General features: G+C 32.9%; 1 protein-coding gene and 1 long non-coding RNA gene across 2 annotated transcripts; one reads left to right on the forward strand and one right to left on the reverse strand.

Annotated features, from left to right (window-relative positions):
• Window positions 1–526: 526 nt before the first annotated feature.
• On the reverse strand, window positions 527–137903 carry LOC145936301 (uncharacterized). The gene is made up of 6 exons (XM_083038388.1): window positions 136957–137903; window positions 78541–78719; window positions 65867–66063; window positions 65675–65718; window positions 52112–52335; window positions 527–693 (listed from the first exon to the last, which is right to left on the reverse strand). The coding sequence occupies exons 2-5, from the start codon at window positions 78644–78646 to the stop codon at window positions 52281–52283; spliced, it is 402 nt and encodes a 133-aa protein (XP_082894514.1). The 5' UTR covers window positions 78647–78719; window positions 136957–137903; the 3' UTR covers window positions 527–693; window positions 52112–52280.
• LOC145936304 (uncharacterized) lies at window positions 91642–132462 on the forward strand. Its single transcript, XR_014425365.1, has 4 exons — window positions 91642–91913; window positions 92250–92332; window positions 92546–92591; window positions 132255–132462. It is a non-coding gene; the product is annotated as an uncharacterized LOC145936304 (long non-coding RNA).
• Window positions 137904–274642: the final 136739 nt, after the last annotated feature.

Genomic DNA, 274642 nt, shown 5'->3' on the forward strand with positions numbered 1-274642 from the left:
ATGTATCGATCATCCGAAATGTAAACTTCCGACGCAGAAATATAATTCACACGCTGTAGGTACTCGTCCCACGCCGAAACGTGATATTTCAAAATGCAACGTAAAAATCGCCCCCCCTCAACCTCTATCGTCCCTCTCATGTCGCTTATTGTTTTCGTGCGCGTGTACTAATAAACGCGCGCGTGCGCGCGCAAAACTCGTCGCGTGCCAAATACAAATATTTCCGGGATACAAAAGTAATTACCGGCCGATAAACGCTTGCGTGGCAAATTTGTTATGCAAACGTAAGTTTATCGCCAACACACAAACGCTGTCCGTCGTCCGTTATGCTCGCGTACAAAATTGTGCGCGTGTCGTTTGCAATTCTCGTCCCGTGCATATTAGTGTATGATTGCGACCATGCAATAGGAAACTGACTGACAGGAACATGATCTCAAGTATAATAATTTTCCGAAGGAGATCTCGCGAGATGTTTCTATTCTCATCTTTCTAAATATTGCCATAAAATCGACAAAAATTGCTCGTATTTTTTGCATGACATTTTCTCCTAATCATTCTTAACTGCTAATTAAATTGTTAATTAAGAATAAAATAGAATGTCTTTTATAACACATACCATATATGCAACTTGATGCACTAATAATAGTTGATGCTCCTTATTGCATAATGGCGCAACTACTGAAGATTACATACCTGAAACAAAAACAAAAAAACTTAGGTCAGTAGACATTCTTCCATAAAGTATTAAACTAAATATAAAAAATATAAAAATCTGAAAAAAAAAAAAGATAGACAAAGAGATCGTGTCGAATTATATTAGAGAATAAAAACCATTTTTCACTATATTATCTCCGACGAATTTTGCTCTGCGTCCATTTGATCGTCGGCCGTAACCGGAAACGCGATATTCGAACGCGGCATTTGTCAGGTTTTAAATTGGGAACTTGCGTGGCCTTGCAACTTTATCATTTGTGCAATCAGCCTCCGCTACAGATTGGATAGGCTAGCGAAACACATTTGCGAAATTGAGCAAGTATACATTTACACGTATATGTATATGTATTGAAACTGCATATTCATTCAATGACTTTCGCTACACATTTCTGCCTTATTTTCAGACCGCTGTAGTGCTCCGATTTATCTTATTTTATTTATTGTAATTCCTTAAGAAAAAATCCCTCAGAAACTTTAAAATTAAATACGTAAAATGCTGACTACATGTCATAAATTAGGTACATCTCATAAATTAATTAACTAATAACTATCATTAATTAATTACTGAAATATAGATAAGTGTTCAATTAATGCAGATAACTGATTCAAATTTATTTTCGACATAAAAGTGTGCCAATTAAAAAAATATATCTTTTAATTACAATTTTTATTATAAAAACATAATTTTACATGTATATATTAATTAAATATATATACATATTAATTAAATTTATTACACACATAATTTATTACTATTATTAATTAAATTCATTGTTTAAAATTTACCTACACAATTAAATACATTTTTTAAATATTTTTGGAGAGGAAGAATATTGTTCAAAAAATTCGCTTGTGTACATACACGCAGCTTATAATTATAATTTATAAGAGTATAAATTAAAGTTTTGAATTTAAAGTCTGTTTACAAGGAATTTTAACTTCATATTTTGACTATGTGCTAAAAATGTGTAAAAAGCTCTTCTAACACGCTGCGTCACAGCATATTTGTTGGCAACCAGAGCGCGTTATATTACTTACATCTATAGAGTTTCGCAAGTAACGGCGCGACATACCCGACGTAATAAATTACGACGGCCCGGTTATAATTATTATAATGGAGCAGCAGGTGTTACGCCGCTAGTAATTCCCGCGATACGTTTTAAGCAAATGAGCCTCAGGTTCAATTTGTCGACTCGACGGTCTACAATCGGTCATTAAGGATGTGAACGTCAACGCGGGTGCGTCATTTCTGCAGGATATGAAAAATATGTTCCAAAGGTCACCGAGAGTACGTTAATCTTTTGACGTTTATTGTATCGCATGTTTTCTTCTCTCTCTCGTAAGTGTAGTAGATAGATATTTCATATGAGTAAAGGAGAATACGTCATATAAAATTCAAAAATGATACTTTCGCTCAATCATAATTTTTGTAATAAAAAATGACTGATCGGTCATTTACATAAATTATTAATAGTTTTCTAATTATAACCAATTAAAAATTAAAATACGTAATTATTTTTGAAATAATTTGCAAAAACAAACACACATAAAATTTTGTTTTCAAATAATTCCAAGTGTAATTTACTTTAAGAAAAATTCTCTTTAATTATCGCGATCAAGTTGTAACTTTCAAAAATATAATAAATTATTACATTAAATATTTGCTTTGCTGATATCAAAATTAAGTTTAACTTGTATTGCATTTATAACCTCGGGTATTTTATATAATAAATGGCTGAAACCAAGGATTTTATTATAAAAATTGATATATTATTATCTTACATATTACACATGAATGGATCAAGTTTAAATCAATCGAAATTGTACTAAATGAAGCGATTCGAGACAGATTAATACGATACGTTGACAAACAGTATATGCAAATTTATTTTTTTGACCAGAGTGTCGAGGTTGAAACATTTGTAAGGTCTTGTTCGTAATAATTAGGGGTGGGTAACGTTACGCGCACGGTGCGGGCTCGTTTCGGTCCGCGAAGCGGCGGGAATAAATTTGGGGTGCGGGACGTAACAAGCGTGGCTAACGAGGTACAGCAGATTTTATGGCCAGATGGAGATGATGCGATATCCGCGATTGATGCTGTACACGAGGGGTACTCCAAGCAGGGAGTCTCTCCCTCTCTCTTTCTCTTCTCGATTACGCGACGGATTTGCTGTACTCTTATTATGACGCCACGTGTAATCGGCAAGAGGCCCTCAATATTGAGCTATAAAGACAACGAAGCCGAAATTTTTATAATCAAAGAAAACGTAAAGGTTGAAAGGCGATTACTTTTTCACTCTAAATTTTCCAATCAAATTTTGATTACGGAAAATTTTATATTATCTTTAAATTATCTTATCTTTAAACTATTATTTTTAAATTATAATTTTTTAATATTTCATTCAAAGTATTCGCGTGAATAATCAAGGAAGTTAAAGTTTACTCGATTCTATATGAACAATGTGTCTTGTTATTTAATTTCCACGAAATTTAATTTATGAAAATTGATAATATTCTCGTGTCTTATCGCAAAGTTCAAAAACTCGATATTTTACCCAAATAAGATTGATTAGAAAATTTGTCATTAAAATTAAATTAATGTGTCCTGGAAATATGACAATAAATAAAATGACATAAGCAATAAAAATCAAATTTTAAATGAATATGCATATATAAATAATAAAATGTCACGTATTTTTAAACTTAATAAGCACTCAAGCTTAAAACTTTTAATTTTTTGCATCGCGTGCAAACTGTTTAAAACAGCCGAGAAAGAAATCCGCGAAAAGTGCAGAAGCGAGAGACGGATACTCAGATTCGATAACACGTTTTTTTCCTTTTTTTCGTGGATGTGATCTCGTAACATACCGTCGTTGACTTTTACTGTCTGGAAGAAGCACTCGCCAACGACGAAGGTACGATTCTCCCTTGTGTAGATCGGTAAAGTTACGACCGCGAAGCGTCTTCAGAGAACTGCAGTCAGGTTCTATGTCGAACAACGGAAGACGATTCACGGCAGTTTATCGTAGGACGCGAGCGGCCAAAATGACTGCTCGCGAAGCAAATTACTTCTGAATCTGTGCCGAGTACACCATAAAAAGCGACCGTTTCTCCCACCCGATTTACCGCGTACGGAAAAATAGCTCTTTGACTGAGAAGCTCGCACGCGAGATGTTGCAAGAGAAATCAAATCAATGTCGACAAACCAGAAAAGATTGGAGACTGATCAAGTTAAAAATTGACTCTTAATAATCTAAATAAGATATCAGGATAAATCTCTCTTTATAATGAATCTTTGCATTTATTATTTTAATAAAGAAATCCCTTTTTGTATAAAATTTAAAACAAATGATTATTTCGAAAAATAAATGCCGTTTTGTATTTACAAATTTTATAAATTTTTTTAATAGTGTGATTTATCTGGAAACTTATATCTAATTCACTTTAGTAATAAAGTAAATTGGAAATATTTTTTCGCGGTTTGCAAATATGCAAATGCTTAATTAAGAAATTGTGAATGTATAATTGAAAGAACATTTCGGAGCAAGTTTTGAACAGACTCATGAATGACGGCTATTCACCTTATGGGACACGTCAAAAATGTATTTTAGGGGCTGATTAAACGTTGAATAATTAATTATTCTATTTCACTGTCGCAAAATTTCACAAATTCATCGGTATCATCCATTCCACTGTTCATTACTTTCGTAGAGGGAAAAATAAAAAGTTATTAAAGTGAATAAAGTGAATAAAAGAACATGCTGTACAACATGTAATAAGTAGTTAGAAAGTACTTTGATTTTGTGCGAATAAGTATGAATAAATATATTTTAGTAGTTCAGTAATAAATACTTATTAAATACATGAAAATTGTAAACAGAAAATTCGACTTTTATTTCTGTTTAATTTTTCTACGCTCACGAAAACAAGATTCGTATAATATAAATTTATTTAGTTAATAAATAAACTGTAAAATTTGTTTTTCACAAACAACAGGACATGCCATAAACTGTAAAACAATGAACAATCAATTATTTTAGCCATTTTGTTTACAATTTTATTACAATTATAAAAAAATGTTATAAAAAATTCTCAATCTCTCTCTTTCCACCACTAAAAAAGATGTTTGCGATCTCCACATCAAAAAATTATAAAAAAATCTTCAAGCTTATAAAAATAAAATTTAAATAAATGTGACTATTAAAAACGTAAAAAGCATAACTCTAATTTCAAAATATGTTCGAGTCTAATAATTTGTAACACGTCTGCACACTGTCAGCGCTTGCAATTTTCTCGAAATCTACAATTATCTGCCAGCTCATCGCCGCGTCATGCGTGGCAACCGGCGCCGAATCTGCGTTAAGCATCGTTAAAGTCGCGCAAAATGCTGGCCGCTCTGTCACGTCGATTCGACGAGGATCGGCCTGCTCGGGCGCGATATGTCCATCATTGTCGTGAGAGTACGACGAATCGGAACTTATACGGCGTACGCGAGGGTAGTCGAACCCCATGTGGGATGTCAAAGAGGTGCGGGGGTTGATGGCGAAGAGGGTGAGGCAGGGGGTGGACGGTGAAGTCATTTCGTCGACGTTAATTACCGGATCGTGCCTTTCACGTGGCGAACTCGTTCGTTTTTTTCGCCATTAATTCCTTCGCAACCTTCTCTCCTCGTCCTCCCTCTCTCGCTTCGCCTATCCGTCTATTTTCTATTTCTATTCCCCCTATAGCACTTTGCTCTCTCTCGAAAGAACCAGATTCTGGACGGAAGAGACGAAGGGTAAAACGAAGAGTACTTATCAGATGTGCGAAGAACAAAGGTCGCCGGAATCACGGCTGAATTCCGCGACTGGACACTCTCTCAAAGGTACAGAGGCACACTGGTCTCTCGCCCGATCTCTATAGTCGTTCCTGCAGCACATCAAGCTTGAACTCGGACGCATTTCATTATGTGCCTCTTTGTCCCATATATTCCTCTCGCCACGCCACTTTTGTTGCGCGATGAAATAAGAGCGCGTGATACTATGATACAAAGGAAACACTCACGCGCGTGCACAAATTGTTTTTCCTTTATTACATTTCTTTTTTTTTAACCGCCAGTGTTTCGCACTGTCGTCTAATATATTTACTCTATATATATATATATATATATATATATATATATTAATTTCTTTTCAATTTGTGTTTACATTGGGAAACTTGTAATAGAACTTAATGTAGAAGAATTCAAATTATTTAACGTCACTTTTAATTACAATACATACATATTGTATTGTGTGGTTCATCTATCGATCTTTAAAATGTATTTAGATAATGCTTTATTTAATAACATTATTAATATATATATATATATATATATATATACTTTTAATTACAATACATACATATTGTATTGTGTGGTTCATCTATCGATCTTTAAAATGTATTTAGATAATGCTTTATTTAATAACATTATTAATATATATATATATATATATATATTAATAATGTTATTAAATAAAGCATTATCTAAATACATTTTAAAGATCGATAGATGAACCACACAATACAATATGTATGTATTGTAATTAAAAGTGACGTTAAATAATTTGAATTCTTCTACATTAAGTTCTATTACAAGTTTCCCAATGTAAACACAAATTGAAAAGAATTTAATACAAGATTTTAACGATTTAATTTAAACGAGCTTTGATAACTGAATTTAAAAAAAAAACTCCGATATCCGTTACTTTAATTTTGAGAATACACACATACAATATTATATATGTATATGTGTGTATAATTAAATAAAGGGACCATATCAGCGAGTTAAGTACATATAATGCGAAAGTAGATCCAAAAAAACGGACGAATGTGGATTAATGCTTATCGATCTTTTCCAATTCCTGCAGATCTCTTTCAGGCCACGTTCTCGTTTCTCCGATATCCGCCCGGCTTCTATCGCGCACGATAGATTCGAAATGAATCGCGGTCGGCTCGCGCTGTGTAAACGAACGATTCCAACCAACCGCGATTCAACGCAAAAGGGCTGACGCGCAAGCCAAAAAAAAAAAGAAAAAGAACAAGAAATCGATTAGGACGGTTTCCAGTCGAGCGGAAAATGAGGCTGCATGCATAACGATGAGAAAAGACGTACAGCCGAAAACGAGAGAGGAGAGCGCACAAAAAGCGAGTACTTTAATGCGGGTACTGGAAAATAATGAAAGAGTGTGTGTAGCATCTACGATAAAAGAAAAGAAAACCAAAGTAAGTAAAAGCGGACAAACTATCACAAACACATTTACGTTCGGTCAGTTTTGCGTGTCTGCTTGAATTTTTTTTATGCATTCTCATTTGTGTATGTATGTGTGTGCAGTCAACTGTCTCTACGAAAGGGATCCGCAAACATCAAGCTTCGAGGTATATGTGTATCTAACCGCACCACCTAGTCTGGGAGTTGGCTCGCGATCAATCATATTTTTTTAGGAGACAATGACCGAGTTAAGTAAGTACATACAGGGATGCTGTGTCGGGAGGAGGCAAAAGAAAAGCAGAACGACGTCGCATCCAATCTGCCGTCGGTGTATTTTCCATAGTGAAAGAAATTCAGCACTCGTCTCCCGGCGATGAAGGATCGATGTCCTCGAAGGAGAAGCGCGAGCGTCGGACACCTCTCCATCTTTTCCTTCCCGAACGAGTCCCCTGCCCATGTGGAATTTTAATACATCGCAAACGTTATTTCCATCCTTTAGTTAGCTCCGACGAAACTTTATTCGATCGAGAAACGAAAAGAGAAACGAAAAGAGGGAGAAAAATTATTACATGTCACATTTCGACGAAATATTTAGGCTCTCTTTTCCGACTTTCCAATTTCCTTTAACCCATTTCTTTTAACGCAATGTTCCCCAGGCATTAAAAGAATTATTTCTTTCTTTTTCAGTGCGCATGTAAAATTAGAAGAGTATTTTAAATTCATCATGCACCCGCAAGTCCAGGTCCTAAACCTGCCATTCTATGGTCGTGTACCTCTCTTTCGAGGCACCCTGCATGTCTCCCGTGAGACCGCCGCGGAATGACTATTGATTCGGCAAAAGGGTTCGTCCCTCGCTATTCATAGTCTTCAATGTCACGTGTCTCTTCAATACGGAATCGCGCGTGTACGACCGGCCGTCGTCGGTCTGCCTGACGCGCTTGTCCAGATATAGGCGGATCGAAAAGGGAGAGAAGCACGAATATAACCAGTTGGTCTAATCTACATGCGGCACGTTCCGACGTTTCAATTTGCTTTTGCACGGCGGATTATTTCTAGACGGGGTCACCTTTTGATTTTGACGAACCGATCGTGCCTGAAACGCGCGCGCTCGTGACGTATTACAATACTTGTGAAGAAAACGCCTCTGGCCGAATATCCAAGCGGATTGAAACAAGTTCATCGTTACCTACATATATGCAAAACAGAAGCAGCACTCATAAGAAAAATTTACATTGTGATTGATTAAAAATCAACTCGCCTAATTAAAGAAATTATGGAATTGTATAGTATACAAAGTACATTGTAAGATGACAAAGGTAAACATAATACTAACAACTCGTCATAAATATACACAGACTCTGCTGCATAAATAAATAAAGCTTCATTGAGTAAACTGACATATATTCTTCATTGTTGCATTTGTTCATTAATTAAAACTAAGGAGTATCAAGTTACACGGGCAATAAAAAAATAATGTCATTGGTAAATCGTAAAAAAGTGTACATCGATATTGCACACACATAAAGAGTTCGAGGTAATCAATACTGTGAAAAAGTTGTAGAAATGTGAAAATATGTAATAATCTATTTAATGGAGAATCAATTTGTAATATTATGTTTAATCGATTTGTGAGATTAATTTTCTTATTTAATACATCACTATATAACAAAAATAGAATAATTATAAAACATTGATCTTTACTGTTTGCAATGTACAAAATTATAATATATAATTATATAATTATATATATATATGTATAATAAATAAATATAGAGAATCAAATATACAAGTTAAATTTATTTTATATATCTTATGTATCTATTGATATTTTGTACAAATTTTAGAAATTTCTCTAAATTTTAGAACACAAATTCATTAAAAGACCAGACAGTGCTTCTGGTGGAAGTGAAAGAGAAATTAAATTGTCCATACAACGCATCTATCATATATCGTATATAAATATGTCATTTTAGTCAAGCTTGTGTAAATTTTAAAAATTTCTCTAAATGCCGAAACACGTAAAAGACCAAACCCGTTAAAAGACAATCGCGGTGCTTTTGGTGGAAGTGTGAAAGAGAAATTAAATTGTCTAATTTATTTGTTCATATAAAATAAATTGTTCACGTACAACGTACCCATCATATATCATATATCAATATTTTATGGATTAATTTTAATTGGCTTATGTGTAAATTTTAGAAATTTTTTAAAATGCTGAAACACGTAAACTCGTTGAAAGATCAGACGCGGTGCTTCTGGCGGAGGTGTGAAAGAGAAATTATATTGTCCATACAACGCGCCTGTCATATATCGTATTTTCTCCGAAAGAGACGCGAAAGGTAGCGAGGGTTGAAAGAGGAGGTGAGTGCAAGCGGGTCGTCTTGTCCGGGTAGCCGACAAACGTTCCGGGATCGTTTTCACCCCCGGGGTGCCGGTAAATCTCCTCGCCGTAAACACACCTCTGCGAGCTTCGAGCGTGCACGGCTCGCGTAAATTGGGGACGTCGCTCGGCAGATCAGCCGTGGCGATAACCTCTCGATAGGCTGTCCTACGTCCGCGAGACTATTTGCATATATTTGCGAAAAATTATAGTGCGCGCGGGGCCGATTCTCTGCTCTTTTTACATTTTACGCCGAAATTGCGCGACACGAAAAGCATCGCACTGTTCTCTACTTTTATTCGTTTAAGCATTTACTGAACAATTCTTTTTAAAAGTGATACGTATTTGTACTGTTATATAATAAATATGTTATTTTAGATAAAATGAGATTGTCGGATTGTGATATTTGAAGGTTGACGAGAAAACAGATTTAATAAAATTTCGATGCAAAAAGAGAAGGATATTTTATTTATAATAAGAATGTTTATATATTTTTTATTAAATTTCTATGAAAGGTATTTTTAATTACTTACTCGACGGTTAATATCATTTGTTTAATAAACTCAAAATTATATTCTTTTTATCACAAATTAGATATTAATTAATTTATTAACGTTTCAAAATGGTTACGACTAGCCACTTAACAAGTCTCAAAAAATTTTATAAGCAATCAAATTTTGTAAATTAAGAATGATTTTTTACAAATAATTCTCAAATACGAAACGAATGAGTCACCGATTGATTTGCAAGTCTAACGATGACATTGACAATAATTTTATATCTAAAAGTCTCCCAGACATCCCTTTTTCCTCACGCATAAAACGGCTTATCGATCACGATACGATTTCCTGCTTCCCGGCGCGGCGTAGACGACATCCGGATCCGTAGTTTCCCTCGTCTTCCGGCAGTACGACTAACACCGCGTTTCGTAACTCTTACAACCTTTCGTGCTCACATTCGTATACTCGAGGAATACGCTGTCTTGGCAATAATGCGTTGCGTTAAAAGTCTCAGTTTTCTTATATTCTGCGAATTTTTCCGTGTAACGCGATCAAACAACTGTGCCGTTATTGGGCGTATCTCAGGCTTCGTATATACGAACGATAAAAATATTGCACGGATGGGGATATATAAAATCAATATGACGTATACGTACTTTACATTAAATAAATATTTTCAGTAATCAAAAAACCGATCAAAAAAATTGCGTACTTATGCTAATTCCAATATTCAGTGTTTACATAATTTTATATCTGAATTACACACAAAATAAATGATGTGTAAAATAATTATTACTGATGAGTTGTTTGTATATAGTGTTTTATCAAGTGTTATAAATTATCCATATATAATTAACTACAAACATAGCACTTTTCTTAATTCTCAGAAATTAATAAAAAGTAAACATTAACTTTGAATTAATTTGATATAATATTAATATCACATATTTTAAGAAATGCATTTATTGCTTAAGAAATTATAAAAATTGATCAGTTTATTATAGATATAACTCAATAAATATTGCAGCGCTGCTAAATTAATATTTGGAAACTATAATAATATAATCAATAATAATAAATAATTAATATTACCTCTATGAAAATAAAGCTAAATAAATAAAATTTTATAACTAATTATATGAATTGTTTATGATTTTAATAAATTACTAATAATAAAATAGAATAAAAAATGATAATAGATAATATAAGAAAATAATGCTAATTTTATTCGTATCGAAAAATTAGTAAAATCAACAAGAAAAAACGAATAAAAAAACAAGTGAAAAGATTAACAAAATGAATAAACAAACAAAATTTTCACAATATTGGAAAAATATCGACACAAATAATATTTTTATTCCTAAGCCATACACACTGTTATTGATTGTTTTAACATTTTAGAGTACACAATTATATATACGAAAGAGGGGAATTAATTATAAAGTATATATATATGGCGTGCCACATACCACTTCCAGCAAAATAAACCGGCGCGATAAATGGAAATAAAAATAATAGGGAGAAAAACATACGCTAATATTCTAGCAGTATTGCAAAAAAATTTTGTGACAATGAAAGATTCAACCAACAAGAGCTCTCGCACACGCAGTCGCCTCTTCGTGACCGCGGAAGGAATCAATCGGGCGAGCGAAGATAAGTCTTCCGATAATGGAGCCGAACGAACGAACATCCTGTCGCTCTATTCGTACCAGGCATTGTGGAAGCCCCGGTGACGTTCCATCGCATTAAGATCAGTGCATCCAACGCGAGGCATAGCCGGTAAACTCACAGATAACAAATGCAACGTTGTTTGTCGCGAGCTCCGCGCGCTGGCTCTTCTAATGGAACAAGCTTACGCGGTACCTTGCAGGAAAAACGCGAACATTTTCCGGAGAAACAGCTTTCTTTGACACTCCATGGCCGAGGATTTTTCCATCTGCCATCTACCGCTAGCAATCGCATCAAAGAAATGTATTGTAGCAAAAGCATTATTACTGCGCTAGACTACAAATCCAATATGTAAATGAAATTTTATCGAAAAAAAATATCACGGGTCACTTGTTGAAAGAACAATAGATTTATGACGTACAATTTTTTTTTAATTCTCTGGATAATTCAAAACCGAAGTTGTAAAAAAAGGTAAGTACAATTCCGAGAAATATTAAGAAATAATACATTTGTCTGCACACTCATGGTACGTCAATTAAGATTAATCGGTAGAAAACCCTTCGAATTGATGAGTCCGAAGAATGGAGACCGATAATTATGAATTTTATTTCAATCCAGCGACTCTATTGCATCAATCGATTTTAATGGGTTCTCCCATTGGACACCTCGTTACAATTTCTATCGTCGCAGTCGCCCAATTATTACGAATGGACGACAATTAACTGTCCGGCGAAGTTACGCCGGTGCTTAATGAAGAATTAAATTTTCTTATCGCGTATCCCCCCTCCTTCCAGCATTTACGATTCCGAGTCTTAATCACGACTGACAAAATTTCTCGAAGGAAAGTTCAGTCGGAGGTTTGATGTGTCTCGTTAGCGAACGCGAGAACGAAACTCGAATTGGAAATGAAAATCGATGAGAAAAGAAAAGGAAGAAATAGACAGAGAAAAACTCGAAGATGAAGGAGTCAACCTACGCTGCATCTCGGAATAATAAAGAATCCTTTGCTGCGATATGTTATGTAAGATCCTTATTGCAGGATTGTTTAAAGAGAATAGCTAATATATAGAGCTCGTTCATTTGGCAGATCTATTGCGTAAAGAAATCTTCTGTGTTCTGCCAAATAATCGAATTTTATATATAGATACATATCAATTTTACTTCAATTACATTTATATAGTTTAATCTAAAACATTATATTTTTTTTATAAAAATATTTTTATTTATAATTTTTCTATTTAATCTATTTGAAAATAAATTTATTTATTTTCTTAATATCTTTAATGTTAAATTTTATTCAACATAAGCTACTTAAATATAAAAATTATTTTTATATGTATATTTTTATAAATTCTGTTACTTAAATTTAAGTTTTTAAATTTCATTACTTAAATTTGTAAATACTAATAAAAAATTATAAGTAAAATATTATATACATATATACATATAAATTTTAAATAAATTTATTTTTATTCTTATCCCTTTAATTACATTTAAAATAAATTTTTTCTGAGAAATATAATTCATTTTTTACCCAATTCATAACATTTGTTTGCTCATTACATTTGTTTATTTCTCAAATATGTATCTGCAATTATAATACGCATCTCCACTCAACCAGCTTATTTAATCTTGAACTTTTAATGTGAATCGATTATATAACAATTTTAATATAACCCTGGATTGTTCGTCATAAAGCAATATTGACATTATATATATATATATATATATATATATATATATAGTTTTAATTTACTTAATAATAGCAAGTAGTAAGTTTAATTAACTTTGTTTCACTCACTGATTTCAAGTGTATAACCACAATTAATAATGAAATAAAAAAACAATAAAACCATAGTCCACCGCGTTTTTAATTGAATACAGAGTATATTTTCTACTTTGTTGCTTTTATATGGAAACTTCTATATTTCGAAATATTTTGAGAATGAAACGGGTTATAAGATGGACTTTAAATTACTTCAAGAAGAGAGATAAAACGAAAGAGCTATCAGAGAAAGTTTGATGCAATTATAAACGCAGCAAGGTAGATCTATCGCAAAAAGTTTATAGATATCCATTCGGCACAGAGAGAGAGAAAGAGAGCTAATTAATTTTTATTAAACGGCCCGGCGGTTGAAAGTTTTTTAAGTACTTCTTAGCGGCGGGGACAGTCTTTCCTCTTTGCTAAAGACAGGATGTTGCGGGAAGTTTTCCAAGAATAACAGTTATGAAATCTTTATTGCGTACTTGTTCGTAATTTAATATACCTTTAATATACTTGGCGTCCAATAAAACAAGGCAAAACTCGCTCTCTGTCAAGAGAATGAAAAATCCGATAGATAAACGTGCTTGATTCGAAGATGCTTTTAATGGTCAGCAAGATGGTGGTTAATAACCGGTATATTTGTTAGCCATCCTGACGAAATTACTTCGCCAGGCGCGAACATGATGAAAAAAGATTAATAAAGAAGTTCGTGCGAGAGAGAAAGAGCTTCGTCATAATATCTTATCATTTCTTACGTGATGACTTTCCGTTATCACCATCGATCAGTACGTATCATTATTGATTTTCTCTTGATTTACTTGGAACAGATCTGGCTCACGTTACACACCCCGTGACGGCGCATCTATAAAGACCGTGCTCTAATTTCGCGATTGAGCTGTGTTTGTACCACTCCGGTATAATTCTCCTGAACAGACGGATTGGTATCGCCCGAATATGTAATAGTAAAATTAGACAGAATTGATTTAGTAAGTAACAGCACCTGATACGGTTTAAAATGAAACGGGGAATGACACATTCGCGGCTTTATATTATCCGCGATCAATACTCCGGCGAGCTTCGAAAAATCAATTCGAAAGGGGATATAAATTACGTCACCAACTCGCTGAAATCACAAATATTCTACGAATCGGGAAGCAGAAATGTGCGGATGGAAATATTCCGTCTTCGATCATCCACGAACCACCAGTTGACTCGTATATTGACACTCGTCATTCCTCTCACGCGTCTCTCTGCGAGACAAGACAAATTCCCCGGGATCTTCGAACGTGTCGTTCCCCAGACCCCCGCATTCGTTCGACGTCGACCATTAGAGAAAACTGAATCCACGCTTGTTACTCAAGATATTGAGTTTCACGATACGCCCGTTATCCCAACTCTTCCAATCCTGTTTGCCAGGTCGAACGCCTGCGCTCGCTCGCGGTACTTTGGCTTCGTTAAAGGGTAATGCACCAACAATGCAGTCTTCTTCCCAATCTTCTAATTTCTGCACAAAATCTATATATACCGAGCAACAACGTAGGAAGTCTAAGAGAAGTATCTTTAACGCGTTATTATCCTATATTATTTCTTATTTATTTTATTATATATATTTTTTATGTTTATATTTATTATACATGTATATATCTTTTTTATATATTATAAAAAGAACATCTTTAAGCGATAAAATAATTCTTTCTGTTTTTGCAATTTATATTATTGCATGCTCTATCTCGCAAAAATTATTACGTATAGAATACATCGGATTTTACCATTATAAATTTTTAAAATTTTTGTGCATTTTTATTTAAAAAAAATATATTTATTCTCTGATCCTTTTTTTGTAAAAGGATAACTCATGTTATTTCTCTAATGATTAGGTGAATCCGGTTACATTTCGTTACATGAAACTGTCATATTTTTCACGTGGATCTGTTATTTTCTGATTTCTCCAACACGAGCACAAAATTACAGACGCGATAATTTGATCGAATAATCTGCTCTCGATCGTGTCGACGTTCTAAGGGACTGCAACTCCGAGTTGCCTCGGGGCGAGGAGGAACGTAGCCGGATTTGCTCTCGGGAAGAAACTTTCAACTCGTGAAATCCCGGCGCGGTTATGAGGAGCGTCTTATCTGCCGACACAACTACCGTCACCCGGTTAGGAAAAGTTATATCGAAAGTTCCTGCTCTTAGCCTAAAAAGAGACGTCGTGCCCCAGAGAAAAAACAGCCCCAAGTTTCGGTCGACGTAGGTTACGAGCGGAATAACGAAGAACGGAACAATCCCCTTTCACGAAACGCGAAATTTTACGATGACGCATGCTATTTATAATTGAATGGAAAATTGCGCGACTTGCCAAACAAATAATTTGCATAAAAATTTGCGTGACAATTCAACTTCATGTCAGTTGCTTGAGAAATTTTTTTCTAGATTATATAAGTACAAATTGTATATTATTTTAGATGTCACTTTTAAAAAAAAGGTATAACTTGGCAATTTTCTCGAAACAATTTATCGGCACAATTTATCGACGCAAATCTCATCAGGAATTAAGATTCAATTTAAACTACATCGCATATATTACACATCGGGCGTTATACCTCTTCCCTTTGATATTATGTAATTATAATTACGCGCAAGGAAGCTACAAGTATAAATTAATTATATACACTAAATAGCAAGTGCATAGCAGCTCACCAGGATCTAGGAACCGCAAACTAACTTTAAAACAAAATTAACCGCGAGTTGTTATCTTACGCGAAAAGATGCAGAAAACTTCAAAGATGATGTCAATGAATTAAAAAGAAAAAAACAGAGAAAATAAATTTCAAGCTGGTCATATAAATATTTCTACGCATCGTGTATTTCCAACAAGTTTCTCATACGTAAAGTTCTATTCTCATATATACGTCCGTTATTTCATTTTTTTCATCTTCCGGCTCGAAAATCTGCAATCCTCTTACATACCTCAGGATTAACAATAATCGCTGTAACATCTGACAAGGTTAGATTACAGCCTAACTCTCTCACGTTGCGGCCTGCGCTGCTCGACGAGCAGGTGTTAGAGTTGGTTCGCTGAATTCGGCCGACCAGGGCGTTAAGTCAGGAAGACTAAGTCTCTGCTGAACGTCTGGTTGGTATGATAACCAGAGCGTCAGCCAATTTGAATCTTGCCTCACTGATTCTATGTGCTAACCACAAAACTCCTCCAACATCCAGTACATCATTTACTTTCAAAACATACACATGCATATTGAATAATCATATATGTTTCTCTCTCGCAGATTTTAATTATTTCTTCATAATTTAGCCTCGTTTATTTTCTCTTCGTAGAAAACATTAATAAATGTATTTAGAATTTACGCATTTTGTTATCCAGATTGTAATAACAATGATAATTTACAACGTGAATTAATTCTTATAATTATTTTATGGAATTTAATTATATACAGAAAGATAACTAATATGCTATATATTTTAAGGGGTGAGATCACTAATTGATCAGACAAAATCTTCACCTAAGACCTAAAGAATTTCAGTTTCTAATTAATTGCTAATTTAACCGGCGTATGCTACTTGTACGCTAGCAAAACACTAAAAGAAAAATGAAAAAAATACAACGAAGAAGCTCGTAGCTCGCGGTAGTCGCGCAAAGTGTTTCGCCAGTTATGGAGGTCGAAGTTCGTTACCGGACGCGTCACGGAAATGGCGAAACCTTGTCAGTCAGCCCTCGCAGAAACACTTCGCGAAAGCGAGAGGAAGCGAAAGAGAGAGAGGGAAAGGAGAGAGAAATGTCAGAGGCAGGGGAGGAGAAATTGCACCAATATAAACCCCAAGTCGTGTCCGCGTCTCCGTCCGTCCAAGCGAATTAATTTAAGTCTAGCGACTGCCTCTATCTCTCTCCCTCTTTCTAGCAATTTCCGCAATTTTTCTAGCTTGCCTCAATTTGGCCTGCAACCGATTTGTTGGGCTTCGACATCATCCGCGTCCACTTTTTCTCGCGTTTCTTCTTTATTATGTCGATTGAATTACATGCGTCGTATACCGAGTATCTTTGACTACATGTGTCCTTCTAAGGATAGTTAATACGCTACATAAACAGTTCTATCACTTTTTCATATATATTTCTTTAAAAAATTTTTAATATTAGTTTGGAATTAATTATTTAATTTAATAATAAATTAAATTGAATTAAAAATAAATTGGGCAAAGATATTTGTGACTATTACGATTGCTATCGCATATCTCCGAAAAACTTTACGGATATAACGTTACTTATGAGAGTAATTATTTACTTTTATGAAGAAACTTTCGCTCTCTACAAAAGCATCGTAAATTGTTATTTAAGCAAGTTCTGAGGCGAATTATAGCGAGCTGTCTGATCCAACATGTCTGAAGCTATCGTGTTTCCAACTGAACCGAACATGCTTTCCTCAAGCCGTAAGAAAGTTTTCAGGCTTTGCGGGCGGCGGATGTTGGCAGCGGAAACTGGATCGATTATACGAAAACTTGGATAATGCGTTTTTAGCCATCCGATGGTCGCGATTAAGGCGCTCTGCTTTTCGATCAGTAACGAGGCGAGCGAAATTTGAAACCAAATCCTCGAAGCGAGGTGGAAACCCGAGAGTTTTCCGCCTCCGTCCGTCGTCTTGGCAGACGAACTTCGTTCCTACGTACGATAGAACTTTTGCAATTTTCAATTGATCGATAACGCCGACGTCAACATTGCAAAATGTGAGAACGAATTCCATTTTCTTCAATTTTTTACGTTTTGTCAAGGTAATAGAACTCGCGCGCATAATATACATGTATTCTTAAAAAGAATCTACTGCGTTATAACGCGAGTCATAAGTGAACAGTAAAAGCATGTATTCTATATTTACTATTTTTCTTTTAAATTAAAAAAAATTAATTTTAAAATTATATGTTTCATTAAATTATAGAATGATCATTAGATGTTTCTTTTCAGTACAGTTTCTTTTTATGTCTTTAAGACATAACCATATAAACAATTTGTGGAATATTGCGCAATACAGCACATAACAGAGTTAATTACAAAAATCGTCATGAGATGAGGAGAAACTAGAGAACAGAAAGAATCCCTTGTTACAGCGACTTAAGACAAGGCTTCCGGAAGACAAGGAGGACGCTTTCGAGATACCGGTTCTGGACGTAAGGGTAACTTCCCTCCGCTCTTTCATTCCCGCATTGGCTTCTTATGGACGTAGTAAAGTTTTGTGATGGTCCTGGATTTCTGGACCGATCGAAGTATCAACCTATTCGATGCAACGCAGAGGGAAATCACGCGGCCTTTCCTATGCTTCTCTTTCTCCTTCCCTTTTCCCTCTCTCCCATTTCGTTCTCTAGGGAGTATTTAATTTCCGGACCGCGAGAGGCGACTGATCGCGCGCGACACCGTCATTCTCGCGAACAATGCGTGTCTCTGATAGATCCAAGCTCCGGATAGTATCCAAGCTCCGGCGCGCGCATTCCGACTTCTCCCACGGCATTACGCTCAACTGCTCTAATTATGACGGCACAAACGAGAGGAGGCATAGATATCAATTCAATCTCGAGGGAATACACCTATTTATTGATTACTCGCGCAGGCGAAATAAAAACATTTTCCGAAAAATGAGAGAAAATATTCTAAAAATTAAAGATATTTTTTTGTGAAAAAGAAACCACAAATGCAAAAAAAGTTAATTATTTTTAATTGGAAATATATCAAATATATGCTTTCGAAAATTATAAAATCTTGAAAATTATATAATGACTGAATTATGACAGATTATTTAAGCTTGTAATTTTATATTTTATTATATATTAAAATATTTTAAACACACTTATTTCATACTTGTTGATAAATTAAGAAAAAATAATGCGTGCGTTTTAACGAAAAAATCAATTTTTCTAATTATTTCAATCACTAGCGGATCCTGACGGCGATAATGAGGGTGAGGGGGGGGGGTTTGCAAAATTATTTTATTTAATATTTTTGGTTTCATGATTAGCTTTCATTCCAGGATCAACGACGTCGATAGCTCTTTAATGTTTGTTTTTCTTTATTTATATTTTTTAAACAAATTCAGCAAAATTGTTTCTTTTAATTTGCAAGGAGGGGAGGAGTTAACCCCCCCAGGATCCGCCAGTGTATATATATATATATATATATATATAAAGAATTTCTCGCCTAATTATTTTCATGTAACGAAATTATCTCATCATTTCGTCCTATGTCTGACTTAATCTATACTTAACTCCTTGAATGCGTAATGAGTATAATTTCCAGTGTATCTTATACATACATATTGTACATATTATTTAGATATAAAGAATTTCGCCTAATTATTTTCATGCAACGAAATTATCTCATCATTTCGTCGTATGTCTGACTTAATCTATACTTAATTCCTTGAATGCGTAATGAGTATAATTTACAGTGTATCTTATACTTTTATATATATATATATAATATATATATAAAATATATATAATATATATATATATATATAAAATATATATATATGAAAGTATAAGATACACTGTAAATTATACTCATTACGCATTCAAGGAGTTAAGTTTAGATTAAGTCAGACATAGGATGAAATGATGAGATAATTTCATGCACGAAAATAATTAGGCAAAATTATTTATATATATATAATATATATACAATATGTATGTATAAGATACACTGTAATTATACTCATTACGCATTCATACGTATAGATTAAGTCAGACATATGTAGGACAAAATGATGATAATTTCGTTGCACGAAAATAATTAGGCGAGATTCTTTATATCTATATAATATATACAATATGTATGTATAAGATACACTGTAAATTATACTCATTACGCATTCAAGGAATTAAGTATAGATTAAGTCAGACATACGACGAAATGATGAGATAATTTTGTTGTACGAAAATAATTAGGCGAAATTCTTTGTATCTATATAATATATATTATATAGATATAATATATATTATATAGATATATTATATAGATATAAAGAATTTCACCTAATTATTTTCGTGCAATGAAATTATCTCATCATTTCGTCCTATGTCTGACTTAATCTTTACTTAACTCCTTGAATGCGTAATGAGTATAATTTACAGTGTATCTTATACTTATATATATACACTAGCGGATCCTGACGTCGATAGCTCTTAAATGTTTGTTTTTCTTTATTTATATTTTTTAAACAAATTCAGCAAAACTGTTTCTTTGAATTTGCGGGGGGGTTAACCCCCCCCCCCCGCCAGGATCTGCCAGTGGTTCCAATAATTGTCAGATATACAATTGAATGAATTTCTTGAGCAGCTAATAATAAGCAAAAAGAAACACGCGTGTTCGCAAAAAGCTCAGAGTGAAACTCGAGCGTGCAATTCGTTGAATAACAGCGATCTACAAAATAGCCGTTCCGTTCGTAAATACATCCGATCCGACTCGTTGTCGAAAGGAGGAAATATCAGGACCCACATGAAGTAATATTCCGTGAAAACTATGACAGCGAGAGAAAAAGAGACAGAGAGAGAAAGAGAGAGAGAACGATCGCGTTTTGTCCCAGCTAGGATATCTATGAAAACTTTTCAATTTCCCGGCAATAACACAAAGGTGGGTCGATATATCGTTCCTCTGGGGTAGGCAGTGAGAGCAGCTCTCTATAGACGAATATCCTATCATACACGCGCGCATATGCAATCTATTTATATCCCATCATTTTCGGTTGCTTCTTTAATAATAGCTGATTTAGCTTATTTTCAGGTGTAACTTAAATCTGTTAATTTTTTCGATAATTAAATCTCCCAATAAATCATCTCTAAGAAAAAATTATAATTTAATTGTGAGATGATTTTCCTCTGACCGAAACATGATTACTTTTATTTTTGAATTTTTTAATCGAAAGTTTGTCTTAAATAAAAATTTTGTTATGATAAAATTTACTTGAAAAATTGAGCAAAAAAAAAGAATAAAATTTTATTACTTATTTAATTTCTTGAAGATTTTACTTTGACATTAACCACTTAATTTCTAATATAAATTAAATAACTCTGTAATTAGACTCGGTTTCAATCTTATAACAACAAAATTACATTTATGTAGAATATCACATAGCTGCCATTAATTTTCCGCGAAACCGTATTCGTGCATTTGCAGATATATCAAAAGTTCGGAGCCCCTGGCGAATCGTGAGCTTCGATATTTTCACGGTGCGTATTTTCACTATTCGTCGACTTTTTCTATCTCCCGCTTGGTTTTAACATCGAAGCACTTTCGGCGCTCCGTGACACGGACGATAATTTATTAAACGGCGCCCCGAATAATAAGCAAGCCCGCGGACGAAGCTTCCTTCGGCTCTTTAAGCTCGACGGCCCGTTCGAGAGGCCATGCTGTCCCTCTCGACGCGCGCTTCCACCGTCCTCCGGACCAGATTTTTATCGCCGTCACTTCCACGTCGCGCCTCGGCCCTTTTATATTCCCCGACCGAGAAAAGTAATCGAGTGGACACTCGAGAGGCCGTAGTCGTATCGGCCCCGATCGAGACGATCTCACGTAGATGCGCAAAATGCGATTTAAATGTAAATTTTGTCGCTCTTCGCGAAACACTTTCGAACTCTTGCCTCGTTCCTCGCCTCTTGATTGCGCCAAGTTTTGATAGAGTCTTGTAAATTTCTCTCTCTCATATCCACACTCTCTCCTTCCCTTCCTTAACTACTGAAGTACTGCAGCTGGATTTTAATCGCGACCTTCTGACGTTCTCTTAATAATAATAATGTCGTCGATCAGTCATTTCGGCTGATGCAAAAACGAGAGGATACGAAAATGTGCTTGACTTAAGGGCTAAGTAAAAGATAATTATTGTTCGTCTTCTAGCTTGTTGATATTATATCAATTCCAGCACGCTTAAATAAATTTAATATTCATGTTTTTTGAATCAATAATAGACACATATCAATTACTTAATGGCAAATCTAGATTTCTGTTTTAATAATATTATTTTAATAAAAATTTTATAGAGACAAGATAATATGATGATCTAAAAATCTAAAGTATAGTGAAATTATTCGATAGTAATACAATTGGAAAAGTCTCGATTCATCTTTTTAAAAAATCAATTTTGTACAATATAAACATTTTAATAACATATGATGTTTCTTTAATAATTTCTGAATTATTTTTCTAAATAAATTCCTGTAACGATTTTAAAATGCTAAATATACCTATCTAAGAAAATTTTTGAAGAAATTGAAGAAAAATTTGCAATCTAGTGTAACTATATATTATATTAATATAAATAAATTTAAAAAATTTTTTAATTATTTTATTTTAATTATTTTTTTAATTTATATATGTATATAGGTATTTATATATGTATATAGATATATTTACAAATTTGCACTAAGTTTCAAGAATTTCTTTTCACCGATTTCGTATAAAGTAATACTTTACGTATTCTAGGCGCAGCCTAGTAGAGAATGTAGAGTTGTTTAACCTACCAATGTTGAAGTCGCAATCTGTAGCATTTTCATGCTTACGAATTCACAAGCAGGCGAGACGAGTGGACGAATAGATACGTGCCCCACGATAGTGAATTCTTTGGCGTAGATTTAACGCGCGAGAAGAGGGTGAGTTTCATCGCCGCGATCGAAAGAGGCAACATCGACGACGACGACTTTACGTATTCCGCCCACGACGCGAACACGACGCGTCAGGACGACGACGGGGTGTCGGGAGAATAAGGGGGAAGGAGGGAAAGGGGGTCGACGGAGAAAGAGAGATTTCAATGGCAAGCAAATAGCACGAAGCGCACGGCCAATGGGCTTTCCCTTTGATTAAATGTAAATTGTGCGGGGAACGCGATTAGTACTCCTGGCACTTCGCCCCCTCCCCCTCCTCTCTCGGTCTTCAATCGTCGTTTCGCGCCCCTATACGCGAATAGCGCTCTCCTCCGGATGGGATTTCTCTCGCCGAAATAAAGAAGAAGATCAAAGTGAGATTGGCCCGATCGCAACGAAGGATCGCCTTTGCTCCGCGTACAGCTGATTCGCAATACTACGGGAAACTGTATCATCAAATGCGTACCGCGCTTACAATTGAAAAGAAATCTCTGATATTTTACTTTAAAAAAAAAAGTTTAATCTATAAATTGATAGTTGTTAAAGGATGGAGGTTTCATTGTCGTAAAAATGACAGATTACTGCGTCATTGAGAGTTTTCGACATATATTAAGTTCTCATAGTGAGCGAGATGACATTCTTCTACACGCTTGATGATTCTTTGCACAACTAGTCGTGAGTTAAGCGAGACTTTAAATTTCAAAATATAACATTAACGATTTGTATTTACCACAGCTCAATCCATTGCGAAAAATCGAGTTGAATCTCGCAACACTTTAATGCCCTCGAATACACTTGGGACGCGAAAGCGAAAGGTAAAGTAATATCAGAAATGGAAGCTTAATCGAAGTGGTTGATCAGATTTACACGCTTTCCCATTTAATGCCATCTTTCCCGCAATCTCCAGAACGGCCGGGACCAATCGACTCTCGCGCCGCAGATATACGCGAGTTATAAAGCACTCTGTGGGATATGTAAAGACTATAGAGCACGTGCGAAAACCGGAGAAGCGTGAAAAAAAGGCGAGACGACAGCCGGGCAGGACGGAGAGCAGGGTCCTCTCTTTCGGGTTACCTCCCGGATTTTCCGTTCGTTCCATGTCGACGTTTCACGTTCTCTCTCCAGCCCGGAGCGATGCGAATCTGTCCGATAAAACAGCGGACGAACCATTAGCTAATCCTCTGGGGAGTAAAACAGTGCCGCGGGTGAAGAGCGGGTGAGCGCGATGGGGGAAGAAAGAGAAGAGGGATGGGAGACAAGTGGGTGGGAGTGAAAAGGGGGTGAACGGCGGGAAGAACGAAAGGTCCAGGGGGAGGGGGTGCCACCAGGGAGATTTCTGGGTGTGCAATTGATTGGCGCGGCGGCGACGCCAACGCTCAACCGACGTCGACGTCAGTTGATTAGAATGGAGCAACACGGAATCCCTCTCTAACCGCCTAATGGCACGCCGCAACCTATGTTTACTATGATCTCGGACTTCGCTGTATGCTGCCGCTCGCGCGATTTGCCATCTGCAATGCCAATGAAACGGATCGCCGGATGCTGCTGCGTTGCAGCGGGACTCGGATAGACAGATCGCGCGCGAATGACTCGATTTCGAGGAGCTCGCGCCACCGAAGACGATGGAGAGGCCATTTTTCACGTTGATCGAGCGCGCGAGGGAGTACGGGAGCGGTCATACACACGCGTGCAAATCCCCGGATCAACAATCGAAATCGATGCACAATCGCTGTAATGCTTCGATGTCTTTTCGCCGCGCGAGTGTTACATTCGAACTCGTATATATACCTATATAAATGCTCGTTGTAACGCTAGAGAGGCATGTGTGTACGATGGCGTGGCTAAAGTGCCACGAGGTGCTGACATTTGTGCCATCGTCTGCCATTTTTACCATGCGACACGTAATATCGTACGATATTTTTTACATATATGTATATATTTTTTGCATCTTCTTATACTTGATTTTTTATTTGCTTTGCATAATTTATTAAGATTTTTATTTCAAGTTTCAGGAAATGTCATGTTTCTATTTACTTGATAAACTTTTTTGTAAAACTTAATTTTTATATATATTTATTACATACTTTTTTATTTTTGAAATGTCAAATTTCTATTTACTTGATAGATTTTTTATGAAATTAAATTTTTACATATATTTATTACATACATATTTTTGCATATATTAATTACATATATTTCGATATGCATGAAAAATTCTGAAATAATCCGACAAAAAGATTAAAATATTGTGCATGTTCGATTAGTCAATAATGAAACTATCGCTTTAATATTTTAGAAACTTTTATTAAAATATATACTTCAGCGAAATGTGAATTAAACCTTATTAAGTCTGATTCATTTATAAAGAGACTGGATAATTATCCATATAAATCAGTGAGATTATATCGAGAAAATCCATTATTTTACATTTAGTTTTTTTTAAATATGGGTATTATTTGTGTTCTGTATCCTTTGTTCTTACACATATATATCTCTCCACTATTACTGAATAAAGAATTTATGTGGCCCATGCATAAAATTAATATAAACTTATACGGAAAAAGTAAGAAAAAATATAAAATATAAAAATAAGAAAAATAACTCATAAATTAAATTATATGTAGCCTGCCTGTTCCGTGTCAATCTTTTTGAAAAATTGATATGCTTCGCTTTTTTATATATATAGCACACGAGTATTTAATATTACATCGATAAAATAAAAAAATGTATATGATTTAATTGCAAAAACGTATTCGCTATTGTCGTTTATTCGTATGTAAAAAATCAAATCTAATTCCTCGCATTGTTGGAAATGTCAAGAGTATAAATGAAAAATTTATTATCGATAGATAAAAAAATAGGCCAATAAATTTTAGATTCGCGTTTCAATTTAACTAACAATATAATTTTAAACATGCGCAAAAATATATTTTACATGTGCTTCAGGAAAAGTGTACTTGAAGAAAAAAGTTCAGAATTATTTATTTCCTTTATCATAATAACAGATTTTCAAAATTGATGTGCAGAGTAATTCAACATAGAAATCCTATACACATACATAGATATTCCTTGCCTCTTTAACTAATAATTTACATTGCGGAACGAGGGAAACGGATAGTGAGAGAAATACGCGCATCGTCTGTTAAGGATAATTTCAGAGAAACCTCGTCATTCTCAGGTCTACGTCACAATAGTACGCGAGCGGCAGCTATTACATGGGCTGAGAGGAAGGAGCGCGTCTTAAGATCGTAGACACAAATCGAGTCCGCTTTTCGCTCTCGAGAGCTCCAGTTTCTGTACCGGGGCTGGAACAAGGGTCCAAAGGGTCCTCGGTCGACGTCGAAGACAAGGAACATAGACATTAAATGGAATTATCGAGCTCTTCATCTCCCCACCACCATCCGGCCTTCGATCATTTTCCGTGCCCACCCCCTTCTCCTTTCTGAAACCGGTCGAGACAAACATCATCCACCAGGGCTCAATCTCAATAACAATTATTTCCGTTATTAGAAATTTAATAAAGGGCTTGCGCGAGGGAGCACGCCCGCCTTTGACGACGGGATCGCCTCAATAACCGCTCTCGCTTCTTCATAATGCCGCCAGTGCGAAGAAGTCGTCTCTTTTCAGGGATCGCGTAGGAACGGTGGCCGGAAGGAACGAAGGCGAAGGAACAAAGCGGAGATCGCGCGGCAAAAGCTCGCGAGGTAGACGAACGAATTGAGAGGACTCTTGCTAGTCAAGAGCCAGCGGGGATGTAAATGAGGCGGGAATGACGAAGAAAAGGGTAATGCAAAGTGCCTTGAAAAGACTCGGGTGCGCGCGAGTCCGGGAAGAAAGATGAAGAGACGCTAAAGAGAAGTATGGATCCTAGAAAAGGCTATCTATAGATTGCGTCCATCGGTAGAATCATGAGATTCCGAAAATCAAGAGACTGTTTGTCGGCGAAACCTGAATTGGAGATCGAGAATCGCGAGGTCGCAATGGAAATTAGAGAACGACCGAACGTGGAATATGTCGAGAAAATTATCGAGTTTGCGGCGGAGGTTGCAATATTAGTTTTGCCTTTGCCCAGGAATTCGTAAAGCAGCAGGCAAGTTTACAAAATCAACAGGATCGTTAAAAAAAAAAAAAAAAAAAACGCGAGATAAATAGATGACGGAACTGAAGGAATTGACTCGCTGACAAAAGGAGCTAAGAGATGCAAATGAGACGGCGAAGAAAATGGATAGGGTAGAGGAGTTATTCATGACGACGCGAGAGAAGGGAAGGATGTGTAAATTCGCGAGGAGAGAGAGGAGGGAGCAGACAGAGCGAGAGAGGCTCGAAATGTAGCGTATAGGACAAGAGATGCGGAGCAAAGAGGGAAGAGGACGCGAAAGGATGAGAGTCTTGCGCATGAGAGAGAGACACGCTCGTTTCTTCCTCCCAGATTTTTCCGGAAGTCGACCGAGAGATCGACGCGCGCGGGCATAAGTGAAAAGTGCCGATGGATTCATTTGTATTCCGCGAGACGAATATCTTAAGATTATCTCCGCGCATTGCGGGATTAGACAAGCGTGCCCTCAACTCGCCGAGGATTTATATCTCTCGACTCTCTCTTCCGTTGATTTTTTTTTTTACAAATGCTCGGAAATAAAAGAGATTTTTGCATTTTCTAGTCGCCGCCGGAATTTGAACTTTTCTTTCGTTGTATTTTCAAGACTCAATTTTATATCCTCTGCGATTAAGGCCTGATCATGAAGCATAAAATGGCAATAAATATTAAAATCACACAGACAATAAAATTATAAACTCTTTGTTAGAAATTTGATGTGGACCGGATTATTTACTTTGGATATCGGTGCTAAAATCGACTCGCGTATCTTTCACCAGAGAAGAGCAGAAACTTCCAGCATTAGAGCGCAGTCATTGCATTCGTCAGATGGCAAGGGAGGAAATGGGGAAACGAGGTCCAGCTTCGCGCGAGGGGAAATGTACCTTTGAGGATGGATAGTCCTCTTAATTTTTCCAATAATGGCCCCGCCGCAGCGAGGGTCGGCTGTTTATCAGGGCTACGATAGGTATAGGCCGCAAGTCCTTCTACACGGGCTTCTTGCACGAACGCTCGCGAGGCCGTTTCGGCGGGATAAGAGGAGCAAAAAAAAAGGAGAGAAACGAAGGAAGAGAGAAAGAAGAAACTAATAATTCGGCTACGATGGGTTCTCAATTCTCGAAGTCGCTCGATGGCCGCTATATATATACAAGGTCATCGCTACTTTGATCGTAATTGCGAAGCTGTAATGGCGAGCATATATTTTCGAAACTATTGCACAACCCCTGTATATAGTTCGAGCCCAAAACACGATGGGAAAATTCCAATATTAAAGTATTTGGATTGTAAGAACATATATTATATATTTATAGCTACGTGCGGGAAACTAAAGTGTCTTTTATGATTATAAATTGCGGTACATAATGGCTTCCACACACAAAAGCAGTTGTACTATGTATATCTCTATAGCTATTTTAAAGAGGATAGCATATACATGCAATTGTTCTACTATCGGGTTTCCTCGTGTCCTGCTATCGTTCCACGAAACGTAGAAATTTACTTTACATATATACACACATAAAACTATATGAAAATAAAAAAATAAATTTAGATATAGTTTACTCGTGAGCAATTGGCCGTCCTAATTAGCTCTGTAAAATTTAATTTATTCTCGAAAACTGATCTGTCTGCGCATACATATATGTATATTTATGTTAATTGCAAAATACATAAAACTAGGAAATGCTAATATACACACGAAATGTGTATACAGTACCGGCCAAAATTATATCACCTTTGATTTTTTCAGCATAACTTGTTTTAAAGTGCACGGATCTCTACACGAATCATAACATATTTTGAAGGACGGTATAACATATATTGAATTATAATTCAATGTTATACCAACCTTCAAAACATGTTATGATTTGATAGAGATCCGTGCACTTTAAAACAAGTTATGCTGAAAAAATCAAAAGGTGATATAATTTTGGCCGGTACTGTATATATACCCGAAAATATATACAATTATTTATGATTTGAAACATGTACCATCGTTTACGAATTTAATTTCGCGAACAACATTAACGTTGACAGCTCTTTTAACGGTAATTTGTAATGTACCTATATGTATTTAAATAAATCTTGTTAGAAGTGTAGCTGTACAAAATTATGTGGCAAGCATTCTGAACAAGCACTTATAGTGATAGTCGATAGTTCCTTCTCTCTTCCTCGCACATATCAGGATGCATTACACGTCGTAACAATCCTCCTATTGCGACACAATTTGATTAAATATTCAGTCTTTGAGCGTAAGTTTAAATTGAAGAAGCGAAAATATAGTTTTCCCTCCCTATATATAAAAATTATATTATTAATTATTGTAATAAATCCTAATTTACAAAATGACTTAATTATCTTTTTTTTATATCCGCGGATTTAAATGTCAATTTTTCACTTGGAATTAAACTTGAGTTTTACATTTCGAGAAATAATTATCTTTAATTCAAAAAATTTTGATATATGTATATTGTATATAAAATGTATATTAAAATTATACTATGTAAATTAAAAATATTTTAAAATAATATATTTAATAAATTAATAATATATTTAATATATTTAAATATATAATATATATTTTATAATAATATTTAATATAAAACATTTAATATAAAAATATTTATATATAAAATAAAATATATATATATATATAATTTGATAATTATTAGAGAATTATATTTTGCAGTGTATATATACATATAATATGCAATCCTAGAGATTAATCTATTTAAAAAATTCTACATGTATATTTGTAATTCAAAATAATTATCATTATTAACCGCAAAATATATGTAATTAATATATGTATTGTATTACATAACAAATATCTCTGTTAAGGTTATCAAATCTTCCGAGAAATCTCGACTTAACGACGATGAGAGAGAGATCAACACTTTGTAATGCTTGTTACAAACAACTCGAGAGGCAGATCCACGATTCTTTCGTGCACTCTCTCTCTTTCTCTCTGCTGAGACGAGATTTCAAATACTTGAGACTCGATTTAATAGAGCGGGGGATCCTTATAGCAGTCTGAGTCTAACCAGAAAATCCGTATTCTGCAGCACCTTTGAATCCCGCGCTTCGAAGCCCTCTGAGCCCACCCCCTCTTGCATGTTTGATTTGATAAGTACAAACGAGGGACGACAGTTCAAAGGAAACTGTGAGATAAAATAAACTGTCTCCCATGATGTGGGTTTGTTATTTCAGCATTAGCGACGAAAGCGAAATATGCCGACTGTGTTGCTTTGTTTGTCGTAGAAGGAGACCAGATTGGCGTTTTGTGTCAATCGTCGTGATATACTCGTCTCTCTCCCATAAGAGGATGTTCGGCAAGTACGTGGCTCGACTGTCGTCAATTCTCGTACACGGGGTCGTCTTCGGGTTCGAAAAAGCGCCGTAAATAATGATGCACGTCGGAAGGAAAAATAGAGGAAAAGTTTAGCGCGCGAATCGTTATCCTCCAAGATCCTTCAAAGGATTTCTGTGCCCTGTTTCGACAAAAGTCGACGATTTGCGAGGATTTTGTTTCTACTTTTGCGCTTTCCGTCTCTACCGCGTTTTATATACACGCTAAAAGTAGGAAAGAGACGACTCGAGTGATCGATGGAATCGAAACAGAACGATTTGTGACGTATTAAGGCCTTTTCGAAATATACACTTTATAACTAATCAGATTTGAATAATTTTATTAGAATTTAATATAAAAAAAAATTTTTTTAACAATATAAATAAGTATTTTAATTTATGACATGTGTTTCACATATTTTTGAGAAAAAAGAGAGAGAACTGATTATTTTCTTACATCATTTTATGCCGTTATTTCAAGATCGCGAGAGAAAAAGCTTGTAATAGTTGATGTTTATAGAGCTATTACTCCGCGAAACAGACGTATAACGGATTTCTGCGGATTTCATGATGCGAGCGCACGCGGCCGCATAATGTGTGTAAGCAATTATTAGCGTATCTCCGGCAGAGCTGCCCGCAAAACGACGTGTTTCCGGACTAAGCGAGGAACCACCTGCCGGTCGTAGCGTTAAGAATTCAATTAAATATTGTATCAGCGGTTTCGAATTACGCTAGTGTTTGCCCTGGCAATTTCATTAACGTGGTTACTTTCCAAGAATGCCTCTGCGTAAGAACGATGCCACACGTTTTAGCGGGGGAGAAAACTACTCTCGAGAGAAAAGAGCGCATTTAAATTCTAGTATATTTCATCCGTAATATGCGATTTTGTGAATTTCGCGATTACTTGCGTTACCGATTCATCTTTCTAATAATAGTATATTCCACGTTTTCATTAATTTTTTAAAATGTACGTATTGATAAGTTAGTATAAAAATAAATTTTAAGTAAGTTGCAATAGAGGAACTGTTAAGTGGATGTTGCTTGATTACTATAATAGTACTATAATAATACTATTCTTATGAAAAATAAGCATATAGATTGGCACCCTCAAGGGCTAGTAGTAAAGAGTATCTATAATGAAACCAAGATATTCAAGCTATTTAACGCATAAATATTTTTTAACCGAGCCACCACTTACATCTTTTAAGAATATAAATAAGAAAACGTAAATAGAATGTGCCCATATAATTAAATAGATTACATCTTAAGTCATCACTAAATCCTACTTTGAAAAATTGTTCATTTATGTTATATGAACTTTTTTAAAACAATATTTGGATAAAAATTACCCTGCTTTTCTCATCAATAAAAATCTTTCAAGATACAAACAATTTAATTTTAATTGCAAAGGCAGTTTCTAAATACTGAATACTATAGTATTATGAATACAATAAAATTAAATAAAAAAACTAACTTAATATTAATAAAAAAACTTACTTTTATTGATTGATTATAAATTAACTTTAAATACTATCTTAAATCTATTTAATTCGTTAATCTTTCAATTGACAATTAATCCATATTTTATCAATTATTATCTTATCAATATTTTCTTTAAAATCGAATAATTTTGTAAAAACTGCAATTAATCTTCAAATAATAACTTGCTATTGTTCTAAATTTTTTTAAATTACGTTATTTCCATTTATTTCATCAAAAACAAATTAATTTATTTATTTATATTAGCCAAAACAAATAATTTTATGTCGACGGAATAAAAGTTGTAAATAACACACGTATGTGGTATGTTGTAAAAACTTAAATCAGGTTTTCCTGCATGTTTTATTTGTGAATTTGTGAATGTGAAAAATGCGCGAAGAGAATACGCGCTCAAGAGATTCACCACACGTTTATCAATTATTTTCCAACTTAAAGTTCGTCTGTTGTGTTACACAAAAATATAAAAGTTAATAAAACGAGAAGAAAAATCATCGCAGCTTTAAGCTTAATTAATGAACAAAAATACAAATGCGATAGAATTGACGCGCCGTAAATAAATGCGCATTTACAAATACAAACGTTTTATTTATAGTACGCGTGTTCACCTATTCTAATTTAAATATTTCGTGACGCGAATATATACTCTCTCTCTCTCTCTCGCGGGTCGGACGAATAAACTCGTTATGTATCTGTGTTACGCGGATTTATTTTATACCCGTATGTATAATACGTCTGTGTAAAGGGAGCAAAGTTCGACGCGCGATCGCATTTTCGATCTATTTCAAAAGTTACCCAGACGCAGGTTATACACGTAACGCGCGCTGTCCATTTTGGTTGCCGAGGGGTGGCGAAGGGAGTGAAAGGGGGAGAAAGGGGGAAGCAATAGCTCTGCTCGACGAAGTATCTTCCGCGTCAGTATTCGTGACTCGCGAGGGGTTGATGGATCGATTTGCGATCGGTCGTGGCGCGGGAAGAGCCCACCTAGAGAGGGTCGTAGAAGGGAGGCGCATTCGGAATACGTGATCGATGCGTCCATTCAGCCCCGAAGCCCCGCAGCTACGACGGGCTCGAAAACTTCCGGGATGCACAACGTTCGCAACGAATGCGAGAGATGGACAGATTTACGAGATCGCATGCTCGCGAATGTTCTTGTATGCGTTCGAGCGTGCTTAAGCGATCGTAGAGAGAGAGGTAATGTCAGATAATTCACGTCGCAAGACATTGGATTATAGAATACGAAGACCAATGAGCGAAAAGTTGAAAACTGTCGGAGAGATGATATAAAAATTGTATATATATGTGTGTGTGTATGTACAATAATAAGCGCTTTTCGCGAATAGAAATAGAATCAGATTTCTTTTTGGATGTGGAAATATAATTTTTCTTTTGTTAAAATTTAATTTGGCGACAATTTAATTAAGCTATTTTCTCTCGCAATATAATGTATCGATAATAAAGCTTAAAAATTTAAATCTTTAAATGTGAAGTTATCTGAAGAATAATTTAAATTTACTTCTTAAATTTACAAAATCTAGAGTCAATTATAATTTCATTAATAAATATAAAATAATAAAAATATAAATAAAATATTATATATAAATATTTATTTGTTCTCTCACAATATAATATATCGATAATAAAGCTTAAAAGTTCAAATCTTTAAATGGAAAGTTATCTGAAGAATAATTTTAATTTACTTCTTAAATTTACAAAATCTAGAATTAATTATAAATTGATTGAAGAATCCATAAATAAAAGGAAGTATAAAGAATCTGTGAAATTATACAGAAATCCATCTTTGAATAGCGCAAATCGTGTAATCAAAGAACAATTTATATAAAATAAAAATATTTATTTGTTCTCTCACAATATAATACATATCGATAACAAACCTTTAAAATTCAAAGCTTTAAATGGGAATTTAACTAAAGAATAATTTTAATTTACTTCTTAAATTTACAAAAGTAATTACAAGTTAGCCAAAGAGAATCCATAGAAAGGAAGTATAAAGAATCTGTGAAATCGTATACAGAAGTCCATCTCTGAATAGCATAATCGAAGAACAATTTATGTAAAATATAAATATTTATTTGCTCGCCAGCGTAACAATAACATATTATTTTTATGTTTAATGGATTTTAATTACCGTGACGATAGGATAAAGCTGTCACTGTTTGAAACGCGTGAAACCCGAGGGAACGGGTGAAGCGCGCGTTTTAAGAGAGTTATATATCCCAGGCTCGTTTAAATAAAAAAGATGAAAGCGCTCAACATGCAAATCAGACTATCCGTTTTGTTAATGCAAATATGCAAATGCATAGCTCGCCGTTGTTTACAGCGTTCACCTGCATTCTGCGAGCAGCGGAGAGAAAAATCGGGCGGAACGATGACGCGCCCGAGAGAAAGAGAGAGATCGTGAGACCGAATAATCGAGTCTTCTTTCACTGTACACTTTTCTTTGTTGCGGTGTAACTCTAATGCTTCCGCAAATTCATGCACCGTCGCCATGTAACGTGGTCGCGAAAAACGTGGCTTTCGAGACAATTCAATTTCACGGTTTTCTTAAACTATTCCTGCGCAGTAAATAGCTCAACGAATTTAAGTGGTAAAAGCACAGCACTAATCAGACGAGCTATTAAAGAGAGCTGCGTGTCCTATATAGATAAAATAAAAATCCAAAACATTTCTTATGTAATCATGTTGAGAAATTATTTTGTATAATTATGTAAATCGTATTGAAAAATAAATTTATAAACAAATTTGATTTGCCAAATTTATCGCTTATTATTATATGAATTGAAGTCAACAAATCGACTTTCTCTGGGAGAGTATAATCTGTAATCTTTAAACTTTCTGCAAAATATGACAAAGAAAAAAACGATATATCAACAATATACTTTCTAAACATTTTTAATCCAATTAAGGAATAAGGAATAAAATTTCTGTTTACGCTGAACATTTTAGAAACCACTGACTTATGTAATGTCGGATAATTTCTGTATTTGTTGTATACGGAAATTGTATGAATTTCGTGTATAGCATACAGAAAGAATGCGGATCAATATCAACAGCGATGTCGTCACGCGGTTTTTAAAGTGCTCTTAGAAATACAAGAGAGCAGCTGACGGTAGTGTGTACACATAGAGGTCCTTTTTTGATAAATATAAAAGTTATCTCTCAGGGGAGATCGTATCCGGCGAGATCTATTTTTCTTTCGCCGCGGCGGAAGTTCGCCGTGGTATTCTTATACAACGAAAAGAAGACAGTAATCCACGATTTCCGATGGTTGGAGAGGCACCGGCGTGCTTTTCAACAGAGTTCTTCCAAGTGGGAAGGAGCTAAAGATACCAAAATTGCCGAAGCTCCGCCAATGTGGTGTGTGTGTATGTGCTTCGATAATATTAAACTTTCATACATTGATGATATCAGGGCATTAACAAATTCGAACACGTTTTGTATCGTCCCAGAGTCTACAAAGAATTAAGAATGAACAAAGTTTCCTCTCTCCTTTAATTTGTTTCGATATGCGCGAAATTATAAATTATTCAGTCGATAAACATTCATAATTATATTAAACTATACATGTTTAATTATAAAAAAATCTTTTTAAAAAAGTAGATGTTATGTAAAAATAAAATAATGCCTATATATATATATATATGTCTATCAACTTAAAATTCAAGAACTTCTCAATTTTACGATGCTTTTAATTGTTTTAATTTTTTTTAATATATAAAATAATATAAAAAAATAAAATAAATATATAAAATCATATAGATATTATTAAAGAAATGAGAGAGAGAGAAATAATATTTTTAAACTTTAAGTAATATATAAACAACGGAATATACACAGAATGATTTTTCTCACGACACTCCGCGTCTTTCACAAAGGAAAAGAATTTTTCACGCAATATCGCAAAGATAAAAGGTGTTCCGCAATAAGTTTTTCATCTCCTAGTGATCTTTCGGATATTTTTGTTTCTATCTCTTTCCAAAGCCCTAGTCGCGATCGGTCTCGACCTTCTCCTATTTTCACGTGCCTTTCGTAAAAAGGTATTCCGGCTTGCTTTAAAGAGCCGGAAGGTGCAAAGTAAACTGGTACTTGGCGGTTTAAGAGGCCGTAAGAAGACAAGGTAACGTTTAAAATTTCGAGAGCTGCTCCACGTCTTTTCCGACACGCCATTCTTCTCGATTCACCTTTTTTTTTTCTCTGCCAACCATCTCCCTATCTCGCGAAAGTTTTACATCTCTCTTCGCGCCTTTCATAAGTGCAACGAAACGAATCAATATAGGAATAATAACGAGGAGACACACACACGTGGAAAAAATCAGCGAGAAACGGAAAGAGAATCGCACCTCACGCGATATTATAAAAACAGATCCTCAAAAGAAAACTCGTGAGGAATGCGCATATAGACGAGATTTCAAGATGGACTTGCCCCAGGCAAGTCGTTCGAAATCGAATAGAAGCTTCTCGCGGATTACGTACGTTCTCCTTGGTTGAGCGAAATCGCCGTACGTGTTTTCGCAAGACGAGCTAATCCCTGTCCCTTTCACAGCAGTAAAGCCACATTTTGTGTTGTGAGCTTATGAAACGACAAAAAAATAAAAATAAAACATCATATGTTATAATCTAGGTATATGCACACAATTATTTGTGCGCGTCTCTCACATAAAATTGTTCAAGTAGAAAATTTAATTAAATATATATAAAATATATATGTATATATTTAATATATCTATTATATAATTAAGATATATAAAAAAAGATTATTTTTCTTTACATTTTTATAATCAAGAGATATTATTTTTGATAATATAATATAGCATTACTTGATATCGAAAAGAAAAATTTAACACACAACACAGATATAATTATAATAAAAAAAACTTGAAAATATACAATATATAAAAACAAATTATACTAGAACATTATTTTATAAATTTTTATAAAATATTGTGCATAATATCAATGTTAAAGAATATGAATCATGTGGCTTTAATTACACACAATATAGATAATTAAAAATGTTTCTTCTTTTTTTTTTTTTATTAAAATAGTCACGCGCAAGAATGCTTTTAATCGACGGCTGCATCTGTGAAGTATCTATCTGAAAAATGTCGAAGAAGTAATCAACGCGCGTTTTTATCGCACAATTTATCAAGCACCGTATTGACCGATTTGACGAAGGCCGCAGCAGCATACGGCGGGACAATATCGACAGCGTCAACGTCGTTGTTAGGATACAAACGTTGTCCGGTATCAATTTGTAGAGAGGAACCCTGACGTTCGGACGGCGGTATATATTTCGACGTAATAGAACGCGCATAGGCCACCAGAAAGCCGGGGCAAACAAGTTACAGAGCGCGCGAGTTGCGAATTTCGGTGCATGTCGGAAGCCGGCACGCTGCTGCTGGGACGCGCCGCAATCGCAAAGTAGTTTAATTGGATTTTCAGTGAGATTAAAGCGAACGGGTGAGACTCCGCGCGGCTACCTATGATCGCGATGCTCGCAATACAGACTGGTTTTGTGTCGCGACATAATAACTTTTTGTGTCATAAAAACCGTCTCGTATTTTTCGCGTATTTTTATTCGCGAGCTCACGCGAGAACTTGGCTCTACAAATTTCAAGATATAGACCGATAAACATCCTTTCGATATCGATAAAACTTACGCCTATTTGAGAATCTCGTTGACACGTAAAATAAAATCAATAAAGTCCACATCAAACCAAAGTTATTGCATTGTTAGTGTTTATTAATCTCATAGAGATCTTTTTTGACAATTCTATATTTTTCCGGAGACTATTGATAAATTTCCCACATTTTTATCATACATTTTTCCATAATAGTTTATTGTTATATTAGACAATTTTGGAAATAATTTTATATAAAAATAAGAAAACAAGAAATTTATTTATTATAACAATTTATAGATAATTCAAAAAAGGGAATACTTTAATATGGAAATATGCTTTAGTAATTACAAGTTTTGGCAATTATTTATTCAAATTCAAGTATAAAAAGGGCTAGCAAGAGTCAGGCACAAATATCAAGCGCAACAAAATTATTTTTAAATTCCCCTATACTTATTTTGACTCTTTTTTATTATCAAAATAAAATAGTTATTATCAAAATAAAATAGTTATTATCAAAATAAATGTAGAGGAATTTAAAAATAATGTTGCACCTAATCTGTCCCTGACTGTATAGTCCTTTTACTTGAATTTGTATTTATATATCAGAGCGATTAATTAATTTAATTATCTATTTATTCTCGCTAATAATCACTGTAAAAGATTATATTTTTTAAAATATATATGATATTTAATATATATTTTTACGCGTGTCTTTTTATATCGCCATAGAATCTCTTATAACTCGTAAGATTCGTCGATTGCAACAGACACATATTCTAAAAAGAATTGACGCAAAACGTGGACAAACATATATAAACTCGATTAACATGCGATCGCTCTTGCCTTGGACCAAAGTCATAAATAAATGATGAAATGATACAATTTAGGTCATTTGCGACCTCCGGCCGCATATTCCCCGAATTCCATGCCAATGAATTTTAATGATCGTATTAAAATTAAATATTGCGATAATACTCCGCAACACGGTTTACTCTCGCCAACACAAAAGATAGATCTGGCAAAAATAATTCATCACTTTTGACGATTTAGATCTATTCATATTATCTTTATCTTGTTTTAACTCGGATTTATTTTATACAATTTACAAACAAATAAGTACCTACACAGAAAATACAAAAGATACAAAAATAGAGCGATAAAAATAGAAAAAATATTCACATAACAAAAAAATAGAAATAGAAAATGAAAAATATATTTACGAAACAAAAAAATATAAACATAAATAAGAGGAAAATGTAAAAAAATATAGTATATTATTCTCTTCTAGTATAGCATCCATATATAAAATACAAAGAATATTATTACAACTAAAAAATATATCAGTTTTCTGAAGTTAAGTCTTCAAAAGCTCGGCCTAGTTATGTTAAAGCTAATTAAAAGCAGATCCATCTCGTACGTTAAGAAGCTTATGTCAAATGTTCGCGATCGATTAAATACTATCAATATAAAAGAATGGAACCGATGGCCGCTTTCCAGGCTCAAAAGAAATGAAGAAAAAGGCCTTTGTAAAGGGCTCAAAACCATTAACGCATCTCATAATAGTCATAAATTATGCTCAAGTTTTAGGTAATGTCGCACAGAGATGCACGCGCTCTTTTATTAACTAATCATTATCTTAAATTCAATTCAATTAAAATAATGCATAGAGCAAAGCGATTTGTAAAAGTAAAAGATTATATTTTTACAAAATTATTATTTCTTTTTAATATATCACCGCTTGAAAAACAAAGAAATTTTATTTAAATAAATAATAAAAATATAATCTTATATAAAAATAATACAAATTTAATTTTATAAGATTTTATACGTACTAATTATATGTTTCGCGCATATATGTTTCAAATATTCAATAGTATGTATCATTAACAAATATCAATTTTTTTTAAAGAGAACTTTTGAAGAAATAAAATTATTTTTGTAGAAAATTAATTTTGTAGAAAAGAGGTTTTCATAAATATATTTATTGTTAATGAAATAATAAAAATATTATTTTTATTGTCATAACGTGCCTTATAATGGCACACGTATATAAGAATCTGCAATGTCTGAAGATATAGTCTGTCAAAAGAACACGTAATCGTCGTTAAAACTATGGTTAGAGGGTACTCTATTTCGGAGGCTTTCAGTGGATCAGCGTAAGTTAAGTCTCTTTAGGGCACTCCGAAAGAGGCCGGACAAGAACAGGTTAGTACTACTGGCCTCCGAGGTATCATTTACGAGACATCTTAGAGCGACCCAAAATCCATGGAACACGTCTCTTGTCACTTCGCGGATAGTAACATGTTGTAAAAGCGTTATAACTCTGCTCGTTGTAATTCTCTCACGAGCATAAAGCAAGCTTCCCGCAAATACGCGAAATATGGAAATAATGACGCAACGTAAACATTAAAAAATACTTGTTAATAAACTGCTTGCTTTTATTTATATTCTGATTTTATTTTCTGACGAAAAATATTAAAAAATAAATCTCGCGGTTACATTTGCATATGTATAATATAATATATGGATATATAATATAAGAGATGTAGGAGATTGATTATTTTTATATATTTATAATCATATAATTTATATATATGTACGTTCGAATATATTTTATTCAAAGATAAAATGAAAAATACATGTTAGATTTCACATGTTTGCTACTCGAATAAAGATTTGACGTGCATTGCAACGGTGAAGAAAGTTCAGAAAGCAATTCCTCGAGAATTTCTTTCTCGAAGAAAAACGACCTAAACTTTACACTTCATGGTTTTCCATACATCGGCAATGGATATTTCCTGTCAAAGCACATATCGAAGTAACTATAGAGTATCCGTAAAGGTTCTACAAATCTCGATGACCATAAGTGTAACACGTATGATTTTTTAAAAATCAAGGTTTCCAATCAAGGATTAAAGCGGAGACGATTCGTCGAGATCGAGAGAGAAAGAGAGAGAGGAAGAGACAGATCTTTCGGATATATTAGAAGATTCTTGAAGACATCAAGCAAAGCGGATAAAAAATCATCGATTCAAACGACGACGCTTTCGAAAAATTTTTCGGTATTGCCGGTAGTTGCCTATTCTTATTGTTGCTCTAAGACGAAACAGCAGTGTACAAATTAATCTTCTGAAAGCATCAACGACCCTTCTGTTGAGCGCGAGCTCGTACTTAAGAAACTTATCAGAATATCGCGAAAGGAGCGTTTTCGCCTGCAGCAGCTGCGAGACTCTCCGCCGACTTTGACACCCTAAGACTCGCACAAGGACGCGTACAGGAACGAGACGGATGAGGCGGACGAGGGCGAAAGTAGCATCTCCGCCGAAAGGAAGCGAGCAAACGAGGACGAACGAATTCCTGAATTACTTGCCAAGGTACGATCTACGTTGGTGTGTGTCACCGAAATGATTTGATAAAATAGTCTGCAGAGACAGAAACGCGTTCTATCTCGCCCTTCCGTCATCTGTCATCCCAAAAAGAATCGCCCTTCTCACATTTTAAGCAACCGTGAAAAATTTAGTCAGATATAGCGTCGGATTTTTAATCAGATTACAAAAATGTATTACTTAATACATATACGTGAATTTAAATAGCATTTGTTGAACTTCTTAAAAAATGAAAGATATATTTTTTTCTTTTACAAAAAAAAAGAATGAAGAACTAAATAATTTTTTCGTTTCAATATTTTAAATCAGCAACGCATGAATTTAAGTTCTTTATTTCATCTTATTCATAAAATTGCAAATATATAAATTAATGGCAAAAAAATTGGAAAAATTATCGATAAAATCTTTATTTTATTTTATTTTTTTTTTTTTTTTCGATAAATTGCGGCGCCTGATTATTGTATCGTAATTAGTGAAGTAGACGCTCGGACGCGGAAGTATGTGTATAAGCAAACCGACGATAATTAATTACGCGGCTTAACAATGGCGTTTAAGTTAATGCCCGAACCGTGTGCTTACTGCCGAGTTTCCGGGCGAACTAAATTTAATATCATGCCTATTACAATCTACCGGATTATATTTTAGTATGTGGACGGCAGTTCATAGATACAAGAACTGCATGCATATTTGAGCGTGTATGCGTGTGTACGAGGGTCCGCGTTATGCCGGACCCAGGCAGCGGATGTGGCCAGAATTCCGGTCCGGAACAAGGGCGGTTTAAGAACATTGTTTCGGCTGCCCTCGTTATACCCCATCGCGCCGATTTTCGTTTTCCTAATTATTCTCTCTCAAATAAAGGCGGCCAAAAAGCGTGAATGTTATGCCGTGAGCTCGCTCAACTTTTGTATCGGCCTTTGTTAATTATAAAGCAACATTTTCACTTTCTTCCTTTCAAATCACACAATCTACAATAGAGAATACGCCAATAATACATCTTAATTAACTGTCCTTTTAAACTTCATTTTTATTGAAAGAGAAAGAGAAAAAAATATAAATATCAAAATATTCGAGTAATCTATTTAACTTTCTATATTTAGAAATGATTAATTGTCAGAAAATATTTTTACAATTTTTTAAATATTATAGTAAGAATATATTTGAAATAAAACAATTTGTGAATTAAAAATAAGATATAAATACCCTTTATCGTCTTCATATGATTGATGCATTTAAAGTTTCGTAAAATAGAAAAATCGGTTTAAAAAACGATTGTAAAAATGTCCATCAATCCTTTAAGTTCGTACGTTTTTTTTTTTTGTCATATCCGCATAATTACTTATCGCAGGAAGTAGATTGTAGAACATATAAACACGATTTACAGCTCGTTACGTGGAACACGTTGGAGAGTTAGGTTACCCCATCGCCTTTCGTTCTTTTCCGTTTGCGAGAGCTGGCCGTTTTCTTTAGTCCCTTTGCAGACGCCCGGCGAGAATTACGATCCGGTTTTAACAGAACTTTCGCTTCCAATTCGAACGACAAAGTATCTGTCTTTCTCTTTCTCTTTTCGGAACTACTCGTCGTTTCGCCCTCCTCCATCTCCTTCCAACCCCCTTCACGTATCCCACCCTCACTCACAACTCTATCCTTTTCCCACCATTAACAGCCGAGGAAAATGGACTTAATCCCAACCAGCTGGCCAGTAGCGTACATCTCGATGTCGTCTGTTCCAGAGCCCCGGGGATCAAAATGTTTTTAAAACGCTCCACCCGCGATTAGCTAATTCCCATAGCAATTTCCTTCCATCGGCACGTCGTTAATTGGCCTTGAATTTACTCTTGCAACGTCATACTTAATTTTACATGTCGATTTTTATGCTACCTGTCAATAATTTTTACCTCATACGATATAATTCCCGCGGCAGTGTAATATTTATTTAATCGCATAAAACTCAAAATTGACATTCATATATAATCGCTATTAAAATTTAATTCTTTATCTATATTACATAATTGGTAAAATTACAAAGATAAATTCAAAAATAAAATCGAGAATCGAGAATCAGTTAATTAAGAATAGCATTATTATCAATTAAATCTGATGCTGGTCTAGACTAAATTTTCTCCTTTTTTTCATTTATAATTAAAGTTATGATATAGATTAGATCGCAATCCAAAATTAATTAACTAAGCCGATTGTTATGATTCACTTCCCAACTTTTGCTTCATACAATCGGAGCTAGGTGAATTCAACCATGCTTTAAATGAGTTGTTATAGTCCGCGAAGCGGCTGACATTCACAGTCACTTCATAATCTCCTGAAACCCCCGTACTCGTCTTCGTAGCCAAAGAGAACCAAGTTCTTTGAGGAAGCCTTATGAAACGAAGCCATTAAATACGATGCGTTCTCCAGCGGAATGGTCGATTGCTACTGCCACGGGCTTCCAATCTTCCAGTCGATAAATTACACGTCCATTGATCATACTGTGAGGATTCTATTCGGACCGACCGGAAAAATTCGCCAGTCAAACCGCGTCTGTAAAGTATCGAGAATATTGCCGCGTCCTCTTTCTCTTCTCTCTCTCTTTTTCTCTCTCTCTCTCTCTCTCTCTCTCTCTCTCTGTCTGATGCATGAGAACGCAGGACAATGGGCGAGGTACGATGAGGGAGGAAAGGGATAGGCGACTGCAACATGGAACCGACCTGGTGAGGGAGTTCGGGGGAGAGGGGTTGGACTCTGGATGTCGGCAGCAGCTGTGAAATGTTTATGAAGGCTCGACTAATTTATCACGCTCACACACAACAAAGTCTCTGTGCACGCGTGCTGACTTTATCACACTTTCCGATACGAATCGCGACCGTCATCGGCCGCTATGTACCAATCGATATACACTGTACGTCGTGCCGAAACAATAGCGCACCTACATATATACCTGAAGAAGGAATCTGATCACACAGACACTGCTCGGAGAAGAGTTAATTTGATAAACGAATCGAAGATAACTTTGTTAAGTTAATTTGGCGTACAGGTTGAAAACTACCAAACTGCGAAATTGAGAACCGGAACAGACTTATGGTCATATTTCAAAGTTTCTGACGAGATGAAATGTAGGGTGATTTGGCTTTGTGACCTCGTTTATACCTCTTGTTCGTAGCTCTTGTACAATAAAGAGAACTTTATTAGGTCACTTTCGTTCCTCTATGAAATACTAGAAATATGTACATGTAATTACTAAATGCTTAGATTAATGTAAAAATAAGCATTTAGATTTAACTTGGAATTTAAAGAATTCAACTTAATATTATATGCCGACTAAATAAAAATAACCATAAAAATTATTAACGTGCGTCGTAGATAATATTTATAATTTTAAACGTCCGATCATAGTATTCTAATTATAACAACACAATCTTGAATAAAGATTAAAAAGAGAAAAATGCACTAAATGTAAAATATAAATTACTTTAAGAATAATTAATCACTATAAAATATGAAATACTCGCCTTATATATATTCATAAAAGAAATCTTCGCGCATAAATTTGTTAACATTCTTTTCTTGTGTAATAATAATGAAGTGATGATGCTTTGCAATCGAATTGAGTTACCACTCAAATGGAGAATCTAAAATTGTGTGACCCGACCGATAATATATCGTCCAGGTTATATCAGCTATTTTTTACAGCCGGCAGGATGAAAGATCGTCGCGATTTGTAAAATGGTTGCAACACCCGACCGAGCGAAGCGGCAAGTTTCGAACAAACGATCGTTCGAAAGGACCGATAACATCGATTTTAAAAATGCGCTAGCTACTAGCCAAATGTTATAAAGTTTAAAAAATGAGTTATATTTATAAAGTAGTGTCAAAATTATTTTTTAACGATTTCGAAAGCGACAATTAAATTTTATAAACTAAACTAATCAATTTTGTTATATTTTTTAAGTTATTTTTTAAATTATATTTAAATTTATATATATAATTTACATTTTTTAAAGTAATATTCTAAAATCCACGATTGCATATAGAATAGCAACTTTGTTCTCCATTTGATGAGATTTGATAGAAATATCACAAAATGGATTAAGTTTTTAACCAACAGAAATAATATTACCTACATCACAATAAAGAGAAATAATAGATCCAAAAAAATTATGTTGCAACTCTTGAATCTAGCGGATTATTTGCTTAGAGATCAATCTATATATTACAATCTTCGTTCACTGTCGTGCAAACTTATGTAGGATATTGCATTCTAGCTAAAAAAAATGTACTTTACATCTTAATAATGCTTTACAAATTTTCTCGCTATAGCTTAAAGTAGCATTTGTCTCTAATATTAATTATTAATATTAATAGCCTCTAATATTATCTACGATATATATTTAAAACTTATTTTAAATCAAATTCTTCTCAGAAATGACAGCATTACGCATTCAGGGGATCATGATGAAAATGATATGTGCGAATCGAGTAGTAAATACTTTCGATAACCTTCGCAGCGGTCCAATGAAAAGGAGAACCTGATGGCAGAAGTAGGTTGCCGAGAAGAGTGCTTGATGCCTTCTACGCGAGCACGTATAGCGTCGCGTGGACGGCTACATAGATCGAGGTGTTCTTCGAAAGCATTTGTGCCTTCCCACAGGTATCAAGGGATATACCGCGGAGTGACAAGGGACCGGGACAATAGGAACCGTATGATCCACGTACGCTCGCGCCATACGTACACCTATTCCCCGCACAATGCATCCACGAACGGCGATCCGGTTCAGCGGTCGCTTTTAAACCGCACGTAGCCGAATAACAGGCTTAGGGATACTCTGAGGGGGTCGCCGCCGGGATACTAAGAGGTGTCGCGAACTTTATCCCGCGTTGGCGGAAAAATTTTCGCGTTAAACCGAGTGACGAGTTTATGCGACGGTCAAAAAATGGAATTTTTTAGTATAAGCGACAGGAGTCGCGCGCGAGACGAGCGAGCGGATAATAATTTTTACACGCTGAGGTGTAAAAATTCTGAAAAAGTGAAAATTCTAAAGAGTATGCGCAAACTGCCTATAAAGAATATTATATAGAGCTCTCGCGGAGGGATAATACATGAGATCGTGGCGAATATTACTTTTATATCTACCTTTCCTCCGTAACAGTGTAACGACTTTATGAAATTTGCTTAATAATAATCGTTTTTTTTTGTCCTGCAAGCGCCTGTCATATTTTGTAGACAATATAATATTATAAGTAAAAATATTTTTTTTAAATACAATTCTTTGAGTTGTCATGTGTCCGAATTATTTTATTGAAAGGTAAGCAAAAGCTTATAATTTCTAGTGAATTAATAGCAGAATAATAGAAATATTAGTTAAATTTCATATAGTGATATTATTCTTAAAGTATAATTTATATAAAATATACATTTAGTGATTTTCTCTTATCTTCATTTAAGATTATATTGTTATAATTAGAATACTATGATTGCTATGATTGTTTATTACAAATATTATCTACGATATATATTAGGTATTAATAATTTTTATAGCTATATTTATTTAGTTGGAATAAAATATTAAATTTGAATTCCTTAAATTACAAGCCTAAATGCTTATTTTTAGATTTATCTAAGCAATTAATTATTATATATATTTCTAGTATGCCATAGAGAAAGTGATCCAATAAATATTCTCTTTATTAATAACATATATTAATAGCATATACATATATATATATAATTATATATATATATATATATATATATATATATATAGAATTTAAAATTATAATGCATTAGTAGGTGTAAATGCAAATCTTCTTAATCAGCACACCGTTAATATACAGAATAGAAGTACAGCCATATATTTTGCGCTAACTGTGGATCTACGTCGCACTTTTGAAACATGCATGGCGTTAACCGCATTTCGCCAGACACTCAATAATGTAGGTTGATTACCCTAAATAATGCAGCATTATCATTCGATCCGTCCCGTAATCATCCGATTAATCAATTATTAAACGTCGGCCGATAGTAAATGTTGCGGCCGGCGTATTCACGAGGGAGCCGCGAGTCGTTCCGCGCTCGCGTTCGCGTTTCGATGTCGCGCGAAGCGTTTATCTAGTTTTGCAATTCGTCACTCGGCATGTGCCATTTCGGCGCACGGGAGATGGTTTTCGCGAAATGAGCATGATACATCGCCCCCGCAGCTACGTCAATATTTCACGCGTCCATCGCGAGATATCGCGAGAGGCGAAACCCCGCTGTCCAGTTTCCGAGCGTTAAAGAGCGAATTACGTTAATCTGACAAATAGCCCGCTGACATGATTTTGAGCATGTGTCGAACTACTTCCGCGATTCCGCTAACAATGAGCCAGTTATATATTCGCCGCTTAAGAAATATATGTTCATTGTTGCGCAATAATTGGCGCGGATAATTGATGCAATACATTGCATAAATGAGAGCGATTGTTCGTTTGATTATTAATTTCGTACGAAATAGGCGAAGCACAAATTAAACTATACGAATCTCGATATTATGGTCTTTACATTAAAGATTAGTAAGGATTTCAAAATGTCATAAATAGCCCTTTTTTAAAAATATGTAAGAAGTCTACATATATGTATAAAGAGAGGAAATTTGCTTTTAATGTCGAATAATTAGTGCAAATCTAAAAAATAATGCAATTAAAATCGTGAACTCAATATATTCGTAAATTCTAACGATTGTAATATACTTGTTTACATGAGAATTACATGCAGGCGCACGTTTTGCACGTACTTTCGCGCATTATACTTGAAAGATGGTTTCAAATATAGCACAATACATTGAGATCTCCAGAAAGCTCGGAGATTTCTAGGGATAAAAGAAAACAGGTATAACCTACACAGGGATCTCTATACGCTATCCGAGGCGATGAGCTATCTTAAAGTGCGGAAATTGAAAAATATACAGAAAGTTTGTCGATGGATACGTAAATAATATGTCAGAATTCAAAGCCGCTGGTAACACGGCTGGGATAAGATATAATTTATAAACATAAGATTTAAAGTGCTATTGTGTGTATATTATATGTATATATATTACTGCAATATAGAAAATTTGTATTTTTTATAATATATTTATATAAAATATAAATATATATTTTTTATGTTCAATGCATTTTACATTTTATATTACTTTTATTGTATACCATTTTTTTTAATTTTGTGCGCAAAAAAAATTATCTTTTCACAATTATTATATTATAATTACTTGAGTGTAAAAATCAGACAAGGATTGAGATATAATCTCTCTTAAGAAATGGTCGCATTTATTCGAGATTCTATCGTTCCTATGAAATCTTTCGAATGAGCTTCCTCTTGTTTCAAATAATGTGCGAAATAATTACATTTCCCCCGTTTCCATATAGAGACGCGTTTGCAATTTTAAAATTGCGAGATGCGAGCATTCGGCCGATCGCGCGACGTCGTTTCCGACGAAAATCGATATAACCCCCTATCATCCCTCCGTCGCGCTACTATCGTAGGAGGGCACAATGAAGCGATCACAGAGAGCCGCGTCTATGGACACCGGCGAAGCGTGAGCGCGATCAAAAACCGAGCGTGCGTTTATGTAAAAAACGCTTTAACGTCAGCTTGTTCACGGTAGCTCGTTACACGTTAATCTTTCCGCAGCAAATACGCCTGCCCTTTTTTTTTGTTCAGGCCACCCCCTTCCGCTGCAAATCCCCTCCAGCCACCACTCGCTTGCCTCTTTATATCCGCGATATTAGCTACGCAGGTCGGTCGCATGGAAAAAATGCTAATTTTCGTTGCAGACCTCACAACAATCCCCCGCCGTTTTCTCTCCCATCCTTTTCACTCGCCCCCTTCCTCCTCCCCCTCCCTCTTTCTCTCCCGCACTATTTTGCGCCTGGTGTGGTGGTCGTACGGTATTACGTCGCCTCTTTATAACGGAATATCCTAGCTCGCTTGTTCTCAACCTGGGTACCAAAAGAGAACGAGAGCGAAAGAGAGAAAAATAGGGTGACAGAGAGAGGGAACGTATGGAGACACGCACCCCCCCTCTCGAGATGGTTTATAGATAACGCGAAGTGCCTTAATATCGAAAACAGCTCGGCCTTTCCGAAAAGCGATGACAAGATATCCGTTATGTGCGTGGTACCAGATGCGCCCGTCTTATTACATATGAATGAAATTGCCCTCCGTGCTTTTGTAATACGCCGGGCGTAAAGCGCCCAGTCTCGGCGATTCAATTTTTAAAATTCCATTTCGTTTTGCCATAGATACGTATATACGTGTGTGTGTTGCGTAAAACGTGCTGCGGAAAAGTGCGAAAACGGCTCGAGGAAAAACTCGGCGTGTCCCTCAAAGACCGAATATTTTCGGACTGACCTGCATCTACAAATTGCGTATGCATTATTACCTGGCTACGTTCTATCTCTCTCATCTATCTATCCTTCGGTCACGAATTAATAACAAATATGTTGAAGATCAGTATCAATTAAATTCTATACAACCAAACTATAATCTCTTTCACGACAATATAATGACATTTGAAGTCTCATAGACTTAAAATATCTCCTTCAATTATTTAATTATTAATTAATTTTTAAGCATTTTATAATGATACGTTATCTTTCTTCTCGATTAATTTGATGACTTCAAGAATGTAATATTGTTATAATGACAGATAAAAAGGTTCTGATAGGAGACTTACTGAAAATAGGGATGAGAAGCAGAATGCATAAATTTTTTCTACAATTAATAATTAATAATGTTTTATCAATTCAAGTCTGCTGAAAGTAGTCTAAAAGAAGAAGCGAAATGATTAAATAAAGAAAATTCCAAGATAAGTTTGCTGCGCCTGGCTCTATAACCCCATTTTCTACTTGAATTTTTGCATTCTTCGCGAAAGTTGCATTGATCGCTCTACACGAAGGCATCTTCTCGCCTCTCTCCCAAACACACGTAGCTCGTTAACTGCCAACTGCGAGTTCAACGAGGCAAAACAAACTAACTTGGCGAGCGCGCATCGCGTTGACTACTCCTGGACCTGGGCGAATAACTAACTAAAGTCATTACAAGAACGAAGGACAAAAGTGCGGGGGCAGGACCCGGGGCGTCAATTGCAATCGAGCTTAAATCCCGAATGCGCCTCCGCCAGCGAGAGGAAACTTCCTCGTGCGGCTCGCTCGGCCTTCCCATAAATTAGAGACCATAACTTGGTTTTCCTTCCTCGGCGTCCCTCCGCGTCGGTCCGCAACGCACTCGGCAAGCGTGCCTCCTCTTAAATCCCGCACAGTTGCTCGTCGTGCCTCAAGATTTACGCTTCGCGTGTTACGTCATGCGAGCGAACGAGCTAGCCAACGCATTCATAATTCGCTCCCTCTCCTATCCCTCTCTCTCTCTCTTTCTCTCTCTTATAGTCGACAAACGTGCCGACGCATTTCCCCGTGAAATAGTGCAACACGATAATGCATTATCGAGCAGGCGGCGTTTTCTCCGCTTCGACTACTTAAGACCCGGTGGAGCACCGTCTGCGCTCGATCTTTCATGCGCGTTTCGTGTTAGCGCGGTGAGAAACGTATCTCCGCGTCAAGATACTAAATTAATTATCGTTTTGTACACTTGCAAAAGGAAGCTTTCGAAATCGTTCGAAGATTTCGTATGTGTGTGAATTGTTTCCGTGAAAATGTACGAATACATAGAGATTACGGAGAGCAATTTACATAATATACTTTTATATATTTAGCTATCGTGTTTATTTTATCAATTTATATTTAGTTGTAAAATCTTCAATTATTTATTCTAACACCTACTTATGCGTATTTTTAGAATTTAGAAATTTAAATTGTTAAAATTAATGGAAATATTTATAATAAAAAACGAGAGACTGTATGCATAAATTAAAGCAATATAATTTAAAAATTATATTGCATTATTTTCTAAAAAATTCGCAAAAATGATATACAGATAAAAAATATGGAATAATTTTTGTGTTACTTAAGTATTCAATTATTATTTCATTTATTATTGTTAAAATTAAAAATTTCTTTATTATAAACTAATTTATGAAAAAGTAAAAGATTTCTCTCTCTCTCTCTCTCTTTTGATCCACAATTTATCATCAAACATGTAACAATATATTATTGAAAGTTGAATTAAAAATTATAATTAAATTAGAAACATCTCGTTAGTTGTAAATTCTTTTTCATCTGTAAATTTATTTAAGAAAAGAGATATTTCATCGTGCAAATAACGAATTTCTGCAATTAATACAACACTGACTGCGTCTATCACAATTATTGCTAATCGATATTGATTACCATATGACTTTAGCTGAAAGCTTGCGTAATATGAAAAAAACTTTAGAAAAAACTTCATCGCTTTTATACAATATCCTACAGACTTTAGAAGCCTCTTTTATTTTACGTTCAGTAATACTTTCCTTAGCAGAGTACACAGCAACAATTAATCTGTTGAATATTCTTACCAAATTTATTGCTTATGTTTAAAAATTTTCAAATATTGACAAACGAGATTAAGTTTATATGTTTACCTATTTGTTTATTTATTACCCATCGATAAATTTTTAATAGATTTGAAGAATATATTTTTGAGAAAGATGAAGAGACTTGACTTATCTAAAATATATAAGAAATATCGAAATTATTTTTTTTTTACGATATTGTCTCGAATTTAATTTTTGCTTCTTCATAAAGGTATGCACTCTACATGTGCGAATTGTTAATCCTTAATAAACATGATGAGAAACTTGGCAAATAAACACATCCCGCGTGCGGCACGAACCGCGCTCTTAGCGCAGGCGTATATAAATATTCCCGTGCTGAAGAAACTTGTGGCGTGATCCGGTGTGATTTCTTTCGGCGGGAAGTTAACGTTCCCCGGAAATTACAAGCGACTTTATCCGATATATCACCCGCCGGCCGGCACCGTGCGCGGCGCATGCTTCGGGTAAATAATAAAAATACATTATTCAACTCTCCCCCAACTTTATAACGAAGTGCTCCGAAGTTAGCGGCGGCGTTTCGCTTTACTCCGACTCAGTCACTTTGCCTCTTTGTAAGCGACTTAACCAAGTTTTTGCAAACTATCCGTCGTCGCGTCGCGACGTCGCGCGCGCCCGTCCTTCTCAACCCCCTTTTCCACCCTTTACTCCGCGAAACGCCGCAAGTCGTTTCACGCGCATTGCCCGCGCGAAATATACTCTACGCTCTCTCGAGCTCATTTCCGAAATGCTTTTGCTTACTGCTTACCTTTTGACGCTGGGAACGAAGAAGTCCTCTCGGTGTCCCGAATAATCCAGTAGTCACGTGCCTCACTGATCAGCCCGATGTGATGTCAGATGCGCGAACTCGAAACCCGAACGCGAACGCGAACGCGAACGCGAAACAAAGTAGACGACAAGAAAAATCACATGTCCGATCACTTATCCGATTCGATAACAACACAAACGGAAACGGCACTGTACGATCGAGCACTGTAACAGAAAGAAATTAAAGAAATTAAATAAAAAGAATCTTTAACGGGAACGGAAGTTAGTAGAAATTACTTTTCTCGATAATAAAGCTTAATTAATTTTATCGCATCCGTTTTAGCTTTAAAGACTCAAATATGGATCTGAATAATTCGCTTGCAGCTCTCTTCAAATCAACCCTGATTTATTTAACTCTGTTGGCAATATATATATTTTTTTCTACGATATTTGTAGTATTAAAAATAAATCAAAATTATATCAACTTTATTAACTTAATTACACATTAATTTAAATTAATATTTAAATAATATAAAATTTAACTTAATAATCTATATGTGCAAAGTATTAAAATAATTATTTATGACAGAAACTGTCATAAATAATTATTTTAATACTTTGCACATATAGATTTGTTGTAGAATATTAATTTAAATATTATATTATTAATGTGAATATTAATTTAAATTGTGTAATTATTCGTTGTTTTTTTTTATATGAAACGCAATACAGAATATAGCGGTTCGATTTGCTTGGCAGGAGATATAGTGCTCAACTCGATATCACTGCCATAGATCTCTCTGCGATATAAGGAACAATGCCGGGTACCTCGTTCCGTTCCCAAGCAACAGCGCCGTCGTCTCGGCCAATAGAATACCGCCTAGCAGAATGATAAGAGCAAATTTAATAAAATCATTCCAGGCAAGGAAAAGGGAGGGAAAAGTCCATACCAGCCTCTGTGTCTCCGATGCTGCTCGCAGCATCTCTCGGAGAGGGACGTTCTCCTGAAAGGAGGAGATGAAACACGGCGGAAGAAAGAAAGGGCTTGTATACATCGACGAGGGTCGTCCGCCCTCTGTCCTGTTTTGTAGGTGGCTAAATTTCGCGAGAATTCCACGAACGAAGATTGCAATAAGAGCCGGGGCAACTAGTGAATTTTTCATGCCGGCGAGCCAGAAAGGCAAGAGAGCAGCAGAGCTGCTCTACCCTGCTTGCACAGCCGTGTATTTTTTATATACATTCTATTTTTGCTTTCCCCTCCCCAACGACCTTAATTCTACATCATTCTACCCTTCTACCACCTTCCGCTTTCCGCTCCCTCACCCCCTCCTTACTTCCGCCTTCTTCTCCTCTCCTCTCGTTCCTCCCGGATCTTTTCCTCTTAGCTACGATCTTGGTTGTCCTCTGCCGTCTTTCTCTCTCCCTCGCCCGCGAAACTTGGGCATCGGAGAGGCAAAGAAAATTTAATTTAGAGTGCCCGAGGAGGAAAAACGGAGAGGTGAACCTGGCGCGGACCGTGGAAATGCAAAAATAAAGTTGTAAGGTCAAGTCAAGTTCTTTTATAACCGGTTGATTAAATTGCGAAAGAATAATTCGAGGAGGAATGGCAAGAGTGAATAGTCTTCGGGGGCGAGCGACGCAGACGGCATGCGGTCGTTCGCAGATCGACGAGGAACTTTTCTAAACGAGCTTTTCCGCTTCGCCTCGTGCCCGGATAAACTCTTGTAATCGAAACAGTTTAACATTCCTATACGTAATGAAATTTCGCAATAACAAATATATATGGAACAACAAGGGAATAGGAAATTTTTCACAGCGACAAAAAAATACACCATCTTATTCCGTTCTCCGATAAACGTTGTTGCACTGATAATCCGATGTATTAAATTAATTTTAAGATCCAATGCTACTTTCATTAAATGTACAATAAGTGTCGCACGGAAATAATAAATACAATAAGTATCGGACAAAATAAAACTCTGCAATAAATTAATTACTGCTGTCTCTATAGAGTCATTGGCAAGAGAGAGGGGGATTAAAAAACTCTCCCTCCCTTTCACAAATTAACAAAATCAGTTATGCAGATTTCATGATTTAACGCCGTTTATTAAAGATGTTTAGGTTAAACAGAATTCGAGAACAATTATAAATAATAAAGAAAAAAATTATAATATATTTTAGGTGTGTAAAAAATTGTTTTAAATATATTAAAAAAGTAAAAAAAAATTTTTTTTTAAATAGAAAAATAGAAAAATTTTTTAAAAAGTATAAAAGTATAAGATCAGAAGTTTCATGCTGTTCCTGGAGTAGAAGCTAAGCTTTGATATCAAAAGAAAAATATCAAACTAAATAATTTTGCCGAAATACCTCCCACTATTGACGTCAGGACCCGCTAGTGCTCTAGCTATGTGAACCTAGCACCCGACTTTTTAAAAATTAATTTTTTTAAACGGAAAATGATAGCGTTTTGTTTGTAGTTGTTTGTAGTTGTTTGTAGTAACAATAATTTCGTTTGTAGTTTTATCAATCAATAAATAAAAAAATTTTTTTAAATGACTCGCACCCGACATTGTGATATCGCAAATCCGCTCGCAGTCTTCTTTAGAATCGTTTGTAGTTGTTTGTAGTGATTTTCCTTTCGTTTGTAGTTGAGCGGTTCAAAAGTTATAAACAATTGTTTATTCGTCCAAGAGGTAAATTTGTTAATTTTAAAGATATCGCAAATCCGCTTGCGCAGTATTCTTTAGAATCGTTTGTAGTTGTTTGTAATGATTTTCCTTTCAACTACAAACAAAAGGAAAATCACTACAAACGATTCTAAAGAAGACTGCGCAAGCGGATTTAAAAAATCTTAAAAATTGACAAAGTTAGCTCTTGGACGAATAAACAATTGTTTATAACTTTTGAACCGCTCAACCACAAACGAAAGGAAAATAACTACAAACAATTACAAACGATTCTAAAGAAGACTGCGCAAGCGGATTTGCGATATCTTAAAAATTGACAAAGTTAGCTCTTGGACGAATAAACAATTGTTTATAACTTTTGGACCGCTCAACTACAAACGAAAGGAAAATCACTACAAACAAGTACAAACGATTCTAAAGAAGACTGCGCAAGCAGATTTGCGATATCACAATGTCGGGTGCGAGACATTTAAAACATTTTTTTTTATTTATTAACTGATAAAACTACAAACGAAATTATTGTTACTACAAACAACTACAAACAAAATGCTATCATTTTCCGTTTTAAAAAATTAATTTTTAAAAAGTCGGGTGCTAGGTTCACATAGCTCGTCGTGTGCGAATAATATTTTATTACTTTATCAATAGAATTCATTATTTAAATATTTGTAAATAAAATTTTAAAAAAATTGTTGTAAGAAATGATAACATTATTAATGATATTATCGCGATATTTGCCGAAATTATTCGAACGAGAAATGAAAGCGTGCAGTGATTAAGAGTTCGGACGCGTTACTATTGTCGCTTATATCGGACGGATAATCACTGAAATCGGCTGACCAGTGCTACTTTCTATCCCTGATTAATCGCCAGACTCGGAAAAAATCACTTTCTCATTATTATTGCATATGTACATTATATTGCATATTATATGCGCGTATAATATGACTCATTCGAGCAAGATTTGTTAAATAATTTTGTCCAAACGCTCATATATACATAATGTTATATGATATAAAACTTTCTGTTTTTTTCCCCCAATTTCAAACATTAAACTGAAAAAGTTTTATACGTCGCGTGCGAATAATATTTTATTACTTCATTAATAGAGTTTATTTAAATATTTGTAAAAAAAATTGTTGTAAGAAATGATAACATTATTAATGCTATTATCGCGATATTCGTCAAAATTATTCGAACGAGGAATAAAAGCGTGCAGGGATGAAAAGAGTTCGGACGCGTTACTATTGTCGCTTATATCAGACGGATAATCACTGAAATCGGCTGACCAGTGCTACTTTCTATCCCTGATTAATCGCCAGACTCGGAAAAAATCACTTTCTCATTATTATTGCATATGTACATTATATTGCATATTATATGCGCGTATAATATGACTCATTCGAGCAAGATTTGTTAAATAATTTTGTCCAAACGCTCATATATACATAATGTTATATGATATAAAACTTTCTGTTTTTTTTTCCCCCAATTTCAAACATTAAACTGAAAGAGTTTTATACGTCGCGTGCGAATAATGTTTTATTACTTCATTAATAGAGTTTATTTAAATATTTGTAAAAAAAATTGTTGTAAGAAATAATAACATTATTAATGCTATTATCGCGATATTCGTCAAAATTATTCGAACGAGGAATAAAAGCGTGCAGGGATGAAAAGAGTTCGGACGCGTTACTATTGTCGCTTATATCGGACGGATAATCACTGAAATCGGCTGACCAGTGCTACTTTCTATCCCTGATTAATCGCCAGACTCGGAAAAATCACTTTCTTATTATTACTGCATATGTACATTATATTGCATATTATATGCGAGTATAGGTAATGACTCATTCGAGCGAGATTTGTTAAATAATTTTGTTGAGACGCTCAAATATACATGATGTTATATGATATATAACTTTCTGTTTTTTTCCCCCCGATTTCAAACATCAAACGGTAAGAGTTTTATACGTCGTGTAAAATGCTATCATTTTCCGTTTTAAAAAATTAATTTTTAAAAAGTCGGGTGCTAGGTTCACATAGCTTAGTGCTCTAATTAATTAAAATATTTCCCAGTGCATCAGACCTCGAATAACATTGATATCGTTACAATATGGCGTAAACATACGAGAATGGGTATCAAGGTGTGTTTAGGCAGAGGGGAAGAGGGAAGAGACAAAGATGAGGCGAAGAACGAGCAAAACTGCAAAGTCAAGAAGATAGAATTGAAGAGAGGTACCATCCGTGAATATTTCAGGCGTGCTAGGGAGGCGCAGGGGAACGGGTGAAGAGGATATTTTTCGAGGTGCCTCCGTAATTGGCGAGTTGAATCATTGATTAGCCGGCAGGCAGACGGCTTATGCCGAGCCTCTGCCACACCTCCCCCTTGCTAACTCTCCCTATCTTCCTGTTCAAACCGACTTGCCACCCTGCCAGTCGGCGCGCGGAGGGTAAGAACCTAATGTAGCCTAAGATATTACTCCGCTAGATTAAAACTCGCCGAGTGGCAGAAACGGCCGTCCTCGTAATAATGCAGAAATTTAATTAGTCCGCCGACAACGTGTTTTCACACTTCCGCCATTCCGAGGCGGAAGAGCCTCCTCTCAGGCAAACGATCGCGTAACGATTTCGTTAAATGATAATAAATTCGCTCGGCAAACAATGTACCTATATAATATCCGTTCGAAAATAGCTGAAAGATCACGACGCTTTTCCAGCAGAGAATTTTTCCTCTTTCCTTCTTAGTAATTTAAAATAATATTTTTTTTATTCAGAATATTATACGACAGTAATAATATCTTACATCAAGTGTCTTTTTATTTCTCTTAAAGTGTAAAAATAGGGGGGTATGACGTCTGTAACATTTCGTGCGAAAAAGATGAAGATGTTACGGAAGAGCAATAAGTACACATAATTAACTAACATAGTAGTCAATGGGCTAATCAACTTCTCAAGCGTACGAAGCGAGGCGTCACGATGCTAATCTCGTAAAACGCTCGGGAGGTACGATAACGAATTTGATCACGTTAAAATCCCGGAACTCGATAACCGCGTTATTCCAACGCGCGGTTCTTGCGGTCCCCGCCTTGCGAGCCGCGAAAATATTATGTTACACCTCCGAGGAATCGAGAGGGGAAAAGTTTCGCGAGCGGTGGCGGCGGCGGCGAGCAAAATAAGATCCGGAAGAAAGTGCAGAGGCTGGTCGTGGCGTTCAAACGAGTTGCCAAGAAGTTTCACCAAAGAATGGAAACTCTCGTAGCCCATCGTCGAGCAGCGGGAGCTACCCTCCCCCCCGTTTCCCAATCCTCCTCTTCTCTCGACTTCATCCCTTCGCATCTCTCTCTCGGTCACACTCCCTCGCAACAATCCGCAACGCCTCCCCTTTTCCCTCCCCCTCCTCTCTCTGTGGGCCCTCAATCGGACTGAAGTGCCACGAAATAAAACTTGTTTTCGACAGGCTGGGAATTTCATTTGCCTCCGCTGTGCGTGTTCCCGCAAACGCACCAAGGACACGTCCGAATCGCGATTCAATCAGATCGATCGGCCGTGTCTGATAGCGAATACGAATGGAATGTGTCGGAGAACATCGCCTCCATCTCCCCCCGACTGTCCTTTTCGGAAATTATTTTTATCAGATTACAAATGTAAGCGTGTAACGTGGGGGAGACAACCACGGGAGATTTTGCTACCGAAGGGTCGCGCGAAAGAGTGGCATTATCGCGTATTGAATCGTGAACAAGTCAACGGTATCATCTGCAGAATCGCATCATCTCGGGCGTGATCGGATTTTGAGAAGTTTCTTCTTGACAAATTCACGCAAAGTGAGCACTCTGATTATCTCGAATTTTATATTATATACATATACTTTTAAATTGCTCGTGATAGTAATAGATACATGATTAAGCAAAAAAAGTGATACAGAATTATAAGAAGGAATATAATTGATTTTAAATAAAAAATATTATATGTTATACAATATAGAACTATAAAAATACAATAGATTCCGTTCCCTTCCCACTCCGTGTAATATATTCCGCGTTATATAATTTCGCGTTATGTGATACTTATAGATTAAATAAAATTCAATATCTTGTTTATTATAAAAATTTTTTACAAAATTTAAAATTTAAAGTGATTTATCGTGCTTTATGAAACTTGTCGTAATTGTTTGCCATGTTATAAATTACTGTATATTGATTAAAAAAAATTAAAATATTTGTCGTCTTATCTTAAAAATACCTAAACTTTTAAAACAATATATCTATTATATAACTATTACTTTTTATTTCTCTCAATAATATCCCAAATGAAATAACTTGATCAATTTTAATAAGAGTTTTAAATAATGTAAATGAAAACGTTTAAGAAATCATCGAAAATCTGTTCGATTCTTTAATCTCTCTTATTCTTAAAAAAAATTATACACATTTTACGCGAATATATCGAGAGCATTACTAAAATAAATTTTATTTCTTTCTATGATTAACGAACATGTTAATAAAATATATATGTATATAATTATTAAACCATATTAATATTATAGAACAATGTAAAAGTAGAGCAGACTCAATTAAAGAATATTATTGCGTTTAAAAACATAGTGCCTGTGACAAGACGACGATTATTTAAAACAGGTAATTCTCACAATATATCCATTTGAAATGAGAATCATGACGGCAGGAAATAAGAATCATAATTGTTGTATTGCGTTATTTACGAACAATTATTATTTGTATAAATATATTTATATGATTTAAATGTAATTTATCTATTATTTTGTATTTAAGAACAGTTTTCATATAGGTACGACATATATATATATATATATATATATATATATATCACATGATTGACTGTAATTAAAGTATAATAAAAAGCCGCGATACATCTAGTGCGTCCAATCCCTCTTTCATAATTAATTGGAAATTTAAGTAACAAAATATGTTGCATAAATTTATTTTTTAATTTATTAAATAATAGTTCATGATGATACACATTTAATTTTCACACGATATAACGCTTGTTTATTATCGAGCATATCGCGTTACTGTTTATTACATACGTATAAGTAGCCTTGATTCGCGCGCTGAGACTCGAGAAAAGGGGATAGCGAGATGAAATATGCTCGATGTATCATTGCATTATCTTTCAGAATGCGGTCGTGAGAAGTATCGAGAGGCAACAAATGTGATGAAAGAAAGATGCGCTATAATTAGCAAAGATGTTCAATATAAAAATCATTTCACTCTGATCTTTTTGGGATTCTTATATCATGTACATATTTACGCAAAAACTAAATATGCTCGAAACAATTGTCGTTTTTATATTCCGTTCTTTATATAAATATGTTTAATGTAGTATATACAAATATGTATGTATATGTATAGGTATATATATTCATTGACGAAAGAATTTAAGCATATGCGAGCTATGTGAACCTAGCACCTGACTTTTTAAAAATTAATTTTTCAAAACGGAAAATGATGATTGTCCAAGAGGTAAATTTGTTAATTTTAAAGATATCGCAAATCCGCTTGCGCAGACTTCTTTAGAGTCGTTTGTAGTTGTTTGTAGTAATTTTCCTTTCGTTTGTAGTTATAAACAATAGTTTATAACTTTTGAACCGCTCAACTACAAACGAAAGGAAAATCACCACAAACAACTACAAACGATTCTAAAGAAGACTGCGCAAGCGGATTTGCGATATCTCAATGTCGGGTGCGAGTCATTTAAAACATTTTTTTTATTTATTAATTGATAAAACTACAAACGAAATTATTGTTACTATTGTTACTACAAACAACTACAAACGAAATGCTATCATTTTCCGTTTTAAAAAATTAATTTTTAAAAAGTCGGGTACTAGGTTCACATAGCTGCATATGCGATTAATTAAGTACCCGTAATTAATTGTGTTTTCGCGAGTGTTATGTGAGTGCTATAAAGGGATAGCAAAAGGCGAACAGAAGAGATGAGATAGAGCAACCACGTACAATGAGCAATTTCTAATTAATTTAATTTATTTATTTGTTATTTTTGTGAAATTGCTTTGCGTTAGTGATCCATTTTCTATTTATTTTATTTTTTATACTCAATTTTATTCCTATTTCATTTTTTATTTATAATCAATTATAACAGTTTAATCACATCAACAGTCTAATTCGAACACCTATTGTTACATTCTGCTAAAATTAGTTTTAGTTCAAGCATGAAACATGGTTTTGTGTAAATATTTGCTTCGTCAAATCGTAGTAGGTTTTTCGAAATATTGTTATTATTATTATATATTGGAACATCTAGAATTATGCCAGCATTTATCCATGCATTTTGCGCACTGCAATATTTTTTTACGTTAACGCGACAGAAATAACGAATAGAGAAAGCCAGAATGATAACGCACCCGATACAAACTACTAAATATCTCAGTCGTTATGCGTCAAATTAACTGTCTACGTCAAATTCTGTAGCACGATATACTAATGGCACAGTAACGTCAAATGAATTATTCAGAGGTCCTACTAATATCGCGATACCAAACTAGTAAACCGACTGGCTCATGGTCTCTTGAGAATTGGCGATTTTGTATTAGCTCACCTCTCTAACGCAACGTTGTTTGCCAATGGTGCAAATATTTCATGGCAAGCTCGCTAGGAAGAAGCTAATTCGCGTCGATCAAGCGCAACATGAATGGCGCCGACGAATCATTAATTGTTATAGTAGTGAATTTTGCAGTTGATGATTAGCCACGCTCCATTGACTCCTTTTTTTTGCAACTAAGAATAACGTTCAATCGCGAAAATAATCCTTAATAATTAAAAAAGAATAAATAAATATTGAAAACTGAAAATAATCTGAAGCGAAGCACGCGATAAAAATGGGAAATACGCGAGGGGTGGAGACAGTGTGGAGAACAGTTAACTGCAATTACTTTCATTTGCTATTAGAAGTTAGGTGGTCACCCACCTCTTGGAGTGTCTGTTGTGCAAGGCTCCTAGACTAATTAAACTAACTTGACTTTCACGGTGATCGCGGTGAACCAGAACGGATGGACGAAGGTACGAGGTTGATTGATGAAAATAAAAATCAATTGGCTTGAGAAGCTCTCTCGTGGTAGAGAGCGAAATTAAGCGGATTTCGAATGCAATTAGTCTGGAACTAATTTCGAGTATCTCGACCATTCCAAAGCTAAACAGTCAATAATATTTTTCATATTTTTCTATCATCTAACATTTAAAATATTAAAGGTCCGGTTATTTCATGAGAATGTCATGTCTGATAGCTTCGCGCAAATTACACTTTGCGAATAATGTTGAATATTATTCCTAGAGATGAAAGAAACATTGCGTCTATTTATTGCATCTATTTTTTTTCTTTCTTATTTATTTTTTATGAAAAAGAGAGATATTTTATAATCTCTTCATTTATTGGAACTTTCAAATTTTTTTTCTTTGTTTAAATCTTTAATAATATAGGCCTATCTGAAGAATCTATTCTTTAGATCTTAAATTTATTTTTTTTTTCTTGAATTTTTTATTTATATCTTGTTTCAAAATGTAGTTTCAAAAATTTTTATCTTATAAATAATTCGCAATATTAACGTTTACTATTTTTATGAATATTTGCATGAAATATATAATATTTTCGTTGTACCTATATGAATGTTTATTTAAATTTATCCAAAAATATATGTGACAAAAATAATTAATATATCAAAATATGTGAAACTATCTCGGAAACTATCTATTTAACATTATACATCTAACATAAGTAAAAAAAACATTAATAACAACGGTGAACACAGTTGTAAAGAATTACAGTAAACGTTAACATATTACAAATTTGTCAGGCGAATACTGAAGTACAATGAAGTGGGAGTATGTTTTTGAGATACTCTAATATGTCTGAAATAACTGGAAATTGCAAAGAGATCTCATTAGTGCTGTATGCTAGAATATTGCATTCACGAAAGAGGAATTAGCTTGATTGCCATGAAATTCATCGAGGCACGTCATTCACAGCGAAAATGGTAAATCCGCTATCAAATTGGAATCGCGCGCCAAAGCGTTAAAAGCTTAAGACGTATAACGCATTGTTGACTGCAGCCGCAAAGCTCGTTTAAACGATTCGCTAATTAGACGCGAGAAATAACGCGAGTGCTAGGATTATTGAGCTGCCAACGTTCCAGCTTCGAAGAAAATACCGATCGTCATGATCAAAATACATATAAAGCATTTGCGTGAAAATGCAGCGCAAATACAGCAACGAATTAATTTACTCACACAATAGAGGAATAAATAATATAAACATTTTTTTATATTATATTAGAATACATGTATAAAGCGCGGTTGAGATAGTACATAACTACTGCTGACTTTTTTCTCAAAAAATTAGCCTTAGTTAATTATTATATAAAATATAATGAAAAATTTTAATTATTAAAAATTATTAAAAATATATTATAATTAATATATATAATATATAATAAAATATATACTAATTATTAAAAATATATTTAAAAATTTTTATTTAAATTGAATATCACAAATATACGTCATTAGCAATATATTTATGTAATCCTAAAACGGAGACAAACTGGAAATATTTCGAATGTTAAAAAATATGCGTTTTAAAAGCAATTAAGATCGATATCTGTTAGTGTACTTAATGGAAATTGATCCTTTTTTTTAATTGGTTCGATATTATTTGTTTTATATTTTAATTCTCGGCGGTCTTGTCGGCGATTATCCGTAAGAGATTCGCAAAGCTAAAACCGGAGAGATAAATGCACGTATTCGTCCGCCGCATGGTTGGATAACAACGGCGAGAACGCAACGGTAATTAGTGGTGCACAATTCAGCGCACGGATGCTCCACACAAAACGACCCGTAATTTTATTCGGGTTGAAGTGATTAACGCTCGGTGACGCGTGGAATCGGCATCATTTTGCGAGCCAACTGTGTATAATGCCGAAATCGATAAACGTGCATTTAATCTATTGAAATGGTAACTTTATAACGTGTATTTCGGTCTTTGAACTATTAATAATAGTGCATATATACGTATATAATAGCTAAATTCGTGAATTATCGCGATAGAAATCGATCAAGTCTTGACATTATTATTTTGCTTTATTACTAAATGGCATTTTTTTAAAATTAAAAAGAAAAATAACAAACGAACAAAACGCATTGCTCTCTGTCTTTAATATTCTATATTTATCTATAGAAATAAAAAATGTATTGATCTTTGGAATCACACATAATAAAGAAAATATATAAATATATGTAATATATAATATACTAAACAAAAAATATATAATATTTAATATAAAATATACTATAAATATATTAATATAACATATATGTATATTAAATGGTTGAAAAATGTAGTTATATGTGTTGAAATTGTTGTGAGAAAAATGTGATTCCAGAAATGTGATTAATGAAGATGGCAATATATTCTCTATATAATAATAATTAAAATATGTCATTAAAGTGTACATAAAAAAGATATTTTCTCATAGAAAGGACGAAGCATTTAAATGTTTGTTGTTATTGACGTGTTCGAATTGTCAAAATTTGAAGTCAAAGATTTCAATTAAAATTACGTTTCTCTTGTTGGACGTACCTTGTCACAAACCAAGCTTTTTCTGCCTTTTGATGACGCGAATTATATATTCCTTCCCGCAATCCGGATATATACGCAACTCGAGAAAAATTTGGAAATTATGAAATTTTCGCACCGAAACAGTCTATCAAAAAATATATATATATAAAGACCAAAACATACAAAAAAAAAACATAAAATATAAAATATCACTTGAATCGATTTTGTCACATGGCTTGACCCATTAATGTCGAACGATATTTACTGTTCGGTGTCCCATGGTAACGGATAGTTTATCGATCACGAATCGTCGCGAAACTGGCGCTTCTCGAATAAACGAAAATCGAAACTGTATTTGTGTTAATACTTGATTATTAAATGATAAATTGATATATGGTCTGTAATCTGACTAGATGTTTATTTTGAAGCGGTAAATGTGATTGAAACTGTATTGTTTTCTTTATGTACTTGCAAATTTTAACATAGATTAAGCGCAAAACATGTAACAAAAAATTATGAGGCTATGCTACGTTTTAGAGACAAGAACAAGATCTATTTTATATTCTCTCTTTAACTTTTATAACTTCGATATCAGAGAGAAAAATTTTTGAGAGAAGCTTCGAGAGAGAAAAACTTAAGAAAACAAAATTCTTGAGTTTTTTAGATAGTAGAAAAAGATTTGATTCAATTATCAACTTTTTCAACTTTTTTTCATAATTTTTAATCCTTTCAACTTCCCAAACTTTCAATCGAAGCGTTCAATTTTTACAAGTCTCACTTTTCACAACTTTATTTCTCATAATTGTTCTATTTCTCAAGTCTCTTTGTTTTCACGCTTTATACTTTCATCATTTTTTTTAATATTAAATTTTATATTAAAAAATTTGCATGAAATATTTGTTTGCATATAGCTAAAATTTTTTTGTGCAACTAAATTTATTATTCGTGTTTATTAGAGCATGGAAACGACAAAGAACGCATAGAAACGAATAAGGCACGTGAAGTATTTTGGAGTTCATAAAACAACAGCTTTAATGAATCCCTTTCTAAAAAAGGCATGTTAAATCGATTCTCGCAAGTAATGTTGCTTCTCTTCCGCGATGCTAATTGGCTGTCTCGATTCGCGTTGTGCGTTCAGAAACAGTCAATAAGCATCGCAGAAAAGATGTAACAATATTGCGAGAATGGACTTAACATATGCATTTTTAAGAAAGGAATGTTATAATATTTTCTTAACTCGATCGCGAAATAAACAATTTCTCACTCACCGGTCCGTGCAATAGCGGAATTGTAGTACACAGCACACATTGATCTGAAAACAAAATATTCAAATTATGTAGGTATATACGTACATGTGTGTCTGAGGGGTATGTGTGTGTACAGGTATTTTGAAAGACTAGAAACTGTCGAATATCTCAATGTACGTGTTTAGAAAAAAATGTTTTTAGATTTTTGCATACCTCGCAGTTGCCTCGCTGTTGCCCGATGCCTCCCTGGGCCTCCTCCTCCTCTCTTAGTTCATGGTAGCACTCACGACACTCGCGAAAACACGAATAATTACGATCGCCCGATACTTTACACGGCACTCCCGACACGCGATATTTAACACGGCACTCCCGAAACGACGCGTGAATCGCACAGTGTATCGCAATGCTACCTGTAACAAATAAAATACATACATATTAGAATAATCTTATTATTTCGCATTATAACATACACAATATAAATATGTAAACTAGAATTAACGATAAATATATCCACGGATCGCAACACATTCGCGCGCGCGAAAACAGATTAAGTTGGGTTATGTTGGCAAGAGATTTTGCATCGAATTTTTCGCGAAATATGCGTTTCGAACAATTACGCCTACATATTAAAGTTGAAATTATGATATGCGATTGATAAATATTACAATACAAAGGTTAGAAATCGTTTCTAACGATTATGCTTACTAATTAATCACAGCGGGACGCAGCTCGAACTGCCTGATACTCGCGGCGTTTCGGTAATGGCCGAGGCTACAAACATCGGCAACTTCACTCTAATAACGCGCGCGCGATACTATATACATGACTTAATATTGGGAGATTCGTATATATATAATAAGGAGATTCGTTCGAAAATATATAGCTTTAGAAAGAAAAAATATTAATCGAGAATAAGGTATTATAATATATTATTTTACAACATATTACTATTTTATAAAACTTTTACCATATTATTATTTTAAAATTTAATTAGCAAATTATAACATACACATACACAATATAAATATAAATATGTAAGCTAGAATATTTAATTAGCAAATTTTCGCTTCATTAATATTTTTTGATAGAAATCAGCTGATTAAAGCGTTAATTTGCTAATTAATTTTTAAAATAATGTTTTAAATAAAATATGTTATAATACTTTAAACTCGATTAATATTTTTGACAGTATCAGCTGATTTCTGTCAAAAAATATTAATCGAAAATAAGATATGATAACACATATTATTTACAACATATTACTATTTTAATTTTTGTAACATATTTTTATTTTAAAATTTAATTAGTAAATTAACGCTTTAATCAATTGATTTCTGTAAAAAAATATTAAATCGAGTTTAAATAAACTTTATATTATTTTTGTTTAAATATTATTTTAATATAAAAGCGCGCGCTTGTGTTGTTCTAGTAAAAAGATAAAAAAGATCCATATTATATTCTCAAACAGTAGTGTAATTCGACTAACAAGGAAACCTCGCGAAAATTCGATTTTGATGAAACTTCACACACATATAAGTGGGATAAATAGGTGAATTTAGAAATTTTTAATTACGTCCAAAAATGATTCTAAAGGAAATCCAAATAAAAATTTTTTTTAATTTTTGATAAAAATATTTTTTTTTTAATATTATTAAAAATATTATTGTAATTATATATATATATATATAATTAGAGGTGTTTTTACCATGAAACTTTTGTATAAAACATTTTTTAATATCTCAAATACTTTTCGAGATATATCGAGAAAAACAAAAAGCCGCTCTACATAAGAAAAATGGTTTCATCCCTCAAAATCGTTTTCGGGCCGCAACTAGAATTTCTAAATTCATCGACTTATCCCCCTACATGTGTGTAAAGTTTTATCAAAATCAAAATTTTCGGGTTTGCGAATTTCCCTTGTTAGTGAAATAAGATAGTAACAAGAACACGTTCGCACATATTTATAAGATGCGCTTCTTTAAGGTGTCCCTTGGCATGAAAATCTCTCATTAAGACCGAGTTTATCATATGCGTACATAATGTAACATCGATAGCAGCGATATTGAAAGGGAGCGAAGAATTCGAGGAGAATGTTGTTAAAATCGATTTAACTATCGCTTCACATCGAAATCTTTCGAGATATTACTACACTTTTCGAACGAATATCTTCGTACGTTAAACAAATTGTCCGGAAAAACGATTCGACGTACCGATCGTGCAAATTATAATGTAATTTACTGTAATAACGCGCGATGTTATGAAAATTGGAATCAATAGCCCGCAGATTTTTTTTAAGACAAATATTTTAAATTGCAAAATTGCTGAATAAAATATCTTATTTTCAAATCATATGTGTGTGATAATTGTTTCTTTTATATATAATCAATATAAAAGTACAAAATTTTTTTACGTAAAAGGACTTTTATTTTTCGCCTTTTGCAACAATGAAATAAGTATCATAAATAATATTTTAATATTGAATAATAATGCATTTTGGTACACATTATTAATCTGATTTATATTTGACTCCTGATATCTAAAAGATATCAAAAAATATTAAGCAAATTTTTGTACACTATTTTGCTAGAAAACGCACAGCACTTTAGCCTACACAGATAGAATATTCTCTTAGAATTTACCCTGAAAATCATGGTAATCGTGGGACAATATGGTATGGAAAGAATTTTATGAGAATTTCTCTAATTAATATTTATCACAATAAAAATAATAATATCTATTACAATAAAATATAAAATATGTTTATTAATTTTACTATGCAGTTTAGTAAAAGTAATCAAACATGTTTTATATTTTATTGTGATAGATATTATTTTTATTGTGATAAATCAGACAAATTCTCATAAAATTCTTTCCATACCATATTGTCCCACGATTGCCATGATTTTCAGGATAAATTCTAAGAGAAAATATTCTCTCAGTGTACTAATAAAATCGAGAAAAAAATAAGTTTAGAAAAAGAAGAAAAGATATCGCTTATATATAGAGGATTTGTTTCAATCATAAAAAAATATATAAAAATACTGTCATAGATATCAAAACAAGCTTTGTTTTTCCATAGTCATTCCAGGATTTCGCCCATGGCGCATTTTACGCGTATTTTCAATTCGCTCATAAAAATCATACAGCTTACGCATACAACAAAGCGCGTAACGATCAGCTGCAACAATGATATGCGCTGATGTAACTCGCGCACAATACGTGACAAGCAAGTGAACCGCGCGGCCAGAGCAATTCGATCCAATTAAGACCATCGTGTATGTACATACACTGTCTATATTCGACCGTTTCTTTCTTCTTCTCCCGCCCCCGTTCCCATCCCCCTTAGTATGCAAATCCATCAATAACTCCTGGAGCTACGATTAGATGAGGCTGAAACGGTCAGTTTACGTTGAAATCACTGGCATGTGCAACGTGCAGCTCCTTTAACTTTCGAAAACGTGTTGCACCAGAACCAGTTCTCTCCTCCACTCTCTCTCTCTCTCTCTCTCTCTCTCTCTCTCTCTCTCTCTCTATCTCTCTGTCTCTGTCTCTCTCTCTCTCTGGCAAGTTACTGGAATCTCGCCCGCAGCGAGCGTTTTACTAAGCATAAGCGTTTGCATAACTCAAGATTGACTTTAAGTTCACTAACCACCCGCACCATCGCATAAGCGAAGTTCGAAGCGCGACGACGTGCGTCTTGCAAGGCGGGCGCATATTAAGCCGCAACTAAGCACAAACCCTTCCGTTCTCCGGGGAAGGAGAACGAGGAGGGACAGGAGGGGAAAGGGGAAGAAAAGGAAGAAGGAGAATAATGCCGCGACGAGAACGAACCCTGAGGCTGTGTCCGAATGTCCGCGCATTGTGTTACCGCAGGTGTATACCTCCACACGAAACTATCTTGCGAGAATTATTAATAAATACGCAAACGATGCCGAATGCGAGATGAGAGAGAGAAAGAAAGAGAGAGAGAGAGAGAGAGAGCGGTTCTCGCCAGAGGTAGTTAACCCCTTTGCGATTCTCTTTAATAGATTTTCATTCGTAAGCCGTAACGTGTGCAATATACTGACCATCGATATATCGGTGAGAATACTGTGCGCGATTTTGGAATCTTTAGCACGAATTAATTAACATTTGAATTCAATCCCAATTATTAAGCGACAAGATGTGTTAATTTTATTGTATTAACGAGTAATTATTATTGTCTCCAATTAGAAAATGCTATTTTAACTTATCTGTCAATGCATAATTTTTTTCACCTTTCTTTTCAATGTATTCGGATACCAGCCGCATATTTTTGATGCATTGTATTTCGATATAATTTTTTTATAGCAGCTGGTGAGCATTATTCTTTCCCGTTATATTTTAAAAGATTTAAGAATATAAGGTTCTTTTTATTTTTTGGGAAGCGAAGAAAGGGGCCGATATATTTTTAACATTTAAAGTTGTTTTGGATAATTCGTTCATTGACAGAAGGATTAAAGTATGTTATCTGCAATATGTGTGATTTTTTTAAAATAAGGAATTAACAAGGGATATAAAGCTAAATCAAATTATTTTGTTTTATACGGTATGTTTAAAGCAAAATTCAATAACTATGAGTTGAAAATTTTCTACGAAAAGTTATATTATACGCCAGGGTTTTCATATTTAATGCGACATCATACAATATAGTTTCGTATTCGATATTCTCCTAAAATAACATAACGATCGAAAAATAACATTTTGCGATGGCGGTTCTTCGTTATATAATTATCGCACGATCGATGAATAATTCGTATTCTGCAAGTAACTGATGTATATGAAAGTATTATCTAGATTATACATATATACGTTTATATGTATATATGCCTGATATTTCTCTCCGCTTCACAAAAATCGAGTATATTTTTATTAGCCGGGAAAAATCACAGCGTTTCCCGCACTCGCGCGTTTATGTGCGCGAATAAAAGTTTCGAGCGGCGGAGCCGTGAATTCGACGATCCGGAGCACATTGTGGACCGCGAGGACATTTGCGCAAGATTACCCGAAGATCTATACCCCGGGGGTTGGAAATTTAAAAACTTGCCAACTTCATTTTGCCGACAAACTTTGCCAACGAATATTCCGCCTGAAAGCGGCTTTATACCCACCGCTACCCTTTCGCGCGCGGCACCTTTTACTTTACTTGGACCTCTATCTACGCCGCCGACTTGAATTCACATGTGGATATATGTATATATAGACATATGTGTGTAGCGGGCCAGATCTAATCTGGAAGTTACGTCGTAAATGCGCCACGTGACTACCCAGAATGTTGAACTAACGGATTTTGCCCAAATGTACCGACATACGCGCATATGTTGCAAGCTAATAGAGCTTGCACTACTATTACTATTACCTAAGAATTATAGTCACGCTCAAGAAATTATACAGAACCTGTATATCACGGAATTCTAGCGACAAACAAGCTTATTTTTTTTTACAAATGACAACAACATATCTAATTTTTAATATTTTCGTCAATCGACGAAAACCTCTCTAATCTTGTTGCCATGAGATCTTTCATGTTGTGTGTAAATCAAAATTATTCTATCTATATAGTTATAAGATTAATATACTGTGCATTTCAATTAATTAATATTTTGTTTAAAAAACATACACATACATACAATGTGTATGTCATAATTTATATTATTCATCGTAAAGAAGAGATGGTGTTTAAAAACGATTTCTATATTTCAATATATATATATATATATATTAATCTAATATACATATACATATATATATCTCAATCTTTATAATTCTAAAAATATCCTTACCTTGTCTATATAAAATTATTGTGAATATAATTTTAGCGATTTATGATTACACTATTATAATATGTAAACCACTTAAATTAAATTATCTATCTGATAATAAGAAAAATATAGACAATTTACTTTGTCGAATTTTACGTGTCGCAAAGTGTTTAATTAAAATTTGTTTCTAACTATGTATATTATATTCTACTAGATATATTTCTTTCAAATATATCAACATCTTTTATTAAAATTAAAATATTAAAATTAATATTACCTTTCAACTGTGTACTGAATTTATTTCTACACACAGAGAATTTTCTCATAGAATTTATCCTGCAATGAAAATCATGGTAATAGTGGGATAATATGGTATGGAAAGAATTTTATGAGAATTTCTTTGATTAATATTTATCACAATAAAAATAATATCTATTACAATAAAATATAAAACATGTTTAAGTAATTTTACTAAACTGCATAGTAAAATTAATCATCATGTTTTATATTTTATTGTAATAGATTTTATTGTGATAAATATTAATCAAAGAAATTCTCATAAAATTCTTTCCATACCATATTATCCCACAATTACCATGATTTTCAGAGTAAATTTTAAGAGAAAATTCTCTCAGTGTAGTCCATGCAATAATTGTTTAAAACATTTTATTAAAATAATATGCGAATAATAGGAAAGTAGAAAACAAAATGTAAAATCCTTCTATAAAAGAAGAAAGTAACTATATGAACCTAGCACCCGACTTTCTAAAAATTAATTTTTTTAAACAGTAAATGATAGCATTTCGTTTGTAGTTTGTAGTAACAATAATTTCGTTTGTAGTTTTATCAATTAATAAAAAAAAAAAATTATTTAAATGACTCGCACCCGACATTGAGATATCACAAATCCGCTTGCGCAGTCTTCTTTAGAATCGTTTGTAGTTGTTTGTAATAATTTTCCTTTCGTTTGTAGTTGAGCGGTTCAAAAATTATAAACAAATTGTTTATAACTTTTGAACCGCTCAACTACAAACGAAAGGAAAATCACTACAAACAACTACAAACGATTCTAAAGAAGACTGCGCAAGCGGATTTGCGATATCCTTAAAATTAACAAATTTACCTCTTGGACGAATAAACAATTGTTTATAACTTTTGAATCACTCAACTACAAACAAAAGGAAAATCACTACAAACAATTCTAAAGAAGACTGCGCAAACGGATTTGAAAAATCTTAATAATTGACAAAGTTAGCTCTTGGACGAATAAACAATTGTTTATAACTTTTGAACCGCTCAACTACAAACGAAAGGAAAATCACTACAAACAACTACAAACGATTCTAAAGAAGACTGCGCAAGCGGATTTGCGATGTCTCAATGTCGGATGCGAGTCATTTAAAAAATTTTTTGCTTTATTAATTGATACAATTACAAACGAAATTATTGTTACTACAAACAACTACAAACGAAATGCTATCATTTTCCGTTTTAAAAAATTAATTTTTAAAAAGTCGGTGCTAGGTTCACATAGCTACAGCGTCGTTTATAATTATAGACTGTTGAATCTCGATTCATACTACTTCAAAAAGTCTGACTAATTTTCAACTGTACTACTAAACATAAAAATAGATTTCAATTTCTTCAAATCTGTTATTTTGCTCTTTAATAAATTCTTAGACTAATATATTACACATAATTAATAGTTTCATAAAAAAATTAGCTCTGTTTAATCTTGATTTATACTACTTGAAATAGACAAACTAATTTTGAATTATACTACTAAAAACGAAAAATTTAAATATTTCTTAAAATCTTTTCTTTTTTTCTGTGTAATAAATTCATAAATTAGTATGTCACATAGTATCGTTTATAATTATATACTGTTAAATCTCGATTCATATTACTTCAAAAAGTCTGACTAATTTTTAACTGTACTACTGAAAGTAAAGTTAGATTTTAATTTCTTAAAATCTGTTATTTTGCTCTCTAGTAAATTCTTTGACTAATATATTACACATAATTAATAATTTTATTTATAAATTAGCATTGTTTAATCTTGATTTACACTACTTGAAATAGGCCGACTAATTATGAATTATATCACTATGAATAAAAAATTTTATTATTTCTTAAAATCTTTTATTTTTTTCCGTGTAATAAATTCATAAATTAGTATGTTACATAAAATATCGTTTATAGTTATATACTGTTGAATCTCGATTCATACTACTTCAAAAAGTCTGACTAATTTTAAACTGTACTACTGAACATAAAGTTAGATTTTAATTTCTTAAAATCTGTTATTTTGCTTTCTAATACATTCTTAGACTAATATATTACACATAATTAATAGTTCCATTTAAAAACAAAATAACATATTTTAAGAAATTAAAATCTAACTTTATGAACAGTAGTCCAATTTAAAATTAGTCAGACTTTTTTAAATAGTATGAATCGAGATTCAACAGTATATAATCATAAACGATACTATGTGACATACTGATTTATGAATGTATTACACAGAAAAAAAAGTTATAAGAAATAATCAAATTTTTCGTTCCTAGTGATATAATTCAAAATTAGTCGGCCTATTTCAAGTAGTGTAAATCAAGATTAAACAGTGCTAATTTTTAAATGGAACTATTAATTATGTGTAATATATTAATCTAAGAATCTATTAAAGAGCAAAATAACAGATTTTAATAAATAAAAATACAACTTTATGTTCAGTAGTACAGTTTAAAATTAATCAGACTTTTTAAAATAGTATGAATCGAGATTCAACAGTATATAATTTTAAACGAAACTTTATGTAACATACTAATTTATGAATTTATTACACAGAAAAAAAGAAAAGATTTTAAGAAATACTTAAATTTTTCGTTTTTAGTAGTATAATTCAAAATTAGTTGGTCTATTTCAAGTAGTATAAATCAAGATTAAACAGTGCTAATTTTTTTATGAAACTATTAATTATGTGTAATATATTAGTCTAAGAATTTATTAAAGAGCAAAATAACAGATTTTAACAAATTAAAATCTATTTTAATGTTTAGTAGTACAGTTTAAAATTAATCAGACTTTTTGAAGTAGTATGAATCGAGATTCAATAGTCTATAATTATAAACGACACTTTAGCTATGTGAACCTAGCACCCGACTTTTAAAAAATTAATTTTTTTGAAAGGAAAATGATAGCATTTCGTTTGTAGTTGTTTGTAGTAACAATAATTTCGTTTGTAGTTTTATCAATTAATAAATAAAAAAAATTTTTTAAATGACTCGAATCCGACATTGAGATATCGCAAATCCGTTTGCGCAGTCTTCTTTAGAATCGTTTGTAGTTGTTTGTAGTAATTTTCCTTTCGTTTGTAGTCGAGCGGTTTAAAAGTTATAAACAATTGTTTATTCGTTCAAGAGGTAAATTTGTTAATTTTAAAGATATCGCAAATCCGTTTGCGCAGTCTTCTTTAAAATCGTTTGTAATGATTTTCCTTTCGTTTGTAGTTGAGCGGTTCAAAAGTTATAAACAATTGTTTATAACTTTTGAACCGCTCAACTACAAACGAAAGGAAAATCACTACAAACAACTACAATCGATTCTAAAGAAGACTGCGCAAGCGGATTTGCGATAACTTTAAAATTAACAAATTTACCTCTTGGACGAATAAACAATTGTTTATAATTTTTGAACCGCTCAACTACAAACGAAAGGAAAATCACTACAAACGATTCTAAAGAAAACTGCGCAAGCGTATTTGCGATATCTCAATGTCGAGTGCGAGTCATTTAAAAAATTTTTTTTATTTATTAATTGTTGAAACTACTTATTGTTACTATTGTTACTACAAACAACTACAAACGAAATGCTATCATTTTCCGTTTTAAAAAATTAATTTTTAAAAAGTCGGGTGCTAGGTTCACATAGCTGAAGAAAGTCATATATTCCAAAAACTTTCTTAATAGACACGGAATAGATATATTCAACAAAACTACACAGAGAGAATTTTCTCTTAGAATTTACTCTGAAAACATGGTAATCGTGGGACAATATGGTATGGAAAGAATTTTATGAGAATTTCTCTGATTAATATTTATCACAATAAAAATAATATCTATCACAATAAAATATAAAACATGTTTCATTAATTTTACTAAACTGCATAGTAAAATTAATGAAACATGTTTTATATTTTATTGTGATAGATATTATTATTTTTATTGTGATAAATATTAATCAGAGAAATTCTCATCAAATTCTTTCCATACCATATTGTCCCACGATTACCATGTTTTCAGAGTAAATTCTAAGAGAAAATTCTCTCTGTGTATAGATTGATCGTTTTTTTTTACAAATTAAATGTCCAACATTCATGTCCGAATGTCATGCTGAATATGCGTAAGCAAATTCCTTCTTTTGGACTAGATTGTATTGTCCTTATTAGTTATGCACGATGATTGAATTGCGCACAATAGATGTGTCCTATCGTCAATATGTTCATTGGGTTATCGAATTGGTGGCGTTTGAGAATGATTACGTTACAGCGGCATGCGTGGCCCTTGGCGATATTACACGGAATTTCCGGTTACACCCGGGACTATCGGTTAACTCAAAGCGTTGCTCAATGAATACAACATATCTGGAATAGATGCCGTTAATTGAAGAGGCATTAATATTAACCACTGAACTATGTGTGTGTGTCACACTAGATTATCCACAACAACACATCAATGTAAATACACTTTAGAGTTAACCGAATAGTTATCCGAGAAATATTACGCTTCCATTGGATTTCAATTTATTTATATCGTCAATAATAATTTTAAATTCATGATAATATCTTTTCAAATAATTTTTGTGGTGCACAAATATATAATAAAATTATTTAAATGAATAATCTCTTATGAATGCATTTATTTGATCTCTATAAAATATTAATAAAGAAGAATTTATATAGAACATATATGTAAAATATATAGAAAAATATATATGTATATACACAGAGAGAATTTTCTTTTAGAATTTACCCTGAAAATCATGACAATCGTGCAGGACAATATGGTATGGAAAGAATTTTATGAGAAATTCTCTGATTAATATTTATCACAATAAAAATAATAATATCTATCACAATAAAATATAAAATATGTTTGATCAATTTTACTATGCAGTTTAGTAAAATTAATGAAACATGTTTTATATTTTATTGTGATAGATATTATTATTTTTATTGTGATAAATATTAATCAGAGAAATTCTTATAAAATTCTTCTCATACCATATTGTCCTACGATTACCATAATTTTCAGGATAAATAAGAGAAAATTCTCTCAGTGTATATATAAAACATATTGTATATATATATAGAATTTATTTTATATAAAAAAATATATAAAAAATATATGTATAGAGAATATATTATATATAACTTATATACGATGGTTGATGGAAAATTGTATCTAGCTATTTATTATAAAATAAATTAACGTGTTTATATAGAACCAAGAGTCTCGATGATGGTCGACGACAATGTAATTTGCCATGAGTCTAGCAAGCAGCGCGATCAAGAAGGGGACACGTGGGACTGAACGATGCGGGTTGGAAACGACGAAAAAGATCGGGAAAGAGTACAGAAACGGACGACCGAAGGAAGGTAGATGATTAAATATTTCATGACTCGAGTAGGAGTATCATCTCAAGCTGCCAAAGGAAGGAAAAGTCGGTCGGTTGCCAGCATCGTGGAAGACGCGGTGGCGGCATTGGTGGCCGGTAAGTGAGAGGGTGAAATAACGGCTAAATAAGTAAACGACGGCGTATACGTTATAAGGCATGCTGTCCGGAAAATGGAAACTCGATAAGGCAGCTCACCCCCGCTACTCCCTTACGGTATACTCTCCTATCGCGGAATTGACAGCCGTGCTCCATCATTGATACGAAACTCACGAGAAACACGTCAGAAATGTCCGCCGAATAAGACAAGGGTGGCGTGTCATTCTCGATATAGACCGGCATGCACGCCTCGGATACGAGAGGAATAACGTCGTTCCGGACGGAAGTTTTGCGTTTGCCACGATAGCGAGCTCGGAGCGAAAAGTATCTGTCGTATAACCGGATGCCCGTGAATTGCGAGAGCGCATATTTTGCAAGAGATACATGCCGCTGATGTTAAAAAAAATATTTTTTATTTACGACAAAAATAGCGAAATATAGTGCAAAAAGTACGACATTGGAATTTTAATTTTAAATCATAATTATTCGTTTTTTCATCTGTACACGGAGAGAATTTTCTCTTCGAATTTACCCTGAAAATCATGGTAATCGTGGGACAATATGATATGAAAAGAATTTTATAAGAATTTCTCTGATTAATATTTTTATCACGATAAAAATAATAATATCTGTCACAATAAAATATAAAACATGTTTGATTAATTTTACTAAACTGCATGGTAAAATTATTCAAACATGTTTTATATTTTAACGTGTAGATATTATTATGTTTATTGTGATAAATATTAATCAGAGAAATTTTCATACAATTCTTTCCATACCATATTATCCCACGATTATCATGATTTTCAAGATAAATTCTAAGAGAAAATTTTCTCTATGTATCAGTTATTATACAATAGCCAATGATGACAATTTTCAACTAAATAATGATAAAATCTTAATATACATGTATATATATTTTTGTCGTCTAATCAAACTAAATATAATTACATGCGTAGAGCAAAGTTATATTCAAAGTTATATATTAGCAAAGTTATATATAAGTTCTTTGATAATAAAATCTTAAAATCTTTAAAAAATTGCAACGCATACATATTATGGGTGCTTTTCTATTAGCGACACAAGTTGACACAAGCTGACACAAGTATCATTATATCTTTTATTATTCCTGAATGTTGAAAAAAGACAGAATGATGCTTGTGTCGACTTGTGTCAATTTGTGTCACTAATAGGAAAGCACCCTTTAATGCATGCGTAAAAATTAATTATGCACAATGCATAAAAATTTTCATTCAATATTTAAATCTTCAACCGAAAATACGAACAAAAAACGAACTTTCTACAAGAATATTTCAAATGAAATAATCTAACCTGCACTTCCATTAGGCACATCTATATACATCCACCACACTGCACGTCGAGACTGATCCCAAACAGCAACCAGCGACAAGAAAACTCTGCACAGTGGTGTCGCCATTTGACGGCGGTATTTAATTTCACAGCCAAGAAGGAAGCCAAGCTCGGCATTTTGTCAAAATCTTGTTTCTTTCCTGTTTAAATACCAAATATGTTAATTATTAATTATGCCAGGCCTGCGGCCTGCGGCCGAGTTGCACATTTCGGCTGATTTTTGCTTGCTGCTATCTTCACTTTAAGAATTTAAATACTATTAAATAAAAAAAGTGAAGATAGCAGCAAGCGAAAATCGGCCGAAATGTGCAACTCGGCTACAGGCCTGAATTATGCAATGCATCAAAACTGAACAGAAAATGTGAACAAAAGTAATTCTACAAGAATCTTTCGATGTAAATACCTGCGCTTCCATTAGACTGGCGTGTCTCTATATGCCCGCTACGCAGCATGTCTCGCATGAAACTAACCACAAAACTGCGCAGCAGTGTCACCATTAAACTCGCGTATCTCCGTACTTCCTTCATGCTGCACGTCTGGTCCGAATTTGATTCTCATATTCTCATCGTCAATTGCAACAATCTGCGCCTACGCAACGGTATCGCCACTAAATTCACGCGTCTCCATACATCTATCACACTGCACGTCTGGTCCGAGACTGATTCTCATCGTCAATTGCGACACTCCGCGACTCCGCGCCTGCGCAGTGGTCTCGCCACTAAACTCGCGCATCTCCGTACGTTCGTCATGTTGCACGTCTGGCCCGAAACTGATTTTCATCGTCAATTACAACACTCTGTGCCTACACAGCGGTATAAGTTTAGATCTTGCGAGATGTGCAGTGTGGCGGCATGGAACGCGCGAGTAATGCAAGTATAATAGAAAGGATAGAAAGAGAAAGATTTCTTCGCCAGGCTCGGTTCAGTTCATCCTTAGCTGTGAAGTTAGGTGCGCCGTCAAGTGGCGCCACCGCTAGTTGCGGCCAGTCTCACATGGAACGTGCAACGTAGCGGATTTTTAAAGACGCACCAGTAAAGGAGGCACAGGTATTTAAATCGAAATATTCTTGTAGATGATTCTATTTCTTTAGATTTGTTCGCGTCGCATGCCCCAAGCATGCCCCAACATGCTTCTCACTCTAATGTGCTTCAATGGAGCGCATTAAAGTGAGAAGAAGCATGTCGGGGGGCATGCTTGAGGCACGCGACGCGAACAAACCTTTTGTTTGCATTTTCTGTTCAGTTTCCATGCATTGCATAATTAATTTGGTACTTAAACAGGAAAGAAACAAGATTTTGGGTGAGGCGAGATGTTCTTCGCTGGGCTCAGCTTCATTCTTGGCTGTGAGGTTAGATTTCGAGGTCAAGTGGCGACTGGCGACATCGTTGCGCAGAGTTTTCAGTGATGGGGATCAATCTTTCATCAGACGTGCAGAGTGGCGGACGTAATAACAGTACAGGTATTTTAATTGAAAGATTCTTATAGAAAATTTTATTTTTTGTTTGCATTTTTCTGTTGAAAATGTAAACATTGAATTTTTATGCATTGCCTAATTAACTAATATAATTTTATGCATGCATTGAAATCATAATTTTTATGTACGCAACGCATACATTATTATTTCAATGCATGTATAAAATTATATTAGTTAATTAGGCAATGTATAAAATTTTTAAGATTTTATTATCAAAGAATATTATAATTAAGCGTAATTATATTCGATTAGATTAAACGAAATGAGAAAAATACACTGAGAGAATTTTCTGTTAGAATTTACCTTGAAAATCAAGATAATCGTGGGATAATATGGTATGAAAAGAATTTTATGAGAACTTCTCTGATTATTTATCACAATAAAAATAATATCTATCACAATAAAATATAAAACATGTTTGATTAATTTTACTAAACTGCATAGTAAAATTAATCAAATATATTTTATATTTTATTGTAATAGATATTATTATTTTTATTGTGATAAATATTAATCAAAGAAATTCTCATAAAATTCTTTCCATACCATATTGTCCCACGATTATTATGATTTTCAGGATAAATTCTAAGAGAAAATTCTTTCTGTATAAAAATATATATTGTATACATATATATATAGAGATATATATATATATATATATATATATATATATATATATATAAACAGATAGACAGAAAAAAATATATATATAATATATATACTAAATTAGCAATTATTAACATTGTTTATATTATATATATTTAAATTTACTTTACTTATCTGATAAAATTATATTGGTCAATGCTCTCTCTACGCACTAGACTGATATGTTCAATGTAGTAAAGAAGGAAAGATTTAATGACATGAGACGCGCTGTGCATCAAGATGAATGCAACGGACTTTAATGTTTTATCACAATTTATCTACACACGTTATCTCTCGCGAAATATAATGATTTTGATAAAACGAACGAAAATGAGGGAAAACAAGCGACATGGTGATAAATTGAATTCATTACTTCCACGCGAAAAGCCGAAGTCGTCGCTTCCGCATTGCAGTTGTACGCGGTATGTTTACCGGCTAGGCACGCATAAAGACCGCTACTTTATTCTCATTCTGTTTTTGCTTGATTTTCTGCATGCGACAAGGACACGCTGGACCGTGTCCTGTGCTTCGCAGCTTCCAAGCTTCTTTTCTTCGCTGTTGCTTCGTTTATTCGGCGAAGTGGCTCGCATTAAAATGCGCCGTTGCAAAAAGTTGCATTCTTCGTCGACTGAAAATTTTTAACTATCTACCGCGTGAACTCGCATTCTTTTATTAATCACTTTAATGTCTTATCATCTACATTTATGTACAATGTTTTATATATACCGTTGAAACTTTTGTTGCAATCCCTAGGATAAAATCATATTATTTGTTTCAATTAAAAAAAATTTATCTGAAAAATTTTAAATATATATAAAGGATTATTTATAAATAAATTACTGCATTGAATAACCAGAAAATAAGTAGAATAATTTCATGATTGATTTTTATTGATTTTTTCATATTTATTCTTACCATCTCGACGATGAAGGAAAAATAATTTTATTCATTCTTTTACTAATCACTTTAATGTCTTATCATCTACGTTTATGTACAATGTTTTATATATACCGTTGAAACTTTTGTTGCAATCCCTAGGATAAAATCATATTATTTTTTTTAATTAAAAAAAATTTATCTGAAAAAATTTTAAATATATATAAAGGATTATTTATAAATAAATTACTGCATTGAATAACCAGAAAATAAGTAAAATAATTTCATGATTGATTTTTATTCATATTTATTCCTACCATCTCGACGATGAAGGAAAAAAAATTAACGCACTCTACTCGAGTAGAGGATATAACTCGATCTGACACGTGAGCTCTATTATCCTTCTATAAAAGAAACGATACGTCTTTTCTCTCTGTACTCGACTCTTTCCTACCCCTCGCTTTTTACATCCTTCTCCTTTCGCCCATCTTTTATCCATCACGCCATACACATGGCTGTTTTAAGTCAATTTTATCCCTTATTATATACTTTAGCCATATTTTTCCGAAGGATATCTAAAAAAAGCTGTTATATTTGCAAGCGTTCGCTATATTATGTATATAAAGGATTAAATTAGAATTAATTAAATTGATCTAATTTTCATGCACAAACACGTTAGACATGTTTCGTAATTCTTATTAATGATACAATGATGTCGTATATCTAATAACTGACTAATAACTGACATTAAGGAGTTATCGCTCAATTTATGACAAAGGTCGGTTAATTAAGTTTTCGCTAACTTGTTGGAGAACTAATTGCTAGTAATCGGCGAGTAATTTGAACTAGATGAGAAATTCTAGCAATATAGTATCCGCCACAAATCCTAATTTGCACATGGCTTTTCATTACAGCTACAGTTACATATACATATGTATGACTCGCACATCGCTCCAGATTATTGTTGAAAATTACGCTAAATTGTCCAATGAAATAAGAAAATTATAAAAAGAAACAAAACATAAAAAGAAATATAGTGATTATTATGTTTTTTTTTTTATTGTTATTATTAACTTGAATATGATGGAAATTTTGAATAATTTAAAATAATCTTAATCAAAGAGAGAAAAAATAAATTTAAAAATATAATCTGTATATTACAGTATTTGAGAAAAGTTCCAGAGTATAAATGTTCTTAAAATGCTTATAGAAATAGATCGATCAGCATCAATCTGAAACTGATGTGCACATATGTATGTAATCGATGATACCATATATTGTACATAGATTGAAAATTTAGGAAAAAATTCCCGATATTTAATCTAGAGTATAGATAAATCTTTACGAAATTTCATTAAAAATAAGACAAAAAATAACAATCCGAGTTACCGCGGAAATAAAATTGGATTAAAAAAATTGTGCACGTATAAAAAACAAGTAAATTTCTAGAGAATCCCGGCTTGTTATTAAAAAATCTCGAAATTACATACTTATTACGACGCTGGGGAACGATGGCATCGAGGACACATCGCGAGCAATCTCGAATATACTCTTATTGCCTCGATAATATCCAGACCCCTTGCCACATGTTTTCTCATAAAATGAGATCGTGGCACGTACTTCAAAGGGAATGCTTCTCGTGGCATGGTTATACGTACGGGGACATCGCATACAGAGGCTAGACGCAGCGATGCATAGAGTAAGAAAACGTATATACGCGCTCCTCGTCGATGAAGCTCGTGCATTTATCGATAATATTACCGGTATAGAAAACACTCTGCGTGTGCGACTACTGCACACACACACACACACACACACATTTTGAGGTTCGTAAGAAAATCTTCTGCGTGATTCCCGTGGATTGGATTTCACATGATCGATCAATGCCTTGATAAGAGTATAGCGAGCAAGTTTATCAAATCTCATTTTGGACGAGGATGTGTAGGCCGGATAATATAGGATTGGCGAAAGGGAGTCGTGTGACACGTCGAAAAGGATCGCGTGATAGGAAAGAGTCCGTAGAATCTTCATCATATCCGCTGTTTTTCGTCCGAGACTTTGCGGAGATTTAAACGAGGGTTAATAATTAAGAAACACGCGTAGAGCAGCAACATACTGAATTTTGAAGAGCAAAGTTTTACAGTCGTGCAACCATAAAAAGCCATAATTTATTAACAGGACTTAGTGTATTCTCTCGCAGCTTTTAAACATAATCCTTTAAATATATTATTTCTGAAGAGATACTAGAGGATATTTTGCTTTATTAAGGTTAAGATATTAGAGAGAGATTGTTAGATAAATAAAAATTAAATATATCCTTTGTATGGATTTAGTAATTTTTTTTGTTACAAGCTCTTCGATATAAAATACGCTTATAATTTTATACAAAATATTCGTAAAATATTTTTCTCTGTTTCGAGCAACGCATGCGTAACATCATAAATAATTCAATTTGCAAAGTTAACCATCGCGCGGATTCGACTCTGTTGTTCTTGCGAAAATCAATTCAAGAGAAACGACCGAGAATGCGATCTCGATGCGCCATAAATTCGCGCTCGTCGCGATTGAAATCGCGCGCACGTTTCGCAATGCATTATAATGCATTTTCTGCGTTGCGAGAGCGTGACAGTTGTTACGGTTCGATTGATTTGCCGGCGTGTATGAATTTCCACGTATACGTATAGACATACTAATACACGGGGACGCGCGCGAAGAAAAGCTTCGTCCCCGGCAAATCTCGCCCCTTCGCCCCTACCCTCCGATCGAATAAATTTATCGCACGATAATCTTTCGTTGCATTCGTACGAACACGCGATCGACGAACGTCCTACCTCATCGTGCACGTTTTCCCAGACGCGTTAGAAAAGCTCGAACGAAACGTACATAGGTACAGTGAATGGTGCAAATTGAGACACGCTTCGATATATCGCTCGGTGATAGTAATAAACCGATGAAAACTCTTTCATTTACGCGCGCAAACGTCGCGAATGAGATATTTGCGAGTGAGAAAAAATTGGTCAATAATTTCTTTCGGATTTTTTTATATGCAATCTATATATATTATATATTTTTTTTGCATATAATATATATATATATATACATTATTTATTTATATTATATATATAAATATATATATATATATATATATATATACATACATTTTTTTTAAAGAGAGAGGCGCACGCACATGCATAATTAAAATATATTACAGAACAAATGATGTATATTTTTGGCATAGACTATTGTTTGTAATGCGCCTTCACGCTTTACATTCTGCAGTTAAGGGAAAAGGCAAATTTCATAATATAGGAAAGGGCAAACGCTTGGAAGATTGACAGGGAATTCATCGCCCCCTCAAATAAATTTCACACGATAATCTTTCGATGCTCGCGCGAACGACGGCCTGCCAGGCTGCATTTTCTTTCTTCGCACGTTCGCACGAGTTGCATCGAGAAAGTTTAGTCGCGCGTGCGTGCGATGGATTGAATGCGCCAAATTGGCGTGCTATTTGATTGGCACAAATCACTGGCGAACTTCGCGTTCGTATCGGAATCGAACGAAGGAAGCCTGAGAGAAAATCACTTTTATTCGTGCCGCGCGGGCGTGTATAATCTAATTTAATTCCGTATAATCTATTCTCATTGAATCCGATAAGAATAGTGATTTTTGCATATGCCGCTGGCGCGATAAGAATACATTGTATTAAAAATATAAATCCACTTCTTTAACAAGTATGTGTTATTTATGCACGAGTCAGCAATATATGAATGTATGTGTGTGTCTGTTATATTTAAGAAAATACATGTTCCTCTCTTGCCATGTCGAATTAACACCGTGTTCTGCATGCATAAAGAATGAATATGATCGACATTGGAAGCACAGCAAGAATAACAATATAAAGCGACAGATATATTTATGTGATGATTATATAGTTTTTTGTTGCACTTTTGTCACAGTCTTATCACATTATTCCTAGATTTTGGCCGAGAACAAGAAAGTGTCTGAAATGTCGTACATAACAACTTTTATAAGCTGTCGTATCAATTTCTTTCAACACAAATTCTATTATTGACAATTACTGTAAAAATACTTATTGAGACAAAATATTGATATATACTAATCATTTCTTTAATATCACATTTAGAACTGTGATAATAATGTTAATCTGTCAAAAGCCTTGCTGCCCAAATATTTAGACAAGTATCAAGTAAATGTTCTGTTAAATACATATATATGATTTATTGAAATTGATATCATCTTGGTTGTAAAGTAAGTTATAAATAATTTGATTGCAATGAATATCTGATATTTATTCGAGCGTAAATACATTCGTAGCTATGCGATCTCTGACGGAATGGAAAATATATATATATAATTGTGATATCGTACGCGAACAGGGTGGTTTGGTATCCTATTGATTTTCTGATATTTTCTCTGTTGATAGCAACAGGATTGGCATTCCTGTTCAGAATTGATATTTCTTCTTTCACGGAATTGATATTTCTCTCGTCAAGAATCGATATTTCACTAGAAATGATCGAAAATCAGTGGAAAAGAATTGATATATATGATACAAATATCAAATATATCCCATTAAAATAACAGTATCAATATTATCGCGATTAATCGTGAGACGATAAAAGTACAACTAGTATAATAGTAGAGTATTAATAGCATTATAAACTGATGTTTAGTTATTGAGATACTTCATTGTAAATTTAACAATTAGAAAGAAAAAAATAACTGTTAATTAAATTCTCTTTAGTAAAAAAAATCTATTTCAAATTGCTCAAATAATCAGCTATTTTAAAATATATGCAGCATAAGTATCAAAGATACATCTTGCACAAGAGACATATTATATTTCTAAAAATGTTTTTAAATTAAATATCGAAATCGTTGTACGATTAGATTCTTACGAAATATTTCTCAAGTCATTTTTATATAATAAGCGAAAAAGAACAAAAAACAATTTTAACGTTAAGGACACAGTCTATCGTCGAAAAATCTTAAACAAAGGCTCTAAAAACTTTCAGCATATACTTGGTAACATTGCCTAGAAACACCAAAAGGAACGAGAATATTATCGAAATATTTATAATAGAATATAATTAAATGTCAAGGTGCATAATAATGTTGTTTATTAAATAATATATTTTCTAGTTCTTTTTTTAATTATATATGAGATATTTTTTCCATTATAATCTTACAATTTTTGAAATATTTCTATTGCAACTATACACTAAAAAACGCACATATAAATGGAATTACATATTATTGTATAAACCGCCAAGAAAAAAAATTTCTCTCTGAAATTGAAGATATTCCATGTAATAACATTAGATGGACCATTTCATATTACGTAGAATAAGAGAGAGCATTTCTTTAATATTTCTTTGCTGGAGTCTGTTTCTGTTGAGGGACATCAAGAAATATTAGCCTTGAAAAATCGCTGGTCACACCTGCCACCCCCATAGTCATCTTGTCTCGTTCCATACTTATTCTACGTTCATCATAATAACAGTTAAGATTCTCGCAGTAATGAGAAATTTTTACCGTAATAGAAATAAGGTTATTGAAATTCTTCGTGGTCAGGGCAAGAAAGAGAGAGAGATCGCTAGCGTGAGTTTCTCTCTTTCTCTCTCTTTCAAGTAGCTCCAACTTAGAACCATTCTCTCGATGGACCACGCGTCCTAAGGCCGGGATTGAGTCATTAAAGTATTCTTAAAGTGAACAACGTGCGAACGTCTGTGGAGTCCGTGACTTTTCTCCTGCCGCTCCTTTCCTTTTATACGCGCGATTCTGCCCCTCTTCTCTATACTACCATCTCGTTGGACTCCCGTTAAATTTATTCGTGAGGCCGAAACTGAATCTGCCGCAATGAGACCGTCGGGATTTACTGTGTCGTCGTAGAAGGCACTCTGGAAAATAGATGAAGCGCACCATTTCATCGCATGATCTTTGGATAGCGTCCGAGACCATCGTCGTCTCGGGCAGAAAACTGACATTACGATAATACGATTTCACCTAATGGATACGGAATTTATATAATTATACATACATATATAATTTAAATAATTATATATATATATAATTTTTTCCTCTTTTTGTTTGTGAGAGATTTTTTTAAGTATTTTTTTAGGAGAATATGTGTAAGATAAAAGTATCAAATTTTTTGCACTATTATATTACACATGTGTCTCTTTAAAAATCTCTATTAAATTTCTATTGTAACTTTACTTTTATATTTACCAATGATCTTGCAATCATGAAATACGTTACAAAACGAAATAAAATGCGAGATTGTTTTCTACATATATTTTTTTCTCTTGAAATTCTTTAAGAACGACGGAAATAACTGATGAGGAAGCGCGACGGAAAGCGCGCGCTGCAATTTACCGAGATAAAAGGTAATTCCGATTATTAATGACACTATTCCTTTTGCGCGCGTAAAGAATTCTGCAAGGATTCTGTGTTTCGCTCGATATCTTGCGGGATTAATAATACAAAGAGACAGAGAGAGAGTGAAAGAGGGGGGAGGAGAGGGAGAGGGATGGCAGAAGGAGACAGCTAGGAGAAGAGCACAGAGGAAGAGCCAGCAAGGGAAACGATAAATTACCGTAGCTCCGCACTTAGCCTCGAGATACCCGGCGGAACTCCTCGCTACCGATATCCTAAATTTACATCGTCGACCAGGAAAATCTTTCGTGAGAATTTCATTGCGCGATTCGCGCGCGAAAGAGAGCCCGAGAGAGAGGGATTGGGAGCCCATGGTCGGTAATTCACTTCGCAAACACGAAGATCTCGAGAAGGTTATCTTATCCGCTCGCGCCCCGGTCGTTTACTCCAAAACACATTCTGTAAACGCTCCGGGTACATTGATCTCCAGTTTTCCGCCGAAGCCCGCCGAGCCAATGTGTATTCCGGCAATAAAATTTTCTTTCCTTTTAACGAAGTCTTCGCCAACGATCATCTTCTCGCAGATGAGGGAGGATTTTCCTCCTCTCTGTGCCGTTAAGCGAATTATGTAACTTATTCCGTAATCTTTCCGTCGAGGCTAATTAACTGAGGTCAAATATTCCGATTCGGGATTGATAATAATCATCGCGCGAATCACAAGATGATTAATGATTAAATAATATGATTGGTTTCGTCAAAGAAATTATAATTGACTGATTTCTGCACACACATACTGCGCATATATTTTTTAAAATTAAATTATATACATGTTGAGAAATATAAATGTATTACACTTTGATACATTTAAAATGCTTTTATTAATGAATCGGGAGGGTCATTGAGCGATTCGAAGAAGAACGTTCATAAATTCGACAGTTTAAGACGGATTTTCCGGAAAAGCGTTTGTTGCTCTGTATCTCGCAAGAGCCAATTTACCCTGAAAACGATGATGGTCATAGGAAAGAAGAAGAGAGAGGAACGAGGAGTGGGACGGGGGAAGCTGATTGTTAGAAAGAGAGAACTCCTATATCGGATAGTGATCGTACAGAAGGAGACGAAGAGACGGGGATAGAGGATATGATACAGAGAAACGCCCGCAGACATCCCTTAGGCCGCTTTGCAGTGACGGGATATACGATACATACGCTACGCCAAATGCAATTTTGCTAATTGCCAAGGATAATGCCGTTGGTGCCCACCCATGTTCGTAGTTTCGCTCATACACGGCGCACGATATTCCACTTGTATATTAAATGGGTCGTATGCAGCTTTCTCGAAATTCAACCTGTGAGAGTGTATCTCGCCTCGACAGATTAGCTCTTTGTGGCTCAGCAATATAAAGCCTGCATTAAAATGCGGATTTAGAAGAAAACGTCTCTAAAATTTCAACAGTTTACACAGATTTTAAACAGATGATTTTCAAAAGACGATTAAGCTTAAAAACGGCGTAAAAATCTATGTTGGATTCCTTCTGTAAAAATATTGTTTTAAACAGAAAAATTATTAGTAAAGGATTCATGAAAAATATACCTCGTTAATATTTTTTTAAGAGTTTGTTCTTAAAGCAAAATTGAAAAGTCGCTAATTTTAAGCACATACAAGATTTATAGAAATGGCTACATTTACAAGGACATGTAAAATAATAAAATTATAAAAAATACAATCTGAAGTAAATAAATATCGAATACAAAATAAAAGGCATCGAGACTTAAAAATTTCTCAAATATTCCTCGCTATTTGTATACTTGAAAAATTATTGACCAAAAAACGATAGCATTTCTTAAAATATTCTGCCGCGGAAAAAAAATAATTTGTCAAAAGTCAAATGCTAGAAAGACTTTATTTAATCCAAATTTCACATATATAAATAAAAAATTAAAAATTCATTAACATTCTCTTCTATAAATTTTATATAAAATATTTGTTGAAAAGTTTTACGTTGCATTCATAGAAAGGCGATTTAGTTGAATAAATATTTTTACTTATATTTATTTTATTTTTGATATCGTAATAATTGCATTGTCCGTGATATTAGATGAAAAAAAAGAATATCCCTATTTAAATTTCACTTAAAATACAATGCAGAATTGATAATAATTTGGCACAATATCGGAGCGCAAACATTTGCAGAATTAAGCGTAATAGCATGTGGCAACTTGACAAAAAATATTGGATCGCGCGACAGAAATGTTTCAACGTATAACGAAAATGTATCGCGCGTGGACTTCATCGACGATACCTGGACAACCGTCTGCGACTCGATATTTCTAACGAGTTTCGCTTTGCCTGTCATCCACCAACGGTGCGTGATGTATCATAAAAAATTACGTACGTTTCGCTCGAGCTCGTATATTTGCTGATACCGACAACCCTCCGCGCCGGTTTAGAGGTTTGCAGTACGATGAAAAACGCGACCATGGAATTCAGATAGCGCGTATATTCGGCAAGAGAATCTATTTGATAAATATCGAATTTCAAGTTCAATAATACATCAACGGATTCAACTGCCTAATATATCAACGGAATCAACTGCATCTGTAATAAGCGTTTTACGCGCAGTGCTCCGACATGTTACTTCTTCTGTTATACATCTTGAATATTCATGAGATTTCTTTAGATAGGAAAGCTGAAAAGTTCTTATAAATAAATATTTAAATTGTCTTGACAAAGAAAATAATGATTTATTTACGGAAATCTTACAAGTTAGATAAGAGAGGCAGTTTATAATTGAAGATAGTGTGTTAATAATTTAAAAAGTTTGAAATAAAAAATTTCTCTGTTTAAAAAATTTCTCTGTTAAAAAATTTAAAACTTCAACATCCAATGAAAAATAAATATAAGGTTTCTATTATATTGATTTATATGTCTGATAAGCATATCTATTATATATTATTTTATATGCCTATATATTATTTTATATGCCAATTCTTATATTGCATCTATTTTTGATCAAAAAATTTATATAGATGAATTTTGATTTGTAAATAAATATTATAAATATTGTGAGAGAGAAGAACAATCTATATTTTTAGGGAAATAAAGATTAGCTCTTTTGCATATGAGAAGTTATTAAATCTAAACAATTTAAACAATCTAAACAATCAATTTTAATGTATTCATTTGATTTAAGTAAGAATCAAATGAGACAGGAATCCAAATTATAAGTTATTGTTTCGTAACGATTTTTACGGATAACAATAACTTTTTTAATGATAATTAGAATAATAAATATATTTCGTTCGATGCTTTATCGTTTTTGAATTTTCGTTAATTAGCTCTAATTATAATTTGGATTAAGAATGCGTACTAAAACGATCGAATAATTAAAATAAGGATAAACTCTGTGATTCATTACTCACGTTTAATATATGATCACAATCTATATCTTAAAATGCTTGTATAATTTAATATTCTGCGTATATATACATATATTCATATACGTATATTGTCAATTTATTTTTTAAAACGCGATTGCGACTAGTATCGAAATATAATTCGCTATAATTATTATATTTAACGATTATTAAATTATTTAAAATTATTTATTGATAATTGGCACAAAACTATATTGTAATAAAAATTTTTTGTTAAAGGGCCATTACTTATCAAGGAAAAATCGGAGCAAAAGGATTAAAAATTATCGTTTCAATACGATCCTTCGATTATTATCGATTTAGTATCGCGCGTACAAATGCGGGAGTGCCGTTAAAAGTATCGCGCGTACAAGTGCGGGAGTGCTGTTAAAAGTATCGCGCGTATAAGTGCGGGAGTGCCGTTAAAAGTGTCGGGCGTGTTAATTAACAAACTTCGACAACCCTGACAATCTGAGAGGAGGAGGAGGCCTAGGAGAGGCATCGGGCGCTGGCAGAGCAACTCTAGGGTAAATATTTCTTATTTTGTATATTAATTGTTATATGAATCGTGCGTACGCGCATCAACTCGATTTGTCTATTTTAATTATTTAAATAAGAAAGAATTAGTGAAAAATAATTTTATCAACTTTTTGTACGACAATCCTGTAAAAGTTTTTATTTAAAGAAGATCGTTATTCCATTATTTATCCGCTCATTACTCTATGCATCGAATATAAATCTCAGTACGTACCCTAACCTACCCTAACCTAACCTAACCCTAACCTAAACCTAAACAATTTTTTGTAATATTAATTAAATATTTTGGGCGCTGCTACAATTCGGTTTCTATTTGTATGTTACAGATCAACTTAAGCTGACAACTTAACAATCTGAAAGAAGGAGACTTAAGAGAAACATTGGGCTTCGAATAAGAAACAATCCTAAAGTAAGTATCGTTACTTATACATACATTAATTATAAATTGTGTATTAATTATAAATTACTTTTTTTTAGAAATTTATAAAATTACTCCATATTTATACATCTGCGTGTTATTGTATCGGATATAAAATTCGGCGCGTATAATAAAAATAATTTCTTGAAATATTAATTATTTTCGGCATTGCTATAATTTGGATTTTATATTTGTTTGTTATAGATAACGCAGCTTCGATATCAACAATTCTGCTGTTGCATCGGTGCCGGTGAGTGTGATAAACTTTTATTTATTTAATTTTGAAGGATTTGTAGAAATTGTAGATGTAAATTATAGATTGTTAGATAAATCCATTGTCTCAAAATGGATGATCTATCGCAAACGAGAACCAATCTCGTAGAATCTATTAATTAGCAAATATTATATCGTCAACCGCGCATAGAAGAGCCTCTTCTAACAATCAGTCCGCCTGTCACTCTATGATTCGTCCACGAATATTAAGTGGGCCTAGTGTCGATCATCTTGATTCGCTAGTGACCGCGTGGCACCTCGAGTGCTTCGGAATTGTCAAAGCAAGTTGATCAGATGTACTATTCGACACTATCAGTACATTACACCTGTAAACCGTAAACTGTTGTAAATTCGTTATGCAACTAAAGAAATTTAATACATTTAATGATGATAAGTTAGTTTGCGTTCAAAAATTAAAAATCACGAAATTACTAATTTATTAAATTATTAGACTAAATAATCAAGTATAATCAAAGTTTGGATCACTAAGAGTAGACACGAAAAAAGAATATATATAAAGTTATATAGTTTTGTCTTATAATTATATATATAATATTTTATATTATATATATATATATATATATATATATATAGATATATATAAAAGAATATGAAACAGCAAACTTTCCATCATGTTAAATGTTAATAACAAAATATTTCACACGACGAGTTACTTTCCATTCGTATCTTGCATTGCGGAAACGAGAGCAAGAGTTTTCATCACTCTCGCGATTATTCATCGCCTATTTTTATCGTTCCACGTATGAAGCAAGACAGAACGTTGGTTCGACGCGGCATTATAATAACTCAACGGGATAATAAAGCTTTCTCCACTCTTCTAGGACGAGAGCGAGTCTCGATAAGAGAGAAAGCGCTGATAACCGCGCGCGAGTTTACACGGCAGAGGGTCGAAAGGTCAATATTGCCAGTCCATCGAACTTATCTCCGTGTCACAGATCCTCACCTCCGATGCTCGTATGTAAGCGCGTACATATATATATATATATATATATATGTACATGTTGTATATACGTTCATCGAGAGGAAAATTCCCGAGGGGGTGCGTGCGAAGACTTTCTCTCTCGCATCGCGTTATTATCTTATCCGCGCACTCACGCGTGCTCACGAATCGCCCGAGCTTTATTATAAGCCCGAAAGTTACACACACGCACGTCAGAATCGATACATACGCGGCTTATCTTGCTTCCGCACATTATCTTGAACGCGCATGGCTGACTTTATTATAGGCGCTAAATCGCAAATGATTTGAAATAAAGCTTAAATGTAAGCAAGTGACTCGACTTACGAGTATTTACGGTATAATATTGCAATAAGTTGTTTGTTTGATTAACAATATGCGCAAGAAGGAATTTCATGGCGCGAAACTACATAAATAGTAAAATCTTATATTAATATAAAATCATTTAATTTAATGAATATTAAATAAACTTAATTTAAACAAAAAATTTATAGTTTATATTTTAGAAGGAAAGTATACGAATTTCTTTTGAAAAAATTAGAATTCTGTTAGAGAAAAATGAAAATATTTGGAGAAAGTAATATATAAAAATTAAACAAAATGCTGACAAGATATCTCTCAATTTTAAGAAGTTCATTATTTTCTGAAAGCTATCTGGTATATTTTACCGTAACATCATACATCATTCTGATACTCTCAATACCGTACAACGACCCTGTCTTTTACAGATAATGGAGAGAGTGAGAAAAAAAATTTTATAATTCTCAAATTTTGTTTATGTAATTATATCATATAAATTATAATCAAAAAGACTTGAATTCTTGTCTTCTTTTTCTTTTTCAAAATACTTGATGCGTCGAAGAATAAAAATGATGTTTGTTTCAATATAGCGACTCCAGATTAAAGATAATATTTGCTTTTAATATTGCCTTATCTGCGAGATTAGTTAGATATTGATACACAAAAAAAGCATTACGTGGAAATTACTTGAGAAAAGAATGAATAAAAACACATTTACTTTAGCAAACTACTATAAATACTCTGTATATTTTTTCTACAATATATTGTAGAAAACCTTACCAACATTATATTTTCATTAATTTTAATTAAGTTGTTATGTAAATTTTTTATTATCTAAAATTCCAAAGTTATAGTATTGCTTTATACATCTATATATTTAACGCGAGAGTATAATATAATATGCTTTCATACAAATATCATGTTTTTCATTACCTCGAGTATGCATCAAGTATTTTTAAATTTTCAAGATTTGTGTATAGATTATATTTATATACTTGCATTATTCGATCTTTTATCAATTATTTTTTATCAATTATTTGTTGCTTTTACCAAATTATTTTTAGACATTACCGAAAAAATGCATCAATCTATTCAAATTATTCACTGATTTATATTATAATGTGCATACATACTTTTCTAATAATTAATTATTCGTTTTTAGTTATATGCGCATTATAAACATATTTTCATTTTCAATATACTTGTAATCTTTAAATTTTTATCATAAATTTTATCATGTAATAACTTTAATGTATATTTCTCAAAAATTTTGCATAAAATCAAACTTTACATAAAAATAATCAGGAAAAAAGTCAGATCTAAAGGGGTTAAAATAGAAAAGTTAAAAATATATTAAATTTTTATGTTTATAAATTTTAATGCATACACACACAGACAGACACATGCGAACGCACGTGTACTTCTTTTTATTTATCATTATAATATAATTTCACATCTACTTACTCGATTTGGCGAAGTTTAAGCGTCTCAATTCTAAACGCGTCCCAGGGCAACCCTAATCGTTGGTTTTAGCGGTGCGATTTGCATCGCCGACGATTGCTGCTAACGAAAGAGAGAGGAGACTCTCATCACCTCTCGAGACTATACGATATACGTTCCCCTTCAATCTGTGGAGATTTTTGAATTTCATATTCCGCAGAGTGCGCGCTCACCCTGAACCTCCTCCTCTCTTCCCCTTTTCTACGCTCTCGCGCCATACACAACCCCCGCGGACCAGCCAGCCGGCGTTATATTATGCGTAATTCATACCGCGACGTAGCGTATCATTGTTCCGGGAAACAGAGGAATCCCATTACCGGTTGGCAGCTGAACTCCTTCTCTCCCTCTCACTCTCTCTCTTCCTCTTTCTGCCGGGGCTACGTTTTAGTTGCGGTCGACAAAGCGAATCCTCGCGCCCTCGTTCGCGCGATCAACCCCCTCGCGTCCCCCGTTCCGACACCGTCGCGCTCGACGACGACTGAAAGGACGAAGGACCTCGGCGATCTTTGTTCGATGTGCTCCGTCACGGAGCATCGTCGTGAATGCAAGATATCACTGTGACCTCCTCGGCGTTTCATAAAAGATAATGCCGAAACGCGGAACACAGTGTGCATTGTTTCTGATCGATGATAGACATTGCAATCTCATATGTATACTTACATTTATCTAATCAAGATATTATTAAACAATTGAATTAATAAGACTGTAATTACCTATTATCTATTTTTGACATAGACTTGAAGCAAGACAAATTTTTTAAGTGGCATATTTTTCAGCGATATTAATTATACTATTTTCAGTGTTAGTTAATCGACACTCAAACAAATTAATGCATATGTGATCAGCGTGTAAATGCAGATAAATACAAAACATGAACTGAGGAATAAACCTAAAATTATTTTTAGATTGAAAAGTTTCCTCTGTTAGAATTTGATTTGTCTTATAAAATAATTTAGATTATTATTTTTTTTATATGTGTGTGTATGATATTGTATTTGATGCACAACATTTAATTTTCAATATTCTTTAGAGCAATATGTATGGTATATATGTTTTTTATGATATTTATATTTTTATATTTTTGTTTTTAATCTTCAGATAATGCAAAAACTTGTATTTGATACACAACATTTAATTTTAAATATTCTTTAGAGCAATATGTAGGGTATATATTTTTTATGATATTTATATTTTTATATATTTTTTTTTAATCTTCAGATAATGCAAAATCTTGAAAAGATTCAAGACCTCTATGATTTCATGATTTGACTATCTTAGGATGAAACGAAATAAATACTTTCTGAACATTCAAGAATGCAAAAAGTTCAAATTTATGTAGGTATTAGAAGTTTGCTTTATTCTGCGGCGTATTGTCGTGATTAATATGAAACATATCGTCGAAATTTCAGTAGAAGTAACTAGTTCTAGAACAATCTATGTCATTCTTTTCCCCTTTTGGCTTTTGTTAGCGCGCGAATGGTGGGTCCGATTGCAACCTTTATCGTGTGTCCCTCAGAGTTGAATGCGATGAATCAGAGCGAAAAGCGAACAGTTCGCCAGGTCACAAACTCAAGTATCTGCTCGAGTATCTGCGCTTTATGTGACAAAATTTGATTGGGGGTAATAATAGGGAGAAGTGTGTACATAATGTACATATACATATTTTGAGACGCAATAAAAGCTATATTATATTAATCATTATTAAATCTGCTTTAAAAATTAATAGCATTGTATTTAATGTACATAAATTTTTAAAAATTTCTGAACTTCTTATATCAATAATTATTTATTACAAATAATTATATCAAAAATAAATAATAAATAATTATATCAAAAATCATAGTTTTTATATCAATTAATTGTACGCCACATTTTGCAATCTAAATTTTTTATACACGATTGTCATTTTATTACAACTTCTGAAAGTGCACATATTTTTTGCATCAATCTCGCACAAGACCGATGAAGATTATACATTACTGTATCGTCATCCTACAGATAGTCGGCAATTTGTTTTCCGATATATTTTTTGCGCAAAAATTTATAAGAACCGATCGATGTTTCCCTCAATATTTTCGCCACTTCGTTACGTCGTCGTTATGCATCAATCTTTCCAGCATTCAATAACACGATAGTCTCCTCTCGATCATCTTACCTCGATATCGTAGAATGCAAACGAGTCGGGATCCGTCTCTATACGAGATGCGACGCGGTTGTCAAATTTTACATCGAGCTTTCGTATCTTAACGCGGTCAGTTGCAAACTCGAAGAGAAGAAAACGACGGCGAGAATACCGTCGTCGACGCGCCTCCATACGTTTGCGTAAAATAATGGAAATTATACTCCCCGCCGCAATCGTAACTCAAGCATACATTCTCGTATCTCATCTTGCATACGAATGCAAATAGTATTTAATAGTTTAACGAGATCGTAGAATACTTATCAACCTGATTCTGACCAAGCCAGATGACCTGTTGCTCTCGCTGAATACCGAGCTATTATATTCCTAAACTATAATCCTAGACATCTCGTTTGCTTTATACCGCATCACCGCGTTTCAATAATCTATCGTAAGATAATGTAAAATGACAGCAGTAAATTTAAATGATAGATTAACGCAACAAGTTAAAGAAGCTTTAATATATGGCTAAATAATAAGCTAGCTGAATATATTTAATTTAATTTAATTTTTATATTTGATATTTAATTTTTTAAATATTAAATATTAAATATAAAAATATATTTTTGATATTAAATTTTTTAGAATACTATTTATCTAAAATAATTTAGATAAATTAGACAAATAATAGACAAACAAATAAAATGTGGAGAATAGTTTAAAGTATTAAAATTTTGATAGAATAAAATTATATGTTTAATATCCGAATTTCGAACAATGTTGCTCAAGAATTCCAATTTCGAAGTCAAGTAACCACTTCGGGCTATCATTTTACCTGCGGAATCGATCAATATGTTCAATAGAGTGGATACTGTTTACCGCGATGAAAAGTTAATCGTGCCGGCGTACGGTTTGACCTCATCTTTTATTTTTCCGATAATTCCGACAAATTCCGCGCGCAATTTATCCACAAACTATTTCGCAATAATACTCCACTCTCGGGTTTAAGCGCTCGATAATATTTACACGCGTAGTATATGCAGAGCAATATACCGGAGTTCCTCGCGATCTTCGTTTCGCTCGGAGCAATGCGCGTTAAATGAATTTCAACTTCACTTCAACTGCTCCAATTCTTGGCGCTCGCGTTTTCCATGCATATGAATTAAGTAGCCGGATAATAGTTTAACGAGTCAGTGGCATTCTTACGATAAAGTTCGTGACTTGTTGCACCCTATCAAAGCCGCGGCGAGTTTTACAACCAGAAAGTTCGAAGAGATACAATATATCATTTGTTCTATAAGACTTTCGCAAATTAACGATAGACAAGTTGACACGAATAAGAGATGAAATTATTTTATCGTTAGTCGCACATTTCAGTTATATTGTTTAAGAGTTTTATCGATGATAACAATCTGCAAAATAATTGCAGTATTTTGTAACAAATCTGGAAGGTATATAAAATTAATATAAGAAATGTATTAAATATGTGTGTGATTGATGATGCATTTGTAAAACAAAATACATTTTTTTATAAAAATAGAAACAACTTACTTAAGAAAAATGTTATAATTTATAATTTTAGCCCTAAATAATTAAAATAATTTGACGTTTTGTCAAATTTAGTTTTGTACATTGCAAATAGATATAACAAAATCATTTTCTAATAAATTCTAATATAATTCTATGTATGCAATAATTTTCTCGGGATACAAGCTGACTGATAAAAAATGTTATATATGTCTCTTTTCTATTTTTAATAAAAATAAAATATTTCACGTTTTCGTACATAAAATACTTATAACAACAATTTAAAATTGCTTGTGAATAATACCAATTTAAAATTAAATAATAAAATTAAATATCCTTTAATTTCCTGCGTTCAGAAAAATTACAGTATTATTGAATTGTTCTACTTTTTATTTTCATCCATGAAATACAATTACAGATTTTATAATTGGATTTATCACAAATTCATAATTTGATGAAATTTGTTTATATATAGTTTTAGAATATAGTAAAGTATTTTTGAAACACATTTTTACTGCTTTTATTTTGCAAATTCTTGCTAAATTGAAGATAAAATAATTTAATATATTCCTTATCCACACAGACAAAAACATTAACATAGATTGAATGAAGTGTAAAGGCACATAATTAACAAAATTCTATTTGATTAAAATTTTCAATACAGTACTGATATAACGTGTATTATCATGATATAAAAGTTACAGAAATGCAAAGCATAAAAAAAGAAGAGTATAAAGTGCATTACGCTGTTGACGACTAATCGTGCATGCATATAAATTTAACTGAAACATGATAGCTTAACGACTTAGAGAGATTCTTACCGACGAATTCGCGACCTGTTGCATCGGTGAAAGCCATGGCATTTATGGAGCCTTAAATTTCTCGTGCATACGCTACGACGAACCACTCTTAAATCAGTAATTCTTTAATGCAAGCGAATGCTTTCTCATTTTTATATTTTCACTATTGTTTAATTAAGTTTAATCGATATATAGGTACGTTCAAGAAGAAGTGCGAAAACAGAAAAAAATAATGAATAGAAAAAATTCAACTTACTTTATATTTTTATCGGTGCGATAAATACAATAAATTATACTTTTTTTGTCGCACACACGCAATATCTATGTATATCTATTGAATATTTCTCTAAAAAAATTAGAATAGAGAATAGAATATACATATTTTTTTATCTCTGTAAAACAAATATACTCATACACGTATCACTTAAAAATTGATAGAAAACACAGCTAATATTGTTATACAGAATGGCTTTTAAAATAAATTTTATTTTATTTGTTTTTTAAAAGTCTCTCTCATCGAAATAATAAAATACGTACAAAGACATTCATTCAGTACAAAAACAATATATGTATATACATATATATTTTTTTTCACGATAGACATTCACAAAATACTGGAACATATTGAATAACCCCTCATTTTAATTTGGTGTTTTTTATTATCATGTTCTGCTTAGCGCTCGTCCCAATGTTCCGTTTATTGTTGGCAGTTTGTATAAAGGCGACACATCAAAGCGGACATCATCAACGCGCAAAATTCGACGATTTCAATTAGCGTCGTTCCGAGAGCAAAGCTCGCAATAAAAGCGGTTCGCGAAATCTGCCTGTCCCACGGATGGTTTTACATTTCGGCGGACATGAAAGCGTGTATTCCGCCGGAGCGTGACATTCGTTTATGCAGAACAAAACGAACTTTTGTTCGCGCCAACGAAAGTATTGTCGTCTGACTTCATTGAGGCAATATAAACAATTTGTTCGACGAAACACAAGTTAATTTTATTTCAATTCAAAGTAATATCAATTAAAACTTAACAGCTCAAGAAATACAATGAACAAGAGCGAGTCAAACAGAGTATTATTTCGAGATATATTTTTCGATGAAAAAACATTATATCTAAAAATCTTTGGTCGAAAATAGAAAAAAAATGTACGTTAGTATTTTATTAAGAGATATATGAACAAAATTTAATAATCCTTTATGTTATATTTAATTACATCTCTGTTAAAAGCATGGCGTAGGGGGGTAAGAGAGGGCATTTGCCCCACTGGAAACAGTGAAATTTATTTGCACGTTTAATATAAATAAATAAAAATAACAAAATAATAAAATAAAATTTTATTTAAAAAAATTAGAAAGAACAAAAGATAAAAAACAACCAAATTTTAATTCCCTGGGTCCCCACCCCACAGAAAAATCATGCGAACGCCAATAGTTAAAAGAATAACTACTTTATGACATCTAGTTCTCTTTTTATTTTATTTAAAAAAGAGATTCGCGCCAAGGAAAATACTTTCAATAATAATTTTTCTTTGAAATAAAAAAAATAAAAGAATCATCGCACGTGCGATATAATTCGGTAAAGCGATGGATCACAAAAATGAATCCAAACAGAAAAATTTAATTTACGCCTTTGCAACTTCTATATAAAACGAGAAATATCATTCGTGTGCAAATCGGCGAGGGTCCCGCGATTATGTATATATATACCAAATATCATGTGATGCCGGGTAAAAGCTTTGTGCGGAAGGTCCGACGCGTCATTTCCCGTCGATGCGTCCGACGAAAGCGCTTTGTTGCAATTAGTCAGGATGCGACGGGCTGCTCCGGCACTCTGTGCTCGGCTAACAACAATCGGAATCGCATAGTTTTGCGGAGTTCAATCACGACCGCTATGCGAAAGAGGACTTGCGTATTGTATTGGCTCGTTCCATACGAAAGTTGATGTCGCTTTCGTAATCCGGCGTACACGCGATTTCGCGCACAGTATAACGTTTCGCTCTTTGAGAAACATTTGATTTCTCCATATATGTATATGCAATAGACTCTAATGGAACATGACTGAAACGGAATTCATCTTTCAAACAATGCAAACGCATCATTCGATTGCGCCCTATATCAGGATTTTTTACCCAATGTTGGAAAAAATAAGAAATATTAAAAAAAGATTCCAATATTTATTTCTTTTTTTTTCTCTCTCTCTAAAATGTACATTTTATTTTTATTTTTTTTAATAAATATATTTTTACGAAACAACAAAGTAAAGTAATTGATGAAAATAAATTCTATCTATATATTCTAAACGCAATTACAAACGTGCGAATATTGTCTTATTTTTTTTTTTAATGAAGTATTCAAAAAAAGTATTTTATATTTTAAAATCATGATTAATATTAAATAAAGTATTTGATAAAAAGTGAAAAGTCTCTTTATAAGTCTCTGTGTGCTGTCAAATTCGACAAGATTCGATTTACGTAAAAACAATCGTCGCGAGTGGTTAATTAATTGCACATAATTACAATTACAATTATATCATATCTTGATCATCGTCGGAGATGCCGCTTTTGCATTCGTACCGAATTGCGCCGAGAAAGTGGAAAGCGCAAGAGCGCAACACAAGCATTGTGAAAAGCGCGGGCGTGCCTAGAATTTCTGCTGAATAAAATTTTAATGGAGAAATCAAGTATACGTTTGATCTCTCTCCGTTTCTGCCCCGGCTTCTGCGCTGCTCCCGAACAATCGCGGAAAGTATGCCGTGCATTTCGATAGTGAATTCGTTGCCGGCGTCCGTCGTGTTGGATATCGTACGCCGCCGCTCGTTGTACAGAAAAGCCAATAATTCAGTGAATTTTTACACGGCCCGCGAGCTCCACACTCTCCAAATATCCACCATCGATTTCATGCGAAAACAATGTAATAATTCATACCGCGCGCCAGTCTAGCGCGCTTTACATAGCAACCCTTTTTAATATACATCTCGATCAAAATCCTCCTCGATTATAACGATGTAACCATTATTTCGTATTTATACTGCGCGAGTTTCAATGCCAAGGTATAATGTTTCAAGCGGGTTATATATACTTTAACCATAAAATAAAAAGAATGAACGATATTGGGAAGAAAGTATAGGTTATATAAGAATCTCTCTTTAATGAATTTCGAATAATTTTAAATATTAAAATAAAACATGTGCTGTGCGTGTGAATTCTCCAATTGAATTGATACATTTTGCATATATTTTTATAAAACTATATATTTTGCTCGTAATGCAAATTTTAACTTTCCACAATTTTACAATGCATTTAAAAAGTTACATATCTTTGTTGCGCGCAAAAATGGCTTGTTTTCGACAATTTTTTTCTGAGTAAATAACATAATAATCAATGCAGGTTTTTTTTAATTTTTGTTATATATATATATATATATATATATATATATATATGTGTGTGTGAATATATGTATATATATAAAATTATCAAGTTTTATAAAAAATTATAATTTTTATGAGAAATTGCATGCACCAGTGATGCGCGTGCATTCCATTGTCTGCATGATTTTGCACTATATTTTGATCTAAAAATAAAAATATTTTTTAATTTATAAAAATTCACGAAATTAGATAATTTGAAAGAAAAAGTTACAAGTTTGCTTCACAAATTTTTGTTATAAAAAAAAACAATGGAAAATCAAAAAAAGCTCCCGACAGATCGTAACTATAACATTTCTTTACAAGAAAATATTTTTATTTTTTAGATTGAACTAACTTATAGTGCAAAATGGAACCAGAAATTGGAACCATCACTAGTGCGCACGCAACTTGTCATAAAAATTATAATTTTTTATATACATATACACTCAAATATGTAAGGAAAAAACCCTATATTATTTACTATGTTATTTACTGAGAAAAAATTCCCGAAAATAGACCATTTTTTGCGCGCGACAAAAGTATATAATTCCTTAAGCCTTTATTTATTATTTATTATTCATACAATAAAATTTTCTTTCTTATTATATTAGGTAGTTTTATCCAGAGATACAGAATTATTGTTGCATTTCTATATACTTAATAACAAATATCTGAAAGTGTAAATTACTATATTGCGCGCGCGCGCGTGTTCATATATATCACCGTGTTCATATCTATCACCGTTCAAATAACTGAAACAAGTACAACCTGCTGTTACGACATCGCCGTCGTAAATTACACACACACGATACACATCCGGTCTCGGGACTCGGAACATAGAAATTATTATCCCCGAAAGTCGCCACGGAGTAGCAGAAAAAACGTCGATATCGGATGTTTCCTCGGTATATTGCTTCTCGCCCGAGGGTGCTCGAAGAGAGCGACAGTATCGTTGGCTCTGGGGGTATCCGACGATTCCCCCCGAGATGGCTACGAACTACGACGTAACTCTTGTTTCGCCGCGGCAAATATTTAATTCCGCAGTCCTGGAAAAACAGGATATTGCCAATGTTCCTCCCCGCGACTTGGACATCCCGTACCCCGCTCGGTAGTCCCCTCGTACCCATCATGAAGCGCTACGGCCTCAAGAGTGGCTTGGACGTTGATGCCACCGTTGGGAAATCTTATTTCGACGAAGAGCTAATTCAATGAACTTCATTGATACGCTGGAGGCAAGGAAAAAAAAAATCACGACCATCGTATTCCGCTCGTAGCGCTTCGCAATTTTCCGCTATTTAAAAATAGCAAATAATATAATTGATGGGTCGAATTTTAGACAATATTTTGCACTAGAAAGAATAAATAGTCACAATTTAACCACTGAGTTAAAAATATTCTTCACGGTGCGTTTTATAAAAATTAAAAAATTTTAGTTAATTAAAAAATAAAAAATACACAGTTTATGCAACCCAAGTAAATAAAAATGTCTTAGATTATTAGATCTTAATAATATTTGGACTGATTGAATTTTTCTCATTCTCTCTTATGCGTCTCATAGATGCTCTTGTCTATCTAGATCGGGAGGGATCATTGTATGGCATCTCGTATGCCATTGAAATCTTTTTGATCATAAGACTAATTGATTAATCTGAAACTGATTTCTGAAGCCGGGATAATTAATGAAGGAGAATTAATTTCTGAGGAGAGAAATCTTTCAGCCGCGATGTATTTTATATCATAATTTAACATTTTAGAATTAAAAATACATGGAGATTCTTTTTGTCGAATCGTTTCGACTTGCAAAACTCGCTGTGACTCGGCAAAGAGGGAGAGAAAACGGCACGCACAGCTTATTTTATTTGCATTCAAAAATACACTTTTGTGAAATCGATTTCGTCACGAGATATTCGTATATTCGTATATGGATTGTGCTTTGCGGACAGGCAAATTCGTCGTAACTGGAGCATGAAGAGAGGCAAGTACGTTGAAAAAAAACTGGGTTTAGAAGTTACTAACGGAACCTGAATGGAGCCTTTCTTGCCTCGGGAACTTCTTCAAACTGCAAAGTCCGCCTGCGTAGCTTTCTCGTTCTGTGTTCGCTGAGAGTCGGAAAAAGATTTAAACATTTATAACTCTAAAACGCAAACGGTCGCTATTTTTACGATTGTCATCGCTTCCGTGCTGTTTTTTTATTTTTTCCGTCACTAAAATATTATAAAGTGCGCGTTACGCGTGCGTTATTTATTTGTGCCACACATATTATTTAATAAATCCCAAAATTTATAAAGAAATGTTTTTACCGAAAAGTTTGCAAATCGTGTACCGATGCAAATAATAAAATATAACATGTCATTTCAGACAATCATTCAAATTTATTCATATATATATAAACTTGCATTTTGAACGAATAAAATAATATTAATTTTCTTGGAACTATTAAAATTGCAATTTCGGTAATATCTGTTCAAAAAATAAACACAACGAAAGAACTACTCTGCATTGCGAAAAAGAGAGAATATAGAGACTATGACATTCGATACATTCAAGTAACATGATTTTTTAAAGAGTGGATATTTATATTTTATAAATCAGTATATTGTGTACTGCAAATCCGCTCTTTTAGCTAACTCTGCGCACCTAGTATCGATAGCGTCTAGTAGCGCTAAATAATTTTTATTTCAATTTTGAAGTAATAGATTTAAAATATATCAATTTATGTCAGATACATACATGCGCCCACAAATGCGCACGCACACAGACACACACACACACACACACACATCCATGTACATAATTGTCATACATGTCACCAACGACTATCAATCATCAGTTTGTATGATTAATTAACTCTACAATTAAAGATCTATGAACGCGTTAAGGCAACAGCTGTTTACGAAATAAGTATATCACATAATTTATTCGTTTATTTGGAATAGAAATCAATACAGTGATAAAAGATGAGAATTACAAATCATTGTTCTATTGCGATATATTTATAAGCAATAATTATATTTTTAGCAGTTTGTATATATATTTCATATATTCGAATATACATATCTCGTAACTCGCCATTAACAATAGATTGAGCTATCTAAATAATTAAGAACTGTCATGTATTAATCATTTATTAATAATTAATGCATTGAACAAAATACAGATTTAGCATTTCTATTATATAATTTATAATAATAATAATAATTTATTTATAATTATACAATTTTGTAATATAATATATTTAAAATTGATATTTATGATTATACCTATATTTATACATATATTCTATATATTTATTTTATAAGAAGGTCTTTTTTTTACGATTTTTCGCCGACAAAATTCTAATGATATTCGCGTCGAACCTATTGATCTTTCTTCTTCCGCGTTTTGGACTTAATTTCAAAGTTACCGTTGTTATCCCGACATATTCACAAGTGATAAATAATACTTTACGATTCGAACATTTTTTGCATTTGAATTTTTACATTGAAAGTAACAATTAATCGAGTGATTAATATTTAATACATTTTAAATATTTTATCTTATATAATTTTACAATATATGTATATATCCAATAATTTATTTTATAATTAATAAAATATTTCGTAGCAGCAATTTTTTTTTAATTTTTTTTTTTTATCGAATCCCCAAGAAGGAAAAACTTTAAGGAAATCTTGCAAGTATGAATGAACTTATTAATTAACAACAAGACTAGGCTGATGAGTTTTGGGAATATCCAAGAAACAGAGAGAAATAAAATTAACGTGGTCATGTCAGAACAAAAGAAAAAATCTGTAGCAGCTCTCTCGTAGAAATAAAGTTTGTCTCGGAAGTGAAAAACAGTGCCTCTCCACTTTTCACATTACGCGTAAAGAGGCGTGGTTATTCGCGGCCGAGTGTATCCGATCGGAGAAATCAACGATGCAAATATCGGCGGGCAACAAAGCGCTGATAGTTCACCACATCACACGCGATCACAGCCGCCTGCGGGACGTGTAACGTCCAGCCGATATTGTGCGGTTTCAGGTGTTTAGCAATAAAGAGGCGCAACGTGTCTCCGACATTCCCAGCTGCTGCGCGAACATCCCAGTTCTCAAAGATATATGTACGAAGGCAAGTCGGCTAAACCTTGCCTTTATCGCTCACACGAGATGATAATGGGACAAATCATGCTTCGTATAAGCGTAAATTCGTTAAAAATTTTGACACCAAAATTTAATATTATTTTATTCGTTCAATATATCAAAAATCAAAATAAGAGAATATAATTTAAATATAAATAAATTGTTTCTTTTTTTGAACCGTTATATTACAGGTTTTTTGATTAAGACAATGATAAAAGTTATAAATAAAAAATTTCTTTCAATTAAATAGTTACCCGCACAATTAATTTTGTTTGGTCTTTCTTGTTTATATTAATTGTTAGACCACGTTTTTACTTCTAATACTTATGTGGCATAATAATTATGGGCATAAATTATGGATTGTAAATTGTGAACATTAAGATAAAATTATATTTAAAATAATATCCAAAAAATTATATTCATTCCTTTGGGAGAAAGATTAATTTTCTACGATATTCTATATCTATATGCATACATATGTGTGTATTTGTTTCTGCATTTGTAATCTGGACTCCAATAGAAGATAAAGAGAGAAGACACTAGATATATGCGATTACACACACAAATGAAGGCATTTTCTTTGAAAAGGTTAAATGGGAGAAGTTTTACGAGAAAGTATATACGCGATTTAAAAAAACGACTCTCGCATTTCGTTCGACATTTCAGCGGATATAGATAAACAAAAGTTACGGACAGTGATTCACTGAGTGGGCAAACGATGGAGATGATTTTAGGAATAGAGGGTGAGGAGGACGCGCGCGAGACACTATGGTAGACATGAGTATCACCCGGTGCACCAAACACCGTCTGCATTTTATGACCGGCAGTGAAACGAATGCTAGATAGGTCAGACCGGTCGAGCAATTTCGATCTCGCCCGATGCGATTGTCCCTCTCGGATACTGCGAGATGACCAAAGCTTTTCGTCCCGATTCGACGTTTGATACGTCATTTTGCTCAACCCTCCGACCTAATTTCCGACTGAAATTGCGAAAACACGTAAACTTCCGAAATTATTTATTTACATATTTGCACATAAACACGTAATATTTTCTCTTATAATTGCAATTAAATAAAAATTTATTTGCACATAGACAGGTAATATTTTTTTTATAATTGCAACTAAATGAATAAGTTTATGGAACTAAAATCTTCAATTTTTTAAAATTATAATTCTTGATAATAATACGAGATATTACGAGATATCACGTAGGAATAAGATTACATTCTCTTTATATATTTTAGAAACGCGCTCGTAGAATGAGGACGATAGTAAAAACGTCAAAATTACGTGTATCCGGCATCTGACGAGAAGTCATTGTCGTATCGTCTCATGTTCTCGGTTAGTCGCGTCGTAAAAAGCGAGCAGGAAAGCGTGTGCTTTATCCCTTGGCAAGTAACATTTTACGGGGTATATCGCGTTCAAGCTGTTCTCCCGACTAAAATGGCGATCATCTTCCAGGCAATTAGATACGTTTCATCGTTATTGCCGATGCGTTTTAGTACTATCGCAGGATCTGCTCAACACACGAGCACCGAGATAACGATCGCTTTTAATGTAAATCATCTTTTATCCCTATCGTTTCTGAGAAACGTATTGATTAACATGTCACAAACTAGCAGCTTAAATTATTGTATCTGACCCATCTTAGATTCATTTTAATTTTCTATACACAATTTTTAATGTGATAAAATGATCAAAATCAATATTTAAAAAAAATAAAACGATCATAATTGAAATGATCAAAATTATTAGAATTTAATATACTAATATTAGATATTAAATAATCAAATAATTATTTTTATATGTAGTAAATATCTAATATACTAATATAATTATATTGTATATATAATTAATGTACATATATTAGATATTAGTATAGATATTAGAAATTGTGCTATAACTGAGAATAATCACATTATGTACATATATGCATTATAATAATTATAAACTTAATAATTATAACTTACTTTTAATAACTAAATAATTATAACGTTTTATTTAATTTAAAATGTAAATCTTACGTATGCCCCTAACGCTTAAGCCGTAAAATCAGTTTGATACAAAACTTGTTCGCGCGTAACATTATCGCTCATCCGATAAAAAAATAAACGTGAGTTTCTGGCGTCACATACTGGCCACGCAAAACGTACGGGAGAAAAAGATGTCCAGCTTCGTACACGGTAAATGCAAAGTTTATGACGTGACCCCTTTCGTGAGCAGCAGCAACGATTTAATCCTACGTAGTGCTCCATAATGACATTAGTCGGATTACGCCGCGCTTGCACGTCCGTAAGCATAGACGGTAAACGGTAAACGTACATCATAACTGTTATGGGAAAGGGTACTAGCTAGGCAAGTGAGATTAACCAAAGTTACGTCGTTTCGTTGCTTCTATAAGGGTTATATGTGCACTCGTTACTATACAGCTAACAACTTAGTATTGCACATTATCATCGTGTAATGTTCAAGAAAGAATTTTGGAAATTCGATATCTTTTGCATCATGCATTGAAATATCTTCTCATAATCATTTTATTATCATATTTTACGATTTTTGTGATTATACAACAGTATAAGAATATATCTATAATATATATAGAAAGAGATTATATATTAGATTAAATATATAATTATTTATGCAAGCAACATTATATGCAACATACAGTATTATTAATAGATTTTTTAATCACATCGTAAATTAATACATGAAAGAATATATGAAACAAATATTTTTTACGTATAATTTTTTTTATCAAATTAATTTATGTCACATAAAATTTTCTCTCTTCTTCCGTGATGAAAAACGTTTCTGTTCTTTTATTATTTTATTTAGATTTATTTACATTGTGCTATTAATCAATAATTGGCCATAGCTTATGAAATTTATATGAAATTCGCGAAGAGATGTCAAAATAGGATTATCGTAAATTTTATAAAGTGAAAAAACATTGCGAAAATTTTGTATAAAATTCAAAAATAACATGTTTCCATTCTAGAATATATGCAAATATTCTTGGCTTATATCTTACGTGACATAAATTGTGTCTCATGACATCAACTGCACATGAGAAATGTTGCGAATATATCCGCCTTCTTTTGTAAGGCGACCGAGCGAGGAAATGGTGAGCCGTGTAATAAAAAAAAATTGTCAAAGAAGGAGTGCGCGCACCGCGTACCACAATATTTTTAGCAAAGTAAAACCGATGAAAACTCATGGCAAGGGTTAACCAAAGCTAGCTCGATCCGGCGTTAAGTAGCACGAAAGACCTAAAAATAATCTCCCTTTACCTTCAAGCAGGCAAATATGCTCAGCCACTAAAGCAGCTGAAAATGCTACACGCGATTTTTGCACGATAAAAATACCATTTTGCTACGTAAAGGACCACAGCAGATTTTTATCAAAGGTTATCCGAAGCGAATATTTGATTCCCAGTCAAGCATTCAGAACGTTAACAATCGTCAGCTCGTCAATTTTTTATGTTACGTATTATTAGGCGCTATTATTATTTAAAACTTTTAAATATTTTTCAAATTCTAATTAATCAAACTTTATTAGTATTCAAATTGAAGAGTAAGAAATTTAAATTCTAGATATCTTACTTGTTAAAAGAGAGAAAGAGAAATTGAATTGCTATACAAATAACACAAATTTATGTCACAATTTTTTTTAACTATTCTAATTAATACTTACAAATATAAACGTGTAACTAGAAGAAAGTTTTATTTTAACAAGATTTTTATTAAATGCTATAATCTTGTGTAGCTTAATTACCTAATTGAGATATTTTTAATAATATTTTCAAATCAAAATTTTATTAAAAATTGTTTAAAATTACGCAAAAATGTATGTCTATCTTTATCTTTATTTTTATAAGTAAAGATTAATTTCTAAAAAAGTTCTCTCTTTCTCTTTTAATAGTTTAAAATTAGAAATTAAGTTTTTTGGAGATATATATATATATATATATATATACACTTTTATTAAAATAATTTAAATTTAAATTGATCAAAGAGATTGTTTATAAAAAAAAATGCGAGAAATCTCGCAAATTCGGTGTTTATTGTTAAATTTTATTATAACTAAGAAAATCGTTGAAATCTTGGAAGAGTGTTTTACTAAGATCAAAATTTTAGAATTGAAACTGTTGTTGGCAATCGTATCGATGCGCTTTGTCAGTGTCAAGAGGCGGGAGACACCGAGCAACGTCGCATGCCAAAAAGCGTCGCGTTCACTTAGCGACAGCCACCCAGTTAATTAGTAGTCTAGCCTATCAAGCAATGACTATAGGAACACACTGGCGACTTTAGTCACGCTAATCTTTCGACAGGTGCCTGTGCAGATATTTTGGCAAAGTTACTGCCGTCTAACATTGCATTGATCACCGCGTGCGGGCTCCAATTAGACGAGCGGATCATTATTCAATTTGAAGGGATATTTATCGCTTAGTCCTGTTTACAATCGTCTTTTGTGCGTTCCGAAACTTTGCGGAAAACGTGTCTCGTGGTGGAAAATTTTGTTCAAGGATCATGTGTCACGCACAGATACGCTTTGTCGTTAATATTAGAACTAGAAATGGAGATCTGTCCCCACTAGTAATTTCAAACGTCTATGATAATAGCAACTATTACCTTTAAGCATTTTCAGAATTTTAAGAGATACATTTTTGGGGAAGGATATTCGTTAATTGATTATATTCTTACACTCTACAACGTATAAAATTGTCATGAAATTTATCATGAAACTATTTTAGAAAATACAGAAAGCATGTTTAAAAGGATACGTCGTTTCGCGTTCGTGATATTAAACATTACGTCGTTCGCTGTGTTTCTCGTTAAAACTAGGCAGCGAATAGCAACCATTGCTAATGTAATAGAAGATAGCTATTTACGCGAACTCATGACAACTAGCTTACGTGAGAAGTACCGGGTGCATTACCTTCTACACTATGCTACCGCGCATGACGTCGCATAGCCTGTCCCGGGGAACGCACCTAAAAGGGCAAATACGAGCGGGCCAATTAGAGGAATTAGCCTCGGATTGTCGAACGAAAGAGGCGTATAATTCAGGCGCGTTGGTGTATCATTCAGTGACGTTACTCCGAGACGGCGGAGAGCAGATGAAGCAGTCACCGGTTGAAAGGAACACGAGAAGGAAAGGGTCGGTGGCAGAGCGAGGGGGTGGAGGGGAAGAGAGAGAGAGAGAGAGACAGGATGTTGCTGCCAGTATATCGTGCCACGGCGCAGTATGTTGCGCGTCTAGGGTAACACGTCGTGAATGTGACACACGGGGCTTTCAAGCCACCTAAGGCAACGAGCTCGCTTGCATACTAATAAGCTTGCGGATGGCTGAATACCCCAGCTTTAGTTTGGGCATAATGGCAAGTCCATCTCGGGGGTATGTGTATGTGTCACCCCCTGACGCCCCCACCGCCCCATCGTCCTTTACGTTTAGACTCTGATCCTTCCTTTCCACGAACCGTGACTCTACGAGCCGCAAAACATTTCGACGTCTTCAGTGCGTCTTTCGTTCTCTCGCGCGTTCCGTCTTAAACCATCGATCGTCTTCGAGTATTTTAATGCCACAGGTCCGAAACCGGCGGACGCCGATTAAAATACACCTCCATGTATCATCAATTAAATCAATCTCACCACGCCGTCGCTCTCGCAAGACGGCCGGTGACGATATCGCTTTACTCTACTTAATGCAACGCTTATGCAACAGGTGCACTCCGTACGATTCTGAGAAAGTCACGTTCTATTGATCATCGAGCTTATATCATGCGCGTAAATCTCTCACTAATTTCGGATACTCTTCTTTCTTTCTCTTATCTAATTTTACAGAGTCCACTTTTTTTAAATTCTAATTACGATAGAGGAGAGCTTTGCTATATATGTATATTTACATTATGTTTTAAAAGAATTGATCTTAATTCGATGATATATTCTTGGACTAATCAAAAATCAAAATTTATTTTTTTACTTCCGAACTCATTTTGTAATCTAATATTTACTTTAACTTTTAGACAATTAGATTGCCCTCACTTGAAACTATTTAATCTATAATTTTACTAAAATTTCTTTTCTTTTAAATTTTGAAGGGGAGAAGTATCGATTTATATTATCTATTTTAAATAAGATAAAATAGTAGCTCACACACACAATTCATATATGTATGAATTAAACTCATTAAAATCCTTAAAAATTCATAAATATGAGAAAATTGAGGTTGAAAATAGAAGCAAAATTTCGACTTGGAAATCTACAATAGATTTTGTAAAAAAATCATGAATTGAAATAAATCCCGAGATGTATAAATATTAATGTGTATTATTAATTTTATATTTAAATGGGTTTTAGCATTTTTGACATAAAGACTTAAATTATCGAATTAATTTAATTTTAATAAAACGTTTATATCATATAGTTATAATATATAATTATACATGCAATATCGACAGGGAGAAAATTTTATATTTAAAATTTACAGTAAAAATTATATTCCTTTTTATAATATTTATTGCAAAGCTAGAGTATAACAATATTAAAATATTTATTACTATAGAAATTGCAAATTATGCATGTATTTAAATAATTACAATTCTTCTTTGTAAATTATAATACGAATATAATATTATTGAATAAAAATGTCATGATTTTTCTTATATGTTAGTGTCTTCCACAAGTACAAAAATTATATTGTTATTTTTACTATAATATTTTCTCCTATGTGTGTGTGTGTCTGTATGTGTAGCCAAAGAACATTGCTAGAAGATCAATTAATCAAATATTTGCTTTTCTCGCTCAAGATTGTATTAAAATTTTACGTTGGCCGTAAAATTGTACGTGTGTGAAACGCGAATGACCGAAACGGGGGCATCGATTTTGCTCTCCGGCCGAGGAACATGCCAGATGGAACGCATGGATAACGATCCTCGGATACACGAGAAAGTAACGCGGGCCCTAACACAAAGCGTAGCGCATCCCCTAAAAGCTTATCGTAAATACGTTACGTGTGTACGAAAAAGAGTTTCGGTTACGCAATTGCATCTGGACGTGCAACATGCATGTCGATTTTTATGAGCGTGGAGCGATGGTCCTCTTATTGCAGAGCGAATCGTTTTGGCTTCTCTCGATACCAGAAAAGCCGAAACTATCCAGGGTCGTGATTGGTTCTGTCAGTGCAATTCGCAGTTATTTCTCGCAAACGGATTTCTTCTCGTATTTTCCGAACTAGAGCGGTGCATATGAAAGGCACTATCAACACGGAATTACTCGGCATAACGAACTGAGAAATGAAGAGACCAAGAAAGTAAACAGAATTTTTTTAAATATTATTTTGCAGGGATAGAGAGAGAGAAATAGGAAAACTGACATGTGTTATAATACGAACACATTCCGAAATAATGTTACTTAATTAACATCAATTTTAATTAATAAAATGTATTCTCTTTATTCTATTTATATATTTCATCATGTAAAACAATTCGCTAATTAACTCATAATTAAATTGTCACAAAGTATTCGTCGAATACATAAACAATAAAATTTAGGTAAATTGTATATATTGGACACATCAAAGAAAAGACAGAAAAGTAATAGAGGAAATACGCTTTTCAAGAAATTTAGTCTCTGTTTTTCTTCAACTTACAAAGTTAAATTGTATGCTAACATTGCTTCTCTTTCTCTTTCTCTCTGTCTTTTTCTCTCTCAATCTTCAATATTAAATATCTTGATATAGTTTTAAATTGGTGATCTTTTTATACTTTTAAGCACATTTAAAAGAGTAATTAAAGTAATATTTTAATAACTTTATTTCTCAAACTAATTTATTAAAATTTCTTTCAATTATAACGCTCAAACATATTTACATTTATGTTTTTAAATTTTTGTGAAGAAAATGTAGGGAAAATGGTGTTTCTGTATTTAACATTGAACATATATTTTACTACACCGACTATCATTTTCACCCTATAAGAATAAAATGAGATATAGGCTATTAGCGTAAAGACGTTCCCCATGTCGTATTTTACAAGACTAAAAATCCTCCTGTTATAGTGAAAAATGCTTTGTCTCCCCTACACACTCGTGATATCAGGGATAGATGTTATTATTCAAAGAAAGCTTTCTAAAAGTTGGGCAGATCCACGATCGGTCCGATCGGGATCAACAGTAGCAATTATTTTTCGTCGGGAGATATCTCGCCTATTTTTTAGCCTTTTCTCTCGCCAATCGTTACGCAGTCCTTTCGTGCTTTAGCCATATAAGAATCACTGCCTATAATAAATTCCATCAAATCCCACGACTTTATATTTATCGATACGTATGAGGTCCCGTTTAACAATGCTTCTCGCTGTGCTATATCGATCGCTCACGGGCTTCTGGATATATCGGGAAGAAACTTCCCCTCTTATAAATTCAACCAAAGATCCCTGATACTCCAATGCTTGAGTGGATTTCACGAAATGGAACCATAAGTCCTTTGAATGTCCAAACGCGAGGGATCCATGCGAGCGCAACCGAAGAGACTATCTAAATCCGATTGCCATAAAACGCCACTGACCAAGCAGGTACAAATCTTAAAGAATCATCCCGAGAGTAAAGTAGCATGATTTTGTTAAGATGTATATCCTCCTCTGTTCATAAGCTATTGTCAGAGAATGGTGACCCCCCTACATGTATCTGCGGTGTGCGCCTTTTTATATTTTCTTCTGCAGATATATGTACAGTTTTATGCTGATGCGCCGAACGGTCAGATTAGACGGTTTCTCTTGGCAAAATACTTTCTCGGTAATTCTTGCCATTGTCTGCTGAAATGTGGCGATCGAAATTATATTATGTTTAATTATATATTATATAATTTTTTTAGATATATTCTGATAAAAACAATAATACTTATTACAGTATTTAACAATTATATATAATTGTATAATATAATTAATATAATATTATATAATTATATAATTATATTATACATATATATAATCATATATAAGTCAGGCTTTCACAATTAATTAATAAATCAGTTACAACCATCTAAGAATTCCCAAGTTAATATATAGCGTTAACGATCGTCACGTGACAATTTTTTTCTTGCACCACTACTTTTGTCGTAATAGCTATATAGGACAAAGACGTTTTTTTTTGTTTTTTTTTTTAAATCGTTTTCAGGCTGAGCGTCAATTACGAGCGAGTCGCGTGCACAGACCGAAACATTAGCATCTTTAATCGCGACCACGTGGCCGAGTAACCGAGTATATACCCACATAATTAATCGTAATACTTCCGATACGTGTACACGTTTCAGGTTCGAACACACATTAACGATGAATTCTTTATATGCGAACAGCGTCGTTAGGGGAATCGAACGACCCAGATCGTTTCCGTAATGAGTTTGCGGTGCGTCCGTTATCGGGACACGTGTCGCTAACACGCTGCGCGAGCCGCGTATACGTATATCGTCGACGTTTTACCCGATAAAATTCAGTATTAGGATAATCAGAAGTTGAAGTTTGGCTGTAAAATGCCGTCTATTGCCGCCGACCCGAAAGGCTCTTCGCCTTAACAAAGAGACTTGTAGAATCAACAGCTTACTAAAATTGAGTTTAAAGTATGTCAATTACGATCATCTGATAAGATTATATAATGGAATGCTTAATATACCTATACATAGGATCTTTATACATGTATATAATATTATTTAATATATATACATGTTATTTTTTTGTACATTACATATTGATTAATTTCTTTTTGACGTTACTATGATATAGTATTATCTATCATAATTAAATATTGTTATAGTTATATATGTATAGTAGAGTAAAAGACCTTCCATTTTATTGACAGATTCTTTCACAAATTTGGAATTAGCTTTTACTTCCGACGAATATCAGCAGAGGCTAAATTACGAGCGCTTTAAAGAGAAAAATAATCATTTAAGAATTATTAAAATTATTTTTTTTTTTTAATAAGCAAGAAATAAATTTTTCAAACGTTTTGTGTTACATAAAATGATTCTTAAATTTATTTTAATGCTTAAAAATAAATACAATGATTTGATCGTTTGGTTGAAAAAGAAAATTATAATTTTATCAAAAATTACAAACAGTTAAAATAGCCAAACAAGTTGATTGTACTAAAAAACTAATCTTAATATTAATAATTAAAATTCAAAAAGAATTTATTCAGTAAAATGTATCAATTGAAATGTAACTAAATATATAAGAAAGAAAGTAAAAAAATTTGAAAAAAAAGATAGTTTTATAAGATAGATAGTTTTTCTGTATGATTTCGTAGCTACACTTGCTCTCTTAATATAAAATATTAAATATCTTTGTAATAAAAAATTACAATTAAGATTCTGGGAAAAAATCTTAAATTTATATGCACAATAATTCACTTGCGCAGAAATTTATTTTGCATATTTTATTGCGACAAGCATTACATTTTTAATCGTTTATTTAATTCAAACATTTTATATCAGTTTAATCATCGGTTTAATTACTTTATTTAATATTATAATCAAGAAAACCTGGAGAATATGAATTGCAAAAAAATGGAGTTTGAGACGATCAAGAAAAAATTGTAAATTAAAAATTAAAATAAAAACTTCTTATACGCTCTAGTCTTGCGCTTACGTAAAAAATATTACAAACATAAAAGGCATTTATTTCGTTTTATTTTACTATCTTACACTAATTGTCGCAATGGACTCTAAGTGTGTATATTGAGTTCGCATATTCTGTATACTTCCTCACGAAGCTATAAGATGAACAACAAGAAAATTACGACTTTTGAACCGCATGAAAAGATAGGATAAAAGTGGAAAATTATACCTATTCGCGGACTTAAAAGTTCTAAAGACGTATAATAGACAGGACTGCATGGGAGAGGTAAATATTACGATTCACTTTACGGCAATTATTTAGCTTAACATTACATGCAATGAACTAAGACAGAACGTCGGACGTCGCAAGTATTCGCGTTCAACGAGCTTACAACGCAAAGTGCGCTAAATATCCCTCGCACTATGAGGCGCATTATCGTTGTCGACGTTTATTAAGGAAGAAACGCGACAGCGATGTGGCGTGCCGTAATTCCAGGCAGGGCTAAGGATGGATAAACGAAGGGTAGATAAGGCAAAGATGAAGTAAAAGGTACGCAGAAAATAAGAAGTCGACGACAAAAATACTATCGACAATGAAATAACTTGTAATTTTTTTTCGATTACATTGTTTAAATACAATAGACTGGAAAAATAATTAATTAATGAATTATAGTCACTTACATAATATAAATTGGGGTAAAGTCATGAATTATTTAATCGCATTTTGATCTGGCTTCAAGAACCCCTTATTCGTCCTGCGATATCATAAGTTTCAACATGAATTATCAACTCTTGATTCCTCTATACGATCAATATGAAAGGAATGATTAAATATTGAAACATTATTCCTACAGATAATGTTATTTAATTATTAACGAAAAATGTAGGTATTCTTAATCTAAGTACATTAACTAAAAAGGAGATATTTAAACAAAGAATTAAGAATCAAAGAGAAGGGAACATATACAGATATTTTGTTTTTAAATTAATGATTTTTGAATCTCTAACTGACCATTCCCATACTCTGCTTTTAACTTTGCCATCTGTGTGACTTTACCGTTCGATATCAGCTATTTTCCTTTCTCTCGACATATATAACTGCAAGAAACGCGACGCCCAGTCTCGAAGTTTTCCGCTTGAGCTTCTCGATTGTATCTACGAGTCCCCTACTTCTTTCTGTCCCCCTTTGAATCCCCCTTTTAGCCTCGTTTTTTGCTTGTGCGATACACAAGCTGTGTGTGTATGTATATATACGTGCATACGGTATCTCTTTATAAATTTATAAACGAGTCACGAACGTCAGCCCCCGTAATAAGGGGCACGCCAGGTACGCTGTAATTGACACGTCGGATATATCCGCATGCGGGTTTAAACGCGGCCGCGTGTGTGAGGGAAGCATAATTGGAGACGTTGATTCCCTTGTTAAGACGCGCCACGGGACGTCGTAGAAGCGAAACGAGAAAGGTGGAGCGCCGGCCTGAGAAGAGGCCATTCTCCGATCTCTCCCTCGTACCCCACCAATAAAAACTCGAGAGTCGAAAGAACGAAAGAAGGAGAGAGAAGGAAGAGGGAAAATTACGGAAGCGGAAGCGATTGGGCGGGGGTGAGGAGGTAACGGAGGAAGTAAGAGAAGGAAAGAGAGCAGCTACGGATCAACGCGTGTAAAAGGAATGCACGTTGTGCTGCTGCAGCAAGAAGTAAGACGTGGAAGGAAAAATAAACGAGAAAACGGGGAAAATCAACGGAAGAGCTCGTTGATTACCGTAAGGAGATCCGAAACCAGGAGCGGTAACGGCCACCTAGGACAAAAAAGATTGGATGGAAAGTGAAAGAGTGGATAAAAGTCAATGAGATAAAAAGTAGAACAAGGTTTAGTGACAGGTAGAAAAAAAACGTAACTGGGGTGCGCGATGCGAGATAATTATATTTCTCGAGAAGCAATTTTTTTTAATTCTCTCTTCTCTATTATTGATAATATACGAGGATCATTCATAAAGTTCGTATCTTTAAAGGAAAAGCTTATATGTAAGGAAAATAATGAAGTAGTTGAAACTATGCATATTTATTAGTCTTTTTGTATATATGAAACCTGCAAAGTTATACATATTTTTTCCAGCAAAGCACGATCTATCGGATACAATCATTGTAAAAATCGAAAAAATCATATTAAAAGTTTATTAAAAATTTATAAAATTTATAAAAAATTAATTAATTTATAAAATTAATTTTTATAAATTTTATTAATTTTTAATAAAATTTTAATATTTTTTTAAAAGACAATATGTCGATTTTTACAATGATTCTATCCGACAGATCTTGCATCGCTGGAAAAATTGTGTAACTTTGCAGGATTCATATATAAAAAAAGACAAATAAATATGCACAGTTTCAACCACTTCATTCTTTTCCTTATAAGCAAAGATACGAACTTTATGAACGACCTACGTATTCACATTACATTATATTGTCTATTACGTAAAAAACATTAATCCAATATATAAAGAAATATTTTTAAAGTGTAATTACTAATTACACAACATATACAATAATACACACACACACACATCTGTTATAAATATAACATTTTTTAATTCTTTTTCATGATGATGCTATTACTAACGCTTTCTCTTCTGCTCAAAATTCTTAGTCTTTTATTTTTTATCAATAAAAACATTTTTTAATAATTTTAGAAAAAATAAAAGAGAAGGATTTCGAAGTGAAAATCTGTGATATGAAAATATTCGCTAAAATAAACTGCCGGCCATTATAAACTGTTGCGGTGCATATGCTTGCCAAAAAGCGGAATGAAAACGGAAGAGAATGAAAAACGAAAATCGCGTGGCAGAAAGATCAGAGCGGAAGAGAATCGCGTCCGGCTTAACGTGTTACTTTGTATTTTATCGCCGGCACGGCGATGCCATAAGTATAATACGTCGGCGGGGTGAAAATAGGTGTAAAGTGCTTTTAACGTAATCACTTGCTCGTCGACCGCAGCCACCGGCCGACAACTTTCGAAAGTGAGAGCTTATAACGCGTGTCCGATGCGTAGCCGGACCCTTACTACTTGCCGCGCGCCGCGTCTGACCATTTCGGCGGTTTCCACTTTCTTCTTTCACTACTTTGCGCGAGCGCGCGCGTGTCTTTCCCGTTTTCCTCCCGCCTTTTTTTGTGTCTTTTTTTTTTCTTTTCATCTTTCCACCCGAGTATCGAAGCACGTTTGCTGGCGGCGACTGACCAGCTCGGAGGAAACCGTACTTAAATCCATTAGTGGTATTGCCTCGTTTTAAGGCCGGCGACGCGCAGGAAGACTCGACTCGCACATCGTCGCGTCAGAATGACCAAACCCGCTGATTACATAAGTGAGATTAAAATTGTTAATTGAATCTCACGCTGCTAACGCTACTTTTATCTGCGACGTGCATCTTAATTCTATATTTATTGTTTTTACGCGAAATAAAATTTCAAAGTATTGTTCAGAAAGTAATGCCCTACATTTTTTTTTCTCCGAAAGTATTTATTCAAGAGGCTTGAAAACTCATAATAATATACATGGAGATATTTCCTTTACATATATAATTTTTTATATTATTTTTATATAATTTAAAAAAAAATTTTTTTTTAAAATTATTTTTACACATAAATCTCCATCAACTTGTATCAATTCGTGTCCTATTCATATAGCCATGTCTTCATTGCTTGAATCACGCCTTCATCTTCAAATCTTGTTTCGTGCATCTTTAAGTGGCTCCAAAAAGATGGAAATCGGAAGGAGCCAGATCAGAAAAATATCGTAATATCTATTAGTATCAGAGAGATACTTAACATATCTTATAAATAGAGTGCATAATTGTTTATTTACGATAGAAAATGATATTTACAGAATAATTTGGTAATATTTGTGAGTCTCTTTATATTTTGTATGGGTTTGGGAAGAAGCGAATATTATTTAGATTGCGCCACTGTGTTTGTTAAAATTTGCCGGTAGATATTATATAACAAAGTTTGAATTAAATTGATACGGAGAATCATAAATTTAGCTTTGATCTTGAACCGTATATGCTGTTAATATTGATAGCAATCGAAACGCATATTAGAGAATCGATTAGCGTCGAGTGATCAGTATAGCCGTTTGATGTAACGCACATCCGATTCGTTAGAATATATATATCCGTTCATGTAATTGATTTGATTAACGTTTACTTTTATTAACGATCTCTATTTATCTATCAATATTTTTTCTGTACTTTTATAAATAATCACGCTTATGATATTGCGCGAGTAAAAACCACAGAAGAGCTATATCTCACATACTGAACAAATATAAGAGTATTTGCCAATTTAGAACATAGAAGATCAGAACATGTTGACCACTGCAATCCAATTTTCTCATCCGGCATGGAATTCATGGTACGTTGCTCGCGAAGTAAAAGGAACTAAAAAAACCATAATCTTCAACGTCTTATAAAAGCAAACATATCACAATCAGTTGGCACAGAAGCGACAAATAAAACAAACTAAACATTATTAATAGATTCGATATCAAAAACAAAAAAATAAATGTGATTATGAAATTCTGTATATCATACAATGTACAGAATAAAAAAATCGCGCAATGTATTAACAATCCGATATATCGAATATCGCGTATAAAATGGTTATACATTTTTTCATATATTTCAGGCGATGAAATTCTTTTATCAATTTGAAATAAATTTATTTCCCCTCCATTTTCTCTCTCTCTCTCTCTCTCTCTCTCTCTCTCTCTCTCTCTCTCTCGGTTTAAACTGTAATTTTCGACGCGTTGAGACGCCGTTGAACATTATCGCGGCACGTAAACTCATTTTCCCCCAACGGGAAAATCTCTCTCGCGCGAAAGGGCAACGGGGTCGGTCACGTGAGGGAGAGGATCCTCAAGAGGCTCGACCCAACGGCGCTACAATCCCGGCGCGATGCCACGTGCCGCTCGGGGAAGGAGAGCAACGATGAATTTTTGACTTCCCCATAGAAATCTTGGATCCGCGTCACGCCAACCCGACCGAAATCCCTGCTCTCGCCCTTTCTCCTCAACGGTTTATATCTACCTTGCCGATTTGCGGCGGCGAATGCCGGGGCTGTTGAACGAGGGGGGAGGAGGCGAAAGAGACGCGCGTTAGAGCGGATGACTCGAGGGGGAAAGAGGAGGGTGGCAGATGGTGGTGGCTGGTGGTTGCCGGCGACAAGAACGGAGGAGGAAGGGTGAAGGAAGGAAGAGAAAGGACGGAACGGAGGGGTGAAGCGGAGGTTGGCGGCAAATTGAATCTCGCGCAAGACGTGACCGCCCCCGGGAACACCGGGACGCGTCTGTACAGTGAAAATCACGACACGACTCTGCGGCCCACAATACGTATTACCCACGCTTCGTGGAAGTCGTGGCATTAGGCAACGACGTATTTCTCGTCGTCGTACAGACGATGAGATTCCCGACGCGACGTCGAGGGCTCCTTCTCTCTTACTTCGGATTTTCATCTTCCCTGTACGTATGCTCGCGCGTCGAAAGTGAGGCTGATCCCGACGTGATGCACTACGAAAACAATCCCCACGTATAGCAGTTTTCGTTCGCGGGAAACGTTTAAGAGACTGCGATCCCAATTAATTGCATCGCTCTTCGGAAATACTCATTTTACACGGATGCTATCGAATTACAGAGAAGTTCATTAAAAGTACTGCTACTGTACTTTTAATCAGAGATTTTTGGAAGCCGAATTAAAGAGAACGATTTGTTGATGGTTTCGGTATCGCGATACACATCTTTCGAAGAATAATAATTAAAGTTTTTGGGGTGAATAATTAAAGAGAATTATTTTTAAAATATTCTTGACTATTTGGACTTTATATAATTGTTTATTAAGTAGAGGTTATATATAATTCTCTTGTTTACAAGTTAGTTTTTTTCACAATCTTTTTTTTAAAGCCGATATTGTGCATAGAGGGAGATATATTATAGTTCAAAGATGTTTTACACTTACGGCAGATGGAGAAAGTGATAATATTGAACGCGATAGCACTTTCCCTTTTTCTAGGGATATTCTATAACATCTGCTTTATGGGAATTGACGCCTTTGAGCTTTATGATGGCGATTGAAAAAAAAACGGAGACTCCGGAGTATAAAACATATAAAAATCGCTACTTTCCCATGCACGTTATCTATGCTAGATGAAGAAAATGACGTGAGAACAATGACGTGCAACTCGACGCATTATAGACGTCGACGACGTCATCGTCGTGATATCCACCGTGACGTCTGCAACGTTGCGTGACATGAACGAGATTAGTGGGACATGTCGCCGAGTACTCAAATTTTCATCCTTATCGCACCTCGAGGCTTCAATCTTTGGAATTGATAAGAGATTTCAAACGCAACGACAATAAAAGCGTCAGGAACTATTAAATATGACTAATTATTATTATTTTAATGAGTTGATAATAAATAGAGTGAAGCAAAAAAATTATATTAACAATAAAACTCCCTTTATTATCGTAATAATATTATAAAATAAAAAGAGTAATTGCTTAATTAAAATAACATTATAAGTAAAGATTATTTTGTAAATGTATATACTATATGTATTATTATTGAACAAATATTATAATAATTACATTTGAATATATTAAAGTAAATCAATATTCATATGCAAAACGTTAAATTAAAATTTTGTTGCATTTTATGAAATCCAGGTTAATTCTTTTTATACACTATTATATCGTAAAATAATAATGCAATTATGCATTAATAATAATGAAATTATTTTATTTTACAATACGTTTACATAAGTTTTGCCGAAATTATATTGTAAAATTAATTTAACTTTATTTGAGATTCTCTTATCAAAGGATATTTACGATACTTTAACAAAATACGAAAAATATTTAGATTGCTTTGTACGAATTTGATAGATATATCGAATGTCAATCGAATATGTCGAATAAACTTAAAACGAGTTGGATTTACCGTTTACACTGTTTAAATATTCATGAATTAATCGAATTATATCATCGACACACATGGAGAATCTTTCATCCAACATAACTTATATAATCTGTATTATTTTATACGTCACTTTTAAAAATTTCTTTCTAAAAACATAAATATCAGTCGACGTTTCAATTTTTTAATTGGCATATATATTTTTATTTTGCCCAGATTTAATTGATTCTCGGTAATTAATCTTTAGACATATTTACAAAATTTAAGAGATAAATCAAAAGAGTAGCTTCTTATTTACTAACGGATCCTGACATTAATAATAATGGGAGGGGTTTTTTTCGGCAAAATTATTTAATTTGATATTTTTCTTTTAATATCAAAACTTAGCCTTTACTCCAGGATCAATAACATGAAATCTTTTCTAATCTCATTTTTATTTTTAAAAAAATTTTTTTATATATTTTTTAAAATTTTTTTTTTACTTTTTTATATATTATTTTAATTTCTTACAGAGTTTAAAAAATTTTTTTCTTTATTATTTATAATTATTCTCGAGTTCTGTTTAACCTAAACATCTTCAATAGACGGCGTTAACTGATTTTTTTTTAATTTGGTTTTAATTCCAAATCTCCCTTCCCTTGAGAATCCGCCAGTGTTCTTATTTATATGTACGCTACGTACAAGAATTATATTTTGATACGTATTTCCTCATGTATGAACGTCGAATAAATTACATGCCTTCCGGTGACGTCCATCCGAATGAGACAGGGCATACCTGCAACGTGGACGATTTTTCCCCGGATTTTATTAAGCGCGTACCTACCTACGCAATCGGAGCAACTCGTGCGGGTGCGCTGTGGGATTTGCACGTAAAACGTCGGATGCCCCGCGGACCCGACTACGTCCGGATGAATGGAAAATTAAAAACGCCAATCAGGTGGCGGAATCCAGCCTAGAGCAATGCCGTCGGTAGTGTCACTCGAAAGAGACGAAAATAAATTTTTCCTCCTCCCTGCCTATAATCATGCATCGCGTAAATAATAAAACTTGCATAATCGGATCGTTGCTTGTCTGTATCCGCTGCAAAAATGTGCGGATGCGGCATAAGTTTCAGATTAAGTTTTAAAATTGGCGATGGTTTTTAAAAAAAATTATAAATAACAAAATTATATTTTACAATTATATTTTGTAATGAAAATATAACTGCAAAATAAGGTTGATTAAAACTGTTGTATTATTCTAATCAGAAATATGAGTTCTGTCATATTTTTATTTTTGCGTACAATTAATAATTATTATTAATTATAGTATACTTTACTCTTATTGTTAATCAAAATTTAATAATGTATATAAAATATATATAATATATTAATCATGTAATGATTTAATGATATAAAAGAGAAAGAGAAAGAGAAAGAGAATCACATATTTGTCATATGTGAAATTATTGGAATTAAACGATACTCTTATTGTAAAGTTTTCCTTCAGTCTTTCCACTCATTTTATTTAATGATATATTTATATAAACATAAAAATATCATTATACGCTCTACCTTTCACTCGCTTTCTTATTTTAATATGATTATGTGGATACATTTTATAAAAATTAACAAAGCAGACAAAATATGTCAGTTCGCTGTACTTATACCTATTATACGTCCGAATTGAAATAAAAAAATAATGTTTCCGTCGAGACTAATATTAATAAGGATTATTATTAATGCAATTTATAAATCAATTCGCTCATGCAAATTTCATCGGATTCGATCGATAAGCCAATTGCGCGGACTTTATGCATCGGCATGAACGTCTTCTACGCACCTGACGTGCATCGATGTAACTTGCTGGAATATCCGAGGCGAGTGTTTCATATTGAAGGGACCCCCTACTGTTCGTTATCGTGTCCTTCCCTCTGTCCCGCCCACTTATCAAGACTTGCTTAAATGCTGGAACCACCCTTCAATTAAAACGTGCACGCAATACGTCACGCGATCGCCGACCAACACCTCTGTCTAAACTAATTACAAAGCGAGCCTACAAAGTTCCACAAGTTATATACAATCGTGGACATTCTGTTGCATTCTGAATCACTATACAAGGCAAGATTTACGTAGACGATAGATAGGTCAATCTCTCATTATTCTTACGCACGGATTAGTCTTTTAACTTTTATTAGATATTATACTTATTGACAAATAAGTAATTATCTTCAACTACTACTGCCCGTGCGTACGCATATACATACATCTCACAGTTTAAATAATATATATTAGTTACATGAAAATATAATATGACATGTCTAAAAAATGGGAACATATACAATCACGCAGACAGTTTAATAATTAATAACGATCCATCGTGATATATCAAAGTGCTCAGCCGAATGGATTGACACGGCGTGTCAACGTCAATGCATAACATATGTGCATTGATCGCGTAAGATCGATATGGTCTCCGTGTTCTAGTTTCGTCCAGATTAAATCGTACCAATCGCGTTTCTAGGAATATTAATATCACGACCTCTTTCCGTCAGTTTTTTTATCGACTCAAAAATTACTTTGCCATCAATTGCGCAATTGTACAAAATTTCGCCTCACAATTTCTTATACACTTTTATATTCACGATATAATCAAGTCTAAAAGATCCATGATTCTGGCCGATTAAATAGAAACAAAGACAATATAAGAAAATAGAACATAATGCAGAAGAAAAATTGCAAATGATCATATATTCTCGAAGATGTTTTAATTTTTACAAACCAATTACATAAATAAAATCGCAGGCATAAGATAAAATAGATAATTGGTTATTAATGTAAATTTAGGGAGGGCTGAAGACTTTATTTTCAACTTGTACGTTCGCAAATAGTAGAGAGATCACGCGGGGCAGCATACAATCCTTTTATACACAGAATGATAAATAATGCAAAACGCTCCATTTGATTTTACCTGGGATTTACACGAGGAATCGCGGCGAAAGGAGAATACTGGGGCCGCTTTAGTTGCTTGAAACTCGCTAATCTTGTTAGAGAGTAGCGCGCACCGGTGCACCGAGATGCCATTTCTGAAGATTGCAATTCAATACGGCGCTCTCGTCGTGCTGGCATCCGTGCAGTTATCGTTATCGTGACTCACGATATTGTCGAGCCTCTCCTGCGTTATCCAACATATCTTAGGTTTCCCGTGATCATTCGAAACTCCAGTATCATATAAAGAAACGAAATAGTTAATCCACTTCTTTATCGTATACTCCGGCGAAAATATGTACGCCGGCCTTATCGGCCAATTCGGCCAACGCGAATTAAAACATTCAAGACCGATGTGATATAGAGTTATCGTCGAGTCGTTATAACCGCGTCGAGACAGCTGCAATCTCTACCGAATTAAGTGATATTCTATATTAGACGCGAACCCGCAAATCTAATATTTAATATTCAATATTATATATATAATTAATATTTAATATTATAAATCAATTAATATTTAATATTTATATTATAAAAATATTTAAAAATTTAATTTAATATTTAATATTAAAAAAAACTGTTACAGCAAAAACAGAGAGGCTACAAAAAGCAGTCTCGATATATATCCTAAGAAAGAAAAAAATTAAATTCAAATGTATGAATCTATCATTAAAATATTAGTATGATGAAATAAAATTCTTTAAAAAAGTCAGAAAAAAGTATTATACTATAAAACAATTTTCTTTTTTTATATTCTCTAATGATTTGGTAATATTCAGCAATATGCAATTTCGTACGAAAATTTTTGCGAAAGTTTCGAATCTAAAAATCGTGTTACCGTTTTAAAACATTATGCAGATATCGGCGGCGATATTTGCAATTTGATCCAACGAGGTCAAACACGAACATTGCCTCGTCTATTACTCCTTAAAGTGCTCCAAGATCATCCTTAGATATGGACAAGTTGATCACGCTGCGAACGAGAACGTATTCGCGCTCGAGCGGCATTAATTATGCACGCAAGTTGAGCACACAGTTGCATAGAGCGAATCACTCGGTGTTACCGACACCCAGGCTCGCTAATCGCTGGAATAATCTCGTATTTATATCCGGATTAAACATACACAATCGTGGGATCTTGCTCAATCAATCGAGTTCAATCCATTTCAATTTACCGTTTCAACTACAATAACTTCTAACTTGATAAAATATGTCGCATAATGTTATGTACTTAACGAATAAATAAATTCATTAAGTACATAACATTATGCGACATATTTTATACGTTAAAACGTGTGTAATAAATATTCTTTTAGATAAATTATATTTTAAATACTTATTATATACACAATTATTATTATATTCAATTAATATATTACATTTATTTTATGAATTACTAACTCTATTTTTCAAAATTTGTTGAATTTATATACTTTATCATAAATGAGAAATTTTATACGTAATGTTTAATATAATTATTTAGTTTCATCAACGCTATGCGGCCGTGTAATTTTACAAAATTAGTTTACTCACGATTAAAAATTAAACACGCGAAGCATTAATCGTGCGGTTGCAAAAATACTAGTGTTGATCTTTTGTTTTATCGCAATACGTACATCCGATAAATTTATTATCGACAAAAGAATGGTCGGAATTTTTCACGGGACAAGCTGATTGTGTTATCACCACTTACAAAGACCGGACTTATACTGACCTTTCCGACTAGAGAATATATATCTGCCCCGATCCTGTATTTACGATAGCGAATGAAATGGTATTTAAGCTCTGAGACCAGTTATGTGTTTAAAGCTGCACGAACCCCGGGATTAGACAAGGCTGCACCACATAAGGCTACACGCATCGCGTTCTCCGTAAGCTCTCGGCGGCTCCATAAGAAGGCGAGGCAGACGGCACGAAACCCCGGCCATTCATAAGTTAGAGGTTCGGCCGATTAAATCGTCTCTCGCAATTAGAAAAAAAGGAGCACCAGGAGTAGTGCACCTTTTCGGTGCAATACAAAATTCCACGACGTAATGCAGCACAGAAGCCCTCTACGTGTCTTGGCGGTTCACCGGGTATAGTGAACCGACCGGAATCGATTCGTATCCACTGAATTAATTACGCGCCCATTTTCTACCTCGTATTGAAACCCCCCCTTGCGTTCGTCCCCTCCCCCCGCGCTACCATACCATTTCCACGTTCATCGATCCACGGAATCGAGTGCGCGGAAATAAGGAGAACTGACGTCCTTCCTTCGGTCTGAAAGATTACGTGGAAACCAAATGGATGGTACGTCGCGCCAGTTCGGCAATTGGACAATCAATGTCAGATTTGACAAGTTTTCGCAAAATATTAATCGGTATTTAATTTATAATGCCGCTTAAATGATTACGTCGAATTTCAAAAGACGGCGCACTGTGCGACGTTATAGCCCTAAAATATATTCTAATTCGTTATAATATTAAAAGAGAAGGATGTGATTAATTAAAGATGCGCTTAAATATACATATATGTCCTACTAGCCGCAGTGGAGCAAGATTTACAGCAAGTAGAAAATGTCATATATCATTAATAAAACTGATTGTGAGTGCAGAATCTTTTCTGCAAATATAACGACGTATATTTAAGCGTACATAGAACTTATGTACGCTTAAAAATTTTGGACATTACATATTTTACATATATTTCAATTATTTTAATTATATGTATAATTTTTTATTTATGAAACAAAAATATATATATCAATGAGCATATTTTATCCTGAGGAATAATATATATATTTATTAAAAGTGGACTCAATATTCAACTTCTATATATGATTTCATGTTCAACTCCAATAAATAAATAGCATTATATAGCCTATGTCGAAAATAAATGAGCAAAGAAAAAAATATTTTAAAAAATAAATAATATTTTATTCATAGAATGTCTATATAAATGATTCACGGTTTATATTTTCACACAACAATAGACACAATAACGTCATTATTATTAATTTCACACCACGAGTCATAATTTTGGGAAACGTGAGCCGTTAACATAGGCATTGTATCCGCGCCGTTGTCAAAATGGATATAGCAACAGTAGTCGAAAATAATTGAGACACTTGCGCGAGCAAAGATTTGGAGCCCGGCCAAGAGGAGCGAGTAAGCGTCTCCGCGAATGACTCTCATAACGCTCATCGCGCATCGACTTACCGCAATCCAGGGGGATGAGGAGGCAAGGGGTGGAGGAGGGAGGAAGAGCCTTCGAAGCAACACGATCTCTCTAAGCATCACTCGAACCAAAGTTATTTATGGACCTGCATATACGGCGAACGTCGCATCGTCGAAATGCGATAATACCGCCCTGCCGAGCGCGCATCCGCGAATTACTCGGGGTAGAAGGGGGAGGGTCGCTATTTCACCCCCCGTTTCTTGATAGTAACGGACCTAGCTCACCGGGTTATAATAGTAATTCCATTAAATCGCGCGGGCCATTATCCGAACGCATTACATTACTGCAATAATTATACTACGCTCGCTCTTGGATAAATAACGTGTACCATTCATGCGACTAAACAAGCATTGTATATGTATATATCGACCTTATTTATAGGAAATCCAAACATATTAAACATAAAAATAAGACGGGTTTTTTCCCTTCATCTATAGCTAATTGTATTTTTTATTACAATTATAATTAGAGAAAGAGAGAGAAATAAAATATTAGAAAATATATGCAAATTTTTTTCACTGTACATACAATGATAATCAAATATCACGTATTATTGTGGATAATGCTCACATTACAGACAATTATTATAAACAGTGAATTAATATATTTACATTATATAATAATTTTTTCTTCATCGAATATATTATTTTAGAAAAAACGAGAAGCGCATAACTTAAACTCGTACAATATAAATAAAAATAGACACGATAATACTCAAATTTTTTTATATAACTAGAACAACACAAGCGCGCGCTACGCGCGCGTCATTCTTCGATTTTATGTAAAAAAAATGATATTTAAAAAAGAATAATATAAAATTTGTTTAAACTTGATTAATATTTTTTCACAGAAATTAGTTGATTAAAGCATTGATTTGCTAATTAAATTTAAAAATAATATGTTTAAAAATTAAAATAGTAATATGTTGTAAATAATATATTATAATACCTTATTTTCGATTAATATTTTTTGACAGAAATCAGCTGATAACTGTCAAAAATATTAATCGAGTTTAAAGTATTATAAAATATTATTTAAAACATATTATTATTTTAATTTTTATAACATATTGTGTATGTTATAATGCGAAATAATAAGATTATTCTAATATATGTATGTATTTTATTTGTTACAGGTAGCATTGCGATACACAGTGCGATTCACGCGTCGTGTCGGGAGTGCCGTGTAAAGTGTCGCGCGTCGGGAGTGCCGTGTAAAGTTTCGCGTGTCGGGAATGCCGTGTAAAGTGTCGGACAATCGTAATTATTCGTATTTCGCGAGTGTCGTGAGTGCTACGAAGGACCAAGAGAGGAGGAGGAGGCCCGGGGAGGCATCCGGCGACAGCGGTGCAACGACAGAGGTATGCAAAATAAAAACATTTTTTCTAAACTGCATTGTTTATGATATATTCGACACACACATATATATATACACACACACAGATATACATAATTTGAATATTTTGTTTTCAGATCAATATGCTGTGTACTACAATTTCGCTATTGTACGGTGTATCGGTGAGTGAGAAATTATTTATTCTATAACATTTTTATAGCGGTAATGGGGCGTGTATAATAATGTTGAAAATATTAAAATACTAATATATTTTAAATATGTTATAATATTTTATCCGCGATTAATATTTTTTGACAGAAATCAGCTGATAATTGTCAAAAATATTAATCAAATTTAAAATATTATAACATTTTTAAACTTATTACGTTATTAAACTGGAGAAATTTTAGACAAATTCAGAGAAATCTCCTGAAAAATCAGATAGATAAAAATAATTAGAGTAATAGAGAGTTATAGACGCGAGCATTATATAAGTAGCATGGAAGAGAGATGGAAATATGAGATGCTAGGCGAATCATATTTTCGTGGCATAGGTAGCAACCGCGGTAATTAGAGCGCCGGCTTCAAATAAGATTACATAGTTCCGACGGAACGTTATCGGTCGGTCGTTGCTTTAAACTTTCAGCATATACGGCAGATACAAGCAGCCGGTACCAAGCGCCATAATTATGAAACGCATATGCAACTGATCTCTCAGAACAACGAGATTTGCGAAATCAAGCTCGGAAATGCGTGGCGAGTACCGCTACCGTATTTGTACCGAATAAAATGATATGGTGGTAGAATAGTATCGTAGCAAAAGAGCACATTAACTTCTAATTCGGATGCTTAATTAACAAAGCATGTACGTTCACTGTGTTTTAACGAGATTTTTTTTGCACATGGAAAAAAATAAAGTGTATATATTAACGTATAATTTATTATACGGACGTTTCTCTGACAGAATAGTGGTATGAAATTTTTAATAAGCACAGGAGAGGAAGAGAATAATATAGGTCAAAAAAGAGAAATTAAAGAAGGAAATTTCAAATTTTTTAATAAAATTCTATAAGATTAATATTTATTTAATATCACACACACACACACATAATAAATAATAATATCCCTCTGTCTCTCGAAGTAGGAAAAATATTGTTTCGCCGTAATATCTTAGCCTTGTCGCTGATAGGTACATATATAAATGTAGATTTAGATTATCAGAATAGTATTCTTTTAAAATAGAATCAGGGTATTAATACTAATAAGTAATGATTTCAGTTTTATAAATATAGCAAACAATCTCATGAATCTTCAATGAAATATTTACTGATCTTCAGTGAAATTTGAAATTTTGTAACTCTACTTTAATTAATGACATTTTCCCTGATTCAGTTTAAAAGAGTATAATGCGTGATGTAAATATGGATTATCGATGTTATCTGACGAATATGAAATCTAGGAAAAATCAGTCTCCCGCGCATAGTTAATCGTACGTACTTTATGAAGGCCGCTATGCGCCTCTAATCTGCACAAATACACTTAAGAGGTTGCCGTAAATATGGTGGGAGCTAACCATAAACTCTGACCATGGGATTACGGATTCATGGACTCATGGGTTTACGGCTTCACTTAACTCTCCCTCAGTGGTAGAGCGCGTGAGGCTTTATAGTTACTTTAGATTTATAGTGTGTATTCGTCCTAAGTCTCTCAGTAGTTAGTAGGAACGAGGTGTTCTAACAAGGTGTCCTACTGGTGCTGACTGGTGGAGAAACAACTGTTAATGTATTATGGTTAAAATTAATATGAATGAAAATAGATGAATTAATAGGCAAACTAAACAATGATGGGAATAAAAAATTAAAATATTAATATCACTATATATATGTAAAATGGCTTATATTTTCCTGGCAGATATAATATGCTATATTAAATGTTTAAACAAAATATTTTGTTCAATTTTTTGATATCTCTCGTTACAAGCACAGCTAGATGCTTGTTGAATTTTACAAGCAATAATTAATCAACGTCAGATAATTATCAACTGACATGCGACAAAATAATTTTGATAATTATTCTAGTAGAACAATTTCCAAATTAAATTTGATCATTCATCTACATACACGAATTTACATTTATAAAACTTTGGCCGGTTTCATCAATATTGACACATTCTTCGTTATAAATTAATTAATTTTTTTTATTGTATTCTAAAAAGGGGAACGAAAGGTCAGTTAAATCGAGATTAATGTACATTTGTAAAGCTACAGCTCTTGAATTTGTTTTTAGCTTAATTTTGCACGCGCTGTGTTGTGGGATGGAGATTCAAGGCCGCCGCGGTCGTTTCTTATTAACGCGCAAGAGACGCCTTCTCCATCTGCCTCCATTTACATTTGCAGTTACAAAGAAAGCTACTCCGAGGCAAATAAAACGCGTCATACCTGACCTATCGTCCGGTTTACTACTCCGGTTTTAGGTAGGCAGTAAAGTGCGGAGAGCTTTTTTCGTGGAGCCTTTCTCTCTCGTCTCTCGTTGCCCTTTCGCCGCGTTTAGTGACGCTGATGGAAGGTTCGTTACATACGATAAATCCGACCCGCGCGACGTATGATGCGGAATTATGTGCAAACTCGCCTCGGCATCGAGATCGCCTGTCACAACTAATAACGAGAAATGACGTGTATTCGGGCCATAAACGTCGATCGATCGGTTTTACTGACGCGCCTCTACTACGTATCTAGTATCTATTCAACGATATTTCCTACCGATCATCATCGTCAACCGATTTCCACGGCCATCACTGAAAAAGATAGCGTATCATCACAACGTGAAACCCAGCGCGCGCTGGCTAATAACGCCTGAGGGGTCTTTTTTAGCCATTGCAAAAATCCATCGATCATGTCTGCGACACATGTTTGTAACCCGACGCGTATATGCGTTCCCAATTATGCGCGAAACTAAACTAGCCGAAGTTATTCGAATGTGTCTCCGATCGAGTTCGAGGACTCGGCCGTCTTTCCTTTCAAACATTCATCGCGTAACCTTTTTTTTTATCGTCGAATCTATAGATCGGAAGAATTGTCGGCAACTTCAAAGAAAGTTCTAACCGAGTCAACGTCCACATCGAGATCAGTAGGCGAGAGATAATAAGGTAAAATGACAAGCGCGCACGTTCGACCTGTAAACCGGGTCAGGTAATTGTAACTCAGACTATAAGTCTGTCTGGCGTCCGTTCCAACGAGACTTACGTGGCCTAAGCTCGGTTGTATCGATGCGGAGTTCAAGGGCGTATTTGCATTTCCTTGAAACTTCCATCCAGCTTGGTTGCCGACGCGAATCAATTTCAAACCCGTCACTTCGAGACGCTGGCTTAAGTTATCGATCGGATAGCTTTGACGGGAAAGAGGGAAAGCGAATATGAGCTAAAGAGAAAGTTACAAAGAAAGAAAGAGAGAGAGAGATGGGGTGAGAGGGTGAAAGAAGAGACAACCCTGGATTGCTCATATAACCGCCTTTTAGGGAGGCAATAGTACCCGTCAAGGGATTTGTAGCGACGGCGGTCGACGTAGAATAGGAACGTAACAAACACATCAAACAAGCAATACCAATAAGACCGAAATTTATTGATCCGTACACATCGTTATGGTACGTCGAGCTGTTATTGGCAGCTTTACGACAATAGTTAAATCTTAGGAACCCTGAAATTGTAGGTTAACAAGATTGCACCGATAGAGAGATCATTTTGCATTAAATTGTTAAAAAAGTTCGGTATATCGAGAATCGAGATTGATTAGAATTAATCAGAAAACAACATTAATCGCATAAATATGAAAACTGTATCAATAAATTAATTTCTCGGATATTAAATGATATATTTTTTTTATTAAGAACGTCGCATTATATCTCATAGTGAAAAAATGTTATTATTTCGATAAATATTTTTGTAAGTTTTATATTTCAAAAAGATCATGTATGAAAATGTTTCTTTATATAGTAAGACAAGTAAGAGAATGAAGTAGTTCTTGTCGTGATAAGAGCTGTGACGGTACGTAGTGTGAGTGAAGACTTGCATAAACTGATTAGATAACAACTTGCATTGAGACTATTTGCGTGCAAAAGCCATTTACTGATTTGTTATTATCATGTTAACTGCACTTTGAAACGTAAAAATATTAAGAACAATTGTGCGAATAGTATTGAAAATATTTCTTTGTCTATTCTGTATATTTTGTTACAATACGCAGCATTCCAAGAGCACATATTTTTTTCTATATTTAACTTCTACTTGCAATGTAAAATTTAAAATAGATTGAAATATTCTACCTTGAAAATAACAAAAAAAAATTTTAATCTCAAAATTTCTCCCATTTCTTGAAGATTTATTTTTACTCTTACGAAATCGATTTATTCGGAAATATTTAAGAAAATAATTTATTTTCAATTATAATATGTGTCTCGATTAGATAATGTTTGCCTGTCAAATCCAATAAGTTTCTACGACGACTTACCAGTATAACAACAGAAACGACGAAAGTCGGAATAGCAATGAGCTGAATTGTCGTACTTGCTCCAAGAATCTGATTCGCTTTTCATAAAGCCGGCATCAGAGCACGACGCATTCGTTAATTGCCAGCAACAGGTGACGTCGGCCGTATTCACGTTGACACTTTAGTCGGTCACACACGGAATATATCGGATACACACGCGCATTCATACACGTATATATATAGTAGTAAGCACGTCGTTTACTTTGTTAAAAACAACGTGGATTACGTACGTGCGATACACTTGAAAACACACTTCGGAGCGATTTCTGCGTCGACTAGAGATTCTTCAAAGCCATCCGCGCACTGCGTGAGAGAGGCCGCGACTAACATAACCACCGAAGAGAGCGAATATTCGCCGGCGCAACGCGGTCGTCGCGATATCAAGTCACTCTCGGATTCTGAATTCACTGATGAATTTTACTATTTCATCTGGATTACATCCTTAATAGCCCTTTGGATTCATTAGCGACACGTGTGACGCGGCCAATCACATCGTCGAGTTTATCACGATGGCTTTATTACGTCGATGAACACTACTCAGGGTCGATCCCCTTCGGTTTATCCGCGGACAGAAGTGTAGTCGTCTTTGAAAACTTTACAAGCACGAGCTTTCATGCCGACGATGCGTGTCCACCCCCGTATAAAGTATCGCGCGCGCAAATACACACATACGTACATCAGCTGACACTGACATTCATGCATCAGCTGATCGCCCCGCGGCGTTTAGGAGCAAATCGTGCGAAGTGTAATGGGATAAATGGCCCCAAGGAACCGTAGGAGACGTAAAATATTGACGTGGACGAGCGAGTGAAATAAGGTGAACTGTTCAGTCCAGTTCAGTCCACGGCGAGACACTATCACGCCATGGCCGTATACATGTGTCTGTTTCTCCGCGCGTGATGCAAGTCTATCCCTCCTCCACATTTCACGCTTCTCCGCTATGGTACCGCAATATCATCCGTCTCTCTTTCTCTTTCTCTCTCTTTTTCTATTCATTTCGTCGTCTCCCTCGCTTACAAAGCACCAAGGACAACGAAGGACAACATTTTCATGTTTCTGCCTCTTATATTCGTTATCGGTTTGTATAATGAATTGTACGAACGCAAGAAGAACAGAGTAAGAAGGACAGAAGGAAAAAGAAAGAGGCAAAAATAGACGTAGACGATATGACTATACTCAATGATTGGTTGGTGAAGGTGATGCTGTTGGTATATACGCATTTTAGGAATGGAATATATAATAATATATACAGAGAATATAGTACGAGAATAATAATAATCTTTCTTGTATATTACATGGATATCTTTGTAGCTGCTCCTATTAAAATTATTGCATAATTTATCGTACACTTGTTTACGTTCCCACTTTGTCCAACGCACATATTCACGTGTTAGCCTAATTATAATATATAACAAAAAGCGTAACAATGGACAGAGATTAATGGTATAGTATGAATATTTTAATCGTGCATACGATATCGCGTTGCTTTAACAATAAATGAAGCACGACAAACGTGAATAACATGAAGGAGCAGTCTGATGGAGAAAGGCTGCTTTATACATTTAATTTCGCGTATGAAATAAACAACAATCCGCATTAACTGCGAGAGAATGCACACACAAGAATATCGACAGTTCCATCAATCCATACATAGCCCAGCTATATCGCTCGCTTCCTTTGCAAGAGTCGTGCAAATGTGTTCAAAAGGTTCAGGATATTCAAATTAATCCATCGACAGCAGCCGAAGCAAGGAGAGGATTTTACGTCATCAGCGCGGCTTAAAGTGGCGCACTCGTGAAACATATAGCGAGCGCAAGATAACGGGAGCAATGTTTCTTGCATCAGGGGAACGTATTGAGGGGGTGGGTTTTAATTTAAGACCGTACAGGCGAAGTAGTCTCGCCGGCTGAGCTCTTTTTATCCGGAATAAATTAACTTGTCAAATAAATAACCTTATCCTGCCGACTGGCTAGTCCTGCCGCCTAATTGGTATTATCCTCCCGCGTTACATTGTCTCGTGCTATTAACGGGGGCCACTTTTATCTGCTCGAGCGACCACCCCCCGTCTCCCTCTTCCTCCTCCTCCATCTCGTACGAACAACTTGGCGAGATTCGTTACCGGTCGACCGCGTTGCGGGTATTCTACTGCAAGGTAATTAAAATTGTTGTTACTTTCTAATTGCACGAGTGTACGCGGATTTTTTTTCCTGAGAAAAATAGAGGGTTTTCGCTTCTTTCGTACAGCTTATGTTTAAATTTTATGTAAAATTTTGGACAAAGATGTAAATACAGAAAAGTTTATATAAAGTGTGTACGCTAAAGTGTGTACGCATGTTATTAATTATTCTACAAAATAATGCTGAGAAAAGATTTTTTATAATTTCATGTGAAGCATTTTTCCTATTTCTCTGAAATGTAAAGTTGATATGGTCACATAGAATATCATTTTTTAACGATGGTATTTTTTTTTAATGCAGTCTTAAATGTGTGCACTATTAAAGAACGAATAAACTTGAAATATTTAATTTACATTTTCTCAATATTTAAATCTCGACTTTCGAATCCAATTTTTGAAAGGGTTTCTGAAATATAGAATTTTCTTGTAATAGATAATTTGTGATATAATTGTGATGCTAAATATCTTCAGCATCAAAATTTCCCTGTACGCTCGGATACCTCTGCTTCTTAGGTTACCAATAAAGACAGCTCCTATTAATTTTAATTTACGTATCTTTCAGAAAGAAAGAAAGAGAGAGAGAGAGAGAGGAACTAAATTCGAATACTGCTAGCAGGCTAAGTTTTCCCAGAGGTACTTTGTTAGAGATAAGAGGCTTCTTTGCAAACAAGTTTTTGCCATTCGCTGCAATGAATTTTTCTTAAGTTTAAATGGCCGCTATAAAAAAGAATAATATTTGCCGGTGGAATTTCCTGCTAATTACGTTAAAAGTGTCATTTACTTGATACTAGGATATTTACAACAATTAAATATAATAAGAAGAAGTTTACCGCCCCATTAGACGATAATTATATAATTAAAAAACGTAGAAAAGTATTATTGAAAGCAGTTATTAAACATTTGGTCGGGTCATACATTATACATTATCTCTCTCTTCAGGGATATATACATTTTCTTAATAATTTATAGTTTCCTTCTCTTTCTTAAAAACTGAATATCTTATTCTCTCCATCGTCAAAATATCTTTTCAAATTTTATAAAATTATTGCAACATTCTTAATTTTTTAATTTTATAAATTAAATTTAAATTAAATTATAATTTAGACTAAAATTTTTGTTACATTTTTATTTTATTTTGATATTTTTGTTCTGTTTTATGTTTTTTTTTTTTCATATATTAACATGTAAATATATGAAAAAAAAAAAACATAAAACAGAACAAAAATATCAAAATAAAATAAAAATGTAACAAAAATTTGAATGCATATGAAAACTATGTATCGAATATTTCTGGTCGTTTTAATGTTATATTTTAAGCGACAAGGTCGTATGCGTAATAAAAATCGCGAAATGCGATATAGAGTGCCAAAAAAGAGTCTCGAGCATAAAACGAGCGTCTGACAATAGTACGGCCAATAATAACAATTGCCGATTTTTCAGCCCGCAATGCGACCGACAGAGATATCCGTTGGGGCTATTTTACGACGATAAATTTTCAGAAACGCGATAAAGCGCGCCGTTCCGACGGTCGGATTCCATTTGCCGCCAGCAATTTAATTTTTTGCCCATTCTTCCTCGGGGGCGCATGAGAAGATCGGAAGAATATCAGAAGTGCTTGTGGCGTATCATAATGTTGAAACACGAAATCCCGCGGCTCTCTTAAGGGTTAACGATAGGCGAGCATCGTCAAATAACCTTACCACCTCCTCCCCGTTCTCGAACTCGCAGAGAAAAGGGTCTTTACGTCTCCCGTTTGCGATACGATTACTCCGAGTTAATTTGCAAGAAGGGATTAACTCGGCCGATTAAACGTACCGTCTCTCTATTCGCGGAGAATCGCTGAGATATATGTTGCTAATCGCGAAGGAACGAAATCTTCGTTCGTATAATATTTGGAGAAGCTAATTATTAATACTTTGTGCTCACAGAATGTAGCCTAGATTGCATATTAAAAATCATCAAATTTAATAATCACATGTGAATTTATATCATACTCAAACTTATTTCGTAAAGCTATTAGAATTCTATTATCAAATGATAATCGTTTATGAAAGATATAAAAATTGATATTAAGTAATTGATAGAAAACATTGGCAATTTAAAAATTTTTATGATTTTATCGAAATTGACACAACAGTTTTTGCGAAATCAAAGTCATTTATAGATAGTATCTAATTAAGTTCTTATAAATATCGCAATATTATATTTTCAATACTTGAAGATTAAAATAATATTATACATATATTTACTTTAATAGATAAAGACTTATCTATTAATCTTTTAACAATCGCAAGCAGTATTAGTATAATATATTTACATTACTTTTGCAATTAGTAAAATGTTTACTGTTGTATTAATTAATATTTGTTTATGTAATTTTATTTATTATTTTGACCGAATTTATATGTACTGAGCTCTGGAAATTCTTGTGTTATCAAACATATTTCGAATATTATTCATACTTTAATCAGTTGAAATACCGATAAAATAAATAAAAATAAATGAGAACGTAAAGAGAGAAAATATACACGTTATAACAGAGAAACACATGAAAAATATAATTCGAAAACTCAGAAGGAAAATATATAAAAGGACAATATATAATTACAAATTCATACATGTATTTGCTGTTTAATATAAAATACCGATAATTGATGCAATCATATTAATTAGAAATTTTCAGATATAGTTATTGATCGCAATGATCATTATGTGAAACACAAGTTCTTTTTCTCATGTATAATCCTAATGAAATCCACATACATACATACCTGTGGTCAGTTAATTAAAAGTCGAAATGTATAGAAAGTGGATATTATTTGACATTACTTAATCATACAAAGGTACACGTGCTCGGAAGCATCGCTAACACACTGGCATTAATTAACTTCAGAACGTATTACATGAATCATGTACCTCTGGTATCTCGCTATCGTGTGCGCGATACAAATTTAATTTAATTATAATGTATATATAATTAAATATTCGCGTAACAACGTTCGCGCAATAATCGGGATGTATTGAAACGCGTTACTAATTGCCATTTAAATTGCATGTATGTAGCGACGTCACGACAACGATATATACGAGAGTGCGCAATGATGCGAGAACGCTCGAAATCGATGGCAAAGAGTAAAAAAGGGGGCCCAAGTAGAGAGTACAGCTGCACTCGGGCGAAACCGGATGAAATCTCCCTTGCGACCTTCTCTCGCAAAAATAAATTCTTTTTTTTCTTTTTTCGACCGCTTGCCAGTTGAACAATGATAACTTTTGCGGTTATCGCCACGCAAGGCGAGAGAAAAAAGAAGAGAGATGCGGACGTTCTGGTTGTGCAACGTATAGTATATCTACAGAATGTCGAGAAAGTGTTCAGAAATTTCAAGGGAATATCCTATTTAAAGTAACAAAAATGCATTACGGCCGATTTTATAAATCTTCCTCAAGAATAGTGAATATACAGGTTATTTCTGACAGCTGGGGCGGAATACTGCTGTTTTGTAAGGGAGAAGGTAGAAAAAAATAATAGAGAAAAATATTGCATGACATATTGAGGACTAACTTCCTATAACATTACTTTTGTTTCATATGCAACAATGCACCTGCTCGTTGCAATTGCACTTTATTTTTTAAATGTAGTTATACTTTTTTTAATAAATCAATTCTTTTCATTATTCTGCATATAAAAAAAGTACAATCATTTTAAAAAAAGGTTTGCATCTGCAACAAAAGTGGTGTTATAGGAAGTTAGTCCTCAGTACTGCAATATTTTCTTTTATCATTTTTTTCTATCTTTACTTATAAAATAACATTACTCTAGTTGTCAGAAATATCTTGTATATGTATTAATCGTGAAGATACTTTTTTTATCTAATTGTAAGAAGGAATTCGAAATGAAATAAAGGTTCCTATTTTTTGAAATAAGAAATATAAAAAAAGCCTAAAATATCTATTACAATTACGATTTCAAAAATATCACAGACTCATCTCGCAGATTAATATCTTGATATTTTATAGAGAGTATTTTCCTTTGTCTTATTATTCAGCTATAAAGTCTTGCGTTACTTTTACGACCGCGTCATGTTCCCGAGCGTCATGTCCTCTCTCTCTCTCCATGCTATTGGTTTTAAATCCTATTTTTCAACCTCGTGTAGATATATTTTTTCCAATACGTCGTGCAAACTGCCGGAACGAGGGCGCTTATAATAAGAGGCGATCGCGGCGAAAGGTTTATTGCGCGTCGTAAATCGTGGGGCGACTGATTGTCGCGCGTTTCTAGCCGTTACTCTCGCGGGAAATTCGCGGAGAGAGAGAAAGAGAGAGAGATGCGTTTGCCGACAGGAATTTCGGGATAAAATAAAAGGGACGCTCTCTCTAGGTTTAGCGCGAATGAATTGACTTCGACTTTGCCGGCCCATTGTTCCGCTCGTCGGTCGCGAGTGTCGCGAAAGTTATCGCGTCGAACACCGGTGATTCGGCGGCGAAAGATCGCCCGGGTGCGACGGTGACGTTGATTCAGTGCAAATGGAGCGCTCCAATTTCGCTACTTGGAATTAACAAGTAGAAAAAGCGTTAATAAACGTTCCGTAGCGAGAATATATGTCTCGCGCGCGGTTTCGCCACGACTAGAAATATTGCGTCGACCGGAACGCGGTCACCATTTTTGCGGTGAAAGAACTCGCTTTAAACGCGAGATCTCTCCTTGACGTTCCAGAATTGCGTCTCTGTTTCGTATTAGTGTCTTTATTTTTGCTCGCGTAAATTTTCTTTATTAGATTTTTTTTGCAAATAATATTTATGTCGCGCTCGACGAGATGGTGACAGAAATTTTTCTCACAATATTCAATGCTTATATCAGGTTCTAACAATATTATTTTGCTACTTAATTTTAATTTATTATGCCGTTGGAACAGAATGAAATTAGACAAACTTTTTTCTCATATAAGTATGTTACTTTTTCATATACTACTCGTTGTAGTTTCATTCGATAAAGTCAGTTGTATCAGCTAGGATCTCGTCTTGACGTTCTAGAATTGTGTCTCTGTTTCGTAGTGTTTTTCTCATTATTTTCTACTCATATATTTTCTTTATATTATGTTGCACTCGAGACATAGTAACAAAAGTTTTTCTTACAATATACAACGTTTATATCAGGGGTTTCAACAATATTATTTTATTACTTAATTTTAACTTATTGTTTATATCGTTGATAAAACGAAACTAAAGACAAACTTCCTTCTCATATAAGTTTTTTTTTATATACTCGTGACAAATTAATTTTTATCAATAATTTTATTGAAAAACTATCTTCTATTCTTTCAGCTTCTCCAATTGAATTAACAGTGCATCTGAAAAATTTCTTTGTCATATCCCGATTTAATTATCGCGAGTTTCCTACTTTGCTCAGTATCATCCGGGAAGGGGTGGATGGCTTTTTCGTTATATAATATACATATAGTGCATATACGCGTGTATTTAAATATATATATATAATATATATATATATATATATATATGTCGCATAAATTGCTACGCATGTTACGCGGTGTCTCGCATGCACGTGCACGCGCGTCCGCGTGCATATCTACCCGCACGAAGTACATAGTTATACACGCAAGGTAATCCCTTCATCGGCGCAAAACGGAAACGCGTACCGGCAGTAATCCGGCAGACTGGCTGCATAATCGACCGTGGAATTGAATTCTCTCTCTCTCCTTCTCTGTCTCTCTGTCGCTGTTTCCCTTCTGCATCCTCCCCTTCACCTCACTGTCCTCCCCTATGTCTCTCTCTCGTTCTAGTACCTTTACCCTTTACCACCCCTTTGCTCACTGTCGTTGAATTCTCTATCACGGTTTAGTTCGCTCGTATTCCGCTTTTCCTCTCTCGCCTTTATTCCCTCTATTCCCTCCCCCATCTCTCTCTCTCTCTCTCTCTCTCACCCCCTCTTTTCCATTTCCCTCTTCCCTCTCTTCGTACGTCCCATTAAGTCAGCTGGATATGAATGCAACGAGATTGCTATTAATGCATCGGAGTATATGCATTCTGCAGACTGGTTGCATAAAATCTCGACCGTCTGCGCGATATTTCGCCGTTAAGAGAGTGATTTATTATTCCATTTGGTGACGACGTGTACTCGGTCGCCAAAGTGCGCCCGGCAGTCGCAGAGGCAAAGACGAAGACGCGAAGCGGCTTTCCGAAAGGGACGCTTCTGATACCTCTGTGCGCACGACGTCGAAGTGGACAAGTTAATTGAATTGGTTTTACCCTGAGAAAGAGACGCGTGTATATATATATAACGCGACGCGTTACATCGTACAAAATATAGAGAATGCAAAATAAGAAGGTTCAACGCACCCGATACATCTTTCATTAGATTTAGATGCAATGAGATTCAACGTGCAAGGCTTGTTGTGTCAATATGTTATTCAAACGTATTCACGTGACTCACTTTTTCTGCTATTTTTATAGCATAAACTTTGAGAGTGCAAAACTTCAATTGATCGTATTAATAATGTATTTAAAAAACGACGAATGAGAAGAATCTTGTTACTGTAGCTTCTCTATCGCTAAAAAATTTATATATTTTTATTAATTTATATATTATATAAGGAAAGACTCTATTCTAGTTATCGTATCACACACACATACACAATTCCATCATTCAATCATACATCTATTCCAATGACGTATGTATGATGTAATCACGCGTGACCTGTAGAATAGCACATAAAGTATAAACAAAACAAAAAGATTTATCATATCTGGCGTTCTGCTGAATTGTACAGTCATCGACGAAACATAGATTGACAAAGATATTTTACAAGAAAAATTTATCGGATAAACCAGCGAAAAATATATATTAACAGTTTTTCTCCCGTAGAGATGTGATATGACGAAAATGCATCGAATTTTTTCCAAAGCATATTCGCGTTACGTTGCAATGTACGTTGCCTAATAACTAGAGAGAGAAAGGAAGAGACGGAGGGAAAGGGAAAGAGAGATTGTTTACTGAAATTACGGACCGATCAGAAAACATCTGAACGGATCCGCGTAGAGAGGGTCTAGAAAATAGGGAAACGCTCTCTCGTTCCTCCAGATAAGGGGACCGTCAACGCGGAACGATGTCAAGTGCCTGACCTTACGGGAGCATTTGAGAGAGATAGGGAACAGATTTTCCCCGTCCTTGTCTCCTTGATTCTCTCCCATCTTGGTTCTCCAGTTCTCCAGTTCGCGAATGCGAAGCACCATGCTCGCGAGGTATATATATCCATGATGATCGACCGGCGGCTGCGAGCCGAACAATTGGGCGCTTCGCGTAGTGGAGGGTTAACGGATGTGACATCAGCAGGCGCAATTTCCCGTGCAAATAGCAGAAACCACTAAACCCGAAATTGTCCCGAATTGCACGCGAGTCGTCTTACTTGGTTCATAACACCCCCGCGGTTTAACGTAATCTTGCCAGGGCGATGTCGAGCCTGCCGTCATCGGTCGATCGATCGACCGAGATCTATCGCACCGATCTAGCCGTGAAAACGGGATTTCCACGCCGCGTTACTGTTGCGGAATAATGACGCGATGCGATTTAACGTGCACCGTAATCCGGTGTCGCGGATACCGATAACGATATATCGGAGCACACTTTATTATATGATGATAAAGGTTGCGGGAATTGGCACAAGCTATTATCAGAGAGAGAGAGATGCAAATTGAAGTAAACATATATTAATTTCAAATATCGATATTCTAAAGTTTGCGCATTATTAAGAAACAACGATAGATTAAACTCTCTTATCGCGTAAGACAAAGATAAAGAAAGTCTCAAATTATTCTATTAATTTTCCATCGGGGTGTTGCATCGATTGTTTTATCATGTCATAGTTTTTTAGCACATTTATTAAAAAATATAATTACATAATTTATATCACATAACACATTATATGTATTGTTTAAATTTTATTCATTTTTTAGTAATGTATATAAAATAGAGAGAAAAAAATTTTTAATCTCAAATTAATCCTTTGATATATTAATTACCCATCAGAATATCGCATCGATTGTTTTACCATGTCATAATTTTTTCGCATTTATTAAAATATATAAATATATGATTTGCGTCATATTATATTATGTGTAGGTATTGTTTAAATTTTGTTTGTATTTTTTATTAATTTATATAATTTTAAAATAAAGAGGAAGAAAGTTTAAATTAATCCTTTGATACATTAATTCTCCATCGAGATATCGTATCGATTATTTTATCATGTTGTATCTAGCCTTTAGATTAAGAAATTTAATATCATATGATTTGTGTCACATTATGTATATTGTATAAAGTTTTTTTTTTTTTATGAATGTACAATATAATCAAGTATTCCATTTTTGCAATTACTATACGACGAATCGACTAAAAGATTAAAGCGTGGATATTCCGCTTCAATTAGTCGCGATTAATGTGTCTATAGTATTTATCGCTTTCAATGCGCATCGCGAAAAGCACCGCAAACCGCATCGCATGGAAAGAGGTTCGAACGAGCATTGGAGGCAAGCAATTTCTCCCGTCTGCAGTGAAGAACACGAAGAGCAGGTCGGCACTATTCTCTGCTACGGTACACACTTGACGACGAGACGAGTACGACGACGACGACGACGACGACGACGATGACAAGGGCGCCAAGCGCTGAGAATCGCAGATTACGCGAGAGTCGCTGACGTAGTCGCAGCCTTTTGTGGGGGGATTAATGTCGGTTGTATATCCAAGCAACTGCTATCGGCGACGTTTAAATCGTCCGAGCTATGCAAAACTCAAGGCATACTCACACACACACACCCGGGTACATTAAAAAAATGTTTAAGAAATATGCAACATTAAATCTTGTCCTCTCGATAAATGTCTCAACGAAATGCAGTTTGATGCTAAATAAAATTTTGCATTTGTTGGAGAAAAATTGAAAAAGATAAGCAGAGGAAAAGACGTGAAACAAGTTGAAGACGTAATTTTAAATTTTATTTCCGAAATGTAGAGAAAAGTGTCAAATTTTAAGAATATGTCAATTATTTTATAAAAAATGACTTTCTGTTTCTTACGATTTAATTGCATGAAGTGTAATATTTAAAAATTTTGAAATTAAACTAAAGTTTTTATTCGATTGGAAAAATTAAAAAAGAGAAAAATGTTTATATATATACAGAGAGAGAGTCGAAATTAAAGCGTTTTAAATTACTCCAACGCAATCGCACAAATTAAAAATCCCGTTAAAAAAGTTTTATCGTAAATAATTCTGTTTAACAAAACTGGATTATTCATAATTCTACTAAATAAAGCGTCGCATTCCATCTTTTTATAGCTTTAATTATTACATAAACAAATATAGAAAAATGTATCATGATTGACGTTAATTAATATACTGATATATTTTCGTATATCGTAATCAACTCTCTTTTATAAAACTCTTTTATATAAAATATAATCAACAGCAATACAAGTTGAGGCACGTATTCCGCGTAGTTTCTGATTATTTCGAAATTACAAAAAAAGAAGGACACTAATGTTAAAAGTCGCTTAGTCCGCAACAATAAAATTGCGAGTGTAATGCAGGACAAAAAGGAAAGAAGTCATCTTCTGGCGTGAATCCAACCGAGTGAGAAAATGCCCCATGTCTGTCGCCCGCGCGAAGTCTCTTTCCCGTTTATTAACCCACCAAGGATGCACCCTCGTGTTATATCTGGTTATGTCAAGCCTTCTTACCCGGCCTGATATTATACGGATTACATTATTCATGCTTTTTTCTTTATCCGAACGCTTCTTCGACGAGGACGATGTCGCTGACGACTATAAAGATGGACAAGAGATAGAAAGAGAAAGAAAGAAAGAGAGAGAGAAAGGATACCAGGAAGACGAAGAGAAACCATGACGGCGCCTTCGCCGATTTAACGAAGCAATTTAAGCGTCTGAGTTGTCCGTTCAATGCATTAAAAAGGTTGGCAGAAGGAAGGATAGCAATAACGGAAACATCCATCCTTTTCTCTTTCCCTCTTTTAGAATAAGGAGACAGATATAACTCAGACCGGATTCGAAAAGTTTCTTTCCACTTGTGTCCTGGCATATCTCACTCTTCCTCTCTCTCTCTCTCTCTCTCTGTCCTCCTTCTACGATCTTACGAAGGACCAGAGAGGAATGCGAGATTTTTCTATTTTATACATACGTTGAAGATTTTAAAGCTTGCATAATTTACAAAGCATGGCTCTGCACTCAAAAGGCAGACAAGATTAAACTCTAAGAATGTAGAAAAGTGAGCATTATTACATATCTATTGCAATAGTTTCTTTCTTAAAATTTCCTTATATAATCTAAAAAATACATCTTCCAAATACATTTTCTTTCTCTATCTCTCATTTTTTCTTATATTATCTATTTTTTTTATTAAATTTTGTACTTGGTTTTTATCATATATTACACAGACTTATTTAATTTTTATAATCTATCCTTTATAATCTCGGAGCAAAATAAATTTATCTACTTAATAGTCTTTCTTTTTTTTTTCTCCGGCTAATATCACGAACAAAGGTTATTATCGCCGATTTCATTCACGAATAACACTAAAATTGCCTCACGGATGAATGCCTTCTATCAAATACGGATTCATACTTAGCTGCTTATCGCAAAAGGCAAAAGGAGATGAGTTTTCCGCCCTTTCTTGTCTCGCTGCACCTCGCAGACCGGGCCATTAAGTATGCCGTGCCGTATCCGGCTAAGATCATTGTTCTACTTATAATAACTGAGAGTGCTCATTTCGCTCGAATGATTTCGAGAAAGAGACGTGTATTCTCCGTATTCGCATGTACAACGAAAGTGAATATAAACTGCTTCAGAGACTCACGCATATAATTATAATCAGAACGCAAGGGTGTATCTGTTCACATACTAAACCATCCAATCTATTTTATACTTACTTTCGACACGAGATAAGCGCGATTAGAAAAATATCCTTGCACTAATTTATTAATAATAATTATAAAATGAAAGAAGTGTGAATACATGTTATTCAAAATATAAATAATATCGGAAATAAGAGTAATTTCCAGAATTTTGCAGAAGATGAAAAATATTAAATAGATATGAATAGAAAAGTGAATAGGTCAGTTTATAAAATAACTTTCTAAAATATGGCTTTTATACATTTTATTAAATCAAATATTTAAAAAAGCTATTAAAATTTTTACATAAATTCTCTTTCTTTTTATTATATTAGTATCATTATTATTATTCATTACATTTCAAATATTGTTCTGAGAGATTATTTAACTGTTCTCTGCAAAAGAGGAGTTACTTTTAAGAGAAGCAATTTTAGCCCATCTTATGGTCCTTGATGGTATATCTGGCAACTTAGCACATTTGCAGCTGATCATAAAGATACCCCTTACACTTTTACGGAGTAAGGTGCTTAAAAGCTGAGGGAGAATTACCTCGAATAATATTCAGCCCAAACGGCAAAGCGTTTTATGTAATGGAGCGAAAAGTTATATTTCTTTATATATGCATATATATGTATATATATATATATATAATATATAATATATAATATATAATATATGTAGAGCAAACTCTCCTCGACTATGGCGTAAAAAAATATACGACAGAAATAAGATGAGTGTAACAAAACGCAGATATAGAAATAAACGAGCCTGTCGACGGATAATTGAAGCGATCTCATTGTTCCTCATAATTCGGGTCACCGGAATTACCGCGGCAGTTCGGCATACGTAGTGTTTTATTATGCAAAGTGCCGGCAGTTGTAAGGATAACGAGCGATAAGCTTAAGATGAGGACGGGGAATCGACCTAGCACCTCGCTACTATCGCGATATTGGACCCTCTTCGTCACGTCTTAGCCGTGAAAGATTATGGGGCGAGCACGAGGGTGCGGAGAGGATGGTGGATCACACGGGGTCTAGACGGGGTCGGTCGAGGATGTCTCACACGGATTTTCAAGGAGGCGTAAAAGCTGCCGTTTCACGCCTCAATTTTCGATTCAGCCTCCGTCGAAGCTTTTGCGCAAGCAGTTGCTCAACTTAATTAAGTTGATCGATGCCGCATACTCGCCACTAATAATTACTAATTATATCATATTGAGACAAGGAAAATTTAATGAATGTAGAACTGGAGATGAGCTTAATGAATTAACATCACCGATCGCCGATGATTATCTCAATAGTTTAGTTGACAATTTCCTCGTTTGCCAGTTGTGAATATATACTTGTAATAGGATGAAAAGAAAGATACATATCACTGATATGAAATATTAGTTAAAAAAAATTTTTTTAATACATAATTTAATTTCTAAATGGATAATCTGAAATTCTGCTTGCTGATTAATATAAAATAAAAATTAATATAATTATAATTTATTTATCCAATTTACTAATGTGCTCGATTAATAAAGGAATATATTAAAGTCACATATTTTTTTTTTAAATATAAATTTATACGCATCAATATCATATGACGTGATTGCAGAAAAATATCTTTCGTTGATAGAGTTAAACGAACTGATGAAGGATTGATTTTCCATTTTTGTTCAGTGGAGAAAGAACGAGCGAGTAGAGGAAGGAAATCTTTACGCGAGAGAATGATACTTGGCTTTAAATAACAGAGGAGACCGACATTTCCACTCTGACTATGAATTTCTTCGCGACAGGGACCGTCCGTTTTTCCTCGTGAGCCTTCTTTCCAACGCCTTTCAAGAAACGACGGGAAATTGCGCCCGGTTGTTTACACTGCGGGCAAAGTCGCTTCTCCACCCCCATCTTCTCTCACCCCCTTTCATCCCTCCGGCGACCGCGGAAAACCTGGTGCTCAAAAGCCGCTCTGCGACGACCAGTCGCGACGTCGCAGTCTACGAGAAATTATTGAGATTCCTGTAGCCGATGCCGGATGCGAGCGCCAACGGCAAAAGATGCTCTCGATTTAAAGTGACCTCTGTGAAACAGTCGTTCTTTCCACAGTGGTACGAAGACGCAAACGTTTGGTGAGACCCTTTTGAACGAAACTCGTTTCCTCGACGGAATTCCGAGGAGGGTCGGGGGGCAGGGGGAAGAGGGAGGGGGAGAAACTCCCGGTTTTATCAAGAATTCTCTCGTTCGAAATGAGAGCTTTCGCTAGATCATGCGAAATAGTACGAGAAAAATGTTCTTCTATTTAATTACGGTTACGTCATAGTTTCGATCGCTCGTTCGACACCTGATTTTATAACTATGTAAACCGCTGCTTTCATTTTATATGTGATAACTTTTATTATAACATTATATAACTTTCAACTATGGATGTCTTTTTGTGATATTAAAATTTTATTTTACTTTTATATATATATAATTATGAGCAGTTTCATTATTCATAATTAAAAGCGCAATAAAGTTTTATATCAGAATTTCATTCATAAAAAAGAATCGCTTCGAAATATATGCTTTATTGATTCGATTGTCTATTAATTATCAATTATTATTGAAATTTAATAACAACTTGCCGCATTATACATATATACATGTATTATAAATTGAGTAATGATTATATTAATAATTCATAGTATTCGTACTTTATATTATATATGTTCAAGCATTGTTAACAACACGTTCCTTAAAAAAAGGGCAAATATTGTTCGCATTAAATTTAGACGTACACTCACAATGAGTAACTGGATCCTTTAACTTGTAAAATGAAGCTAACAAACTTTCTGGAGCACACCAAATTCGCCAGCAAGTTTATTCCTTGAGAAACAACTTTCATGGATATTCAGGGAAAATTGAGATACGACGTCAGAAATTCATTGCTTGCAGCTGTTTTTGTAAGTTTGATATAAATACCGATTAAATCAAGGGAATCCCTTTGTTTCATATGACGGCATCGGTCATATAAATCGATAAAATAATAATTTTCGCAATCGTAATTAAAAAAAAAAATTATTATTGACATTTCCAAAATTGATATCATCCTTTATTTGACATTCAACGTTTATCGCCGAAATGAAAAATTCGAGAGACTATCAGTATTAAAATATTTTAATCAATGTATTTTTTCGGTAAACTGACCCCTTTTGAAGGCATCACGATTTAGGCGGCGCATGGGAATTTTCAAATTTAATTTTCTCCGAATCGCAAAAAATTGTCGAGGTTATTACACACACACGCGCGAGAAATTTGCGCGGAATATAATTTTCCAAATATTATGTCAAAGGACAGCGCGCGGGATATTAGGAATAATGCTGGCATGCGTATGCGTATATATACTAGCAATGCATCGCCTACAGCACGTTCGAGGAATTACCAGACGAATTATCCTTCGAGCATGCGTTCGACTCCCTTCAAAACGGGAATAAACAGGAACAGCGTAATAACGAAACTTTATTAACGCAAATACGACTGAAATTAAGCGAATATAAGCTTTCCCTTTTGCAAACACGCGCTTGCCGCGCTTGAATTCACGTGCCGCAAATCCATGCGCTCGACGATAGGAAAAGACTTGCATATATAAACCACGTTTCAAATATGATTTCAGCAAACATGTAGCAATATCAAACGTTTATAACGGGTGTCCCAAAATTTAGTCAAGTTCAAAGCCAGATTGAAATTTTACCGGTTTCATCTATATGTATAGAGGCTTTACGATAAGTTTGTAATTGGTTTCTCCTTTGACAAAAAATTAAATTATGAACTGATTGAAATAATATTATTCAGTGTTGACAATTGCAGCGCGAATTAATTTAATTTAAAAAACAACAATTAATTTACAAATATACAAATTTGTAATAAGCTTCTATTAAATTGACTCTAATGAAAAGTCGTATATTTTAGATAGCTGCGAACATTCTTGCTATACAAATATTTAAATCGTGTAGTTGTACTAATTGTATTATTATATAATTAATTTATTTGTAATAGTGTTATCAACTTTCATATCATCAGCTTTGCATTGATACTTTGATATTATATGTATCAATATTTCTTCGAATGACACGAACCATTTTCGTCTGATGTCATTTTTATTTTACGAACGAGTAGTGATCGTTGCATTCTGCTCACAAAATTTTCGTTATCTCGTTGAGATTCGTTTCATCAGTTTCCTCGCGTAGCACTCAATTTCCGTCATAAGAATAAAAAAAAGAAACAATCATATTACCAAAGAAATTACCAAATATATATTACAGAATATTACCAAAAGGAAAAGAAAAAAAACAGCCGTGGCATAAAATTTATAAGAAAAGCAAAAAGTTGCTGTGTGTCTTGAACATCAGATGGTGAGATAAACAATAAATGTATATCTAAATTTTAAATAAAAATCTGAATCTGAAAAAATTAAAATTTTTGACAAAGAAAAAAATGGAAAATGTACGAGTTCTATTACATTTCTCTCTCAGTATCTTATAAATGATTAAACTTTAATTGATTAAATAAGACCTCTATTTAACTAATTAAAATTTTCAGTTTACATTTTGCCTTTTTTTCTTGTCTCGTTGCATGCACATATCCGCGTATATCAAAATATTTTCGCAAAAATATTTTGAAATAATTAATTCGTGCGGTTCAAATGCCAAATTTTCTTTGTATTCGGTTTATCTACTTTGTCGTATTTGCATTTGGACTTAGCTACCCTGTTGCGAGCGAGTCGTTATAATTGACGTCCGTTGCCCCACAGTAATTGGCTGCTCGCAATATTGCTACGCAGCTAGTGACTGAAAGGGAGAACGGTTATATAGACGTTGGTAGCTGCGTCTGGGGGATTATTCTCTGTACGCTAATGCGAGCGTATGAGTCTCAGTTTACTATTCAATCAGAAACTGCTCGCAAAGCCTATCTCGGACTTTATGCTCGGAGCGCCTCTGGTCATTAGAGCATATTCTGCGAAAATGTAAAGCGCTTACGGACAAATACCATGAAAATCTATCAGTATATTCCACCATGATTGACTCCATTACTCCTCCCTCTCAATATCTTCACATAATAATATTCTATATATATGTATATCCTATAATTTTACTATAAGGTGTGACCCTAAAACAATCGGACTAAAATCTGTACAAAATCTGCATAAAATCAAATCCAACAATCGTAATTGCAAAATTAATTTATTTTATTCAAAATATTCCTTTCGACATTGACATAGTGTTGAGTATGATCAATCACTGAATGGATTGATTTCTGAAAGCCCTTTTTCAGATTTCAAATCATTTCAAGCACTCTCATCTTGTATTGCCGGAATTCTATTGTAGCGAGTTTCTTTCATTGGAATGTTTATAACAAATTTTTGAAAACAAATAATAGTACCAGAGTACCAAATCAAGCAAGTGGTCAAACACTACGTGTGTTCTAAGTAAGGTTTCCAACTACGATTTCTTGGTTGTCAAAAATCGAAAACAGATTTTCCGTTTGTCTAAATCAGTTGTGTAAAATATTGCGAATCGTATCTTTAAAAATGTCGAATTTTTCTGCTAACATTCTTACAGTCACATTCCCATCACTTTTCCATAATTTACACATTTTTTTGACGAGATTTGATGTCGAAGCTGTTTTTAAACGCCTCAATAGCTTGTTGTCTTTTACATTTTTGCAACCGTAAATCTTCAAAAACTTTTATACAGGATAAACAAACATCTTGATAAATCTCTTTCAATATTTTTTTTTTTTCAAGTTTATAATTTCGTCCTATGTTTGACTTAATCTATACTTAACTCTCCTTAAATGCGTAATGAGTATAATTTACAGTGTATCTTATACATACATATTGTATATATTATATAGATATAAAGAATTTCGCATAATTATTTTCGTGCAACGAAATTATCTCATCATTTCGTCGTATGTCTGACTTAATCTAAACTTAACTCCTTAAATGCGTAATGAGTATAATTTACAGTGTATCTTATACTTTATATGTATATATTTTATATATATATATATATTATATATATATATATAAAAGTATAAGATACACTGTAAATTATACTCATTACGCATTCAAGGAATTAAGTATAGATTAAGTCAGACATACGACGAAATAATGAGATAATTTTGTTGCATTAAAATAATTAGACGAAATTCTTTATATCTATATAATATACATATATATATATATATATATATATATATATATAAAAGTATAAGATACACTGGAAATTATACTCATTACGCATTCAAGGAGTTAAGTATAGATTAAGTCAGACATAGAACGAAATGATGAGATAATTTCATGCACGAAAATAATTAGGCGAAATTCTTTATATATATATAATATATATAATATATATAATATATATATAATATATAAAATATATATAATATATATTATACCTATATAATATATATTATATAGATACAAAGAATTTCGCCTAATTATTTTCGTACAACAAAATTATCTCATCATGTCGTCCTATGTCTGACTTAATCTAAACTTAATTCCTTGAATGCTTAATGAGTATAATTTACAATGTATCTTATACATACATATTGTATATATTATATAGATATAAAGAATTTCGCCTAATTATTTTCGTGCAACGAAATTATCTCATCATTTCGTCCTATGTCTGACTTAATCTAAACTTAACTCCTTGAATGCGTAATGAGTATAATTTACAGTGTATCTTATACTTATATATATATATTTTATATATATATGTTATATATATATATATAAAAGTATAAGATACACTGTAAATTATACTCATTACGCATTCAAGGAGTTAAGTTTAGATTAAGTCAGACATAGGATGAAATGGTGAGATAATTTCATGCACGAAAATAATTAGGCGAAATTATTTATATATATATAATATATATACAATATGTATGTAAAAGATACACTGTAAATTATATATATATATATATATAAAAGTATAAAATACACTGGAAATTATACTCATTACGCATTCAAGGAGTTAAGTATAGATTAAGTCAGACATAGGACGAAATGATGAGATAATTTCGTTGCACGAAAATAATTAGGCGAAATTTTTTATATCTAAATAATATGTACAATATGTATGTATAAGATACACTGGAAATTATACTCATTACGTATTCAAGGAGTTAAGTATAGATTAAGTCAGTCATAGGACGAAATGATAAGATAATTTCGTTGCACGAAAATAATTAGTCTAAATTCTTTATATCTATATAATATATACAATATGTATGTATAAGATACATTGTAAATTATACTCATTACGCATTCAAGGAGTTAAGTATAGATTAAGTCAGACATAGGACGAAATGATGAGATAATTTCGTTGCATGAAAATAATTAGGCGAGAAATTCTTTATATCTATATATAATATATATATACATATATATATATATATATATATATATATACACTGGCGGATCCTGGAGGGGTAAACCCTTCCCCCCCCCTTACAAATTAAAAGAAACAGTTTTGCTGAATTTGTTTAAAAAATATAAATAAAGAAAAACAAACATTAAAGAGCTATCGACGTCGTTGATCCTGGAATAAAAGCTAATCATGAAACCAAAAATATTAAATAAAATAATTTTGCAAAACCCCTCCCATTATCGACGTCAGGCTCCGCTAGTGTATATAATAATACTTCAATATACATATATTTTTATAACTATATGTAAAAGTATAAATAAAATCAGTCTAATGAAAAATCTGATTTATTAAATGATTAAATTGTGAATATTCAAGTTTTGAAAATTTCTTTTCACGAAGGAATGTATAATTTTTCGAAATATTTTTGTGATTTATATTTTTATTGACTGCATTCATATCTTGATTATAAATATTGGTATATAACGATTGATCCAGCGATAAAGCATGTTTCAATACAGTAAATTCATCTCTCTTACAAATATTCCTAGTGATTGATGATTGCTTTATACTAGGCACTGTTCTGTCCATTTTTGGCGTTTTCAAGATTTGATATTGTTCAGGATTCATTTCACAATGGTCTTCTTTATGCTTGTAAATAGTGCAGTTCGTAGCATGACTTGTAAAATTTTTCTTGTCACGATTAGCTAAAATTGATTTTGTAACATTTATCCTAGTTTTGCATTTTTCTGAGGTAAAATTAGTTGATGCACTGTGAGAAGATTGCGATTTGTCTTTTATATTCCACTGTAATAAAATCAAAATAAAACATCTTATTTTGCGAAATAATATAATTTCATAAATGCAAAATAAATTATACTTTTTTCTATTTTTTGACAGTTTTGATATTAAATAGAATTTTCTAATAATCATAATACATTTCTATGCATTTTTTATACTTTCTCTCTTTTAAAAGTAAGTATTGTTTTAAAGTATTGTATTAAGTTTGAAATAATATTTGAAAACTGAAATATATATCCATTTGCAAAAAAAAATTTTTTCTCAAAATTATTAATAGCATGATACGTTAAGTTTGCGGGCCACATATACATGTATATATATCTGGGAAAAATAAAATAAAGTGAGCCCCTTCCTTGATCCCCGCGACCCTTGATTTCAGAGTGCTCATTTTTCTCGCGTCATACCTCGTCGTCGATGCTCTCCTTAAGGAAGATCGATCCTTTAAAATAAAATTTCGTTAGAAGAGCATCTTCTACGGATCTCGATTTGTCTTTATTATGATGTCCGACGGATTGTAATGAGGACGCCGGCGAAATGGCGAACACACATTTCTGAATTAATATTTAAGGAAGGAAGAATATATTTGCAAATTATTCTCTTGTTTCATTTCGAAACGCGAGCATTTGCGTAACGCGGAATCTCCTGCTTAATTAATAATATATGGAAAAATATATCTGCTTATGAAACTAAACTACCCTGAGCAGACTTGTTGCGATATGAAATATACTCTACATTAATTAAAATTAAAATTTCCTACTAAGATACCTGACGAAAAAGTTTACACTTTTTGCATATTTCTAATTTTATTTGCTTTTTTCCCCATATAAATACATTAATTTTTATCGTTGTAATTAATACATGCAAATAATTGGTTTATTTTTAAAATGCTCATATTCCTATATTTATCGGATCTTATACCGTGATAAAAAAATTCTATTTATTTTTTATTTGTATTCATCCTTTGCGCGTCAACAATATATACAAACGAAATAATCCAGCGAAAATTTGTATTTTGCGTGTCAAAGTCTTTATTGAACTTTTCCATGCTGTCAAGAAGTTCTTGAATGGAAATACGTAAATATGCTTCAGGTGGTTTGACCAAAGTAGAATATTTGAAACCTCTCAAGAGTGACGTTACTACTACATCAAATCCGTCACCACCATTCCGAGTAACAAAAATTTATTTGACAAGCATTGATAATGCACTGAAGATCGTGGAGATAAAATTCTATACATATGATGCCGAGTATACATATACAAAATATCTAAAAATAAAATATAATTTATCACAGAAATTTACATGAAAAATCTGGCTGCTTAACCTATCAGCTGACACGGCCATGAATCTTTCGGCAGCAGCCTCTTTACCCGGCATAGACAGAATTCTTTCAGGAGGAAGATTTCTATAGTCATCCATCACGCTTGCGTTTACCTCAAATGTATTTAATGCACTTCACAGTTTTCAAAATAATTTAATTTTTGAAATATTTTTATTTTACTATACTTGTTTATACGTTCCTCGCACGTTTACAAGCAACAAAACTAGATTTAAAAAATTATCTGTCAAAAAGTTGGATAAGGTCTGAAATATTTTATATCGATTTTAAGAATTAGGTTCGATTAACATCGATTGTTAACGATATCTATTGATTAAAGATTAAAATTTTCTTGTTTCATATCATTAGGAATGACAAATTATTTTGTGAATTATTTTTCAAATAGCTGTCTTTATCAATCAAAAATAGAATTAATTAAATTAAAAACTGTATCAATATTTTGTATAAAATTTGTTGATACTGTGTTATTAAGAAGTAAGAGCGCATGCATCAGAGTGTCGTTTGAATAATTTTTAATTGTCAATGGTGTATGACTAAATAATACAAAATTTTACATCTAAACGATATAATAATATAGTCATAATGAGCATGGACCGGAAACGAATTAGTGTTAACACATTATATTCGCGCAAACGTGCCTCACTGACGGTATTACTTATTTTAAAATACATTGGCGCACATGGAGAGCTTACGGAATGGTTCCCTCATTTAGGGTGGCTTCCGCGGAGAAGGGATTATAAAAGATTATTTTCCAGCGTTAAATGTATTCGTTGGCGGTGAGTGCACGGTAAAATCTGCTAATGGATGCTGCAAACCGCTGCTGTATATACGCGATAGATGCAAAATATATTATCTGTCAATCAAGAAAGAATTGCAAATGGTATCACATGCTGTCCCATGCAAGTGTCGGACGACAATTTAATTAAGTTTCAACACATGCTTCATTAAATTATATATTTATATCCTTATATGAAAATACAAACCGTGATCATTGCCAAATATGTCATTTTTTTATGTCATTTTGAACATTAATTTCTAAATTTTGCAAAAAATTTGAGCGAAATAATATTTTCCTGTAGACAATTTTTACAAAAAAACTAACTTTTGTATCTTAAAACTCAAATATTGATTTTTAGACTACAAATTTTCTTAAAGACAAGCTTATATATAATTATAAATTATATAATTATGGAAATCTTAATTTACTGAACAAACTAATTTAACTTAATATTTGTTTTAAGGTTTAACTATTAATATCTCGATAATAATATAGCTTATCGATATAATTATATTGATATAAAAATAAAACATATAGATTAACTATTTTTTTCGCCTTTTAGACTCTGTTATAAGACATAAATATAATGCTTAATTTATTAACGCTATTTTTATAAATATAAATATTTAAAAAATAATGTTTCTCAAAAACATCTATTACTAAAGAAAATTTAAATTAATTCTTGTATTCCCTTCTGTACAAAATTCTTTTAATTATAGAATATTTCACAATCCACGCGGCCATTAAATACTCAAAAGTCAAAAGAATACGACATACAGAAAAGACTTTATACATTTCGAAATTCACATGTGCGTATAATAAAATATTCACCTATTCAACGTTTTTCCTTCAAATATCGACGCGGAACGCGCAGACTCCCTTTTTCACCCCCATCCATCCCCTTCGTCTCGTTCAACCGCTCATCCTCGGTCTCTCATCCGACTGCCGCATTTTCAGATTTTCCATCTGCCGTCACGCGCATTACGCGGCGACTCCCGCGAAAAATACCTCGCCGCAAGTCGCGACGGTTTATGCGGGATTAGCGCGGACCGGGTACCGAGTTCCTCTCCTGTTCCGCGGAATAATTCGGAAAAAGTCCCCACTGACGAGCCCATGCGGGATTTATTCCGGCGGTAGTCACTGCGAGAGGGAATGCGTTAACGACACGTATGTACGTATGGGAAAGCGTATGGAGAGAAGCGGGATAGCGCCGCGAAAAGAAAAAAGTTGACCCGATGCAGTCGGACTCGTAGCGTAAAATACTAACGAGCGTTGAGTCTCATTCGCGTATACACGCGTCGAAGAAGCGAATACGCATGGTTTTTTACGCTCTTGAGCCGCTCGCGTCGCACATGGACAATCCGAGTTAAATATCATTGAATTAACGACTCTCGTTGTTCCTTTCCGGAGATTGCGGCATTATGCATAGGATTGACACGGCAAAGGAAAATTAAATTAAACCAATGATAGCATTAAACATAATAACGACGGAGCACCGAAGCCATAATTCATATAATCACATTTTATGTGAAGTCGGCATCGTATTTTTAATATTTTGATAAAATAATAATAATAAAAATAGCGAAATGTAATTGATGATGTTTCGACTCTTTTTCCTAAAGACTTCTAAAAATTTTCATACGTTTTCGAAGAAGTTCTGACGCAATTATAAAAATAAAAATCTAAAGATATAATATATACGGAATATGATACAGATATGTTTTCGTTGTACGAAAATTGATAATGATTGTGCTATTTCAATCATAAAATCAATTTAAGTCATAATATTTGTTGAAAAAAAATTCTTGAGAAGTTATTCAGAAAATGTCAATTCCGCAAAAATTTTTAATCGATCTGAGAAAATTTCCACCGCCATCGCTATTACTGCTCTCTACTGTGTCGATGAAACAATTTTAATCTATAGAAACTTCAAAAATTTTTACTCGCTGTCTGAAAAATAGCTAGAAATAGATCAACCTTTTTATTTTTATCTTTTTATGTATTAATTGCTAGAACTATCTTATATACATACATAATATATAACATATCATTGGAATTATAAAACTCTGCAAAGAAGAGTCGATCTATCAATTATGTATATTGATATTCTAAAATAAAAACATGCTAAATTCACAGAAATAGGTAGAATCATTCAGATAAATATTTCTAAGTAAAATAAGATTTTCATATAACGATGTGATTTTACAAAAAGAATAATCCCAAATAATCCCACAACAAATTTTATATAGCAAAAAATATAACGTATTAAAATAAGCATTAAATTCAACGCAAATTAAAAGTCGCAGTTGATTAGTAAAATATTGAATAATCATGTTTAAACATTCATTATCACAGAGTATAAAAATGTGCCATTTTTTAATTATATAAACGTAGATTTTTAATGCGGCTTATTTCATTATTTATTAAAAAATGCTCCATATTTTTCACCGAAGAGAGGATATACATATATGTACATATGTCCCCGCTCTTGTCCGGCTTATAAAAAAGTCTAAACAAAAACGCATTTACTTTGGTCGATTCATCCGGGATGATCATCGTGAAGAGCGAGCCGTATAAATTCGCCTTAAGGTACCCGTGCGAATAATTAACGGGGCTTCGGCCGCCAAAGGGAATCGGCAAGCAACGTAGATAGAGAAAGCTACGCGAGAGCTTCTCCGGAGTCTGCGCAAGAAACATCTCGTCGTTGCGTCGACCCGCCGACGAACAATCGAATTATCAGGCGGTTGCGAGTGCAACGAGGGCCATTTTTCCGCTTCGTTTTTCCGCGCAGCGCCCGAGGGCTCGCAAAAGTTTCAGTACACGCGTACAACTCTTCCTCTTCCTCTTCCTCGTCGATTCTCCCGGTCGTGGCGATGCGGATCACGGCCGCACCGAAAAACCGGAAAACACCGGCTTCATTAATCTAACAAGATTGATACGCGGAACGTACGTATATACATACATCTCTCGCCGCGGCATAATGGCCACGAGAATCATAGCTGATAACGAATGCAACGTTGGTGGCGTTCCCCAACATTTTGAGCGTAATGTATGCGGGATGATTATGAATAGCGCGCGTAACCCAAGATTCATGGAATTTATTCAAGCAATAGATACACAGCGCGAATCCCAGATCCCATCCCTCTCTTCTGAAAATTGTACGAATACTATACAATATAAGCTAAATTGCAAAAAAATTATATTAAATACTTAATTATTCAGTAAAATAAATTGCAAAGAAATTATATTGAATCATATTAAATCATATTAAAGTATATTAAATTATATTAAATTGTATTAAATTAAATTTAATTGTTTTTTAACATATCTCTCTTCTAATAATCGCAAAAAGTTAATGCTGCACAATTCTACTTGTTTAGATATTGTCGAGTTATTGTGTGTGCATAAAAATAGAGGGAATCTGATGATATCTTACAGCAATTCTAGTGCATGCAATATTGCTATTTGACTACTATTTGAACAATATTAATACATTTATATTTAAACGCAGACTTGTCTTTCATTTAAAATACATATATGAATATAATTATACATATGTATATGAATATATTTGATCGTATAAAATTATGATTATGTACTTTAGTTTGTCTATGTGATATATAATAAAAAATTTATTATTAGTTATTATCAAAATAATAAATCAAAAAGCTTTGATATATAAATACAAATTTCAGGTATGAAAATGGCTAGTAAGAGCCAGGCACAAACATTAGGCCCAACAAAATTGTTTTTAAATTATTTTATAATTGCAAGATAAATATAAAGGAATTTAAAAGCAATTTTGTTGCGCCTAATATCACGCCTCTTATTAGCCTTTTCACCTGAATTAATTATTATCACTTTACACGCACAGCGTGATTTTTATTAGGAGGAAAAACGAAAAGAAAAAGAGAGGGGGGGGGAAGGCGAAAATATTCTCTTACACTTCTAACATTGTTCTCGAATTATGCAAAAAGCCATCGACACGATAGCTGCGCATCCAATCTTGGCAGTTTTGCATCAAATTGTGCAGCGTATAAAGCCAGCCCTAATGAGCATCTTGCTCCCGAAATGTTGGGAGCCTCTCAGTCGGCCCGCGAATGTAATTCTATGTGTAGAATGGTAATGGCCGGGAAACTTTTAGCCGCGCTAATGCGATAATGAATTAAATTATGAAGATGGGTTGAGGCATCGTGTCTACCGCGGTAGGTAATTATTCGCTTTTTCTCTTATATTGTATTTCGCGATGTATGAACGCGAGGGAGAGGATGAGGGGAGGGATGGATTTTGCATACGGATGATGTATGAAAATCCGATGCTCACTCTCTCTCTTTCTCTTTCTCTATCTCTCATCGCGCATCGGACATCAACATGTTTGCATTCGAACAGTTGCAACGCGTCAATGCACTCCGAAAATGTAAGCGGATGCCTCTGATCGGCCTTCAATTACATTATTCTCGTGTAATTAGCATCCCTTGTGACGGGATAACGTCAATATTGCGGGTCGGTGCCTCCGTCAATATTAAACAAGTTGCCCGCCATTGATGTTGCAAATTAATTAAAAGTGCGCGAAAAGAGTCTTCCGTTTTTAATTAAAACTTGCTACATTGCCGGCTGTAATATCACGCGCGCGCACATTTGCCCGAGCGTTTGCGGCTCCGGTACCACATTATTTCAAGTAACATTAATACTGTAAAATGAGATTTCTTTGTACTTGCATTACTTTGTGACGGGTCCTATTCGAAAGAGTCTAGTGTGCACCCGTGTATTACTCCCTTTCAATCCAATCCTCTAATGTCGATATTTCTTATCGGACGGGGAAATTTAAATCGTTAATGAACTCATCCTTCTTTATTAATCAGGATTTTTATCAGAGATTCATATTTTTATCAGACATTTTAGCAGAGAAATATTTGCAGTTTAACAAAAATAGATTATGATGCAACATACATATTTTGTATATAGAAACACATATAAAGCACAAATATTTTATTAGAATAAACATTAGGATTATTCGATACTAATTCAATTTTTGTAGACTAATGGCACTTTTATTAAACAATCTGCTCACGAAAAAATTTCTATTTCTCAGCATTTCTAGGACCGTTCTATTATTATAGTAATCTATTAACAATATGGTCGAGTAAATCAGATTCCAAACCTTGCAAAATCTTTTAGGCAAGAGAGAAGAGCTCGAAATCGAAGGAAATAAACTACAAAACACGACTCGCTCGATTCTCGGTTGTTCAGTGCACGATTCGACCTTTTTACAGCGGAACAATAGTTTTCCAGTAGCGCCATTTTTCGATATTCCTCGACGAATCCTCCGATCCCGTATCGAATCCGAAAGGGTTTACCTCCCCTCGTAGTATATCGGAAAGGTTTACCCTCGCTTCGTGGCGTACCGAAATTGACTCGTTCCAAGGGATTAAACGTGCACCCCCGTTATGCCCAGAAACCGTACGTATTCCATCCAGGGAAATTCGCGGCTTCTCTCGTCGTCGAACGGATTCGTTGGTCCCGAAGTAAGCGGCCAACAACTACTATGAATATCTATATAGATATGTATATATATAGGTACATACATATATAGCATGTCGTCGATCAATTACGGCTCCATTTGCAACCACATTCTGCGAGAGTAACAGACGTCGATGATTTCTAAATTATCTCTTCCTTCCCTCTTCAGCTGCTTATCAATCTATATGACTGTATTTTTACTTCTACATTTTAATTTAAAAAGAACTAAAACTCTGAGAAAAAAGATTTGATAAAGATTAAGAATTCGAAGATTCAAAAATATTTGAGATATTTAATGTATTGTAATATATTCTAATAAACTTTATAGATGTTCATATCACTACTGGCACGTGCTCGTGCGAATTTGGTATCGCGAGCTGTTAACTAAATGTAACTATTAAGCATTTCGGCGCTTAACTAACGGTCATGTTGCTTGGTCAGCCGTTTAGAGTACAACATGAGGTCCTGTTTCTCCCTTCCGTTTTGCTCATTCATCAACCATGAAAAGACCTTTGCGTGCGTAGCTTCGGTCGCGTGCTCGAGGGATATCGTAAGCGATAAGGGACATCAAGAACAAAATACTTGCGTTATACTATTTATGTAAAGAGGAGATTTTTTATGCCACCGTTTGAAAGTCATTACACAACGTCACTTTTGTGAAGAAATAGTAAAATAGCGAGAAAGCCTTTCCGATCTTCATTATCAATTCACAAAGAATGTCTGATCAGAATAAAAGCAAGAGAGAGAAAAATTTTTTTAATTATCTTTTTTTATCCTGAAAATACGCTTCATTAAACATGAATTTTATTTTAAAATTATATTATATAATAAAGTTGTGAAACACCAACATTTTGTTTCTACACAATAAACAATTATATCATGGTCTTCTAACGGGCTCTTGGATTTTAACGTTATTGTTTTTACAATGTACAACACAATTTTTGTGTCATAAAAAGTTAATTGCAAGCTTTATAGGATTTAATGAAGACAATCCTTTAAAAAAAGATCAAATTTACCTCGCTTTATACACTTTTTTATATCATTCTAGCAAATATTTTGATGAATTTAGGAAATAATAATCGATTCTATAAATTCTGCCAGCTGCTATATATTTTATGCCTACTACGTACGTAATTATACTTAAAATTGTAATAATATTATTATCAATATTACAATGTTTATTTGTAAAGCCTAGGGTAAATGAATTAATAAACTAAAAATATATTATTTTTATTGTTATATCTTCCATGTTGCTTACAGACACATTATATGTCCTACAGCAAACATCATACTTATTAATAATTCTATTACAATTCTTATAATTATTGTGATTATTAGTGTTATTATTATGCTGTTGATGTTACACGTATCATCCAGCTGTACTGTGAGTAACACGAGTCATTAGTCATTAATAATCCATGTGGATTTAACCGTGCAAATGTTGTTTATCGCGTTTTAAAATTAAGTTAAAGTTTAATGAAAATTCGGTAGAGAAATATTTAATGTGCAATGCAGCTGCAATATTGATGTTATAAATATTTTGCAATATTTTAAAAATTCGAATAATATAAAATACTGTGTGAATTCAATCACAAAATCCTTACACCGGATATTTATGTAGAATAAAATCTCGCATTCTTGTGTGATCAATACTGAACGATGGCAAAGCAGTTATTTAGAGCAACAAATTTTTGACCATAGATTTTCCGCGTGAAAAATTCGCTAAAGTGCAACACAATGCGAGATACTAAAATAAAAAAAAAAGGATACTAAAATGGCGATCCGTGCAGATAAAAAGAACTGTAAGAAACAGAACGAGAGAGACGATCGTTAGAATTTGTTGTATTGATGACAGGAATAGTCGGAGTTTTTCATTTATCTTGACGTCTCGTCAAAAGTACGAAACATTTTGCAAATGCTTAGATTACTCATACAGTCACCCGATGATCCTCTTACAGTTTCGACTTCATTAAGCGCTGCGCGATCACGTGGTAGTAGGCGCCGATTAAATATAGACGTGGAACGAGATGTGCGCGTGTCGTAAGCCGCTTATACGGATGTGGTTATACATGCATTTTAATGTAATGCCATCATCGGTCGATGTGTCATTAGCGATTGTAAAGTAATCGCGCGAGTTTCACAAACTGCGACGGCGACTGTCGTTGTGAAAGAGTGCATCGATGGCGTCCACGCATACATTGATGGACGCGACGACACGCACACGAGAATTATACAGATATACAAAATATTTCATAAACGTAATTCCAAATTAATTGCGCCGATGGGGCTTCGTACGCATCATTTTTTACTAATTTTATTCGTTGGTCAAATTCATGAAAAACAATCAAATAATCAACATCTCGTAGTTTTTATATGAAGTCATTTTGTTCTATGCTTTAGATTTATGTAGCTAAAGAAAAAAAATTGATAGTTAATATTTATTTCAATTGTTCTTTCGTTCCAATTGAGAGTATTATAATATACTCGCAAACATATCTTCGTTAATAGTTCAATTTCTAAACTATCGGAAATTCAAATTTTGTGACAAATTGTATCTCTGTTTACATGTAATGTGTTTGCGATTGCTTTCATAATTGACAAAGTAATAATTACTCATAAACATAATTTTGATGAACAATGTTTGATTACAAAGAAATTATTGCTGCCTTTTGACACACACACACACGCACACACACACACACGCACACACACACACACAAGTTAAATAACATATAATGAGTTCTCTTATAAAATATTGCGGAAACCTAGAGTTAAATGAATTCACAGGGAGAAGGTGAAAATTTATGTGGAAAATTTTACAAAGTTTATCGCACGACAATGATTTTGCGAATATACTTTGTTAATAAGCCTTCTATATATATTCGTGTATATTCCCATGCTCGCCCATTCCCGCTCTATGATATTTATTGGCATTTTTGAAGTATATTATGTACCTATCTGTTTAAGCGAAGAACCTCTTTACCACATATTGCGTTACGTGCTACAAGTTTGCGTTCAGGAATTTCAGTCATCAATGCTCTTAAATTTGCACATCTGTCTGTTTATAAGAGAAACATATAAAAAATGAATATGAATACATGCAAAGCATCATATTAACATAAATATGTAAAAATATTGCAACTTCTAAACTTCTAAAGCAGCTGGGATAAAGATTGCATCTCTAGAAAAAACTGAAAAAATGTGATCACATTTTAAAAAGATATAAAAAATGTATATTCTATTTTAATCAATGCAATTTTGTAAATACTTAAAAATTATTACTAAAAAAAGAAGTACGTATATTTATATCTCCACATGTGTGACTGTTACTATAATATACTATATAACAATATTTCATGAAATAAAAATTTTTTTACATATCTCATGTAGTTAGAGAAAAATAAAGGAATATAATATATAAATCGCAGATTGTTATAATAGAACGATTGATTATTTCGAGACGCACACACAATAACGAGCTGCGAATATCTTCAACGAATTCTTCTTTAAAAAAAAAAAAGTATAAATGACAAAAAAAGAATAAGAATATCTCGCAGAGAGAAAACACGAAGGTGTCGTCTCTAGCGACTGCACCGTAGCGACACTCGAGCGTTTCCTTCAAGACGGGAAGATGTCTCGAGAGTCTTACCAAACTCCGACAAATATTTGTAGAGCTTTTGTGCACACGTGCGCTACGCTTATTATTGTTGCCAGCGCCGCAACGAGGGAAGATCTACCTCACACCTTAAATCTTGATATTAATCCAACTCTCTCGCTCTTCGCGTTATCTTTATATGATGCCTTGCGCCTCTCTCCCGTTGTTTTTCACACGCTTGCGTTTTCATATTTCTAAGAAAATTTATACACTTAAAGTTTGAAAAATAAATCTCTCTGTATACATTTTTATTCGATTTGTTTCAATAATCATAATCGGAAAAATATTTGCATATCCACAATGAGAAAATTTCTCTCTCTCTCTCTCTCTCTCTCTCTCTCTCTCTCATGTTTATTATTCGACTTATTCATTAATAATAATGTTTCTAAAAAATATAGGCAATTACATATAATGATAAAATATATTGCGTTAAATATATTGCAATATTTTCAGACAACTTATGACGAAAAGATTTTTTTTTATAAAGTGCAATCGAGAGAATAAAATGTCACCTATAATTATTCATCAATGTCGTAGCAAGACTCGTGATGTGACGGACTCGAAATTCTAATTTGTCTTCCTTAAATCGAGAAAGAAGTGCACTCACTCTCGAGGACATTTCAACAAATATTTTAAACAATCTCCTCTGTCCGTCTTTCTGCCCTCGAGTAGATCGTCAAACAGTCGACGAGTAATTGCGCAAGCACTGTCATCTCTCCGCCATCGTCGTCGTCAGTAATAGATAGTAAACCGTCGTTCGAAGAGTATCTTTTGGTCTGCTTCGTATTCGTCTGTCTAAGGATCAAGTAATAACCATTTGCATTTTATTCGTGTCTCCACTTTGCCGTTGCTCTCTCTCTCTCTCTCTGAGTCTATCTGTATTTCTATTGTATAATCATTACATAGAAAATGTACAGTTCTTCCTCTGACTTTTCTTACCTTCACTTCTCTGCAACATCTTCGGAGAGAGTTGATAAAAGTTCGCGAACCTTCAATAAATCCTTCACGAACTAAAAGACGATACTTTACTCGCCATTACAACTATAATCAATGAACATATACATATCTTTTATATATTACATATATTTATTTATACATACGCATTTTTTATATTTTTGAAATTTTCTAAATTTATTGCGCGAAATAATTATTTTTTCAACGCACCGAAAAATGACATTTCTGAACATATATATGATTACTCTTCGAATACGCAGTTGAATATGACAAACCGACAATTAATATCACGAACGTATACACGCGAGAAGTTGCTCAATTACCGGCGGAAATTCGTACTTTTGTCACCAAACACTTCGTTTCATTTTGCGCATGCACATACATACATACATACATAGCTCGCGAGCTCGAATATATCGCGAGTGTGAAGGACTCATCCGCCGAATCCGTACCGGGGATTGTGAAGTTGTAAATTGGAATGAAATTGCAGTCGCTAATGCGCCGATTTAAATGTAAACGCGCGGAAATGGAGACGTTATAGCCATTCGCAACACCGAATCGAATGGCGATCCCCGCCTTTTTATGACCGATTTCCTAGTTGAAGTAAACATCTCACGCTAATACTGGCATTGTCATCGTTGACGTTGCACGATGTTTTTAAATAATTACAACGATTTGTAGAATAATCGAATTTTACATTTGATTGTGGATGCATATATATGCACTCTATCTAAATCATAAAATCAATCACTAATATTCTACTACGTCCACTTATTAAGTATGCATGGTTTATAAGCGTATGTTATTTCTGAATTAAAGTGTAAGTTATCGAAATAAATGAATTCTTGCTTAGAAATTCTCTGTTCGGAAAATAAAACAATTCACATTCGATTCACAATTACAAAAAGCACCATATCAGTATTCTGTTACAGATATAGCATTATTACGATAATTGAAATCCGTTTAATGAAATCGGTCGTAGCGCGAGCGCATATTTTCTCGGGATAATCTCCGGATCGTATGCATCGTTAGATTCAGAGATCAGAATTTTCTGGGCGATACAGTACAAGGCTATTATGCAAATCAGTTGAAGCTTATACTGTATTTCTCCCAGCGTACAATAAGCCGGGGCATTATAATGGGCTCTGCGATAAGCATTCGATAAAGCAACTGTTTATATCGGACAACCGCGTAACAACTGATAAATCGTACATAAGTAGATCGAATGCAGCTCCGACTTCGTATTTAACATAATGAGATTTTTGAAAGTCGATTGCAACTTTTTCCGCGATTATAATAGAAAAAATTTTCAGACTATCTGATAACATTCAGAATGATAATTGTCACTTCTCTCTCTCTCTCTCTCTCTCTCTCTCTCTCTCTCTTTTCTTCCTTATCTCATTCTAGAAAAATATGCTTTGATTCTTTTAAGTTTGAAATTTCCTTAGAATCGATCGAGCTTCTTTAGAAATCAAGATTATTTCATCTTTTACACAAATAATTTACTTATTTTTATAAAAAATATATGGTTAACGTAAATTTTAATATTACTAAAAAGTGCATCGAATAATGATAAATAGCTAACAATTATAAAATTTAATATTGAGTATAATAATAAGTAAATAAATAAATAATTAAATATTATTCGTAATTTGAGAAGAGAGAGAGAGAGCTAAAAAAAATATAATAAATAATATATATAAATACTATTATTAATATAAAATGATAAGTTCGAATATTTGATATAATTTCGTTACATATATCGCTATAAAGTACAAGTCTATAGAAATCAATTCTATAGAAATCCTGAACAGAGCTTCGGCGAACTGCTTTGATCGGGTTAGACCCGCCGTGTAACATCTCGACTTCGCGATAATAACGGGAGTACGATTTAACTTGGTTAAAGTGCAATTACTCAGCGGTTAACCCGAACTACTCCCTCATCTCTGTTTACTGTGTACTCAAGAAATCAGTAGCTGAGTTTAGTCACCATGCTCAGAAATCGTGCGCGACGGTTTGTGCATGCATTAATTAATTGACTTCCACGACTACGAAGCGGTTCTATCGAGATTATAAGATGATAGCAACGAACAGTAGTTACGAGAAAATGTTTAACAAGAATACATAATATAAATTCCTACGATTTAATTCATTGAATATGTATATATATGAATATGTATATACAGGGTGTTTGTTTATAAGTGTCCGAGCAAATATCTCGCAACTGATCAAAGTTACAAGAAAGTTTAATAAGAGAAATTTGCACGGCTTTGAGTCACAAAGTGCATGTAAAAAATTTTTTTTCACTCGTGACCTTTTCGAGTTATAAAAATCAACATAGTTTTTTTAAATGGATACCTATAATTTTTTTGCATATTTACATAGTAGAGGTTATTTGCAATCAAAATCATATCTAGTAAAAAATTGCTACTATGCATCGTTTACGAGATAATCGACATCTTTAGTATGTAAGTAGTAAACTGGATTCTATAAGGATTTTTGAATTTAGATTGATATTCGAAGAGGTGGAAAGACTGAAACAACTTTTTATATATATATATATATGTATATATATGAATATGTATATATATAAATATCTATATATATTATATACCCACATGTATATATAGTATATGCATTTATATATATACATATATATACATTTATGTACACATTTATATATATATGTATATACATTTATGTACACATTTATATATATATATATATATATATATATATATATACATTTATGTACACATTTATATACAATATACATTTATGTATATTTTGTATAATTATGTTGACCTATACTACTTACATTTACTAAATTATTTTATATCACCATTTTGCATTTAACTTTTTAATTCATGATGTCCAAATTAATTAATATTGCTTATTATTTATTATTATATGTATTGATTGATAGTATTTTTATTAATTTATATCACTTTCATTGATCTACACTACTTTCATTGACCTATACTACTTACATTTACTACATTATTTTATGTCACCATTTTACATTTAACTTTTTAATTCATAATGTTTAAATTAATTAATATAGCTTATTATTTATTATAATATGCATTGATTGATAGTATTTTTATTGACTTATATTACTTTCATCGTTCAACACTACTTTCATTGACCTATACTACTTACATTTACTACATTATTTTATGTCACCATTTTGCATTTAACTTTTTAATTTATAATGTTTAAATTAATTAATATTGTTTATTATTTATTATTATATGTATTGATTGATAGTATTTTTATTAATTTATATCACTTTTATTGATCTACACTACTTTCATTGACCTATACTACTTACATTTACTACATTATTTTATGTCACCATTTTGCATATAACTTTTTAATTCATAATGTTTAAATTAATTAATATTGCTTATTATTTATTATTATAAATATTAACTTATAATATTTTATTGATTTATACTACTTTTATTGACCTATATTACTTACATTTACTACATTATTTTATATCACCATTTTGCATTTAACTTTTTAATTTATGACGTCAAAATTAATTAATATTGCTTATTATTTATTGTTATATGTATTGATTGATAGTATTTTTATTAACTTATGTACACATTTATATATATATACATTTATGTACACATTTATATATATATATATATATATATATATATATATATACATTTATGTACACATTTATATATATGTATATATTCATGTCAATTATTTATGTTAATATCTATAATATTAATATACATATATCAATTATTATAATAATTTTAATTACATATATAAATTATATTATCAGTACAATTATATTATTGTATATAATTAATTAGACTTTTATATTGCAGAATATGGTTATAAATTTAAATATAATCTTTTCAAAATAAATGTGAAGATATTATACACATATGTATATGCAGAATATCTTTCAGGATTACTGCATCATCTGTTAATACCAAATTCCTGAGATTATTTTTTCTCAGCAAAAATGTCAAGAGAGATCATTATTTTTTGCAAGTTTTTAATTGTTACTATTACATATCTTTGTAACTAAGCTTTAAATTAAACTTCTATTAAAATAAATTCTACCTAAAATTAATAAGAATATTTGAAATAGAATGTATGAAGAAGAATTAATGAAGAATATAATTTTGATAATTTTTTTAATTTTATAAAGCTTTATTCGTGCGAAAAACTCTTTCTGTCTAATTTGTTTAAAAGTCACAAATTATTATAAATGTCAATGCCTCGATTTTTTCTGAGGAAAAATCGTCTCCGAATGATCTCAAGAATTTGCCGTTAATAGATGATGCGGAACTGTGAGATACTATGTATATATATATATACTATCACAGATTATGCAATAATATAAATAATTATAATATAATAACATAAATACAGTAATATATATAATATACAAATAATAAAATAATATAAAATACTAAAATCGCGACAATATTTTCATTACCCAAGCATCAATCTGGGACACTGTTACGAAGAAATAAATTTTCTTGCTGAAAAACAATTAAATTATTTTGACATTATTACATTCGAATAGCGACTGCCTTGTTCAACGGGAATAAAAGCGAAACCGGGTCAAACACATAAAACGGCTAAGACGGCCACTTCGAAATCTGCACTGCGTCGTTGGCGTTTCAACAGCTCGCACAAGTTGGAGCTTCGGAAAGTTGGTACGATGTGCCTGGTGTACGGTATGCGCTCATCTTTATTAATACGAGGATGGACCGGCGAGAGAGTTTTAAGTTGGCCTACCGGAGCAGCTCAGCCAATATTTACGTTTCATTTTGTTGAAGCCCCACAGTCGCTCTCGAGGTTTGATGAAACTTGCGCGGCGACGCGATGTCACGGATGGTCATTCCTCGTATGATTTCCCCTGTTTGATCAGCATCATTTTCTAAATTTGCATTTTCCGTTTAACGAATCAAATCTTACTCTACTTAATTATTTGCAATTTGCATTATCATACGATACGTAATTGTGTAATATTACTCTATCGTCAATATATATCGGAAACCTAATGATAAATACGAGAAGCCACGAAGAAAATTCACCCTCTTACCCTCCTCTAACATTGCATCCGTCTGAGAGAGCAATTAGTAGCCATCAGCCTTAATAACCTTCAAATTTTCTCTGCCTATATCGCAGGCTTTAATATACGCTTCGGATATATTTAAGAAATTGTACTGTGAGGTGTATTTTGAGGCTACATTACTATATGATTTTACAAATATTTAATATGCCAAATGTAGTTGAACATTATTATAAATAGATGGAGATATTTTATTACTTTTTTCATGTAATTCCATATATATGTATAATTGATTATACTTCATGTTCTAACTGGGCTTATTAACGTCAGAAGTGACGATAAGAGAATCAGACAACGCCGCACATTGGATAATATAAATAAATTTCATAAATTTAATCTTTATCGACGAAATTTATTTTCACATAAATCTATATTACATCGCTAATATTACCTATAACAAGCGATAGCTCGACAATGTGTATATATCTCTAAAATATAGTAAAATTCTAGAAAATCTAGCTGTTCAATTTTAAATTCGACCTACTATAAGAATAAAAAAAAGAAAGAGAGAGGAAAACACAAAGAGAGAGAAAGAGAGAGAGAGAGATGGTCCAATTAATATTCGAAAGATACATTTCCCATTGCTGTGCTCTTTAACAACAGATATTGCTCGACCGTATCAGCTGTAGTCCGAAGCGCGTCCAAGACGGAGTTTTCCAATTAGTGCGTTTATATTAAATTACCCGACGGATAATGGCCTGCCCGTAATGAGATTGTCCCGTCGAATGCTCGCTGGTTATATCTCGCGGCAGATAAGGCCATAGTCCCTAACAACGAGACGGTTTGACGGGTTAGAGCCCGTAGAGGAGATGCTCGGTATTCGAAATAACTGAGAGCGACAGCCGAAGTTATTGGAAATTTAAGAAAAGATTCTTCTCTCTCTCTTTTTCTCGACTCGACCAAAATCTTAAATCAAAATGCTAATCTTATAAATAAACGGGGTAATGATCTAATTATAATATATGTATATATTGAATGTAAAATATAAAAGTGAGCGGAAAGATTGATATTCTTGGATCAGTTTGAGATCGTTCTTTCTGATCTATGAGAAAAATCCTGACGTAATTGTCAAGCGAAAAAACCTATAAATGTTCCTTCGAATAACGGCGAAAAAGTGATATGATAAATCTCTCAATATCTGCTATGGATTTAGCAATCCTTATAACGCCCGGGGTCATCCTCCGCTCCGTAAAGGGGACGGAACTGACACATTTTGATTTATCAATTTTAAATACCGTTCCACCCTTCGGCTAGAGACTTGCTCCTTCCTCGCGAATAAGAGAGAGAAATTTTCTTTAATATATTCAATCTTTTTTCTTTACTTCTCGATATAAAAATAATTATTACTATTAACGATACCATCTCCCATAATTTTAAAGAAAATTTTTCTCATCCCTTTTTCTTTAGATAGAATAATATAACATATGATACAATTGTATGTATTATATCAGATGCTGTGAAAACTTTTTAACTATTATTTTTATCATTACCAATTAATAAATAAATCTTGTTAAGATTCTGATGGAATTTAAATAAATATTTAGATAAATTTGTGTGTGTCCTATTGCTTGTATATCTATTTCACTCAAATATCTTGAAGACATAAATATCTCTAACATGTTAAATGAGAAAATGATGAAATACAGGCATTTGTGCTTTTCACCGACAAAATCACTGTTCGAAAAGTAATATAATTGATATATGTATGAGAGAGAGAGAGAGAGAAGTTATTTTGCTGCCGGCACAGAATCTGAATTATAAAGTCACCTCGACCGAGATCAGTAGGTAGGATCCGATAATAATCAAGAATCTTCTCCGTCCTTGCCTAAATTTGCGATTCTATAATACCGTAGCCGTTTGTATTTAGGAGAAGCGGCATGAATAGAACTGGGATAAATTATGAACGGGTGACCACTGGTACGATTTACGATAACCGAGTTGTTTAGCGAATGCGTAATGCGTTATGCCTGGTAATTCAATGTTCGGGTCCGTTTGTATATTAACGTGTACGGGTTACCCAACGTCCCGCGACGACACGGACGCAATGATTTTCATTCTCAGCGCCCGGCACGCGATCATCAAATTGTAAATCTCCCTTCGACGTTTCGCGCAATTTGGCATAGGCTTCCGTTTCATAAAACGTCCGGCGGAAAATGCGAACGATGCGCAAAAAACGCGGCGATGTAATGTTCGGATCACTCCCCCGAAATGCCCCGAAATACCCTCGCGATGGGATTTCTCGCGAGAGAGTCCACTAAATCAGAATATTGCCGCGTCGAAAATTGATTTTCCGACCGCATAATGCGTCGGAAAAAATCTGAAAATTGATATTTTGCAAGATGCAAAAAAGTGTCATCTTTGCATTTTTCATTTATTATCTGATCTAGATTTATTTAATCACTATACTACTTTTTTTTAATAATGTCGGATTTAATTTTGTTTTTATATAAGGAGTTTATATAATAATAGATAAATTTAATATTGATTTAAAATAATTAAATGACACATTTTTATTATTTACTTTTATTATTTCAAGCTTGTCAAGATTAATGGTATTTTTTTAAGAGAAATTTAATAAAACAATTTTCTATGACAGTGTATTTACGAAGATAATCTTAAATATCGATGACTTGACAAACTTTAATAAGAGAGCAAATAACAAAAATTACTTAATCACTTAAAATCAACATTCATTTTAAATTAATATTAAGTTCCATGATCTAAATTCCTTAGAAACAAAATTAAATTTGAAATTGTTGAAAAAGTACAATGTGATAAATTCAAACATATATGAATAATGTCTTAGAAATTTCTATTTTTACGAATATTAGGTTGATATGAAATAAAATAAAGATAAAATATATATAATACTATATATTAAAAATCTTAGTCGGATGTTACGAGTAAATATTATATTTGATAGACGCAGTAGAATGCGGTGAATTATTATTTCGCGTAACAGAGTCGAGAGACAGTCTATAAGAGAAAATACTGCCATTGGTTGCTACAGAAATAGAGCTTTTACTATTGGCCGTGCACCAGTAAAGAAGCTTGAGATATTTCACGTTACTGCCTATGAAAACCTAATCCATGACGATAAAGCGCCGTCGCAATATATTACTGTCGCAGAGTCCGAGCCTCGATACCTATATTACAGTTGTATTTCTTGCCGTGTGACAGTGAACGAGTGATACGAACAGAAACGTTGGAAACTAATTTCTAGATCGTGCAATTGCGCGCACAATTCCATAATTTTCCTATGCATTTTACTACGTGCATCTATATTAATAACATTCGAACACTTTTGTCTTCTTGCCAGTATTTAATAAAGTTAATTATTTTATTTCAGTTAACGTGCATAATTGTTTAATATAGAATAATTCTCTTCAGAAATGCATTAATCTTTAAAGACGAAAGAGTGTTATCTAAATCTCTTATTACAATATATAAATATTAATTAAATTAATAAATATTTAAAATAAAAATTTAAAAAATTAATAGAAAACAAGCAACAAGTCTATATTTCTAGTTTCAGAGCGTATGTTGCAGATTATAACGTATTCTGATCAAAGAATCTATCTTTAAAATATTTATCAATGGATTTGGAGCCACTCTCTGTGTAGATAGGATTAAATTTGTTTTAATAAAAAAGACAGTGCATAATTTAGTCTAAAAATGAATGCATTGATACAATTAATTATTTTTTTTATTTTATTCAGATTATAACACTGGTGATATAAATAGAGAAAAAAATGCAATTAGCTATTAGCTCATCTATTAACTCTGTTACTTTCAACTTGGCTAAAATAAAATAAAATAAAAAATCGAGCTAATAATAAAATGAAAAAAATCGAGTACAACACAAAAGTCGATAATATCATTCCGCACATTTGGCAATGAGTTGTTCGGAACGCAACGCGAATGTACAAAACGCCGGAGGACGAGTCGCCGTGATCATCGGCGAGAGAGCATTGTTGTAAGTGGCGAAGAACGGTATGGGGGAAACGAGCAAGGAAAGCCATTGTGGACTGCGATTTATTTCCGCCTTTGTCTCTAACCAGCTCCCGAGGGACTGCATCGAGCGATACCGGAGAATGAGAGGATTGTTTGCGCCGTTGACTCAAGGTGGTCGACTTCTCCTCGGAACTTACGTACCATATGTGTACGTATGTGTGTGTGTATGTGTGTGTGTGTTTGTGCACGCGTGTATGCAATCCGATGCTGGTATATCGGTGGAGAGTAGCGTTACCTTTCCATCTCGAAAGTGGTAGTGGATATATTTAGGCTTCTCTTCTTCTCCGATATCGGGTCTTTACGAGGAGCCCGCGCGCTCACATATATCGGCGAAGAAACCTATGTGACAGGATTATTCGACAAAGCTGGAGAGAATGTCTCACCGCGGGCGAAGTGGTCGGTCGATCGTCTGGAATTCGAAATTCTCGAAGAAATCTATGGTGAAGTCGAGCATTTCTCTCTCGTGGTGCAATTGGATGCAAATGCGTGAACATGTTCAAAATTACGTCTGATCAGCCTTAGAGTATAAGTGAATTATTTGCGTTTGAAAAAACGTAAGTTCTTGGAGCACAATTGTATAAGATATTCTGTAGAAATTATAATTATTAAATAATTAATAAATTTTAATTATTTAATAATATAACATTATTATATTTCATTATTTTTAATATAAATTCTCTCGAATAATTTATCTCGAATTCTTTAAATAAATGACGAGTAAAAAAAACACATGTGCAATTTTTATTTAAAAATATCGAAAAAAACTTTGGAAAAAAGATGTTATATATATCTTATGATATAAATCATATTAGTAAGATTTATGAGATAACATCTTCAGGTGTTAATAACATCGGAGCTCTGTTATTATAGCGTGGCAATTATAGAACTTACGCACCACCCTAATATATCGCGGGGTGCGACTTAAGAATTCGTGGCGTCGCACGAGCCCCCGATACACAACCCGTTCGAGGCAAAACTATCTACGCGGTCCACGGCGAAACTCCTTCGGCCCGAACCTCCCCTGGAACTTTCTCAAGACTGGTAAACTACTCGAAGATAAACGAGCCGCGCGTAAACTACAAGAGGAGACGCCACGGGTGTGCACGTGCGATGAGACGCAGCGGGTGTTCAGAGTTACCGTTAAACAGCGAAAGTAGGGAAACAACGACGAGGAAAGATATGCCAACATGAGAGAAAAATAAAGATAAAAAAAAAGAACAGAATGGCTTAAAAGCTATTCAGGGGATGAAATCAGGGAAAATCTAGAAAATTTTTTTGACAAGTAGCACTTCTCAAATTATTTCGACACCTACACATCTGTAATTAAATATATAAAAAGTTCTTGAGAATACTTCTAAACAATATTTCTCCTATTTCTCAAATCTTATCTTTTACCAAATTTTTAACTTATCTCCGACAGATTTTATTTTATTTTTTCTTACTCGTTATCAATTATATACCGATTTCATTTAAGCGGCATCTTAATTTTTTTCAAAACTCTATTTTTAATATTTTGTTTGTAATCTCTTTAAAAGAAATGTATGAACTTTACAAATTATAGTTATCGGATATGATACATAAGGATTTATAAAATTCTTGTGTAGAATAAATGAATAAAAAATAGTACTATAATAGAAATAGTAAAAAGAAATACTCAAATAAAGAACACTAAATATAGTATATAGCATTAGAGACATGATCTGTGGAGCAATCTCAGAAAGGATGCTCCTGCAAATGGATAAAAATGTTTTACAGTTCCAGTGAATAGTGAATACAAATATAGACTTGATGTAGACTGTAGATGAATAAAAAAAAATATATTATATATATATAAAATATTAGGTATATAAATATATATTCAATAAAAAAAATATATATATAATATATATTTTACAATTAATTTATATAATACCCTCTCTCTCAATTCTTCGTTATCTAAATTACAATCGTGAATATAATATATAATAGCAGAAAAAAAGAATATCTTACATATTATATGTGTAACGAATTATGTATTAATCGACTTTAGCGAGAATATAGAATGAAAATATCGACTATTTATATGAAGCTGCACTTTCGCATTTCTTCGTTTGTCAGCATACGAAGGCACAGCAAAAGTCCGTGGAACAAAAGAGTACTCATATACCTCTTTAGAGCATGCCGTATACGACAAGGCGTTAAAAGGGGTTGGTATTTATGCTGCCTGTAAAAGCAAAGAGGCAAACATCGAGTCATATTCGGTATCAGCCTTTTTTCACGCGTACAATACGAGATTGTACATTTATATTATATTGTTACACCGCAATTCTTTATATACATATGTGTATATACGTGAATTCTTTATTTAAGCATCTTTTATTGTACTCTGTACGCAATAAAATTTCACATAAGACCCAATACCGTGCATCGGTCCCTTTGCGAATAAAACTACAAACGAATTGTCGCCGCGACTGGTCGCCTAGGGAAAAGTTTCAATCAATGTTCGCGTAAAGTCTATTCCTTCTTTTAAAAGTACAGCTCCGCAAAACGCACGACTGTGAGAAACGTATCAAAAGAATAAGCTTCGCGCGCGAGAATATGCGACCAAGTTGTTTCTTAAAATACGAAATTGAAAATCGCGTCGTAGAACCATCGTTTGCGTTTGCGATAGCCTTATTCATGTTCGGCAGAGAATATATGAGAGAGAAATATAGAATTTGGTTCATGTAAAAATCATGTAAAAATCTTGAAAACTCACACGATAAGTCATCATTATTTTACAGGTATATTACTATTTAGCGCCATATGTTTAACGTCAAATGTAATAATGAAATTTGATTTTTAATTTTAATTTTATTTGCTCCATATAATAATATAATATTATAATGCTATTGCACGTGACATTCGTAGTAAATATGACGTACAACACTTAAATGTGTGTGTGTGTGTGTGTGTGTGTGTGTGTGTGTGTGTGTGTGTGTGTGTGTGTGTGTGTGTGTGTGTGTGTGTGTGTGTGAATATGATTACAAGGATTGAAATGAAAAAAATACTTGATTGAAATAATTAATTCTACACACGTCACATTTCGGCATCGCTCTCAAAACTATTTCATCGCTTCTTTCAACGTTTTTATTCTACCTAGTGAAATTTAATGTTTAAAGTATAACACGCATCCAATACATTTCTCGTTTGTTCTTTCTCCTTTCAAGTTTACTAGTTTACTGTGCACCTTTGACGATAACAAATACGTATAAGCGTCAGAATGTCGAACGTTAACACACTAACGCAGCATCGAAATCACTGACAATGAGTCTATTATATCTGTAAAATAATATAAAAATGCAGTGCGGCTACAGAGACGCCCCGCGGCATGCTTAAAAAATCTGTTCGGCCGGGAAGAGAGCACAGCAGGTGTATATTTTGCGGGGATGCCGATCGCTCGGGGGTAAATTACGTGTAAAGGGAATCGCGGTGGAAGTGAAACCTAATCGGCCGGCAGCAAGATTCCGCTCTGTCGGAATTGGATCCACGAAACTCGACGGAGTCAATTTACTCGGCCGGTTTCGCGTGGAACCGAACGTCCCTTTCGTAACGTCGACCAAACCCCGGGTCTCCTCGTGCCCATATTCGTACCCGCACTGGTAAATCGTAAGGATAAAGGATTTCCCGCCGCTAATTACATTTCTCGCATTGCCTCGGAACTCTGTGCATATTAGCGGTCATTTATCTTGTCAGTGTGTATGTGTGTATGCGTTAAGCCGATTTATTATATATTCACACGTGAATCAAAATTTCAAGCTTGGATGAGGTATTTTTTTCTCTTATCTATTGTGTGTTTTCGGAAAATCAATACAATTGTTGTTCGAATATATGTCTAGAAAATCTTATTTAATATGTGCACACATTGTCATTATGATATCATTTTCTTTTTGTTTTAGTCATAAGAGATATACATACATAATCAATAATCATACTTACATTCGATTGTATTCTTCCTAAAGCAATTTATCATCGATATATATCATAGAAAGAGAAACCAGAATAAATATATACATAACTATACGTACCAGTCGACTCTTTTCGATTAATTTTCTTTTCTGTTTATTGCTCTCTCTTTCTCTTTGATAGTATACGAATAAAATGATACCCTTATGTAAGCGTATTAATTATTGATTACTTACTGCTATGTAATACGATAGTAAATGAGTAAATTATACGTCTTCATGAGACTTCGATCTGTTCTATCTAACGGGGAGAGCACGGTGCTACAGGGGTGAACGCATTGAGAGACTTCGCAAGGCTAATTACATTGCAAATACCTCCTCTCCGAAAGGGAACGCAATATGGCAGCAAGACGGATGAATTCCTCTGACGAATATTTTGAAGCTAATTACTGATAAATATTTGCAATCTGCTTGTGCAGGTTGCGGGTATCCAGTTTTAATTAATTACTTGTTAGGCAACATAGTCGTAGAGCGCTAAGATAAACTTTACTTTATAATGCTGGCTGTTGCACAAGAGCTTGAGACGTTGCGCGTGTCTCATAGGCATGTCAACATAGGCTCCTTATATAGGCGTGAGAAATATTCAGAATATCGCCAATATTGCGTATATAGACAACAATCTTGCTCCGATAAATGTAATCCTACATCTAAACCTTGCTAGTAAACTGTGTACTACTTTCGTTAATTGAAGAATGTAGACTTTATAAAGGACAAATCCATTGCAAACTTAAAATAATGCACAAGATTCTAAACATTTTACAAGAGAGATAACAATTCGGAATATGAAGTTAAAAAGAAATAACGATAGTGTAAATTAACAATTTCTTAATAATAATGGTAATATAAAATGAAAAAATAAAAAAGAGAAAGAAGAATTTATTTATATTATTATAAGTTTTTTTATAAACGCAAATTCATGTGTAATTAATTCTATTTGATTACATGACTTACATATAACTTTATCTGCCGAGAAATTTGCGAATGCGGTTAATTTAAGTCCTGAACATTTCCAAAGCCCGATTTGCACTTTATTAAGTATAAGAGCCTCGGCACCCTAATGACGTTCGTCATATCGTCACGAGAACGCGATATAATACGCCGATGAGCAGCCGCGTGCCTGTCAGCATTAGTGACAAGCGCGAAGCATTATAATGCTGCGTCGCCTTAACGAGACCTGTCCTTTGAAAAGTCCTCCCTTCCTTCCATCCCTCTAGGAACCCCTTCTGCTGTCCGTCAACTCTCGAGAGGGATCCCGGATTTAATGAAGCGTCGCTTAAATAGCGATACGCTATATCAGATAAAGCGTTGTATAAATTTTCATTTGAAAAGAATCGGCCCTTTGATATTCCCAATGCGCATTATAAAAAAAGGAATGATTTTGCATACGGCGAATTACAACGCATCCTTATCTCGGAATAATATCGCGCGACATTTAATTTGCATTCGGATACGTTCAAGATAAATCGCGTATTCATGATAATTATTTTAATAAATTGCGAATTTCTAATCAATCTGAGAAAACATCAAGATTCAAAATTTATAAAGAAGAAAGAAGATGTATTCTTATATATTCGTTATTAATAATGAATACTTTCGTAAAGAATTAAATAATTTTTTCAAACACAGAAGAAATGGATGGATTTGCAAAATAAAAAAATATCGATCTCTCCGAACGGTGCCAAGAAATATATGCAGCATTATTATTGTCCCATTACTTTTGCAAGTGGCTCGATACTGTCGTAGTTCCCTGGGAATCCCAACTATCTCGAGGGATTCCGGCGGATCCCCATTCACAAAGACCTCCGACAGCCGATATATATTAAATTTGCATTTTCCGCGTAATTGAGATTGCAGGTAATATATCTTCACGCATTGTCGATTAAATTCCATTTTGCCACCCTGTCTCTTCGGCATGCGTGGCCTTGGAAACGGAACGAGACAATACGGTTTGCTCAACCACATGAGAGACTTGCTTGCCAACTGCGTATCTACTTGAGTAACTACCGCACTGCTTTATATACTATTAAAGAGAAGATACCAAGAGCGACACAGATGTAAACATTTGAATAGTTTGAAACACAGCATAATTATATATGCTAATTCTAGCAAACGATTGTTCTATAATGGACAAATCTATAGAAAGCTTACTTAAATTAATATACGCTATTAATTATTAATTTCAGGAGAGAGGAAGAGATAAATTAAAAATGTTTTCTTTAAATACGTGACACAAGGAAACTTACCTAATTAATAAATTAATTTAATTATAATATACATTATTAAAGAATTTTTATTCTTTTCTACCAACACTATCATTAATTGCTCCAATCTGGCTTTAATTTCAAATATTTCCTTCAAATTTTCGCCTTAAATTCTGAGCCTGAAATGTCATCTTTCACGAAATAAGCTCGCAAATTTTTAAAATCATCCTGAGCATCACGACGGAAAATTCGACAGCCTACCATTTCCTATTCACGCAAACTCGCTTCGCGACAAAGAATGTAAAAGTCGCCGAGCGCGAGAGACATCCTCTATGTCGATCTAATTTACGTCTTCGTACGAATTCTTCCGTGTGCCATGTAAAATGTCGACACGGTGTCTGCAACCGGGGTGACACCTCTCTTCCGGCCTCCCGACAGAAATCTTACTACGCGAATCAGAGGGAGCCGATTTGCCATCGGTAAACGCGGCTAAAGACATCCGCGAAAGTGGATGGCAGTCTTCGCGGCTTCCCCTCGTCGATTTCCGGAACACTCTGCGACTCCCACGTGGATCGAACGACGCGTCGCGCAAAGTATAACTCGTTGTCGAACGTCCGGAAGATCGACAGGTAGGTGCATTCCTTCGCCTCTTCGCGTCTCCTCCCGGTTCTTTCGTAAAGACGTTACATCTCGTCTCGGGGACGTCGGGGACGTTGCGGAAGAATTGCGCCTCGGCGCCTCGGGACATCGCTCGGAGAGCATAATTGTGTTTCCCAAATGTATCAATTGTATCCTTAAGCCGAATTGTCTCGAATTGTGTGCAAGCTTTTCGATGAATTTTTTTTCGATATTTTTATCTGTCGTAAAATTATTTAAATAAAAGACAAAAAATAATATAAATTTAATTTACGCTCGAAAAAGTAGAATAAAACACGAATGCTTCGCAACGATTATACATTTTTGCTCAATTTATTTGCACAATTGCATCAGTTTATGAATCAAAGCTTACTTTTGTAATCGAGATTACAGAATAAATTACTGATCATTATTTATTAAGAAAATTATGAGTGTGAAATGTTTATAGCTGTATTAATACTTGTTTTAATACTTAAAAAATTAAAAATTATATGTAGCAAATAAAATAATATTACAAATATTGATACATAGTATGTTGTGTCAATATCTACAAATATCTAGTTCAATATTTAAAATTATGCACAGAATTAGATGCCAAGTTTAATTACAAATTTTACCGAGGAGATTAGGAAGATAATGAATTTAATTACAGCTTTAATTACTTAATCCTTTGAGATTCGCTCGTTTCGCAAGGAAGCCATCTGCTTGAATGCTCAGCACTCGTGCTCACTACTGGCTTCCTTAGAAATTCATACCGTTAGAGGTGTTACTTCACGTACAAACTTAGTCCTAGGGACTTATAATCTTTTGCAATTTAATCCCTTTTGGCTTGAATTCTATTTTTTAAAAGAGAGAGAGAGAGAGAGAGAGAGAGAGAGAGAGAGAGAGAGAGAGAGAGAGAGAGAATTGCCACACATATAAATCACACATATAGTTTCTCATGCGAATAAAATTGTAACATTTCAAAATATTTCAATTAAACGCGATTGATCAGTGAAAATAACGATATTCAATATCAAACAGAAATAACTTATTGTATTTACGAAAATAATATTTTTTTTATAAATGTTATACATGAAGAAAATTATACATACAATATAACATGGATGGAAAATACATTTCTCTTTTACAACATTTTTTATAAAGCCAGAATATAATGACATTAGGATTACTATAAAAACTGAAAATGATGTATTTGTTTTATTGTTTGTTAATGATTATGCATTTGTTTGTGCATCAAAATATTTGAATATAATTACAATATTCCTTTGTAAAATATAATAAATATACATATATAAAAATAGTATCGAATAAAAATATCATTTTTCTCATATGTTAGTACGTTCCACATTATTATAAAAATTATATTGTAATTTTTATTATAATATTTTCTTCATGTATGTACATGTGTATATATATATATGCACTGGCGGATCGGGGGGGGGGGGGGGGGGTTAAAACCCACTCCTTGCAAATTAAAAGAAACAGTTTTGCTGAATTTGTTTAAAAAATGTAAATAAAGAAAAACAAACATTAAAGAGCTATCGACATCAGGATCCGCTAGTGTATATATATAATAAGTATAAGATACACTGTAAATTATACCCATTATGCATTCAAGGAGTTAAGTATAGATTAAGTCAGACATAGGACGAAATGATTAGATAATTTCATTACACGAAAATAATTAGGTGAAATTCTTTATATCTATATAATATATATTATATCTATATAATATATATTACATCTATATAATATATATTATATAGATACAAAGAATTTCGCCTAATTATTTTCGTACAACGAAATTATCTCATTATTTCGTCCTATGTCTGACTTAATCTATACTTAATTCCTTGAATGCATAATAAGTATAATTTACAGTGTGTCTTATACATACATATTATATATATTATATAGATATAAAGAATTTCGCCTAATTATTTTCGTGCAACGAAATTATTTCATTATTTCGTCCTATGTCTGACTTAATCTACACTTAACTCCTTGAATGCGTAATGAGTATAATTTCCAGTGTATGTTATACATACATATTGTATATATTATATATATATAAAGAATTTCGCCTAATTATTTTCGTGCAACGAAATTATCTCATCATTTCGTCCTATGTCTGACTTAATCTTCACTTAACTCCTTGAAAGCGTAATGAGTATAATTTCCAGTGTATCTTATACTTATATATATATATATATATATTTTATGGTGGATTCTGGGAGATAACCCCCCCCCTCCCTTGCAAATTAAAAGAAACAGTTTTGCTGAATTTGTTTAAAAAATATAAATAAAGAAAAACAAACATTAAAGAGCTATCGACGTCGTTGATCTTGGAAAATAAAAGCTAATCATGAAACTAAAAATATTAAATAAAATAATTTTGCAAACTACCCCCCCCCCCCCCCATTATCGAGGTCAGGATCCGCTAGTGTATATATATGTATATACAGTGTGACAAGAAAGTTCCCGAACTGACTTTTAATAGCTATCATGGTGTGGTGGCGCCTTTTCTCGAACAACAATTGAAGTATTTAGCATGAAGTGTTCTCTTTCGCCCAGGCAAGTTTAATCGTGCTGTTATGAGCGGTTCTTGTGAATTTTTGTTTGACAAGTTTTTTCGTCACGTCACAGTTTTTGTGATGGTGCAAAGAGCTGCAATTAAATTTTGCGTAAGACTTCAGAAGTCGGGTTCTAAAACGTTCAAAATGTTAAAAGAAGCCTACTGTAAAGCTACAACATTTAAGTGCTATAAGTGATTCAAAGAAGGTCATAAATCTTTGAAAGATGAAAAGAAAAGCGATCGTTCATTTACAACGCAAACAACACACAGGAAACGGAGATTATTATGTCGATATAGTCAATCGATTTTTAAGATGCATTTGACGCGTTCAGTGAAAACTCATCATATATTTTTTGCATCAGCGCATTTGTCCTTCGATGCAACACAAAGACTAAAAAGAAGGTTACAGTGATTAAACATCCTCCGCATCATCTGATTTAGCCCCTGCGGATTATTTCTTATTCTCAAAATTGAAAATGAAGTTTGAAAGATCAGCGTTTTCAAAATGTTCTAGCTATCCAAAAAACGATGACTGAGGAATTGAACTCAATACGAAGCTTTCGCGAAAAGCTTCATTGAGATCATTGTATGATCGCTATAAAGCTTGTATTTTTGACAGGAATATACAATAAAGCTCCGCCGCGATAACTGTATGATTTATATTTAATCAGTTCTTTTTCTTTGTCGGAAACTTTTTTGTCGCACTATATTCAATTACATATTAATTCATTAAAATTTTGTAATCCTTATAAAAGTAGTTACATATTATTGAAATATGTATGCTTCTATGTATCTGCAATCGAAGATATCTTTCTTTGTGAAATTATAGACGCATCATATTAATGCTATTTATGTTGCCACAAGAGATAAAATATTTTGTGAGAGGTTGCAATTATTATTAAAAGATCTACTAGTAATATATCTACTTGATATTATTATTTTATGACTGAATAAAGAATGTAATCTATAAAAATCAATGTTTGCATTTTGACCGGCCATTAACTCGGAGATTATAATAACTGTGAAACATTTCATTAATAATAATTTAATTTTGACAAAGAGAAAATATTGTAATTAATTTTTTATGTAATTAAAAATTATTCGATTATTTTATATTTTAATAAATTTTATCTTTTATATAATATTATAATATAAAAAGTCACTTTTTAAAATATTAATTGATATGTTAACTGATTCAAACAGCTGAATCGTTTAATGAAATTTGTAGTGCTATATTGAGAACTGAAACTATCAATGATTATTCATTACTTTTAAATAATGATAAGAAAATAACGTGGCGAATGTACTATCACATATAATCATGGAACTTCGACTATTATTATCAATATTTTCATTTATTATTATAAAATGCAAATAAGAAACCTTTAAGAAATTCATCGATTAAGAAAGAATTCGGAAAGTAATTTCATAAACAATTTGAGGCTACTTAATTTTGTTTGCATAAAACGTTATTTTGTTTGTATATAGCAAACTTGTGTGTAATATAAAGAACCATATCGTACATTAGTTTATATAATTATAAACATATAATACCTACGCATTAATTTAATGCGGTATCGAAAAAATGAAATATAAAAGGCGCACATAAGTTTGTTTGTAGTTTCTCTAAATTTTTTTCTCACGGAATAATGTATATTTGGGGATAAGAGTAAACTGCAGATCTAATTATTATCTGATGACTTTGGTTCCTGTGCTTTCCCGCCTAAACGCTTTGACATTTTACACAATTAGCGTACCCACGGAAACTAACGCACTTCAAAGGTTCTTTTTTCGGGACAGGCTATATTGCGTGACATAGCAAGGACATAGCAGAAGGGAAACGGCTCGTCCGGAAAATAACGTATCCTTCCCATTTGGCTGAATAATTGGGTCTCGCACTTTTTCGGAGTCCTCATCGTCCCCTACATCCCTTTCGTCCTTCCACCATCCCATCTCCCCTTCAACATGGCTCGAAGGACTCTCACTTTAATGCACTTATTGTTAATGCGATTCCACCGGGTTTTCCGCCTGATGGTTATCTACCTTTCGTTGACAACGCAACATCGTTTACTCCATCGTTGAAGCGACGTACATCTACGTCGCCTTTTTTGCCTCTACTCATTCCACAGGTTCTACTACGAACGCCAGAAAAGTTGAGTTTTTGTTCGTCGAAAGAGTTTAGGTACTCACGAAAAAATTCTCAAATTGAGAAAAATCGAGCTACACTCAATTTTCGCATAAAAAGTGTATTCTTTAATTTTTATTGTGAAAACACGATATATTTTACAAATTAGAGAAACAAATGGAGACTTTATTTTAAGAAATTCATTATTTTTAAACGATTATTAACATTTCTGTTTCTTATCCGCTGATTGCTTCTTCGACAACATTTTATCGGAAAAAGAAATCGAAATACATTATGAAGCAAATCTCTTTTGATGCTAATTTCTCGACATGCAAACGAAATAAATCGAAATAACTGTAAAATAATGCGAATAACTTCTTGTTCCACAATTCTAATTACAGCGAATGATAAAGAAACGCATTATATATATAAAAATTTATATAATTGTAACAGCATTTTTTTGCACAATGAACGTGTGCAGATCAAAACCAGAACATTCGCCACCACCATCTATTATATACATATATTGTTGGACGCCATAAATGTCAAATTCAAAATCATATTGTCCTTTACATCAACAAACCAAAAATATTGCCACCATTCTTCAGCGTTCAATTTTGCATTTGTTACACGAAAGAAGGATTAATGTATTATCCTTGCTACTATTCCAATTTACTAAAATGTCCTAGCAGTTTCTGTTAGAATTATCTGCGACAGCACATTTAATAAAAAACAGAGAATACATAATATAATAAGAAAGCAAATTTTAATATCATGAATTTGTTGCAACTTTTGTGTTCAATAATTTTGCGATTATCACATCTTTGTTAATTATGTCGCTGTAACAAAATATTAAATATTTTTAGGTATATAATGAAACAGTTATTCCTTTGATTTATATCATAGATCGGTGACTATATAAACATAAAAACATAATAATATAATAATCTGTTCTCCAGAAACTAATTCGGTACAGTTTTACTCAATTAAAACAAAATTTTTAAAAATGTATGAAATTAATGAGATGCAAAATTAATTAAAATCGAAATTTATTTAATCAGCTGTTGTCATTTTTGTTTCTTCATAATTTTTATTTCAATGTTTATCGAAATGAGAGACATTGCGTCCAAATTACCTTATGTCCTTTCTCGTTTCGAAGATTCGCGCAACATACACATCTCACGAATCCGCGCGACAAACATCCCTTGATAAAAAATCATATTTTATGCGCGACGCAGCCAAAACGTAAGCACGCGCGCGATTGCCAGTAATGGGAAAAACCTGAGGACAAAGGATCTCTCTTGTTGCGAGAGACGAAATAACACAACGGCCAAGGCCTTTCCCTCGGCCATTTATTTTCCATTTTATAAGCAGCCGTACGGCGGTAAGCGCGCGCGTGCCTGCGAAATCCGAACCGCATAAAAGCACTCCATTCAGCCTGTAATGCGCTGTCATGGTCCACGCTATCGCGTATTCAGCATTGACAGAATTTTTTAGGCGGAACAAGTCCGATGTGGTGCGTGACGAAAATGAGAGAGAAAAAAGCGCAACTGTCTCGGCGATAGATGTAAAATATGTAGCGGCCTCGTCGTCGAGACAGAAACGAGTAAAACAGCTGATGGAGCGGATCGGGGAGAGATCCGGTGTAAAATCGCCGGCCGACTCTCGCGCTTAATGACAGATAATGCGGGTATTATATGAAACGAACGATGTTCGCCATCGATCCCCCGCCGATCTGCCCTCCGCACGTGATTGCGTTAATCGGCTTAACGGTCGCGCGCACGCCGGGCAAACAAATTGCCCGTAAGCGACGCTTCGTCGTACATACATCCCCATAGTATATAGTAGTTCTGTACACCCCCTTTCTCCCCTTTCCTCCCCCTGCCCCGTCACCGCGATACTGACACGGCAGAAGAGGATTTCCGATTGGAGTTGTGTGGAGGACTTGTGTGAGCGCGCGCGGTTCGCCTGTGATGCATCTGAATTGTTCACTTTTTGTACTACTGGATTTGTACCGCGCGTTTTTCAGCCGTTCCCTCGTTGTGACAGGTCTCATTCGGGTTGATCTTTCGATAGTTTTCAAATTGATCTCTCGATTAAATTGACTGATTTTATTGATTGATTTTTTTTATCTATAATATATATTTTTCAGCTCATTTTATTTACCCTGATATTTTCTGGGGTATTTAATTTGTTATTTAATTTGTGCGAATATTTTAACGTAAATTTTCTCTTTGTACTTAAATTTATTATAAATCCTTTTCTAAAAAAGGCATATTATTGACATTATTGTCGCTTTTCCGCGATGCTGATTGACTGTCTCGATTCGCGTTGTGCGTTATATTCATAGCATCGAGCAACTATCATCGCGAGGGTTAGCAGTTTGATAGTTTGTTCAAAATAAAATAAAATAAAATAATATGTTATGTTTTAAATAATATGTTATAATACTTTAAACTCGATTAATATTTTTGACAGTTATCAGCTGATTTCTGTCAAAAAATATTAATCGCGGATAAAGTATTATAACATTATATTGCTTACAAAATATTATTATTTTAATTGTAATAATATGTTGAAAATGTAAATAATAAAATATGTCATAATATATATTTATAATATATACTTATTTATCCCCGATTAATATTTTTTACTCACTGACAGAAATCAGCTGATAACTATCAAAAATATTAAAAGTATTAAGGCCCGATTGTACAAACGTTATTTTGGTTTTAAACGAGACTTAAATATGTGTTTGTCTTTATTTATTTAGGAAGATAAAAATATACACATATTGAAGTTCAGCTTAAAAATTTTAATTTTCAGTATTTTAAAACGAGCCAAAAATTAATCGTATATAAGTTTCAATAGTGTATTGTTTGCAGATTATTTTGGTACCATAAGCATATCAGCGTACTACCTTTTTGGTCTAATAAACGTAAAATTAATCCGCGCCGCATGCGATCCGCGGCTTAAAAATTTCAATTTTTAGTATTTTAAAACGAGCCAAAAATTAATTTTTTATATATTTTAACAGTACATTGCCTGCACATTATGATGGTACCATCACCATACCAGCGTACTACCTTTTTGGTCTAATAAACTTAAAATGAATCCGCGCCGTATGGGGTTCGCGGGTAAAAGATTTTAATTTTCAATATTTTAAAGCGAGCCAAAAATTAATTTTTTATATATTTTAACAGTACATTGCCTGCACATTATGATGGTACCATCACCATACCAGCGTACTACCTTTTGGGTCTAATAAACTTAAAATGAATCCGCGCCGTATGGGATCCGCGGCTTAAAAATTTTAATTTTCAGTATTTTAAAACGCGCCAAAAATTATTCGTTTACATATTTCAACAGTACGTTGCCTGCACATTATGATGGTACCATCACCATACCAGCCTACAAACTTTTTGGTGTAATATACGTAATATAATTGTGCGCTGTATGGGATCCGCGGCTTAAAAATATTAATTTTCTATATTTTAAAACGAGCCAAAAATTAATCGTATATAAGTTTCAATAGTGTATTGTTTACAGATTATTTTGGTACTATCAGCATACCAGCGTACTACCTTTTTGGTCTAATATACGTAAAATGAATCCGCGCCGTATGGGGTTCGCGGGTAAAAAATTTTAATTTTCAATATTTTAAAGCGAGCCAAAAATTAATCTTTCATATATTTCAACAGTACATTGCTTGCACCTCAAAAATTCATCGATTATACATTTTAATAGTACATTGATTACAGAATTATTTGGTATCAAGCAGACACCAGCGTACAAATTTTTTAATATGATATACATAAAATAAGGATGCGTCGCACAGGGTCCGCGTCAAAAAAGTATCGATTTCTAATATTTTAAGACGAGCCAAAAATTCATCGATTATACATTTTAATAGTACATTGATTACAGAATCTTTTGATACCAAGCAGACAACAGCGTACAAACTTTTTCAATTGCTATACATAAATTAAGGATGCGTCGCACAGGGTCCGCGTCAAAAAAGTATCAATTTCTAATATTTTAAGACGAGCCAAAAATTCATCGATTATACATTTTAATAGTACATTGATTACAGAATCATTTGGTACCAAACAGACACCAGCGTACAAATTTTTTAACTTGATATACATAAAATAAGGTTGCGTCGCATAGGATCAGCGGTAAAAAGTATCGATTTCCAATAGTTTAAGTCGAGCCAAAAATTCATCGATTATACATTTTAATAATACATTGATTACAGAATCATTTGGTACCAAACAGACACCAGCGTACAAATTTTTTAACTTGATATACATAAAATAAGGTTGCGTCGCATAGGATCAGCGGTAAAAAGTATCGATTTCCAATATTTTAAGACGAGCCAAAAATTCATCGATTATACATTTTAATAGTACATTGATTACAGAATCTTTTCGTACCATGCAGACACCAGCGTACAAATTTTTTAATATGATAAACATAAAATAAGGATGCGTCGCACAGGGTCCGCGTAAAAAAAGTATCGATTTCTAATATTTTAAGACGAGCCAAAAATTCATCGATTATACATTTTAATAGTACATTGATTACAGAATCATTTGGTACCAAACAGACACCAGCGTACAAATTTTTTAACTTGATATACATAAAATAAGGTTGCGTCGCATAGGGTCAGCGGTAAAAAGTATCGATTTCTAATATTTTAAGAAGAGCCAAAAATTCATCGATTATACAATTTAATAGTACATTGATTACAGAATCTTTTGGTACCAAGCAGACAACAGCGTACAAACTTTTTCATTTGCTATACATAAATTAAGGATGCGTCGCTTAAGGTCAGCGGTAAAAAAGTATCGATTTCTCATATTTAAAGACGAGCCAAAAATTCATCGATTACACATTTTAATAGTACATTGATTACAGAATCATATGGTACCAAACGGACACCAGCGTACAAATTTTTTAACTTGATATACATAAAATAAGGTTGCGTCGCATAGGGTCAGCGGTAAAAAGTATCGTTTTCTAATATTTTAAGACGAGCCAAAAATTCATCGATTATACATTTTAATAGCACATTGATTACAGAATCTTTTGGTACCATGCAGACAGCAGCGTACAAATTTTTTAATACGATAAGCATAAAATAAGTATGCGTCGCACAGGGTCCGCGTCAAAAAAGTATCGATTTTTAATATTTTAAGACGAGCCAAAAATTCATCGATTATACAGTTTAAAAGTACATTGATTACAGAATCTTTTGGTACCATGCAGACACCAGCGTACAAATTTTTTAATACGATAACATAAAATAAGGATGCGTCGCACAGGGTTCGCGTCAAAAAAGTATCAATTTCTAATATTTTAAGACGAGCCAAAAATTCATCGATTATACATTTTAATAATATATTGATTACAGAATCATTTGGTACCAAACAGACACCAGCGTACAAATTTTTGAACTTGATATACATAAAATAAGGTTGCGTCGCACAGGGTCAGCGGTAAAAAAGTATCGATTTCTAATATTTTAAGACGAGCCAAAAATTCATCGATTATACATTTTAAAAGTACATTGATTACAGAATCTTTTCGTACCATGCAGACACCAGCGTACAAATTTTTTAATATGATATACATAAAATAAGTTTGCGTCGCATAGGATCAGCGGTTAAAAGTATCGATTTCCAATATTTTAAGACGAGCCAAAAATTCATCGATTATACATTTTAATAATACATTGATTACAGAATCATTTGGTACCAAACAGACACCAGCGTACAAATTTTTTAACTTGATATACATAAAATAAGGTTGCGTCGCATAGGATCAGCGGTAAAAAGTATCGATTTCCAATATTTTAAGTCGAGCCAAAAATTCATCGATTATACATTTTAATAATACATTGATTACAGAATCATTTGGTACCAAACAGACACCAGCGTACAAATTTTTTAAGTTGATATACATAAAATAAGCTTGCGTCGCATAGGATCAGCGGTAAAAAGTATCGATTTCCAATATTTTAAGACGAGCCAAAAATTCATCGATTATACATTTTAATAGTACATTGATTACAGTATCATTTGGTACCAAACAGACACCAGCGTACAAATTTTTTAACTTGATATACATAAAATAAGGTTGCGTCGCATAGGATCAGCGGTAAAAAGTATCGATTTCCAATATTTTAAGACGAGCCAAAAATTCATCGATTATACATTTTAATAGCACATTGATTACAGAATCTTTTGGTACCATGCAGACACCAGCGTACAAATTTTTTAACTTGATATACATAAAATAAGGTTGCGTCGCATAGGATCAGCGGTAAAAAGTATCGATTTCCAATATTTTAAGACGAGCCAAAAATTCATCGATTATACATTTTAATAGTACATTGATTACAGAATCTTTTCGTACCATGCAGACACCAGCGTACAAATTTTTTAATATGATAAACATAAAATAAGGATGCGTCGCACAGGGTCCGCGTAAAAAAAGTATCGATTTCTAATATTTTAAGACGAGCCAAAAATTCATCGATTATACATTTTAATAGCACATTGATTACAGAATCTTTTGGTACCATGCAGACAGCAGCGTACAAATTTTTTAATACGATAAACATAAAATAAGTATGCGTCGCACAGGGTCCGCGTCAAAAAAGTATCGATTTTTAATATTTTAAGACGAGCCAAAAATTCATCGATTATACATTTTAATAGCACATTGATTACAGAATCTTTTGGTACCATGCAGACACCAGCGTACAAATTTTTTAATACGATAACATAAAATAAGGATGCGTCGCACAGGGTTCGCGTCAAAAAAGTATAAATTTCTAATATTTTAAGACGAGCCAAAAATTCATCGATTATACATTTTAATAATACATTGATTACAGAATCATTTGGTACCAAACAGACACCAGCGTACAAATTTTTTAACTTGATATACATAAAATAAGGTTGCGTCGCATAGGATCAGCGGTAAAAAGTATCGATTTCCAATATTTTAAGACGAGCCAAAAATTCATCGATTATACATTTTAATAGTACATTGATTACAGAATCTTTTCGTACCATGCAGACACCAGCGTACAAATTTTTTAATATGATAAACATAAAATAAGGATGCGTCGCACAGGGTCCGCGTAAAAAAAGTATCGATTTCTAATATTTTAAGACGAGCCAAAAATTCATCGATTATACATTTTAATAGTACATTGATTACAGAATCATTTGGTACCAAACAGACACCAGCGTACAAATTTTTTAACTTGATATACATAAAATAAGGTTGCGTCGCATAGGGTCAGCGGTAAAAAGTATCGATTTCTAATATTTTAAGACGAGCCAAAAATTCATCGATTATACATTTTAATAGTACATTGATTACAGAATCTTTTGGTACCAAGCAGACAACAGCGTACAAACTTTTTCATTTGCTATACATAAATTAAGGATGCGTCGCTTAAGGTCAGCGGTAAAAAAGTATCGATTTCTCATATTTAAAGACGAGCCAAAAATTCATCGATTACACATTTTAATAGTACATTGATTACAGAATCATTTGGTACCAAACGGACACCAGCGTACAAATTTTTTAACTTGATATACATAAAATAAGGTTGCGTCGCATAGGGTCAGCGGTAAAAAGTATCGTTTTCTAATATTTTAAGACGAGCCAAAAATTCATCGATTATACATTTTAATAGTACATTGATTACAGAATCTTTTGGTACCAAGCAGACAACAGCGTACAAACTTTTTCATTTGCTATACATAAATTAAGGATGCGTCGCACAGGGTCCGCGTCAAAAAAGTATCGATTTCTAATATTTTAAGACGAGCCAAAAATTCATCGATTATACATTTTAATAGCACATTGATTACAGAATCTTTTGGTACCATGCAGACAGCAGCGTACAAATTTTTTAATACGATAAACATAAAATAAGTATGCGTCGCACAGGGTCCTCGTCAAAAAAGTATCGATTTTTAATATTTTAAGACGAGCCAAAAATTCATCGATTATACATTTTAATAGCACATTGATTACAGAATCTTTTGGTACCATGCAGACACCAGCGTACAAATTTTTTAATACGATAACATAAAATAAGGATGTGTCGCACAGGGTTCGCGTCAAAAAAGTATCAATTTCTAATATTTTAAGACGAGCCAAAAATTCATCGATTATACATTTTAATAATATATTGATTACAGAATCATTTGGTACCAAACAGACACCAGCGTACAAATTTTTTAACTTGATATACATAAAATAAGGTTGCGTCGCACAGGGTCAGCGGTAAAAAAGTATCGATTTCTAATATTTTAAGACGAGCCAAAAATTCATCGATTATACATTTTAAAAGTACATTGATTACAGAATCTTTTCGTACCATGCAGACACCAGCGTACAAATTTTTTAATATGATATACATAAAATAAGTTTGCGTCGCATAGGATCAGCGGTTAAAAGTATCGATTTCCAATATTTTAAGACGAGCCAAAAATTCATCGATTATACATTTTAATAATACATTGATTACAGAATCATTTGGTACCAAACAGACACCAGCGTACAAATTTTTTAACTTGATATACATAAAATAAGGTTGCGTCGCATAGGATCAGCGGTAAAAAGTATCGATTTCCAATATTTTAAGTCGAGCCAAAAATTCATCGATTATACATTTTAATAATACATTGATTACAGAATCATTTGGTACCAAACAGACACCAGCGTACAAATTTTTTAACTTGATATACATAAAATAAGGTTGCGTCGCATAGGATCAGCGGTAAAAAGTATCGATTTCCAATATTTTAAGACGAGCCAAAAATTCATCGATTATACATTTTAATAATACATTGATTACAGAATCTTTTGGTACCATGCAGACACCAGCGTACAAATTTTTTAATACGATAACATAAAATAAGGGTGCGTCGCACAGGATCAGCGGTTAAAAGTATCGATTTCCAATATTTTAAGACGAGCCAAAAATTCATCGATTATACATTTTAATAGCACATTGATTACAGAATCTTTTGGTACCATGCAGACACCAGCGTACAAATTTTTTAATACGATAACATAAAATAAGGATGCGTCGCACAGGGTTCGCGTCAAAAAAATATCAATTTCTAATATTTTAAGACGAGCCAAAAATTCATCGATTATACATTTTAATAATACATTGATTACAGAATCATTTGGTACCAAACAGACACCAGCGTACAAATTTTTTAACTTGATATACATAAAATAAGGTTGCGTCGCATAGGATCAGCGGTAAAAAGTATCGATTTCCAATATTTTAAGTCGAGCCAAAAATTCATCGATTATACATTTTAATAATACATTGATTACAGAATCATTTGGTACCAAACAGACACCAGCGTACAAATTTTTTAACTTGATATACATAAAATAAGGTTGCGTCGCACAGGGTCAGCGGTAAAAAAGTATCGATTTCTAATATTTTAAGACGAGCCAAAAATTCATCGTTTATACATTGAAAAAGTACATTGATTACAGAATCTTTACGTACCATGCAGACACAAGCGTACAAATTTTATAATATGATATACATAAAATAAGTTTGCGTCGCATAGGATCAGCGGTTAAAAGTATCGATTTCCAATATTTTAAGACGAGCCAAAAATTCATCGATTATACATTTTAATAATACATTGATTACAGAATCATTTGGTACCAAACAGACACCAGCGTACAAATTTTTTAACTTGATATACATAAAATAAGGTTGCGTCGCATAGGATCAGCGGTAAAAAGTATCGATTTCCAATATTTTAAGTCGAGCCAAAAATTCATCGATTATACATTTTAATAATACATTGATTACAGAATCATTTGGTAGCAAACAGACACCAGCGTACAAATTTTTTAACTTGATATACATAAAATAAGGTTGCGTCGCATAGGATCAGCGGTAAAAAGTATCGATTTCCAATATTTTAAGACGAGCCAAAAATTCATCGATTATACATTTTAATAATACATTGATTACAGAATCTTTTGGTACCATGCAGACACCAGCGTACAAATTTTTTAATACGATAACATAAAATAAGGATGCGTCGCACAGGGTTCGCGTCAAAAAAGTATCAATTTCTAATATATTAAGACGAGCCAAAAATTCATCGATTATACATTTTAATAATATATTGATTACAGAATCATTTGGTACCAAACAGACACCAGCGTACAAATTTTTTAACGTGATATACATAAAATAAGGTTGCGTCGCACAGGGTCAGCGGTAAAAAAGTATCGATTTCTAATATTTTAAGACGAGCCAAAAATTCATCGATTATACATTTTAAAAGTACATTGATTACAGAATCTTTTCGTACCATGCAGACACCAGCGTACAAATTTTTTAATATGATATACATAAAATAAGTTTGCGTCGCATAGGATCAGCGGTTAAAAGTATCGATTTCCAATATTTTAAGACGAGCCAAAAATTCATCGATTATACATTTTAATAATACATTGATTACAGAATCATTTGGTACCAAACAGACACCAGCGTACAAATTTTTTAACTTGATATACATAAAATAAGGTTGCGTCGCATAGGATCAGCGGTAAAAAGTATCGATTTCCAATATTTTAAGTCGAGCCAAAAATTCATCGATTATACATTTTAATAATACATTGATTACAGAATCATTTGGTACCAAACAGACACCAGCGTACAAATTTTTTAACTTGATATACATAAAATAAGGTTGCGTCGCATAGGATCAGCGGTAAAAAGTATCGATTTCCAATATTTTAAGACGAGTCAAAAATTCATCGATTATATATTTTAATAGTACATTGATTACAGAATCATTTGGTACCAAACAGACACGAGCGTACAAACTTTTTCATTTGCTATACATAAATTAAGGATGCGTCGCTTAAGGTCAGCGGCATAAATGTATTAATTTCTAATATTTTAAGACGAGCCAAAAATTCATCGATTATACATTTTAATAGTACATCGATTACAGAATCTTTTGGTACCAAGCAGACAACAGCGTACAAACTTTTTCATTTGCTATACATAAATTAAGGATGCGTCGCACAGGGTCCGCGTCAAAAAAGTATCGATTTCTAATATTTTAAGACGAGCCAAAAATTCATCGATTATACATTTTAATAGCACATTGATTACAGAATCTTTTGGTACCATGCAGACACCAGCGTACAAATTTTTTAATACGATAAACATAAAATAAGTATGCGTCGCACAGGGTTCGCTTCAAAAAAGTATCGATTTCTAATATTTTAAGACGAGCCAAAAATTAATCGATTATACATTTTAATAGTACATTGATTACAGAATCTTTTGGTACCATGCAGACACCAGCGTACAAAATTTTTAATACGATAAACATAAAATAAGAATGCGTCGCACAGGGTTCGCGTCAAAAAAGTATCGATTTCTAATATTTTAAGACGAGCCAAAAATTCATCGATTATACATTTTAAAAGTACATTGATTACAGAATCTTTTCGTACCATGCAGACACCAGCGTACAAATTTTTTAATATGATATACATAAAATAAGTTTGCGTCGCATAGGATCAGCGGTTAAAAGTATCGATTTCCAATATTTTAAGACGAGCCAAAAATTCATCGATTATACATTTTAATAATACATTGATTACAGAATCATTTGGTACCAAACAGACACCAGCGTACAAATTTTTTAACTTGATATACATAAAATAAGGTTGCGTCGCATAGGATCAGCGGTAAAAAGTATCGATTTCCAATATTTTAAGTCGAGCCAAAAATTCATCGATTATACATTTTAATAATACATTGATTACAGAATCATTTGGTACCAAACAGACACCAGCGTACAAATTTTTTAACTTGATATACATAAAATAAGGTTGCGTCGCATAGGATCAGCGGTAAAAAGTATCGATTTCCAATATTTTAAGACGAGCCAAAAATTCATCGATTATACATTTTAATAATACATTGATTACAGAATCTTTTGGTACCATGCAGACACCAGCGTACAAATTTTTTAATACGATAACATAAAATAAGGATGCGTCGCACAGGGTTCGCGTCAAAAAAGTATCAATTTCTAATATTTTAAGACGAGCCAAAAATTCATCGATTATACATTTTAATAATATATTGATTACAGAATCATTTGGTACCAAACAGACACCAGCGTACAAATTTTTTAACTTGATATACATAAAATAAGGTTGCGTCGCACAGGGTCAGCGGTAAAAAAGTATCGATTTCTATTATTTTAAGACGAGCCAAAAATTCATCGATTATACATTGAAAAAGTACATTGATTACAGAATCTTTTCGTACCATGCAGACACAAGCGTACAAATTTTTTAATATGATATACATAAAATAAGGTTGCGTCGCATAGGATCAGCGGTAAAAAGTATCGATTTCCAATATTTTAAGACGAGCCAAAAATTCATCGATTATACATTTTAATAATACATTGATTACAGAATCTTTTGGTACCATGCAGACACCAGCGTACAAATTTTTTAATACGATAACATAAAATAAGTGTGCGTCGCACAGGGTTCGCGTCAAAAAAGTATCAATTTCTAATATATTAAGACGAGCCAAAAATTCATCGATTATACATTTTAATAATACATTGATTACAGAATCATTTGGTACCAAACAGACACCAGCGTACAAATTTTTTAACTTGATATACATAAAATAAGGTTGCGTCGCATAGGATCAGCGGTAAAAAGTATCGATTTCCAATATTTTAAGTCGAGCCAAAAATTCATCGATTATACATTTTAATAATACATTGATTACAGAATCATTTGGTACCAAACAGACACCAGCGTACAAATTTTTTAACTTGATATACATAAAATAAGGTTGCGTCGCATAGGATCAGCGGAAAAAAGTATCGATTTCCAATATTTTAAGTCGAGCCAAAAATTCATCGATTATACATTTTAATAATACATTGATTACAGAATCATTTGGTACCAAACAGACACCAGCGTACAAATTTTTTAACTTGATATACATAAAATAAGGTTGCGTCGCATAGGATCAGCTGTAAAAAGTATCGATTTCCAATATTTTAAGACGAGCCAAAAATTCATCGATTATACATTTTAATAGTACATTGATTACAGAATCTTTTGGTACCATGCAGACACCAGCGTACAAATTTTTTAATACGATAACATAAAATAAGGATGCGTCGCACAGGGTTCGCGTCAAAAAAGTATCAATTTCTAATATTTTAAGACGAGCCAAAAATTCATCGATTATACATTTTAATAATATATTGATTACAGAATCATTTGGTACCAAACAGACACCAGCGTACAAATTTTTGAACTTGATATACATAAAATAAGGTTGCGTCGCACAGGGTCAGCGGTAAAAAAGTATCGATTTCTAATATTTTAAGACGAGCCAAAAATTCATCGATTATACATTTTAAAAGTACATTGATTACAGAATCTTTTCGTACCATGCAGACACCAGCGTACAAATTTTTTAATATGATATACATATAATAAGTTTGCGTCGCATAGGATCAGCGGTTAAAAGTATCGATTTCCAATATTTTAAGACGAGCCAAAAATTCATCGATTATACATTTTAATAATACATTGATTACAGAATCATTTGGTACCAAACAGACACCAGCGTACAAATTTTTTAACTTGATATACATAAAATAAGGTTGCGTCGCATAGGATCAGCGGTAAAAAGTATCGATTTCCAATATTTTAAGTCGAGCCAAAAATTCATCGATTATACATTTTAATAATACATTGATTACAGAATCATTTGGTACCAAACAGACACCAGCGTACAAATTTTTTAAGTTGATATACATAAAATAAGCTTGCGTCGCATAGGATCAGCGGTAAAAAGTATCGATTTCCAATATTTTAAGACGAGCCAAAAATTCATCGATTATACATTTTAATAGTACATTGATTACAGTATCATTTGGTACCAAACAGACACCAGCGTACAAATTTTTTAACTTGATATACATAAAATAAGGTTGCGTCGCATAGGATCAGCGGTAAAAAGTATCGATTTCCAATATTTTAAGACGAGCCAAAAATTCATCGATTATACATTTTAATAGTACATTGATTACAGAATCTTTTCGTACCATGCAGACACCAGCGTACAAATTTTTTAACTTGATATACATAAAATAAGGTTGCGTCGCATAGGGTCAGCGGTAAAAAGTATCGATTTCTAATATTTTAAGAAGAGCCAAAAATTCATCGATTATACAATTTAATAGTACATTGATTACAGAATCTTTTGGTACCAAGCAGACAACAGCGTACAAACTTTTTCATTTGCTATACATAAATTAAGGATGCGTCGCTTAAGGTCAGCGGTAAAAAAGTATCGATTTCTCATATTTAAAGACGAGCCAAAAATTCATCGATTACACATTTTAATAGTACATTGATTACAGAATCATATGGTACCAAACGGACACCAGCGTACAAATTTTTTAACTTGATATACATAAAATAAGGTTGCGTCGCATAGGGTCAGCGGTAAAAAGTATCGTTTTCTAATATTTTAAGACGAGCCAAAAATTCATCGATTATACATTTTAATAGCACATTGATTACAGAATCTTTTGGTACCATGCAGACAGCAGCGTACAAATTTTTTAATACGATAAGCATAAAATAAGTATGCGTCGCACAGGGTCCGCGTCAAAAAAGTATCGATTTTTAATATTTTAAGACGAGCCAAAAATTCATCGATTATACAGTTTAAAAGTACATTGATTACAGAATCTTTTGGTACCATGCAGACACCAGCGTACAAATTTTTTAATACGATAACATAAAATAAGGATGCGTCGCACAGGGTTCGCGTCAAAAAAGTATCAATTTCTAATATTTTAAGACGAGCCAAAAATTCATCGATTATACATTTTAATAATATATTGATTACAGAATCATTTGGTACCAAACAGACACCAGCGTACAAATTTTTGAACTTGATATACATAAAATAAGGTTGCGTCGCACAGGGTCAGCGGTAAAAAAGTATCGATTTCTAATATTTTAAGACGAGCCAAAAATTCATCGATTATACATTTTAAAAGTACATTGATTACAGAATCTTTTCGTACCATGCAGACACCAGCGTACAAATTTTTTAATATGATATACATAAAATAAGTTTGCGTCGCATAGGATCAGCGGTTAAAAGTATCGATTTCCAATATTTTAAGACGAGCCAAAAATTCATCGATTATACATTTTAATAATACATTGATTACAGAATCATTTGGTACCAAACAGACACCAGCGTACAAATTTTTTAACTTGATATACATAAAATAAGGTTGCGTCGCATAGGATCAGCGGTAAAAAGTATCGATTTCCAATATTTTAAGTCGAGCCAAAAATTCATCGATTATACATTTTAATAATACATTGATTACAGAATCATTTGGTACCAAACAGACACCAGCGTACAAATTTTTTAAGTTGATATACATAAAATAAGCTTGCGTCGCATAGGATCAGCGGTAAAAAGTATCGATTTCCAATATTTTAAGACGAGCCAAAAATTCATCGATTATACATTTTAATAGTACATTGATTACAGTATCATTTGGTACCAAACAGACACCAGCGTACAAATTTTTTAACTTGATATACATAAAATAAGGTTGCGTCGCATAGGATCAGCGGTAAAAAGTATCGATTTCCAATATTTTAAGACGAGCCAAAAATTCATCGATTATACATTTTAATAGCACATTGATTACAGAATCTTTTGGTACCATGCAGACACCAGCGTACAAATTTTTTAATACGATAAACATAAAATAAGTATGCGTCGCACAGGGTCCGCGTCAAAAAAGTATGGATTTCTAATATTTTAAGACGAGCCAAAAATTCATCGATTATACATTTTAATAATACATTGATTACAGAATCTTTTGGTACCATGCAGACACCAGCGTACAAATTTTTTAATACGATAACATAAAATAAGAATGCGTCGCACAGGGTTCGCGTCAAAAAAGTATCAATTTCTAATATTTTAAGACGAGCCAAAAATTCATCGATTATACATTTTAATAATATATTGATTACAGAATTATTTGGTACCAAACAGACACCAGCGTACAAATTTTTTAACTTGATATACATAAAATAAGGTTGCGTCGCACAGGGTCAGCGGTAAAAAAGTATCGATTTCTAATATATTAAGACGAGCCAAAAATTCATCGATTATACATTTTAAAAGTACATTGATTACAGAATCTTTTCGTACCATGCAGACACCAGCGTACAAATTTTTTAATATGATATACATAAAATAATTTTGCGTCGCATAGGATCAGCGGTAAAAAGTATCGATTTCCAATATTTTAAGTCGAGCCAAAAATTCATCGATTATACATTTTAATAATACATTGATTACAGAATCATTTGGTACCAAACAGACACCAGCGTACAAATTTTTTAACTTGATATACATAAAATAAGGTTGCGTCGCATAGGATCAGCGGTAAAAAGTATCGATTTCCAATATTTTAAGTCGAGCCAAAAATTCATCGATTATACATTTTAATAATACATTGATTACAGAATCATTTGGTACCAAACAGACACCAGCGTACAAATTTTTTAACTTGATATACATAAAATAAGGTTGCGTCGCATAGGATCAGCGGTAAAAAGTATCGATTTCCAATATTTTAAGACGAGCCAAAAATTCATCGATTATACATTTTAATAGTACATTGATTACAGAATCTTTTCGTACCATGCAGACACCAGCGTACAAATTTTTTAATATGATAAACATAAAATAAGGATGCGTCGCACAGGGTCCGCGTAAAAAAAGTATCGATTTCTAATATTTTAAGACGAGCCAAAAATTCATCGATTATACATTTTAATAGCACATTGATTACAGAATCTTTTGGTACCATGCAGACAGCAGCGTACAAATTTTTTAATACGATAAACATAAAATAAGTATGCGTCGCACAGGGTCCGCGTCAAAAAAGTATCGATTTTTAATATTTTAAGACGAGCCAAAAATTCATCGATTATACATTTTAATAGCACATTGATTACAGAATCTTTTGGTACCATGCAGACACCAGCGTACAAATTTTTTAATACGATAACATAAAATAAGGATGCGTCGCACAGGGTTCGCGTCAAAAAAGTATAAATTTCTAATATTTTAAGACGAGCCAAAAATTCATCGATTATACATTTTAATAATACATTGATTACAGAATCATTTGGTACCAAACAGACACCAGCGTACAAATTTTTTAACTTGATATACATAAAATAAGGTTGCGTCGCATAGGATCAGCGGTAAAAAGTATCGATTTCCAATATTTTAAGACGAGCCAAAAATTCATCGATTATACATTTTAATAGTACATTGATTACAGAATCTTTTCGTACCATGCAGACACCAGCGTACAAATTTTTTAATATGATAAACATAAAATAAGGATGCGTCGCACAGGGTCCGCGTAAAAAAAGTATCGATTTCTAATATTTTAAGACGAGCCAAAAATTCATCGATTATACATTTTAATAGTACATTGATTACAGAATCATTTGGTACCAAACAGACACCAGCGTACAAATTTTTTAACTTGATATACATAAAATAAGGTTGCGTCGCATAGGGTCAGCGGTAAAAAGTATCGATTTCTAATATTTTAAGACGAGCCAAAAATTCATCGATTATACATTTTAATAGTACATTGATTACAGAATCTTTTGGTACCAAGCAGACAACAGCGTACAAACTTTTTCATTTGCTATACATAAATTAAGGATGCGTCGCTTAAGGTCAGCGGTAAAAAAGTATCGATTTCTCATATTTAAAGACGAGCCAAAAATTCATCGATTACACATTTTAATAGTACATTGATTACAGAATCATTTGGTACCAAACGGACACCAGCGTACAAATTTTTTAACTTGATATACATAAAATAAGGTTGCGTCGCATAGGGTCAGCGGTAAAAAGTATCGTTTTCTAATATTTTAAGACGAGCCAAAAATTCATCGATTATACATTTTAATAGTACATTGATTACAGAATCTTTTGGTACCAAGCAGACAACAGCGTACAAACTTTTTCATTTGCTATACATAAATTAAGGATGCGTCGCACAGGGTCCGCGTCAAAAAAGTATCGATTTCTAATATTTTAAGACGAGCCAAAAATTCATCGATTATACATTTTAATAGCACATTGATTACAGAATCTTTTGGTACCATGCAGACAGCAGCGTACAAATTTTTTAATACGATAAACATAAAATAAGTATGCGTCGCACAAGGTCCTCGTCAAAAAAGTATCGATTTTTAATATTTTAAGACGAGCCAAAAATTCATCGATTATACATTTTAATAGCACATTGATTACAGAATCTTTTGGTACCATGCAGACACCAGCGTACAAATTTTTTAATACGATAACATAAAATAAGGATGCGTCGCACAGGGTTCGCGTCAAAAAAGTATCAATTTCTAATATTTTAAGACGAGCCAAAAATTCATCGATTATACATTTTAATAATATATTGATTACAGAATCATTTGGTACCAAACAGACACCAGCGTACAAATTTTTTAACTTGATATACATAAAATAAGGTTGCGTCGCACAGGGTCAGCGGTAAAAAAGTATCGATTTCTAATATTTTAAGACGAGCCAAAAATTCATCGATTATACATTTTAAAAGTACATTGATTACAGAATCTTTTCGTACCATGCAGACACCAGCGTACAAATTTTTTAATATGATATACATAAAATAAGTTTGCGTCGCATAGGATCAGCGGTTAAAAGTATCGATTTCCAATATTTTAAGACGAGCCAAAAATTCATCGATTATACATTTTAATAATACATTGATTACAGAATCATTTGGTACCAAACAGACACCAGCGTACAAATTTTTTAACTTGATATACATAAAATAAGGTTGCGTCGCATAGGATCAGCGGTAAAAAGTATCGATTTCCAATATTTTAAGTCGAGCCAAAAATTCATCGATTATACATTTTAATAATACATTGATTACAGAATCATTTGGTACCAAACAGACACCAGCGTACAAATTTTTTAACTTGATATACATAAAATAAGGTTGCGTCGCATAGGATCAGCGGTAAAAAGTATCGATTTCCAATATTTTAAGACGAGCCAAAAATTCATCGATTATACATTTTAATAATACATTGATTACAGAATCTTTTGGTACCATGCAGACACCAGCGTACAAATTTTTTAATACGATAACATAAAATAAGGGTGCGTCGCACAGGATCAGCGGTTAAAAGTATCGATTTCCAATATTTTAAGACGAGCCAAAAATTCATCGATTATACATTTTAATAGCACATTGATTACAGAATCTTTTGGTACCATGCAGACACCAGCGTACAAATTTTTTAATACGATAACATAAAATAAGGATGCGTCGCACAGGGTTCGCGTCAAAAAAATATCAATTTCTAATATTTTAAGACGAGCCAAAAATTCATCGATTATACATTTTAATAATATATTGATTACAGAATCATTTGGTACCAAACAGACACCAGCGTACAAATTTTTTAACTTGATATACATGAAATAATGTTGCGTCGCACAGGGTCAGCGGTAAAAAAGTATCGATTTCTAATATTTTAAGACGAGCCAAAAATTCATCGATTATACATTTTAAAAGTACATTGATTACAGAATCTTTTCGTACCATGCAGACACCAGCGTACAAATTTTTAATATGATATACATAAAAGAAGTTTGCGTCGCATAGGATCAGCGGTTAAAAGTATCGATTTCCAATATTTTAAGACGAGCCAAAAATTCATCGATTATACATTTTAATAATACATTGATTACAGAATCATTTGGTACCAAACAGACACCAGCGTACAAATTTTTTAATACGATAACATAAAATAAGGATGCGTCGCACAGGGTTCGCGTCAAAAAAGTATCAATTTCTAATATTTTAAGACGAGCCAAAAATTCATCGATTATACATTTTAATAATATATTGATTACAGAATCATTTGGTACCAAACAGACACCAGCGTACAAATTTTTTAACTTGATATACATAAAATAAGGTTGCGTCGCACAGGGTCAGCGGTAAAAAAGTATCGATTTCTATTATTTTAAGACGAGCCAAAAATTCATCGATTATACATTGAAAAAGTACATTGATTACAGAATCTTTTCGTACCATGCAGACACAAGCGTACAAATTTTTTAATATGATATACATAAAATAAGGTTGCGTCGCATAGGATCAGCGGTAAAAAGTATCGATTTCCAATATTTTAAGACGAGCCAAAAATTCATCGATTATACATTTTAATAATACATTGATTACAGAATCTTTTGGTACCATGCAGACACCAGCGTACAAATTTTTTAATACGATAACATAAAATAAGTGTGCGTCGCACAGGGTTCGCGTCAAAAAAGTATCAATTTCTAATATATTAAGACGAGCCAAAAATTCATCGATTATACATTTTAATAATACATTGATTACAGAATCATTTGGTACCAAACAGACACCAGCGTACAAATTTTTTAACTTGATATACATAAAATAAGGTTGCGTCGCATAGGATCAGCGGTAAAAAGTATCGATTTCCAATATTTTAAGTCGAGCCAAAAATTCATCGATTATACATTTTAATAATACATTGATTACAGAATCATTTGGTACCAAACAGACACCAGCGTACAAATTTTTTAACTTGATATACATAAAATAAGGTTGCGTCGCATAGGATCAGCGGAAAAAAGTATCGATTTCCAATATTTTAAGTCGAGCCAAAAATTCATCGATTATACATTTTAATAATACATTGATTACAGAATCATTTGGTACCAAACAGACACCAGCGTACAAATTTTTTAACTTGATATACATAAAATAAGGTTGCGTCGCATAGGATCAGCTGTAAAAAGTATCGATTTCCAATATTTTAAGACGAGCCAAAAATTCATCGATTATACATTTTAATAGTACATTGATTACAGAATCTTTTGGTACCATGCAGACACCAGCGTACAAATTTTTTAATACGATAACATAAAATAAGGATGCGTCGCACAGGGTTCGCGTCAAAAAAGTATCAATTTCTAATATTTTAAGACGAGCCAAAAATTCATCGATTATACATTTTAATAATATATTGATTACAGAATCATTTGGTACCAAACAGACACCAGCGTACAAATTTTTGAACTTGATATACATAAAATAAGGTTGCGTCGCACAGGGTCAGCGGTAAAAAAGTATCGATTTCTAATATTTTAAGACGAGCCAAAAATTCATCGATTATACATTTTAAAAGTACATTGATTACAGAATCTTTTCGTACCATGCAGACACCAGCGTACAAATTTTTTAATATGATATACATAAAATAAGTTTGCGTCGCATAGGATCAGCGGTTAAAAGTATCGATTTCCAATATTTTAAGACGAGCCAAAAATTCATCGATTATACATTTTAATAATACATTGATTACAGAATCATTTGGTACCAAACAGACACCAGCGTACAAATTTTTTAACTTGATATACATAAAATAAGGTTGCGTCGCATAGGATCAGCGGTAAAAAGTATCGATTTCCAATATTTTAAGTCGAGCCAAAAATTCATCGATTATACATTTTAATAATACATTGATTACAGAATCATTTGGTACCAAACAGACACCAGCGTACAAATTTTTTAAGTTGATATACATAAAATAAGCTTGCGTCGCATAGGATCAGCGGTAAAAAGTATCGATTTCCAATATTTTAAGACGAGCCAAAAATTCATCGATTATACATTTTAATAGTACATTGATTACAGTATCATTTGGTACCAAACAGACACCAGCGTACAAATTTTTTAACTTGATATACATAAAATAAGGTTGCGTCGCATAGGATCAGCGGTAAAAAGTATCGATTTCCAATATTTTAAGTCGAGCCAAAAATTCATCGATTATACATTTTAATAATACATTGATTACAGAATCATTTGGTACCAAACAGACACCAGCGTACAAATTTTTTAAGTTGATATACATAAAATAAGCTTGCGTCGCATAGGATCAGCGGTAAAAAGTATCGATTTCCAATATTTTAAGACGAGCCAAAAATTCATCGATTATACATTTTAATAGTACATTGATTACAGTATCATTTGGTACCAAACAGACACCAGCGTACAAATTTTTTAACTTGATATACATAAAATAAGGTTGCGTCGCATAGGATCAGCGGTAAAAAGTATCGATTTCCAATATTTTAAGACGAGCCAAAAATTCATCGATTATACATTTTAATAGCACATTGATTACAGAATCTTTTGGTACCATGCAGACACCAGCGTACAAATTTTTTAATACGATAAACATAAAATAAGTATGCGTCGCACAGGGTCCGCGTCAAAAAAGTATGGATTTCTAATATTTTAAGACGAGCCAAAAATTCATCGATTATACATTTTAATAATACATTGATTACAGAATCTTTTGGTACCATGCAGACACCAGCGTACAAATTTTTTAATACGATAACATAAAATAAGAATGCGTCGCACAGGGTTCGCGTCAAAAAAGTATCAATTTCTAATATTTTAAGACGAGCCAAAAATTCATCGATTATACATTTTAATAATATATTGATTACAGAATTATTTGGTACCAAACAGACACCAGCGTACAAATTTTTTAACTTGATATACATAAAATAAGGTTGCGTCGCACAGGGTCAGCGGTAAAAAAGTATCGATTTCCAATATTTTAAGTCGAGCCAAAAATTCATCGATTATACATTTTAATAATACATTGATTACAGAATCATTTGGTACCAAACAGACACCAGCGTACAAATTTTTTAACTTGATATACATAAAATAAGGTTGCGTCGCATAGGATCAGCGGTAAAAAGTATCGATTTCCAATATTTTAAGACGAGCCAAAAATTCATCGATTATACATTTTAATAATACATTGATTACAGAATCTTTTGGTACCATGCAGACACCAGCGTACAAATTTTTTAATACGATAACATAAAATAAGGATGCGTCGCACAGGGTTCGCGTCAAAAAAGTATCAATTTCTAATATTTTAAGACGAGCCAAAAATTCATCGATTATACATTTTAATAATATATTGATTACAGAATCATTTGGTACCAAACAGACACCAGCGTACAAATTTTTTAACTTGATATACATAAAATAAGGTTGCGTCGCACAGGGTCAGCGGTAAAAAAGTATCGATTTCTAATATTTTAAGACGAGCCAAAAATTCATCGATTATACATTGAAAAAGTACATTGATTACAGAATCTTTTCGTACCATGCAGACACAAGCGTACAAATTTTTTAATATGATATACATAAAATAAGTTTGCGTCTCATAGGATCAGCGGTTAAAAGTATCGATTTCCAATATTTTAAGACGAGCCAAAAATTCATCGATTATACATTTTAATAATACATTGATTACAGAATCATTTGGTACCAAACAGACACCAGCGTACAAATTTTTTAACTTGATATACATAAAATAAGGTTGCGTCGCATAGGATCAGCGGTAAAAAGTATCGATTTCCAATATTTTAAGTCGAGCCAAAAATTCATCGATTATACATTTTAATAATACATTGATTACAGAATCATTTGGTACCAAACAGACACCAGCGTACAAATTTTTTAACTTGATATACATAAAATAAGGTTGCGTCGCATAGGATCAGCGGTAAAAAGTATCGATTTCCAATATTTTAAGACGAGCGAAAAATTCATCGATTATACATTTTAATAATACATTGATTACAGAATCTTTTGGTACCATGCAGACACCAGCGTACAAATTTTTTAATACGATAACATAAAATAAGGATGCGTCGCACAGGGTTCGCGTCAAAAAAGTATCAATTTCTAATATATTAAGACGAGCCAAAAATTCATCGATTATACATTTTAATAATACATTGATTACAGAATCATTTGGTACCAAACAGACACCAGCGTACAAATTTTTTAACTTGATATACATAAAATAAGGTTGCGTCGCATAGGATCAGCGGTAAAAAGTATCGATTTCCAATATTTTAAGTCGAGCCAAAAATTCATCGATTATACATTTTAATAATACATTGATTACAGAATCATTTGGTACCAAACAGACACCAGCGTACAAATTTTTTAACTTGATATACATAAAATAAGGTTGCGTCGCATAGGATCAGCGGTAAAAAGTATCGATTTCCAATATTTTAAGACGAGCCAAAAATTCATCGATTATACATTTTAATAGTACATTGATAACAGAATCTTTTCGTACCATGCAGACACCAGCGTACAAATTTTTTAATATGATAAACATAAAATAAGGATGCGTCGCACAGGGTCCGCGTAAAAAAAGTATCGATTTCTAATATTTTAAGACGAGCCAAAAATTCATCGATTATACATTTTAATAGTACATTGATTACAGAATCATTTGGTACCAAACAGACACCAGCGTACAAATTTTTTAACTTGATATACATAAAATAAGGTTGCGTCGCACAGGGTCAGCGGTAAAAAAGTATCGATTTCTAATATTTTAAGACGAGCCAAAAATTCATCGATTATACATTGAAAAAGTACATTGATTACAGAATCTTTTCGTACCATGCAGACACAAGCGTACAAATTTTTTAATATGATATACATAAAATAAGTTTGCGTCTCATAGGATCAGCGGTTAAAAGTATCGATTTCCAATATTTTAAGACGAGCCAAAAATTCATCGATTATACATTTTAATAATACATTGATTACAGAATCATTTGGTACCAAACAGACACCAGCGTACAAATTTTTTAACTTGATATACATAAAATAAGGTTGCGTCGCATAGGATCAGCGGTAAAAAGTATCGATTTCCAATATTTTAAGTCGAGCCAAAAATTCATCGATTATACATTTTAATAATACATTGATTACAGAATCATTTGGTACCAAACAGACACCAGCGTACAAATTTTTTAACTTGATATACATAAAATAAGGTTGCGTCGCATAGGATCAGCGGTAAAAAGTATCGATTTCCAATATTTTAAGACGAGCGAAAAATTCATCGATTATACATTTTAATAATACATTGATTACAGAATCTTTTGGTACCATGCAGACACCAGCGTACAAATTTTTTAATACGATAACATAAAATAAGGATGCGTCGCACAGGGTTCGCGTCAAAAAAGTATCAATTTCTAATATATTAAGACGAGCCAAAAATTCATCGATTATACATTTTAATAATACATTGATTACAGAATCATTTGGTACCAAACAGACACCAGCGTACAAATTTTTTAACTTGATATACATAAAATAAGGTTGCGTCGCATAGGATCAGCGGTAAAAAGTATCGATTTCCAATATTTTAAGTCGAGCCAAAAATTCATCGATTATACATTTTAATAATACATTGATTACAGAATCATTTGGTACCAAACAGACACCAGCGTACAAATTTTTTAACTTGATATACATAAAATAAGGTTGCGTCGCATAGGATCAGCGGTAAAAAGTATCGATTTCCAATATTTTAAGACGAGCCAAAAATTCATCGATTATACATTTTAATAGTACATTGATAACAGAATCTTTTCGTACCATGCAGACACCAGCGTACAAATTTTTTAATATGATAAACATAAAATAAGGATGCGTCGCACAGGGTCCGCGTAAAAAAAGTATCGATTTCTAATATTTTAAGACGAGCCAAAAATTCATCGATTATACATTTTAATAGTACATTGATTACAGAATCATTTGGTACCAAACAGACACCAGCGTACAAATTTTTTAACTTGATATACATAAAATAAGGTTGCGTCGCATAGGGTCAGCGGTAAAAAGTATCCATTTCTAATATTTTAAGACGAGCCAAAAATTCATCGATTATACATTTTAATAGTACATTGATTACAGAATCTTTTGGTACCAAGCAGACAACAGCGTACAAACTTTTTCATTTGCTATACATAAATTAAGGATGCGTCGCTTAAGGTCAGCGGTAAAAAAGTATCGATTTCTCATATTTAAAGACGAGCCAAAAATTCATCGATTACACATTTTAATAGTACATTGATTACAGAATCATTTGGTACCAAACAGACACCAGCGTACAAATTTTTTAACGTGATATACATAAAATAAGGTTGCGTCGCACAGGGTCAGCGGTAAAAAAGTATCAATTTCTAATATTTTAACACGAGCCAAAAATTCATCGATTATACATTTTAAAAGTACATTGATTACAGAATCTTTTCGTACCATGCAGACACCAGCGTACAAATTTTTTAATATGATATACATAAAATAAGTTTGCGTCGCATAGGATCAGCGGTTAAAAGTATCGATTTCCAATATTTTAAGACGAGCCAAAAATTCATCGATTATACATTTTAATAATACATTGATTACAGAATCATTTGGTACCAAACAGACACCAGCGTACAAATTTTTTAACTTGATATACATAAAATAAGGTTGCGTCGCATAGGATCAGCGGTAAAAAGTATCGATTTCCAATATTTTAAGTCGAGCCAAAAATTCATCGATTATACATTTTAATAATACATTGATTACAGAATCATTTGGTACCAAACAGACACCAGCGTACAAATTTTTTAACTTGATATACATAAAATAAGGTTGCGTCGCACAGGATCAGCGGTTAAAAGTATCGATTTCCAATATTTTAAGACGAGCCAAAAATTCATCGATTATACATTTTAATAATACATTGATTACAGAATCTTTTGGTACCATGCAGACACCAGCGTACAAATTTTTTAATACGATAACATAAAATAAGGGTGCGTCGCACAGGATCAGCGGTTAAAAGTATCGATTTCCAATATTTTAAGACGAGCCAAAAATTCATCGATTATACATTTTAATAGCACATTGATTACAGAATCTTTTGGTACCATGCAGACACCAGCGTACAAATTTTTTAATACGATAACATAAAATAAGGATGCGTCGCACAGGGTTCGCGTCAAAAAAATATCAATTTCTAATATTTTAAGACGAGCCAAAAATTCATCGATTATACATTTTAATAATATATTGATTACAGAATCATTTGGTACCAAACAGACACCAGCGTACAAATTTTTTAACTTGATATACATGAAATAATGTTGCGTCGCACAGGGTCAGCGGTAAAAAAGTATCGATTTCTAATATTTTAAGACGAGCCAAAAATTCATCGATTATACATTTTAAAAGTACATTGATTACAGAATCTTTTCGTACCATGCAGACACCAGCGTACAAATTTTTAATATGATATACATAAAAGAAGTTTGCGTCGCATAGGATCAGCGGTTAAAAGTATCGATTTCCAATATTTTAAGACGAGCCAAAAATTCATCGATTATACATTTTAATAATACATTGATTACAGAATCATTTGGTACCAAACAGACACCAGCGTACAAATTTTTTAATACGATAACATAAAATAAGGATGCGTCGCACAGGGTTCGCGTCAAAAAAGTATCAATTTCTAATATTTTAAGACGAGCCAAAAATTCATCGATTATACATTTTAATAATATATTGATTACAGAATCATTTGGTACCAAACAGACACCAGCGTACAAATTTTTTAACTTGATATACATAAAATAAGGTTGCGTCGCACAGGGTCAGCGGTAAAAAAGTATCGATTTCTATTATTTTAAGACGAGCCAAAAATTCATCGATTATACATTGAAAAAGTACATTGATTACAGAATCTTTTCGTACCATGCAGACACAAGCGTACAAATTTTTTAATATGATATACATAAAATAAGGTTGCGTCGCATAGGATCAGCGGTAAAAAGTATCGATTTCCAATATTTTAAGACGAGCCAAAAATTCATCGATTATACATTTTAATAATACATTGATTACAGAATCTTTTGGTACCATGCAGACACCAGCGTACAAATTTTTTAATACGATAACATAAAATAAGTGTGCGTCGCACAGGGTTCGCGTCAAAAAAGTATCAATTTCTAATATATTAAGACGAGCCAAAAATTCATCGATTATACATTTTAATAATACATTGATTACAGAATCATTTGGTACCAAACAGACACCAGCGTACAAATTTTTTAACTTGATATACATAAAATAAGGTTGCGTCGCATAGGATCAGCGGTAAAAAGTATCGATTTCCAATATTTTAAGTCGAGCCAAAAATTCATCGATTATACATTTTAATAATACATTGATTACAGAATCATTTGGTACCAAACAGACACCAGCGTACAAATTTTTTAACTTGATATACATAAAATAAGGTTGCGTCGCATAGGATCAGCGGAAAAAAGTATCGATTTCCAATATTTTAAGTCGAGCCAAAAATTCATCGATTATACATTTTAATAATACATTGATTACAGAATCATTTGGTACCAAACAGACACCAGCGTACAAATTTTTTAACTTGATATACATAAAATAAGGTTGCGTCGCATAGGATCAGCGGTAAAAAGTATCGATTTCCAATATTTTAAGACGAGCCAAAAATTCATCGATTATACATTTTAATAGTACATTGATTACAGAATCTTTTCGTACCATGCAGACACCAGCGTACAAATTTTTTAATATGATAAACATAAAATAAGGATGCGTCGCACAGGGTCCGCGTAAAAAAAGTATCGATTTCTAATATTTTAAGACGAGCCAAAAATTCATCGATTATACATTTTAATAGCACATTGATTACAGAATCTTTTGGTACCATGCAGACAGCAGCGTACAAATTTTTTAATACGATAAACATAAAATAAGTATGCGTCGCACAGGGTCCGCGTCAAAAAAGTATCGATTTTTAATATTTTAAGACGAGCCAAAAATTCATCGATTATACATTTTAATAGCACATTGATTACAGAATCTTTTGGTACCATGCAGACACCAGCGTACAAATTTTTTAATACGATAACATAAAATAAGGATGCGTCGCACAGGGTTCGCGTCAAAAAAGTATAAATTTCTAATATTTTAAGACGAGCCAAAAATTCATCGATTATACATTTTAATAATACATTGATTACAGAATCATTTGGTACCAAACAGACACCAGCGTACAAATTTTTTAACTTGATATACATAAAATAAGGTTGCGTCGCATAGGATCAGCGGTAAAAAGTATCGATTTCCAATATTTTAAGACGAGCCAAAAATTCATCGATTATACATTTTAATAGTACATTGATTACAGAATCTTTTCGTACCATGCAGACACCAGCGTACAAATTTTTTAATATGATAAACATAAAATAAGGATGCGTCGCACAGGGTCCGCGTAAAAAAAGTATCGATTTCTAATATTTTAAGACGAGCCAAAAATTCATCGATTATACATTTTAATAGTACATTGATTACAGAATCATTTGGTACCAAACAGACACCAGCGTACAAATTTTTTAACTTGATATACATAAAATAAGGTTGCGTCGCATAGGGTCAGCGGTAAAAAGTATCGATTTCTAATATTTTAAGACGAGCCAAAAATTCATCGATTATACATTTTAATAGTACATTGATTACAGAATCTTTTGGTACCAAGCAGACAACAGCGTACAAACTTTTTCATTTGCTATACATAAATTAAGGATGCGTCGCTTAAGGTCAGCGGTAAAAAAGTATCGATTTCTCATATTTAAAGACGAGCCAAAAATTCATCGATTACACATTTTAATAGTACATTGATTACAGAATCATTTGGTACCAAACGGACACCAGCGTACAAATTTTTTAACTTGATATACATAAAATAAAGTTGCGTCGCATAGGGTCAGCGGTAAAAAGTATCGTTTTCTAATATTTTAAGACGAGCCAAAAATTCATCGATTATACATTTTAATAGTACATTGATTACAGAATCTTTTGGTACCAAGCAGACAACAGCGTACAAACTTTTTCATTTGCTATACATAAATTAAGGATGCGTCGCACAGGGTCCGCGTCAAAAAAGTATCGATTTCTAATATTTTAAGACGAGCCAAAAATTCATCGATTATTCATTTTAATAGCACATTGATTACAGAATCTTTTGGTACCATGCAGACAGCAGCGTACAAATTTTTTAATACGATAAACATAAAATAAGTATGCGTCGCACAGGGTCCTCGTCAAAAAAGTATCGATTTTTAATATTTTAAGACGAGCCAAAAATTCATCGATTATACATTTTAATAGCACATTGATTACAGAATCTTTTGGTACCATGCAGACACCAGCGTACAAATTTTTTAATACGATAACATAAAATAAGGATGCGTCGCACAGGGTTCGCGTCAAAAAAATATCAATTTCTAATATTTTAAGACGAGCCAAAAATTCATCGATTATACATTTTAATAATATATTGATTACAGAATCATTTGGTACCAAACAGACACCAGCGTACAAATTTTTTAACTTGATATACATGAAATAATGTTGCGTCGCACAGGGTCAGCGGTAAAAAAGTATCGATTTCTAATATTTTAAGACGAGCCAAAAATTCATCGATTATACATTTTAAAAGTACATTGATTACAGAATCTTTTCGTACCATGCAGACACCAGCGTACAAATTTTTTAATACGATAACATAAAATAAGGGTGCGTCGCACAGGATCAGCGGTTAAAAGTATCGATTTCCAATATTTTAAGACGAGCCAAAAATTCATCGATTATACATTTTAATAGCACATTGATTACAGAATCTTTTGGTACCATGCAGACACCAGCGTACAAATTTTTTAATACGATAACATAAAATAAGGATGCGTCGCACAGGGTTCGCGTCAAAAAAATATCAATTTCTAATATTTTAAGACGAGCCAAAAATTCATCGATTATACATTTTAATAATATATTGATTACAGAATCATTTGGTACCAAACAGACACCAGCGTACAAATTTTTTAACTTGATATACATGAAATAATGTTGCGTCGCACAGGGTCAGCGGTAAAAAAGTATCGATTTCTAATATTTTAAGACGAGCCAAAAATTCATCGATTATACATTTTAAAAGTACATTGATTACAGAATCTTTTCGTACCATGCAGACACCAGCGTACAAATTTTTAATATGATATACATAAAATAAGTTTGCGTCGCATAGGATCAGCGGTTAAAAGTATCGATTTCCAATATTTTAAGACGAGCCAAAAATTCATCGATTATACATTTTAATAATACATTGATTACAGAATCATTTGGTACCAAACAGACACCAGCGTACAAATTTTTTAACTTGATATACATAAAATAAGGTTGCGTCGCATAGGATCAGCGGTAAAAAGTATCGATTTCCAATATTTTAAGTCGAGCCAAAAATTCATCGATTATACATTTTAATAATACATTGATTACAGAATCATTTGGTACCAAACAGACACCAGCGTACAAATTTTTTAACTTGATATACATAAAATAAGGTTGCGTCGCACAGGGTCAGCGGTAAAAAAGTATCGATTTCTAATATTTTAAGACGAGCCAAAAATTCATCGATTATACATTGAAAAAGTACATTGATTACAGAATCTTTTCGTACCATGCAGACACAAGCGTACAAATTTTTTAATATGATATACATAAAATAAGTTTGCGTCGCATAGGATCAGCGGTTAAAAGTATCGATTTCCAATATTTTAAGACGAGCCAAAAATTCATCGATTATACATTTTAATAATACATTGATTACAGAATCATTTGGTACCAAACAGACACCAGCGTACAAATTTTTTAACTTGATATACATAAAATAAGGTTGCGTCGCATAGGATCAGCGGTAAAAAGTATCGATTTCCAATATTTTAAGTCGAGCCAAAAATTCATCGATTATACATTTTAATAATACATTGATTACAGAATCATTTGGTAGCAAACAGACACCAGCGTACAAATTTTTTAACTTGATATACATAAAATAAGGTTGCGTCGCATAGGATCAGCGGTAAAAAGTATCGATTTCCAATATTTTAAGACGAGCCAAAAATTCATCGATTATACATTTTAATAATACATTGATTACAGAATCTTTTGGTACCATGCAGACACCAGCGTACAAATTTTTTAATACGATAACATAAAATAAGGATGCGTCGCACAGGGTTCGCGTCAAAAAAGTATCAATTTCTAATATATTAAGACGAGCCAAAAATTCATCGATTATACATTTTAATAATATATTGATTACAGAATCATTTGGTACCAAACAGACACCAGCGTACAAATTTTTTAACGTGATATACATAAAATAAGGTTGCGTCGCACAGGGTCAGCGGTAAAAAAGTATCGATTTCTAATATTTTAAGACGAGCCAAAAATTCATCGATTATATATTTTAAAAGTACATTGATTACAGAATCTTTTCGTACCATGCAGACACCAGCGTACAAATTTTTTAATATGATATACATAAAATAAGTTTGCGTCGCATAGGATCAGCGGTTAAAAGTATCGATTTCCAATATTTTAAGACGAGCCAAAAATTCATCGATTATACATTTTAATAATACATTGATTACAGAATCTTTTGGTACCATGCAGACACCAGCGTACAAATTTTTTAATACGATAACATAAAATAAGGGTGCGTCGCACAGGATCAGCGGTTAAAAGTATCGATTTCCAATATTTTAAGACGAGCCAAAAATTCATCGATTATACATTTTAATAGCACATTGATTACAGAATCTTTTGGTACCATGCAGACACCAGCGTACAAATTTTTTAATACGATAACATAAAATAAGGATGCGTCGCACAGGGTTCGCGTCAAAAAAATATCAATTTCTAATATTTTAAGACGAGCCAAAAATTCATCGATTATACATTTTAATAATATATTGATTACAGAATCATTTGGTACCAAACAGACACCAGCGTACAAATTTTTTAACTTGATATACATGAAATAATGTTGCGTCGCACAGGGTCAGCGGTAAAAAAGTATCGATTTCTAATATTTTAAGACGAGCCAAAAATTCATCGATTATACATTTTAAAAGTACATTGATTACAGAATCTTTTCGTACCATGCAGACACCAGCGTACAAATTTTTAATATGATATACATAAAAGAAGTTTGCGTCGCATAGGATCAGCGGTTAAAAGTATCGATTTCCAATATTTTAAGACGAGCCAAAAATTCATCGATTATACATTTTAATAATACATTGATTACAGAATCATTTGGTACCAAACAGACACCAGCGTACAAATTTTTTAATACGATAACATAAAATAAGGATGCGTCGCACAGGGTTCGCGTCAAAAAAGTATCAATTTCTAATATTTTAAGACGAGCCAAAAATTCATCGATTATACATTTTAATAATATATTGATTACAGAATCATTTGGTACCAAACAGACACCAGCGTACAAATTTTTTAACTTGATATACATAAAATAAGGTTGCGTCGCACAGGGTCAGCGGTAAAAAAGTATCGATTTCTATTATTTTAAGACGAGCCAAAAATTCATCGATTATACATTGAAAAAGTACATTGATTACAGAATCTTTTCGTACCATGCAGACACAAGCGTACAAATTTTTTAATATGATATACATAAAATAAGGTTGCGTCGCATAGGATCAGCGGTAAAAAGTATCGATTTCCAATATTTTAAGACGAGCCAAAAATTCATCGATTATACATTTTAATAATACATTGATTACAGAATCTTTTGGTACCATGCAGACACCAGCGTACAAATTTTTTAATACGATAACATAAAATAAGTGTGCGTCGCACAGGGTTCGCGTCAAAAAAGTATCAATTTCTAATATATTAAGACGAGCCAAAAATTCATCGATTATACATTTTAATAATACATTGATTACAGAATCATTTGGTACCAAACAGACACCAGCGTACAAATTTTTTAACTTGATATACATAAAATAAGGTTGCGTCGCATAGGATCAGCGGTAAAAAGTATCGATTTCCAATATTTTAAGTCGAGCCAAAAATTCATCGATTATACATTTTAATAATACATTGATTACAGAATCATTTGGTACCAAACAGACACCAGCGTACAAATTTTTTAACTTGATATACATAAAATAAGGTTGCGTCGCATAGGATCAGCGGAAAAAAGTATCGATTTCCAATATTTTAAGTCGAGCCAAAAATTCATCGATTATACATTTTAATAATACATTGATTACAGAATCATTTGGTACCAAACAGACACCAGCGTACAAATTTTTTAACTTGATATACATAAAATAAGGTTGCGTCGCATAGGATCAGCTGTAAAAAGTATCGATTTCCAATATTTTAAGACGAGCCAAAAATTCATCGATTATACATTTTAATAGTACATTGATTACAGAATCTTTTGGTACCATGCAGACACCAGCGTACAAATTTTTTAATACGATAACATAAAATAAGGATGCGTCGCACAGGGTTCGCGTCAAAAAAGTATCAATTTCTAATATTTTAAGACGAGCCAAAAATTCATCGATTATACATTTTAATAATATATTGATTACAGAATCATTTGGTACCAAACAGACACCAGCGTACAAATTTTTGAACTTGATATACATAAAATAAGGTTGCGTCGCACAGGGTCAGCGGTAAAAAAGTATCGATTTCTAATATTTTAAGACGAGCCAAAAATTCATCGATTATACATTTTAAAAGTACATTGATTACAGAATCTTTTCGTACCATGCAGACAGCAGCGTACAAATTTTTTAATACGATAAACATAAAATAAGTATGCGTCGCACAGGGTCCGCGTCAAAAAAGTATCGATTTTTAATATTTTAAGACGAGCCAAAAATTCATCGATTATACATTTTAATAGCACATTGATTACAGAATCTTTTGGTACCATGCAGACACCAGCGTACAAATTTTTTAATACGATAACATAAAATAAGGATGCGTCGCACAGGGTCCGCGTAAAAAAAGTATCGATTTCTAATATTTTAAGACGAGCCAAAAATTCATCGATTATACATTTTAATAGTACATTGATTACAGAATCATTTGGTACCAAACAGACACCAGCGTACAAATTTTTTAACTTGATATACATAAAATAAGGTTGCGTCGCATAGGGTCAGCGGTAAAAAGTATCCATTTCTAATATTTTAAGACGAGCCAAAAATTCATCGATTATACATTTTAATAGTACATTGATTACAGAATCTTTTGGTACCAAGCAGACAACAGCGTACAAACTTTCTCATTTGCTATACATAAATTAAGGATGCGTCGCTTAAGGTCAGCGGTAAAAAAGTATCGATTTCTAATATTTTAACACGAGCCAAAAATTCATCGATTATACATTTTAAAAGTACATTGATTACAGAATCTTTTCGTACCAAACAGACACCAGCGTACAAATTTTTTAATATGATATACATAAAATAAGTTTGCGTCGCATAGGATCAGCGGTTAAAAGTATCGATTTCCAATATTTTAAGACGAGCCAAAAATTCATCGATTATACATTTTAATAATACATTGATTACAGAATCATTTGGTACCAAACAGACACCAGCGTACAAATTTTTTAACTTGATATACATAAAATAAGGTTGCGTCGCATAGGATCAGCGGTAAAAAGTATCGATTTCCAATATTTTAAGTCGAGCCAAAAATTCATCGATTATACATTTTAATAATACATTGATTACAGAATCATTTGGTACCAAACAGACACCAGCGTACAAATTTTTTAATATGATAAACATAAAATAAGGATGCGTCGCACAGGGTCCGCGTAAAAAAAGTATCGATTTCTAATATTTTAAGACGAGCCAAAAATTCATCGATTATACATTTTAATAGCACATTGATTACAGAATCTTTTGGTACCATGCAGACAGCAGCGTACAAATTTTTTAATACGATAAACATAAAATAAGTATGCGTCGCACAGGGTCCGCGTCAAAAAAGTATCGATTTTTAATATTTTAAGACGAGCCAAAAATTCATCGATTATACATTTTAATAGCACATTGATTACAGAATCTTTTGGTACCATGCAGACACCAGCGTACAAATTTTTTAATACGATAACATAAAATAAGGATGCGTCGCACAGGGTTCGCGTCAAAAAAGTATAAATTTCTAATATTTTAAGACGAGCCAAAAATTCATCGATTATACATTTTAATAATACATTGATTACAGAATCATTTGGTACCAAACAGACACCAGCGTACAAATTTTTTAACTTGATATACATGAAATAATGTTGCGTCGCACAGGGTCAGCGGTAAAAAAGTATCGATTTCTAATATTTTAAGACGAGCCAAAAATTCATCGATTATACATTTTAAAAGTACATTGATTACAGAATCTTTTCGTACCATGCAGACACCAGCGTACAAATTTTTAATATGATATACATAAAATAAGTTTGCGTCGCATAGGATCAGCGGTTAAAAGTATCGATTTCCAATATTTTAAGACGAGCCAAAAATTCATCGATTATACATTTTAATAATACATTGATTACAGAATCATTTGGTACCAAACAGACACCAGCGTACAAATTTTTTAACTTGATATACATAAAATAAGGTTGCGTCGCATAGGATCAGCGGTAAAAAGTATCGATTTCCAATATTTTAAGTCGAGCCAAAAATTCATCGATTATACATTTTAATAATACATTGATTACAGAATCATTTGGTAGCAAACAGACACCAGCGTACAAATTTTTTAACTTGATATACATAAAATAAGGTTGCGTCGCATAGGATCAGCGGTAAAAAGTATCGATTTCCAATATTTTAAGACGAGCCAAAAATTCATCGATTATACATTTTAATAATACATTGATTACAGAATCTTTTGGTACCATGCAGACACCAGCGTACAAATTTTTTAATACGATAACATAAAATAAGGATGCGTCGCACAGGGTTCGCGTCAAAAAAGTATCAATTTCTAATATATTAAGACGAGCCAAAAATTCATCGATTATACATTTTAATAATATATTGATTACAGAATCATTTGGTACCAAACAGACACCAGCGTACAAATTTTTTAACGTGATATACATAAAATAAGGTTGCGTCGCACAGGGTCAGCGGTAAAAAAGTATCGATTTCTAATATTTTAAGACGAGCCAAAAATTCATCGATTATATATTTTAAAAGTACATTGATTACAGAATCTTTTCGTACCATGCAGACACCAGCGTACAAATTTTTTAATATGATATACATAAAATAAGTTTGCGTCGCATAGGATCAGCGGTTAAAAGTATCGATTTCCAATATTTTAAGACGAGCCAAAAATTCATCGATTATACATTTTAATAATACATTGATTACAGAATCATTTGGTACCAAACAGACACCAGCGTACAAATTTTTTAACTTGATATACATAAAATAAGGTTGCGTCGCATAGGATCAGCGGTAAAAAGTATCGATTTCCAATATTTTAAGTCGAGCCAAAAATTCATCGATTATACATTTTAATAATACATTGATTACAGAATCATTTGGTACCAAACAGACACCAGCGTACAAATTTTTTAACTTGATATACATAAAATAAGGTTGCGTCGCATAGGATCAGCGGTAAAAAGTATCGATTTCCAATATTTTAAGACGAGTCAAAAATTCATCGATTATATATTTTAATAGTACATTGATTACAGAATCATTTGGTACCAAACAGACACGAGCGTACAAACTTTTTCATTTGCTATACATAAATTAAGGATGCGTCGCTTAAGGTCAGCGGCATAAATGTATTAATTTCTAATATTTTAAGACGAGCCAAAAATTCATCGATTATACATTTTAATAGTACATCGATTACAGAATCTTTTGGTACCAAGCAGACAACAGCGTACAAACTTTTTCATTTGCTATACATAAATTAAGGATGCGTCGCACAGGGTCCGCGTCAAAAAAGTATCGATTTCTAATATTTTAAGACGAGCCAAAAATTCATCGATTATACATTTTAATAGCACATTGATTACAGAATCTTTTGGTACCATGCAGACACCAGCGTACAAAATTTTTAATACGATAAACATAAAATAAGAATGCGTCGCACAGGGTTCGCGTCAAAAAAGTATCGATTTCTAATATTTTAAGACGAGCCAAAAATTCATCGATTATACATTTTAAAAGTACATTGATTACAGAATCTTTTCGTACCATGCAGACACCAGCGTACAAATTTTTTAATATGATATACATAAAATAAGTTTGCGTCGCATAGGATCAGCGGTTAAAAGTATCGATTTCCAATATTTTAAGACGAGCCAAAAATTCATCGATTATACATTTTAATAATACATTGATTACAGAATCATTTGGTACCAAACAGACACCAGCGTACAAATTTTTTAACTTGATATACATAAAATAAGGTTGCGTCGCATAGGATCAGCGGTAAAAAGTATCGATTTCCAATATTTTAAGTCGAGCCAAAAATTCATCGATTATACATTTTAATAATACATTGATTACAGAATCATTTGGTACCAAACAGACACCAGCGTACAAATTTTTTAACTTGATATACATAAAATAAGGTTGCGTCGCATAGGATCAGCGGAAAAAAGTATCGATTTCCAATATTTTAAGACGAGCCAAAAATTCATCGATTATACATTTTAATAATACATTGATTACAGAATCTTTTGGTACCATGCAGACACCAGCGTACAAATTTTTTAATACGATAACATAAAATAAGGATGCGTCGCACAGGGTTCGCGTCAAAAAAGTATCAATTTCTAATATTTGAAGACGAGCCAAAAATTCATCGATTATACATTTTAATAATATATTGATTACAGAATCATTTGGTACCAAACAGACACCAGCGTACAAATTTTTTAACTTGATATACATAAAATAAGGTTGCGTCGCACAGGGTCAGCGGTAAAAAAGTATCGATTTCTAATATTTTAAGACGAGCCAAAAATTCATCGATTATACATTGAAAAAGTACATTGATTACAGAATCTTTTCGTACCATGCAGACACAAGCGTACAAATTTTTTAATATGATATACATAAAATAAGGTTGCGTCGCATAGGATCAGCGGTAAAAAGTATCGATTTCCAATATTTTAAGACGAGCCAAAAATTCATCGATTATACATTTTAATAATACATTGATTACAGAATCTTTTGGTACCATGCAGACACCAGCGTACAAATTTTTTAATACGATAACATAAAATAAGTGTGCGTCGCACAGGGTTCGCGTCAAAAAAGTATCAATTTCTAATATATTAAGACGAGCCAAAAATTCATCGATTATACATTTTAATAATACATTGATTACAGAATCATTTGGTACCAAACAGACACCAGCGTACAAATTTTTTAACTTGATATACATAAAATAAGGTTGCGTCGCATAGGATCAGCGGTAAAAAGTATCGATTTCCAATATTTTAAGTCGAGCCAAAAATTCATCGATTATACATTTTAATAATACATTGATTACAGAATCATTTGGTACCAAACAGACACCAGCGTACAAATTTTTTAACTTGATATACATAAAATAAGGTTGCGTCGCATAGGATCAGCGGAAAAAAGTATCGATTTCCAATATTTTAAGTCGAGCCAAAAATTCATCGATTATACATTTTAATAATACATTGATTACAGAATCATTTGGTACCAAACAGACACCAGCGTACAAATTTTTTAACTTGATATACATAAAATAAGGTTGCGTCGCATAGGATCAGCGGTAAAAAGTATCGATTTCCAATATTTTAAGACGAGCCAAAAATTCATCGATTATACATTTTAATAGTACATTGATTACAGAATCTTTTCGTACCATGCAGACACCAGCGTACAAATTTTTTAATATGATAAACATAAAATAAGGATGCGTCGCACAGGGTCCGCGTAAAAAAAGTATCGATTTCTAATATTTTAAGACGAGCCAAAAATTCATCGATTATACATTTTAATAGTACATTGATTACAGAATCATTTGGTACCAAACAGACACCAGCGTACAAATTTTTTAACTTGATATACATAAAATAAGGTTGCGTCGCATAGGGTCAGCGGTAAAAAGTATCGATTTCTAATATTTTAAGACGAGCCAAAAATTCATCGATTATACATTTTAATAGTACATTGATTACAGAATCTTTTGGTACCAAGCAGACAACAGCGTACAAACTTTTTCATTTGCTATACATAAATTAAGGATGCGTCGCTTAAGGTCAGCGGTAAAAAAGTATCGATTTCTCATATTTAAAGACGAGCCAAAAATTCATCGATTACACATTTTAATAGTACATTGATTACAGAATCATTTGGTACCAAACGGACACCAGCGTACAAATTTTTTAACTTGATATACATAAAATAAGGTTGCGTCGCATAGGGTCAGCGGTAAAAAGTATCGTTTTCTAATATTTTAAGACGAGCCAAAAATTCATCGATTATACATTTTAATAGTACATTGATTACAGAATCTTTTGGTACCAAGCAGACAACAGCGTACAAACTTTTTCATTTGCTATACATAAATTAAGGATGCGTCGCACAGGGTCCGCGTCAAAAAAGTATCGATTTCTAATATTTTAAGACGAGCCAAAAATTCATCGATTATACATTTTAATAGCACATTGATTACAGAATCTTTTGGTACCATGCAGACAGCAGCGTACAAATTTTTTAATACGATAAACATAAAATAAGTATGCGTCGCACAGGGTCCTCGTCAAAAAAGTATCGATTTTTAATATTTTAAGACGAGCCAAAAATTCATCGATTATACATTTTAATAGCACATTGATTACAGAATCTTTTGGTACCATGCAGACACCAGCGTACAAATTTTTTAATACGATAACATAAAATAAGGATGCGTCGCACAGGGTTCGCGTCAAAAAAGTATCAATTTCTAATATTTTAAGACGAGCCAAAAATTCATCGATTATACATTTTAATAATATATTGATTACAGAATCATTTGGTACCAAACAGACACCAGCGTACAAATTTTTTAACTTGATATACATAAAATAAGGTTGCGTCGCACAGGGTCAGCGGTAAAAAAGTATCGATTTCTAATATTTTAAGACGAGCCAAAAATTCATCGATTATACATTTTAAAAGTACATTGATTACAGAATCTTTTCGTACCATGCAGACACCAGCGTACAAATTTTTTAATATGATATACATAAAATAAGTTTGCGTCGCATAGGATCAGCGGTTAAAAGTATCGATTTCCAATATTTTAAGACGAGCCAAAAATTCATCGATTATACATTTTAATAATACATTGATTACAGAATCATTTGGTACCAAACAGACACCAGCGTACAAATTTTTTAACTTGATATACATAAAATAAGGTTGCGTCGCATAGGATCAGCGGTAAAAAGTATCGATTTCCAATATTTTAAGTCGAGCCAAAAATTCATCGATTATACATTTTAATAATACATTGATTACAGAATCATTTGGTACCAAACAGACACCAGCGTACAAATTTTTTAACTTGATATACATAAAATAAGGTTGCGTCGCATAGGATCAGCGGTAAAAAGTATCGATTTCCAATATTTTAAGACGAGCCAAAAATTCATCGATTATACATTTTAATAATACATTGATTACAGAATCTTTTGGTACCATGCAGACACCAGCGTACAAATTTTTTAATACGATAACATAAAATAAGGGTGCGTCGCACAGGATCAGCGGTTAAAAGTATCGATTTCCAATATTTTAAGACGAGCCAAAAATTCATCGATTATACATTTTAATAGCACATTGATTACAGAATCTTTTGGTACCATGCAGACACCAGCGTACAAATTTTTTAATACGATAACATAAAATAAGGATGCGTCGCACAGGGTTCGCGTCAAAAAAATATCAATTTCTAATATTTTAAGACGAGCCAAAAATTCATCGATTATACATTTTAATAATATATTGATTACAGAATCATTTGGTACCAAACAGACACCAGCGTACAAATTTTTTAACTTGATATACATGAAATAATGTTGCGTCGCACAGGGTCAGCGGTAAAAAAGTATCGATTTCTAATATTTTAAGACGAGCCAAAAATTCATCGATTATACATTTTAAAAGTACATTGATTACAGAATCTTTTCGTACCATGCAGACACCAGCGTACAAATTTTTAATATGATATACATAAAATAAGTTTGCGTCGCATAGGATCAGCGGTTAAAAGTATCGATTTCCAATATTTTAAGACGAGCCAAAAATTCATCGATTATACATTTTAATAATACATTGATTACAGAATCATTTGGTACCAAACAGACACCAGCGTACAAATTTTTTAACTTGATATACATAAAATAAGGTTGCGTCGCATAGGATCAGCGGTAAAAAGTATCGATTTCCAATATTTTAAGTCGAGCCAAAAATTCATCGATTATACATTTTAATAATACATTGATTACAGAATCATTTGGTACCAAACAGACACCAGCGTACAAATTTTTTAACTTGATATACATAAAATAAGGTTGCGTCGCACAGGGTCAGCGGTAAAAAAGTATCGATTTCTAATATTTTAAGACGAGCCAAAAATTCATCGATTATACATTGAAAAAGTACATTGATTACAGAATCTTTTCGTACCATGCAGACACAAGCGTACAAATTTTTTAATATGATATACATAAAATAAGTTTGCGTCGCATAGGATCAGCGGTTAAAAGTATCGATTTCCAATATTTTAAGACGAGCCAAAAATTCATCGATTATACATTTTAATAATACATTGATTACAGAATCATTTGGTACCAAACAGACACCAGCGTACAAATTTTTTAACTTGATATACATAAAATAAGGTTGCGTCGCATAGGATCAGCGGTAAAAAGTATCGATTTCCAATATTTTAAGTCGAGCCAAAAATTCATCGATTATACATTTTAATAATACATTGATTACAGAATCATTTGGTACCAAACAGACACCAGCGTACAAATTTTTTAACTTGATATACATAAAATAAGGTTGCGTCGCATAGGATCAGCGGTAAAAAGTATCGATTTCCAATATTTTAAGACGAGCCAAAAATTCATCGATTATACATTTTAATAATACATTGATTACAGAATCTTTTGGTACCATGCAGACACCAGCGTACAAATTTTTTAATACGATAACATAAAATAAGGGTGCGTCGCACAGGATCAGCGGTTAAAAGTATCGATTTCCAATATTTTAAGACGAGCCAAAAATTCATCGATTATACATTTTAATAGCACATTGATTACAGAATCTTTTGGTACCATGCAGACACCAGCGTACAAATTTTTTAATACGATAACATAAAATAAGGATGCGTCGCACAGGGTTCGCGTCAAAAAAATATCAATTTCTAATATTTTAAGACGAGCCAAAAATTCATCGATTATACATTTTAATAATATATTGATTACAGAATCATTTGGTACCAAACAGACACCAGCGTACAAATTTTTTAACTTGATATACATGAAATAATGTTGCGTCGCACAGGGTCAGCGGTAAAAAAGTATCGATTTCTAATATTTTAAGACGAGCCAAAAATTCATCGATTATACATTTTAAAAGTACATTGATTACAGAATCTTTTCGTACCATGCAGACACCAGCGTACAAATTTTTAATATGATATACATAAAATAAGTTTGCGTCGCATAGGATCAGCGGTTAAAAGTATCGATTTCCAATATTTTAAGACGAGCCAAAAATTCATCGATTATACATTTTAATAATACATTGATTACAGAATCATTTGGTACCAAACAGACACCAGCGTACAAATTTTTTAACTTGATATACATAAAATAAGGTTGCGTCGCATAGGATCAGCGGTAAAAAGTATCGATTTCCAATATTTTAAGTCGAGCCAAAAATTCATCGATTATACATTTTAATAATACATTGATTACAGAATCATTTGGTACCAAACAGACACCAGCGTACAAATTTTTTAACTTGATATACATAAAATAAGGTTGCGTCGCACAGGGTCAGCGGTAAAAAAGTATCGATTTCTAATATTTTAAGACGAGCCAAAAATTCATCGATTATACATTGAAAAAGTACATTGATTACAGAATCTTTTCGTACCATGCAGACACAAGCGTACAAATTTTTTAATATGATATACATAAAATAAGTTTGCGTCGCATAGGATCAGCGGTTAAAAGTATCGATTTCCAATATTTTAAGACGAGCCAAAAATTCATCGATTATACATTTTAATAATACATTGATTACAGAATCATTTGGTACCAAACAGACACCAGCGTACAAATTTTTTAACTTGATATACATAAAATAAGGTTGCGTCGCATAGGATCAGCGGTAAAAAGTATCGATTTCCAATATTTTAAGTCGAGCCAAAAATTCATCGATTATACATTTTAATAATACATTGATTACAGAATCATTTGGTAGCAAACAGACACCAGCGTACAAATTTTTTAACTTGATATACATAAAATAAGGTTGCGTCGCATAGGATCAGCGGTAAAAAGTATCGATTTCCAATATTTTAAGACGAGCCAAAAATTCATCGATTATACATTTTAATAATACATTGATTACAGAATCTTTTGGTACCATGCAAACACCAGCGTACAAATTTTTTAATACGATAACATAAAAAAAGGATGCGTCGCACAGGGTTCGCGTCAAAAAAGTATCAATTTCTAATATATTAAGACGAGCCAAAAATTCATCGATTATACATTTTAATAATATATTGATTACAGAATCATTTGGTACCAAACAGACACCAGCGTACAAATTTTTTAACGTGATATACATAAAATAAGGTTGCGTCGCACAGGGTCAGCGGTAAAAAAGTATCGATTTCTAATATTTTAAGACGAGCCAAAAATTCATCGATTATATATTTTAAAAGTACATTGATTACAGAATCTTTTCGTACCATGCAGACACCAGCGTACAAATTTTTTAATATGATATACATAAAATAAGTTTGCGTCGCATAGGATCAGCGGTTAAAAGTATCGATTTCCAATATTTTAAGACGAGCCAAAAATTCATCGATTATACATTTTAATAATACATTGATTACAGAATCATTTGGTACCAAACAGACACCAGCGTACAAATTTTTTAACTTGATATACATAAAATAAGGTTGCGTCGCATAGGATCAGCGGTAAAAAGTATCGATTTCCAATATTTTAAGTCGAGCCAAAAATTCATCGATTATACATTTTAATAATACATTGATTACAGAATCATTTGGTACCAAACAGACACCAGCGTACAAATTTTTTAACTTGATATACATAAAATAAGGTTGCGTCGCATAGGATCAGCGGTAAAAAGTATCGATTTCCAATATTTTAAGACGAGTCAAAAATTCATCGATTATATATTTTAATAGTACATTGATTACAGAATCATTTGGTACCAAACAGACACGAGCGTACAAACTTTTTCATTTGCTATACATAAATTAAGGATGCGTCGCTTAAGGTCAGCGGCATAAATGTATTAATTTCTAATATTTTAAGACGAGCCAAAAATTCATCGATTATACATTTTAATAGTACATCGATTACAGAATCTTTTGGTACCAAGCAGACAACAGCGTACAAACTTTTTCATTTGCTATACATAAATTAAGGATGCGTCGCACAGGGTCCGCGTCAAAAAAGTATCGATTTCTAATATTTTAAGACGAGCCAAAAATTCATCGATTATACATTTTAATAGCACATTGATTACAGAATCTTTTGGTACCATGCAGACACCAGCGTACAAAATTTTTAATACGATAAACATAAAATAAGAATGCGTCGCACAGGGTTCGCGTCAAAAAAGTATCGATTTCTAATATTTTAAGACGAGCCAAAAATTCATCGATTATACATTTTAAAAGTACATTGATTACAGAATCTTTTCGTACCATGCAGACACCAGCGTACAAATTTTTTAATATGATATACATAAAATAAGTTTGCGTCGCATAGGATCAGCGGTTAAAAGTATCGATTTCCAATATTTTAAGACGAGCCAAAAATTCATCGATTATACATTTTAATAATACATTGATTACAGAATCATTTGGTACCAAACAGACACCAGCGTACAAATTTTTTAACTTGATATACATAAAATAAGGTTGCGTCGCATAGGATCAGCGGTAAAAAGTATCGATTTCCAATATTTTAAGTCGAGCCAAAAATTCATCGATTATACATTTTAATAATACATTGATTACAGAATCATTTGGTACCAAACAGACACCAGCGTACAAATTTTTTAACTTGATATACATAAAATAAGGTTGCGTCGCATAGGATCAGCGGTAAAAAGTATCGATTTCCAATATTTTAAGACGAGCCAAAAATTCATCGATTATACATTTTAATAATACATTGATTACAGAATCTTTTGGTACCATGCAGACACCAGCGTACAAATTTTTTAATACGATAACATAAAATAAGGATGCGTCGCACAGGGTTCGCGTCAAAAAAGTATCAATTTCTAATATTTTAAGACGAGCCAAAAATTCATCGATTATACATTTTAATAATATATTGATTACAGAATCATTTGGTACCAAACAGACACCAGCGTACAAATTTTTTAACTTGATATACATAAAATAAGGTTGCGTCGCACAGGGTCAGCGGTAAAAAAGTATCGATTTCTAATATTTTAAGACGAGCCAAAAATTCATCGATTATACATTGAAAAAGTACATTGATTACAGAATCTTTTCGTACCATGCAGACACAAGCGTACAAATTTTTTAATATGATATACATAAAATAAGGTTGCGTCGCATAGGATCAGCGGTAAAAAGTATCGATTTCCAATATTTTAAGACGAGCCAAAAATTCATCGATTATACATTTTAATAATACATTGATTACAGAATCTTTTGGTACCATGCAGACACCAGCGTACAAATTTTTTAATACGATAACATAAAATAAGTGTGCGTCGCACAGGGTTCGCGTCAAAAAAGTATCAATTTCTAATATATTAAGACGAGCCAAAAATTCATCGATTATACATTTTAATAATACATTGATTACAGAATCATTTGGTACCAAACAGACACCAGCGTACAAATTTTTTAACTTGATATACATAAAATAAGGTTGCGTCGCATAGGATCAGCGGTAAAAAGTATCGATTTCCAATATTTTAAGTCGAGCCAAAAATTCATCGATTATACATTTTAATAATACATTGATTACAGAATCATTTGGTACCAAACAGACACCAGCGTACAAATTTTTTAACTTGATATACATAAAATAAGGTTGCGTCGCATAGGATCAGCGGAAAAAAGTATCGATTTCCAATATTTTAAGTCGAGCCAAAAATTCATCGATTATACATTTTAATAATACATTGATTACAGAATCATTTGGTACCAAACAGACACCAGCGTACAAATTTTTTAACTTGATATACATAAAATAAGGTTGCGTCGCATAGGATCAGCGGTAAAAAGTATCGATTTCCAATATTTTAAGACGAGCCAAAAATTCATCGATTATACATTTTAATAGTACATTGATTACAGAATCTTTTCGTACCATGCAGACACCAGCGTACAAATTTTTTAATATGATAAACATAAAATAAGGATGCGTCGCACAGGGTCCGCGTAAAAAAAGTATCGATTTCTAATATTTTAAGACGAGCCAAAAATTCATCGATTATACATTTTAATAGTACATTGATTACAGAATCATTTGGTACCAAACAGACACCAGCGTACAAATTTTTTAACTTGATATACATAAAATAAGGTTGCGTCGCATAGGGTCAGCGGTAAAAAGTATCGATTTCTAATATTTTAAGACGAGCCAAAAATTCATCGATTATACATTTTAATAGTACATTGATTACAGAATCTTTTGGTACCAAGCAGACAACAGCGTACAAACTTTTTCATTTGCTATACATAAATTAAGGATGCGTCGCTTAAGGTCAGCGGTAAAAAAGTATCGATTTCTCATATTTAAAGACGAGCCAAAAATTCATCGATTACACATTTTAATAGTACATTGATTACAGAATCATTTGGTACCAAACGGACACCAGCGTACAAATTTTTTAACTTGATATACATAAAATAAGGTTGCGTCGCATAGGGTCAGCGGTAAAAAGTATCGTTTTCTAATATTTTAAGACGAGCCAAAAATTCATCGATTATACATTTTAATAGTACATTGATTACAGAATCTTTTGGTACCAAGCAGACAACAGCGTACAAACTTTTTCATTTGCTATACATAAATTAAGGATGCGTCGCACAGGGTCCGCGTCAAAAAAGTATCGATTTCTAATATTTTAAGACGAGCCAAAAATTCATCGATTATACATTTTAATAGCACATTGATTACAGAATCTTTTGGTACCATGCAGACAGCAGCGTACAAATTTTTTAATACGATAAACATAAAATAAGTATGCGTCGCACAGGGTCCTCGTCAAAAAAGTATCGATTTTTAATATTTTAAGACGAGCCAAAAATTCATCGATTATACATTTTAATAGCACATTGATTACAGAATCTTTTGGTACCATGCAGACACCAGCGTACAAATTTTTTAATACGATAACATAAAATAAGGATGCGTCGCACAGGGTTCGCGTCAAAAAAGTATCAATTTCTAATATTTTAAGACGAGCCAAAAATTCATCGATTATACATTTTAATAATATATTGATTACAGAATCATTTGGTACCAAACAGACACCAGCGTACAAATTTTTTAACTTGATATACATAAAATAAGGTTGCGTCGCACAGGGTCAGCGGTAAAAAAGTATCGATTTCTAATATTTTAAGACGAGCCAAAAATTCATCGATTATACATTTTAAAAGTACATTGATTACAGAATCTTTTCGTACCATGCAGACACCAGCGTACAAATTTTTTAATATGATATACATAAAATAAGTTTGCGTCGCATAGGATCAGCGGTTAAAAGTATCGATTTCCAATATTTTAAGACGAGCCAAAAATTCATCGATTATACATTTTAATAATACATTGATTACAGAATCATTTGGTACCAAACAGACACCAGCGTACAAATTTTTTAACTTGATATACATAAAATAAGGTTGCGTCGCATAGGATCAGCGGTAAAAAGTATCGATTTCCAATATTTTAAGTCGAGCCAAAAATTCATCGATTATACATTTTAATAATACATTGATTACAGAATCATTTGGTACCAAACAGACACCAGCGTACAAATTTTTTAACTTGATATACATAAAATAAGGTTGCGTCGCATAGGATCAGCGGTAAAAAGTATCGATTTCCAATATTTTAAGACGAGCCAAAAATTCATCGATTATACATTTTAATAATACATTGATTACAGAATCTTTTGGTACCATGCAGACACCAGCGTACAAATTTTTTAATACGATAACATAAAATAAGGGTGCGTCGCACAGGATCAGCGGTTAAAAGTATCGATTTCCAATATTTTAAGACGAGCCAAAAATTCATCGATTATACATTTTAATAGCACATTGATTACAGAATCTTTTGGTACCATGCAGACACCAGCGTACAAATTTTTTAATACGATAACATAAAATAAGGATGCGTCGCACAGGGTTCGCGTCAAAAAAATATCAATTTCTAATATTTTAAGACGAGCCAAAAATTCATCGATTATACATTTTAATAATATATTGATTACAGAATCATTTGGTACCAAACAGACACCAGCGTACAAATTTTTTAACTTGATATACATGAAATAATGTTGCGTCGCACAGGGTCAGCGGTAAAAAAGTATCGATTTCTAATATTTTAAGACGAGCCAAAAATTCATCGATTATACATTTTAAAAGTACATTGATTACAGAATCTTTTCGTACCATGCAGACACCAGCGTACAAATTTTTAATATGATATACATAAAATAAGTTTGCGTCGCATAGGATCAGCGGTTAAAAGTATCGATTTCCAATATTTTAAGACGAGCCAAAAATTCATCGATTATACATTTTAATAATACATTGATTACAGAATCATTTGGTACCAAACAGACACCAGCGTACAAATTTTTTAACTTGATATACATAAAATAAGGTTGCGTCGCATAGGATCAGCGGTAAAAAGTATCGATTTCCAATATTTTAAGTCGAGCCAAAAATTCATCGATTATACATTTTAATAATACATTGATTACAGAATCATTTGGTACCAAACAGACACCAGCGTACAAATTTTTTAACTTGATATACATAAAATAAGGTTGCGTCGCACAGGGTCAGCGGTAAAAAAGTATCGATTTCTAATATTTTAAGACGAGCCAAAAATTCATCGATTATACATTGAAAAAGTACATTGATTACAGAATCTTTTCGTACCATGCAGACACAAGCGTACAAATTTTTTAATATGATATACATAAAATAAGTTTGCGTCGCATAGGATCAGCGGTTAAAAGTATCGATTTCCAATATTTTAAGACGAGCCAAAAATTCATCGATTATACATTTTAATAATACATTGATTACAGAATCATTTGGTACCAAACAGACACCAGCGTACAAATTTTTTAACTTGATATACATAAAATAAGGTTGCGTCGCATAGGATCAGCGGTAAAAAGTATCGATTTCCAATATTTTAAGTCGAGCCAAAAATTCATCGATTATACATTTTAATAATACATTGATTACAGAATCATTTGGTAGCAAACAGACACCAGCGTACAAATTTTTTAACTTGATATACATAAAATAAGGTTGCGTCGCATAGGATCAGCGGTAAAAAGTATCGATTTCCAATATTTTAAGACGAGCCAAAAATTCATCGATTATACATTTTAATAATACATTGATTACAGAATCTTTTGGTACCATGCAGACACCAGCGTACAAATTTTTTAATACGATAACATAAAATAAGGATGCGTCGCACAGGGTTCGCGTCAAAAAAGTATCAATTTCTAATATATTAAGACGAGCCAAAAATTCATCGATTATACATTTTAATAATATATTGATTACAGAATCATTTGGTACCAAACAGACACCAGCGTACAAATTTTTTAACGTGATATACATAAAATAAGGTTGCGTCGCACAGGGTCAGCGGTAAAAAAGTATCGATTTCTAATATTTTAAGACGAGCCAAAAATTCATCGATTATACATTTTAAAAGTACATTGATTACAGAATCTTTTCGTACCATGCAGACACCAGCGTACAAATTTTTTAATATGATATACATAAAATAAGTTTGCGTCGCATAGGATCAGCGGTTAAAAGTATCGATTTCCAATATTTTAAGACGAGCCAAAAATTCATCGATTATACATTTTAATAATACATTGATTACAGAATCATTTGGTACCAAACAGACACCAGCGTACAAATTTTTTAACTTGATATACATAAAATAAGGTTGCGTCGCATAGGATCAGCGGTAAAAAGTATCGATTTCCAATATTTTAAGTCGAGCCAAAAATTCATCGATTATACATTTTAATAATACATTGATTACAGAATCATTTGGTACCAAACAGACACCAGCGTACAAATTTTTTAACTTGATATACATAAAATAAGGTTGCGTCGCATAGGATCAGCGGTAAAAAGTATCGATTTCCAATATTTTAAGACGAGTCAAAAATTCATCGATTATATATTTTAATAGTACATTGATTACAGAATCATTTGGTACCAAACAGACACGAGCGTACAAACTTTTTCATTTGCTATACATAAATTAAGGATGCGTCGCTTAAGGTCAGCGGCATAAATGTATTAATTTCTAATATTTTAAGACGAGCCAAAAATTCATCGATTATACATTTTAATAGTACATCGATTACAGAATCTTTTGGTACCAAGCAGACAACAGCGTACAAACTTTTTCATTTGCTATACATAAATTAAGGATGCGTCGCACAGGGTCCGCGTCAAAAAAGTATCGATTTCTAATATTTTAAGACGAGCCAAAAATTCATCGATTATACATTTTAATAGCACATTGATTACAGAATCTTTTGGTACCATGCAGACACCAGCGTACAAATTTTTTAATACGATAAACATAAAATAAGTATGCGTCGCACAGGGTTCGCGTCAAAAAAGTATCGATTTCTAATATTTTAAGACGAGCCAAAAATTAATCGATTATACATTTTAATAGTACATTGATTACAGAATCTTTTGGTACCATGCAGACACCAGCGTACAAAATTTTTAATACGATAAACATAAAATAAGAATGCGTCGCACAGGGTTCGCGTCAAAAAAGTATCGATTTCTAATATTTTAAGACGAGCCAAAAATTCATCGATTATACATTTTAAAAGTACATTGATTACAGAATCTTTTCGTACCATGCAGACACCAGCGTACAAATTTTTTAATATGATATACATAAAATAAGTTTGCGTCGCATAGGATCAGCGGTTAAAAGTATCGATTTCCAATATTTTAAGACGAGCCAAAAATTCATCGATTATACATTTTAATAATACATTGATTACAGAATCATTTGGTACCAAACAGACACCAGCGTACAAATTTTTTAACTTGATATACATAAAATAAGGTTGCGTCGCATAGGATCAGCGGTAAAAAGTATCGATTTCCAATATTTTAAGTCGAGCCAAAAATTCATCGATTATACATTTTAATAATACATTGATTACAGAATCATTTGGTACCAAACAGACACCAGCGTACAAATTTTTTAACTTGATATACATAAAATAAGGTTGCGTCGCATAGGATCAGCGGTAAAAAGTATCGATTTCCAATATTTTAAGACGAGCCAAAAATTCATCGATTATACATTTTAATAATACATTGATTACAGAATCTTTTGGTACCATGCAGACACCAGCGTACAAATTTTTTAATACGATAACATAAAATAAGGATGCGTCGCACAGGGTTCGCGTCAAAAAAGTATCAATTTCTAATATTTTAAGACGAGCCAAAAATTCATCGATTATACATTTTAATAATATATTGATTACAGAATCATTTGGTACCAAACAGACACCAGCGTACAAATTTTTTAACTTGATATACATAAAATAAGGTTGCGTCGCACAGGGTCAGCGGTAAAAAAGTATCGATTTCTAATATTTTAAGACGAGCCAAAAATTCATCGATTATACATTGAAAAAGTACATTGATTACAGAATCTTTTCGTACCATGCAGACACAAGGGTACAAATTTTTTAATATGATATACATAAAATAAGGTTGCGTCGCATAGGATCAGCGGTAAAAAGTATCGATTTCCAATATTTTAAGACGAGCCAAAAATTCATCGATTATACATTTTAATAATACATTGATTACAGAATCTTTTGGTACCATGCAGACACCAGCGTACAAATTTTTTAATACGATAACATAAAATAAGTGTGCGTCGCACAGGGTTCGCGTCAAAAAAGTATCAATTTCTAATATATTAAGACGAGCCAAAAATTCATCGATTATACATTTTAATAATACATTGATTACAGAATCATTTGGTACCAAACAGACACCAGCGTACAAATTTTTTAACTTGATATACATAAAATAAGGTTGCGTCGCATTGGATCAGCGGTAAAAAGTATCGATTTCCAATATTTTAAGTCGAGCCAAAAATTCATCGATTATACATTTTAATAATACATTGATTACAGAATCATTTGGTACCAAACAGACACCAGCGTACAAATTTTTTAACTTGATATTCATAAAATAAGGTTGCGTCGCATAGGATCAGCGGAAAAAAGTATCGATTTCCAATATTTTAAGTCGAGCCAAAAATTCATCGATTATACATTTTAATAATACATTGATTACAGAATCATTTGGTACCAAACAGACACCAGCGTACAAATTTTTTAACTTGATATACATAAAATAAGGTTGCGTCGCATAGGATCAGCGGTAAAAAGTATCGATTTCCAATATTTTAAGACGAGCCAAAAATTCATCGATTATACATTTTAATAGTACATTGATTACAGAATCTTTTCGTACCATGCAGACACCAGCGTACAAATTTTTTAATATGATAAACATAAAATAAGGATGCGTCGCACAGGGTCCGCGTAAAAAAAGTATCGATTTCTAATATTTTAAGACGAGCTAAAAATTCATCGATTATACATTTTAATAGTACATTGATTACAGAATCATTTGGTACCAAACAGACACCAGCGTACAAATTTTTTAACTTGTTATACATAAAATAAGGTTGCGTCGCATAGGGTCAGCGGTAAAAAGTATCGATTTCTAATATTTTAAGACGAGCCAAAAATTCATCGATTATACAATTTAATAGTACATTGATTACAGAATCTTTTGGTACCAAGCAGACAACAGCGTACAAACTTTTTCATTTGCTATACATAAATTAAGGATGCGTCGCTTAAGGTCAGCGGTAAAAAAGTATCGATTTCTCATATTTAAAGACGAGCCAAAAATTCATCGATTACACATTTTAATAGTACATTGATTACAGAATCATATGGTACCAAACGGACACCAGCGTACAAATTTTTTAACTTGATATACATAAAATAAGGTTGCGTCGCATAGGGTCAGCGGTAAAAAGTATCGTTTTCTAATATTTTAAGACGAGCCAAAAATTCATCGATTATACATTTTAATAGCACATTGATTACAGAATCTTTTGGTACCATGCAGACAGCAGCGTACAAATTTTTTAATACGATAAGCATAAAATAAGTATGCGTCGCACAGGGTCCGCGTCAAAAAAGTATCGATTTTTAATATTTTAAGACGAGCCAAAAATTCATCGATTATACATTTTAAAAGTACATTGATTACAGAATCTTTTGGTACCATGCAGACACCAGCGTACAAATTTTTTAATACGATAACATAAAATAAGGATGCGTCGCACAGGGTTCGCGTCAAAAAAGTATCAATTTCTAATATTTTAAGACGAGCCAAAAATTCATCGATTATACATTTTAATAATATATTGATTACAGAATCATTTGGTACCAAACAGACACCAGCGCACAAATTTTTTAACTTGATATACATAAAATAAGGTTGCGTCGCATAGGATCAGCGGTAAAAAGTATCGATTTCCAATATTTTAAGTCGAGCCAAAAATTCATCGATTATACATTTTAATAATACATTGATTACAGAATCATTTGGTACCAAACAGACACCAGCGTACAAATTTTTTAAGTTGATATACATAAAATAAGCTTGCGTCGCATAGGATCAGCGGTAAAAAGTATCGATTTCCAATATTTTAAGACGAGCCAAAAATTCATCGATTATACATTTTAATAGTACATTGATTACAGTATCATTTGGTACCAAACAGACACCAGCGTACAAATTTTTTAACTTGATATACATAAAATAAGGTTGCGTCGCATAGGATCAGCGGTAAAAAGTATCGATTTCCAATATTTTAAGACGAGCCAAAAATTCATCGATTATACATTTTAATAGTACATTGATTACAGAATCTTTTGGTACCATGCAGACACCAGCGTACAAATTTTTTAATACGATAACATAAAATAAGGATGCGTCGCACAGGGTCCGCGTCAAAAAAGTATCGATTTCTAATATTTTAAGACGAGCCAAAAATTCATCGATTATACATTTTAATAGCACATTGATTACAGAATCTTTTGGTACCATGCAGACACCAGCGTACAAATTTTTTAATACGATAAACATAAAATAAGTATGCGTCGCACAGGGTCCGCGTCAAAAAAGTATGGATTTCTAATATTTTAAGACGAGCCAAAAATTCATCGATTATACATTTTAATAATACATTGATTACAGAATCTTTTGGTACCATGCAGACACCAGCGTACAAATTTTTTAATACGATAACATAAAATAAGAATGCGTCGCACAGGGTTCGCGTCAAAAAAGTATCAATTTCTAATATTTTAAGACGAGCCAAAAATTCATCGATTATACATTTTAATAATATATTGATTACAGAATTATTTGGTACCAAACAGACACCAGCGTACAAATTTTTTAACTTGATATACATAAAATAAGGTTGCGTCGCACAGGGTCAGCGGTAAAAAAGTATCGATTTCTAATATATTAAGACGAGCCAAAAATTCATCGATTATACATTTTAAAAGTACATTGATTACAGAATCTTTTCGTTCCATGCAGACACCAGCGTACAAATTTTTTAATATGATATACATAAAATAATTTTGCGTCGCATAGGATCAGCGGTAAAAAGTATCGATTTCCAATATTTTAAGACGAGCCAAAAATTCATCGATTATACATTTTAATAATACATTGATTACAGTATCATTTGGTACCAAACAGACACCAGCGTACAAATTTTTTAACTTGATATACATAAAATAAGGTTGCGTCGCATAGGATCAGCGGTAAAAAGTATCGATTTCCAATATTTTAAGACGAGCCAAAAATTCATCGATTATACATTTTAATAATACATTGATTACAGAATCTTTTGGTACCATGCAGACACCAGCGTACAAATTTTTTAATACGATAACATAAAATAAGAATGCGTCGCACAGGGTTCGCGTCAAAAAAGTATCAATTTCTAATATTTTAAGACGAGCCAAAAATTCATCGATTATACATTTTAATAATATATTGATTACAGAATCATTTGGTACCAAACAGACACCAGCGTACAAATTTTTTAACTTGATATACATAAAATAAGGTTGCGTCGCACAGGGTCAGCGGTAAAAAAGTATCGATTTCTAATATTTTAAGACGAGCCAAAAATTCATCGATTATACATTTTAAAAGTACATTGATTACAGAATCTTTTCGTACCATGCAGACACCAGCGTACAAATTTTTTAATATGATATACATAAAATAAGTTTGCGTCGCATAGGATCAGCGGTAAAAAGTATCGATTTCCAATATTTTAAGTCGAGCCAAAAATTCATCGATTATACATTTTAATAGTACATTGATTACAGAATCATTTGGTACCAAACAGACACCAGCGTACAAATTTTTTAACTTGATATACATAAAATAAGGTTGCGTCGCATAGGGTCAGCGGTAAAATGTATTGATTTCTAATATTTTAAGACGAGCCAAAAATTCATCGATTATACAATTTAATAGTACATTGATTACAGAATCTTTTGGTACCAAGCAGACAACAGCGTACAAACTTTTTCATTTGCTATACATAAATTAAGGATGCGTCGCTTAAGGTCAGCGGTAAAAAAGTATCGATTTCTCATATTTAAAGACGAGCCAAAAATTCATCGATTACACATTTTAATAGTACATTGATTACAGAATCATATGGTACCAAACGGACACCAGCGTACAAATTTTTTAACTTGATATACATAAAATAAGGTTGCGTCGCATAGGGTCAGCGGTAAAAAGTATCGTTTTCTAATATTTTAAGACGAGCCAAAAATTCATCGATTATACATTTTAATAGCACATTGATTACAGAATCTTTTGGTACCATGCAGACAGCAGCGTACAAATTTTTTAATACGATAAGCATAAAATAAGTATGCGTCGCACAGGGTCCGCGTCAAAAAAGTATGGATTTCTAATATTTAAAGACGAGCCAAAAATTCATCGATTATACATTTTAATAATACATTGATTACAGAATCTTTTGGTACCATGCAGACACCAGCGTACAAATTTTTTAATACGATAACATAAAATAAGAATGCGTCGCACAGGGTTCGCGTCAAAAAAGTATCAATTTCTAATATTTTAAGACGAGCCAAAAATTCATCGATTATACATTTTAATAATATATTGATTACAGAATTATTTGGTACCAAACAGACACCAGCGTACAAATTTTTTAACTTGATATACATAAAATAAGGTTGCGTCGCACAGGGTCAGCGGTAAAAAAGTTTCGATTTCTAATATATTAAGACGAGCCAAAAATTCATCGATTATACATTTTAAAAGTACATTGATTACAGAATCTTTTCGTACCATGCAGACACCAGCGTACAAATTTTTTAATATGATATACATAAAATAAGGTTGCGTCGCATAGGATCAGCGGTAAAAAGTATCGATTTCCAATATTTTAAGACGAGCCAAAAATTCATCGATTATACATTTTAATAATACATTGATTACAGAATCTTTTGGTACCATGCAGACACCAGCGTACAAATTTTTTAACTTGATATACATAAAATAAAGTTGCGTCGCATAGGATCAGCGGTAAAAAGTATCGATTTCCAATATTTTAAGACGAGCCAAAAATTCATCGATTATACATTTTAATAGTACATTGATTACAGAATCTTTTCGTACCATGCAGACACCAGCGTACAAATTTTTTAATATGATAAACATAAAATAAGGATGCGTCGCACAGGGTTCGCGTCAAAAAAGTATCAATTTCTAATATTTTAACACGAGCCAAAAATTCATCGATTATACATTTTAAAAGTACATTGATTACAGAATCTTTTCGTACCATGCAGACACCAGCGTACAAATTTTTTAATATGATATACATAAAATAAGTTTGCGTCGCATAGGATCAGCGGTAAAAAGTATCGATTTCCAATATTTTAAGACGAGCCAAAAATTCATCGATTATACATTTTAATAATACATTGATTACAGTATCATTTGGTACCAAACAGACACCAGCGTACAAATTTTTTAACTTGATATACATAAAATAAGGTTGCGTCGCATAGGATCAGCGGTAAAAAGTATCGATTTCCAATATTTTAAGTCGAGCCAAAAATTCATCGATTATACATTTTAATAATACATTGATTACAGAATCATTTGGTACCAAACAGACACCAGCGTACAAATTTTTTAACTTGATATACATAAAATAAGGTTGCGTCGCATAGGATCAGCGGTAAAAAGTATCGATTTCCAATATTTTAAGACGAGCCAAAAATTCATCGATTATACATTTTAATAATACATTGATTACAGAATCTTTTGGTACCATGCAGACACCAGCGTACAAATTTTTTAATACGATAACATAAAATAAGGATGCGTCGCACAGGGTTCGCGTCAAAAAAGTATCAATTTCTAATATTTTAAGACGAGCCAAAAATTCATCGATTATACATTTTAATAATATATTGATTACAGAATCATTTGGTACCAAACAGACACGAGCGTACAAACTTTTTCATTTGCTATACATAAATTAAGGATGCGTCGCTTAAGGTCAGCGGCATAAATGTATTAATTTCTAATATTTTAAGACGAGCCAAAAATTCATCGATTATACATTTTAATAGTACATTGATTACAGAATCTTTTGGTACCAAGCAGACAACAGCGTACAAACTTTTTCATTTGCTATACATAAATTAAGGATGCGTCGCACAGGGTCCGCGTCAAAAAAGTATCGATTTCTAATATTTTAAGACGAGCCAAAAATTCATCGATTATATATTTTAATAGCACATTGATTACAGAATCTTTTGGTACCATGCAGACACCAGCGTACAAATTTTTTAATACGATAAACATAAAATAAGTATGCGTCACACAGGGTTCGCGTCAAAAAAGTATCGATTTCTAATATTTTAAGACGAGCCAAAAATTCATCGATTATACATTTTAATAATATATTGATTACAGAATTATTTGGTACCAAACAGACACCAGCGTACAAATTTTTTAACTTGATATACATAAAATAAGGTTGCGTCGCACAGGGTCAGCGGTAAAAAAGTTTCGATTTCTAATATATTAAGACGAGCCAAAAATTCATCGATTATACATTTTAAAAGTACATTGATTACAGAATCTTTTCGTACCATGCAGACACCAGCGTACAAATTTTTTAACTTGATATACATAAAATAAAGTTGCGTCGCATAGGATCAGCGGTAAAAAGTATCGATTTCCAATATTTTAAGACGAGCCAAAAATTCATCGATTATACATTTTAATAGTACATTGATTACAGAATCTTTTCGTACCATGCAGACACCAGCGTACAAATTTTTTAATATGATAAACATAAAATAAGGATGCGTCGCACAGGGTTCGCGTCAAAAAAGTATCAATTTCTAATATTTTAACACGAGCCAAAAATTCATCGATTATACATTTTAAAAGTACATTGATTACAGAATCTTTTCGTACCATGCAGACACCAGCGTACAAATTTTTTAATATGATATACATAAAATAAGTTTGCGTCGCATAGGATCAGCGGTAAAAAGTATCGATTTCCAATATTTTAAGACGAGCCAAAAATTCATCGATTATACATTTTAATAATACATTGATTACAGTATCATTTGGTACCAAACAGACACCAGCGTACAAATTTTTTAACTTGATATACATAAAATAAGGTTGCGTCGCATAGGATCAGCGGTAAAAAGTATCGATTTCCAATATTTTAAGTCGAGCCAAAAATTCATCGATTATACATTTTAATAATACATTGATTACAGAATCATTTGGTACCAAACAGACACCAGCGTACAAATTTTTTAACTTGATATACATAAAATAAGGTTGCGTCGCATAGGATCAGCGGTAAAAAGTATCGATTTCCAATATTTTAAGACGAGCCAAAAATTCATCGATTATACATTTTAATAATACATTGATTACAGAATCTTTTGGTACCATGCAGACACCAGCGTACAAATTTTTTAATACGATAACATAAAATAAGGATGCGTCGCACAGGGTTCGCGTCAAAAAAGTATCAATTTCTAATATTTTAAGACGAGCCAAAAATTCATCGATTATACATTTTAATAATATATTGATTACAGAATCATTTGGTACCAAACAGACACGAGCGTACAAACTTTTTCATTTGCTATACATAAATTAAGGATGCGTCGCTTAAGGTCAGCGGCATAAATGTATTAATTTCTAATATTTTAAGACGAGCCAAAAATTCATCGATTATACATTTTAATAGTACATTGATTACAGAATCTTTTGGTACCAAGCAGACAACAGCGTACAAACTTTTTCATTTGCTATACATAAATTAAGGATGCGTCGCACAGGGTCCGCGTCAAAAAAGTATCGATTTCTAATATTTTAAGACGAGCCAAAAATTCATCGATTATATATTTTAATAGCACATTGATTACAGAATCTTTTGGTACCATGCAGACACCAGCGTACAAATTTTTTAATACGATAAACATAAAATAAGTATGCGTCACACAGGGTTCGCGTCAAAAAAGTATCGATTTCTAATATTTTAAGACGAGCCAAAAATTCATCGATTATACATTTTAATAATACATTGATTACAGAATCATTTGGTACCAAACAGACACTAGCGTACAAATTTTTTTACTTGATATACATAAAATAAGGTTGCGTCGCACAGGGTCAGCGGTAAAAAAGTATCGATTTCTAATATTTTAAGACGAGCCAAAAATTCATCGATTATACATTGAAAAAGTACATTGATTACAGAATCTTTTCGTACCATGCAGACACAAGCGTACAAATTTTTTAATATGATATACATAAAATAAGTTTGCGTCGCATAGGATCAGCGGTTAAAAGTATCGATTTCCAATATTTTAAGACGAGCCAAAAATTCATCGATTATACATTTTAATAGTACATTGATTACAGAATCTTTTGGTACCAAGCAGACAACAGCGTACAAACTTTTTCATTTGCTATACATAAATTAAGGATGCGTCGCTTAAGGTCAGCGGTAAAAAAGTATCGATTTCTCATATTTAAAGACGAGCCAAAAATTCATCGATTACACATTTTAATAGTACATTGATTACAGAATCATTTGGTACCAAACGGACACAGCGTACAAATTTTTTAACTTGATATTCATAAAATAAGGTTGCGTCGCATAGGGTCAGCGGTAAAAAGTATCGATTTCTAATATTTTAAGACGAGCCAAAAATTCATCGATTATACATTTTAATAGTACATTGATTACAGAATCTTTTGGTACCAAGCAGACAACAGCGTACAAATTTTTTAATACGATAAACATAAAATAAGAATGCGTCGCACAGGGTCCGCGTCAAAAAAGTATCGATTTCTAATATTTTAAGACGAGCCAAAAATTCATCGATTATACATTTTAATAGCACATTGATTACAGAATCTTTTGGTACCATGCAGACACCAGCGTACAAATTTTTTAATACGATAAACATAAAATAAGTATGCGTCGCACAGGGTCCGCGTCAAAAAAGTATGGATTTCTAATATTTTAAGACGAGCCAAAAATTCATCGATTATACATTTTAATAATACATTGATTACAGAATCTTTTGGTACCATGCAGACACCAGCGTACAAATTTTTTAATACGATAACATAAAATAAGAATGCGTCGCACAGGGTTCGCGTCAAAAAAGTATCAATTTCTAATATTTTAAGACGAGCCAAAAATTTATCGATTATACATTTTAATAATATATTGATTACAGAATTATTTGGTACCAAACAGACACCAGCGTACAAATTTTTTAACTTGATATACATAAAATAAGGTTGCGTCGCACAGGGTCAGCGGTAAAAAAGTATCGATTTCTAATATATTAAGACGAGCCAAAAATTCATCGATTATACATTTTAAAAGTACATTGATTACAGAATCTTTTCGTACCATGCAGACACCAGCGTACAAATTTTTTAATATGATATACATAAAATAATTTTGCGTCGCATAGGATCAGCGGTAAAAAGTATCGATTTCCAATATTTTAAGACGAGCCAAAAATTCATCGATTATACATTTTAATAATACATTGATTACAGTATCATTTGGTACCAAACAGACACCAGCGTACAAATTTTTTAACTTGATATACATAAAATAAGGTTGCGTCGCATAGGATCAGCGGTAAAAAGTATCGATTTCCAATATTTTAAGTCGAGCCAAAAATTCATCGATTATACATTTTAATAATACATTGATTACAGAATCTTTTGGTACCATGCAGACACCAGCGTACAAATTTTTTAATACGATAACATAAAATAAGGATGCGTCGCACAGGGTTCGCGTCAAAAAAGTATCAATTTCTAATATTTTAAGACGAGCCAAAAATTCATCGATTATACATTTTAATAATATATTGATTACAGAATCATTTGGTACCAAACAGACACCAGCGTACAAATTTTTTAACTTGATATACATAAAATAAGGTTGCGTCGCACAGGGTCAGCGGTAAAAAAGTATCGATTTCTAATATTTTAAGACGAGCCAAAAATTCATCGATTATACATTTTAAAAGTACATTGATTACAGAATCTTTTCGTACCATGCAGACACCAGCGTACAAATTTTTTAATATGATATACATAAAATAAGTTTGCGTCGCATAGGATCAGCGGCAAAAAGTATCGATTTCCAATATTTTAAGTCTAGCCAAAAATTCATCGATTATACATTTTAATAATACATTGATTACAGAATCATTTGGTACCAAACAGACACCAGCGTACAAATTTTTTAATACGATAACATAAAATAAGGATGCGTCGCACAGGGTTCGCGTCAAAAAAGTATCAATTTCTAATATTTTAAGACGAGCCAAAAATTCATCGATTATACATTTTAAAAGTACATTGATTACAGAATCTTTTCGTACCATGCAGACACCAGCGTACAAATTTTTTAATATGATATACATAAAATAAGTTTGCGTCGCATAGGATCAGCGGTTAAAAGTATCGATTTCCAATATTTTAAGACGAGCCAAAAATTCATCGATTATACATTTTAATAATACATTGATTACAGAATCATTTGGTACCAAACAGACACCAGCGTACAAATTTTTTAACTTGATATACATAAAATAAGGTTGCGTCGCATAGGATCAGCGGTAAAAAGTATCGATTTCCAATATTTTATGTCGAGCCAAAAATTCGTCGATTATACATTTTAATAATACATTGATTACAGAATCATTTGGTACCAAACAGACACCAGCGTACAAATTTTTTAACTTGATATACATAAAATAAGATTGCGTCGCATAGGGTCAGCGGTAAAAAGTATCGATTTCTAATATTTTAAGACGAGCCAAAAATTCATCGATTATACATTTTAATAGTACATTGATTACAGAATCTTTTGGTACCAAGCAGACAACAGCGTACAAACTTTTTCATTTGCTATACATAAATTAAGGATGCGTCGCTTAAGGTCAGCGGTAAAAAAGTATCGATTTCTCATATTTAAAGACGAGCCAAAAATTCATCGATTACACATTTTAATAGTACATTGATTACAGAATCATTTGGTACCAAACGGACACAGCGTACAAATTTTTTAACTTGATATACATAAAATAAGGTTGCGTCGCATAGGGTCAGCGGTAAAAAGTATCGATTTCTAATATTTTAAGACGAGCCAAAAATTCATCGATTATACATTTTAATAGTACATTGATTACAGAATCTTTTGGTACCAAGCAGACAACAGCGTACAAACTTTTTCATTTGCTATACATAAATTAAGGATGCGTCGCACAGGGTCCGCGTCAAAAAAGTATCGATTTCTAATATTTTAAGACGAGCCAAAAATTCATCGATTATACATTTTAATAGCACATTGATTACAGAATCTTTTGGTACCATGCAGACACCAGCGTACAAATTTTTTAATACGATAAACATAAAATAAGAATGCGTCGCACAGGGTCCGCGTCAAAAAGTATGGATTTCTAATATTTTAAGACTAGCCAAAAATTCATCGATTATACATTTTAATAGTACATTGATTACAGAATCTTTTGGTACCATGCAGACACCAGCGTACAAATTTTTTAATACGATAACATAAAATAAGGATGCGTCGCACAGGGTCCGCGTCAAAAAAGTATCGATTTCTAATATTTTAAGACGAGCCAAAAATTCATCGATTATACATTTTAATAGCACATTGATTACAGAATCTTTTGGTACCATGCAGACACCAGCGTACAAATTTTTTAATATGATAAACATAAAATAAGGATGCGTCGCACAGGGTCCGCGTAAAAAAAGTATCGATTTCTAATATTTTAAGACGAGCCAAAAATTCATCGATTATACATTTTAATAGTACATTGATTACAGAATCATTTGGTACCAAACAGACACCAGCGTACAAATTTTTTAACTTGATATTCATAAAATAAGGTTGCGTCGCATAGGGTCAGCGGTAAAAAGTATCGATTTCTAATATTTTAAGACGAGCCAAAAATTCATCGATTATACAATTTAATAGTACATTGATTACAGAATCTTTTGGTACCAAGCAGACAACAGCGTACAAACTTTTTCATTTGCTATACATAAATTAAGGATGCGTCGCTTAAGGTCAGCGGTAAAAAAGTATCGATTTCTCATATTTAAAGACGAGCCAAAAATTCATCGATTACACATTTTAATAGTACATTGATTACAGAATCATATGGTACCAAACGGACACCAGCGTACAAATTTTTTAACTTGATATACATAAAATAAGGTTGCGTCGCATAGGGTCAGCGGTAAAAAGTATCGTTTTCTAATATTTTAAGACGAGCCAAAAATTCATCGATTATACATTTTAATAGCACATTGATTACAGAATCTTTTGGTACCATGCAGACAGCAGCGTACAAATTTTTTAATACGATAAGCATAAAATAAGTATGCGTCGCACAGGGTCCGCGTCAAAAAAGTATGGATTTCTAATATTTTAAGACGAGCCAAAAATTCATCGATTATACATTTTAATAATACATTGATTACAGAATCTTTTGGTACCATGCAGACACCAGCGTACAAATTTTTTAATACGATAACATAAAATAAGAATGCGTCGCACAGGGTTCGCGTCAAAAAAGTATCAATTTCTAATATTTTAAGACGAGCCAAAAATTCATCGATTATACATTTTAATAATATATTGATTACAGAATTATTTGGTACCAAACAGACACCAGCGTACAAATTTTTTAACTTGATATACATAAAATAAGGTTGCGTCGCACAGGGTCAGCGGTAAAAAAGTTTTGATTTCTAATATATTAAGACGAGCCAAAAATTCATCGATTATACATTTTAAAAGTACATTGATTACAGAATCTTTTCGTACCATGCAGACACCAGCGTACAAATTTTTTAATATGATATACATAAAATAAGGTTGCGTCGCATAGGATCAGCGGTAAAAAGTATCGATTTCCAATATTTTAAGACGAGCCAAAAATTCATCGATTATACATTTTAATAATACATTGATTACAGAATCTTTTGGTACCATGCAGACACCAGCGTACAAATTTTTTAACTTGATATACATAAAATAAAGTTGCGTCGCATAGGATCAGCGGTAAAAAGTATCGATTTCCAATATTTTAAGACGAGCCAAAAATTCATCGATTATACATTTTAATAGTACATTGATTACAGAATCTTTTCGTACCATGCAGACACCAGCGTACAAATTTTTTAATATGATAAACATAAAATAAGGATGCGTCGCACAGGGTTCGCGTCAAAAAAGTATCAATTTCTAATATTTTAACACGAGCCAAAAATTCATCGATTATACATTTTAAAAGTACATTGATTACAGAATCTTTTCGTACCATGCAGACACCAGCGTACAAATTTTTTAACTTGATATACATAAAATAAGGTTGCGTCGCATAGGATCAGCGGTAAAAAGTATCGATTTCCAATATTTTAAGACGAGCCAAAAATTCATCGATTATACATTTTAATAATACATTGATTACAGAATCTTTTGGTACCATGCAGACACCAGCGTACAAATTTTTTAATACGATAACATAAAATAAGGATGCGTCGCACAGGGTTCGCGTCAAAAAAGTATCAATTTCTAATATTTTAAGACGAGCCAAAAATTCATCGATTATACATTTTAATAATATATTGATTACAGAATCATTTGGTACCAAACAGACACGAGCGTACAAACTTTTTCATTTGCTATACATAAATTAAGGATGCGTCGCTTAAGGTCAGCGGCATAAATGTATTAATTTCTAATATTTTAAGACGAGCCAAAAATTCATCGATTATACATTTTAATAGTACATTGATTACAGAATCTTTTGGTACCAAGCAGACAACAGCGTACAAACTTTTTCATTTGCTATACATAAATTAAGGATGCGTCGCACAGGGTCCGCGTCAAAAAAGTATCGATTTCTAATATTTTAAGACGAGCCAAAAATTCATCGATTATATATTTTAATAGCACATTGATTACAGAATCTTTTGGTACCATGCAGACACCAGCGTACAAATTTTTTAATACGATAAACATAAAATAAGTATGCGTCACACAGGGTTCGCGTCAAAAAAGTATCGATTTCTAATATTTTAAGACGAGCCAAAAATTCATCGATTATACATTTTAATAATACATTGATTACAGAATCATTTGGTACCAAACAGACACTAGCGTACAAATTTTTTTACTTGATATACATAAAATAAGGTTGCGTCGCACAGGGTCAGCGGTAAAAAAGTATCGATTTCTAATATTTTAAGACGAGCCAAAAATTCATCGATTATACATTGAAAAAGTACATTGATTACAGAATCTTTTCGTACCATGCAGACACAAGCGTACAAATTTTTTAATATGATATACATAAAATAAGTTTGCGTCGCATAGGATCAGCGGTTAAAAGTATCGATTTCCAATATTTTAAGACGAGCCAAAAATTCATCGATTATACATTTTAATAATACATTGATTACAGAATCATTTGGTACCAAACAGACACCAGCGTACAAATTTTTTTACTTGATATACATAAAATAAGGTTGCGTCGCATAGGATCAGCGGTAAAAAGTATCGATTTCCAATATTTTAAGACGAGCCAAAAATTCATCGATTATACATTTTAATAGTACATTGATTACAGAATCTTTTCGTACCATGCAGACAGCAGCGTACAAATTTTTTAATACGATAAACATAAAATAAGTATACGTCGCACAGGGTCCGCGTCAAAAAAGTATCGATTTTTAATATTTTAAGACGAGCCAAAAATTCATCGATTATACATTTTAATAGCACATTGATTACAGAATCTTTTGGTACCATGCAGACAGCAGCGTACAAATTTTTTAATACGATAAACATAAAATAAGTATGCGTCGCACAGGGTCCGCGTAAAAAAAGTATCGATTTCTAATATTTTAAGACGAGCCAAAAATTCATCGATTATACATTTTAATAGTACATTGATTACAGAATCATTTGGTACCAAACAGACACCAGCGTACAAATTTTTTAACTTGATATACATAAAATAATGTTGCGTCGCATAGGGTCAGCGGTAAAAAGTATCGATTTCTAATATTTTAAGACGAGCCAAAAATTCATCGATTATACAATTTAATAGTACATTGATTACAGAATCTTTTGGTACCAAGCAGACAACAGCGTACAAACTTTTTCATTTGCTATACATAAATTAAGGATGCGTCGCTTAAGGTCAGCGGTAAAAAAGTATCGATTTCTCATATTTAAAGACGAGCCAAAAATTCATCGATTACACATTTTAATAGTACATTGATTACAGAATCATATGGTACCAAACGGACACCAGCGTACAAATTTTTTAACTTGATATACATAAAATAAGGTTGCGTCGCATAGGGTCAGCGGTAAAAAGTATCGTTTTCTAATATTTTAAGACGAGCCAAAAATTCATCGATTATACATTTTAATAGCACATTGATTACAGAATCTTTTGGTACCATGCAGACAGCAGCGTACAAATTTTTTAATATGATAAGCATAAAATAAGTATGCGTCGCACAGGGTCCGCGTCAAAAAAGTATGGATTTCTAATATTTTAAGACGAGCCAAAAATTCATCGATTATACATTTTAATAATACATTGATTACAGAATCTTTTGGTACCATGCAGACACCAGCGTACAAATTTTTTAATACGATAACATAAAATAAGAATGCGTCGCACAGGGTTCGCGTCAAAAAAGTATCAATTTCTAATATTTTAAGACGAGCCAAAAATTCATCGATTATACATTTTAATAATATATTGATTACAGAATTATTTGGTACCAAACAGACACCAGCGTACAAATTTTTTAACTTGATATACATAAAATAAGGTTGCGTCGCACAGGGTCCGCGTCAAAAAAGTATCGATTTTTAATATTTTAAGACGAGCCAAAAATTCATCGATTATACATTTTAATAGCACATTGATTACAGAATCTTTTGGTACCATGCAGACACCAGCGTACAAATTTTTTAATATGATATACATAAAATAAGTTTGCGTCGCATAGGATCAGCGGTTAAAAGTATCGATTTCCAATATTTTAAGACGAGCCAAAAATTCATCGATTATACATTTTAATAATACATTGATTACAGAATCATTTGGTACCAAACAGACACCAGCGTACAAATTTTTTAACTTGATGTACATAAAATGAGGTTGCGTCGCATAGGATCAGCGGTAAAAAGTATCGATTTCCAATATTTTCAGTCGAGCCAAAAATTCATCGATTATACATTTTAATAATACATTGATTACAGAATCATTTGGTACCAAACAGACACCAGCGTACAAATTTTTTAACTTGATATACATAAAATAAGATTGCGTCGCATAGGGTCAGCGGTAAAAAGTATCGATTTCTAATATTTTAAGACGAGCCAAAAATTCATCGATTATACATTTTAATAGTACATTGATTACAGAATCTTTTGGTACCAAGCAGACAACAGCGTACAAACTTTTTCATTTGCTATACATAAATTAAGGATGCGTCGCTTAAGGTCAGCGGTAAAAAAGTATCGATTTCTCATATTTAAAGACGAGCCAAAAATTCATCGATTACACATTTTAATAGTACATTGATTACAGAATCATTTGGTACCAAACGGACACAGCGTACAAATTTTTTAACTTGATATTCATAAAATAAGGTTGCGTCGCATAGGGTCAGCGGTAAAAAGTATCGATTTCTAATATTTTAAGACGAGCCAAAAATTCATCGATTATACATTTTAATAGTACATTGATTACAGAATCTTTTGGTACCAAGCAGACAACAGCGTACAAATTTTTTAATACGATAAACATAAAATAAGAATGCGTCGCACAGGGTCCGCGTCAAAAAAGTATCGATTTCTAATATTTTAAGACGAGCCAAAAATTCATCGATTATACATTTTAATAGCACATTGATTACAGAATCTTTTGGTACCATGCAGACACCAGCGTACAAATTTTTTAATACGATAAACATAAAATAAGTATGCGTCGCACAGGGTCCGCGTCAAAAAAGTATGGATTTCTAATATTTTAAGACGAGCCAAAAATTCATCGATTATACATTTTAATAATACATTGATTACAGAATCTTTTGGTACCATGCAGACACCAGCGTACAAATTTTTTAATACGATAACTTAAAATAAGAATGCGTCGCACAGGGTTCGCGTCAAAAAAGTATCAATTTCTAATATTTTAAGACGAGCCAAAAATTTATCGATTATACATTTTAATAATATATTGATTACAGAATTATTTGGTACCAAACAGACACCAGCGTACAAATTTTTTAACTTGATATACATAAAATAAGGTTGCGTCGCACAGGGTCAGCGGTAAAAAAGTATCGATTTCTAATATATTAAGACGAGCCAAAAATTCATCGATTATACATTTTAAAAGTACATTGATTACAGAATCTTTTCGTACCATGCAGACACCAGCGTACAAATTTTTTAATATGATATACATAAAATAATTTTGCGTCGCATAGGATCAGCGGTAAAAAGTATCGATTTCCAATATTTTAAGACGAGCCAAAAATTCATCGATTATACATTTTAATAATACATTGATTACAGTATCATTTGGTACCAAACAGACACCAGCGTACAAATTTTTTAACTTGATATACATAAAATAAGGTTGCGTCGCATAGGATCAGCGGTAAAAAGTATCGATTTCCAATATTTTAAGTCGAGCCAAAAATTCATCGATTATACATTTTAATAATACATTGATTACAGAATCATTTGGTACCAAACAGACACCAGCGTACAAATTTTTTAACTTGATATACATAAAATAAGGTTGCGTCGCATAGGATCAGCGGTAAAAAGTATCGATTTCCAATATTTTAAGACGAGCCAAAAATTCATCGATTATACATTTTAATAATACATTGATTACAGAATCTTTTGGTACCATGCAGACACCAGCGTACAAATTTTTTAATACGATAACATAAAATAAGGATGCGTCGCACAGGGTTCGCGTCAAAAAAGTATCAATTTCTAATATTTTAAGACGAGCCAAAAATTCATCTATTATACATTTTAATAATATATTGATTACAGAATCATTTGGTACCAAACAGACACCAGCGTACAAATTTTTTAACTTGATATACATAAAATAAGGTTGCGTCGCACAGGGTCAGCGGTAAAAAAGTATCGATTTCTAATATTTTAAGACGAGCCAAAAATTCATCGATTATACATTTTAAAAGTACATTGATTACAGAATCTTTTCGTACCATGCAGACACCAGCGTACAAATTTTTTAATATGATATACATAAAATAAGTTTGCGTCGCATAGGATCAGCGGCAAAAAGTATCGATTTCCAATATTTTAAGTCGAGCCAAAAATTCATCGATTATACATTTTAATAATACATTGATTACAGAATCATTTGGTACCAAACAGACACCAGCGTACAAATTTTTTAATACGATAACATAAAATAAGGATGCGTCGCACAGGGTTCGCGTCAAAAAAGTATCAATTTCTAATATTTTAAGACGAGCCAAAAATTCATCGATTATACATTTTAAAAGTACATTGATTACAGAATCTTTTCGTACCATGCAGACACCAGCGTACAAATTTTTTAATATGATATACATAAAATAAGTTTGCGTCGCATAGGATCAGCGGCAAAAAGTATCGATTTCCAATATTTTAAGTCGAGCCAAAAATTCATCGATTATACATTTTAATAATACATTGATTACAGAATCATTTGGTACCAAACAGACACCAGCGTACAAATTTTTTAATACGATAACATAAAATAAGGATGCGTCGCACAGGGTTCGCGTCAAAAAAGTATCAATTTCTAATATTTTAAGACGAGCCAAAAATTCATCGATTATACATTTTAAAAGTACATTGATTACAGAATCTTTTCGTACCATGCAGACACCAGCGTACAAATTTTTTAATATGATATACATAAAATAAGTTTGCGTCGCATAGGATCAGCGGTTAAAAGTATCGATTTCCAATATTTTAAGACGAGCCAAAAATTCATCGATTATACATTTTAATAATACATTGATTACAGAATCATTTGGTACCAAACAGACACCAACGTACAAATTTTTTAACTTGATATACATAAAATAAGGTTGCGTCGCATAGGATCAGCGGTAAAAAGTATCGATTTCCAATATTTTATGTCGAGCCAAAAATTCATCGATTATACATTTTAATAATACATTGATTACAGAATCATTTGGTACCAAACAGACACCAGCGTACAAATTTTTTAACTTGATATACATAAAATAAGATTGCGTCGCATAGGGTCAGCGGTAAAAAGTATCGATTTCTAATATTTTAAGACGAGCCAAAAATTCATCGATTTTACATTTTAATAGTACATTGATTACAGAATCTTTTGGTACCAAGCAGACAACAGCGTACAAACTTTTTCATTTGCTATACATAAATTAAGGATGCGTCGCTTAAGGTCAGCGGTAAAAAAGTATCGATTTCTCATATTTAAAGACGAGCCAAAAATTCATCGATTACACATTTTAATAGTACATTGATTACAGAATCATTTGGTACCAAACGGACACAGCGTACAAATTTTTTAACTTGATATACATAAAATAAGGTTGCGTCGCATAGGGTCAGCGGTAAAAAGTATCGATTTCTAATATTTTAAGACGAGCCAAAAATTCATCGATTATACATTTTAATAGTACATTGATTACAGAATCTTTTGGTACCAAGCAGACAACAGCGTACAAACTTTTTCATTTGCTATACATAAATTAAGGATGCGTCGCACAGGGTCCGCGTCAAAAAAGTATCGATTTCTAATATTTTAAGACGAGCCAAAAATTCATCGATTATACATTTTAATAGCACATTGATTACAGAATCTTTTGGTACCATGCAGACACCAGCGTACAAATTTTTTAATACGATAAACATAAAATAAGAATGCGTCGCACAGGGTCCGCGTCAAAAAAGTATCGATTTCTAATATTTTAAGACGAGCCAAAAATTCATCGATTATACATTTTAATAGCACATTGATTACAGAATCTTTTGGTACCATGCAGACACCAGCGTACAAATTTTTTAATACGATAAACATAAAATAAGTATGCGTCGCACAGGGTCCGCGTCAAAAAAGTATGGATTTCTAATATTTTAAGACGAGCCAAAAATTCATCGATTATACATTTTAATAGCACATTGATTACAGAATCTTTTGGTACCATGCAGACAGCAGCGTACAAATTTTTTAATATGATAAGCATAAAATAAGTATGCGTCGCACAGGGTCCGCGTCAAAAAAGTATGGATTTCTAATATTTTAAGACGAGCCAAAAATTCATCGATTATACATTTTAATAATACATTGATTACAGAATCTTTTGGTACCATGCAGACACCAGCGTACAAATTTTTTAATACGATAACATAAAATAAGAATGCGTCGCACAGGGTTCGCGTCAAAAAAGTATCAATTTCTAATATTTTAAGACGAGCCAAAAATTCATCGATTATACATTTTAATAATATATTGATTACAGAATTATTTGGTACCAAACAGACACCAGCGTACAAATTTTTTAACTTGATATACATAAAATAAGGTTGCGTCGCACAGGGTCCGCGTCAAAAAAGTATCGATTTTTAATATTTTAAGACGAGCCAAAAATTCATCGATTATACATTTTAATAGCACATTGATTACAGAATCTTTTGGTACCATGCAGACACCAGCGTACAAATTTTTTAATATGATATACATAAAATAAGTTTGCGTCGCATAGGATCAGCGGTTAAAAGTATCGATTTCCAATATTTTAAGACGAGCCAAAAATTCATCGATTATACATTTTAATAATACATTGATTACAGAATCATTTGGTACCAAACAGACACCAGCGTACAAATTTTTTAACTTGATGTACATAAAATGAGGTTGCGTCGCATAGGATCAGCGGTAAAAAGTATCGATTTCCAATATTTTCAGTCGAGCCAAAAATTCATCGATTATACATTTTAATAATACATTGATTACAGAATCATTTGGTACCAAACAGACACCAGCGTACAAATTTTTTAACTTGATATACATAAAATAAGATTGCGTCGCATAGGGTCAGCGGTAAAAAGTATCGATTTCTAATATTTTAAGACGAGCCAAAAATTCATCGATTATACATTTTAATAGTACATTGATTACAGAATCTTTTGGTACCAAGCAGACAACAGCGTACAAACTTTTTCATTTGCTATACATAAATTAAGGATGCGTCGCTTAAGGTCAGCGGTAAAAAAGTATCGATTTCTCATATTTAAAGACGAGCCAAAAATTCATCGATTACACATTTTAATAGTACATTGATTACAGAATCATTTGGTACCAAACGGACACAGCGTACAAATTTTTTAACTTGATATTCATAAAATAAGGTTGCGTCGCATAGGGTCAGCGGTAAAAAGTATCGATTTCTAATATTTTAAGACGAGCCAAAAATTCATCGATTATACATTTTAATAGTACATTGATTACAGAATCTTTTGGTACCAAGCAGACAACAGCGTACAAATTTTTTAATACGATAAACATAAAATAAGAATGCGTCGCACAGGGTCCGCGTCAAAAAAGTATCGATTTCTAATATTTTAAGACGAGCCAAAAATTCATCGATTATACATTTTAATAGCACATTGATTACAGAATCTTTTGGTACCATGCAGACACCAGCGTACAAATTTTTTAATACGATAAACATAAAATAAGTATGCGTCGCACAGGGTCCGCGTCAAAAAAGTATGGATTTCTAATATTTTAAGACGAGCCAAAAATTCATCGATTATACATTTTAATAATACATTGATTACAGAATCTTTTGGTACCATGCAGACACCAGCGTACAAATTTTTTAATACGATAACTTAAAATAAGAATGCGTCGCACAGGGTTCGCGTCAAAAAAGTATCAATTTCTAATATTTTAAGACGAGCCAAAAATTTATCGATTATACATTTTAATAATATATTGATTACAGAATTATTTGGTACCAAACAGACACCAGCGTACAAATTTTTTAACTTGATATACATAAAATAAGGTTGCGTCGCACAGGGTCAGCGGTAAAAAAGTATCGATTTCTAATATATTAAGACGAGCCAAAAATTCATCGATTATACATTTTAAAAGTACATTGATTACAGAATCTTTTCGTACCATGCAGACACCAGCGTACAAATTTTTTAATATGATATACATAAAATAATTTTGCGTCGCATAGGATCAGCGGTAAAAAGTATCGATTTCCAATATTTTAAGACGAGCCAAAAATTCATCGATTATACATTTTAATAATACATTGATTACAGTATCATTTGGTACCAAACAGACACCAGCGTACAAATTTTTTAACTTGATATACATAAAATAAGGTTGCGTCGCATAGGATCAGCGGTAAAAAGTATCGATTTCCAATATTTTAAGTCGAGCCAAAAATTCATCGATTATACATTTTAATAATACATTGATTACAGAATCATTTGGTACCAAACAGACACCAGCGTACAAATTTTTTAACTTGATATACATAAAATAAGGTTGCGTCGCATAGGATCAGCGGTAAAAAGTATCGATTTCCAATATTTTAAGACGAGCCAAAAATTCATCGATTATACATTTTAATAATACATTGATTACAGAATCTTTTGGTACCATGCAGACACCAGCGTACAAATTTTTTAATACGATAACATAAAATAAGGATGCGTCGCACAGGGTTCGCGTCAAAAAAGTATCAATTTCTAATATTTTAAGACGAGCCAAAAATTCATCTATTATACATTTTAATAATATATTGATTACAGAATCATTTGGTACCAAACAGACACCAGCGTACAAATTTTTTAACTTGATATACATAAAATAAGGTTGCGTCGCACAGGGTCAGCGGTAAAAAAGTATCGATTTCTAATATTTTAAGACGAGCCAAAAATTCATCGATTATACATTTTAAAAGTACATTGATTACAGAATCTTTTCGTACCATGCAGACACCAGCGTACAAATTTTTTAATATGATATACATAAAATAAGTTTGCGTCGCATAGGATCAGCGGCAAAAAGTATCGATTTCCAATATTTTAAGTCGAGCCAAAAATTCATCGATTATACATTTTAATAATACATTGATTACAGAATCATTTGGTACCAAACAGACACCAGCGTACAAATTTTTTAATACGATAACATAAAATAAGGATGCGTCGCACAGGGTTCGCGTCAAAAAAGTATCAATTTCTAATATTTTAAGACGAGCCAAAAATTCATCGATTATACATTTTAAAAGTACATTGATTACAGAATCTTTTCGTACCATGCAGACACCAGCGTACAAATTTTTTAATATGATATACATAAAATAAGTTTGCGTCGCATAGGATCAGCGGCAAAAAGTATCGATTTCCAATATTTTAAGTCGAGCCAAAAATTCATCGATTATACATTTTAATAATACATTGATTACAGAATCATTTGGTACCAAACAGACACCAGCGTACAAATTTTTTAATACGATAACATAAAATAAGGATGCGTCGCACAGGGTTCGCGTCAAAAAAGTATCAATTTCTAATATTTTAAGACGAGCCAAAAATTCATCGATTATACATTTTAAAAGTACATTGATTACAGAATCTTTTCGTACCATGCAGACACCAGCGTACAAATTTTTTAATATGATATACATAAAATAAGTTTGCGTCGCATAGGATCAGCGGTTAAAAGTATCGATTTCCAATATTTTAAGACGAGCCAAAAATTCATCGATTATACATTTTAATAATACATTGATTACAGAATCATTTGGTACCAAACAGACACCAACGTACAAATTTTTTAACTTGATATACATAAAATAAGGTTGCGTCGCATAGGATCAGCGGTAAAAAGTATCGATTTCCAATATTTTATGTCGAGCCAAAAATTCATCGATTATACATTTTAATAATACATTGATTACAGAATCATTTGGTACCAAACAGACACCAGCGTACAAATTTTTTAACTTGATATACATAAAATAAGATTGCGTCGCATAGGGTCAGCGGTAAAAAGTATCGATTTCTAATATTTTAAGACGAGCCAAAAATTCATCGATTTTACATTTTAATAGTACATTGATTACAGAATCTTTTGGTACCAAGCAGACAACAGCGTACAAACTTTTTCATTTGCTATACATAAATTAAGGATGCGTCGCTTAAGGTCAGCGGTAAAAAAGTATCGATTTCTCATATTTAAAGACGAGCCAAAAATTCATCGATTACACATTTTAATAGTACATTGATTACAGAATCATTTGGTACCAAACGGACACAGCGTACAAATTTTTTAACTTGATATACATAAAATAAGGTTGCGTCGCATAGGGTCAGCGGTAAAAAGTATCGATTTCTAATATTTTAAGACGAGCCAAAAATTCATCGATTATACATTTTAATAGTACATTGATTACAGAATCTTTTGGTACCAAGCAGACAACAGCGTACAAACTTTTTCATTTGCTATACATAAATTAAGGATGCGTCGCACAGGGTCCGCGTCAAAAAAGTATCGATTTCTAATATTTTAAGACGAGCCAAAAATTCATCGATTATACATTTTAATAGCACATTGATTACAGAATCTTTTGGTACCATGCAGACACCAGCGTACAAATTTTTTAATACGATAAACATAAAATAAGAATGCGTCGCACAGGGTCCGCGTCAAAAAAGTATCGATTTCTAATATTTTAAGACGAGCCAAAAATTCATCGATTATACATTTTAATAGCACATTGATTACAGAATCTTTTGGTACCATGCAGACACCAGCGTACAAATTTTTTAATACGATAAACATAAAATAAGTATGCGTCGCACAGGGTCCGCGTCAAAAAAGTATGGATTTCTAATATTTTAAGACGAGCCAAAAATTCATCGATTATACATTTTAATAATACATTGATTACAGAATCTTTTGGTACCATGCAGACACCAGCGTACAAATTTTTTAATACGATAACATAAAATAAGAATGCGTCGCACAGGGTTCGCGTCAAAAAAGTATCAATTTCTAATATTTTAAGACGAGCCAAAAATTTATCGATTATACATTTTAATAATATATTGATTACAGAATTATTTGGTACCAAACAGACACCAGCGTACAAATTTTTTAACTTGATATACATAAAATAAGGTTGCGTCGCACAGGGTCAGCGGTAAAAAAGTATCGATTTCTAATATATTAAGACGAGCCAAAAATTCATCGATTATACATTTTAAAAGTACATTGATTACAGAATCTTTTCGTACCATGCAGACACCAGCGTACAAATTTTTTAATATGATATACATAAAATAATTTTGCGTCGCATAGGATCAGCGGTAAAAAGTATCGATTTCCAATATTTTAAGACGAGCCAAAAATTCATCGATTATACATTTTAATAATACATTGATTACAGTATCATTTGGTACCAAACAGACACCAGCGTACAAATTTTTTAACTTGATATACATAAAATAAGGTTGCGTCGCATAGGATCAGCGGTAAAACGTATCGATTTCCAATATTTTAAGTCGAGCCAAAAATTCATCGATTATACATTTTAATAATACATTGATTACAGAATCATTTGGTACCAAACAGACACTAGCGTACAAATTTTTTTACTTGATATACATAAAATAAGGTTGCGTCGCACAGGGTCAGCGGTAAAAAAGTATCGATTTCTAATATTTTAAGACGAGCCAAAAATTCATCGATTATACATTGAAAAAGTACATTGATTACAGAATCTTTTCGTACCATGCAGACACAAGCGTACAAATTTTTTAATATGATATACATAAAATAAGTTTGCGTCGCATAGGATCAGCGGTTAAAAGTATCGATTTCCAATATTTTAAGACGAGCCAAAAATTCATCGATTATACATTTTAATAATACATTGATTACAGAATCATTTGGTACCAAACAGACACCAGCGTACAAATTTTTTTACTTGATATACATAAAATAAGGTTGCGTCGCATAGGATCAGCGGTAAAAAGTATCGATTTCCAATATTTTAAGACGAGCCAAAAATTCATCGATTATACATTTTAATAGTACATTGATTACAGAATCTTTTCGTACCATGCAGACAGCAGCGTACAAATTTTTTAATACGATAAACATAAAATAAGTATACGTCGCACAGGGTCCGCGTCAAAAAAGTATCGATTTTTAATATTTTAAGACGAGCCAAAAATTCATCGATTATACATTTTAATAGCACATTGATTACAGAATCTTTTGGTACCATGCAGACAGCAGCGTACAAATTTTTTAATACGATAAACATAAAATAAGTATGCGTCGCACAGGGTCCGCGTAAAAAAAGTATCGATTTCTAATATTTTAAGACGAGCCAAAAATTCATCGATTATACATTTTAATAGTACATTGATTACAGAATCATTTGGTACCAAACAGACACCAGCGTACAAATTTTTTAACTTGATATACATAAAATAATGTTGCGTCGCATAGGGTCAGCGGTAAAAAGTATCGATTTCTAATATTTTAAGACGAGCCAAAAATTCATCGATTATACAATTTAATAGTACATTGATTACAGAATCTTTTGGTACCAAGCAGACAACAGCGTACAAACTTTTTCATTTGCTATACATAAATTAAGGATGCGTCGCTTAAGGTCAGCGGTAAAAAAGTATCGATTTCTCATATTTAAAGACGAGCCAAAAATTCATCGATTACACATTTTAATAGTACATTGATTACAGAATCATATGGTACCAAACGGACACCAGCGTACAAATTTTTTAACTTGATATACATAAAATAAGGTTGCGTCGCATAGGGTCAGCGGTAAAAAGTATCGTTTTCTAATATTTTAAGACGAGCCAAAAATTCATCGATTATACATTTTAATAGCACATTGATTACAGAATCTTTTGGTACCATGCAGACAGCAGCGTACAAATTTTTTAATACGATAAGCATAAAATAAGTATGCGTCGCACAGGGTCCGCGTCAAAAAAGTATGGATTTCTAATATTTTAAGACGAGCCAAAAATTCATCGATTATACATTTTAATAATACATTGATTACAGAATCTTTTGGTACCATGCAGACACCAGCGTACAAATTTTTTAATACGATAACATAAAATAAGAATGCGTCGCACAGGGTTCGCGTCAAAAAAGTATCAATTTCTAATATTTTAAGACGAGCCAAAAATTCATCGATTATACATTTTAATAATATATTGATTACAGAATTATTTGGTACCAAACAGACACCAGCGTACAAATTTTTTAACTTGATATACATAAAATAAGGTTGCGTCGCACAGGGTCCGCGTCAAAAAAGTATCGATTTTTAATATTTTAAGACGAGCCAAAAATTCATCGATTATACATTTTAATAGCACATTGATTACAGAATCTTTTGGTACCATGCAGACACCAGCGTACAAATTTTTTAATATGATATACATAAAATAAGTTTGCGTCGCATAGGATCAGCGGTTAAAAGTATCGATTTCCAATATTTTAAGACGAGCCAAAAATTCATCGATTATACATTTTAATAATACATTGATTACAGAATCATTTGGTACCAAACAGACACCAGCGTACAAATTTTTTAACTTGATGTACATAAAATGAGGTTGCGTCGCATAGGATCAGCGGTAAAAAGTATCGATTTCCAATATTTTCAGTCGAGCCAAAAATTCATCGATTATACATTTTAATAATACATTGATTACAGAATCATTTGGTACCAAACAGACACCAGCGTACAAATTTTTTAACTTGATATACATAAAATAAGATTGCGTCGCATAGGGTCAGCGGTAAAAAGTATCGATTTCTAATATTTTAAGACGAGCCAAAAATTCATCGATTATACATTTTAATAGTACATTGATTACAGAATCTTTTGGTACCAAGCAGACAACAGCGTACAAACTTTTTCATTTGCTATACATAAATTAAGGATGCGTCGCTTAAGGTCAGCGGTAAAAAAGTATCGATTTCTCATATTTAAAGACGAGCCAAAAATTCATCGATTACACATTTTAATAGTACATTGATTACAGAATCATTTGGTACCAAACGGACACAGCGTACAAATTTTTTAACTTGATATTCATAAAATAAGGTTGCGTCGCATAGGGTCAGCGGTAAAAAGTATCGATTTCTAATATTTTAAGACGAGCCAAAAATTCATCGATTATACATTTTAATAGTACATTGATTACAGAATCTTTTGGTACCAAGCAGACAACAGCGTACAAATTTTTTAATACGATAAACATAAAATAAGAATGCGTCGCACAGGGTCCGCGTCAAAAAAGTATCGATTTCTAATATTTTAAGACGAGCCAAAAATTCATCGATTATACATTTTAATAGCACATTGATTACAGAATCTTTTGGTACCATGCAGACACCAGCGTACAAATTTTTTAATACGATAAACATAAAATAAGTATGCGTCGCACAGGGTCCGCGTCAAAAAAGTATGGATTTCTAATATTTTAAGACGAGCCAAAAATTCATCGATTATACATTTTAATAATACATTGATTACAGAATCTTTTGGTACCATGCAGACACCAGCGTACAAATTTTTTAATACGATAACATAAAATAAGAATGCGTCGCACAGGGTTCGCGTCAAAAAAGTATCAATTTCTAATATTTTAAGACGAGCCAAAAATTTATCGATTATACATTTTAATAATATATTGATTACAGAATTATTTGGTACCAAACAGACACCAGCGTACAAATTTTTTAACTTGATATACATAAAATAAGGTTGCGTCGCACAGGGTCAGCGGTAAAAAAGTATCGATTTCTAATATATTAAGACGAGCCAAAAATTCATCGATTATACATTTTAAAAGTACATTGATTACAGAATCTTTTCGTACCATGCAGACACCAGCGTACAAATTTTTTAATATGATATACATAAAATAATTTTGCGTCGCATAGGATCAGCGGTAAAAAGTATCGATTTCCAATATTTTAAGACGAGCCAAAAATTCATCGATTATACATTTTAATAATACATTGATTACAGTATCATTTGGTACCAAACAGACACCAGCGTACAAATTTTTTAACTTGATATACATAAAATAAGGTTGCGTCGCATAGGATCAGCGGTAAAAAGTATCGATTTCCAATATTTTAAGTCGAGCCAAAAATTCATCGATTATACATTTTAATAATACATTGATTACAGAATCATTTGGTACCAAACAGACACCAGCGTACAAATTTTTTAACTTGATATACATAAAATAAGGTTGCGTCGCATAGGATCAGCGGTAAAAAGTATCGATTTCCAATATTTTAAGACGAGCCAAAAATTCATCGATTATACATTTTAATAATACATTGATTACAGAATCTTTTGGTACCATGCAGACACCAGCGTACAAATTTTTTAATACGATAACATAAAATAAGGATGCGTCGCACAGGGTTCGCGTCAAAAAAGTATCAATTTCTAATATTTTAAGACGAGCCAAAAATTCATCTATTATACATTTTAATAATATATTGATTACAGAATCATTTGGTACCAAACAGACACCAGCGTACAAATTTTTTAACTTGATATACATAAAATAAGGTTGCGTCGCACAGGGTCAGCGGTAAAAAAGTATCGATTTCTAATATATTAAGACGAGCCAAAAATTCATCGATTATACATTTTAAAAGTACATTGATTACAGAATCTTTTCGTACCATGCAGACACCAGCGTACAAATTTTTTAATATGATATACATAAAATAATTTTGCGTCGCATAGGATCAGCGGTAAAAAGTATCAATTTCCAATATTTTAAGACGAGCCAAAAATTCATCGATTATACATTTTAATAATACATTGATTACAGTATCATTTGGTACCAAACAGA

The sequence above is a fragment of the Prenolepis imparis genome, unplaced genomic scaffold, assembly GCF_030444845.1.
Source record: "Prenolepis imparis isolate NDT839.2.m4 unplaced genomic scaffold, iyPreImpa1.0 SCAF_5, whole genome shotgun sequence".
Classification (NCBI taxonomy): Eukaryota; Metazoa; Arthropoda; class Insecta; order Hymenoptera; family Formicidae; genus Prenolepis; species Prenolepis imparis.

Excerpts from the sequence above, each read along its gene's own strand:
- LOC145936301 (XM_083038388.1), bottom strand. The coding sequence starts at position 78,646 with ATGGCGACACCACTGTGCAGAGTTTTCTTGTCGCTGGTTGCTGTTTGG. Across the intron at positions 65,719-65,866 it reads AACAGCGAGGCAACTGCGAG|ATCAATGTGTGCTGTGTACT; the intron begins GTATGCAAAAAT and ends TTTTGTTTTCAG. Across the intron at positions 52,336-65,674 it reads TTCCGCTATTGCACGGACCG|TGCTCGATCGTACAGTGCCG; the intron begins GTGAGTGAGAAA and ends TTTCTGTTACAG.